This window comes from Ischnura elegans, chromosome 10, assembly GCF_921293095.1.
Source record: "Ischnura elegans chromosome 10, ioIscEleg1.1, whole genome shotgun sequence".
In the NCBI taxonomy this organism is placed as follows: domain Eukaryota; kingdom Metazoa; phylum Arthropoda; class Insecta; order Odonata; family Coenagrionidae; genus Ischnura; species Ischnura elegans.
The window spans coordinates 74610677-74899034 of NC_060255.1; the positions used below are offsets into that span (position 1 = coordinate 74610677).

The 288358-nt window shown below is 39.0% G+C and overlaps 1 long non-coding RNA gene across 1 annotated transcript; it reads left to right on the plus strand.

Moving 5' to 3' along the window:
• Window positions 1–13515: 13515 nt before the first annotated feature.
• LOC124166677 lies at window positions 13516–224844 on the plus strand. Its single transcript, XR_006866474.1, has 2 exons — window positions 13516–13863; window positions 224705–224844. It is a non-coding gene; the product is annotated as an uncharacterized LOC124166677 (long non-coding RNA).
• Window positions 224845–288358: the final 63514 nt, after the last annotated feature.

Below are 288358 nucleotides of genomic sequence, written 5' to 3' on the forward strand. Positions count from 1 at the left end.
GCCATAAGGACAGCTCTAGAAGCCCTAGATGACCACGGCGGCTCCTTTGTGATATGCACTGACTCCAGGAGCTCGCTACAAGCCATCTCTGGCTTCTCACCCGTGCACCCGATCGTGCAAGAAATACACTCTCTCCTGCTGACCCTTTCGAGAAAGGGTTTGAATATCCATTTTCTGTGGGTACCGGGACATGAGGGGATAGCCGGGAATGAGATAGCAGACGCTATGGCCAAGGAAGCTCTGAATAACGAAGTTCTTGTCTCAACGCTGGTTCCCCACGAGGACTTACGAGCATCTCTAAGAAATGTGGTATTTGGAAAATGGAGGGAGTCATGGAGGATTCTAAATAATAACAAGCTCCGTGGCATCAAAGACATGGTAGCAGCGTGGCCCTCCTCAGCTCGTAGTAATCGGAGAGAGGAAGTAGTACTTACACGATTGAGGATAGGGCACAGCCCCCTGACCCATGCGTATCTCTTTACTGAAGAGAAGGAACCTCCCCAATGTGGGGATTGTAAATGTCCATTAAGTATTAGACACATCATGCTAGATTGTGTTAAGTACCGCGAAGCGCGAAGACGAAATAATCTAGGGGGAGACCTAAAAACCCTTTTAGGAGACCACCCTACCAACTTAATCTGTACATTTCGGTTTCTCAGAGAAATAAACATTTTTAATAAAGTCTAATTATGCACACTTTCAACGAAGACATCAGATGCAGTAGATTACTTTATACATAACTTTTGTAATTAAATAGCACAGTAGTGGTGCAAAATGACCTTGCCGTCGACGCACCCTAAATCCAAATACTACTACTACCAACCTGCCGCTGAAATTTTGGGTTTGGCATGGAATCCTAGGAAGGATAAATTTTCGTATAAGTTTGAGGCTGGATTTGGTGTCATCACGAAAAGAACCATATTGTCGGAAGTCGCTCGCTTATTTGATCCACTTGGATTTATTAGCCCTGTCACATTTTATGGAAAATGGCTCATCCAGCACCTTTGGCATTGCGGACTTGAGTGGGATGACACTCCTCCCGAAGAAGTGGTTGTCAAATGGAAACAATTCCGACTTGAGTTACCACTCATTTCGAAATTTGAATTACGTCGTTGCTTGAAAGTAGACTCGGCAATCGACCTTCAGTTGCACGCCTTTGCGGATAGTTCGGAGAGGGGATATGCGGCGGTGGTTTATTTACGAATTGTGAATTCCGACCAGACGGTTGCCACGTCATTACTGATAGCTAAGTCTAAGGTGGCACCGATCAAGCGGATATCATTACCTCGATTAGAATTATTAGGTGTGGTTTTGGCTACTAACCTTATTGATTACGCAAGAGATATATTGCTCCCTCACTGCGTAATTTCTGATGTTGTCGTATGGAGTGATTCAATGGTTGCTCTTCAGTGGATCAAGTCATCTCCTCACCGCTGGAAATCATTTATCGCAAACAGAGTCACTATGGTGCAAGAGTAATTATCTCCGAACAAATTTCGGTATGTTCCATCAGACTCTAACCCTAGTGACATAGCATCGAGAGGAACCCTTCCTCGTCAATTGATCGAGGACGCAGGTTGGGTGACGGGCCCGTTATGGCTAAGTGAACAATCGGAGGCATTGCCGAGGGCTCCCAGCCTATCTCGCCAAACTGATCGTGATGCCCTTGAAGTGGAAGCTCGAACAATTAATCTCCATACGGTACTAGAGGAAAACACGCTGACTTGGTTGTTGATGTTTTCCTCATTTTCACGACTGAAGAGGATAGCAGCATATTTGCTGCGATTCATTCATAATTGTAAGCACCCTAACGAGAAATATATTGGTTATCTCACTACTGGAGAGTTGGACCAGGCTGAGGTGCGGTTGGTAATCTTAGTGCAGCGAATTGAGTTTCAAAAGGAATTAGATCTATTACGGAAAGAAGAAGTGCCAAGTCGCTTAAGAAAATTGAACCCATTCATCGATGAGGAAGGTGTCTTAAGGGTTGGAGGCAGATTGAAGCATGCCAAAATTACATTCAGCCAGAAGCATCCAATGTTGCTTCCAAGTTCTCATCATTTAACGGCTTTGATTATCGATTATTATCATGAGACCTACCTACACCCTGGGTCACTTCATTTGCACTGCCTTATCCAGTCGAAATTTTGGATCATTAATGCTAGAGACGTTGTTCGTCGAAGAATATTGCACTGCATTAAATGTTTTCGTGCAAACCCCAAACCGAAAGAGCAGTTTATGGGCAATCTACCGCCCTCTAGATTGAAAAAAATGAATGCTTTCAGCATATCGGGTGTTGACTATGGCGGGCCATTTGCTCTAAAAATGGCTAAAATCCGAAATTCTAAGATATTAAATGGATATATTTGCTTGTTCGTTTGCTTTGCAACAAAGGCAATACATTTAGAGCTTGTTTCGGATTTAAGCACAGACTGCTTCTTAGCCGCGCTAAAGCGGTTTATCGCTCGTAGAGGCGCTGTGACAGAAATCCATAGTGATAATGGTACTAATTTTGTAGGGGCACAGAGAAGGATGGCGACTTGGAGGAAAGTAACGTCATCAACTGACTTCAATGACAGAGCCGAACGATATCTGGGTGGAAGAGGAATCACATGGAAATTCATACCACCGGGCAGTCCTCATATGGGAGGACTATGGGAAGCCGGGGTAAAATCGGTGAAAAGGCATTTGGGAGCATCACTCGGCGGTCAAGTGCTGACGTACGAAGAATTTTACACGGTGTTAGTACAGGTAGAAGCTGTATTAAACTCAAGGCCTATTACTCCAGTTAGTTCGGATCCTAACGATTTTGAGGCTTTAACTCCTGGCCACTTTCTCCTACAAGAACCAATTTACGCACTTCCTGAAGAACTGGAGCATGGTAATAGTGGATTGGGGAGACGATGGAGTTTGCTGCAACAAGTAGTAGGGACATTCTGGAAGCGATGGCAAAATGAGTACTTAATGACTCTGCAGCGGAGAGGAAAATGGACCCAAAAAGTGGTAATATCAAGGAGGGTGACTTAGTTATATTGAAGGAACCGAATCGTAGCCCATGTAGGTGGAGACTTGGCCGAATAAACCGTTGCTTCTTAGGGACAGATGGCTTGGTTAGGGTTGCTGAGGTTAAAACCGAGCAGGGAGTGTTTAGACGGTCAGTAAAAGATTTGTGTCCATTACCTCTATCGGGTAATTAACGTTTGAGGTCAGGATTTCGTTTTGTTTTTTTTTTGTAATGTTAGGTTTAGTTCTGTAGTTGATAATTTAGTGTTTCGTATTTGTGAACCTTTCCGAGGGCTACCCATTCCTATTAAGTCTCCTTGATGGCCCCCTTGGAGTGAAGAATAAGCAATCCTTTCCTTTTTGTTTTGTCTTTCCCTCTCCTTACCCAAAGTTGAGGTTGGTTTAGTTAAAGTTGGACTATATGATCACATTCGAAAGGTGAAGTAATATATAATTGTTTATCTATTCGATATTAATTTAATTGATAACTACTTTTGGTTTTTTTTTGCTTTGGAACGTTGTTCCAAGGGCGGGGGAATGTTTGGTTGTGAATTTCCCAGAAAAAGTCGAGCCTCGCCACCTGTTGGCGATACCACGAATTGTCGGGTTTTCGTTTTGGTTTTGTTTTTGGTTTGTCACTCCGAGAATGGGAGTGAATAGGCAGTCGTCCAGTGAACTTCGCAAGCGTATGAGAAACCCCAGGAGAAGGAGCCATGTCGCGCCCCCGACGGGAACAACAGCAGCGGTGAGTGGTATGCCATCGGCCCGGCTCGACTTTGATTTAAACAGTATACAGTCCACAATTATAATAACGATCGAAAGTGATCATAAGGCTTTCTGAGGGATAATTCATTAATCTTTACACTATTATATTAGTAATATCAATCCAATTAGGTAAAATGGATTAAACTTAAAAAATTCTCCGAGCTCTGGGGGGGGGGGGTTAACCCTTAAAACTCCCCCTCGCTGCGCCACTGGTCGCCACAAGGGGAAAAAAAGTGGGGGGTTGAGACCCGAAAGACTTCTCCCCTCCCTGGTACGTGCGGCAGCAATAGAACTCGTAAATAGATTGCATGACTTGTTGTGTAGCCTACTAACCTATGTAAAAATTAATGCATGTTTCTTAATTCAATTATTATTCTAACAGCATATAGTAGTATAGTTCGTTAGTATACGGGACGTTTTTTGGACGGTGTGGTGTGCATGTGGGAGTCCAAATGTATGCTGCATGCTGGTGATTGATCACCCCCTGCCAAACACCCTAGAGGTGGCTCGCAGAGGTGGCAACCTATAGGTGGCACCCTAGAGCTGTAGATGTAGACTCGCACGCTCCGCGCGCTCGTTAAGGGGCTCCGCCCCTTAAAAACCCCGGTTCCGGCTTCGCCGTCTATATTTGTGTTCGCTCGAAGACTTTTTAAGTTCGAATAATCTCACCTCAGCTAGGGGCCGGCTTCGCCGGCCAGGGGGTAGGGAGGCGCCCCACTCATTCCTCGGAACGGCTTCGCCGTTCCTCGCTGAAGGGCGGCTTCGCCGCCCAGGGGTTCAGTGTGCCCCCCCGGGGCTTCCCCGCTTAATACTCGGAACGGCTTCGCCGTTCCTCGTCTAAGGTCCCCATAGCCGCCCAGAGGTCGTAGGCATTTCGGAGCTGTTTCACCGTTTTTCGTTTTAGGGGAGTCCACAGCTTCTGCGCCGCTTGAACATCGGGGCGGCTTCGCCGCCCGAGGGTTACTGAAGCTCCTCCTCGCCTACGCCAGTTACTCCTCGGAACGGCTTCGCCGTTCCTCGTTCTGGGGCGGCTTCGCCGCCTTGGGATTGAGGATTTTTTTTGGTGATGTTCCAGGAGGTGATCGGGGGTTTTCTGGTATTTTTCCAGTATGGTTTACGGTGGCTCGCCCTCACCAAATATTCCGGATCTAGAGCTCAGAGGGGACGGGAAGTGCGGCGTAATGTTTGAGAGATGTTGCCAAATAGGAGACTTAATGGCACATTTGACATTTGGGGGGTATTTCAGGGGGATTCCGGGGGTTTATGTGTGTATTCCAGGTGGTCACCATCCGTTCAAATAATTTCCGTGGGGATGAATCGTTGGGGGCGGTGGTATACTCACGAAAAGTACCCAAAAAGTAGAGTAATATGCAAAATTTTATTTTTAGGGGGGTGTATGTGGGTTTACCGGGGGTTTATAGGTTTGTCCTACCAGGGGTCATCAGTCGTCGACATCAATACCGTAGTGATGAGTGGCAAGGCTTGGGATAGTGGCGGAATCGTGACGAAAAATACCCGAAAAGGCTACTTATATGCAAATTTTAATTTTTAGAGGGTTTCGGGGGGTTTAAATATGACGATACCATATGGTCACATTCATTTGCTGTCATATCTAATAGTAGTGTGCCCTATGAACTCCATATTTCAGGAGTAATACAAAAAAAAGGAAACCCGTCCCCGAAAAAAGTGAGTAGAGCCCGCCAGTTTTATTTTTTTGCGATTAAATCCATTAAATCATTTACTAGATGTTTATGTTTTCTGAAAGACAATTCATAGTTGTATGTAACAACAAAGTTTGAAAGAAATTAGTCGGGTAAAAATTGACAAAACCTTGTGTTAATCTTTTGGAAATCGTAATTTTCGGTGATTTTCGGAATACTTTAATTTTTTTCTGAGTAACCAAGCACGATGAAAGAAAATTGTTACCTATATTTCGTAGACAACGTGATAAGCATATATAATAATCATTTTCGTTATCCAACACCGTAAATTAAGTCGAGGAGAGGGGAAAGTTTGATATTTATTTCGAAAAATCAATTTTTGGACGCCATTTTAGCTGTAACTTTCTCAAATGGAAACTAATAAATTTACTTAATTACGTGCCTACGTTCATCAGCTTTCAAAAAATGCATTAACGACTCGTGTGGCACGCACGGTTCGCGCACAGTAAAATAAAAACCGAAAGACGGTCACCGGAAAAAGCCCGATTTCGGCCATTTTGTCGTCCTAGCGACGACACGTGGCGGAAACTTCCGGTTTTCGGATTTTTCCTCCGGATCATTTCGGGTTCCCCGCACGCGTGCCAAATTTCAGCTCTCCAGCACTTCTAGAAGTGGTCGGGAATTTGTATCCATGAGTCAGTCACCACAAGGGCTGTATATAGATGGGATGTACGTGGCTGGGTTTCTTGTTCATCAACTAAAAAATTCTTAGTGAATCTGTAACGCAAGGGAACTGCATAGAGGGGGGTCCAATTCCATCCCATAGAAGGGTGATTTCTTATGCTACTTCGGTCGCATTTTAATCGGTTTTCAAAACTGTCCGCGGCGCGGTGATGAGTACAATGCGATCCCCCTGGGCTCCTCCCTTGTATTCGCCCCTGTGCTCCATCCTTGATTCAGCTGGCGCAAGGACAGTGGAGGGGTATCGGGTAGTATAATATGCTCCATTCTCCTGGACGAGTTACGTTGTCCAAAATGACTCAGAATATCATATCTAAGAGGGGGACATAAAAATAACCGGACACAATTTTTAAAAAGTCAATATTTAAATTGTGTTACAAACGCTAGTCACTTTCGAAGTACTCTCCATTTAAACTGATATATTGGTTCATAGGCGGATCTAGGGGGGGGGGGGGCGGGGGCACGTGCCCCCCCAGACCCTTAAAAAATATGCAAGATTTTTAATACGGCCCCATTATCATTGTGTTCGTTTTGTATTACGAGGTATCCTTGTGCCTCCCCCCCCCCACTAAGAAATCATGGATTCGCCCCTGTATTGGTTAAAACATTTTCTCAACGGCGCGAAGCACCTTTGGTACTTGTTGTTTCCGATGCCTTGCAGGACCGCCTTCGATTCCATTTTCACCTCCGTAATGTGATGAAAATATTACCTTTCATCACCATTTAATTCGGGGGAACAAAAGGAAAGCACAAGGTGCGAGATTTAATGAGTAGGGTGGGTGAGAAAGCAGTATCATGCATTTTTTTTTACCAAAAACTCAAGTTGCGGCAAGCAGCAACACGTCCGCATTTTGATCAGGAGTCAGCAAACGGGGGATGAATTTCGCCGCGATTCGTCTCGTTTGCTAATCGTCAGCTTAAATTCACTGCAATGAACTCAAAGAAATACCAGATTGCTCATCGAGTTCATAAAAAATGGTACGCCTCTAATCCTCGTACCCAAGGGCACGATTTTTTCTCCACATTTTCATCAGTTCTGGACCTGGAAGGCCGGCCTGGGCATTCAATGTCTTCGATCGACATGTTGCCGCGTTTGAATTCCGAATACTACACTTGAACTTCAGTTTTTTTAGGCGTGTTTTTTATTAGGTGTAGACAAAAGATTAATTTTACCGAGCTGAGAAGAAATTTTCAACGCTGCACGCTGTTCTCCAATGTCACCCATTTCAAAAATCGAATAGATCAAAAAAACTCTTCGAAAGTAAACTGTCACTGGGGTTCGCTACAACCGTCTAAAGCCATGCCGTTTCGCATACTGACTCAGAAATGATGAAATAACACCCATCTAGTGGGAGAAGCCGAAAGTATTAGAGTTACGTGCGCAGCGATTTACGTCCGGTTATTTTTGAGTCCCCCTCGTTAAGTTAGCTAAAATGCTTTCCATGTGCACACTTCCTCCTATTCATTCTGCATACTCCTCCAACACACGTCACCTCCCCCTACCCTGTGCATTTTGGGTGCAAGGTAACGGGGGAAAATTTATGGGGGGGATGGCACCACCCCCTGAGGAAATTCTGGCTACGTACCTGCTTACAGCTGAAAAAAGAAGCATACGAACAAGTAAGAAAACATTCCATCAGGAGCAGGGGCGCAGCTAGGAATTAAGACGCACCAAAACGAACCTGCCCCCGGCTGAAGGAAAGGTATATAAGGAAATCAGCGACTGCATCCTACACTTCGGACCTAAAGAAGCAAACTGCAACGTTTGCGAAACATGTCGTCGCCTGAGTTGAACAGACGCGGGAGATAACCTGAAAGCAGCCAATCAAAGATTGAATTATGTTTTTTTCTTCAACCTGATTCTGCGGTAATCATTATGAAAAGAAACTGAATGAAAAGTGAAATTTCTGTAGAGGTGCCCCTGGCCTAGTGGTTTCCCCGGCGGTTTCATCGCGGGTAGGTGCCACAAGGGGCGCAGCTAGGAATTATGGCTGGGGGGGGGGGTTTAGGTGCAACCGGTGCAACTAATACCGGGTTGTCTGGGAGTATGGAATACCTACCAGGATAAGCGGTAGGTGCGAGATTAATACATTTCGGAATTCTAAGATAAATGGTCCAAAATTGTGGGTTTTACGGTTTTCTGAGGGATAATTTCTTAAACCATACACTATTTTATTGCTAATATCAATACAATTAAGGAAAATGGATTAAACTTAAAACTTTCTCAGAGCTCTGGGGGGGGGGGGGGTGTTTATCCCCCAAAACCCCCCCTCGCTGCGCCACTGATCAGGAGTTATACCTGAAGCGATGGAAGAAGTGAGAAAATATTATCAGTGGAAGAGCCGAGAAAATGAGAGCATTCCACAAAAAGAAGAATCTACTTACAGCCGGAAGTTTTACCTAGAAATAAGGAAACGATTCAACAAAACTCATAATGTAGATTCCGGTAAATTGGGACATATCGGTACTTGTGCACTTTGCCCCAATTAAGCGGCTGCCCCATTTAGGCGAACTATCCTGTATATGGTCATAAACAAACGTTGAAATGATAGAAAGAAGACTAAAGAATGTTTATAATGCAATGTAAGTTTATTAAACTATTAATTTGATGAATAAATCAGCGAGTTTAGTTAATTTTTGATAAAATTTAAAAATTATAGCAGTTCAGTTAAAAATATTTTTCACAGTCTCGGGAGACGCTGAATGAATGTCTTTTACTAATTGTAAGTCCTGTTAAAGAAAAGTCCTATCCTCTTGCGGATATTATAACAGCAAGAGATTTCAAAATAGGGCAAGAATAGGAACATTTGTGAAAAATAAGAGTAAATCAAAGGAGGAAAATATAAAAAATAGTATTCTGAAAACAAAAATATTTACTTTCGTTGCGAGTATAGAGTGTCGCCGACGTAGAGAGTATATATGTCGCCGACTCATGGCCCACTAAAGCGGCATGCAGTCCCAATAGGTTGGTTTCCTATTATTTTATTATTGTCTAAATCGAAAGATTATTACTCCTGGAGTACGTATTACACGCTTTTAGATTTTTGAAAGATGATATCTATTTTTCACGATTAAATGAAAAGTGAACATTTTGAAGCGCGCGAAAACGCGACGGCTAAGTGTGAATGCTCGGAAAACTCCGGGTGACGTCGTTCTGGTTCCCGCAGCCGCAAGTGAGGTGACCTTGGGGCGAGGCTTTGAGCGTTGATACAACGCAGGATGCTAGCAGGTAGCACAGTACCCTGCTAGCTAGTAGCGCTTGGCTTAAATAAGGATTATTAATACCTTATCAAACGAAGAAAACTTTCCGACCATAGGCAGCTGTAATTGGTGATTATTGAGACATGTTTCCCTTAAGCTCTATGGCTCATACATGCATTGGTAATCTCAGACTATGCAAAAACTCCTACCTACTCGTATAGAAACTAGGTCCCTGTGACGTGACGTGGAGTGGCATCGCATGGGCGCCAATCTGGCCTTTTTCAAATGTGGATGAAATTGACCATTGTCATTCGTTTAAACCGGTATTTCTAAAACCAAATAATTTGTATATTTTGAAACACTAATGGCGGGTAACGAATCGCAATCGATGCCTTTCGTTTTCTTTGATGAAGGAAACTACCCTAATAAGCGACAGCCTCAAGTAACCGGTGGACTCATTAAACGGAATCTACTGTATTTGGATTATGCTCCTCTACGAAAGTGAGGCGTGGTCGATGACAGCAGCATTCAAGAGCGGAATAATCTGAAATGTGGTACAACCTAATAATAATGATGATCAAATAGATCCAATAGATCAAATAGACAGAGTGAGTAATGAGGAAGTCCAGAGATGAGTGACGGAAGCGTCTCAGGAAAACCCTGATAAGAAGACGGCACACCTTAATCGGCGACGTCATGGGAAATGATGGTCTGAGGAATGGAGTCATCGAGGATAAAGTGGACCAGAAGAAAGTCAAAGGAAGGCCTCGTATGAAGAATTTGTGCCTTTGAAATTGGCGAATAAAGAAAACACTCTTGGGTGGGGGACTCAGGGGGGGTCTGGCTAGGTCGGCTGGTCGGCGATCGCCGAGGGCCCCGAGCTTAGGGGCCCTCCACAACGCTCGCGTCTATCGTGAAACGTATGTGGAAGCATAATAAAGAAAGACTCACATTACTTGAACCAAAGTATTTTTTGCCACTATAAACTTCTAAGTTTTCATTTATTTGCTTTGTTTACAAAATACTCCGTGTAAAAATACTACATTAAAAATAAAAGGTATAGAAGATAAGAAGTATAAAAGGAAGAAGAGAACCTGATGCTTTTTTATTGTTTATTTATTACAATTACCCCGAAAACAGCACAATGAAGCCTTCACATCGGGAGTCTTAAAAATCAACAACAGACAGAAGGGGCCTCCTATCCAGCCGGGACTCGAACCCGCGACCTTCAGTGCGGTAGGCGAAGACAAGGACATTTTAAAAGGGTTACTAGAAATGGTTATTTTAGTTTATTTTTATTTCAGCGCAGTTTCAAGGAACGAATTCACTAAACCATATTACATTATTCAATTTTATAATCTGTGAAATTCTCACTTTTTATAGCATTATTTGAAAAAGGCCAGATTGGCAGCCATACGATGCCACTCAACGTGACGTCACAGGGACCTAGTTTCTATACGAGTAGATAGTAGTTTTAGATCGTCTGAGATTACCAATGCATGCATGAGGCATAGATCTCAGGGAAACATTTCTTAATTATCACCTATTTAAATTGCCTATGGTCGGAAAGTTTCCTTCGTTTGATAAGGTATTAATAATCCTTATTTAAGCCAAACGCTACCTGCTAACAGGGTACTCTACGCTACAGCCATGCTCGGCAGCAAGCATCCTGAATCGTAGCGGCGTTCATGGCATCCTTAGACCATATAAGCTACTGATGGTCTAAGCTATATGGTTTAACACCAGCCGCCAAAGTGGACTTCATAAGTCTGAGTCCTGGAATGCAGGACAATTAACACCGCCACAACTCAACAGTGCCTGAAAAGGTGGAGTGGAGAGGAATATATGAATCAAACTATATGGTTTAAAATAGCATCGCACCTAGGTGGCCTCACAAAGGAGCAGCCAGGCGTCACACGGGATTTTCCCAGCATTCATACTTAGCCGTCGCGTTTTCGCGCGCCTGAAATTCTTCACTTTTTATTTAATCGCGAGAAATAGATATCGTCATTTAAAAATCTAAAAGCGTGAAATACGCAGGAGAATTACTCCAGGAGTAATAATCTTTCGATTTAGGCAATAAAAATGATAGGAAACCACCCAATTACATAAAAGTAACAAAACAAAAGTAATGGAGAATTGTTGTTTCGAGTGATTGAATGTTTATTACATAAAAGAGAAAATACAATCCGATCTACTAAAAATAATTTAAAAAAACATTATAAATTTTTAAATACCATTTAATTTGGAAGTTACCGAAGGAAAAATGTTTTTCTTATGCGAATTTTCTGCTGAATTGAGATTATTGTATAAGATAAGTTTTTCGTTGTCACAAACATGAAACGGCAAGGAAAATTCAAACTAATGCTTAAAAATGTAACATTCTTAGTTAAATGGTTGGTTGGGATGAGTCAATTGGCTCACGGGTAAATCATCAAACGCGCTGCATCACAGATGTGGCCTACTTCCCGTGCATGGGAGCACATTTTAAAATGTTTTTAACCTTTGAGATTTGTACTCTATTACAAAATGCCAATGCCCGCGGAGAGAAACTCATACATTAACGTCAATCGTATCCCAACCAAATTTGAATCTGCTTGCTTTACGTAGTAATGTTCAGAGCAGTAGGTCATGCTAGTTGCGGCAATTTTTTTTTGCAGTTATGCCATTTTCCCCAGGAGGGGGTATTTAAGATATCCTCCATCATTCCAAGTCTGAAGTCGGAACTACGCCACTGTGTGTGTTCATGTTTGCCTAGTTATACACAATTAGAGTAATTTCACACAGGACTTTTGGGACATATTCATGTTGATTTTCGACAAAGATAGTTATGATTACATCATTGATTCAGTGCAATGGCTTGGATATTTTAGACCTCTTACAAATTCTTTATCTAGCTATGAGCAGACAAGAGAGGGATGGAAATTCATTTTTTATGTAGCTTCTGTGGGGTTCCTAACTATCCAAGTTTAAAATTGGAGGTACACAATTGCTGTATTCATTTATGTTTAGTTATTCACGTTTAACGTGAAAATGTTTCATAGTGATTGCTATAAGCCTTCTTCGCAGAAAATTTGCGCTATTTTCCTGGGAAAGTTTTAAAAATTCGTGGGGAAAAATGATTAAAAATTTCAATCATTAGACAGGGTCGCCCATAGAGGGGGGTCAGACTACCCCGGGCCCCTCACACGCAAACTCTACCCCAGTCCACAAGAAGTCTGTGACACTAGATACGGGGATCCTTAAAGTTATGAAGCTTAATGGATTGATATGGGTTTTACGATCAGTTTCATCAACCACAACATTATATAGATGACCAAAATATTAGCTTAATAGCCCATAAACCACCATGTACTTTGAAAAATACGACCTCGGAGAAATTTTCATCTATGGATTCTATCTTGTCGTATTTTATGTTATTTCTGTCGTTAGAAATGAGCCAATCTTTAGGAAAACGCTTAGACGTTGATTCTTATATTTTTTGTCGCTTCTTTAGGCTACAGAGATTCGAGGGGGTTATATCTATCCCTAAATCTAGGTCATGGTGAAAGAACAAATTCCGTCGCCAAAAATACTAGCTTACTTAGAGCCAGCTGGTCGCCCGAAATGGCTATTTTTAGATAATTTTAGACTTTGAATTGGGATATTAATTCCTATCAGTCAATCGAACAACAGTCCGAATTGAATCGATCACAAAATTGCATCTTTATTTTTGAGAGTATCGACATTAAAATGCGTGATTGCAGACTCAGAAGAATTGTGATCCATGCTATCCATTTATGACGTAGTTTATATCAACCATCGTTTGGTTTTCCTAAATGAGGCCAATAGCGATTTATCCGAGTTGATATATAAAAATAACATCGAATTTTATTGTAAAACTTGGCACAATTTAGTGGTAAACGTGAATTTTACTGGCAGCTATTCAAATTCGTGTCATGTCTGAAGAATTTTTTTTCAATATATCCTATGTTTTGAGACTATGATAACGTATTTAATTTGTTAGATTACTTCATACATATATAAATCATTGTAATTTATTCTTAAATGCCTCATATTTTCGTGGTAACGCAATATATGAAAGTAATTGGGCATTTATTTAATTTGGTATTTCGTATTTTGTCGTTTCAGAATCTCCAATTCAAGTAGTTCCCGCAGCTTTGCCAGGTGTCACTGCTCTCGGCTTCACGCGAATTATTTCTATTGCTCCCCGGCAGATCGCGCAGCCGTCGCCCGACCAGCTCCCCTCTTTCTGTCTTCCTTCTCTCGGTATAGTAGCTGTCCAGACGAAAATAATCCCGGAGCAGCAGGAGCCTTATATGGCACAGAGTGCCCGCGGCTTCTCCGACTCTTAGATCTTCGCGCTTCAGTCTCCGTCTTGCGGTGCGAGTGAATACTCCCTCTCATCTCAACCGCTTTCTTCTACTGTCTGTGAACACCGGAGGACATCCCAGAACCGCATATATTCCGAGTGGAACGTCCTGCACGCAAGGTAAAGTGTTCCTCGGAGTGTTGCTCTGTGTCTATTTCCCTCCGTCCCGTTCGCCCGCACGAAGACGACTCCGATGGAGCCCCCGTTGCCACGAAACCGAAGTTGTTTGTTTCGGGTGTGTCTTGTGGTAAAAGTGCTTTCGCGCCGGCCATTGAGCCCGGCGTTCCTCTTCTGGTTTGGCGGGCGACGTCGGCGGTTCGGCCGGGGACAAACACACCCAGCGGCCACCCCCCCGTTCACCTTTCTCCCCCTCCCTCCGATGTAAGCCGGCTTCGCCTCTCCCTCCTTTGTCCTTCGGGAGTGAATCCGTGACCGTTGACTCGCGAAGGTTGTTGTGCCCAACCGGAGTCGTTGGACTCACTTGGTTAACTGCCCGGCGACCTCCTCCACCTTCATCGTAGTCTTCACCCTCAACCGCCGTGCCCGCAAGAAGATTTGGACGGTGTCCCACGGTCTCCTTTCGGATGCCGAACGCGTTGTTTTTACCAATTCTTATGCCAATGGCCATCCGGCTAGTGTTGTGCTTCGGAGTAAATTTCTGCCATTGTTGTCTGTGCACAGTTTACGCGTATTGGAGCGCAATTCTCATCTACTTTTTTATTTAGAAATTACGTAGTTGGGAGCGTTGATGGTTTTAATATTATCCCTGGGACTAGTTACACTTTACCTATAATCTCAACTACTGAGGGATGTGTTAGAATGTGCAAGGATTACAGCTCTCCCTTGTGTAATTGTGACTATGTTTGGTTCCGTGATATCACCTTGTTACCCAAATTCTTTAATCTGCGCTTCGCTTCGAGCATGTCCGAATGGCAAGCCCTAGCTCGGTAATAAAAAGTTCGTAATCCTGAGGCATCTACTCCCTCATGTGGAGGTCCAAAAGCCGATATGGTGAGGTTACTCGAAGGTTTCATAGGCTTTTACTATTGCCTGATACGGCTTTACACTTAGGTTTACCATCCAGGAGAGACTTTCTTGAATATTTGCACCATTATCATAGCTTACTAAAGCTTTTATATCTCTAGATATATGTATTTTTTGCTAGCTTTTGTTAGAATTGATCAGAGATGTTCTAACGGAACCTACGCCCTCTGACAACAACAGCCATAGTGGTTCTTTTCCCACATTTTCAGTTCCTATCATTCTAGTCGCGATACTTATTCTTTTTTCTGAAAATGACTTTCTTTAGATGCATATGTTGATTCTTTTCACCTATTTCGATTTTTACCTGAAGCCCTCCTTGTGCTTTGAGCGAAGCCTTACTTGCCCTCTGGATGGAACTACCTAATTGCCGCTGCCAAAGCCAGTGCGAATGCTCAGCAACAAAGAATCTTCTGCATAAAATATTCCATATTTGTTCAGGTAAATACATTGGGCGTGTAGTTAATATAGTCCACGCATTTTTCCTGTCAGTATTGCTATTAATAGCTATATTTCTTGTGCCATTCAATGTTGAACACGTCGGCTGGGAACCATCTTTTTATGATTGATATAAGTTTTGAATCGGTGTTTTGCCGGTCAAGCTACGTCCATATTTTCGTGCTCGATTTTTGAAGGATGCTTGGTGCATTCATAAACTCATTCGTTCGCTCAATTTCGTGCCTTCCGCGTCGTTTAGAGAGGAGCTTTTTTCTTGTCTCAAGAGCCGGGGGCTCAGCTTCCTCTCTTGAGATCTGCCGTCTCAGTATTTACCACAGCAGGGTGCGTTTGTTGTCATCAGGGCGCCCGGGGTACTTCCTTCCCCTCCGAACCCTGTACCCCTGGACGCCCCTTCAACGCCTACTATTCTCCCTTACCACTCGCCTGCTGGTCGATATACTCGCGAGCCCGTTATGTATCGGAAGGGGAGTGGCTTTAACGTACACAGTCGGCGCAGATATAATGTGCAACCCAGTTTGGATACGATTAACTGAAAGATGAAGTGTTGAGGCCGTTTTACACGGAGCATAGAATTGTGCATGTTATAACTGCGTTCATTTCTCTTCTTGGCGTGGAATTTCGCGAATACATTTTGCCATATCACGTTCACGCATTCTCGCATGGGTTATAGCAATTCACCGCTTTAGACGAAGCAATTTTGACTGCGCCTTCGTACTCATGTCAGATTGTGCTACTACGTGCCCCGTGTAAAACGGCCTTTACGCAGTTAAACCAAGTAGTCTGTCTTTATCAATTTTGCGCAGGAACAGACCGAACTTCAGCGTTACAGACGCATATCTCAGCTGAAATGAAAAAACGTCCAGTTTTTCAGGGTGTTTTTTAACGAAGCTTAGGCTTTGGTAAGCCAGGACTTGGAAGCATTCATTCCACGGTAACCAAAGTTGAGGAGTTTTTTGATGCTCATCTTACGGAGGAATATATTACAATCAGATTGTAATATATTCCTCCGTATACTTATGCTGCTTATACTTAAACAAATATTTGACATATCAAGAGGTCTGTTCAATGTTGTAGAACGAGAGCGTTACAGAATAGGAAAATTGAGCGTAGTGGAAGTGTTCCTTATCTCTCACCTTCTCATACCTCCTCGGTTTCAAGTTCCCGTCCTCTTCAACTTTTTTCCTCCCATCATTTTATTTCTGTCCCTTTTCTCTTAAGTCCGTCATTCAACTGATCCTCGTTCACAATCGATTTTTCTTCCCTGGAGACCCCTTCTACCGGAATATGCCAGGGATGTGTTCGTTTTTAAAATTAATCATCTCTTCCTTCGCGTTTTTTCGACAGAGAAGGGGCCACGGGATAGAAATTTTGACTGTATTCCCGCCCTGATCCGATACGTTGCTGATAAAATCATTGATCGTTTGTATTGTATTGGTTTACTCATTATACGGGTAAGCTGAATGTCCGTTGCTCTATTTCCGGTACTAATTTACTCTCATTAATAACAATTAACATGGAGTAGTCCTGCTTTTGGGCGAGGAGGGTAACCGTAAAGTCGCTCATTCTTCCTTGGCATTATGGCCTTTGTAGCTTTTTTCTCGTGAAATCCATATCGTGGATTGTCTCAGAAATTTTTGCGTACCTCACCTCTCAAAAGGCAGAGTGGTAATAAACACTGTCCTTGCCCATGTGCTCAGATCCTGAAGATCTCCTGTAATACGTAATCAGCGACAGATTAATGGGAGCATGATGTATTTGTGGAAAATTATGGATGTCGTAGGTACCAGAGCCATTAATTTGGTTAAAATTTTTAGGACTTGGAAAAATAATACATAAGTGCCCCTAAACGGGTTATCCGAATCATCTTATTGGACCAATCAGCCGTTTACTCATAATCTGTACTGATCTGTGGTCTGTTTTCGCCAGTGGAAAATAAAAATAAGAAAATCCGTTTTGGCATCGCTCCATTCGGTGGTGATTCTTGTTACTATTGAGTCATTCATCTCAATCAGGCTGCACGAGTCATCCTATCGTTCAATGAAAGGCTCTTTGCTCCCGAAAGTAGACTAAAAAAATTCGCTGATTTTATTTCCTGCTGGATGTATTTGCTCTCCATGTTAATGTTAAGCTGTTACATTGTAACTGGTTACGGCAGCAAACGATGTAATGCCCTTGGTAGGAGGATCCTAAACATTGATGGAGTAAATCGTGTGTACTCTTTGGCCAGCCAATTAAATTGAGTGCTAGCCAAAATAAAACATTGTTTCCGTTTAACCTAGTCGAATCAACTGAATATTTTCAGCAAAAAGATTTCGACCGAACTTGACGATTTTACGTGCAATTTATTTAAGGACCTTGGCTTGGTTCAAGCCTGAATTGACTTCGTTAGACGTAACTTACGGCTATTTTACACGGCACACGTACTTGCTCAATCTGACGTGCGTGCGAGTGCGCTTTTAAAATTGCGTCGTTCAAAGCGGTGAATTGCTAGAACGAATGCGAGAATGCATGAACGGCTAGATGGAAAAATAACCCGTTCTGCTTTGCAATTACATGTCCCGGGCAAAAAACCAATTGACAGTCCAAATCCTTATGTGTAAATTCTTTAAGCTACTGATTCCTTGTGAAAGGAATATGGCTTTACTTATTCCACGTATGTATTTTATATTACCGACCCAGATTTCAATTTTTACTTTAATATTCAATCTGTAAGTACTTTATGACGTAAAGCATGGATCAGTAAAACTGTGGAATATACTATTATTCTAGTAAGTTATACTATTACCTGAGAGGATTTTTCTCAACGTTTCGCTTGACACTGTTACGTCTCTACTACTTGTAATTTAGTACAGTGGCGGATCTAGGATAGGGACAGCAGGGGGGGGGGGCTAAGTAGGGGGTAACCTCCCAGCTGTATTGCGGGTCCGAACAACCTTACCATTCTATCTAGTGCAAAATGGGTATTCATAGGCATTTCATTCATATTCATAACAATGAAAGGCTTCTTTAAATATTAGGTGAGATACGGTAGTCGAATATGCCCAACGCATTCTTTTTATTTAATTTAGTCGTTTTTAATTAATGGTAAATATCTTAACACAATAAAATTCTACACGCCTGTTGAGGCAGCTTGCGGAGGAGTGTGTAGTTCTAGATGCAGGAACAACTTTAGCCGAACTCTTTATGAGTTATATCCACTGACGTACTCTTACACACTGTCGATTGCATTCGTAGTCGTTTCTCCGGGGCTTCTACATTAAAAGATGTGCCTCACGTCCTCTCATTTTCCGCTCGCGTGCGGCCTTTGGTAATTTATTCCGTCTGAAGACGCGGCATCCCTCGTCTCTTGTCAACCGCCCGGTAGCCGTCTCCGCCACTGGGCCAGACGCGGATCTTGACCGTCCGATGCCGGGTGGAATTTCGTGAGAGGGCTGGGAGATGGTCTTCCTTCTTTCGTCCGGTAGAAAGTGTAAAACGCCGAATCATTCTCGTGTCCAAGATGAAATCTCTAAAGCGTCCGTCGGGCTCACTTCTTTTTTTTCCCTTCCCGGCGTGCACCGCGGGAGGGTAATTGGAAACCCGGATGTGCGCGCCTCTCTCGCCGAAATAAAAAGGAGCGAAGGAAGATGTTTTATAATATTTGGGCCAACCCCTTTGCCTATTCACCCTCTTCGCCTTGCTGCCATCCCCGATTAGAAATTGAAATACATGCAATTTTCCACGATTATTAAAATGTATAATATTAATACATATATTTCCAGAATAATCGTGGAAAATAGCATGGGTTGTTTTTCAATATAATAATAATAATTAATAATTAACTCATTTATTGCTCTAGGAGTTTTAAATCCTTTGGAACATAGAAATTGTTAAAGTGGTGAGCAGTACAATTAACATAAAACTGGAAAAGAATAATGCCTTTTTCTAACAGAAAAACGAGTATTAAACAAACCAAGAAATAATTAAACACAACCTTAAAAAAGGAAATTTAGCTTAACAAATGAAACGAGAACTAGATTACTATTTCTAACAAAACAATAGGTATTAATAACATCAATGAGGAGATAAATGATTATTAAATTACATGATCAGTGTTCATGGATAGCAAGAAAATGTGGGAAATTTCCACTCCATCGCGCTACATTATTTTGAATATAGTCCCTGAAAACGACGACGGTAGGTTGTCTTCTTTTTTCAGATAAGCCAAGATAGTCAGATTACCGTTTGAGCTGCCATTGCCGCTAACCCTGACCTTATTCAAGAAAAGTGATGGTATGATTAACACTCTGGCCACAGGATGGCGAAACTGTGAAATTTGCACGCCTGTTACCTAGCCTGGGGTGAGCTCTACCCTCAGCCATGCAAATCAACCTTCGGGTTGAGTCACTGACAAGTCATTTTTCACTCGCAAGTCAAGTTTAGATGTCTTTTTTTAATATAGAGCGCGTGATGTGCCGAGAAACCAATTTTCAAACCGATCGGTGCACTTTTCATTTTGGTGAACTCGTACAATTTCGTGAATTATTATCTCAACAACGGAGGTTGATACGGTGTTGCGTCACAGGGTTCAGCACAATTTAAGTTTGGAGCCTTATGAATTGAATATTGAATAAATTAACGGTTAACGTAATGTTCTGGACCAGAAGATAACTTTAACCGTCGAAATCATGGCCGTGTTTTAATAAAAAAAATCCTGTGGAAAAACAAATATTAAGTTTTTCATTAAAATGTTCAGCAAATTCAACAAAGTAACGCCAGAAACCAACAACAATTTTAAAAACTGGCAGAGTGATCAGAAAAGGCTCCAGGCCTTTTCAAGGGGTGTGGAGGGCGTAGCCCCTCCGTTTGACCGAGAGCAAGAATTGAATAAAAAAACGCCCCGCGTGATGCGATGCCTGTTTTAATAATCCTTTCCTTTAATGCCTTCTTTTCATAATCGAAAAAACTTCATTTGTTAAAGAAATATTTTTTTAAATTCATGATTATTCAATATTTTGTTTTCTTTTATGAAGGAAAATGATTGTGCTGTTATATTTCGGGGGGGGGGGGTCCGGACCCCCCCTCCCGGCTACGCCACTGCACTACGCGTTTCCTTGCTACAAACAACATTAACAAGTGTGCAGTATCATGTCCGAAAATGTCATTAAATGTCATATTTTACTTATAATAATAGAACTTCCAACACATCGTGCCTAACATCATACAAGATTTGTTTCGTCAAAAACTGCTACGGGCGTACAGACAGCGTTACCCAGATGTTAAGCGAATTAGGCTGGGAGTCGTTGGAGACTCGGAGGCTGCGCGCTAGGCTCATATTGCTTGAACAATTGAGAATGGATATCTTAAGAGCGACACAGAGAACATAATATTAGAGCCACACTATATTTCCAGGTCCGATAGAAGCGATAAATTAAGAGAGATGTTTTGCCGAACGGGTAGATGTGGGAATTCGTTTTTCCCCCGAACCATAAAGGACTTTAATAAACGCTAGTCCCAGCCTCGTTAGAGCACTTCATTTTCTTCTTTTTTGTTGTAAATGGCTGGTGTCCTAACACCCCCTGCCACACGCCTTTGAGGCGGCTCGCGGGGTATTATGTAGATGTAGAAGATATTCGATGCCTTTACATTGTTCGTCAGGGCAGCATGATTTTTGGTGCAGTAGATAGGTGTGCAGTCCGGCTTTGCTGTCACGTTCCATGACCAATTCCGAGGCTGTGCGCTGACCTTGTCCGTAAGAGGGGAGATCTGACGCCCGACCCCGATGTACCAAAGGAGGAAGGGGTGGACCTCCTTCCATTTCCCCTCCCGTTTACATCCCCCCCCCCCCAGAATGGTGCCTGCGTCTCTTGGTGGCGTCCGTATGTGGGTGCTTGTGTGTGACTGACCGGTTTTCCGACAGAGACGAATCGTGTCCCGTCTCCCACCCTCGCCGAGTAGTCTGACGTTTTTTTTTATATTTTGTTTGTCTCTTTTTTATTTTTTTTAACGTCTCATCCTCGCTGTGGAGACCGTCTTAGGGCGCAGCCACAGTCCCATACTTTTCAGTCTGTTCGGTGCCCTTGTGGATGAGTTAAAACTGTGGAGGCTACTACCACAATATCTACACCTAAAGGCCGCTATACACGGTGAATGATTTCATTCGCATGATCATTCAGCATGATCATGCGCATGATCATTCACCGTGTATGACGAAACAATTCGCGAATGAACCTTCATGTGCATGCTCATTCAGTGAAAATTAGAAGACGTTCTATTTTGCTCGCATGATCCTGTGAATGATCACGTGATCATTCAGCATGATCATTCGCATGATCATTTACCATGTATAGAGGCCTTAAGAGTAGGATACCGCGTACTATGGTGGAATTAGTGAGCTATTAGGAACAGATATCTTTCAAAGCATCATCCAGAGAGATATTTACCCAAACGGATGAGTATGGTAGTGCGCTTTCCCCCCAAAAATAAAGACCTTTAATGAAATGTGGATCTCATATGCTTGTGGTGGGGGGTGTTAGGACACTAACCATCAACCTGGAAGCGATTAACAAAAATGCAGGTGTGCCGTGAGAGAGTTTGACTGCATGAATTCTTCCAGGCATTAATTAAAGCCCTTTACTGTTTGGATGTAAAAGGAAAATCTATATCTACCGATTCGACAAAAAATATCTCCTCTGTCGTATATGTGAATGTCATGCGGTTCTGCGATTATGTTCTCCATGTTACTCTATAAGATATATTCTTAATTGTTTGTATGAATATAAGCTTTGCACATAGCTTCTGTGTTCCCTGCGGCTCTCAGACTTATCATGTAAAAGTCATATAACTCTTATTGCTTGCTCAAAGCATTTTTTGACGACCCGCTTTTTCTTTGTCTATTTATTGTTTCACAGGTTAAATTTTACTTCGCTGGAAACCATACGATTTCCTCTTATTCGAGGTGGGTCCTATCAAGTGCGAAGTAGCATATCTTATTCACCTCTTCGTACGGCTCCTAGTGAATTGTTTGTTTGGCAGTCGTAGCTTTTTTTATCTGGCGCCTTATTCAGTGTGGACTCATCATTTTTGGGCCGCGAATACGACGTGCTATAGGGGCCAGGGTCTCGAAGGTCTCATGGAATACCGTTACAAAAGAGAGGGTTCTACGTTGGAATTTTGGAATCCTAAATTTCGAGGCACCCCTGTGGCGAGTTAAAGCCGCAAACGGCCTCTTCTGTGAACGATTGAATTCTGTCGAGATTCTATGAATTGTAAAATATATTTGGTAGAGAAACTGATGGGGAAATTCGTTCGAAATTCGACCGAATCAGCTTAAGGTTGGAAGGCGATATTTGGTGGAACTTGTTGACGGGAAACATAATGAAGATACACTTTTGTATGTTCCACAAGAGTTTTTAATACCGACCCAGGTTTCGGCAGTACACACTGTCATTATCAAGGTGAATATAAGTTTTTGTATATTCACCTTTCGACCGAATCGTATAGCGAAAGCATATTAATAGGAATTCACGTAACCGATAAAGTAAGAAAAGAGAGATTACTGAAGCGACGAGCCCAATGGATTTTGAGGATATCCCATGTCACCCCTATGAAATAAATGCTCTAGAATGTATAAATTAAACTATTAAATCCGAAATGTTTTCAAGGGGATAGTAGCTTTTACATCTTGTCTTATATTCCGCGGGGATTAGGAATATTTGTCTCGGCGAAGTGACGTAATTCTGTTGTTTGGATCTCTAAATCTTCTACAATTTCTCTCGCAAAGTAAAAATTCGCTGAAGGAGTTCCAATATCATTTATTACAAACTTTTCGATGAAGAGAAGAATTTTAATTTTCAAAATATCACGTGACCTAAGCATAAGATTTTTATGCATAAGTATGATAAGGCTTATCATGCTCCAATTGAAATACGCGGTCGCAAACTTTTGCCTGTGAATCAAATTTGATTTCAGTATTTTATTTACGCAACATTTTCATGGTTGAGACAAAGGTTATTATTGAATTCGTTGTACTCTGTATAACATGAAAATTTCAAGATAATAGTGTCAGTTTCAGGCGCGTAATACACCAGAACTCTATACGTGGAAAGTGCTAATGGTGTAGCGGGAGTGATGGATCCTCTTAAGTATTATTCGATCCACCCATGATCCGCCTTTTAAGAGTTGTCCGGTGGATAAAGTCGCTCTCTGTGCCCTCCACGAATGGCTGCTCTAAATTGCCCGTCTCCTCTTACCGCTGTGGGAGAATCCATCCGAACGTGTCGATCTCTCTGCACCATATCAATTCGAACGTGCGTTGCGTCGATCGATATTGCGAAGGAGGGTGCCGGAGTCAGTCAGGGGGAGCGGAGAGAGCATGGACCTATAAACACGCCTATCTTTTGACTGATTAAAGGAATAATTTTTTCCATGCCTTAGGAGCTGGAGCTATCTCTCAGAGCAGTGGCGTAACTAAGAATAGAAAACAAATTTATTGTTCAAGGCAAAGCCTATGGAACATGCATCCAATACATAAAGAAAAAGAACAAGCACTGTGGTATTGTGTGGATTTCCCACTGTCCCTATATTGGGATTTTTCTTCCTCATAGAAAAATCTCCCCGGGATGGTGGCAGAGAAATAGCATCGCTTGGTTTCGCTAGGTAGGGCTCCCTTTGCTTCCATAGCACTGGGGTGTTTTATCCCTATTTTCCCCCCTTCCATCCCTTTTCCTTCCCTGGAGGCGTCGGCGGGCTCCGATCGCGACGGCGTCTCCATCCTTTTTCCTTCCCGTCCTGCCCCTCCCCGGGTGCGCGGGCGTATAAGCTTCGTGCTTGGTTCCCGGCCCCGATGCGTTGTACCCTTGGTGAGGGTTCGCCCAGAACCCTCGAAGTCTCTGTGGTATTGTGTGGCACTGTGTGGAATCTACTGATTCGATCGATGGATTTTTCTTCCTCATAGGAGAATCCTCTCTCCAGGCTATATTCAGGGCTTTTAACTTCGGTTTGATCTCATTTTCCGATTTATTTTGGCCTAATTAACATGAATTTTTGGAATAAAAATATTTTCATCATATCATATGATTTTCATAATGCTGCGTATACGCAACGCTGGGAAAACTCCGGTAATACAAAAAAATGTAATTTTTAAAACTTAGGGTACATCTTTTATTTTTTGTCTTGATTTGCACACTCGACATCTTCGCCGGGAGTTATCAGTATTCCTTTGGAGGAAATTCCCCATTCTGCCTAAACGGACATGCTGGGGTATGTTATTTTTCCTAGGGTGTCTCGTATGTGCGCATCGATTTTTATGCCTAACGCCATCAGTCATAAAAATACAATTATATGAACGAAAATGTTGGTGAAAATGACAAAATTAGAATTAGAGATACTTAAAAAATGTCAGTAAATAGAAGAAAAACTTATTCTGAAGTAGAGACTTGTTCTGAGAATTAGGATTCAATAATGTTGCGTTAACGCAACGCTGGGGATTAATGGGTTAAAGGAATAATTTTTTCCATTCTTTTGGGGCTGGAGCTATCTCTCAGAGCAGTGGCGCAACTAAGAATAGAAAACAAAGTTATTGTTCAAGGCAAAGCCTATGGAACATGCATCCATTACATAAAGAAAAAGAACAAGCACTGTGGTATTACAAGAGATATATGCAAGTCACCTTGCTATAACAACAGGATCATTGAAACACAAACATAATATAAAATCAAATACAATGACAGAATTTACCAAGAAAATATCAAGCCAATTTAATAGAATAAACACCAAAAAACATACAAAAATCTTTAATGACGTTAACGTAGATTCTTTGAAAGGAAGAGAAAAAATCAATAAATGATTGAACGGTAGAGGTACACGCTCAATTACTATAACATTCATTAATCAGGTGCGCAAACATTTTTATTTTGAATTGATTTATAGTTTTAGCTTTATATATGTAGTCAGGAATATCGTTCCACATTCTTATGCATGAATTAATGGTGGACAATTGGTATACAGTTGTTCTACATTTAGGAACTTTGAATCGTTTTCCGACTCTAATAGATCTATTTAATACATTGCTCAACTAAGGGGGGATGAGGGGGGCAGATCCCCCCCCCCCAAAGCCTCAGGTAAACAAAAAATATTTAAAGATATTGTCTAGTTTTGACTTATAATAACTACATCTGCTTTAACTTAAATTTTAAGGGACAAAATGATGTAAAATGTATTTCGGGCATGTCATTTTTCAAAAAATTTCCCGGTCCCCCGTTGCCTGGGGGAGGGGGTGGGTTGCCGCCTCATACCATCCCATCCCCCTCAAAGCATATTCCTAGTTACGCCACGTTCTCAGAGGGACGGTAAAAATGATGGTCTGACTCAGGCTTTAGTTACTTACTAAGTTCCGGGATCGCTAAATTCCTCAGCATTCGACTGTATCAATCAAAAGAGGATCTTCAATTATACCTCTAAATATGTTGTCACCCTCCGCGCATTTAAATGGGTTTACATTTGTCGCCACTTGTGGCGCTGAGGGACAAATTGATCCGAGTTTCAGGAGAAAATAAGGTATAATTAGGGGTTTTAACCGAAATTTATACAAATTTTGACGTGACAAATCAAATTTATTACTTTTCAATGCTATTCCTCGCAATAAAAACATAACAATGCCAAATATTGAAATAAATGTGGATCGCATTGCACTCATCACCGCGCCGCGGACATTTTTGAAGACCGATTAAAATGCGACAGAAGTGGCAACAGATATCAGCCTTCGATGGAATGTTGGCCTCCTCTATGCAGTACCCTTGGTATCAATGAATACAGTTCAGAGTCTGGCTTCGGAATGTGCAGAGTTTTGGATTGTTTTCAGCATTTTATTTAATTTTTATCACATAAAAATGTTACGTAAATGATAATGTATTTATATAGCTTTCTTGTATAAAAATAGTAAATCGTGGAAATGAAATCTATTGGATTGCCAAGAACTCAAAGTTGGGAAACGTAATTTTCACCCGAAAAAAAGTTTTTGAGAAAAAATGAGGCTCTAGAAATACTGTTGGGCAGGGCATTTTTTCATAAGTATAATACCCAACGTTGGAATAAACATTTTCGCTGATTTGGAATTGTTTGCTTGTTTTGGACGGTAGAGAACCTCAAGCTAAGGTTTCTTGCTTATTTTACAGGAAGTAGGCTAGAAAAAAAAAACAAGAAATAACATGGGGGTTACTGAGTGTTGAATGGATATTTTCTGAGCGTTAGCTTCATGATATTAAAGGTGAGAGCTCCAAGTAGGTGTGTGTCTAGCATACTGGAGTACGGGTATTCGTATAACTAGAGGATACTCGATTTCGTACCCATGTACTCAAGTACGCAGATAGGTGCTCTACTTACTGTGAGGTAGCCAGGAATTTGGTTCTGGGGGGGGAGGACGTCCAAAACAGGGTGGAAAATTTAGAAAAAAACAGGGTGGTAGTAAAGGGTTTGAAACTAATTTTAACACTTTTCACTGTCGGAAAAACTTAATTTTTCAAAGAAATATTTTGTAAGTAGACTCCGTTTAATGGGTCCACCGGTTACTTGGGGCAGCCGCTTAATTGGGGCAGATCTGAGGAACAGAACCCAATAGAGGAATATCCCAGAGTATTATCCGCTTAATTGAGACAGCATGCCGCTTTATTGGGCCATGAGTCGGCGACATAGACTCTATACTCGCGACGAAATTAAATTTTTTTGTTTTCAGAATACTATAGTTTTATATTTTCCTCCTTTGATTTACTCTTTTTTTTCACAGATGTTCCTATTCTTGCCCTATTTTGAAAGCTCTTGTTGTTATAGTATCCGCAAGAGGATAGGACTTTTCTTCAATAGGACTTATTAAAAGACATTCATTCAGCGTCGCCCGTGGCTATGAAGAATATTTTTTACTAAAATGTTATAATTCTTAAAAATGATAATAAATTAACCAAACTCGCTGATTTATTAATTAAATTAATAGTTTAATAAACTTATGCTGCATTATAAACATTCTTTAGTCTTCTTAATATCATTTCAAAGTTTTTTTATGTCCATGTGCAAGAGAGTTCGCCTTATTGGGGCAGCCGCTTAATAGGGTAGTTTCCTTCATCAAAGAAAACGAAAGTCATTAGTTGCGGGTTCCGGATCCCTCGGACCCACCCCTTCGCTACGCCACTGCTCTACTACCTGGCTAGATTAGGAAACGCCGAGAATAATCTGGAGAGTTGTATCCACATGGCATAATCATTCAATTTCTACATGGCGATGACAATTTTTCCTTAACTTGCTTCATCTATTTCATCATGTAATTTTGGTGTTTTTCATTCAAAACTTGGAGTTGATCAGCTGGGTCTGGAATCTTTAAGGAGTCGAGGAGAGAATTTTTTTTTGGTGTCAAGATAATTTTCTATTAAATCATTTTCGCGACCTCATATTTCAGCGTCATCTTCTTAAGTCTCTTTTGCGGCGGGCGCCGACAGGGAATTGAAAGACTGGTATTCGATAAGCTCACCCTCGGCGAGTTAACAAGATGGATTGACTCGGTGACGGCACCAGTGGCGACATTCTGAATTAAAGAAAAGATCCCGTCTTAATTTCCGAAAGGGATGGGTTGTCTGCCAAATATGCGAGATATTTCGTGCTTCCGAGTTCAGTGCCGCCTTCACTATAATTTTCCCTTGGTTACGTCAATTGTTGCGCTTCAATCTTTTTGAGCGTTTTATTAAATCCTGTTAACACCATCTAATATTGTAAAAAAGTTCCTTCCTTTCCTATCTGCACTATTTGAAGGGTGTGAAGTCGGTAATGCTAGTTGACATCGTCTTCATTATTTTATTTTTATAATTTTCCGAAAGATAGACCCAAGACTAAATTTACCTTTAATATATGCTCAAAAACCATTCATCGTATGTAGTACCATACCATTTTGTTCATACTACCACTGACGTTTTAAGCCTGAAACACACAATCATTTTCTTTCGTCGCGAAAAGTGATCCCGATAGCGATCGCTTTTCGCGAAGTGATCGCTCTAGTGATCATTTTTCTGAATCACACGGTCCCTTCTGCCGTCGCCTTTCGCATCACTTTCGATATCACAGCTCGTTGTCATAGGACCCGCATAACGAAAATATATAGTGTGTTTGTTTATTTATGTCGTTCCCACGATTGTGCAACGTTGCGCTGCAATGGCTCCATACGGGCAGGCGTGTCGATTGGCTGATATAGGGTTTTAGTGACGGTTTTAGCGACGGAAAAAGCGACCGGACGATTGATGAAAAATAGCGATGGGAATCCTCATCGCGATTATGACCGCGAAAAACAGTTGCCGGCGACGAGCATTTGCGAGTGATCACTCTAGCGATCGCGATAGTGATCACTAGAATATGACGGATAAAATGAACGTGTGATTCAGGCTTTAGAAAACGTGGCATCAATGATTAATTCCACAGTGATGAATGAACCCCACCATTATCCTCAAAAAGCAGCGGTTTTAGGACACTTACCTGTAAGATAAGTTGAATTGTGCTTCGTGAGCGGTCAATGATCTAGTTTTTGTTAATGCCCTTTTATTCTCCCCTGGATGAACGGATTCCTGTTGGAAATCTGTTAAGCTAAGAATCTCTCCGATTTTTTTCTTTCAAGACTGGAAATATAGTTTGGTTTTAGAATGTTGTCCTGTTAGTTAACCTGTTAGATGTTGCCATATTTTAATTTTTCATGCTGTAAAAGCCTAGGGCGTAGGAATCAGTGATTCAATCCGAAGGTTTGTTCGGTAAGGTGAGGGTGAAGTTCACTCCGGACTAAGCCACTGTCCTGAGAATCTAATATTCAGGTTTGGGGCCAGTTACTCTCTGTGGTCTAACTCGCACTTCGAGGATTTTAAGTGGGGAAGTCCGAAAGCGTCACGGAGGGTGTGAACCTGCGACCCTTCAACCAGCAGCCTATTATTCAAGCTTTTATCTCATCAAAATTAAAACATTTTCAGGTGCTACTTATTATCATTTGTGAGACAATTGCGTACTCCTTGGTCACGTAGTGGACTAAAATGTACTGTAATAATGTTTTTGATGCTTTCATGGAATGGTTTACTTAAACCTTTTGCAATTTGTGAAAAAAATCGAAGGCGTACAGCTTTTTCGGAATGCTTGCGTAGCTATGTTTACTAAGCAGTTTTAAAGGTAGGATTTGAATAAAAAACGTTAGTAAGTGACTTTAAAATTTTGAAAAAAATACTGGATAGTTTGATATAATCATTAAATTATAAGGAAGCGAGTTAAAAATTAAAATACCGGGTGTTACGAAATGAATAGCGCGGCTTTAACACTTATTTGTTATACGTAACTCATAGCAAGAATCGATACCATAAATGAAAGAGCAACTCAAAGACATTTCTTTGTTGGCAACAATGCGCGTGCGCACCCAATGTTTCCACCGCAATGCTTTAGAAAGCAGGAATGGCAAGTGAAACGAAACGAAAATGTTTCGTTTCGACCCGAAGGGAAACGAAAATACGAGGCCTAGGTTTAGTTTCGTTCCCGCGAAATATGATGGATTGCCCCACTAATGCCGGTTATCTCTTTGAGCGGGAATAATGTCGCATCGCAGAGTTTGCCTTGCTTGATGGTTCTAGTTTGAAAATTTTCTGTGAGAGATGGTGTTAATGTGGTGGCTAGAGTGTAGGCTTTCCTACTCTTGAGTTCGGGTTCAAATCCCGGCGTCGGCAGAGAATTTTCAAAGGCTGTCCGACCCCTGCTTGAGTGTTGTGTGGAGAACAATTCAAGCTCGACACTCCGTCCGTCGGATGGGACGTTGAGCCGTGGTCTCCTCGGTGCATTTCGTTAAGAGTGGGCTAATAACAGGGTTCGCTAGTGAAACGAAACGAAAATGTTTCATTTCGATCCGGAGGGAAACGAAAATAAGAGGCCTAGGTTCAGATTCGCTCCCGAAAGAAATAAAAAAACACCAAGGAGTTTAGTTTCGACCCGGGACGAAACTTTACTCCCGGGAACGAAACTAAATTAATCGAAACTCCGCTGCTCATAGTTAAGTTTCGATCCCAGAAGTTGAGTGGAGGACGATAAGAGGGAATAGTTTCGACCTATTACGTTTGAAATGCAGGTAGAGAGGTTCAAATATCGAGCTTAAAAATGGAATGGCCAATTTGCGTTCACCGTTCTCCTGTTAGTGGTAAAAATATGAGTGCCCCACACATCTAGTGGCGGTTGGTCGAACCTCTACTTCATTATCTACGTTTCGTATCGTCCCAGAGTTTTAGTTTAGTTTCTACCCGAAGTAGTTTTGACTCCGATTTCGTTTCGACCCTGAATTTAGCTCTCTTGGTTTTGATCCATTTTTTTTCGTTTCTTCATTTCTTTCCTGGGAACGAAACTATTGAAATTTTACTGTTTTTGACTTTCGTTTAGTTTCGAATGCCATCCCTGTTAGAAAGTGCCAGTATCGTAGATGACACTAGTAAACAGAAAAGTTTTCGTTTTTTACAGTTTGCATGGACATACTCTATAGTTACTGTGCAATTTGCGTTCCCTATTAAGTTTGGCTGTGATCTTCTATGTAGCATCCACTACCAGCTGGCCTTTCCGAATTATGAAACAGGATTTACGGAGCTGTTGCTATAATTACTCGAGAGACAATAATCAAAGTTTGCGAAGAACTCGCGTATAGTCTTGACGTGTGTCTTGTGACGACTTATGCTCCCATTGAACACTTATAGGCTATTATGCATAACTGTTTGAGGTAGTCTTTCATTTGTATATTATTTATAGCTGTAAGCTTTGAGTAATGCATACTTCATTAAAACCCCGTCATTCATTTTGAAACACCCGGTATAATTGACCATGGGACATAATTTATATCCTCCTTATTTCTCAATACATTCCTTCTCCGCGATATCTGAAACATTCATCAATTCTTGAAACATTTTTCTGGCATGTTTTATGAATTTCTCAATACATTCATTTTCTTTCTAAAATATTTTCTTCTTACTCATTTCCTTTGTTTCGTAATCTAATTTTTTCCCGTAACAATTGGAGTAATTACATTACTCCGATGTCTTTATTTAGCGACTCGTAAACTCTTTTGAGCGATTTCCTGGAACGAGCATTTATTATCTTAGGAAATGTGTCATTATCGTGGATCCAATGTAATTTTTCAGTCAAATTATCTTTCCCTTGTGATAGATGATTAATTAATTGGCTTACGTCAGTATTTCATCTTCAGAGTAAGGACATTTATCGCAGCGGCAAATTAAGTGCTACTTTTTTTCGGCGGGAACGCGAAAAATCTCAACTTCCTCGCTGTTCACGGCGAGCGCTTACTTGGTACGGGACCTGGATGAAAAAGTTGGAATTTAATCGACGTGGAAAGATTTTTTTGCGAAATCTCTTGAAGTTCGCTTGGAGTTGATAGGATCGTTGAACTTAACAACTTCCTCAGGCTCGTCGGCTTTTTTATTCCGGTGACAGAGTAATTGTTCGTTTTTCTTTCTGGTGTATGACGCATTTCTCGCCGTTTCAATTTTACTCGTTTATGTAGTATCGCTTTAATCCTTTCTATTAATGTGCCTAGTGTGAACGAAAATCGCTTCACAACCTATACCATTCTTTTGACGTATAATTACAGTATGTTGTAACTAACCTTAAAATTTTCGGTTTATATTAGAAACGTTTGCTATAGTGTAAAGTTATGGTTTTAACTAGTCGTAAATGATTTTCCCTTTGTTTCCTATTGCGTTCTGGAAGATATAAGGTTTGCATCGAAGGCTTTTTCTGCAATTCCTGGCGTGGGCCTTCATACCTTCGCAAGTATTTTTTGCCATTAGTTCTTTCCATAATGTTCTTCTCCAAGTCGTTCATTATCTATCAGTCCATATTTTGACATGAGGGTTCCAATTTTGAGCTCTACAACTAATGTGAGTTGGAGAGTTGGATTGCGTCATAGAGTATCGCGTATCTATACCTATTTCATGATCTCTGTAGCCCCTCTAACCATTAGCGTAACCTCTAACTATTTTATAAACCAGGATTTTTTTCTTTAAAAAATTTGGGCCATATTTACTTTAATTTTGGTAACTTTGGCCAATCTAATAAAAACATACAAATCTCGTTCTTAACTATGAGTTAATGCGAAGATACCCTGTACAAAATATCTGACAAAAAATTATTTAATTCGAGTACTTACATTTACGAACATTGATTCGAGAGTGATGCTAGTGATGCTAACTGTCGACTGAGTTAATAACTCAATGCAAATGGTAAATTACAGAATTATGAATATTTTACGTCCTTGGGCCAAAGTTACCGGGAAAGGCCCAGAGTTACCCCAGTTGACAGTAATGTAATTGAAGATGCCATCAGGTGGGTCGCGCATTCGAAGCGGAGTTGCGCTGCCACTTGTTTATTACCTCGCGCCATTCGACGTCGGAACAAGAGCCGCTTAGAACTCCCTGACGCTGGCGTTCCTGGTAATTACGGCGTTGATGGATTGGCCTGGTTTTCATCTGTCCACTCCAGGCGCTCAATATAAAAACCTTCGCCTATTTTGCCATTGCCTAGAGGTTGTTACTCCGTTGCTTAGCAAGCGGATCGAAATTAAGCGTGGTCAAATGCCCCTTGTTTATTATTTGTCTAATGTCCCCGGATGTGGGACCTATCAAGTTTTCTCCTTCTCGGAAATTCTCTTTAGTCGACCAAACTTCCTGTCTCTGTTTATTCGTAATAATTACGATGCCCAAGATGATGAAGATGGAATTTATCTAGTTTTTAGTGATGCAATGAAACACGTTGTCATCCACCTTCTTTATTCGAAAAGTTTTTGATATGCCATTTATAAAAGCAATTGGTAGGTTAATGCCAAAACACCATGTTAATCTGATTGTTTGCAAATTTAATATACCTTGCCTAGAAGTGACTACGGTAAGATGTTGTTCAGAATTTTAATGACAACAATATTTTATCGTATTATATTTAATTTCATGTGACAATAATCATACCGTGCAAATTGTTTTATTGATGAAATCACGAAACCGCGGATTTTCTCCTTAATACGGTTAACTTTAAATTAAGTTGTATCAATGAATTAATCGTTTTTATGTAAAATATTTAAATCATATCATGAGTTATGATTGGCTGATGAAGAAAATTGTCGAGGGGCAAATGTATGGCGAGAACGGAAAAGGTAGACTTCGAATTAAATATATGGAGTAGGTAAAGGTGAAAGAGAAAAAATACGTCGGCTGGGAAAAGATAGCTAGCTGAAATGAGAATTTGGTGGAGATCTGTTATAACCAATCATAGAATTGTAAGATCTTAGATTTTCCCAGCGTATCAAGTGCAGAGTGTATTATCGGGTATTCCGCCTGGTAATCGGCTCCATATCTCCCGACGTTTTGATGATCGACTTGCTCTTCATCCTCGGGGGATCTTGTGAAGATTCACTTCTAATCATTTCTAAGATAGCAGAAATTATTCTTGGGTTTTCCACCGGGTAACTGGCTCCAATCTTCCGATGTTTCGATGAACGACTTGCTCTTCATCCTCGGGGTATCTTCTGAAGAATCACTGGTAATCAATTCTAAGTTTCCAGAAAGGATTCTTGTCTTTTTCACCGAGTAATCGACTCCAATCTCCCGACGTTTCGATGAACGCCTTTCTCTACTCCTCAGGGGATCTTCTGAAGACTCACCGGTAATCAATGCTGAAAATTCAGAAGATACCCTGATGATGAAGGGCAAGACGTTCATCGAAAGGTCTGGAGACATGAATCCAACTACCCGGTGTAAAACCCGAGAATACTTTCTATAATCTTAGAAGGTGCTATTTCGCTCTCGTCCGACCGCACCTTGAATATGCAGCGAGCGTATGGGATCCGGTGCTGAAAGACTTAATCCGCGAACTGAATAAAATACAAAGGAAGGCTGCGCGTTTCGTCAAAAACTGCTGCGGGCGTACAGACAGTGTTACCCAGATGTTAAGCGAATTAGGCTGGGAGCCGTTGGAGACTCGGAGGCTGCGCGCTAGGCTTAGGTTGCTTTAACAATTGAGAATGGATATCTTTAAGAGCGACACATAGAGCATAATATTAGAGCCACGCTATATTTCCAGGTCCGATAGAAGCGATAAATTAAGAGAGATGTTTTGCCGAACGGATAGATATGGGAATTCGTTTTCCCCCGAACCATGAAGTACTTCAATAAACGCTAGTCCCAACCTCGTTAGAGCACTTCATTTATTTAGTTGTAAACGGCTGGTGTCCTAACACCCCCTGCCACACGCCTTTTAGGCGGCTCGCGGGGTACTATGTAGATGTAGATGAATTGATTACCCGTGATGATGATGGTGATTTTAGTGCTTCGCCTTCGATTTGAATTTGATTCTGATTGTTGTTATTATAAATGGACGTTAATTTTTCTCCGTGTCGATTGGCGCCGTCCCTGTAGCGTCGTTAGAGGCAGAGAGACGACCAACGCGGGGTTTCGCTTTCCTTCGTCCGCGGCAGCGGGTCAAGGTACTTCTCGTAGGCGCCTCCCGCCTCTCTTGCGAGCCAGCAAGTGCGGCCTCTTCAGACGTCGCTACACGACCGGGGTGGTTGGGTAACTGACTCGCGGTTAGTAGGACAATAATGACCACGTAACCACGCTTTTGTCCGACGTCTGCTAGGAAAAATTCATGCGGGAGAGGGCCCATGTGGAATATTGAGCTAATATTTGAGTATATTGCGTTGGGCGAGATGAAAGTCACAATGGGTGTCACAATAATGAGAAAGTATAATCGAACCAATGAATTACGAAACAGCCGAAGTCCGTTCATCATAGTTATGTTGCAAACTGCTTTCTCTTTCTTACTCCATAACTAGCATTGCCTTCAATTCAATTTTTATCCATGAATTGATACGTGACTTTAAGTAAAATATATTCCTGGAAAGGTAACCGTAGCAATTTCATTTGCAGCCTTTAATATATGCACAAAGCCATTCATTCCATGTCATACCATACCATTTTCTTTATACCATGTGGACTACTGACGTTTTTGAAAACGTGGCTTGAGTTCCTAAATCCACATTGACGCACTACCTCACCAATCGCCTCAAGTAGTAGGAACGGACGTTTTAAAACGCCAACTGTTAACCTGTGAGAGAAATTAACACGTGCGTGGCGAGTGTTTAATGACCTAGTTTTTGTTGAAGCCCTTTTATTCTTACCTAGATGAACGAATTCCGACCTTTCTATTTGTCTTAGTATCACCCATATTTTATCTTTTCATACGAATTTTGGAAATATATTGTAGTCTTAGAATGTGGCCCTTTTGAGTTGACCTGCCAGATGTTGCGATATTTATTCTGTTAAAGCCATAAAAGCCAAGCACGTATCATTTATTTGTAAGTGTCCGCTCGATACATGGTTTTGGTAAAAGAATGTTGCGGTGTCAGGTATTCATAGGTAGAAATTTAAAGAAAACCTCTGCTAAGTTTGAGTTACGGAATGAGAAATCGTGATCAGTTTGATATGGCACTTGTCGCCTTGGTAGCGAGCCACCTTAAAGACTTCCAGCATGCACACGATCATGCGAACTCCTGATGGAATCCACGAAAAATATAAAAGCTGTTGTCACCACACCAGATATCTCGCTCTGAAAATGATGGGAGGCGTTGAAGACCATGAATTGGTTTGAATGGTGGATTGTGTAGGTCACGCAAGACTTAGCACACTTGTCTTGTTTTTTCCCTTGGGAATTGCGTGAGAGAGAGAGCTTTGCGACCAATTTTAGTTCCGATAATCTTGGTGGTGGAGGTGTCTTATGCGTAATGCAGATGTAAGTCACCGTGAAAGGAATTTTAATTATACGCTCTGAATCGAGAACATATTTTCAGTGCTTTAACCGGGTGGAACTTGAAGAAAATACGACCGTTGAATCAGAAAATTTTCTGTTAACTATAAAAAAACCGATGATCAGTTACACTTATTTCATAATTTTCATGGCCATATTACATTCCAAAAGTTTCGCTGGCTGAAATCGTCTTTATAAATAGCGTAGGTTCGAATATTTAAATACTATTCAGATTTTTTTAAACCTATCGTTCCGTTGTGGCAAAACATTTCCTGTAAATTCACAGTAAATGCCATCAGAAAAAATCCCCTGAACCGGGATGGAACCACGGATCTTTGGATTTCCGGTCGAACGTAAGTAACATTTCCATAGGAAAGAATGCCATGGATAGTGTAGTTGCCTGCTCAGTAGCCTGGAAAGTGAGAGGTCATTGGTTCGAATCCAGGTCCAGGGTAATTTTTTCTCATGGCATTTTTGTGAATTTCACCGCCGTTCACGCGGCAGGTTTTGAAATAAATTACACCTCAAGTAAAGTTATATGCTACATTACACACATAATGCGGTGACGATGTTATCGGGACTAAAAACAGGGCTATGCAAACAATTTTAATAAATCGGGTGTCTTTCCAATTAGTGGCAGCAATTAATTCACTTAGTTTGTGAATTTACCAAGGGTGAGCATTACAAATGAATTTTTATTGTCAGAGGTGCTTGACTTTTTTGCTTTACATTTTCTTATGTTAGTTCTCATCAGGTGGAAAATAAGAAAGATTCTTGTGGCCTAAAACAAAACGACAAAATATTGCGTGCGGGTGTGTCAGTGGGTCTGGTTTTTTCCTCGCCGTAAATTTCTGTCGCATAGCGGTCCTTTTCGGAATGTAAACTCCACTATCTCTCCGTCTTATCACTATCATAATGGTTTCTTTATCGACTGTCGTAAATTTTGTCAGAAGTGACTTCACTCATTAACGCACCTTGAAGATGTTATGTGAAGGTTGGCGTAACATGGATTAGCTATTTGGAAAATGTCACCTTTTTTAATGAATGCTTCAATTCAGCACTATCTACTACAAAGTATAGAGTATTTTGTTTTTTTGTATGACTTTTGTGACATGATTTGATGTTTTTTTCCCGGTAGTGTCGAGTACTTGACCCTTCTTTCATATTATAATTCAGCCATTGCCATCTTCATGCCAGCTCTGGAACATAGATAGATAGAGAGAGAGAGAGTAAAATGTAAGAGGTTTTCGTAGTCTTTTGTTTCTCGATGTCTGTTACGGCATAAAAATACTTGGATAACTTATTCTGATTGTTGCTTCTCAATATCAAATTGTGAAGATGTAACAGTTGCAGCTTTCCCGTTGGTAAAATTTAATTTCGACCCGAATTTAAGATGACTTAATCGTGTCATTTTTTTGTACTTTTGCATTAAAATATTTTATTGGAAACTCGTTGATTACAATTGGAAAATTGGTCGAAATACGATTTTAATTTTTGGATAATTGCGCGTGTTACTGGTGTATTATTTCCATTTATAGGGTCAATTAAAAACAAACAAATTACAGTTTTATTCCGATTTCCATCTTGTTACATAGTCAGTTGTCTTTCGTAACGACTTTTACGGATTATTGAGTCTGTTTTGTTTTTGATTTCTATCTAAGTTTTCGGTGTTAAGAATGCGGTGTTCTTCCTTTCTAATATTCTGCTATTTTTGACCTCCATGACCCCGCCTCTTTGTTTGAGCGGTGAAATGTCTGATATAATGTTGTCGTCGACACTTGACTTCTCCCTTAGGTGGAACCGCATGCGTTGACAAAAATTTCAACTACCGAGCAGACTCGACAGAATTTCTCTGGTATGCTATTTAATTGAAGTGCCTTTAGACTTTCACAAATGTCATCTTTTTCTCCTGTCGAACGCGACAAGGTTTCGGTGTTCAGTCATATGTTAGAATTTTCGCTTTCGTTCGTTCTATTTGGAACGTCGCGGGGCAATTTTCTAGTTCTGTCTCTCACAAAATTCATTGACTCTTTTTTATCTTTGTGGTATTCTATTATAAATTTTTTTGGTATTTCACTTTTACATTTACCACTAATTTTTCACATACTACTTTTTTACACCCGGGTTTCGAATAATACATCATCATTTTCAGGCGTAAATTATGATGTATTATTATTGTAATTATTGAAAGTCAGGAAAGCACTCTGATAAACAAATATATATTTACCCATCCTTTTCCCCCATTCTGGCGTCCTTTTTAAAATTCATCTCTTCCTCCGTTAGGTAACTAGGTAACAATAATAAGATAAATAAAATCATAATTTACGCCTGAAGAAAACTCGGTCCGTTACGTTTCGCTTGGGTGACTCCTACAGACTGCTTTCCTGGCGCTCCTTCGATGAACAGGGAAGCTGTTGAAAGCTTCGCGGAGTGGTGGAGTGGAAGCAGCCAGGTTTTCGGGTTGTCCTCCTCGTCGATTCATCTTTGTGACGACACTTTAAACCTAAAGATGCCTGCTGCAACGCCGACGGAACTATCATCTTGAAAACGAATAGATGCAGAGGACAACCCGGAAACCTATTTGCGTCATCAGGGAAGCTGTTTGATTTTACGAGGGCGATTTTTTCAACTCCGATCGCTCGGCAAAATCACCATAAGTACAAGCGACATGCGGGTACAGCACGGATGGGGCAACTGCTCACCCTCTGTACCACATGTTCAAGTCAATTCTGACCGTAAGTTGTTAGTTTAATGTTAGTGGCAATCTCATTAACTACTCTGCTTCAATTAATTCTCCCGCAAGTGAGCACTGCGGAGCGACATCCAGAAAACTCTCCGAGTGGCTTCAGCATTGACATGTCTTCGCCTTTAAGTCGATAAAATAAAATTTTTGCGTTAATTCAGCTGCTCAGTGTGAAACATTACGTCAATTGCCATTCAAAACAAAAGAAGAGACATGCTGACTTCTGGAAGTGTTCTGATCGATGACAACGCCCGCCATCTTAGTGCTGATGCAGCCCAAATGCTGCTTGAGCAATTTCAATGGGACATTTTCGATCACCCGCCGTGCATTGTCGACCTAGTGCCGTATGACATCCGTCTTAAAGCTGAAATGGACATGTGGTTAGGAGGCGAGCATTTTTAAACGGGCGATGAGATTCAGGACGATGGCAAAATTCATTGGAAGTCATTGGCAACATCCTACGAAGGAGGTATAGTAAATCTTGTCCACAGGCACGTCCAATTCCTTAATCGCAGAGGTGATATATATTTTTACCAAACGGATAAGTATGGGAATTCGTTATTCCCCGCACGAAAAAAGGTTTGAATAAATGCTAGGCGTAATTTCGTCAAAGCAATTCCTTTTTATTTGTAAACGGCTGGTGTCCTTACAACCCCTGCCACACGTCATTAGAGGCGGCTTGCGAGGTAGTATGTAGATGTAAATGTACATGAACATGAAACAATAGAAATCTTTGCACCTAAGAAAAAAAGCTAGAGTAAAGTTTTCAAATTTTAAATACAGGAACTTGTAGAAAAAAGCCTTTCCATATATCCTGAATAATTTAAGATGATGAATAAGATTTAAACTAGGAATAACTCACGTCAAAAAGTCACAGTCAAGCAGACGTGATGCGTCGTAATAAGACTCCTATACCCCACGACTGCAGCCCAGTGCAATGGCGAAGCATATTTTTAGATTACCACAATTGATTCGGAACCTTCGGAAGAGCCGAGAATAGAACTCGCGGCCTTCGAATTCCGAAGGACAGGATGATTAACCAAACCAAAGGGACTACGTTTGGGAGTCAACAGTCCGAAGCTTGATTCATTTTACCAGTTTGGGTGTATCTATTCTCAAAAATATCGACAGCCTGGCGACGAATATTGAGCAATCGTTTTTTTCTCAATGTTTGCATTTCAGTATTTGCATTCGCGAGGAATGACATTTTAAAACCAGGGATGGAAATCGTAATTAAGCGAAAGTCAGAACCAGTAAAATTTCAATATTTTCGTTCCCGGGAGCGAAATGTAGAAACGAAACGAAATGCTTTTAAACCCGGGAAGGTAAACTCAGGGTCAGGGGCGCCGACTTGTAAAAAATATTGGGGGGGCCCATATCGGAGGTCTTGCTCCGGGAAGAGGTTAAATTCAAAGTGTGTCGCAGCACCGAAACACTATCATGATTCACACCACTTGTTTTCAGCTAGCCTGCCTTCTACCGTATTAATTATTCGTTTTAACTCATTACTGAATGTTTTTTAAAAGGTAACTATCGTCAAGCATGGGAAAAAAATTACTGATATATTTTTGTGATTTCACAAAGCATAATATAACTTAATTATTTTCTTGAATTATTGAGGGGGCTCGGCCCCCCCAAACGAATCTTTGAGGGGGCTCGGGCCCCCTCAGGCCCCATGGAGTCGGCGCCACTGCTCAGGGTCGAAATCGGAGTCTACTTCGGGTCGAAACATAACTAAAACTCTGGAACGAAACGAAACGCAGGTAATGTTTCGCACCGGAGGGACCGCGTGCTTCACTTTTGAATGGTTTAGTTTCGATCCACACACCGTGTACGAAGTATGGTTGAATGAAGTAGTGTGCGATGAGTGTGAGGTGGAGGCCGATTTGGCGTAGTACTTCTAGTTCCAATTCTGCCTCTTCACGTTACTTCACCGTTCACAGATAAATGGCCCACGAATAACCTTGCTGTCCTAAATCGCGCATTCCGACAAACCGTGTGTTTCTTCGAGAGGTCAATATGGCATACGTTTCTAAGTTTCCCCTTCTCTGGGTTCTATCTTTCCCAATCAAATCCGGGCGGCCAGCTAGGAATCGTCATTTAAAAATCTAAAAGCGTGGAATGCATACTCCAGGAGTAATAATCTTTCGATTTAGGCATTGTAAAAATAATAGGAAACCACCCTATTGTGGAAAAGTGCTAATGTATTTCATTTCAATATTCCGAACTTTCATTACTACGCCTGAATCGGTTGAACTCATGACTGAAAGAACGCATAACTCTTATTCTACGGTTAGTATTTTTTCTTCTCTATTGATACTTGCCCTGATTTTAGATTAAGTCAATGAATCCATCATTTTAAAAATTAGGTTCTATACTTCAGAGCGCGAATATTGAAAAAGAGGATCTTCAAGTCCGCCTTCAAGCAATGTGTTGTCTCGCACCGCGAATTTAAATGAGTCTAAATAAGTCGCCACTCGTGTCGCTGACGGTCGAAGTGATCCGAGTTTCACGGGGAAGTAAGGTATAATTAGGGATTTGAACCGATATTTTTGCATATGAAGATGCGATCTATCAACTTCATAATATTTCCATTCTATTCCTCGTAATTGCAAAGGCCATACTGAAAAATATTGGAAAAAAGTGGATCGCATTGCACTCATCACAGCGCTGCGGACATTTTTGAAAACCGATTAAAATGCGACCGAAGTGGCAACAAAAATCAACATTCTTTGCGATGGAATTGGGCCTCTACTATGTAGTCCCCTTCCTTCAGACACATCAATACGATTATTCGTCGAAATTTTGGCTACATATTGCTTATCGTGTCCGATACAACGTGTTTGGAGGTCAATCGGTGAAGGCCGCTATGCATATTGAGAAGCGTTCCGTAAAAAAAACCTTTTTTGACTGACTAGTTCGTGATTCTACGTTTTCAGGTGCCATTAAAAAAATAAATTCTAGTAAGGAGTCGGGATTTAATGGGAACACAGTCATTTTTTAATCTTTGTACATCCCATTGCTGCTGCGATTACATACAGTTGGAACTTTTCTAGGAAGTTTGAGCATTACAGAGAGGAAAAAGCATTTGCCCTGACCTGGATTCGAACCAGAACTTTCCGAATCTGCGCCAAATTCTTCAAGAATGGAATTAAGAGGACGTATATATTTCTCTCGATACTGTCGTATTAAGAGGACGTATATATTTCTCTCGATACTGTCGTATTTTTGACCGATAAATCGCCATTTACTAATGCTATAATGTGTGTAATGTTTTGTAGGATAAAACAGGGTTCAGTAATATCGAATAAAATAGTTTGCTGTACTAAGGCTGTATTATTATCTTCGGAATGGAGTTATAAAACATTAGGTCTAACTTCATTACGTCTATACCGTTCTCAGTGCAGTGGAGTGAAGGAATGATGAAGTAAGAGGTAATTGCACTTTTCTATACCTGCACCTTGTAGTTGTCTAATTAATATTGAACTTTACTGGTTGAGTAGAGTAGACCATATTCAACATTTACTTGTACCAAAAGTAATTAAAGTAACATCTGAGGTACGACTTGAAATTACGTAAATTATTAACCGGTAGAAGGTAAAAATTTCAAATTCAAAATAGAGGCAAATTTCTTGCGGTTAGCAACCCTTTTTCGTTAATTGCAACATTTAATCGTGGAAAAAGACTCCTGGGGATGAAAATAAACGTTGAAATTAAATGGAATTGCGAATTAGACTTCGGAAAATAGATTGAAATAGTTCAAACTCAATGTCTATGCCTTTCCTGCTGCTGTTTGCTTTTGTAGTTCTTTGGAAGAATGATAGATGGCATCCAGTCCGTGATAATTTTTCTATGGACGCCCCGAAGTTGTGAACCCAATGTCTTAGTTATTGTTAATTTATACAGTGAGTTTCAGGAGGAATCTGTAATATTTGATGAGGTGGTTGGGGAGACAATTTTAAGCATTATTTGGTCCATAAACAGGGTGTCGCTAATACTTAGTTACCGAGTTACAAAACATTTTTTTGGATGCACTTTGGTATTGACGGTATTCTTTCCACCTCGTAATTAACTGCTTATGATTTTTACATGCTTTTGGATGTCTTAATTTGGTCTTCATCCGGGTCATTAACTATTTTAGTCTCTATTTTACTTATATTTCGGATGCATGAAATGATAAAGTATTGCAGCGGTATACGTCGGTAGCATTAATATATTCCGATACTACTTTCGAGATTATCGCAGGCCGGTCATCAGCTCAATTTAACTTATTTCCCGGCTGTGGGACACGAAAACTGTTTTTCTTGGGTTAACGTTTACTTTAAAGATCAAAAGCGCTCACTACTTCTATTTTTTTATTCATCCCAAATGTCAACATTATGAAGCTTCAGTGTCTTTCCGGAGGATTTTTTTAAATTCGTGCTAGACATAGGGTCAATATAAAGCCATTATTCAGGTCGTTCTTCATGTACTATACAGCCATTTTGATTGATTTAAAATTACTCTTAAGTTTATTAATTATATTTTGAGCCATTATATATTGTTTCTTGCGAGTGTATCTATGTATATCTATCTAATGAAAGTAGTCCTTCTAAGCGCAAGTTATACCTTAATACTCCTGATTTTTAAGGACATAAAATAGTTAGGGTTGGGCGAAAATGTACGATTATAATTGTCTGAAGCAATTAATCTCAGAATGGGTGAGATTGTGTAATCGTATTGTTGATACTTGCTCAAAACTCCTCTTTAATTAGGCTCAAAGATTTTTGCTTGGGTGCGTCCGAAGGCCTCCTCCAAGATTCGCACTCAGGACTGTTTGGGTCAGACCACCGTAGAAATAAATTTCGTAAGTTACTGTTTTTCCAACAAAAAATTTTGTTGGAAAACTTTTTTTATTTTAATAGCTGAACTTTATAGATTTTGATGTGCCGAATCCAAACCTGGCCTTAGTTTTTTTGTATCACCCATAGTTTCCAAACAATATGTATTTAATATTTAGTCTAATACCCCTATACGGTATACAGGGAAATCAATGAAACACTGTGTTACATCATAAAATTGTTTGTATTTACTGTTCACTACATAGTGATACAATTTTTTGTATTTACTACAGCGTGATAATACAGGGTTCAGGGTTCAGGATAATACAGCTTTTTCTGCGATGAATCGCTTGATGAACTTCTCGGTGAAGTACCGAAAGTAATCCCCATTATCTTTGTTCATTAGACCTACTTTTTCAATTTAATTATAATTATAAAAAAGCTGTTAAATTCTAAAAATATTGCTTGATTTCATAAATTTAACTGTAAAATAGGAATAAATTGTGGATGATACAACATTAAAACCATCATATTGTTTTATGAGCTCAAGTAGCCTATACATTCACGACTGTAGATCCCCATAGCTCCGAGGCACGCGACGTCATATGTTAGGCTGGCTTTCGTATTATCTGTAGGACAAATAACCCGAGGAATGTGGGTAGCCGTCCCACTGACTTCCGCCTCCTGTCTGTGGGTCGATACTGATAAGCGCTGAGGAAGCATTTGTCAGTCTGTATGGAGGTTTCTCTTCATCCGAAAAAAAAATCTTTGAGACGTCTTCCGAGAAAATTGCCTGGACTCAAATCATCAGGAAAAATCACCAAGAAAACTGATTCGAGAATTTGATCAGAGACAAAGAATGGCTACTAATAGGGTCGTTATTCTGCCGCTCTAATTTCCAGCAACGGATGTCCACCCATCGAGGAAGTTGGTGACAAAGTAACATTTTATCAAGAATAATTGTATAGGCAAGATTATCTCATGCCATTGGCCACTCTTGACTCTTCAAAAATGAAGTTGCCATGTATAAGCACCCTTTGCACCATCGGTGTGAAAGAACACACAAGGAGATATATAGACTTCGCGAAGATAGGAGGAAGAAATCATGTCCACGGCGATAACGAAAATAATGATTAAGGAATGCTCGTGCAGTATGCAGCAGATAACTTTGCAGCAAGCGGCGACTATAGACGGAAAGGAGTGGCCAGACGATTGTGTAGTTATTTCGTGTGTAAGACGGACGTTGTTTTAAAGACAATTTTGCACGAAATACGAGTTAACTTCATAAGTCTGTATTTAGAGCTTTTGGAGAGTCTCATGGAAGTGGAATGGTCTCTAACTCACTGTCCTTATTTTACCGCATATATTATTATATTGTACTTATATCACAATAAGAGAAAATTTTTATTTTAGTAAATTTTTATGATAGTAGTTGTATATTCATTTACATACGCACGAGATATCATTTACGCTACCATACAATAGGAGAGTAGCCTTAACGTATAGTCAAGCACAAGTGGATCTCTTGATAAATATATATTCCTTGAATATGTGAAAAAACTTTTGTATATTTCGTATTGATATCATGCATGTTCAGCTTCTCCTGCTACTATATAATTTTGACGAAGAACTTGTATTGAATTCGCTTCATGTACCAGTTACGGTCAAAAATGTGTTTGAAAATGCATTGTATAGCATAGTTAACTCATAATTAGGACATCTTTCTCACTTGCATTTTTTTTAATCGAAGAGGCTGTGGGACTAGGTTGCATTTTACGGGAAAGGCGTATCCTTTTTGGCGAATCTGGAGTAGAATCATTGCACTTAAGTATGCGATGCGTTTTTTCTTTTTTCTCGAGTCAGGTAATGGTCATACAATTGTAGCACACTAACCTATCTTACGCTAGAAGCAGTGATGCGCTCTAGAAATAAAAAAAATCGTTCAGATTTTTCCCGCTGACTTAAATTTATTTTTTCATGCAGAATTTCTTCCGTAAGGTCCGCAAGGCTGGAAAGCGCCATTATCCTCATTCCGTTCTACGCCCGCACAGTGATGTCCATCGTTGTAAAGAGCCACGAAAGTGTGGAGTAAGACAAGGCTGCTTCTGTAAAAAAATACTCGTATCTCGCCTTGCCGTACACCGTTTGCTGGACTGCTCGATTTGTTCACCCATTTCCAGATAGACAACCACACGTTTGTCGAGCGCGCGCGCATTGAAGGAGCTTCACTTAACCTTGGGGGAAAATATGGTCCGTCCACTGCACGGATTCGAGAACGCTGTCTGCTCATAACGGAATTCTTTCCACCTCGTAATGACCAGTGTTTAAAAATCACGAGATTCTTTCTTTTACGTGAACGAAACTCCTCGAATTTGATTTTTAAATTCTTTTTCTATGTCTTAGAATGGTGTTCAGCCCGGCCATCAGCTATTTTAGTCTCAATTTAACTTATTTACCGCTGCATAAAATTATAAACTATTGCAGCGTCAAACGTCGGTAGCATTAATATATTCAGATACTGCTTTCGGCATTATCGGTGCACATTATGATATTATCGGCTCATGTTTGATAGCTACCGAATTGTATGTATGTAGTTTGTCATTCTCAAAAGTGAGGAATTATTATACGTTTAGAAGCCAAAATATCATCATCATTAGTCAATAATCCTTAGATTTGTAGGACGCAGCTCTCAATTCCTCTCTCCTACCCGCAAGCCTTTTCATAGCGACGTATTTCTTCTCTTTTACATCCTTTATAACCTGTCGCATGTAAGTAATTATGGGCATTCCCTTGCCTTTCTTCTTTACCTTGGTTAAGGTGAGAATTACATGGTGCGCAGCGTGGAAACCTGGGTCAGACCATGGAAAAAAATGTGCAACATGCCTTACTGGTGTATTAATTTTGGAACACACGGCATTCTTTGGCGAACTACGATTGTTAATTGAATACCAAATATTGTTTCCAAGGTGGCAGGCCTCGTATTTCACAGGAACTCAACCGTTGTTCTGCATGAGGAGTGAGGCAGGGCATGGCCGTCGAACGATGGCACGAAAGCACCCCACCCCCTCTCACATGGTGAGTGCCTGGTACACTTATATTGGCCCCAGCCACTCTCTCGATAAAAAGCCACGCCGCTCCGATGATGTCGCTTTTTCGCCGGTCTACTCCGCGAAATTAAGTTGTTCCGCGCATTCCGAGGGCGATCGACCTGCCCTCTGGCGGGCGTATCGCGCGTCGCTGACCCAATCCCTCCCCTTGCCTTTCCCATCCATCAACTTAACTCCTCTTTCTGCTCGCTATGTCTCTCCTTTCTCCCGTTTAACATAATTAATTCTTTAATCCTAATGTAACTCTTTAATAAATGTAACGCTATATGTTTGGAATTACGAGTCAATTTTGAAGTGTTTATTATTGAGAGCCGTTAAAAAACAGTATCATTTAACTAATTTTTAAAGCTCATCAGTTTTATACCTCAAGGATTAATTTCGCACTAAAAAAATATTTGATCTAGCCGGGGTTCGAACCTGGATCTCCCGATTGCCGATCAGATATGCTAAAGAGTTATACTATAACCATACCCAGGGTTCCCACTCAACCGTGAAAACCTTAAAACCGTGAATAAGCCGTGAATTTCGCCCACCGTGAAAAAACCTGGAAAAAGCCTTGAATTTCGTCATTAAACCTTTTAAAAATCTCTCAAACTTGATTTTAGAACTACGATTGAAAGACCAAAATAAAAATCGAAATGTCCATCATATTTCAACGTCAGTCACGCGCAGACACTGTCCACGAATTTACCTGCACACGTATATTCGATGCGCAATTATTGGTTCGTGTGCCATGATGATACATTGACCTTAAGCCTGTATCAAAGACTGGTAACCAAAGTATTCATTAACCCTGGCGAAAATTCAGACACTTCTTAATTTTCCTGGCACCCGGGTCCCTCCATTTTCCCGCTGACAACCTTTAGCGAGAGCTGAATTTTGCAAACGATATGTGACGTCAGGACAGATAGCACGTTCATTGCTGCGTTTGCATTCAAGGCGGCTGTCGCGTTCATTAAGTTTTTAGTTGACGTGCGGCCGATGATCCATATGCGATCAATATTTCTGTCTAAAATGGTTTAGCTAAAAACCGTGAATTTGACGACATCTAGACCGTGAAAACCTGAAAAAAACCGTGAATTTTATATTTTAGTTTGAGTGGGAACCATGATACCACACCGCCGAGACATATCCTAAGAGCGAATATCAGTCTGGGTTTTACGTTACAAGTCGACTAGTAGGTTTTAGTTATCAATTATTGAATAACATTGTTTTTTAAGCTCGTTAAATGAAAAATAAAACCGATGGGCACCTTTAGGATTATAATTTTTACAGAAATTACATCTCCCCTTTAAGTCGCCATTGGGCTCATAGTGGTTGCATGTATCAATTCTTTCCTTTTAATATTCCGAAATTTATCAGTGCTTTAGAGCCAAGGTGTAACGCTTCAAGGCTGCTTATACTGCGAAAATGGAAATGTAATAATATGTTGGGAAATTTTCCGACGACGTAGACGATTCCCGTAAATCTGTAAATAAAAATAAGTAGATAAATGCAAACATTGAATTTACTTCGCGATAAATCCTGGTGTTGAGAATACTAACCCTATTAATCGTTTCTTTAGAATTGTTTCCCACTGTTTATTTCAGGCGCATAAACTAGCTTATTTTGAAGAGATGATGGCCTTCTTTTGATTTCATGAAGGCTTTGCGGCATTTGACTTTATAGTGCCTAATGCTAAAAAATAGCGAAAATCGATGAAGATCTAATGATGCTGTATATGTGATGGTAAATGTGAGGGTAATGCTTTAGTTTTGTCTTCACCTTTGAGGTATTTCATTCAAACTGCATCCTATGCATTGTTTTCCACGAGTTTTTATGCATATAGTTGCTCGATTGTTATGAAATCGAGCGAAAGATATTGATTTTCATTTGTTTTTAGCATAAAGGGGATAGAAGAGTAGGGGGTTTGCTACGTTGAGCAGTAGTTTTATTACTAGTTTTTTTTCTCTTTTTACGGTTGTCAATTTCTCCATAGAAATTCAAGTTGTTCTGTGGAATCCTTATTGTGGACAATATTTACCTGCTGCATTTGTGTTGCAGCGTTGAAAACCCTTTGAATAATCAGTTTTTCATGCGAAGAAAAAAATCTTGTGGTGGGTACAGTGAATCTCTCTTTTCGTGGTGATCGTTGAAGCGATGATGGAAAATGGGGAGTGTTTTACATTTACCACTAGAATCTGCAAAAGTCTCGCAGTATGTAAAATGCAGAAGAATTTTCCCTTGGTAGTGTATTATTTCAATATCAACACAAAGAAGTGCGATCTTTGATGCTGCATCTAAGCCAACCCTCTTATACCTGTGGAGAGTCTATCGCGTAAAAGGGTGATTTTTGCGGGTACGTGCTTCTTTTGTAATCAGCCGTGCGCGCATGTATATTTATTTTATTCCACGCCTTCCAGCAGTCTTTTTTTTATAAATCTTTTTCCTCCTCTTTCCTCCTCGGGTGCATAAGGGTTGAGCGTTGATATCGACTGCCACTCTAAAGTGCCTCTCTTTCGAAGAGTGGCGTTTTTGAGTGGAGGGGGAACACCCGTAGAGCCTCTAGAAAACCCTCTACTTCGCGCGCATACACTTCGAGTGGCCAGGCTCCCTCCATTCTGCGATAGAGCAAGTTCAGGTTCGCTTCGGAGGGCTGGCAACTCCTCACCTCTCATCTCAAGGTTCGCGGCCAAGTCAGACGACTCCGCACTGCGAAATGATATTCTCCGCAGACGGTCTTATAGCCAGCTGTCGGAATATATGATCAAGACACGACTTCTCTGACGTTCACTTATTGCGGTCGTTGTACTTTTCTTTCTCTTTCGTTTGTGGTATAATCTAGGGGAAATAGATTACTTTTGTTTTAACTCTTTGTAACCGAGTGCTGCTTCAAAGGAAGATTATATCTGAATTAAATTAAAATAGAAGAACTTTGTGCTTTCACATTAATATTTATTCACGACCATGGTTTCAACGTTAGACGTCATCATCATCACCTGATGATGACGTCTAACGTTGAAACCATGGTCGTGAATAAATATTAATGTGAAAGCACGAAGTTCTTCTTTTTTAATTTAATTATGAATCACTTTCACCAAGTTACGCCTCAAACAATCAATTTTTTAAAATTAGATCTGAAGATGGGTCGTCAAAATTAAGCCATTCTAACTCTATTATTGCCCGTTTTACACGGGGCACGGAATTGCGTAGGTTAGAGCTGCATTCGTTTCTCTTTATAGCGAGGGATTGCGCGAATACACAAACGAAATTAGGGCAGGGGCTATTTTGCCACATCACGTCCACGCACTCTCGCATGCGTTCACTAGCAATTCACCGCTTTGCACGACGCAACTTTGACTGCTCCTTCGTACACACGTCAGATTGTGTAAATACGAGGCCCATGTAAAACGGCTTTTAGAAGGACCTGGACTAGTAGTAATTTTATGTTGAAAAATTACACGGTCGAATATGAAGATAAATATGATTGGGTTGATGTGTACACATTTTTGAAGGGGCAAATCTTTCATTTTGGTTTTCTCCTTGAAATAACGCTCGTTTAGAAAGCGTCAATGCGAAATTGCCTTTCGGATTCACTTGCAGTGTCTGCCTCTCATGTATTCTACTCGAAAAACCATTAAAGTCACGGTGAACTAATTACAAAATTTCACTGTCGATTTCTCCCTGAGTTTCGATCATTGTGACGTATTCAAAAAGTGATACATTCCAGATTTCACATTTAAAGATACATCAATCAACGTCGATCCAATATGTTAAGTATTCCGATATTCTGTTGCTTTAAAGACATACGTATGAGGTCGTGTGCCTCTTCAGAGAAGCAGAAATCCGAATCTGTCATGGTTTCTTTTATCCCTGATATCGGCCTGACAAACGTGACCATCGGACTAAACCCTCCCTACTCATCCATTTCTTATAGATCCAAACACATTTCATTAAATAAATTAATTTCAAGATTGTGTGCGTGGTAGAGGTTGCTAATTAATGGGATTTAATGCAAGATAACTTCGAAAATTCGCGTCGCTAGTGTGATAGAAACATTGATTTTTATAGTTTATATGGCAGACAATTGGGGGTTAAGCGTGATTATCTGTGATCTATGTAATATTTATAATCAATACTCGGGTACTTTGACAGGAGTGCAGGGTAGTAGTTTCAATTGGCATAAAAACGCTGTAGAAATTCGACCTTAGGGTAAAAATATAAAAGCTGTGTCTTCGGCGAGGTTAAACGACAAGTTTACAAAAATTAATATAGGTATGTAAATACATATTCTTTAAGTATAAACGATATCGTTTTCTTCTATCGTGAAGTAATACATTTTCTACCCTTTTGTTTAACTGTAAAAGAATATAAGACATTTTAGGAGGGAGAAAGCTCATTGGCTGACGACAAAAACAAGCAGTTTTATTGTTGCTGTTCATAATAATTCCTAGACGTTTTTTTCAGCATAGCATCTTCAGATAGGAAGGCGTTAGATTAATCTATGGTGAGCATTGGATAACCAAAGTTCTATAAAGTTTCCGTGAAAGTTTCATGAAGTATTCAACCCCCTCCTTTCACTACGGTGAACTTTTTTGTGTATTTTTCGGAACTCCTATCCCGACGCAAAATAATGCCTGCCGCCAGCCCTTCGCTTCGTAATATTGAGTGAAATCATTTTCTTTCCACTCATGCGGCCGTTCCTGGAATCCCAAGTGATGCTCTTTTTTTTGTCCATTCCTCTCTTCCTCCAATCACGACCGCAAGGCCCTTGATTTTTCTGTAGGGTGATGGTTAGGGGGAAAAATTCTTTTAACTTCGTACGCACTTCACTAAACAGCCATTTAGAGGTAGCATTTATCATTCCCACCCATCCTCCTTGAGTGAATATTTTTTTTGCTCGACTCCGATTTGCTGGCTCGTGAGCCGGGGATATAATTCGTCAAGCTACATGACTTCCCTCACAGAGTTCGTGGACTTCGCGATTCAGCATGGAGAGGTAAAAAAAATTGAAAATCGAATCAAATTGTCGTGCTTGAGTGCTCTTCTCTCCCGCGGTCAGCAGTTAAGAGGGATTAAAGTACGTACAGATTGAATGTACGCGGGTGATCATCAATTTTCAAATCGAAAAAAAAGCCTTTTTTGATCTCATGATACAGGAGTATTGTGACCATTTCGCGTAGCCGAATAATTACTTATTTTTATTGCGACTGTCGCCAACTTGAATCGAAATAGTGATGAAATTACTGATACTATGTTTAAAGGGATTTATGTTGTGTTATTCCCACAAATAGGAGCATAAAACTGACTTAAAACTGTCTCGATTTATTTTACAAAATTCTCTTACAATTATCTTTGTTTAGTACTGCCTATTCTCTATATGATGGAATTGTCTTTGAAAAGCAGTTTCGAGTTTATATCTAGATTAAATTTACGCGGACGATTGTCTCTACTCAAATCATTATCGATACGGCCATTATCCATTTTTTTTGATCTTACGGTGAAGCAGTATTTTAACCGCTTAGTGTAGCAGTGTATTAAGGGATTTCTATTACCAATCTATTATTTCTGCTGTCTCCTGTGTGATTCGAAATAGCGTATAAATTATTTAAACTTTGTCGAATGGGGCGGGTGCTTTGCTAATCCCAAAATTGGAGTATTTTACTGACTTTAAATTGTTTTGATGTATGTTGCGTTCAACGGAAAAGTATGTGTCACTCTATTTTTTAAATATCTATCACAATGGACGGAAACATGGACACTTGAGAAGGAGGATGAGAGAAGGCTGGAGGCGTTCCATATGTAGGTAAGGAGAAGAATGGAGAAGGTAATGTGGGCGGCAAGGAGGAGGAACGACGAAGTGATTGACATGGTGGGTGAGGAGAGAAATTCTATATGAGATGAGAAGGAAACAGTCAGTATGGATGGAGCGAGACAGTGTTAGAGGCTAGAATGTAGGATAAACGAGGGAGAGGTAGGAAGAAAATAGGATTTTTTAGATAGAGTGAAAGGGAGTAGGCCTTAATGTGAATTGAAGATGGAATTACGTGAATGCAGGGTAGACTGACAGATTACTTCTTAAATAATCCATGCAAATCAACCTTAATCGGTTGAGTACTTATCACTCATAGTGCCACCTCCTTGGTTTAGGACTGGCGAGAAATAACAAAGGTATTTTAATTGAGTGTAACATCTTTGAAAACTAATTTCTCTTTTATTTTTTGGTATGCTATTTTGCTATTTTTGCTACAATGCTATTTTTAAATCTCACTGTAATTATATTAATTTTTTAACTCTATAATTAATTCTCATTTTCCGTGAAAGTAATTAGTTGCTGTGTAATTGTCAAGTGGTACAATTAAGTACCTAAAAGCAAATATTTCGGCTCGTCGCACTTTTCGGTCGAGGATCAAAATCCGAAGAATCGTCGCGCGGCACTAAGACGGTTAAGCATAATAATAAGAGTCGCCATAAAATTTATAAAAAAGGTCAAGGAACCCTTTTTATTTGGATGCTGAGTGCTGCGTAACCGTTATTAACCCTGAGCTTCTTCTGGGAGAAATTAAATTTCAAGACATACTTATTTAAAAAATGTGAAAATTTTGTGCTCGAACATAGGTAGTTATTGTGGTATATTTCGTCATTTAAACTGTACTGGACAAAAGAGCATGTAGTTTAAATATTTTCTGAATAGAGCTTAAAATGTGCGCATTTTTTATGTTACTCAGAAGCAACATGGGGTGATGCCCTAAAATTGCTGTGCATTGTTGTTTGCACCGTATCTGTGTATTGTGTTCAGGAGATGGGCATTTCCATGAAAATGTCAACTTTTTCTCTCAAATTAAAATTTATGCTGGAAATATTTTATCTTGATAAATCAACAGCTAAATGATTGAATTTTATGAAATCAGTATTTGAAACATTATTCAGAGCCTTATTAAAAGTTTTCAAATTATGCTTAGATTCACAGAGCTTTGAAGATGTTTGAAATCATTACGCTTAAGACGTTGACCTGGAAGTAATTCCGTCACGTGTTAATTTTTGGCATATTTAGGAGGCATTTCGATAATTAATTTTGTTTCTTTGTATGCAAAGCACCTTCATAAATTTATTTTTGATCATGCACAGTAAGAAGTTTTGCAACTTTTTTTATTTTACAATATTATCGAAATATCCTCATACATACTTTTCTCTAAAACTAATTCCGTCACAAATGGAATTGCTCAGATGCCAAACACAGAAGGGAATTACCCTCGTCTGGAGGTAGGGGATATCGTTATGGGTGGGGATTGGAGGGGAAGAAATTGTGCAGTAGAGGGGGGTGGGGCTAGAGTGTCGGGGTCGGAATTTCAGTGGCAGACTGGAAAATCAATACGGGTATTGGGTATCGTTATTGGCCGTTAAGGGTTCCTATTAGTGAACGCATTCAGACGTACCCGGAGATGAGATGTCTGTGCCATTAGTGACCACCAACTTGCATGCCTATCGCGTATGTCCGTAAGATTTTGTGTCGTGCACCTCCATAATCGTTACCGGAGCGATTTGATACCTACTCTTGCATTAAACCCAATGCAACGGAAATTTGAAATACTCTCACCTGAAATAGCAAAAGTTTTAGACTCTGTACGTTTTTAGCGCGTCTATTTAGAAGAAAACGTAACGATTCCGTTGCGATAAGGTTTTGTAGCTACTGTAATATTGCAATGTAATAAGGTCCAGGGTTGAGTTGCTGTAATATTATTTTGGATGCCGATTTAGGTTTTTGTGCGCCAATGTGCAGTGAATAGATGTCTGAATGGATACTTAAACGATTAAAGCTCAGTTTAGCGTTTTATCGACAGATATCTTCAGATCATCACTCAGTAATACTTCTTTTTACCTTTTTTTTGTGGTTAAGTGTTGCCGGTATCGTTTTATATGGCTATGTAAACTTGATAAAAAAGATTAAAATTTGGCAGGCTTATAATTGAAAGGATGATTGGACTAACTAATAGTCTTAGTGTGTTTACTCAAGAAAGACAGCCCATCATTACTGCGGATTGAACAGTAAATACCATTACCTCTCCGCTTATTCGAGGAAATAGGTGTAAATGTTTCACCTTTTTCGTATCATTGCCGTAGATAGGTATTTTTGGTGCTAGTAAAGCTTTTGCATGTAATTCTTGAGGTGTTAATGCGTTGGGATTGCTTGGTAAACAAGAGTGCAGTTCAATGGGATTGGATGAATTCGATAGCATCCGCAGATAACGGTTTGGGTCCTCTTTGCGGGGCAGAATCAACATTTGCCAGCGCTATTTCCCTCGCGAGTGATGACTTGCCTGTGACTACCGAGTCCGCAGTTTTGATTGTCGCCATTGGGACTGTAGTTATGGTGCCTGCTTGAGCATGGGACTGCTTCTATGCATGGTTAGTCATCTTGGATAATCTGTTCACGTCGAAAAGTAATGGGCTCCATCCAATATCCACGTTGATATTTTAGTTTCATTTCAGTAAACTACAGTTACCGGGAATATTATATTTTCAGCATATTGCTCGAATTGAACCATAGTTATCGTTTAATTTTAGATTAAATATGAATTCACTAATTCGTAGGTTAGGAATAATATACACAATTAATCCTTGTGAGCTGTTGCACTTAATTCAATTGTATAAAAGTTTTGCTGGAGCATAATAATTTAGCTCTTTCATTGTTTGTGCATACGGTCAACGCTCCGAACTTGGTATCCAGTTGCAATAGGGTAGTTTCCTTCATCAAAGAAAACGAAAGGCATTGATTGCGATGCGTTACCCACCATTAGTGTATTCATAATATACAAAATATTTGGTTTTAGAAATCCCAGTTTAGGCGAATGGCAATGGTCAATTTTAACCGCATTTGAAAAAGGCCAGATTGGTGCCCATGCGATGCCACTGCACGTGAAGTCACAGGGACCTAGTTTCTTTACGAGTAGATAGTAGTTTTACATCGTCTGAGGTTACCAATAAATGCATGAGGCACAGAGCTCAGGGAAACATGTCTTAATAATCACCTATTAAAACTAGCTATGGTCGGAAAGTTTTCTTCGTTTGATAAGGTATTAATAATCCTTAATTTATGTTTTTTGAATTATCCAATATTTTCCTAGTTCAAATGGGGTTGACAACAAGTATTGTAGTGGATAAGGTGCAGCATAAATTTTACGTGCAAGCAATGCAATGATATATTACTATACTGGAAGCAGTTATTTAAAATCTATTAATGTTGTTACTGTTGTTAATTTATTACCTTCTTAAATCTTATATAAAACAGTGTTTAAAACAGTGTTAGAGGGAAGAATGTTAGGTAAACGAGGTAGAAGAAGGAAAAGAATAGCATTTTTAGACAGCATGAAAGGGAGTAGGTCATATTTTGCATTGACGAGGGAAGTGCATGATGTAAGGGGAGGCTCCCGGAATTCTTCTTAAGCACTCCATGCAGGGGCGCCGACTTATAAAAAATATTGGGGGGGCCATATCGGGGGTCTTGCCCCGGGAAGAGGTTAAATTCGAGGTGTGTCGCAGCACCGAAGCACTATCATGATTCACACCACTTGTTTTCAGTTAACCTGCTTACTACCTTTTAATGATTTTTGAAACACATTATTGAATGTATTTTAAAATGTAACTATCGTCAAGCATGGGAAATAAAAAATACCAATATATTTTTGTGATTTCACAAAGCATAATATCACTTAATTATTTTCTTGAATTATTGAGGGGGCTCCGCCCCCCCAAACGAATCTTTGAGGGGGCTCGGGCCCCCTCAGGCCCCAAGGAGTCGGCGCCACTGACTCCATGGAAATATACCTTAATCGGTAGAATACCTTAATAATAATAATATCTTGTATAGAAACATTGACAATCATTCCTAAAGCCTGAATCACACGATCATTTTTTTTCGTCGCGAAAGTAATCACTATCGAGATCACTTTTCCCGTCGCGAAAATCAATCGCTCTTGTGATCATTTTTCTGAATCACACGGTCACTCCCGCCGTCGCTTTTCGCATCATTTCCAATATCACAGCTCGTTGTCATAGGACCCTCATCACGAAATTTTATACCGTGTTTGTTTATTTATGCCGTTCCCACATTTGTCAAACGTGGCGCTGCAATCACACCATACGGTCATGCTATCTGATTGGCTGATATGGGGTTTTAGTGACGGTTTTAGCGACGGAAAAAGCGACCGGACGAGTGATGAAAAATAGCGATGGGAATCCACATCGCGATCGCCATCGCGAAAAACAATTGCCGCCGACGATCATTTTGCGCAGTGCTCGCGATAGTGATCACTTTCGCGACGAAAAAAAATGATCGTGTGATTCAGGCTTAAGATTTACTGTTGATTATTTAGAGGCGAAAGTATAATATGCCGCATCACGATGTTTTCTGTGCTGTGCGGTGTTGCTCTTGTCGCTGATGTAATCCTCTACCGTCTTCTGTGGCGTAGGACTTAAGGCATCGTCTGCTAATTTGACTTATCTTCGCTTGGAACGAGGGCGTTCGTGTGGTTATGTAAGACGTGGAGTCAAGGCATCGCGTCTTCCCGCAGTCAGATTTAGGCTTTTCTTAAATCAGGGCGGTGGGAAATGTTTTAATCACAACAGTGGCGCCGACTCCATGGGGCCTGAGGGGGCCCGAGCCCCCTCAATAATTCGTTGTGGGTGTGAGGAAAAAATGTGTCAGGCTTGTCGATTTTCTCCGGAGTGTCCAGATATCGAGATTCGAGTTATCAGGGCTCTAATGTTGATCATATGACTCTTCTAAAATGCTTAAAAAACTTAAAACTCACTACTTATAAAATTTCCCGGTGCAAGATTAGTTTTTGATAGTTTTATTCATTTGAATAGTTTTATAACACAAAACATCAGATGCAGGAAAACTCTCCAAGCCACCAATATTCATAGTAACATTATTAGGTATCCTTGCAAAGCATATAGTGAGCCAATATGAACCTTGTACATTGTGATCATTACCTACAGCAAAAGTAAACTTAAAACCAAATAGAGTACCAATAGTATCAGCAACCCACACATTAACAGCACCAGCATGATTGGCCTTCAATACAGTACAATCCTTGATTATTTTTTCCACTGGTCTCCGAGGAGCCCATCTTCTTACAGAACGATACTTAGGCATGATGTACCACCACTGACGTCACAAATGACACTCTGCTCTCTCAAAGAGAGAGGCCACTGCCTGTTCATGTCTGTTCAGTTCATGCCTGAATAGTTCTATCACAAGTTTGGCCCCCGAATATTTTTGTAAGTCGGCATCTCTGAACCACGATGATGGTCTTAGACATTTTTGTATTATGAGGAAATGCAATTCTAAGATTAGTAGAAATTGCCCTTAATTCTATGCTATATCCCTCCTTCGCGCCATGGTGGTATGTCATTCCACATGATCTACATTAGGACTTGACTGTTGGCCAACTTTTTGGGACTTCTATTTTTGTTTCTTTTCTTTGTGTTGTGTCCTAGCTGATGATTCTCGGAGATGGATTTCCGTCAACATAGGATCGACGGAAATCAACCATTCTCGATCTTCATACGCCGACAAACAGCGGTGGTCATTGGCAATAGTCGGCTATCGGTCGTCTCCAAATACCATACCATTGCTTTGACTAGTGATGAATTCGGCTTAATTACTAACTGGTTTTCTCGCACTTTTTGAAATTTTGTACATTTTTTTCCGACAGCTTCATTCATCATCAATAATTATACAGTTCTACACATTATTTTACGGAATAATATTTGACATGAAAATTTCCGTGTGATATTTATCCTAAATCCAATTCATCCTTCGGAAATAATACCTATTGAAATCGCTTTACGACAGGCCCTCGGGAATGGATTAATATATTAAAGCGAGGATCTACGATAAATACAATTAGATACATGTCAGATGTTTAAATTTACTCCAAAGTAAGCCGTTTTCTATACTACTTTTAAAACTTTTTGAATTATAAAAATTTGTGAGAGTAAAATATTTATTTTTTATCATTATCATAAATTCCCACATATCTACATAAAAATATACAATATAATGCTAAAACAAATAAACGCCCGACACGCCATATGGAAGAACTCTACATTCCAAACCATTGAACATCCATTTACGCTAGGTCTTTTTATATCACCTCCTGCGAAATATGGAATCAATTGCCATGCGATTTAAAATAATCTAAAAATGTAAGACAATTTAAAAAGAAATATTATGAAATATTGCTACATGTAAGTTGAATATTGTAACTTAACTCATTATTGTGCTAATGCTAAAGGAAACTGATTATTATGCTGATTTAAAGTCGATAAAATCACATGTATTTATGAGTTCATACGTTTGTCGTGATGATAATTATATATACTAGTGTATTTTTTTTTGTTGCTCTACCCTGTCATATATTTAGTCGCATTCAATAAAATCAGATTTATTTATGAGTTCATACGTTTGTCCTGCTGTTAATTATATATACATATGTATTTTTTTGTTATTATTATAGACGCATTCTGTGAAATCGTTGTATAATGTATATCTACTTATTCTTGTAATATGTCTGACTCTATGATATTTATAACCATATGTGCTCCTAAGGGACAAACTTGTCCCGGAATAATAAATTTCATATTCTATTCTATCCTATTCTAAATTTTGACGGCTCTGAGTATGTATTTTTGCCGTGCGTGAATTGGGAATGCGCCGGCCGGCTCTCGTCTGTTCCCTCGCGAAGGAGGATGCACTTGCCATGAGGTCTGCGGCGTATCAGGGGAAGGGTCCTGCACTTTGGGCCGACGCCGGGCGTCACAGGGCCTGCGACTGTGGCGTCTGTTGTCGGCGATCGATGATGGCGCCGCCGTCGTCCTAGGCGTCGCGACTCATTATCCAAAGGTGTGCGCCAGCGTGTAATTTGTTTATTCAACCGTTTCCAAGGCTTGGCTTTGTGAAGAGCTTGTGAGTGGTTCGCGTGGAACAGTGCACACAAACTTATTTCCATTCTGGAGGAGATACTCGCATACATTTTACCGAGAGACAAGTGTTTGGTGGTGTAGGGACCTTTGAATGTTCATCTGGGCCGGAGCTAATGAGCCTTGGGCTCCTGAAACCTTAAAATGGGGTCTCCGTGTCACTATGAGGAATACTTCGACGATGTCCGACATTCTCTTAAGCAGTTTGTCTGAGAAACGAAGTTTATGTAATCTTATTGAAGGTTTCAAAATATATTCTTCTAAAAGTAGGTACATAAACTTAAAAATCTTTTCCATCTATCTTTATTGAGTCAGCATTTTACGTACGTTTAGTGGCTGGGTGACAGTTCTGACTTCAGCTTAGTTAGGCAACTGCACAGCCACTTTGAGTTCTCTAGTTGTTCTTACTATGAGATAGAATTGTGTCAAATGGACTAGAATATAGGCATTCGAGAACCCAAATGGTATTAATACAAAGATAAATTCTGGAGTACCCAGAAAGGCATTGCTAGTACGCATGGATTCGTATAAATACTCGAGTTTCCAGATGCTTATCTAAGTTATCGTGTGGTACCTCTAGTATTCAGTACCCAAACTCAAGTGCCAGTTCAAGTACTCCAGTACTTCTATGGGTACTCGAATATTTGTCTAGTTACTTGTATGTCGTATAGGTACTTGAAAATCCTTACGTGAGAACATTTTGCACACTCGTACTACCATTTCCTATGATTAAAACTTCTTTACTATCCTACCTGTTCTTTCATTTTAAACGTAGTGTTGGCACAGACTGTCGTATAAACCGCCATTTCGTACTTAGTGGCACTCAATTGCATTTACAATTTCATCGTAACAAATTTTGAACTCGTTGACTATCAGTTAAACATGCGTGAGGAGTCTGAAGCAGTAACATTTAAAATTCTGGAATTATTCTATTCTTCAAAATAATCTCCTCAGTACTTTTCGCATCTAACTCTCTTTCGCATTCTTATTCTCATGCGCATACGCATTCTTATTCTCATAACTTGTTGTTAAACTGCGGTCTTGCACAATTTTTGCGAAGGAAACAACTACATTACCTTGTATCCATGATAAAAATAAAAATAGTTATTTCACGCTTAAATTCAAAACTCAACTAACGACCATGGTTTCTACATATTATGTCATTTTCAATGTCATTCATAATATGTTGAAATTATAGTCGGTAGTTGTGTTTTGAATTCAGGTGTTGAAATTATCATTTGTGTATTCATCATGGATATGTCGAACTTCCATAAAATCAAGCCCGAAACGATTTTATATGTTCTTCTACGTTGTTTGAAATTATTTGCGGGGAATAACCTATGAAAGATTTCGATCAACCTCCTTAGTAATTTTCGCAATTAATTCTCTGCATTGTTATTCTCATAACTTGTTGTTAAACTGTGGTCTTGCACAAAGTTTGCATAGGAAACTACTTTTCTACGTCGTTTGAAATTATTTATGGGAAATAACTTATAAAAGACCGCGACCTATTCCATTAAATTTTGCACATGTGTTATTAACAAGTTTGTCCTTGAGTAAATGAAAGTCATCTTTTTATTACCAGTGGTGGCTCCCTCAACTTTAGAGAGGAGTTTGGGCTTGCATTTTCTTCTCCAGACAATTTTTTTCGACTCGACGTGGAGGAGGGAAGGGTGTTATCTCGTTACACGTCGAGAGAGCTTCGTTTCCTTCCTTGAGCCATTTTCTCCGTGACTCGGAACTTGCGCAAACCGTTTCACAATGCAACGTGCAGAGCAGACCGCTATTCCGGAAAATGCAGCGACTGCCGCCGTGCGCACGAAAAAAATGTTTCCTCCCGAGTTTTCGACCTTAAAGTGCCACCACCACTTCCTTCCCATTTAGTTTCATATCCTCCTCCTTAAAAGCCTTGTTATTTCGGCGCGTAATACAGGGTTATCACCAGTGCTGTAGTTGGGAAAGAATATTTAGGCGGAACTCATCAAAAATTGCCAACAGCTGAACATGTATTATACATCCGGCCGCGATTGAAATGTCAAACTCCAACTCCTATATTAGTTCCAAGTTGTGCCGCGAGCTAACTCTGAACAAGTGAATTATCATTTCCGATTTTTATTTCCGAATTCCATTGGACAATTTACACTAGGGCATTTTTTACAAATGTAAAAAGGTACGAAAAATCCACAGAGGAAAATCATTCGCCTTGACCGGAATGATTTTTCCCACAAGTTGTGCATTGCGGGTGACTCCATAAAAGTTATCACCGTGGCTAGTACCGGTATAATTAAATATGTAAAAAGGTAGTTAAACCGGTACGGATATAACGAGTGTGGATTTTAGGGGGTACGCCGTACTAGCCCGTACCGGCCTAACTACAGCACTGGACTCGTCACAAAAGAATGGTGCTATTTTGAACATGGTTTAAATGAAAACAAAATTAGATACTTACAATTTAAGATTGTTATTTTTCGAAAATTTCGTCTCAAACATTTTTTTTTACATTACTCATAAATTTCAATGTCTGCGCCCTCAGTCGCTCTACAAGAAAGGAACCCGGCGTCGGCATTAGCCTACTCCTAACGAAAGGCGCCAAGGGGACCACGGCTTAACGTCCCATACGACGGACGGAGAGCTGCACTTGAAATGCCTTCCTCAAGGCACTCATGCAGGGACCGGGCAGTCTCTGAAAAATCCCTGCCACCATATCCCTGATATTTTTCTATGTATTACTGAAAGAGGAGCATTATTTTATGATAACCCTATATTAATCACTGGAATTACTTGCAAAGTTACAATATTCCTGCAGTCGAACGTTATACTTCTGTTCTCCGAATATGGGATTGAGAAATGTACTTAATATTTGTTAAATTTAAGTATTTATTTTGTTTTTCTCGCTTTGTATTGGTCTTTGTTCGAGTTCATAAATACATACCTTCATCTCTTTTTACACTACGCCGTTTTAGAATTCAGTCTTAACTTCAACTCGGTCCAATGACTTCTCACGGATCTCAGTATTGCGTGGCATTCGTCGTCTTTTTTGCAACTTATGGTTTTAATGTGAAAATAATTGTTAGATATTGTATTTTATTTTCCTGTTTTCGAATTCGTTTGAGTTGAATTTGAATTCACTAAATAAGAGTTTTGCTTTAAATTTTAGTGTGTAAGCGCTAAAGAAAATCTTATACAGCTGCTTGAAGACAATGTAAGTTGACGTAAAAAAAAATGAGTCGACTGGTCGTGCCCATGCTTCACATGGTTTTAAGCATTATTGTGTCACATTGGGAACAATATGGCATAGTCAATGGCTTTGGACCTTATTATTAGGGTATGCATTTATCCAACATTGACTCTTACAAAAGCATTTCTTAGGTGTTTCTCTGACTTCTGCTTATGGTTATGGTCTGGTCACCAAAATATTTAAGTTAGAGAAAATTTCACCATAAAATATCCATGTATTGAAATGCGATTGCTAAGATGTACGTGAAAGATTTGAGAATTTTTTTGAACGGTTCAAGGAAGTAGAACTCCTGTAAATGAATGCTCTTGATTGAAAATTTATACACCTATTTTCACTTCTTACAATCTAATTAATGGCTACTACTTAGGAAATATTTTTCATCTATTAATTTTAACACCATTGAGTAATTAGCATCTTTTCTTTCTATTTTCAGGTAGGTGTAACCCACAAGCCTTCAGTGGTGGTTGAGAATTTCCTCCCCTGTGGAGTCAATCGAATCTGTGAGTAATACTAGTTGCACTCCAATGGAGATGAACCTTCAGATTACCCGGAAAAAGTAGGTATGTCATACTTTAAATATACGTTAGTTTTTCGGAACAAGTACGCATATGAATCACTCCGTGAAAGAACCACATAGCACAGAAAGCAATGAGTTATCCTTAGGCTCATTACGTTGTTAACCTTAATATCGTGGCGTGCAAGTCTTGAAAGGAATGCGTAATCATCAAGACCTATTGTTTCAAATATTAGGTTATCAAAGAAGTTATACACTAAGAGCAGGCGTTGTTCATGTTGTCTGATGTAATCTTTAAAACTTTTTAAGAACATCATAATTCCCAAGCAAACCCGAAGTTGGTTATAGGTACAAGCTGACCTAATCACAGTAACATACCTCTTCTACAAGCACCAAATAGTTATTCGGTGTCTCTACGTTTTGTACGCACCCAAATTTGACCTTGCTGCCCCGTTATCGCCCATGAGTCCCTTCCTTACCTCAGGTTTGGTTTTAATAAATTATCTTAATCGTGCAAAGAGCAGTTATCAATTTTGTAAAATGCTCAAGCGCATCGGAGCTAGCTAACTTTAAAATCGGTGCTTGTCTCATTTTCCTCAAAAGCTGTTACTTTTTTGTTACAACTGATTGTAAGAAAAATAATATTATAATGCACTTTTATAGTATAAGTTAAGCCCATAATAATGCACGATTTAATAAGGATTTGAGATTGATTTTTCTCAGTCACTTTTCATTATTTAGTTCACCGAACCTGGTAATGATTAGATAGGACATTAGAACATAATTTATGAGGCCGAAATGATGTCTATAATAAAATTATCGGGTAATCAACCTATCGAGATATTCCATTTTTAAGTAACATGCCATACTTGCATTGAAATGCCCCGTAAATTTCGTTTCAGGTTTACGTGTATATGAGGTGGAAACATGTATCCTCATCGTTTTCTCTTCGTCTTGAAGTATTTAATTTAAGCGAAGTGATTCGTAGCCCAGAAAAAAAGATTTTCCCTACAAAGTGGAGCACCTGAATCTATTTTCGTTCCGAATTTATACATCTGGTGTTGTCCTGCGGCTAATTTTTCTCAGAAAATTCATGTCCAGTAATGCTTGCGTTTCTTCCAAGTGTGTCGTCACTTTTCCCGCTTTAGTTGAACATTTCTCATGCTCAGTGATTATTTTTAACGTTAATACATTTTTCAGATACAAGTTGTGAAAATTGTGAAACTTATTCGAACACTCGTAACAGAGTACGCTTTGGATGGAGATAGGTTAAAAGGGTATCAGAAGATATAATTATGCATATGATAACATTTTTTACTCTTTATTTAATTTTTAGGTTGAGCTTCGTGTTGTAAAATTGGATTTAATGAGTCTTTGTCGTCGCAGTGACGAATAAAGTTCAAACTAAAAATCAAATTAAATAGTAGAAAATGTTATGATATGTTTAATTATATCTTCTGAAAACTTTTTATCTTGCTTGTTTTGCATATTTTCGATTTTTTTTAGGAAAAACTGAATCAATTTTTTACATTTTGAATAATTCATTCATACATTTATGGGGTAATAACGGTACGGTTTACTATTTTTTGTAATTGTACATAATATAATGCCCTGATGAATTCAGCTATTCTCCCTCGTCTCGTCTCGTTGTTTTTATAAATAAATTATGATGAGATTTTAAGTGTACTGAAGGACTTTATGTTGAGGAGACAGTTTTTCCCAGTCTCTCCTTCCTCATAGTACATTATCATTTTTGTTAGCTTGGTTGTATTTTAAATTGGGGTCAATTTTGTTGTTAAATCCCACGTGGGGGATGATTTAGTGACACTACCATATTTCGGCCGTGGAGAATCATGGGGCGAGTCTTGGAAGGGGTGTTATGTGTGGACCCGCAGTGGAGGGCGAACCTGCGACGCAAAATGAGGTTAGGCCGCCTAGGTTATTTGAGACTCGCAACGCACTTCGCTCCCTTCTTCCCCACTTGCCTTCATAAAGCGCTCGTTCCCACTGCGCCCACGGGTCCACCTACGTAATGGGGGAAATTCCCACGATATTCGGTGTGCACCCCCGAGGATTTGGCCCGGCTTCAAAACCTGACGTTCCTTAGGAATAAAAACTTATAGGCTATGTCGCTGCGTCAATTCTTGGGTGGCCCCAACGTTTCCCGACCGTTGCTGTTCGCTATTTCAAGGATTAACATTAAAAAGAAGAAGTTCTTTCACATTAATATTTATTCACACATTTACGACCGTGGTTTCAACGTTAGACGTCATCATCAGGTGAACTCTACAGAGGTCCATCACATCCTTTTATACCAGGCTAGGAGGGACTAAAAGGATTTGATGGACCTCTGTAGAGTTCACCTGGTGATGACGTCTAACGTTGAAACCATGGTCGTAAATGTGTGAATAAATATTAATGTGAAAGCACAAAGTTCTTATTTTAATAATGAATCGCTTTCACCAAGTTACGCCTCAAAAAATCGCTTTTTCAAGGGATTCAATCAAATGAATTCATCAAATTCAATACTTGAAAAAGCGATCAGCATCGGTCGGGAAACGTGGGGCCACCCAAGAATTGACGCGGCGACATAGTCCAAAAGTTTTTATTCATAATGACGAGCACCCGCGAAAGTTTTAACGAAGAATTACTGACTGTTCCTCTTCTTCTTTCCTTTACTTGTACCTATACTGTGTATACCGTAAGTTGGCGCACGGGCCCGCGAAGTCCTGAGTCGCGAGCAAAAGAGGGAAGGAAAGGACAGACAAAAAGACTGTATGGGACCGACACAGGTAGCTGGCGGGCCCTTTCCTCCCCCCGAAGAAGGCAACAAGCACCTCTAATAGAATTATTAACATTTTTTACTTTCTCATATCATCTCAATCTAAATAGCATATTTGTAAAGTACTAAAAAAGCTAAAAAGAATGATATAAAACACGAAGTGCTCCGATCATAAATAACGAAATAATCTAAACTTATTTTTTAGCCGTTATACTGTATGTTTTGTTTTAACTACTGGGTACTATACTTAAGGCTGTACACAGTAAGCCGAGGAGGAAGTATGAAAATGGTGCACACATTTAAAATTACCTTCAGCATCATAACCCGGATCCTGTTTCACTATGGCTTGCAGGGAGTAATTTATGTGGTAAAATTTTAAAGGAATAATTGCAGATTCTTAATGGTGTCGGAAAAATGTCATTGGCTGCTTGTTTTTTGCCTTAAAGTTCGTAATTCTTTTACTCATGGGCTCAATAACAAGCGTTCGCAATAGTGCCGAAATAGTTCTCTATGAGTTTTCTTCGCTCTTTAACCGTCAATTGTCTTCCGAGTCCCTTCCTCGTCTACACTTCAGTCTGCGAAGAAGTGGGATCGCCTGACCCCATGCAGTTCCTTCCAATCAGTTCATAGGATATCCTCATCTCTTCATCCAGGCCCACCAGCTCATCAGTCCAGACTCCTTCTTCCTCGTCTCCAGGGTTTTTCTCGCTCGAGTGAAAGGGACCATCTCCCATGGAGACGAGCAACCAATCGGAAAGTCTTGCTTGCCAGAGCTTTTCTTCACCTTTTTGTCATCTCTAAGGGTCTCCTAGATTGAGGTGTTCGATGTAATTGTCCTTGACGTCAGTTGGTGTAATCCCTTATCTCATTTTTTTGCCATGTATATAGTTAATTATGTCTGCAATTGAGGTTCTATTGGTTTCAATATCTTTTTATCCTCCGTAAATCCGTTCTATTTTATCTTCTTCATGTATGTGAAAGAGGATGTCTGTTTGTCTGTCCGCTACGGGTTTCCGTACGGCTGCACGGGTTGCAACCAAAGTTATTACGTTGGTGCAACTCATGCTCTTAAAGCCCGCAGTGCTACTTTCGTTTTCTCAGCATTGTTTGTTACGTCACGTCATAAAACTTCTGTGGTTCGACAGCCTATCGGGTAGGCACACTTTTTGATAAGCTCAAAGGGAAAACATAACTCGACGTATTCTACGTTTTCACTCGCCATTATGGTGTTGTGCATTGCCGCGGGGCTATTTACATTTTTTCGATTTATTTTAAGTAAGAGGAACAATATCATTATTTCCTTTCATAAAAAGCTTGGAAATATTTTTTCCGTATAGCGCACGTCACTTCGATAATCATCTAATAATCCTCGATAACACCTCGGAAATTGAAATCTACCTTCGGCCATTTAAAAAATCAAATAATGGGTAAAAGTCGATTTTAACAAGCTATTTGTAATGTGAGGGTGTTGTTCTCTCTATAAAAATACTATGAAGTGCAAAAATAAAATATTTTGCCCGTCACGAGACGAAGAAGACGAACGTTTTGCCGTTCCCATGGTTTCTCGCGTGTTCTTCTTCACTCTTTCGACCGTAGAAGCTAAACGTTTACGTTTGAACAATGTTTAATGAATTTTTGTTGAAACCAAATAAACAATGATTGAAACGATATATGACACGACCCTATGGACCTTCGGCAGCATTTTGTACAAATGCTTAAATTTCAGCGTTCTACCTTTTTTGTTTTGATAGCAGGTACTTTTTTCCATCTTCTTCAAAGACCACGTTTCCATACTTAAAGTCAAGGACTATAGGTACATTAAGTACTTTGAAGATCTGTTTCTAAAATATTTTCTGATATCACCATTACCTTTCGTATTTAATCTTTTAATTTAATTTTTTTAATTAACATTGTTTGGTAATTCAGTTATGCAGTTATTATTATTAAATTAAAATGTGTTAATAGGGTAGTTTCCTTCATCAAAGAAAACAAAAGGCATTGATGGCGATTCGTTACCCACCATTAGTGTATTCATAATACACAAATTATTTGGTTTTTGAAATACCGGTTTAGACGAATGGCAAGGGTCAAATTTTATCCTCATTTGAAAAAGGCCAGATTGGCGCCCATGCGATTCCACTCCACGTGACGTCACAGGGACCTAGTTTCTACACGAGAGGATAGGAGTTATGCATCGTCAGAGGCTACCAATGCATGCATGAGTCACAGAGCTCAGGGAAACATGTCTTAATAATCACCTATTAAAGCTGGCTAAGGTCGATAAGTTTTCTTCGCTTGGTAAGGTATTAATAAACCTTTTTTAAGCCATGCGCTACCAGACAGGAAGGTACTCAGCTACCCGTTAGCATCCTGCGTCCTATCAGCGCTCAGAGCCTCGATCAAGGTCACCTACCAGGCGGGAGGGGGAACCAGAAATGCGTTGTACGGACTTTTTCCCTTAATTCCTACACACGCGTCGCGTTTTCGCGCGCTTGAAATTTTTCACTTTTCATTTGATCGCGAAAAATAGATATCGTCATTTAAAAATCTAAAAGCGTGAAATACGTACTCCAGGAGTAATAATCTTTCGATTTAGGCAATAAAAAAATAATAGGAAACCACCCTATTATTGGTTATTGATCCAAACCAATTTTAGGAACGCTGACTTATGACCATGAACTAAATTAACATTCATGATTATGTGATCTATCGAATTCGTAACTATTCTATACTACTTATCTTGATCGTAAATCTTATGATTTGAATTCGGATCGCTCTACCCGTTAGCGGCGCGATTATAAACTTTCGTAAACCCTTTTAAATGCGCAGTGATTGACAGCATATCCAGATTTTTGACTGAACAATCCCTTATTCTTGAGTGGGATACGGGTTGGTGTGGTGGCTAGAATGATGGACTCCCACCTCGTGGGATCGGGTTCAAATCACGGCGGTGGCAGAGAATTTTCAGATACTGCCCGATCCCTGCTTGAATGTTGTGTGGAGGACATTTCAAGCGCAAAACTCCGTCCGTCGGACGGGACGTTAAGCCATGGTCCTCTTGGCGCCTTTTGTGAAGAGCAGCCTAATGCCGACGCCGGGTTTCTCTCCACCCTTTCTCACCTATCCTTCCTTCATGGCGCAAATGACCTCAGGTGTCGGTCGCGTCTTGCAAATACCATACCTTATTCGTGAGTGGAGTCATATTTTTTTCATTGAATCGTGTCACTCACTTTTTCCCCACCAGGGGGTGCGGGAAAAGCATAATTCGTCCTTGTAAACCGTCCTGTAAACTTCTTTCTTGCTGTTGCCCGCCATCGAATCCCCACACTCAGATATTACGCCCGTGACGCTATCCTTTCCTCCCTCAGGATATCTAACATAACAAGCCGCCGTGTCTTATCTGACCTTATGTTTCTGCATAGAATATTTAGCGGTTCTCTACGGACAAACGAAATTCTCCCTCTTTTCCGTTTTCACATTCCTCCTAGCCCCTTACGAAACAACTCCCTGTTTCACATTCCGCGATTCCGTCTCTCCATCTCTCAACGCTCTCTGTTCTACCGAATCCCCTCCTTGTTTAACTCCATGGCTTCAAAAATCCCTTCCCTGGACTTCTTTTCCTCTGACACTAGTTACAAAGCCACCTTAAAACGCCATTTGAATAATTCGCCTTTGTCTAGTCAATAGTGCCCCTTCTTATGTTTAGTAATTTTGTTTTCTGTTAGTTTTTATTTTTTTGTGATATTGTTTGTTATCTTTTAGGTATTATTTATTTAATGAACAGTCAATGTAAAAGCCTTTGTGCCGTTTTTGGTGATGAAATAAATAAATAAAAATAAAATACTTACGTACGCGATCGAATGCATTCAAGCCCAACCCTTTCCTAACCTATTTTCACCGTTGGCGCGCAGCGTTTTGACATTCTACTCCGCGGAAAATGGAAAATGTGTGGGGGTGGGTGTATTTTATCGAGTTTTATTTCCTTTCTGGTGTTCACGTCGAAGTACGGATCGATTTTCCTTATCCTTGAACGTTTGCTAGTTGGGAACTGCATGTACGAGACCCCTATCCGTCCCGTTGAAGCTTGATTTTTATTGCCACTTCGAGTGTGTTTTAACAGGTTTTCAAAAACGTCCGTTGCGTAGCGACGAGTGCGAAGAAAACAAATTATTCTCAATATTTTCTATACGTGATTTACAATCGTGATGAATACCATTGGATAGTTAGGAATGCGATGGATCTCATTATCACGAATTTGAATTTCCGTTCATCTTAACTTAACCATCGTAAGATTGGCTTAACGCAGCTCTCCATTGCGCTCTCTAATCCGCTATTCTTCTCATACAGGGGTCGATTCTACGACTTTTTGTCTTATATCGTCTCGTTCGCTCCAAATATTTGTATGAATCAGTCCAGTGTACTGGACAGTCCAAGAGTGGTCGGAAGTGGTTTTTATAGGATACTGCAATGGGACTGCATAGAGGAGGCCCAATTCCATCCCATGTAAGGCTGATTTGTGTTGCCACTTCGGTCGCATTTTAATCGGTTTTGAGAAACGGCCGCGGCGGGGTGTTGTATGCAATGCGATCCACTTTTTACCAATATTTTGCAGTATAATGTTTGTAATGGCGAAGGATAGCACTGAAAAGTAATGAATTTGATATATCACGTCAAAATGCGTACACATTTCCGTTAGCACACCTAGTTATACCTCATTATCCCCGTGAAACTTTTCATTTCGTTCAATTTTCGATCAATTTGTTCGTCAGCGACGCGAGTGGCCACCAGAAACATGGATTTTTGTTTAAGAATGTTTCATCGATTGGAACATATACCATGGATTTTCCTTGTTTAGGGTCTATTCCTGCCTCCAAAATTCTTGTACTATCTAAATAACCAAGGGCGGATCCAGGATTTTTTTGGGGAGGATACCAGGCTGACTGGCAAACGGTTTTCTCATATTTGAGATTAAAAACTACATGCCGCAATGACTCTACGAGGTATACTATTAATTTTAATATAAAAGTTATTAATATGTAAATATTAATATCTTCTGAAATAAAATATAAAATTTATTAACATTTTCATTAAAAATCTATCCTATTTTTAAGCCTCTGTGGGGGGTGGGGGGGTACTTGCCCCCACGCCCCCCAAAATCCGCCTATGTATGTAACCATAAACAATGAAGTCATCATCACTGGTCAACAATCCTAGGATTGGTTTGACGCAGCTCTCCACTCAGTTCTCCTATCAGCCAATCTTTACACATCTACGTATTTCTTCTCTTTCACATCCTTCTTTACTTGTTACATACATTTTGTTCGAGGTCTTCCTTTTCCGTTCTTGCCTTCCACTTGTCCTTCGACGATTGTCTTCATCGGGCCATCATGTCTCAAGATGTGGCCTATAAGGTTGTTCCGTCTTCTTATTAAGGTTTTCATGAGGCTTCTCTTCTCTCCTACTCTTCTTAGGACTTCCTCGTTACTAACTCGGTCGATCCATTTGATCTTCATCATTCTTCTGTGGCACCACATTTCGAAAGCCTCTACGTAATTTTACCGTTCTCGCTAATTTATTTTTCGTGGTTTTCAATGAGTGATGAACAATTTTCCTTTCAGTGCGATAGGTTGGTGTGCAAATGATGCTTATTCAATGGTAGCTGGCTCCCTCGTGCAAGACAGATTCCCCAAACAGAGGTTGAACTTCAGACCGCTTCTAATCACATGGCGCTCCTTGGAGCTCACCACGGTTTGCAAACAATGGTCCGCTTGGGAATACATCTTCTCTTTGTCAATCGATGCCCTTGACTCCGCGTTCAGCGAGACTGCAGTTCGCTCAGCTCGGGTAAAACAGAAACTGCGAACCCTTGTCTCGTACGCCGGTGAAGTTTTTCGTTTTGTTTTTTCAAAGCTCAATTCTCACTGTTTTGGGATTGAGATTTCTCGTTGGATTTTTACGCCTCGTTGAATTTCGTACCGAGGATTTCCATAATTCATAACACGCTCTATGAAGTTTGTGAACGAACGAACCCTGTCGTTGACCCAGTTTAATTAATGCAAAAGTTTTCTTTTTTGTGTCAGCGGTTGAGTATTTTTAATCGAGATTTGAATCGAGAGTTGAAATGTCGTGACCCAAGCACTTAACGTGATGTATTGTGTGGTTAGTCGTAAAAATGTTAGTGTTCCACTTATTCGATGTCGCGTTCATTTTGACTCTCTTATTCTATGGAAACTTCTCTTGCTTGCATTCATAATATTTTGGAGACCTGAAGAATCCTAAAAATAGCGAAGGATATTTCGACGAGAGTCGAAGTAATATTTTGCTTGATGCCATTGCATAACGACTTCCTGGTTTTGATTTGTTTAATGTTATTTTAGAAATTCTAGAAAAGATTAGAAGATCTCTTATAAAAGTTTCTAGAAAAGATTAGTTGATTGCCTTAGGATGATCCTAATACAATCAACGCGGCGAGAACCCGAAAGATGGAGAGATCATCTAATCAAGAACGCTATGGAAAACTACGAGAGAACGTTCTAGAAAAGAAATAGAAAAAAAAACACTAGAAGAAATGTATAGTGCTTTCAGGCTGAATAAGCTGGATATATATCATAGGACATATATTAGCCTATCAGTAGGGAGTATTTAGCGAGCCGGGGACAATTTAGTGGGTCGGGTACAGCTTATTCCGAATCCACCGAATATTTGCATATATGGATAGGTATAATAACTATGGTTTGCATCATTTGACTGATTCATACATATATTTTGGGTGATGCATGCATATGTTCAAAGAGTTATAGAATCGACCCCCACTAAAATCATCTGAAACTGGAGGAAAAATAGTCATAGCGTTAAATTTTTAATCAACTATATCTTTTTCGAAAATGCCTTTTTTCGAATCTAGACCTCAAGATGCGTCCAGAAACCAAATTTTAAACTAATTTAAAGGGGATAGAGACTCCTAGTTAATAATGAAAGACGCACTGGACGCTCATTATCAATACCAACTTCGGTGTAATAGCCTAAGCCGGTCATAAAATATAAATTTTTATAAACTTGTGGAAGAAACAAAGTGTCTTTCATTATTACTATGGAGCCCTTCCACCACGTTCGTGTTTCAAGTTTCGATTTAAGGGACTCCCAGAATATTTCGTAAATACTCCATGCACACTACTTTAATAGGAAGAATACTTTTATAAGAATGGGATGGAATAGTTCCTAATTTGTAGTCCCCATTGGTCCGTGGTTCGATTCCCGTCTATAATAATAATAGTAGTAATAATGACGCTTTTATTTTACCAGCGAATTTTAGGACTACGTAGTCCTCTCTTACGATTAATTTGCTTGACAATCTACATCCATGCCTTGGATTGTCGTCAATCTACCCGGGCGAGATTCGAACTCGCGACCTCTAGGTTAGCAGTCACACCGGCGCCACTGAGGCCGTCTATGGGAATATTTGCCGGACGCAAGCCTTCACGAGGGCCGAAGTCGCATTAAAGGTGGCGGGGGTGTTTCCTTCAGCGAGTGTCCTCCCATTCCGACCCCCTACAGTCCGTCTTTTCTCCGCCCGCCGTCGACTTCCTCCTCTCAGCCCTGCGACCTCCCCTTTGCCCGTAAATGAGTCCACCCAACTTCCCCCACCCCCTACACCGCCCCGCGTCTGCAAGAAGACGCGCTATTCCGGGCGCCAGGAGACGGAGTGTGAGTGGATCGCCTTCTCCCTCCCACTCCAGCCTTTTCACGTGTCTCGACCTCCTTCAAAAACACCGTCCCGAGACGCGATCCATGTGTCTCCATGTTTCGGAGGAGCCCTTGGTTTTTTTTTTAAATCTACCACTTCAGTGGGGGTGTGCCTGAATATTCGAGCTCGAATGTTTAAACAGAGCAGGGGCGCAGCTAAGAATTTAGGCTTGGGGGGTTTTAGGCGCAATTAATACTTGGGGGTGTGAGGTATTGCATACCCGACAGGGTAAGTGGGAGTTGCGGGGGCCCTCCGCCAGAAAAATTTTAAGATTAATGATTCAAAATGGCGAATTTTACGGCTGTCTGAGGGATATTTGATTAATCCTAACACTATCCTATAAGAAATTCTAATCTATTAAGTAAAACGGATTAAAATTAAAAATTTCTCTGAGCTCTGTGGGGGTTTTCTCCCCCAAAACCCCCCCCCTCGCTGCGCCACTGAAACAGAGGGCTCTCCAGTCTGTCGCTGGATGTGCTGTTACCTTCCCCACATTTATCAACAACATTCTACCCTCTTAACAGTGGCGGATCCAGGATAGGGACAAGGAGGCTTAGATCACGATTCTGTCGAGTGTAAATTGGATACCCAAAGGGGGGGGGGGCTAGAGTCCCCCATACCCCCCTGGATCTACCACTGGATTGTAAACTACCAAAAGCGTGTAAAATAGGCCCTTGGTTTACAGCTAATTTGTATTTCGCAGGAATAGAAGGATCAACAACTTTGCTATTTCCACATAGTAATTTATTGACAACGACCATGGTTTCGTTACAGAGTAACATTATCAAGGTGATGATAATGTTACTCTGTAATGAAACCATGGACGTTGTCAATAAATTACTATGTGGAATTAGCAAAGTTGTTGATCCTTATAATCCTGCGATTATGGATTTCCACCAAGTTACGCCCGCTACCATTAATTATAATTTGTATTTCAATTAATCAAAGTAGGTAAATTTGTAGGAAAATCTAACAAAATACTTTTGTTCAAACTGGTTATAACCCCCAAAAATTTCTAATTTATCTAGTCTGTGTTTCGACCCAATGGGGGGGGGGAGGATCTAGCTCTCTTAGCCCCCCATAGATTCGCCATTGCCCTCTAATATAATTTTTAACATCCTATCCCTGCTCGATTCTCGCTCCATCCATACCTTCTATCTCCTCCGCATCTCATCCAGAAGCTGTCTCTCCTCACCTGCCATTTCCAACACTCGTCATTCCTCCCCCTTTCCGTCCTCCTTCCTGTGTGTCCACGTTTCCGCACCGTGTAGCGCGTCACACCAGATCAGGATCTTAACTAGCCTTTTTTTTTAACTTTTACACCACGATCCTCTCGTAAACTCCTAGTCTTGTTTATGAACGCCGTCTTTGCTAACGCAATCATTTTCTTGATATTCCAACTGCTGTGTCCATTTTCCTCGAATGTGCAGCCCAAATAGATGCTCAACCTGCTCAAGTTTTTCCCTATATATTTTTACCTTCACCTCATACCTTCACCCACTTATATCTTTACTTACTTACACCTTTACGTCTCACATTCCTGGCTCGCAATGGTTGACAGAACTGCGTAAGATACATTAAAAAGTAAACTTTGTTGTATTCCACACAGTATGTATTAAAAGACTAAACCGGTTTTGAACTTTTCAGGTCATTACCAGAGGGTTCACCTCTTGATAATGATCTGAAAAGGTCGAAACCGGTCGAGTCTTTTAATAAATACTGTGTGGAATACAACAAAGTTTACTTTTTAAACTATCATTTCACGATTCCACAAAGTGAACTCGCAGACCATTGATTTCAAAACTGCATGGGCTTGTTCTTCTTGTGATTAATCGTCATGCCATACTCGTCGCAATTCTTGTATAACGCCATAACGTCTTAAACTGCTGACATTTATTTGGAATGGAGTTAATAAGAGAGTGGAACACTTGTGAAAGAGTGATAATATGGAAGCGGGTTCTTACTTCTTGGTGGGATATGGAGTGGTTGCGCGTGCAGCCAGAGGGTAATAGGAAATTCATTAGAGATAGAATTACAGGACAGTCTTAGTTCGACTTATCGATGGCTAAGTTCTAACAACACATATCTAAAAAATAGCAACTTTTCAGGTAAGCAAAAAAACGATTTTTTAAATTGTACACTGAAATTTAAAGCCAAAAGTTCATATAACTGAAAAATAAGCATTCATTTGCAAAGAGTTGACTTTTGCTTCTATTTTAATTTTTTAATGTTATTACACCTTGTATAAGATACCTGTCTCAAATCGGTCGAAATCGAGATACGTGCTGTTAGAACTTAGCCATCGTTAAGGTGCGTTCACTCTGTGTAACAAGTTATATAAACTGGTTACGTATGACATGTTTTACGAAAAAGTTACAAATCCGTGTAAGAAGTTGCATGTAACATTATGTTAAAAAACAAAATTCGTGTTATATGAAAAGTTTTTGGTTTCCCGCACGAAGTGGGAAAATGTGTAACATGCTACAGAAAAGAGGTGACGCACATGGTGAGGATAGCCAGTTGACGGGTGAATCTGTAACATGTTATTTGTGCATTTTTGGCTCCGCTGGACTCTACTTATAAAACAAATGTTACATGTTACTTGTTACATATAACATATTTTAATAACATGTTACACAGTGTAAACGCACCTTTATGGACGTTGTAGATTAATGTGTTAACGTATAACACGAATTTTTGTTTTGTAACACAATGTTACATGTAACTTGTTACACGGATTTGTAACTTTTTCGTAAAACATGTTATTTGTCACTTGTTTATATAACATGTTACACAGTGTAAACGCACCTTATGGTTACTTTTAAAACGTTACAAAGGGAAATCATGACTGGAGAGAGATGTCGGAATGGTGTTATTAGGGATGTCGCGCATATAAGAGACTCCGTATAGAATCAACGGCCATGTTTGGGAACCAAGGTCCCTGACCCCTTTCTAATCCAGTTCTTTAAAGTTAGTCTGTATAATCGATAAAAGCTGGGGAAAATTTTGTGGTTGAATGAAGTGGCCTGCTTATATCACACTCTGATTATGTTAAAAATGTTAGAATGAAGGTTTTGCGGTGATGGTTTGATCTCTGAATTTTTATCGAGGTGTCTTCCGCGCCAGTTGGCTTTTGGACCACAGTTTCGGTGGCTACCCTCCCAGCGTCTGAGGATCGAAGGCTTCATTTCTCCCATGTTAATTTTTTAATATTTTATTGATGTGAAATTTTAAGTCTGCGTACATTGCAAAAATGAGCTTTCATGTTTCCAGTTTTCATGGTACCCATTCCTAATTACTTTCATTTCTTTTGTTTCAGGTAAGACGTTCTGCCATTACGGCCTCGTATAGTGCAGTAATACGTGAAAAGTGAGTACTCATTCGCTTTGAAATGGCTGCCATTCCTCAGCTATAGCAGTGAGAATAATTAATCATCTCAGGCTTGCCTTTTTGGGAGTGTAGTTTATTCATAATGAACGTATACTTGGTAGCAATCCACACTTTCCTCAAAGCAAAATAAAAAAATAAAATTCAAAGCAACGAATTGAAGTTGTGCCGCATTGACTAGAGGAACAGTGTCTAGACTAGGGGTGTGCCATACGTAATCTTTTCTTGCTACTCAAGCACTCAAGTGATTTCTTGGGTATTGGAATGATTAAAATGCCTCCATGGGTAATATGATGACTGCATAAATACTGGTTTGACTACATGCGTACTCAAACAAATACATGAGTAATCATGTTAATATTATTAGTCGGGTGATTAAATATGTACCTACTCAAGTTATTAGATGAATATTTCCGTGACTTTATTAGTATACAATAATTACTCGAGAAATAAAATGAAAACGTGAGTAATGAACTGCTTATATGAGTAACTACTCAAATGATCGCAGTAGTCAATACTCAAGTAAATTCATTGAATATCAAGGCAAATACTATAGCAACCGAATTCCCGGGTTCTGCGGTGAATAATTATAAAAGAATATGCTTGAATACTGCGTTTTTCGAGTACCCTAGTGTCCATCTGAGTTAGTCTTGAACCTGATTACTATGGTTTTCGCTTAGTAATAGTTGTTATCATTCGGGTACTCAGTATTCATTTAGTTCTCTAGTAATCATTTGAGTATATGTGTTGACCATTCGGTTATCGCGTGTAACACTTTTTGGGACACGCCTAGTATAGCCCAAGATGTTCGAAGGCTAGAGCAGGTCGATATGAAGTGCGGGTTAAATTGGGGCGTCCCTTGACCACTGTTGTGAACTGCCTTTGTTGCCGGGGTTAACGCTGACCGGAGAAGAGGCAAGGTCGTTAATCATTGTTATCGAATCCCTTCCAGTTCGTGGCGCTCAGGGGTTATTATTGAAGGGTCTCCCACAATCCTTACTCCATACCCCACCCCTACATGCTTTGTGGGGAGTGTTTTCGATTCATGAATACTTTCCCCGAAGTTCTTAAGAGGCAAGGGTCTCGCACTATCCTTGCTCCATCCCCCATCCCTCCATATGCTTTGTAACGAGTGTTTTCAGTTCCTGAATACCTTCCCTGAAGCTCTTAAGAGTCAGGAGCAATAAGGGAGGCTCTTATGATGGCCATCATTATGCCAATTGTCGATGTTGAATACTGATCGTTTATCATCGCTGTTGGGTACAATGGCTCCCCTTCTGAAATCGATTGATATGGTAGAACCTAGGGGACTGCATATAGGAGACTCAATTCCTCATATAGAAGGCTGATTTTTGTTGCCACATCGGTCGCATTTTAATCGGTTTTCAAAAATGTCCGCGGCGAGGAGATGAGCGCAACGCGATCCTTTTTTTCCTATATTTTTGCGGTAAAACTTTTGTCGTTGCGAGGAATAGCATTGAAAAGTAATAAATTTGATGTATCACGTCAAATGTGTATAAATATCGGTTAATACCCCTAATTATACCTTATTTCCCCGTGAAACTCAGATCATTTCGTCCGTCAGCGACGCGAGTGGCGACTTGTGTAAACTCATTTAAATTCGCGGTGGGAGACAACACATTTAGAGGCGGACTTGAAGATCCTCTTTTGTAATATTCGTGGTCTGAAGTATTGAACATAATTTTTAAATACGCAGCTTCCATGAAATTTAATGGAGTTTTTTTTCATCGAGAATGCCTGTATTGACGCTGCCTGTTTGTACCTGATGATGGCTCTGTGAGCAAAAGCGCGTCGTAGGCATTAAATCATTGTAGAAAAGTGCAATTATCATTCAGTTCAATATGGGAGATGAATCTTGCATCAGCCCTGAAGTTATTGAAAAGTCTCTCGCTGGTATGGAACGTAGATGCCTTTACGTCCACAGCGTATAATAATTTGACATCATTATTTAAGCCTTATTTGATAGCCATTGTCTCCGAGGCTACTGAAGTGATGCCCGTTAATATGTATTATATGTAAACTATGGGATGAAACGTTGTTAAAAATCACTTGTTATTTCAACTTTTTAAGGGTTATATTTATGTGTTCCTTGCAAAAATATTCGTTTTAAGATCCACACGACACCAAGACAGGCGGGTGGAGTGAATAGACTCATCATACATATTACTTTTATCGTTTTTCAGTTTCTCGCCGACGATGACAGTTAGAGTTTAGTTTTATTAAAATCAGGGAATAGAATGGTGTATGATAAGAAGTCCGGTGCTGAAACAAGGAGTTATCTCCCTTCGGAAGTGTGAGAAATGTGAATTGCGTGACACCCTTTTCGATTTATTCGACGGAGTTGGCGTGCATGAATTTGAGGCTTGAGCTATGGAGGCCGGCGTATATTTGGGCTCGGACACCATGAAATTCCGGTAGCCTTGCGTGTTGAGGTGCTGCTTTGTAGGGGAAAATAATTTTACCGTTCTCTTAAAGCATTCAGTTTACCCGTGCCCCGTGGGTGATTAGACCATTAGTTTCTTAGTTGCCTACATTTTATCTCTTGAAAATCGAATTCTATTATCAAGTCTGGATATTTTCGATCAGAATGAATCATGAAACATGGAAATGCACATGGTAGTTATTTCTGTTTTGTATGATTGTCAAGTATAAGAAGTGTATGCTAATCTTTTTGGTCATTTTAAAATCTGCCTCTGCCTAACAGAATTGTATTTCCGGCTTAAACAGATAGAACTTGACAGACAAAAACTCTACCATCAATCCCTTAAATACCAATGGGTGAGGAGGTTACAACTGGAGTAAATGGTAGCTAGTAGACACTAGTTATCGCAAGAGTATGTTCAGAGTATTTAAAACTGCAGTTGTTATTGATTCTGATGGATAAAGTATCATATCTCCTTACCTCATTGGGGACATAGTGTCTAAAAATCGCCTTACGTAATTAACGGACCTTATTGGAAAAAGCGTGTTTTTAAAATATATTTTTTAAATTTTATTTTTGTTTTTACGTTCGGTGCAAAAATTTGATTCATATTTGACGCAAGCATTTGATAGGTTAGTAATGCCCTTGGAACAGTACGCTTCATATTGTAGGGGCCGGTGAAGGTGGAGTTGGGATGGAGGGAGTCCTTCGTTGGAATTGGCGAGTAGCGGCTGTTTTGGCGGAAGAAGGGGACGAGCGGGAAAGTCCGTCGAACCTTAAGGTTTATTTCGGTGTTCCCTAATTACTCAGTTCCGGGTGAGCGTACTGGAGTGGGTTCGGGGTGGTTGGGGATGGGGGTTCAGGTTTTGGCCCCATCTCAACTGACCGTTGAGTGAGCGTTAGATTGAAAGGTTGAACTCACAAGGAGAGTGGAAGGGGAAGAAGAGTCTTGGAGGTTAAGGCCGTTGTATACATACTACTACCCAATTTAATAAAAACCGTGGTGTACATGGACTTGATTGAATTTTAACTTCCGATCGGGATGAGGCGACCTTAAGCCCAATATTCAAAAGTAACGCCACGCCTTGCCGGCGAGGACTAAGGCAATAATATACCAATCATATATTCGACCATTGGTATTGTATGCCGCATCGGCGTGGTGTGGCTTGCTAACTAAGGATAAGTTTGAGAAAATTGGGTAGTTTCCTTCATCAAAGAAAACGAAAGGCATTGATTGAGATTCATTACCCACCATTAATGTATTCATAATATACAAATTATTTGGTTTTAGAAATACCGGTTTAGGCGAATGGCAATGGTCAATTTTTATCCTCATTTGAAAAAGTCCAGATTGGCGCCTATGCGATCCCACTCCACGTGACGTCACAGGGACCTAGTTTCTACACGAGAGGATGGGAGTTTTACATCGTCTGAGATTGCCAATGCGTGCATGACCCACAGAGCTCAGGGAAACATCTCTAAATAATCACACATCGAAAATGCCAAAGTTCGGAAAGTTTCCTTCGTTTGATAGGGGAGTAATAATCCTTATTTAAGCCAACCGCTACCAGCTAGCAAGGTACTCCGATACCTGCTAGCATCCTGGGTCGTATCAGCGCTCAAAGCCTATCCCCAAGGTCACCTCACTTGCGGCAGCGGTAGCCTGAACGACGTCACACGGGCTTTTTCCCGGCATTCATACTTGCCGTCTGGTTTTCGCCCGCTTGAAAATTTTCACTTTTCATTTAATCGCGAAAAATAGATATCGTCATTTAAAAATCTAAAAGCGTGAAATACGTTCTCCAGGAGTAATAATCTTTCGATTTAGGCAATAAAAAAATAATAGGAAACCACCCTATTGAAAAACTTCAGAGAATGCAAGGAATATCAATTTTTAAAATAAGACAATAGGTTGTCAACCAAGCAGTCTACTCGATTAGTAATGTGACGGCCACCTGATAAGTAATAGAGAGACAAGCGACAAAGTATTTCGAAAAACAACGAAAGACAACGAAAATGAAGCTCTGACAAGATTCAAGGGCACATACAAAGACGGGTTCCGTGGACCGGAAGGCATTTTAAACTTATGACGTAAATACGTTTTTAAAATATGATGACCACAAGGGCTTAAGAAGAAGTTCGGGGGCATAAGATGTCAGAAGACTTCAGATTACGTGGAATCCTGACCACGGCGTCACAGTGCTATGGAAAATAAGTTTTACTAGAAGTTTAAAAAATACTCAAAATATTAACTGAATCTGTGTCTACCTTACAGTACTTTAAATAAAAAATGGGAATTTACATTTAATGCAAACATTTCCGATGCGTTTTCGTTTAGAAAAGCAGTAAATTAGTGAATTCAGAGTTATCGCATTGGTTACTTTCTGTTGAAATGAGGCTTCAACGAATAATATTTAGTACTGCGGAGCCGTTTTTAGAGTCATGTTTGAATTTAGATTCAATCTACTGGCTATTGAGTATGGTTAGAACATGATCAATTAATTTTACCTCTAGATTTAATATTTGAATGATACTAAGGACATATATTTATCCCTCCATTAGCAGTAATTGAAATATCTATCAGTTTATAGATGTAGCAGCAATTCAGCGGTATTTTGTGTTTGCGAAACCTTAATGAGGTATTGCAGTAAGGTAAACAAAATATATGTGTTTATAAAGTTAGCTTTACGCCCTGTGGGATGATAAATGAATGAGAACTTTTAAATTTGATTGGTTTCGAGATATTATCGCTGAAAGTCGTTCAACTTTCGAATGAGTTTCTCTGTCCTTGTTTTTTGAACGAATTGGGATTATGAGTATCATTCAGTTTGCACGCGATACCGTTCGAAAATTAATGGGTTTTCATCATGTTTGCTTTTATTGGGGATTTGAATCAGTGGCGCGGAACTCGATCGAATATCATCCTGGCTTTCGATCGATTTTACTGGCAGAGTGGAATTCGCTTTGTTCGAAAAGCGTCTAATGTTACAGTTCACTCGAATTCACGAATGCATATTTCCAGTAAACCAACTGGCCACTGTACCTTGAAGCTTCGATTAAAGTGGAAAAAGTTTGAGATTTATATATTATTATTATTACATAAATTGTTACAAGTCGACCAAAATGTCGGGTGGTAACATAAAATCAGGAAGTACATAATACAAAGAAACAGAAACAGAATAGATATCCATGGTAAAAATAATACGCTAATTCTAATCTCATACAACTAAGAATTTAACATTGTCCCAATAGAACAATTTAAAAAAATCCATTAAATACATTAATTCTAATATAATACAGCTAAAAAATGAGCATTGACCAATTTCACAGTCACCTTTTTAAACCACTATGTAATTAATCAATAGCTAAGTGATGCACACTTCTTCCTAAACAATTTTGCATTTACTTACGCCATGGATGAAATTACCACTTCTCGCTACAATTGTTACTCTATCTTCATACGGCTAGCTAGCGTTAGGTGTAGATAATCCTTAACGCTGAAATCATCGGAATAAATGCTTTATTATTATCGATCTTGAATAGGACGGCCGGACTATTATAGGAGGACCCTATAAGCGAAGGGGAACTTGTGAAATTTATGTATTTTTGGAGATTAAGGCAGATAATGGTTGGTGGGGTACGCAATATTGTTGTGGCAAAGGGACACATGCGATTCACTAATATCTATGGATGGAGCGATTTACTTTTATCCTCTCATCACAACAATATTGTGTACCCCTATAACCATTATCTGCACTTATCTCCAAAATTATAAAAAATGCCCTTGTAACCCTAATCTTCTAGGGTCATCGTATGCCCTCTATATGGTTTTAAAACAATTATCGAGACTTATGGGAAATACGAAACTTAAACAGAAACAATTGTTTAGAATTCAGCTGTAATTTAAGCATAACGTATCGATAGATAATGCCTACAATATCAATAAATACCTTTGTTTTAACCGCTATCGTTAGTTTAACCGCAAGTTAAATTAACCCTCTCAATGCCAACTGCTTGTTGAATGAAAATTAAGCTATGTTTTTCCTCATAAAATATTTATTAGATCTCTACCACGGTTTCAGCGCTCTGTGTCATCCTCAGGCGAGGAGAGTTCCTCAGGCAGGTACGGAGACTCCTCGTCTGAGGATGACGCAGAGCGTTGTAACCATGGTAGTGATCTAATAATTATTTTATGTAGAAAAAATAGCTTAATTTTCATTCAAAGTGAATAAATTCTATAATGTAACGCCTCAAACCATCAACGCCACCTACTTGGATTGATCCTGGCGAGAAATGCTAAATATATTTTAATTAAATGTTGCGACTTCGAGAAATAATTTCTTCTGTGCCTTTTTTGTTATATCTACATGGGGTTTAAAAAAATATAGCTCTTATTATATTAATTTTAACGGTGTAATTAATTCTGATTTTTTATTAGAGTGCTTAGCTGCTGAATAATTGATAATTGGAACAATTAAGTTCCTCAAAGCCGATATTTCGCCTCGTGGCACTTTTCGACTGACAATGAGATACAAAAACCGATATATCGTTCCGAGGATTAAACTATCGATAGGCTTGAGTATCGTTCTTTTCCGGCTCTAGTCGAAGTCGATCACCAGGATGGTCTGGTCCGAGGTAGTGTGAGGGGAGGGGCGGGAAGGGGGGGGGGGGGGAGTAGCGCCCGCTTCAGAAGCGTTGTCATGACTACGACCCTGCTCCGCCGTGTCATCCGCCCGTTCATTAATTTGAATGCCCGGTGACATTTAAATGCCGTCTATCCATTACCATCATCTCCTGTCCCTTTAACTATAAACGACCCCCCACAAATACCCCACGGCTTTGCCCGACTGTCGGCGTAGTTTCCTCGTCGTGTCATCGGCGGCTTTTTTTTAACGCTGTTTGCTACGCCCCCTTTTATTTCCCTAGTCTAGTTTCGATTATTTACGATCGCTTCGTAGAGAGCCGCGTGTTACGTGCCAAGCCCGTTTTCCTGTTGTTTGTCAAAGGTGACGAGCTCGATTTTTGACCCACTATTCGAAATTGATCGTTGGATCATTCCGAGAGCGACCTTTGGCGGAAATAAATTTGGGGCGATATTATTTTCAAATGTCAATATTTTTTAAATGTATCGTCAGTAAATATTGGATGTTTATTGTAAACCGGGGACATTAATTAATATTTCCAATTGTCCACAAAAAGACTTGGTTCCTATTTTCCAGAACGCATGTTTTCCTGCTGTTTGTCAAAGTTGACGTGCTCAATTTTTGGATCCGCTTTTCCAAATTTATTTTTGGTCATTCCAAGAGCGACCTTTGGTGGTAAATAATTCGGGACGGTTTTAATTTTAGATATAAATATTTCTTAAATGTATCGTCTTCAAAGATTGGATTTCTATAGTTAACCAGGGATCTTTAAGAATATTATCGATCTTTCATAAAAGGATAGGTGCCTATGTTCTAGAGCACGTGTTTGAATTTTAATTATTATTTATTAAATCAATATTGTTATCACTTACTGTGCTGAAATTAGTACTGTAGAACTGTACCCCAGTGCTGGGCATTTTCAATACTTCTGGGTGATTTCTTAACAACCAATCTTTGATGCGAGGAATTGGTGTTAGGTATCATTTTAAAGAATTAATTTTGCTTTTGTTTTTTTCTAATTTGTTTATTCAGAAGTTAATACCACTTTGTTAAAAAATGGAAAACTAAGATTTTTCACAAGAGGGATGAAAAATCATGAATTTACAAAAGATTCCTTTGACAAATGAAGTTTTTTTCGATCATAAAAAGTGTTAAAATTAGTTTAAAACCCTCTACCTAGTACCCTGTTTTAAAAATATTATCCACCCCGGTTTTGGACCCCTCGCCTCGACGAAGAACCTGGCTACCGCACCGCTGAGTAGGTCCCAATTATAACTAGTCTTCACTAGTTACCACAAAATTATGTTGTATGGATCAGGCGGCATATGTTTTTGGTTCTGGTGAACAAAGTTTAGAGCATTTGTTTATAACTCCTCGTTGTGGTGTATTCGTTATGAAAAATAATTTTTCAGACTAGAATTAAATTTAAACGAAATATACTTGGATTCACTTTGATTACAATGGCAAACTAAGATTTTTCAAAGGAGGAATGGCGTAATGTTACGCCCATGGATCGCAAAGTGTTAATATTAATTTCAAGGTAATATCGTAACTCTTGAAGTAGTAACACACAATACTGGGAAAAGGACAGGTCGAATGGGAAAAAGTCGGGTCTTCTTTGATAAAGTGACCATATCTTGGAAGGGACAAAGCGGGACACACAGCGTACCTAAGCATTTTCGCGCGCGAAATTTTTGGGGTAGGGTATTTAAATTTTAAACATTGCCCTTTAAAATGGTCAGGTGATTTAACTATGGGAGACTTTCAAACATTCACTTTATTGCGTTGTTTACGGTTAACTGCATGTAGAAATTACAAAAAAGATACGTCATAAATGTCGGATACCAGTTTTCCCCCTCCATATTCTTTCGATTCGGTATCAGGATAGAGGCAGTAAGATACTAGTACCATTATTGGCGTAATTATTTATTATTTATTGTTGTTTTTTGTCAGGGCAACAGATTTCTAAAAGGACGCAAAATAAAACTTTCAGTATTTCACACAGATGCAAGTCAAAAACTAGGACATTTGCCTGTCCCGGGGAACATCGCGGGGACACCGGGACAAGCGTTCTAAAAATGGGACTGTCCCGGGTAAACTGGGACGTATGGTCACTTTATCTTTGAGTAACTCTTACGTCAAATGATTACTGACGTCGAGAATCGTGTGTTTACGCTTCAGACCTGAATGCCGCGAGGAATTTCTGGACTGGAATACATGTAGGCAGAAAGAGAGAGAGAGATAGTGAGAGAGAGGCGTTACTTTGTGCATGAATAACTCGGGCAAACAGTCTCCATTGCGATGGATGTTCGCGTACTTCCCCCCAACCCCACCCCACTTAATTACCGCGACTGGTGGCCGACGGCCGGGATCGATCCGCGGACACAAAGGCCGGAGGAGAGAAAGAGGAAGGGAGGCAATGCTCCCGTTCCGAGAGAAAGCACGTAAATTGAGTTACCTACTTACTTGCTCGTCGGCGGCGGTCGGCGCGGAATTTAGCGGAGAGAGGTCTCGACTGGTTTGGTGAAAAAAAATAGACGCAAGGACTCTTTCCATGGCATCGCGACACGATATCGTATGCGGAATGTTTTTTTTTTGCTTTGTTTTTTTTTGAAGAGTTCTGCCTCGTTGACAAGTCCCTCTTCCACCAACACCTATCCTTTTTTTCCTTCTTCTCTAAAATGTTTTTCCTTGGAAAATCCATTCCTTTGGTATCAATCACTTAATCGCTCCGAATCAAGAGACCTCTCCGAGGATACCAGGCCTAAACACGAGTAAAAAAGAATAAATGGATACATAGTAATAAAAAAACGCTTTCTTCCAAAAACTGCTGATTTAGGTTTTTTAGAAATGGTTACGGAGGAGCCTGATAGGTTACTAAGGATTGGCACCCATGCTTAATTGTACGAGTGCATTGCAAAGTAATAACTTTGATATATCACGTAAAAATGTGTGAAAATATCGGTTAATACCCCTAATTATGCCTTATTTCCCCGTGAAACTCAGATCATTTTGTCAGCGACACGAGTGGCGGCTTGTGTAAACTCGTTTAAATTCGCGGTGGGAGACCTCGCATTTAGAGGCGGACTTGAAGATCCTCTTTTGTAATATTTGTGGTCTGAAGTATAGAACCTAATTTTTAAATACTCAGCTTCCATGAAATTTAATGGAGTAATTTCATCGAGAATGCCTGTATTTCATGGCATCGCGACACGAAATCGTATGCGGAATGTTTTTTTTTTGCTTCGCTTTTTTTTTTGAAGAGTCCTGCCTCGTTGACTAGTCCCTCTTCCACCAACACCTACCCTTTTTTTCCCTCTTCTCTAAAAAGTTTCTCCTCGGAAAATCCATTCCATCGGTATCAATCACTTAATCGCTCCGAATCAAGTGCCATCTCCGAGGATACCAGCCGTAAACACGTAAAAAAAATAATAAATGGATACATAGTTATAAAAAACGCTTTTTTCCAAAAACTGCTGATTTAGGTTTATTAGAAATGGTTATGGAGGAGCCTGATAGGTTACTAAGGATTGACACCCGTGCTTTATTGTACGAGTGTTCAAAAATTTTTTTTCTCTTTACCACATTTTATACGTTTTTGGGAAAGACGTCTTTTTTCTGTTTTGATTTTTATGTTCTTCTTTTGAGTAAGAATATCAATGCGAAATTTAAATTAATTTTTCAATTCATTGTAATGGTATTTTCATAATTTTGTAAATATTAGACCTATATGGTTACCAAAAATGTCCTCATGTAAAGTTCGAAATAGCAAAGCGTAATACAAAGCAAGACGAGTAGGATAACTTGAAAACCACATTTCGTAATTTAAGAGAACTTGATCGCTCCAAATAAAATGATCTTCTGTGGAAAATTGCAATTGATGAAAGGAATATTCTGGTCATGCGATATCATAAAATTAATCATTAATTTCAAACTTAAGTGTTGAATATATTTTTGTGATTTGTCAAAATATTTCTTAATAATCATTGTCGCTTGAACATTAGCGATGTTTCAAAATTATATAACTGGAGAATTACTGATGTTTCAAAATTATAGATACCCAAGCGTGCTTGAAATTATAACTTAAGTGGATTTTACCAATTTAATTTTCCATAGTAATAACTCCTAGTTCAATTGAAATTATATATTTTGCACAACACTTTTGAAATAGACTATTTATCTTAATTGATCAGGGAAACTTGAGGGAAGAGGTTAACGAGGATAGGTCTATTGGTCTATTATATAATACCCTATATATTACCTTTCCAAAACCATAAGTTTTATTTTTCTACCTTGAATAGAAACGGAATTATAGTCATTTATCTTTAGAGAGACACACTGAAATTTCGACAAATTCACAACATTTGCGGACCTGTAACTTTTGTCAAAATCATCATTGACCTCTACAAATTGGTATTTTTCCATCACTTACCAGTACCATTGAATACACCAAATTTGAAAGAAATCTGACATAGTCGGGTTGAAAATGCCTCTTTTCTGTGTTGAATTGACGTGGATTTACCCTATAGGAAATAATAGACACGAAACTATTTATGAATATTAATTGAACTCATTGGTTTTAAAATGGAACTTCGTAGAGGAATTTTCCCGAAACAAAATCCAAAATGTCCAAATAACAAAATCATATATTTAAGAGATGAGTTTGCTTTTTGAACTAATAATATAGCGAATTTTAGTGGTCTTAATGATGTAATTTCTATAGCTAAATAACATTTTTCTGTAAATTAAATATGCAAGACAATATTAGTTCCAAGTAAAGAGACTACGAAATTTAGCCAGCCAAAATTCACGAACGTTAGTCTCACTCCTGGCTCGATATCAGCTCGACGTATAAAATTTGTCTCTTTTAGAATTGTAGAAATGATAAATGTGGATTCGTTCGTGAAAAAATAATTCGCTCTAGGTTATTTTTTAAATTTATTTTGCGAAAGATGGTCTCCCATCGCCGGTCATTCATCCTTCTGTTGGCCGTAAAAAAGTTTAGTGGTCCACCGGCATCGAGCGGTCCGATAGCGTGTTCGGGGTAGCGGAGGAAAAGGGTAGGGGGGGGGGGGGTGAGGTTTCAATGTGTGCCACTCATCCGGCTCTGCCTCCCCGTGAGCCAACGGTCCATTTTTACGTCCGAGAGCGTGCGGAAGGTCAGCTGGTGCCCACGGGCAATACTTCAAATGACCACCGCCTCACCGTCCATTTCCTCGCACAACAAATGCAGCGGTGACGTGCCCAGATAATCAGACCTTGGCTTCTCAAACTCACATTGTCCACCTATCATGGATAGGAAGATATACCCCTGGTACTGCTTCTGTGGTCTTGAACCATTATTTAGAATTTAAATCGTACCTAGAAGCTTGGACATGTTTTAAGGGCTCCTAATTAGCAATGATAACATGTCGCGGCTTCCACAATTTATTTTAATAATTACTACCGGTTTCGGCTATCAAAGTGACTTCGTCACGAAGTGTTACTATTTCTAAATCATTATTTAGACTTTTGAGTAACAGAGTGGATACGTTATCACTACCTTTAGTCTTAGCTTTACGTTTACGTTTCCAGCCGTGAGATTGGAAGATAGATTTTATTTTTTGCATTCCACCATTTTTATCATATCCGAAAGTGATTTTGGCAACAATGATAATTTTTATCGGTAAACGTTGTCGAAATTCATCATTGAAACCACAAAAGATCATAACGAAGAAACTTTGTATTTACTAAGCGATTTTTTTCCTACTTTACGTCAAGGTCAAATAAGTCGTCTCACTCATTTTTTAATGGGATATACCCGTGATAAAATCAACGAATTTTATTTTTGTAATCAATTAAATAGGTATCCGAGGTAGATTTTCGGTATTCATGGCTCCATTAATTCATTAAGAGCTGCAAGAGTTCAAAGAGAGGATAGTTAAGAGCCTGATCTAGTGTGCCGCGCGTCACGGTGCAGAAGCATGGACACATAGGAAGGAGGACGAGAGAAGACTGGAGGCATTCTAGATGTGGGTGTGGAGAAGAATGAAGAAGGTGAAGTGTGGACGGAGAGGAGGAGGGCGACGAAGTGCAGGACATGGTGGGTGAGGAGAGGCAGCTTCTAGATGAGTTACGGGGGAGACAGAAGGTATGGATGGAGCGAGTACTTAACGGGGAGGGGATGTTGAAAACGGTGTTAGACGGTAGAATGCTGGGTAAACGAGGCATAGGAAGGAAAAGAATAGGATATTTACATCTTGAATGAAAGAGAGTACGCCTTTTACGAATCGAAGGGGGATGTCATTGAAGGGAGGGGAGATCGCCAGAATACTTACTAGATACGCAAATGAACCTTCCTTAATCGATTCAATACTTACTTTACTTTTCGCGATCAGGCCCAGAGGACCGCGCGATAATACAAGCTTTCATTTTTTTAAAATTTCCTCTGCTATGTTCCGCCAGTTCGGCCAGGTTTCTAGCTGCTGCAAGTCTTCTTTTACTCAATCTGTCCATCTCTTGCGAGGTATCTCCACTGGTCTCCTACCTTCTATTATCATATCCATAGTCGTCTTAGGAATTATTTCCCCTCGCATTCTTACCACATGTCCAGTCCATTCCACTTCTTAACCATGTAAGGTCCATAAGGATTGCAGCCAATAGGTTGCATAACAAAATACGTTTGTAGGCTAATATTGATGCGTGGATTCAGAAAACATTTATATGAAAGCGACGTCTCTAATAGTTTCTGAGATACATTCTGGAACGTGAAATAATACCTATTCTCGCTCCCTTGCTGTCCTTGCGGTCCCATGGCATAAAAGCCCTAATTTTGTGAAAATTAAAGCACAAATGCGAAGTTTTTCGTACTAATTCGACAGGCTATGTACACATAATGGATAAAATGAAAGTCCTGTTATAATTGACCTTCTCATTGATGTGTTTTAAAATATCAAATTTCCACTTCGTGAACAACTTTCAAGTGAAAGTTCCTAACGATGTGGAAACTACAATATCGAAAGGATATCACTAAAAGAATTCATAACTAGAAGCCAATAAACTATTCTTCAATAGAACCAGTTCTTATTATCGTACACCTTCTCATTGAATTTTGAGAGAATTTAAAAAATTTGGGACGTATATGTCCCATGGACCGAAAAGGGATAACTTTCCTATAATGTTCGGTTCTCGATACATATTGTATGATTATTCAGTACATCGTCGGTTGAATACTTTCATAACAAGTTTTCGTGGATATCACACTATTACTTATACCACTGCTATTTTACATAACGCGACCCGGATTTCGATGAATTTTCATAATCTTCAGGCTTAAATTATGATCTCCAATAATAATCATAATTTAAGCCTGAAGATGATGATAATTCATTGAAACCCGGGTCGCGTTATGTAATAAAGCAGTGGTATAAATAATAGTGCAATATCCAAGAAAACTTATAATGGAATACCACAAAGTTAATAATGAGTCAGTCAACTTTAACAACACAAGGCCTGGTTACACGGTACGTTAGAATGTACAAGATTCTGTACATTTTTCTGAATGGTTTTCTGAACAGATTCTTGTACATTCACATGCGCAAGATCCACGAATAGGTTGTTACTCGGTGCATTTTCGCGTTCATTCAGAGATTCAGACGTTCTCACATTTTCTTGTACATTCTAATGTACCGTGTACCAGGCATTCATGAAAACCTTACCTACTTCGAAAATTTTGTGATCGCAACACTGTGTGAATGGAAGCGGTTTAGTCTCGGATGATTCATACGGTCACGAAGCTCTTCCTAAAAGTTCTCATTTTTGTTCCCATTTTTCGCTGCAGGAGGGCTTTCCACCACCTTCCATCGTTTTCCCGTGGACCCCATCTTGCGTCTGAACAATGAAGGTTATTAGGCCCAATCACGCTATCAGAGTCAATTTCACAAATCTCACTAAATGAAGCCTAATTATGAGGATGTGGTTCACCTGTGGAACCATTTTAGTTGAAAAAAAGGATAAATGACGTGTAATCAAGGAGATAACTGGTTTGGATCAGCGGTTGCTGAAATAGGGCTAATGGACTACACGGGAATCACTTTTCTTCTGTCTTAATTTTCGTTTTTGGGGAGCTTGTAGGGAACTTGTGTATTTTACCTATTAGAGGAACTTTGTCTTTGATTTTGATGAGAAACAATGCGAACTTGCCGTCATTTGTGACCAGCAATTCACAACCTGGTGAAGTAGTGTACACATTTGACGCACTGTGTGTACAGAGAAATACGGGGTGTGTTCATAAAAAAGGGAATTTCAGTAAAAATGTTTATTTATTCGTTTAAATTGATGCTGTTGCCTTCAAAATAGTCTCTATAAAATATTATGCTCCTGTGACTGCGCCAAAGCGACACTCACAAATTTTTTTACCAGACGTTTCAGTGGGGTAACCCACTGAAATGATGGAATGGGCCCTTCTATTCTCCTTCATTAGAATAGCCTATTCTCTCTCATTGAGAATAGTGGGTAATGCCATTGAAACATCTGGAAATTTTTTGTGTCCTTTTTTCTGTGCCTATATGCTTTAAAATCCAAGTGTATGTAGTGTAGGGATGAGTCGATTCGCACTTTCACCGATTCGCGGGTACAGAGTCGGAATCGAGAATCGATCGCGTACATTTGATTCTGATTCCATCGATTCCAGGAAGTTAGATATTTTGAAAATAGAACGTAATCTTGGGGTATAAAGGCTACCACACACCTGAGCCATTGTTCAGTGTACGTTCATCATACAGTCAACAATTTATGCCTGAAAAAGTTAGTGTTTGCTATTTTACTAATGCTAAGGATATATTACTATAATAATAATGTTATTTTTAATTTGTATACTTTTTGGACTAATTAATTGTCATTGTAATTTTATTCCTTTCAATTCTAAAATTGTAATGACGGCTAGGCTGCTGGAAAATTAACACCCCTCCTGTTAATGTGAATAAGAATCGATGGCATAGGAATCGAGAATCGATTTGAAAGAATTGGAATTGAAATCGGAATCGAGAAAAGTGTAATCGACTTATCCCTACTACCTTGCTTCTGATGACTATAAAATATTCAAATAATTAGACGTGGAATTTTGTCCGATTGTGCTCTAATTAACTAAATTTCCATATGGAAAATAGTTTTAAATTTTCCCAATAGATGGTGATAGTTATAATTTTTTACGGCAATTTCTTTGACAGCGATGGTGTAAACGATTACGTGATTCACCACAAAAAATTATAAAAATAAAAATCAAATAAAAAGGCAATAAACACGCTTTTAGTGCATTTTATGCTATTTTGCGGAAAAGCGTGTTTTTAGGGGAACTTTTTTAAATGTTATTATCAATTAAATCTGTATTAATGGGACAAAAAATTTGAATAGACATTTGAAAAAATTGAAATAAATGAGAATCGCCTCCTCCCTTACATGTTGCAATGGGTATTACCATTTTTAAATACGCTTATACATTCACTCAACCTTAATCAATAGGAATACGGTTATGGTATGGTGCCGGATCAAATGTACTACCCAGCTGACCGGCAGTATACTGTATATCGTTCCGAACGGACATGCATTCCCGGTGCATTTCAAAGAATTCTCCCCTTACGATAAAACCCTTCACTGTCCACGCCTCGAGTCAGACGGCTCGAAACCATAACAATTTACGGAATGCAAGGGGATGTTTCCCTCTTTTTTTTATCGAGTTCGCCCCCATTTTTTTAGTGTCCGCTGGCTCGTGTGAGGCTTAGGTAACATGGAAACCCCACCCACCACCCTCTAAAACTTCTTCTTCCGTCTCTTCGGCGCTGAGGCACGTCCTTGGACGATCACCTACGGCCATAAATCCCACCTGACACCTTCGACGTGAGTAGGTAATGCAGATGTTGAGGAACTATATACCGAAGGAAATTAGGTCTCGGAGTGTCACTTAAAGTTGATGTAAGGGCAAATGTTGACCTGGAAAGGAAATGTCTGCTAATGCCTACTAATGAGTAATTAAAGGAATATCTCCTAGTAGTATAAACGATAAAAATTTACACTATGCAGATCTGAGAAAAATTGTCACAAAATTTTAACACTGGATAGTTGTTGCCAGTAGGAACCAAAATTACTGATGATGGTTCGGAGGGAACACACCGTTTTTAAACTACAGAAACATTGTCAAGAGCTCCGACTAGCCGCGAATTTTCCCCGTTACCGGATGCTCTTGAAAAGTAATGACTTTGAATGCTTTGTCGTCGTGAGATCGCGATGTAATTATCCGATTTTTCTTTGAAAATAGTGCCCAAATGATTATTCTCTCAATAGAAGTGTGTGTTGTTATTTTTCGTCGCATTGGGGAAGGAATCTAATCGGAAAAAAAAGGACTGAAGAATCAGGTTTTTGAATAAAGATATTCTGATTGATTGGTAGCTTATTTTTAAAAGGACGCATATTTCAACTAACTATTGGTGGTCAATTTTTTGATCAAGCATTTCCTCTTTGGTAATATCACTTATTCAAGATATAGCATGCAGCTTTTTATTTTTAAATTTGATAAAATTTACCTATGCTGCTCTGGAGTTTAAATTTTGGGAACCCCCTGGTTGAAGCACAAACCCAGGATGTCGGAGTTGTTCGCGTCTTAGTGTTTGTATATCAAGTGTATCAAGATAGAATGGGTAGTTTCCTTCATCATAGAAAACGAAATGCATTGATTGCGATTCCTAACCCACCATTAGTGTATTCATAATATACAAATTATTTGGTTTTAGAGGACCCAGTTTAGACGAATGGCAACGGTCAATTTTTACCTCATTTGAAAAAGGCCAGATTGGCGCCCATGCGATGCCACTCCACGTGACGTCACAGGGACCCAGTTTCTATACGAGTAGATAGGAGTTTTACATTGTCAGAGATTACTAATACATGCATGAAGCACAGCGCTCGAGCCTCGCCTCAAGGTCACCTCACAAGGCGGCAGGGGGAACCAGAAATGCGTCACACGAACTTTTCCCATCATTCCTGCTTAGCCGTCGCGTTTTCGCGCGCTTGAAATTTTTCACTTTTCGTTTCATCGCGAAAAATAGATATCGTCATTCGAAAATCTAAGAGCGTGAAATGCGCACTCCAGGAGTAATAATCTTTCGATTCGGCAATAAAAAAAATAATAGGAAACCACCCTATTTGGCTACCTTTTCTTTGGATTTACAATTATTTTTACTATTCCCTATTCGAAAAGTAGATCCTTATTTCTATCCAATACAGAACAAACTTCCGTTCAATGGTTATATCTTTATACATTAGTCTCGGTTGTTCTTTTATTATTTCATTCATGGAAAGCATCTTTTAACCTTGGGCGGTGTCTTCCGGTTCGTTATGCAAATGATAGCAGCCGTGTGATTCTCAATGGAGCCATTAGTATGTCGAGGAGCGCGTAGCTGTGTTCAAGGCTCCCTTTGCCTCCTTACTCTTTATATAAGGACCTTTCCTTTGGGTCCTTAAATTTGTTTTTATTTCTTGCAATAGAGTTCGATTATCCTGATAATAGGGCTTAATGTTGCAATCATTGAGGCATAACAAGTGATTTTAACATATTCGGGGCGGTTTTACATAATATCTCGTTAAGTTTTTTCTGATCAAGTAAAGTAGAGTTAACGATGTCATCCACGCAAGGTTATTTTAGTATTTTTCTAAATTTAAAAACTAATAAAGAGCTGTTACAGTTTCCTTAAAATGTTCCCTTTCATTCACCTTTTCCATGCTTAAATCATTCCTACAACTTGAACAACCATAGCTTGCCTCCCCAACCCTAGTTTTGATCCTGGGTACGTCCTTGGCATATTCTTAAATTTACCGTCAATTGTGCGGTATTTTCCTGTGGAAAAATGTTTAATATATATCGTGAAGATTTTTCCTTGAGGCATTTTGCTCTTTCATGGACATTCCGCCTTCCTAGTAATAACTTCCCTATTTCCTCATTTTTTTAGTAGATTCTGACGTTGCTCCGACGAGATTGCGCCAATGAAAAAAAATCTTTCTCTCTTGTCATGTATTTGTTCGTAATAATCTGGTTATTCAAGGAATGCATGCTTAAATAAGCATTTATTTCATCTGTATGAGCCCAATGTTGTGCTATATTTGTTTCATTGACGTATATTCCCTACAGATTTAACATTTGTTTTCTATTTACTCAAAATGTTTATCGTTAATCATGGCATGCTGTTTAGTTTTAGCATTAATATTTAATTTCAACAAAGTCTCTCACTCTTTGGCTTATCATTTGGAGCCGCTAAAATTGTTTGATTGCACATTATTTTTGATAGTATTCCTTCCGCAATATGTACGATGTATCTACAGGTCCAATTGTCATTCTAAGGACATCTCTCTACCATGCTTTATTCTAATTTTCGTGCATGTGCATTGCTGTATTGAAAGTGTGTTTACGGTACGTTAGCTAACTGTCTAGGGAAGTACTAATTAATCATATTTCATTTCACTTCCTTAGTAGGTTGGGTGCCCTTTGCGTAATCTGCAGTTTGCTCGGACAGAAACCGCATGACCAGGGTTTGGGGGTTGGAAAGGTCGGATTGGTTTGTGGTGCGGGGTAACCACTGGGCAAACCCACTCCATCGCAGGCCCTTGAGGTTATCGCGTTTAGCTAAGTTATCGTCCCCACCACAAACTCACCTTTTACCCAAAATCCCCCAATCATCGGCGAATATTTGACTTTTTAGTCGTCGTAACCTTTACGGGGGTAAGAAAACGGCCAAAGGGTAGTTCTTTGTTAAGTTTTAAAAATCCTTTTACGACGAAGATACTTGGCGAAAAAAATGTGTCTTTTTTTAAGTTTGCTTTCAATTTATTTCTTTGAGTAATTAATATTGGAGACAAAATTATATACCAATTATTGAAGTATCTGTGGTGACATGAAAAATATGTTTGCTGCTGATTGTGCGAACCACGGTATTAGTTGTATTCCGTGATATCATACACTTATATTACAAATTGGGGCGGTCTTAAAAAACTTCTTGAACTGCGCAGCTTTGATATTAAAGATGCCAACCTATGGCGGGAGAAATACTCTGCCACCTGGTATTCCTGCCACCAGAGAAAGACAAAGTAAAAAATCCTCACGGGAAGGTTTTTTACTCGCCAAAATTTGGGATTAAATGCAGCTGTCCTAGGTAATGAAACGGGTCTTCCGACTCTGTGTTTGCGAATTTCAGAAGCCAAAGGCTTAGTTTGGAGTGAGAGTAGAACATCTTATTTAGTTTGTGGAATCATAAGGGATGTCCCAAAGTAGCATTTATTTCGTTCATACCAGATTCGATTTAAGTTTTTGATTTCGGATTGAATATTAAATATTTCTCTCATTGCACTATCGAAAACTCACTCTAAGTGTATGCAAACAACTGCATGAGCCATTTGTTTTTCCCTTTAATTCACGATTCAGAATTCCTCGTTTTTAATAACGGCGTTCGGAAAGAATAATATGGTCTTCGGGAGATACGGCAGTGGAGAAAATATTTTCATTAAATTTTTATGACCATTCAAGAATTTTTTTATCGTTTTCTATAAAATCGGGTTTCGCTAAAAAGTTAAGCTATTAAAATACGGTAAGAGGAAGATTCATTAATTGTTAAAACTACGGCTTCTTTAAGATATCCATATCTGAAGTTCTCTGTAGAATTTAATATTTTTATAAATATCAAAAGGTTACGCTGGAATAAAGAGTTGGACTGCTTTTACAGTAGATTTACTATATTTTTGTTTCATGCATATTCTCTCTTAAAAAATGTATCCATATTTCCATCCTATACAGTATAAAATTCCATTCATTGGTCATGACCATATATTGGTCTCGGATGTTCTTTTATTGCATTCCATACTTTTGGTCCCTAATGATATGAAATGAAGGTAATATTACGTAGATTTATTATTTAAAAGATTCATGGAATTCATATTTTACCCTTGGGAAATCAATTCCTCTCTTTATATTTTTTTCTTTGATGATCGATAAATTTTAGATTTTTGCTTCGGCTACTGGCGGAATTTGATTAAAAATTTCAAGCTTTGGGAAAAGCTTTATGAGATGGATAAGCGCTGGATGGAACTAATTTTTGCCTGGTTGCCCTGGAAATCATGGAGTTAACGAAAATTTACGGCGGTAGAATCTGGTGGAGTTTGCTGCATATATAATTTGCTGATTTGTTGGATCCTGCCCCTTGTCGTGCGTAATATAAGAACTAAATTTAGCAGTTACCTCGTCGCAGGTATATATCCTTTGAAATTCGTTGAATGTAGTGAAAGGGTCCTAAATGCGTTCCCATCTAGCCCTAGGAATTTAATCCGGCTTTTAAGTTCGATTTTTTTGCTTGAATGAAGCCATTGTTCAGTCAATGGTCGGGTTCTTGAAAGGAAATTAACATTTCATCTATTTTGATCTAAATACCATAGTTATCATTGAATTACAAATTTTGGTCATATTAGCCACGTTAGTTTAGAAATAATAGCAAAAAATAGAATCTTTTCAATTTTCTCTAGTTTAACTAAATTAAGGCATTCAATTTGGTAAAATGTGACATTTAATCCAAGTAAGCAATATATTCTTTTGGAAATCGGTCATTCCGATCTTTATACCTATGCATATTTACATTCGCATCATGTAATTTTAGCATCATTGAGCACCATTGCTGTGCAATAATTATCGAATAAATTCATCAAGTTATTTGTAAATCTTTCTGGTCATTAATAAGTTCAATAAAGCATTAAATTAAATGATTATGCAACGTAATGCAATGTATAATACTATCCTTGTAGACAGTGGCGTAGCCAGGAATTTCGTTCCGGGGGGGGGGGGGGGGTCAAAACCAGGGGGAACATTTTTGAAAAACAGGGTACTGAATAGAGGGTTTTAAACTAATTTTAACACTTTTCATAGTCGAAAAAAAAACTTCATTTTTAAAGAAATATTTTGTAAATTCATGATTTTTCTATATTTTGTTTTCTTTCATGAAGGAAAATGATTGCGTTTTTATATTACGGGGACTCCGGACCTCCCACCTGCCTTGAAAGAAAATATGGCTTGGTGGTGTAATTGGTATGAAACCTGACTGGCAGTCGGGAGATCCAGATTCGAATCCCAGCTATGGAAAATGATTTTTTCATGTCTAATATCATCCTTAGTGAATGAAGATGTACAACCTTATCAAATTTCACCGATTTTTTTATTTGGTACGACGCGTTTCGACGCTAAGGCGTATATGTAGAGTACTCGAACTTATCGTCGAAGAGCGTCGTAGCGTATGAAATAGTAGGGTGGTTTCCTATTATTTTTTATTGCCTAAATCAAAAGATTATTACTCCTGGAGTACGTATTTCACGCATTTAGATTTTTAAATGACGATACCTATTTTTCGCGATTAAATGAAAAGTGAAAATTTTCAAGCGCGCGAAAAGGCGACGGCTAAGTATGAATGCCGGGAAATCTCCGTGTGACGTCGTTCTGGTTCCCGCTGCCGCAAGTGAGGTGACCTTGGGGCGAGGCTCTGAGCGCTGATACTACGCAGGATGCTAGCAGGTAGCAGAGTACCATGCTAGCTGGTAGCGCTTGTCTTAAATAAGGATTATTAATAACTTATCAAACGAAGAAAACTTTCCGGCCTTAGCCAGTTTTAATAAGTGATTATTAAGCGACGTTTCCCAGAGCTCTGTGCCTCATGCATGCATTGGTAATCTCAGACGATGTAAAACTCCTATCTACTCGTATAGAAACTAGGTCCTTGTGACGTCACGTGGAGTGGCATCGCATGGGCGCCAATCTGGCCTTTTTCAAATGCAGTTAAAATTGACCATTGCCATTCGTCTAAACTGGGAATTCTAAAACCAAACAATTTTTGTATTATGAATACACTAATGGTGGGCAACGAATTGCAATCAATGCCTTTCGTTTTCTTTGATGAAGGAAACTACCCTATTGTGAAAATTTTCAAAGTTTGTATTTCTTCATTCAGCATGAATTTTCACCATGTGAAAGCCGAATCGATCGAGAAATTCATCCTTGGTGTACATATTCTTATTATATTCACCTTATCCATTCTTTTGATACGCTATGACTTCAGCTTATTGGGTTTTGGAAATAATATTTTCTGGGATCTTATTTTTTCATAATTACCTTTTTCGCTTCCACCTTAAGAGCGTTTATCGGAATTCTATCGTTATTTACTGGAATATTAGTTTTTCTTCCTATCTTCCCATTGGATACCATCTCTCTTTTCGCTTACCTCGCTGCGAGCTCAACGCTTTCGTTGCGAACTATTTAAGGACGGCTAGAATCCATTTCGCGGAGAAATTTTCTCGTGGGATGCCATTCCTCTGGGCGATATTTGTCATTCCTCGAACCGCCTTCACCTGGCTCTGCCCAACCCATCGCGTTTTTGGAGGGGACTAGATGGGCAAAAAGCAACGTTTAAGACCATTTTGCTTTCCAAGTCGCTACTTAACCGTGGCCAAGATGCACTCAAAAGTTTAAGTATATTAAAGGATGAGAATTAATTTGTTCATTTATCTTCGATTTTTATCGTATAATGCAAGTAGTATGCATCACTTCATTTATAAAGAGTTACATTGTTGAAAATGCATACGGAAATTTCCAGATGTTTCATTTTTGGAGTTGGAAGAGCCAGAATGTGAGTTTACTCTGGGAACAACGTTGGTTGTGTGCTTTCTTTGTTAACGGTCAAATGAAAGTTTCGTGGTGACTGCAATAATTTGCATATTTGATTGCAATGAAAAATTGTCGTTATTTTGCGCCTTTAGCTGGATGCTTTAGACAACTTGTGACTGCAAGTGCTTCACCTGCCAGAGATCGCGTTGTATCCAAGGCATCCGGCAACAGGAGATCGTTGGGATCAAAGTTTCTGTAGTTAAAAATGGTGCGTTTACGACGTAAACGTCATCAGTAATATTTGTTCCATCCTGGCTATCCAGGGTTAAAATACGATGACGCAAGACATATCGTGACATTTTTCTCCACCCTGTATACTCTGACTATTTGTAGATTTTTTTTGTTATCTTGAGGATGACACGGTAAATTTCGAAAACGGTTTGGTTAAATAAGCGTTGTGTGGAAGATTACTTTTGACGTGTATGTTTTAATGTTATAGAAAACCCTTAATAACTCCACCCAAGTCGTCATGGAAAATGACCAATAATGGCTGGTTGTTTATGTTGAGAGGGAGAGAGAAGACGGAAGTTCATGTAATCTTTTGCACCTTTAAAAAGATAAAGGAAGAATAAAGAAGTTAGAAAAAAGAGTAAGTAGTGATAAGATACTTCATTCTATCGCTACAATACGATACTTTCAAGTCTTCATTAGACCCATTATTACAACAATAATCCTCAAGGTGAACCAGCGACGACTGAATCATGATGGCAGAAGTAATAAGCGAATAATTATTCTAAACAAGATGGAAAATACGATCGTTTGAAGTTGAGGTATGTGTCCTCTTACGGTCGTCGGAGTGTGAAACTCGAGATGGCTCCCAAAACCTTTTCCTCCCGATTCTTCTCTCGAATACTTTTTGTTGCCGCCGGCGGCGTGGGAGAGAGAGAGAGAGCTCGATATACCTATACCACTTGCCTTAGCGTGTCCCACGGCAGTTAAAGGAACGCGGTGTCGTCTCGTGGTGCTTGACATTCCGATACTTCCATTTTTAAACCGTTTCTATTTCCGAATGGCGGCGTGCATTATGCACGGCGCCTCGGGTACACGATTATCCCGCGCGCCGCGCGACGGGAGGGTGGCGAACTGAAAAACAAGAACGAAACGGAAAGACGCGGTGTCTCTCCTGCAGTGATATACGAGGCTAATAATTCACTCGTTCAGAAGCGTAAATGCAAAAGAATTTGAACATTATATAGTAGGTAGGTTGATGTTTTCCTAGGAAATTTCTGCATATGCGGCTCTAACATAAGTTGAGGAGTATTTGTGAACTCGTAAAAATAGGCAAATCATTTCATTCCAAATTAAATGATCTTTTCTATGTTTTCATTTGCGTATTTTACAGGGTTTAGAAATTTATATTTTAATTTTTAATACGATGTAAGGGAACGCAAAATGCAGCAGGTGGCGGGGAAGTTATGCGTCTTATAACGCACTACTGTGGGCGTCAAAATGATGTGCCGCTGTACTTTCCAAAATTATATCTGGGCTTGTGTGCATGATAAAATAATGTTTAATATGTCATTTTAAAGATAATTTAATTGAACTATTTTTTTTACGAAAAATTTGAAAATGTAGACACGCCAGTGCAATAATTCACTCCGTGCACCGTAAAATTAGCCGATTTGCCAACTTCATGAACTTTGTAACTCAGCTTAGGGAAAACTACTCCGTCTACAGCATTCATCATCCACAATAAGTTGCAAACATAAATGTAAATAAATAAAATGGCTTTGGCGTGTTTTTAGAACACATAATTTGTTGTTAATCAACGAAAATGTTTAAACATTAACTTGTAGTCACTCGTCTTTATAAACTTTGTGAATTTTCACATTTTTTATACGATGCAATGCGTTTACACAGCTAAGTTCGAGTACTATAAAATGACTCCTTGTCGAAACGCGTCCTTCCAAATAAAAAAGAGTTTGAAGATTTACAATGGTTGTGCATCTTAATTCACCAAGGATGAAATACGCAATGAAAAAATCACTTGCCATACATGAGGTTCGAATCCGGATCTCTCGATTGCCGGTCAGATATAGTTACACCATCAAGCTTTCTTCTTCCTATGCGATTATCAGACTATATGAACAGTTTTATGCGTCTCATTATCTTGTGCGTAATCACTCAAGAATGAATGCTCTAGTGATATTTAATAATGAATAACAAGAATTCCAAATGGATATATCCGATAATTCTTGCTCAGCAATGGTGCTCAACTATGTTTCAATCGCTAGGGAATGTTAATCAACAAATTTATTAAGATCCGAATGACAATTTCTAAACAAAAATACTGTTCACTCGGCGTAAGCATCTTCCCAATATTAATTCACCGATGGAGTAAAACTAGAGAAATTGAAGTACGACCCATGAGATTTATTCGCTCACCAGTTGGTCTAAATGGTCTAGAATGTTCTTTTTTTGTGATAAAATTTGCTAGCACTCATTGTGTTCCGGGTTATTAGGCGAACTCAGCGGTTTCGGGAGGTCGTTCATTTTGCTCCGTTAAAGCTCCGTTCGATTTCTCGCACCATGGGCACTCGAATGACCAGATGACGGTTATACTTAAGTGCCATTCGCGAATGCTTCGGTAGAGGATTCTCCGATTATTATGTTGGCACACTCCGCGAACCCATTATAACCCAATGTTGCTTCTAAGCAACATCAAACATTTATAAAATTTCAGCTCTATTGAGGAAATTCGTAAATTACGTATTATTTATTGGTGTAAATTTCAATGACGAAATATTTAGCTGCCACAATGGTTATGATTTATTGAAAAATTTTCAAGTTTTCTTAATGAAAAATCTTGAAATTTCATTTCTCCTAGATGCAGCTCTGGGTTATAAACGGTTTAAATGTGCTTACAAAAGTCACCACTCGCGTCGCTGACGGACAGAGCGATCCGAATATCACAGGGGAATAAGCTATAATTGTAGTTATTAAACGAAAGTTATATTCATGATAATGTGATCTATGGACATCGTAACTTATCAATGCAAGTTCTCGCGATTGTAACAACAGGGTTATTCTATATTATGGAACCATTTTCAAAAATGTGTATGTATTCAAGTAACTCCAAAATTAATCTTAAAAGCTTTGAAACTTTATGCCATTGAACAGAGGAAGTTTCAAAGCTGTTGATGAGTGTCGGCAGGAGGGCCACATTGAACATTTATCTCATTTATAGTAATTAAAATTTAATAAAAACTATTTAATTGTTACAAATTTGTAAATATATCACGTTAAATTGATGTCACTCACTACGAGAAAAAACTTTGGAACTTCCTCTTTTCATTGGTGTAAAGTATGTTCATTTTGGGTTTGCACTTGACTAAATACGAAGTTTTGAAAATGGGTCCATAATTTAGAGTAATCCTGTCCTGTATTGCAAGTTTTGAGAATAAATGTATCGCCATTCACTCATTGCTGCGCTGCGTAAAATATTCAATGCCGATTAAAAGGCGACCAAAGTAGCAACAATAATAATCAAGCTTCGACGTGATGCTTCCCAAGGGGACAACGTAAAGAAGGCCCAATTCCATCCTAGAGGAGGTCAATTTCTGTTACTTCTTCGGTCGCTTTATAAAAAGTTAACAAAATTTACTTTTTCCGCTCGACGATGAGTGCAGTCCACTTTTGTAACATGCGAGCGATACTTGTTTTTTCCTCTCTACAATGTATTGCGGTATAGTATTCAATTGCGAGTTATTGAAGTGAAAAGTTATGACTCTGACAGATCACGGAATCCGTGAAGTGTTGTCTGGGGTGTTGTGAGTGGACAACTCTCTCTTAAACGAACATCTTTACCCACCCTTTTCCCCTATTCTGGCTTCCGTTTTGAAATTCATCTCTTCTTCCGTTAGTTAACTAGGTAACAATAATAAGATAAATACGTAATGATTAACTATTTTTTTCTCCTTATCTTGACCTTGTTTAATACATGTTTAAATATTTCTTGGAGTGTAGGTCAACGTATGGTATACAAAATAGTTATAGCCAACGTCTCTGCTTATTTAAAACCATCATCAGGGCTTAACTTTGTACATATTTATTGATAAATATGTATATTTATATCAATAAATATGTAAAAAGTTAAGCCATGATGATGGTTTTCAAGAAACAGAAACGTTGGCTTTAACTATTTTGTATACCATTCGTTGACCTACTCTCCAAGAAATATTTAAACATTTAATGATTTACGCCTGAAGATGATGATAGCTCATCGAAACTCGGGTCGCGTTACGTAAAAAAGAAGTGTTATAATTAAAAGTTAACTAACAAAGAAATCTTATCAGAGTGCAACTAAATTCGTGGTATGTAGTCCTCGTGTTTTTTTTTATTTTTGTAAAAGGTGTATTGTATTGCATTGAATTGTCCATTGTATTCCGCGTTATTTGGTAATTCCACGATTAAGGAAAGTCGTTCGGTCCGTCGCATTAAAGCTCCGTTCGATTTTTTTGCACCGTGGGCATACGAGTGACCAGATGATGGTGTGCCATCGTCCATATGTCGTGAATGGCAGCCGTTTTATGTTTCATCGCTAAAACGTCCATTTCGCTGCGCTCCGCTGTGTCCGAGCTAGTGAAACTTAGATTGCGGTTTTGCGGTGGCTGTGGATGTCACCGTTAAAAAGGATCGCGTGACTGTTAGCATGCGGGAAATGCATTTACGAGGGAAACATCGATGCCTAGAGATCTCATTTCATGGAAGTTTTTTTTATCAATTTGGGAAATGGAGGAGCGAACAAGCTCTTTAAACACTTGATGTTGCTACAATTTATCGCTTGAACAACTGTGAAAAGTCGCCCGAATATAAGTTGATTTTAAATCCTTATCCTGCAAGCTCGAGTTACCTTTCTAAGCCTCAACGGAAAAAATACAGATGACAAGAAACTAATGACGGCAAGATGACGACGGGATTGGCCAAATTTTTGCGTGATATTATGGAAAAAATTTTGTTTTCCCCATAACTTTTAATAAACGGTAAATAAGTTTAAAAAATATATTCGGGTGAGTTAATATTTAGTACTCATCCAGGGATAAAATGACTTTGTAGAAAGGCCAAGCCGTGGCTAGAGGGGAAAAATGGTGACAACGGTCTCTGACACCTCGATATTTCGAAAAATACAGCTGAAAGAGCTTTTTCCTGCAGGAAATTAAAGAAATAAGGAGGCAGCTATCACGGAAAATAAAGTAATGCCGGGGATAATAAATTAATAACTCTTTGAAACGGATATCATCTCAACTACTTTTTTATCACCCACGGTAGCGATACAAGTAAGAAACATCATATAACACCAAAGATAGATTTTTAGCTGTACGATGAAGACTGAAGGACAAATTATGAAGTTACAATCAAATAAATTTTGAAAAATATTTAAAATACGCTAAATGACAATTATTTCTTCATCAGTTTTGCTTCCAACTATCATTCAGCGTATTTTTAAAAAATTTCAACATTTTGTGGACTGAGAATTCATTATTTGTCTCTGTCTTCATTGCATGGATGAAAATCTATCTTTCCGAGTATTTATAGTAGGTATTTCTTACATATGTTAGCTTTTTGATGGGACAAAAATGCAATTTTTGTCAATAATTGTTTAAATTAGCCACGAAAATGGTTGAGTGACCCAAATACTCTTAGCGAAAAATTTAAACTGATTTATGAAGCTATGAAAATACAATTAGAACGTTTTTTCATTCCGTAATTCAAAGATCTTTGTATGCTCGTTGGCAATTCCAACTGCAGATAGTTTTCGGCCGCTTTGAAGTTTCGCAACTGAGGGCCTCAAATTTCGTTCGTCAGGTCTGGAAATACTTTTGTAAACAGTTTGAATAATTCATGCTGAGGAATGGGGCTGAAATTTTTGCGTAGTTTGTTTCAAATATCGGGAGATGGAAGAAGGTGAGTGAGACTCCTTTGAAATACCAAACTCGTAACTACACAGATAAAAGGTCTCCGTTGGTGGGCATTCGGTGAAACTTACTGAGGAATGAATTAAATAGTCTGGGCGGAAATGAATTTCCCTCTTGATTCAGCGTTTACTCTGGACATACTTGATTGTGCTAGAGGAGCTATTAACAATTCAAATTTTTAATATCATTTTATCTTTATCTTTCGAATTCAACTCGCAAAGAGCGAATGAGAACTGTCTATTTAATAACGGGATGCTATTCCTTGAAATAGAATTATCGTACTTAAACTATGCAGTATGGAGTATAATCACCTCAAAAATATTGAATGTTGTTGATTAATTTAATAGAACTCAAGGTTATTGAACTATGATCTTTTAACAGTACCAATCTACTTATTCACAAGTCTATCCTATGGCTATGCTAGTTTTCTCATCTTTTTTTGACGTTTTCACCTTTTAATGACCCATTCTATTCATGGAATTTAACTTGTATTTTTTGGTAAGATGGGGTGTTATTGGATTATTTTTTTTGCGGAAATTTGTAATAAATATGAAGAAAATAGACTTAGAATATTATTCAATACGATAAACTTGTTATCGGTGATAGCAGAAAATTTTGTTCCCTTGCATGGTGGTATGTTATCAAATTAACTAGAGAGATTTATTGCTGCGTATTGCATACATTTAGATTTATTGTTGCGTATTGCATACATTTACCTGAGAAGAAATGAATTGGAAATTTCTCACCGATGCTGATAGAAGTGTCCGAGGTCTTTCTCCTATGGTTTTCTATTTTAATGATGAAATCTTTGCAGGTTTTAATTTTAATTTTCCTTCATACTTGAATTTACTTTAATGCTCCAGATATTTTATGGAAAAGTTGTCATATTTATGTAAGCGAATTTGAATGAAGAATGAACCTGGAAAATATGTTAATCGATAATTTCAATCTATATTTAATATTGCCGCTGAACGTTTTCAAGTCCGTAACCCCATCTTATCGCGTACTACTATAGAAGTACATTATCTTTATTTATTCATGATGTTTACCTTCAGGAAAAACGATTTAGCTCTCATGACCAATTCCTACGTTGTTCAGGCGTGCGGAGTTGGCAACGGTGGAAGTCGGACGGCGTACTTACTGAAGTTATACCGACGCAATCAACTTAAGTTATTGATGTTATACTTGAAGCTGGCATTTGTGGGGGTGAATAGTATCTTTTTTTGCCCTTGATTCAAAGTAAATAATTCCCGCATCAGTTTTCGCTATTTGTGCCGGACTGTTTGGGAAAACACGATCGTCACCATGGAAACCAACCCTTTTGGGGACCTTGACTTGTATCCGCGACCTTTTGATTAATGTGCAGTCGGCGACCTTGACCTTTCCGCTCCGTATGGTTTGCATTAACTGCGTGGCCCTTTCGTTCCTGCGTGACCCCTGCTTCATTCTTGATATATATTACGCACCTGCGCGTGTTGACTTGAGTGCTGCCCGCGCACGCCTGGGGCGTGTCAGTCGAAGATCGTTCGAAGGGGGGTCGGCCCATTTGTGGGGGGTGTTTCCTTCTCCCTAAAGTCAGGGGACACACGGGCGGTGGCCATGTTGCTTATGTTCGCATCGTAAGTGACCGTCAAATGTGTCAAATGGAGGAGGGATCTGTGGAAGCATTATTGTTTGTGCAACTTGACGACCAAGGACTTGACATGTTTTTGATGTTATTTTCTCAAAATATGTGAATAAAGTCAACTTTTTCCGGAGAGATATCGTGGAAGAGCATTTCGAATGATAAACAAATAATACGCATTGTTCACTAATTTTATTTTACTTTGATTGCCTGATTATATTATCACCTATCATCATCTGGTAATTATTACCTGATGATGAATGTAAGGCACTTGAGACACGTATTGTGAGATGTTAAATAAAATTAGTGGGCAGCAAAATATCTTTTTTATCATTCAAGTATCATGTGAAAGTAAAATATATCGATGGCTAAGTTCCTACAAAACGTAACTCAAAAATAGCAACTTTTCAGGAGGGCAAAAAAATATTTTTTTCTAATTGTATGCTATAATTAAAAAACCAAAAATTCATAAAACTGAAAAAGAAGCTTATATTTTCCAACAAAGTGTGTTTTTTGCTAGAATTTTTTAAAATGCTATTACAATTTGTTTAAGATACCTTCGTCAAACCGGCCAAATTTTGAGAGTAATAGGCATTGAAAATTTCCGAAAAGTCCACAATCACGAAATTCTTTCAATATTGGTAAAAGCTGAGTAAAAATTCGTGAAGCCACATAGTTGAAGAAGAATTGGGTAAAAAATAAATGGTTAAATTAAATTTTGTATATGACGAGTTGATACAAATAAAACATCCCGTTCTTGTAGTCGTCATTGATATATTGTGGAAATTTCGAATGCGATTAGTTTTGAGATTTTTGAAGTTTCAAAGGATTCCTGTAATTAATTCACTAAGTTGCATTCTATTCCAGATTGCAATAGCTGAGGAACAAATTAAAATTTGGGTTTATTTCCGGGTCTAGATATTCTTGTGCAAGTCTTGTTAGCAAAATAGTTGATATTTATGAGTCATTCCGATTTTATCAGAGAGTAAAATTATATTTCCCGTAGTTTTAATTACTTTCAATGTGAAAAAGTCGATAAGAAATAAATTATTACTAATTTTTCTTTCGTATCTTAAAACTAATGGAGTCAAACTTAAATTTCAATGTAGCTAATAGTAATTTGCTATTATCACAGAGGAATATGGACTATTTTTTTGGGTATTCCCCATTGGCTGGCTTAATTAGTTAAACATTTTTAGTGACGTAAGATATATTTGGAAAATATGAGAGGCCATGCAATTTAATATTCTGTGATGAAACAAACAATCAACTTGAGTGGTTTTTCGCTTCAAAATGAAGGTCTTCTTTCCAACGTTTTTCTCTCGTGTAACGCTACCATATATTTAGCCTTTAATTCTTCGTTATTTATATTACTTATTATTATTCGTGCGTGTTTTTTGCATTGTTTGACGGGAGGTCTAATATCTTTTCTTCTATCCTTACAGGTAAGGACCGATATAACTATTCGACGAAGAGGTCTTCGAAGTTGATGGTTTTGAGTTTCAAAGCCCGGTCCTTCCAGTATCTCAGGTTATCTCAATTACCCATTCTCAATCACTCTGTTCATTATTAACAGTCTTATCGATGTCTGATGGTGGAATGAGCATATATTGTCCTTTTTTATTATGTCATTAATTAAATTTTTCGCATCCTTTGTTATGGGTCTTTGATTTGAGCAGTGGCCGATGGTATTTTTGTTTTGAAAGATAACTAAGTGTTTTGTTTGGACCACATTGTTTTTGACCACTAGTTGTCAAAATACCCGTTGCTATGAGTTTAGTTTTAAATGAGTTTAAGCAATAAAATGTTTTTGCAACTGTTTGTTTGCAAATGTTTTTGCGAAGTTCTTGTCATAAATTCACGGAAGGTCTACCCTCTGTTGATTGTATAAAATTAGCTGCTTTCTCTGTACTATTTTCTCGAAGGTTGGTTCGTTGTTCCGTAGCGTAGTGTGTTATAGCATTCGTTCCAGTATTATTCTTATCATCCTTTCACTATAGAAGTTTATAAATGAATAACGCATTCAAAAATATCGGATTCAGGTCGTACCAGGTACAATCTTATAAAATTGATCATGTCTTGGGATAATATTACATCATCGATCATGATACATCATATTACTTGTCGTTTATGTCCTCTTAATGAAGGTTTACATTGAACAACACGTGCATTGTCATGATAGAACGATGGTGTTGATTTCTGAATTTTAATTATTTTCTGTATTTAAAGTAATTAACTGAATATGTCTGAGTAATAATGACCGATGATGCAATGAGTACCGTGAAAGAATTTTTCAGGTGTTATCTGTTGCATAATGTTGTTTTCTGCTGATGTTTTCATCTGATCCCCAAATTATAATTGTGGTTGGTTTAGCCTTTATTTTTTCATCTTTATATTTTATGGGAGTAGTATAACAAATATGAAACGTCGCAGAGAATGCTATATCATGGTTGACCTAAACATAATGTATATTGAATGTAATAACGTACATTTCCTCTATAAATCTTAAAGACAAGAACGAAAACGGTAAAATGTTGTGCATTAGGGATCAAAAGCGTGATGAGGTTCATTTAACATTCCATTGGTTGGAGCGTTGGCTGGGAATGCACTAAACATTCACCGTGAGTGTATTTTTGGCACCAGGGGTAGCTATTTATGCTTTCTGGATGAGAGTCAAGTTTTAATTCCGAGAATTTGAGTCAAACTTGGCAGTCATTGGTTGCGATTTCTTAGTGTTATCGTAACCAACGCAGAAATAAACAAATTGGTCGTTAGTGATTTGCCGGTAGTTTTAATGCTATACCGAGATTTTCTCAGAAAGAAGGATGCAATAAATATTTACTTCTACTGTAATTATCAATGAGACGAAAAATAGTAATCTCGAATACGTTTCTTCCGGGATGGCTGCGACATGAATAAATTCTTTCCTATTCCTATACGGATCATGATAAATAATTATAATGGATGTAGACGGTTTATATTTAAGTTCTGGTTTCAAGTGGTATTTAACCCATTCATTCAATTCAACTGTGCTGGTGAAAACTATTTAATGTTACGTTATAGTTGTGCGCATTAAATAATTATATGAACGTTTATCTTAATCCGTAAAAATATTGCACTGGAGGAAGTTAATTTTGAAACTGGTTTGGAAAAATAAGAAAACTATGAGGATCAAATGAATCTGCCTAGTAAGCGATGAGGAAGTTCTGAGTGGGAGAGAAGCCCTATAAAAACCTAAACAGGATTGTGTAACTACTTAATCGGTCATATCTGGAGGCAGTGATGACCAGCTGAAAAGAATTGTCGAGAGACAAGTGGATGGTTTGAACGGAAAAGGTAAAATGGGATAAAATCTATAGAATTCAGGATATAAAAAGAAGGAATATTACGTAGATGTGAACGGATAAGCTTATGGAATAGTTGAGTGGAGAGACGTGTGTAACAAATCTTAGGATTTTTGTCAGGTGACGATGATGAAGTAGATGTATTGTCTTTTTGAGTGAACGTAGACATATTGACATTGATATCAGTATTAATTAAGCAGTGATACTACATTTGGATGATTGGATATATTTTACTCGTTCTGGCAGTGGTTAGATAATTGGCTGATACAATAAATGAGTGGAGAGCTGCGTCAAATCAATCAAACAATTGTGGTTGGTTGTTAACAATGGTGAGGCAGTGGTTGGTAACAATTGTGATTCGATTGTTATTAATCATTGTGATGCGATGATTGTTAACAATTGTGATGCAATGGTTGTTAACAATTGTCATGCAATCGGCCTTAAGCATTGAAAACTTGCCGGCCTCGGTGGTGGCGGGGTAAAGTCCTCGCCTGCAGGAGGTCGCGGGTTCGAGTCCCGCCTGGGTAAGTTATCCCTATCCAGGAAATGGCTGTTTGTGTAAGTTAAATTGTTAATATGTTAATAACCCCGATGTAAAAGGCCGTGATGTTTTCGATGGTGTGGAAATAAATTAATAAAACGGAATAAGCTATGCTGTGTGCGGGTGATGCGTCTTCTTAACCATTACATGCATAATTCGTTTCGGCCGCTTCGTATTATCGACTGATTGTTGAGTTCCGCGATCATCACCGCGCGGAAGGAGGAGAGTAGGGGGTTGAAGAGACGGCGGATCGTCTGCGGGTAATTTTCTCGGAAAGCAGGGAAATCTGCGCGGCGTATGGCAGCGGGTGTGGGTGGGTGGGTGCACAATGCAGCCGCGCCCTCCCCCTCCTCGTATCCCCCGTCACCGGCACCACGCCCCCGACCGCGCCACTTGAGTCTTTCTGGGTGTGGAGGAACCCCTCTTATAGCCTCTCTTCCCCCCCAGCTTCCCCTCTGACCGTGGACCAGCACAAAATCGATGGCGTGTACGAAGAGCGGAGCGCGTGGTGTCTCTCTCGGCATCTCTACCCTTCACCGTTTCATTCTCTCATTGAGGAGTCCGCGCTTTATTACGATTAGATATTCGTAGGCATTTATTCCCATATTTTGTATTCATAGGCATTTATTTAAGTAACCCGGCGTTGCTCGGAAAGAATAATACCCAGAGATGTGGGAAACTTGAAATTCAAGGCAGGATTTTTCGGTACGCTGGACACCAAACAATGATTTCCGTTAGATGGGCTCGGCATCAGATTATACTCCCATACCCTGCTCCACAACAGCAATCGCCATGTGTGTCTGCACGTGTGTAGACCAAAAACTTCTTGTGAACACATACACCAGCAAAAAGGTTGGCACCAAGAGGATTATTAGATAATAGTAGTATTATTTGAGTAATGATATCCTTTTGAGCGAGTTAAGAGATGTGCCTATCCGGCAGGATATCCAGCGGCAAAAGTTTTATGACGTGGCGTAACAAGTAGTAAAGGGAAAACGACTCAAAGGACGCGTCGGACGCAAACGAAAGTATCGCTATGGTGTTCGAGAGCGTGATATGCACGTATTTACCAACTCTGGTTGCAATCCGTCTAGCCGTATGGAAATGCGTAGCGGACAGACAAACAGACATCCTCTTGTCGATACCTGGGTCGATAGAAATAAGTGTGGAAATAGATAAGTGCTTTCGTTATGCTCATCTCTGGAGTAGCATAGAGTAGCCTTTGCGGTGCTAGATGAGCGCATTTTATTCGGTGGGCGATTGTTGAGTCTTTGTGCAGTGGAGGTATTGCAGGGATGGCAAGCGAAACGAAACGAAAACGTTTCATTTCGATGGAGAGAGAAATGAAAATACGAGGCCTGGGTTTAGTGTCGTCCCTCACGAAATTAAAATCGCCAAGGAGTTTAGTTTTGACCCGCGACGAAACTTTACTCCCGGGAACGAAACGAAATTAATCAAAACTCCGCTGCTCGAGAGTTAAGTTTCGATCCAAAAAGTTGACTGGAAGTGGATAAGAGGGAATAGTTTCGACCCATAACGTTTCACATGCGTGTAGAGAGGTTAAATCATTGAGCTTAAGAATCGAATATGCAGTTTGCGTTCACCGTTCTCCCTTTAGTGGTAAAAATATGAGTGCCCCATGCATCTAATGGTAGTAGGCCGAAACTCAACTCCTTTCAACCATACTTCGTACTCGGTGTGTGGGTCGAAACTAAACCGATCGAAGGTGAAGCACGTGGTCCCTTTGGTGCGAAACATCCGAGTTTCGTTTCGTCCCAGAGTTTTAGTTAAGTTTCGACACGAAGTAGTTTTGACTCCGATTTCGTTTCGACCCTGAGTTTAGGCCCCTGGGTTTAAATCCATATCGTTTCGATTTTACATTTCGCACTCGGGAACGACACTATTAAAATTTTACTGTTTTTGACTTTCGTTGCGTTTGATTTGCAATCCCTGAGGTATGGAAATGATGGCTTGGTGGCGGCGGGGTAAAGTCCTCACCTGCCAATCAGGAGGTTGCGGGTTCGAGTCCCACCGGGGTAATTCACCCATATTAAGGGCATGGTTGTTTGAGCAAGTGAAACTGTTCACATGTTAATAATCCCCATGTAAAAGGTCGTATAGAGCTGTTATCGGTGGTACAGAAATAAATAAGATTTCCTCCGAATTACGGCGAAAAACGTATTTTACATTTTGAGTTAGCGAAATATCATATAAAATTATACTCTTTTCTTCAGTATTTCTTTTCCTCACAATCGTTCCACCTCTTATATTATTTTTACACTATTGTTCCACACCACGTAATGACGATGTTTTTTCTTTCATATTTTAGTTGACCCCGCACCGCTTGAAAAATCTGCATGTTTTTCCTTCGTAGATTGATAGTGGCGTCTTTGTCTTTCAGAAAAGTTATCCTTTTCATTCTGACCGCTTCCGCTTCCTTTTGGGATTAAAACCACTGTTGCTGAGTCACTAAATTTCCATTAATCCACCGTCTCTTCTTGATTCAAAACCCATTCTTGATTTCGAATATGAAATAGAATATAGTATTTATAATTGGTGTGCTAGCTATGATGCCTCGGAGCCGCTAATAATTTACGTTTGGTGAAGAATGTATCTGGAATATCTTATCTGCATTAGTATACCGAGGGGAATAAATTGTGCCTTATGCATATTTTACAATTACAGCCAATTTAACCAGTAATATTTATCACAAATGTGAATGAAATGGACGTTCACTAAATTTGACTAAAATACACTGTCCAAATCGATTGCGGATCTATCTTAATCGGATGATGACCACGATTCTTTGATTTTTTATTGAGAATTCTTTTATAATAATCACGGAATTCTTAATCAAATATATTTTTACCTTGGCAGATATGAAAGAGGTCTTTTCTTAAAAAATATTAATGTGGTTTTTCCATAAAAGAAAAGATGAAATTATTAGTGGTAAGTGTGTTATTTCATTTAACTATACGGAAGTCAGTGACCTCAGTCGGCGAATTATCTTCTTGCCTGCCTATCTACATGTCTGTTGTTTCCGCTTCTGTCAAGATCAACAATGACCAGACTAGAATTCAAGGTGTAATCAAGAACTAAGATCGTGATGAATATATCAACTCACATAGGTGAAGCGTGATGAATTCATGCTTGTTCGTAAGTTTTTACGGATTTGAATTGATGAAGTAAGCACTTTTCGGAGTTGCTCCCGCGAACGTGATTTAACTGCAATAATTTCTCCGGCTGTCCTTGAGTGAGAAACGTCCTTCAGTGAAGGAAGCCTCTCTGCTTGGTGGCAAGACAGTTGTGAAAAACATTGAGTTAGCTGACGGAGCTGGGAAGAATACGTGAACTCACACATGATATTGTCAATTTGATTTTCCTAAGGGGAATATTTAAGTGTTTTCTTTATACGTGTCAATAGGTTATTTTACTCGGGAAAATAAGTCGCCAAGTTAACGCATCCGTGCTAGCTATGGTGTCAGGGAGCTATAAGTCTAATGCGTATAGAAAAATGTTGTAAATGCTTATTTAATATATCTGAACCGAGTTCCGGCCTAGGCATTTCTCAGAAACTCCTTTAAAGCATCTAGAAGAATGGATGTTGAATAAATTCTCTATATCAGTATAATGTGGGGAAGGAAATGGTGCATTATCTCTTCCAATTACTCTTATTTAAAACGCGGCATTATTCACAAATATGAATGCGATGGCCCATTAATTAATTTGATAATTAATGATTACTTTTAAATGAAATATTCTACAAAAAAAATCATGGAAAAAAATTCAAGGTATATTGGAATATTAATATATAAGAATTTAGGTGATGTCATTTACTACATTTTTTTAACGTTTAACTTGGTGAAGGAGATTTGCATGTAGAGGTATCTAGTATCTATGATACTTTGATGAGCGATTTGGACTTTCTCATATGCCCCTTGCTGATAATATGAAGTGAGGGATATAGTGATGTGGTGTTATCTAGTGTCTATGATATTTTGATGAGCGATTTGGACTTTCTCATATGCCCCTTGCTGATAATATGAAGTGAGGGATATAGTGATGTGGGAATCTTGTAAGGACGGAGAAAGGGGTCAAATTTTTCTTTTTTTAGGGCAATGCAACAAAACCATAATTCTGTTATAAAAGCTAGAACATATGCCCTTATAACGTGTCAGGTGTCGTTTTTTTCATTCGAGGGAAGTGGCCATAAATTTGTAATTTTCCTCTTAGCGTTATCAAACTTTTCACCACGGCGCCCTTGTTCACGGGCGCCGGATGTTGACTTGCTCGAACTAAACAGGAACGGGAAATAACATCAGGCTTTGTTTTTGACGCCTGAATTTTTTGATTAGACTTCCTTTTTCCGCCGTGTTCTTCTCTGACGTCAAAATTATCTTCATAGCATCTCTCTTAGACGAATTACGTTTAAGTGGCCGCAATGTATTTCTCCTAGTCATCTGATCCAAGAGAGGAAGTGTATCTTTTATTTAAAAAAACCTGAAAATAAACCCTCCTATAGTTCTCATTTGACTGCCGTTATAAAATGTCCAGTTGCTATTCTAGTCCATGAGTTATACCTCATAAATAACTCAAGTTGATATCGAATCCCTCAAATAGTAGTAGTATTTGTGTTTAGGGTGCCTCGACAACTAAGGTTTTTTGCACCACAGACAATCTATAAAAACAAAAATTTTAAAAGATGCATTAAAAAAAAACATTTAAACATTCATAAAAGTTTTGAAATAAAAGGGGTTGTCAAATTATAAAAAGGTTGGAATTTAAACACTGTTAATTAGCCCGGTCTCTATTAAAAACTTTATCACTCGGCTGACACTATCAGGGTCGTCTCCTAGGATGTGCCCTAGGTCTCCTCCGATGTTCAAAATATATCCCTCAAATATTGATTCCATCGAGACAGGCACAAAGTGAGCAGTACCTTAAATCACACCCTCGGTGATTCTCCGGAGCGTTTGTCGCGAGTAATTGCCTTTTTAAATGAAATCAACATTTTTAACAAACTGTAAGTTAATTTCAACAGAGGCATGCATATTTTTTATTTGAAATTAATACCCTTAATGTGTCAATACCATAGCCGATGCTCCGTCGCCAATAAGGTACTACAAGCCTAAGAAATAGGTATTAATATCTCTACGGAAAACGATAATTAAAATCATGGCATCTCAATCACTCGCTCAGTATTTCAACTCGAAAGTTCGCTAGGTTAGGTGAGGGTAGAGCTCACCTCGTACAAATAAGTCGTAATTCACATTATGTGAAGAAGAGTGATTCTTGATAGAGGGCAAAGTTCCATTTTCTACGCTACCTCGCACTTCGAAGATTTTTGTTACATATTATACAAAAGCTGTAGAAGAAAAGACCTCAAACCTTATTAGTTATTCTCAATGGAAACTTTTTTTCCTCCTATCTACCTAAAAAATTTTTGAGTACGCAAGGGCTTCAGGATTAACTTCGTTAACATTGATTGTGCCAATGTACAAAACTAAAATATCCTTATTCTTGGTTTTCATACGAAGAAAAAGACTATTTTCAGAAGTAGTGCCGCGCATGAAGGCCGCGAAAAACTAGTGATCTCACATCAATTGTTTTACTCTGTCTCGGTGAACCAAGTTCACCACTACCAGCCCGTTCACAATACGATTTTTATTTTTCACGTATGTTTGTGTTGATAGCACGTTGGAGCTATTTACACCTAGAGAAAGCCTTGGAGTCAGTTTCTAACTTTTCCCGATGAAGAATCATTATTTGTATTCGTTTTGGCCATCGACTAAGCAACAATGGCATTGAATTCGGAACGTGACTTTGACAATAGAATGACGATCCACGTACACGAATTATGTGTTTTCGTTTCAAGCACGGAGTTAAAGTGCGTTTCACGCTTTTATTCCACTATGAGCCCTTATCGGGAACCTCCTCCAAGCTATATCGAGGACAAATCGAGCAGGGCGTTGGCAAGTATCATAATATTAAATCAGGTGGCGTTACTATGGGGGACGAGGGGATAGATCCCCCCCAAAGCCTCAGAGAAATAAAAATGTAATTCTTAAATTTTAAAACTGTTATCTAGTTTTGAAATTCAATAACAGCATCAGCTTAAGGTTAGATTTTAAGTGCCAAAATGATGTAATATATATATCCAGGCATGTTATTTTTGAAAACAATTACCCGGTTGCCTGGAGGTCGCCACCACAGGCCATTCCATCCAACCCCAAAGCATATTCCTAGTTACGCCGCTGATGAAATCTATGCACCATAAAACACGCTTCCAACCACTGACTGGCTGACTGACCGATTCGTACGAATGTTTGGGGAAAATGAGACAAGATATTACTTAACTTCATAGAATCGACCCTCTCTAAAATCGTCAGAAACCCTTGGAAAAATTGTCTTAACTAAATTTTCTATCTAGCGATAGCGAGTTACAACTTTAAAGTCACAAAGTTGCTATTACTCAAAACAAGCCAACGATAATACCACTATTAATACTTCTACTGTTTTAGCATCAAAATATTAACAGATGCTTCATTGATAGGTCCTTTGATTGAAAGAGTGATTGCAAAAGGTGATATTGGAGTCATCCAAATTGAGCGTATCACTTTGATATGTTCGAGGCTGATTTGGCACTTGCGTGAATGCGTAGGTAGGTGTCACCATCAATCCGCGTGATCAATTAATGAAATGATCAGTCAATCCAGCCAATCAATAGGTGAGACTGGGGGTGGCAATGGTGGTCACGTGCCCTCGTGATTCACTGTCACGACGTCCTGTCGCCTCCACATCGTTCTACGTGCGGGTCACGCCCTCTTCGTGAATGGCCCTCAATTAATGCTGCGCTTGCGTCTGTTTGGAACTGTTCGTGGGATGCATATGACAGTGAAGTGAAAGCTGGGAGTTGTATGTACTCAGGTGTGAAGGATAGGGATGAAGAATTAGTATGAGGCTGTTTGAGCGAATGTGCGGCTTAGAAAATTTTAGAATGCATTTTCAAAATTCAACATGAATGAATGAATTTGTTATTCTCTAGGATAACTTATGAGAGCAAAGAAATTACATATCATTTTATGCTCTGAAAAAAATATATTTTTAGCAAAATATTCAATAACTGCAATGCGAAAAATGCATATATTTTCGGTTTTAAAGAAATCCGAGCGAGGATTCATAAGAAAAAAATGCATTAATAGCAATGCATTAAAATTTTCCTGCTACCGAGCTTTATTTACAATTATCCAGTCAGTTTTCAAGATGTTTATTTCGATAGGATATTTTATATCCATTATATTTTTCCCCCAAGGAAAAGAGGCATCAGTATTTTGATAAAATTCATTTATGGCCATTTCATTTCCCAGCCTTTTACGTATCCAATAATATTGTATGGGAGTGAGGTGTTCGAGCAGATAGAGCCATTGGATATCGACCGAAGAGATTAGGTTTCAAATGTCGGGTGAAGCTTTAGGACACCCTCGACGAAAAATCTTCGAAGTGCGTGGTGCCATAGGGAAAGGAATTGGAGAGACTACCCTGAATAACTGATTTTAAAATGCCTTATTTCCTTGGTGAGGTCTACCCTCACCTACTTTCAGGTTGAATGGCTGAGGGAGTGAGGATAATATGGTTTAAGGAGTAGATATAAAACATTATTCTCGGGTTGTCTACCGGATGAATACATCCGACTCCAAACGTTTCGAAAGCTCATTCTTCTACCGTCTTCAAGGGCGATGAGTTAAAGCTGGAGCCATTCACGTAGTTGAAAACCATAGAAGAATTCGTTCACAGTATCCACCGAGAGAAACACAAATCCAAGCGGGTGACTACGTCAATCTCCATACCTTTCTAAAGCTCACTCTCATACCGCCTTCAGGGTAAGGCTGGAGTCATTCACCCAGTTGAAAATCCGAGAAGAATGTATGTTAAGTATCCATCGAGAAAACCAATAATATAACCAGGTGATTAAGTCCATCTCGAAACGTTTCTAAAGTTCAATCTTCTACCATCTTCAGTTGCGATAAGTTAAAGCTGGACAAATTCACCCGGTTGAAAACCCGAGATGAATTTCAGTACAGTCTCCGCCTGGGAAACCAAAAATCTAACCGGGTGAACACGTCCATCTCCAAACGTTTCGAAAGCTCACTCGTCAGGGGCGATAAGTTACAGCTAAAGCCATTCAACCGATTGAAAACCCGAAATTAAGTTTTGTATTCTATCCTCCAATAAAATCACATCTAACCGGGTGAATACGTCCATGTCCAAACGTTTTCAAAGCTCCTTCCTCTGCCGTTTTCCGGGTCGATTAAATGCAGCTGAAGCCATTCACCCGGTTGAAACCTCGAGAAGAACGTCTGAATGGTGTACACCGGGAAAACCATATTTCTTTTGAGGGAATGCCAATTTTGGCATTTGCTTTTGGTTACTGCGCAGCTTCTTTGAGCCCTTGTTTATATTTAACATGAACCTCCATCCTACTCCCCCTGGCTTGCGAAACGCCACCTGACTTGAAATGGCACACAGCAGCATTCGGAGGCAGAGAGAAAAATATGCGATTTCCGGCGCAAACTCTATGTCCCCCGTTGCTTTCACCTCGCACCCTCCTCCACCCTTAACCCTTATGGATGAACAGTTTCCCTGCCAACCAACTATTCACATTTCCCCTCTTATCTCCAACAGAAGTCTCACCACGCCAACCGATTTTTCCCCGACCATGCATATTTCATCCCCACGTAAACCTTCAGCCTCCACGGATAAAGCAGTGAAGTAGCCCTTTGATAAAATATGAATCAACTGTGTGAAGCCTCTGAATGAGAATAGGGTGGTTTCCTATTATTTTTTATTGCCTAAATCGAAAGATTATTACTCCTGGAGTACGCATTTCACGCTCTTTTAATTTTCGAATGATATCTGTTTTTCGCGATTAAACGAAAAATTTCAAGCGCGCGAAAACGCGTCGGCTAAGTAGGAATGATGGGAAAAGTCCGTGTGACGTATTTCTGGTTCCCGCTGCCGCCCTGTGAGGTGACCTTGAGGCGAGGCTTGAGCGCTGATACGACGCAGGCTACTAGCAGGTAGCAGAGTACCCTGCTAGCAGGTAGCGCTTGGCTTAAATATGGATTATTACTACCTTATCAAGCGTGGGAAACTTTCCGAACTTAGGTAATTTTAATGTGTGATAATTGAGAGATGCTTCTCTGAGCTCTGTGACTCATGCATGCATTGGTAATCTCAGACAATGTAAAACTCCTATCCTCTCGTGTAGAAACTAGGTCCCTGTGACGTCATGTGGAGTGGAATCGCATGGACGCCAATCTGGCCTTTTTCAAATGAGGTTAAAATTGACCATTGCCATTCGTTTAAACTGGGATATCTAAAACCAAATAATTTGTATATTATGAAACCCCTAATGGTGGGTAAATTTGACTGATATTGGACATTTAATGTTAGAATAAGTTACAGACTGCAATAGATAACGGAGTGCATGTGTAAGAAATACGTGAGGTTTCAACTCGTTTAAGTTAGAGTTATTCGTAATGAGGAAAACTAGGTTTTAAGTCACACTTTATTACGTATCGAACTGGGTTTCAACACAGCTGTGGTAGTTCAAATCACCTTCCTTCAACTATGGAAGACTACAAATGGCCCACATAATATCGCCAACGGATCCTTCAAGCGAACGAAATTTGACCCCGATGATTGCCATAATGGCCATCATTGTGTCCAGACGTGTTCGGGAGAGCAGGGAGAAACCAGAACGTAATAGCTTCCTCCTTGTGGAAAAAAATGAAGCCGGCAGTGCGCACGGAAATCATTCATCATCCGGAGAAAATTCTTTCACACATTCCTTTGTGCTACATTTCTCCTGCGATGTTGAAACCTTAATTGAGTGTTGGTTAAAGAAAACAAGATAGCAAATTTTCAACAAGTTTTACCACGAATATTGCAAAAGAGGATCCTCTATTGGGCCTCTGAATGTATTGTCTCGAACCGCACATTTAAATGGGTTTACAGAAGTCGCCACTCGCGTCACTGATGGACAAATTGATACGAGTTTCACGGGGAAATAAGGTATAATTTGGGGTTTTAACAGAAATTTATACAAATTTTGATTTGATAAATCAAATTTATCACTTTTCAATGCTATTCCTCGCAATGAAAAACATAGAAATGCAAAGTATTGAAATAAATGTGGATCGCACTGCACTCATCACCGCGCCGCGGACACTTTTGAAAACCGATTAAATTGCGACCGAAGTGGCAACGGAAATTAGTTTTGTATGGGATGGAATCGGGCCTCTATACAGGCCCCTTGGAATACACAAAAGGAATAATTAGGTGTATTAACTAAAATTTATATACATGATGCTATCTATCAAATTCATAACTTTTCCATGCTACTCCTCGCTATTACAAACACTATAGTACAAAATATTGGGAAAAAGTGGATATAAATGCAATCAGCCTTCTACGGAATGTAATTGGGGATCCTCTATTCAGTCCCCTTGACCCATAGTTTCGAATAACTGAACCATGGTCCTTACCATGAACTGAACCACCGAACAAGGCCAAGCGGGAGATTCCTCTTGCGAAGGAGGAAGTGCGGAATCGCGCATTCGATCGAGACAAACAAACGCGCTGCGCGACAGTGTTTTGTTTTCCAAACGCGAAAGAAACGCCGTCGGTGCGTTTCATCCACTCTCCCTTGTCCCTCACATGTTCACGTTATACTAGTACTATAAGCGTGGTACATACTCATCTACGGCTTTTCGATTATCTCGTCTCGTCCGCTGTCGCTGTTGACATTTATCGCTCCCCAGAGGCCGCGAGGCGCGCGGGGCGGTGTCGCTTTTGAATTCAGTCAGCGGATCGAACTTTTTAAAAGCCGATGAGCGTGACGGGCATGGAGAGCATTGGCGACCACGGACAACGTCGAGGTTATAGGGTAAGGCCCACGCAGTGAGGGGGTGCTACGTTAATTCGTTCAAGTTGCGAATATTCTCACTATCATCAACAGTAGTTTGTCGCAGCACTTCACTCAATAGGGTAGTTTCCTTCATCAAAGAAAACGAAAGGCATAGATTGCGATTCGTTAACCACCATTAGTGTATTCATAATATACAAATTATTTGGTTTTAGAAATCCCAGTTTAGACGAATGATAGTGGTCAATTTTAACCGCATTTGAAAAAGGCCACTTTGGCGCCCATGCGATGCAACTCCACGTGACGTCACAGGGACCTACAGGGACCTAGATTCTATAAGAGTAGTAAAGAGTTTTATATCGTATGAGATTACCAATGCATGCATTAGGCACAGAACTCAGGGAAACATCTCTTAATAATCACCTATTAAAACTGGCTATGGTCGGAAAGTTTCCTTCGTTTGATAATGTATTAATAATCCTTATCCAAGCGCTACCTGCTAGCAGGGTACTCTGCTACCTGATAGCATCCTGCGTCGTATCAGCGCTCAAAGCCTCGCCCCGAGGTCACCTCACATAGAGACAGCAAGAACCAGAACGACGTCACACGGGGTTTTCCCAGCATTCATACCTGCTAGCAGCCTGCATCGTATCAGCGCTCAAAGCCTCGCCCCAAGGTCACCTCACACGGAGACAGCAAGAACCAGAACGACGTCACTCGGGGTTTTCCCAGCATTCATACTTAGCCGGCGCATTTTCGCGCGCTTGAAAATTTTCACTTTTTATTTAATCGCGAAAAATATACAATTTCATTAAAAAACCTAAGAGCGTGAAATACGTACTCCAGAAGTAATAATCTTTCGATTTAGGCAATAAAAAATAATAGGAAACCACCCTATTCTTCATTCTGCTAACATTTTCAAACCCTCATGATTCTTCTGCTTTACATCGTTCATCACCAGTGGTGCCATGGTGCCGGAACGCCGTTCCAGCACTGGTTAACAAAAGACAAAATAGCCAAATAACCCTTTTATCAATGCTGTTGCATCCAAATTTCTAATATACACATTCAAAACCAAAACAATTTTTTAAATAAAATGTAAATTATAACTGGTAATAAAAAAGAGATGATTAATTTTTCATTTATAAAAAAAGTTAAGGAGAGTGGGTTCCGGAACTGCTAATTTTTCCATTACGTCACTGTTCATCACCTGATCTTTGTGGGTAGCCATTCTTAGCCCACCTCTGCCATTCTTAATAAGTTCAACCGATTCAGGCGTGGAAGTTCTATATATTGAAATGAAAGGCAGTTGAATTTTTCCACTGTTAGGTATTTAATGAGTCGTACCTATTTCTCTTCTACCAGTCTTTCAATGATTATTTTCTTTAATCCATGGTTTCTCAAGGTGTTAATGAGATTTCTTTCCTAATCTTCCTATAACCTCCCCATTACTCACACGATCTAACCATTTGATGATCATCATTTTTCTATAACATCACCCTTGAACACCCTTGATGGTCTATTATTTATCTCGGTCGAAAAATTTTAAACTGTTTTTACCGTGTTTGAACAGCTGTTTTTTTATCGAGATTGGGGCGCTGAATCTAACTATAGAATCAGTTTTTTTTCAGCTCTGCTTCAGTGGATATAGTGTTTTCATCCCTCTCCCTGGATTTTACAGATATTTAGGGATTGATTGTTTGAGCGCCCTCTTGCATCGTATAATAACATTATTTTATGCATTATATAAACGCTAAAGTTTCAGCATTTTTATGCATTTTTTTCAAATTTCACCGTAAATCACGTGGAAAACGAAAATCGATTGTAAGAATAAGAATGTCCATTTCTTTTTCTTTTCAATGGCATGTACCATTAATTTATATATGCAACAGAAAAAAAGGTCTGCAGGCATTAATAACGAAATTTACATGTATTTGTTATGGAAATGATCCAGGGCCCAATCAAGGGCCTCATATGGCCTGAGGAATAATGAAAAATAATTTGCATCCTATTATCAGACCTACTGAATATACAAAATTTCGCAGGAATCGGTCTGGCGTTTTCGGTGAAGTTTGGCTACAAAAAACTGTGACACGATTTTATTTATTAGGTATAACATTTAAACATCATTTAGGGTTGAGAGGCTATTTTACACATATCATTCAAAGTATTCTAATGATAAAAATTTGATTAGTTCTATGTTCACCTGAGTTGTATGGAAAGATGCATTTAAATGTAGTATTTGATTTAATGAAGATACGTATCAGTTAAGAAATAATTTTGGCCTTCGATAGTTAAGAATTCCGTAACATATTTGCCTTGAGATTGTTCCTATGAATTCAAGTATTTTTGCATTACTGAAATACATCCCAAAGCGACCTTGTAGATAATTTTAGCCCAGAAAGTTTCCTTTTCCGTTCAATAAATATGTATTCTGTGGTTTAAGCTACAGGATTATACGTAGATATTATAAAACGCCTTTTCTATCCTAGGATTCCCTAATAGGTGTTTCTGCCACCAGTTTTTTTCTGAGGAGGGTTAAGCATTCCTCCTGCAGCTAGAAAGCCAGAACATTTCTCTTGAGCGTCGTAGTCTTCCTCCAGAATAGCATTCTCCTCAAGAAAGACATTCCGCCTGCTCAGTGTAAAGCACTTTAAGCCCTCTCTCGGAGAAAAGGGCTTTAGACATCCATCCACTAGAGCCCTATATTTCATTTAGAGGCTCATTTCTAATCCCAAGAACTTAACCTTTCGATCGTTTTGTAGTAGAATCGTTTCTTACAAGGAGGCAGTCGACTTGAAACAACAAGCGTGCAAGAAATATGAAGCGATAAATGTTTCGCGTCGCATGGGGCTATTCGTTCATTTACAACACTACTAAATCCAGTTATTCAAAACGGACGTACAAAGTGCATTTTGAACATTTATGTCGCATGCCCCTTCATAAACTCTGCTTCAAGTTGTCATGAAAATGGATATACTTTAAAGAAACCCTCGAGCAAAATTTGAGGAATAATCCGATAAAATTTGCTCGGAAGATTAATAAATGAATTACCTGAAAGCTTTTTTGAGGAAAAAATTCTATATCATGTAGCGGTTTGTATTCATCATAGCATAATTAATCATAGCAGAAATTGCTTTATTTTTAATCTAATGGATAAAACGTCTCTCGTTAATTTTTTAAATCTAAATCCGTTTTATCAGACCATATATCATTATTAAATTCTCAAGGTGAAAAGCATTGACTAATTTAACTTAATGGACAAAGGATTAATCATAGTTGACAGTGGCTAAAAACTGACGTTAATCCCAATAGCTCTCTTAAATGCCAAAGTAACGTGACCTCCCGCGACCCTGACCTATCCGAGAGAGCAACTGATCTATGAATTTGTGGGTGAGATTGTTTATTTGGAGGTAAAGTTTATCAATATTAATTTAAAAGCTTGAGAATCCGGTAGAATTTTGGTAATGATGAATTGCTGAAGGTGGAGAGTTATTATATATCTGATTTTAAGAATTTGAATCGAAATATTTCGAATAAATCCGTCTTATAAGACCATATATAATTATTACATTCTCAAGGTGAAATGCATTGACTAATTGAAGTTAATGTGCAAAGGATTAATCATAGTTGACAGTGGCTAAAAACTAGCTCTATTAAATGCCTGATCTTAAGGTTTCTTAAATCTGATTTTAAGGATTTGAATCGAAATATTTCTCCAGCTGCCGTAAATAGATACGCATTTTGATGACGTCACATGGTGTCATTTTAGAAATTATGTATCTGCCAACGCGCGTGGATTGCTGAAGGTAGAGAGTTGTAAGTAGCATATTATTTCGGGGATTTCAGTCAAAATATTTCTCCAGCCTTAAATAGATGCGCATTTTGATGACGTCACGAGGTGTCATTGTTGACATTATCTATCAGCCAAGTCGCAGCGTCGTCAAGTTTTCTCTCCTGATATTTACTCTGAGCTCCAGACACGTTCCGCAACACCGTGAAGACTACAATGAGTGGCTTTGCCTCTTGTGGAAGTCTCTGTTCCCACCATTGTTGTCGTCTCGGCTTAGATAACTTCCCGATGCAGCCGCTGCTCGCACAAAGATGTGGAAGGAGAGTTCATCCCACGTCTCTTGGCAGGCTCATCGAGCGCTCCGCCTCTTGAAAATCCCTTTATCTCGAGGCGGAAGAGTACCACAGGGAAGCCGACTTGGTCCCTTAAGTCTTCCAAAACCCTCAGCTGGTCTTTTGAAGAGATCCAGCCTCCCACCGCGTTCGTCTTCCAGTTAACATTGGTTCCTTTAGTCGAGGCGATACGGTTGTGACCCTCCTTATTGATTGCGAGCTTCGATAATTTTATTTCGATTTTCGATAGTTAGAGAATATATTATGGATCAGAATAGTCGCTTTTATGGAAAATCAGGTAAGTAAGGGATTTTAATTGTCTGGAAGTCGTAAAATGTCACGATCACATTAAATGTCGCGCCGAAGGCGCGTTTACGCCGTACCGGTAAACCATGTTTACCACAACCAGCCAGATTACAGTTCAATTATATTTTGCGCATTTGTTTGTGTTGTTTGGGGTAGTATGGTGTTTGTGTTAGCAGAAATTTACATACTAAACAGTTGTTGAATTTTTTATAAAAAGTCTACAGAAAGTAACTTTTGAATATATTTATATATATTTTTTATTATTTTGATAATATTTTATTATTTTTTGTTCATTTTTATTTGATTTGTTATTTTTTTCGCTGTTTTATTTTCATTATTTTATCATTTTTTTTCTTTAATTATTTTTTCGGAATATATAATTTTTTTTCCATTAACAATATTGATGTCTGTGAATGTGGAGTATATATCTGAAAAAATCATTTCATTGTCGAGGCAAAATGGTTACATTTACGCATCTATATATATGTCTTGGATATTTGATCATATCATTCACAAAATGTTACGTGATGCTCCATGGCTGTTAAAATTCATTTTTACGCAGTAACTTTCGTTGTTTTTCAGGTAATGTTTATGTTATGTAATGGTGAAAATTCGGTAAATTACGTCTTATCAAGCAGTGCCGCGATCGTGAAGGTTTTTTTTTTTTCAATTTTACGACGCCGTAGGGTTCATTAAAATCAACATTAAGTTCTCAGGGAACTAAGGATGAGCAGGCATAGCAGGAAATAATGTGAATAAATAATAATATGATATGCATAATATTATGTGAAAATATCATGCTATGCACAGAAGTCCATGTCTTCAAAAATTCTAGCCGAAGCCGTAACTAGTCATGTCTGAATCAGGAGCGACATTCGAGAAATCTTCCTTATTTTTCAACGCTATCAAGCTACCAACGCTGATAATGCCATGAAAACGTGGAGGATGCCTTTGTGAAAACGAAGATGTTACTTTTTCCCCTGTAAAGGTCAACCGATATTTGACAGTCAACCAATATTCGTCATTCATCTAATAGCCGCTGGATTATTGCTTGACAATGTCCAAGTTTTAGAAGACTATCGTTGGTCATTGACCATCAAAGGTGATCGTTAATTGCTAACAAAACGGACGGTAAATATGATCGTTTGATCCAGGCTTAATCTTACTTCGATGGTCAACGGTGGCCGCCGACAATATATGGTATCGGAAAGCGATGACCGTTGAAAATTGATGGCTATAAATAATGGATGTTCATTGATTGAACTGAACTCAAAACAACAGAATAATGTTATACAGCTCGCTCGTGATCAGTCGAAGCGGGGCTGAAGCCCGTCCCTTAACATATTTTGTAATTTCGTAGTAATCCTTGCATTTGAATTCATATTGAATCTTTAACAAATCATTGAAATGGGGAGAAAATAACACGGCCCACATTTTTTGCGTGCTTTATAAGAGTTTTTATGGCTAGGTTTTACCCCTGGATTATTTGTGGATTTCTCCATTTTCCGGGTAATTTCCGCGTTTCGTGGTCAGGGGTGACGACAGTTTCGCCAGGATTCCACCAGGCGTCTTCAGGTCGAAGTGGTGCTTTCGGTGTTTTTGCCGCGCAGATATAGCTCTCCCTTCTCGCGGCCGCGGTGTTGTTGGCCGGTTACCCTTAACAGCACCTCGGCAGCGGGGAGGAAGAGCAATATTTACGCGGAAAAAAACACCGAAAGCACCACTTCGACCTGAAGACGCCTGGTGGAATCCTGGCGAAACTGTCGTCACCTCTGACCACGAAACGCGGCGATAACCCGGAAAATGGAGAAATCCACAAATTTTGTACGCCACGGTAGACTCCGGGACAACACCCCTGGATTTTGTTTAGCCGCAGAATTATGATTAATACAAATTAGCCTGTAAGGTGATACCACGAGGTGAAGCAGTCGGTTCCGCCCCCTTCTATTTCTCCCTTCTGGCGACCTAACCTTATGCAGGAGAACCACCCACGCTGTCCGCTGGCCCTCGAGTCTGCCCTTTGCTCCCCTCATCCTTCATTCAAAGGCTCCTCTTTCCTTCCTGTCCTTGGGTCCCTCTCCCACTCAGAAGGCACCCTCTCCGTTTCCTGGAGGAAGTTATCGACTGGGCTGACCCCCCGCCTCACTGCCTGCTCCCGTTTTCGCTAACCTCCACCCCCGTCGTCCCTTGAAGTCTTGATGAGTGGGAGGCTGGATGATCCTTCTCTCTCCCCTTAAGGGTTCCTGCTTCATCAGACGCTGACTCAACAAAGGAGTGGTCCATGGTCTCTTTATCCCTCACTGGGAATCGTTTTCCACCCGGTAGTAAATCGTGATTCAATTGGGGTTTCCATGACGACCCTGGACACGGCAGAGAAAAACATGATATTTTTAGGTCTTTGGAGTGAAGTTAAGAAATAGCGATTATCATTGGCTTCTGCTCTGCGCGCGCGATTGAATCCCATAATGAATGGCATATTAGTAAAAGCTGATTGACTGATTTATTTTAGAGCACTGTGGGCCTTAAAGCGGTGACTTTTTTCCTATTGAAAATCTAGAAAAAAACATGATATTTTTAGGACCTTGGAGTGAGGTTAAGAAATAGCGATTATCATTGGCTTCTGCTCTACGCGCGCGATTAAATCCCAAAATGAATGACACATTAGTAAAAGCTGATTTATACTATAGCACTGTGGGCCTTAAAGCGGTGACTTTTCCCTCTTGAAAATCTAATTCCATTAAGTGTATGGCGTGCAAAGTAGAAGAATCATCCATAATTCATTTGAAACTTTTCTAGGCGTTTTATTAACAAACGCTTTCAATTTTTGTGATATTCATTATCATATCGGATTTATTACCACATCGTTACGGATCCATTTCTGTGCTGCGACGAGTAGTACTCTTGTTTATATTTACTGCGGGAGTAGGACCTGCTGATTATAATATTGTAGTGTCCGCGTATTTGTTCAACAAATTTTTCTTTATAAGAAAGGTACAACTACGTTCTACAATAACTTATCTTTCCTACATATTTATCCCTCACCATCGTATAGAGATGTATCATACATTGTTCTTAGAGTCTATTTCCCGCACTATTCACTACCTAATGTAAATTTCACTGCCTGCCTGATGGTCCACATGTAAATCCATTGCACTTTTTAAAAGAAAAGTTTCCGATGTGATAAATTCCAATATGTTGAAGTGAAAAGAGAAATTGGTTATTGTATGGATTACAATACATTATGTAGTATTACGCACACATTCTCATTCAGGATCTTTGAGTGGTATTTTTGTAGTTTTTCATGAGTGCAATTCTGTAGGACCATTATTATTTATTATTATTATTTGTTAAAAAAGTTCTTGGAGAGTAGGTCAACGAATGTTATGCAAAAAACTTATAGCCAACATTTCTGTTTACTTAAAACCATTGTATAATACATATATGTTATATATATTATAAAATATCAAATATTTATTGATATTATATGATATATAATATATTATAACATATATTATATAATATCTATATTATATAATATCAATAAATATGTACAAAGTTAAGCCCTGATGATGGTATTAAACATGTATTAAACGAGGTCAAGATAAGAAAAAAGAATTATTATTATTAAAATTTCGTAGGTCACCGGGGGTAATATACAGTGGACATTTACGCTGAGTTAGAAACACCGAGGTATTTTACCCTGGACATCCGTGGAAAATTGTTTGGGTATAGTAAGGAGGAAAACTCAGAGATTTCAACCAAACGAAGCGTGGAATTTTTCGTTCTCCCCCTGTATTTATGCGCCTTTATATCTCTTGCCACCCCGTGGAATCATCCCCTTTAACTCTCCTCTCCGCAATCTCAACTCTTCCTCGGCAATCTCCGCCCCAGTCAGGCAGATTCGTTTCAGAAATTTGCCCCTCATACTCCGGGAGAACTTTTAAGCTCCCTCGGGGCGGTTATTTCTCCGGAAGTACACGCGAGTGAACAATTCACCCTCGAAGCCTCAACCCCTTTATCGACTAATTTCGGCGATAATCGAAAAAGTTTCGAGGGCTCGAGGAGGAAGAAAGTGCTCCGTGGACGATGGGAAGGGTGGAACTGTGGTTTGAAAAATTCATGTGGCACATACGTTGTCTCCGGTGATTGCGATCTTAAAGGTGAGCCGTGAGTTGTGAGTGCTAAATATGTAATCGTGAAAGGTGAGCGCAATGACGTTGAACACTTTCTTGAGGCTTGAAAGCTCTCAACTTTCCCTTTTTTTGAATGGCCTCGCTGAAGTAGTGATTGAAGATGTTAAGGCCGTATCACACTAGCGACTGCGACCGCCGCTGCGACCGCGATTTCGGCTGCGGCTGCGACTGCACCCCATCACACATTGCGGCCGACGCCACGGTCGCGCATGCGCACGTATGAACGTTTCTTCTTGTGGCTTGTTTGTTTACGAAAGCCCAAAGAATGGATAGAGAGCAGCAATTGTTGAAAATGTTCCTAAAATATGTTAAAACGTACTTTATTATCATTCACCTGTGTACTCGGGTGCAATATCCAATAAACTCGGCTTCCATCTTCACTTTAAAAATCCGAAATTATCTCAGCGTTGGCGTTGAACTTCCCTCGCTACGGTAACCAAAACAAACAAACACGTCTGCCGCAAGCGCGCGAAATTGAAATGGAGCTCTCTGATTGGCTGCGACTGCGACTGCCTCGTTCTGATTGGTCGACGGGCCAGTCGCAGTCGCGGTCGCAGCCGCAGCGCCGGCCGCAGTCGCTAGTGTGATACGGCCTTTAGATCAGCTGTAGATGGTTACAGCGTAGGGCTCTACCAGCGGCGTAGCCACGGGGGCGTGAGCTTTCCGGGTTACATCCACCCCCTTGAGCCTTTAATACTTTATTTTAAATATTTTATACTTTCTTTTAATAAAAACACGTACAAAATTACTATTTTCGAGTCCTACCAATCACATCTTCAATATAAAAATCGCAAATATTTTTGACACCCGAAGGGGCCTTCCTTTGCCCAGGGTGTTTTCCATGCACCCTGGAAGGGCACCAAAATCTCCGGTAAACCCCACCCCCCAAATTAAAAATCCTGGCTACGCTACTGGGCTGCCCATGCCTTTGAAAATTTCTCATTTAAAAAACCTTACACTTGAAGTTTAGAAAAGAAGTTTGGTTTGGTTAGGCGAGGGTAGAGCTAACGTTACACTAAATCTCAGGTGTTGAGTCTTACTTATTCAGGGTGGAACTTCTTCATCGAATTCCTTCTTGCATTTGTGGAAACAATGGTGATATCGTGCCTTGATCAAACAATTCTATAACTCTTGGTAAACCACCAGTGGTATAACGATTCATTCATAACATTGGTAGCTGATTCTGTTGTTGGTCTTTTTATAAAATCACCTGAAAACACTTCTTGACCATCATGTACATTGAGCACTGCACTAAGGGATGTAAAGTAATATGCCTCAACACAAATTGATAATGTTATCACTCCCTTGCTATACCGCTAAGAATTCTCCAAAATTTTCGGTTAAAAATGGGAGTTTTTTAGTTGGGCTTCTCGTAATGAAAAATGTTTCTATTGAGAATTCGTTTCTGGCAATCTCAGAAATACTTTGTGGAAGTTATAAAACTTCATAATCAAACAAAATAAATTAGCTGATGATCGAAGGGTCTCAGGTTTGAATTCCGGTGAAAGCCGCAGGATACACCTATGCAGAAGTCTTCAAAGGGAAAAGGGCTGCCCCCTCCCGAACCTGAATGATTAATACTCAATGCTTGTAATTTAGTCTAGGGTGAGCTTTGCCCTTACCTAACCAAACAAAACTTTTTTTTGAAGCCCCGAGTGATTGGTATAAACGCACGTTTTGACTGCAATTGAGATTTCATATGGCCGTTTATCCTATATTTATTTCTGCGAAAGAATTCATTTGTTACTTTTCGTAATTTGATAAAGAATTATTTTGGTAGAAAGTTTTAGTAATAGATCAATTAGTTGAAACGACGGATTATAACCTAGAACGCCGTAGTGGTCATTCTGACCACATATACAACGTGAAGATATGGATTGCTTAATATTTGTACTTATAGGTCATTCATAGTTAAAGGTAGGTGTAAGTATTTGAAAAAAATACTAATCATTTTATGTATTCCTTAAATAATACCATATCCCCTTATGGAGTAACGGCTTTGGGTCAATCCGGGTATAAAATGGCGTAGTATTCGGTCATAACTTGTTTCATTGGGGGTCAGATACCCTTATTCAATTATATCGTTTAAAAAAATTATCTAATAACAGTGAAGATTCCAAATTTGGAGGCTAATACCTGAGTATGCCAAGCTTTCTCAGAATACTTATCAAATAGCAGCATTTAATTAGAACCTAGAATGCCGTAACGCACGTATACATTCGTGTATATATCGCACGTAAATCTTCGACATTACTGTTAGAATATACTTACTCTATGATATTACGCACGTATTCTGATCACTTATACGACGTGGAGATTGCTTTATGTTTGTGCTCATTGATATTTTATAGCATTATGCAACCCCTGTTAATATGTTATCATAGATAACATTCTCCTGTTCACTTTAACGATAATAATTTTCTTTTTCACTCGTGATTGAAGCGCTAGTTAAAGGAGAGAAGTTCTATTCGTCGGAGAGAGGGCGTCCTCGCGTATAATGAAGGTCTCCCTACCTCATCATCATGAAACCATTCTGCTTTATTTTTCTTTTTCATCTGCGTTGGAGCACGGATGAGCCTGAAGGGGTGTTTTTTTCCCTTCATGGTGGAAGGGAGCGGCAAGGATGAGTGTCTCCTTATTATCCCGGCCTCCGCGCCGCGCCGGGTGCTGAAAAGCAGTGGGAAAACGCTTTACACAAAGTGCTCTTGGGTTTTTGACCCGGTGAGCCCCGGATCGTGACCCATTTCCCATCATCTCTTTGGAAGCGCGCGCTTTTGTCAGGCGACGCGCTCTTCACGTACGCTTCCATAGTCGAATGGAGTAGATATATTGTTGCCTCAACACATTGGAGCTGGTCGTAGAAGTTTGTGGCTTCGACGCGCGAAAGTGTTGACTGTTTTGTGTTTCCTAATCATGATTCAGCAGACTTGTATTTCTTGGGAAGATAGCGTTTCGCAGTTACCATGAAGACGATTTTTCTCGGGTATTATGGCTTTTCCACATTTTATTTAATACTCTAGATTTTTAAGGTCGTTAAACAATTACTATTAGACAAAAATGTGCCATTATCAAAAATTACTATCAAAATGGATTAATTTCAAGTGACTCTACTCTCTCTACACACTCTAATATAGTAATATAAACTCTATGATAGCATCAAATCGCTTCTATTGAATATGTGTAGTTTTCTCCCGATAGCTTTCAGTTCATGTACACAGAGTCTTTCAGGAGGAATCTTCAATACTTCAGAAGCTTAAAATGAGTAAGATCTTATCGTCGATTCTCCCTCGAATATTAATTGTTTTAAACAATTCAGGAGGTTGGAAGCCAAGGGTTACAAGAGATTTTTTTTCAAAACAGAGTTTTCTTTTACAGAAATTAGGCAATGAAAACAAACGAGATCAACAATATATATTTAGAAGCGAATTTGATATGAATAATATTTATTTTATTGTGCCCGTCTAAACCAATTGTGGAGAAACCGTCATAATCATTAAAAAAATTAAAAATAGCAAATAAATCGTTGAATTACATCATTTGATAAGATCTGATAGGATTTCCATTTTTTAATATCGTATCTAAATTTTTATTCATTGGCTTTGGAATAATGGAATCCCGTTTTTTAGGAGGTCAGTTATTTTCTTTAAGGCATGAATAACTCTTGAAGTACCGAATTACGGCGGAATGGATGTAAAGAGTGGGCTTGCCGGCTCCATTATTCCTTACGAAAGAACACGAATGTAAAGTTCTCATTTAATTCCCGCAAAATAATCAACTTGGCTCTTTTAATAACATGTAGCTGATAAAAAACCGTTATGTTCCAATCACTAGCTTCCAATTATTCCTGACCTCAGAGAACCTTTCGTGAAGCCATGGTATTAGCAATTCTTTCAGCCGGAATAACCACTTTTCAAACCTTAATGAGGCATAAAATTACCGCATATGATGCGAAATTTTCCCCGCTGCGCAGTTATGCGAGATCTACTCATATCACATTGGAGTGATGGTACATTTTAAAATCCCAGAAATAATTTCGCTTCTTTTCAACTGAGTGAGGATACGCAGTAGTTAGCATTGCGTGGCACGATTCCCCTTCGTTAAAATTTTGAGCAGAGTGACCGTTATGAAACCACTCCATTTTCTGTGCGATACCTACGATTCTAACCTAAGCGTCTAACAAGTTCGAGGTCAGTCAACGTAAAGAAGTTTAGTTTTAGGTTTGTAAAATGTTAAATACGTGTATCAACTGCGATCAAAGGTGAGCTAAGTTTTTAAATTCTAAAGCCTCAATGTATGCATTTTTCTGGTATTCAGGCCGATCATATATTCCAAAATTTATTTTCCGTAATTCTCATTTATCTTTTCATTAATTTCTACGTCTTCTTTGGGACCCGCGAGCCACCGTACTAGGCGTATGGCAGGAGTTGCTACGGAACCAGGACTGTGATAGAAATTAATCGGAGTGCGCAATTTGATTTGAGGTCTGCCTGAGTTCCGCCTAGCGATTAAGAACCCTGGAACGTGGGTGCGGTCATTTTGAGTTGAATTTCATATGGCCATTTCTCCCGTATTTATTACTGCGGAAGAATTTTGTTGTTTCTTCTTGTAATTTTATAAGGAATTATTTTGGTATAAAATTTATGCAATAGGGCAAATTGTTGAAAAGCCGAAACGGTCATTCTGACCACATATACAAGGTGTAGATAAGCTTGCTTTATGCAGTGAATTTTTTCCCGGGTTTCACACCGGGGAGAAATGGAGGACCTGACCCGGTGTGAAACCCGAGAAAAATTCACTGCAATTGTTCGCCGGGAAAAAACCAAACATTATATAAGCTTGCTTTATATTTGTACTCACTGATCTTTCATTGTATGTATAACTTATAAGCACTTAAAAAAGACAAAGAATTTTTTGTATTCCATAAATAATTTTAGCATTCCCTTAAGGAATGATAGGCTTGGGTCTTTTCGTACATAACATGCCGTAGAATTCGGTCATTATTTGCGTAATTTAGGTAAAATAACCTGATTAAATTTTATTGTTATAAAATTATATCTAAAAATAGTAAGAGTTCGAAATTTGGAAAATATCCCTGAGTCTGTCGAGCCTTTCTCGGAATAGTTGTCAAAAAAACGCATTTAATAAGAAAAAATAGAGTCGCTTTTTCACGTGACATATGAACCGCGGACGTAATGACTGCATTACGAGTTAGCGAGAAAGTTTAGACGTTCTGGTTTTTAGAGTACGTCATTGTTCGGGGAAAAACGGATTCCATACTAAAATATGGGCTTAGGGTGCATATTTCAAAAAGAAATCTGGTCCATAACTTCAAAAAGTTTATATGATATCGACTTTAACCTCATAGCATCTTCTTTACGTAGTCTGGAAACTCGAGGAAATTTTTTTTTGGAACTTATTGGAACTTCGAACGAGACTTTGAAAAACTCAAGTGAAAATTTCACTAAGGTCGGGGCATTAAATTATAGGGAAGATGGAGAATTTGGAGAGGCAGTTCTGTTGAGTAAGTCTTCTTTTTTTACGAAGTGGTTGTCGATAACGTTTCAAGTACGCGCAGACGTTTTATTACAGAAGTTGCGGTCTCTTTCTCTAGGCGAAAGATAAGCGAAAAATATGATGGATTGCCCCACTAATGCCGGTTATCTCTTTGAGCGGGAATAATGTCGCATCGCAGAGTTTGCCTTGCTTGATGGCTCTAGTTTGAAATTTTTCTGTGAGGGATGGTGTTATTGTGGTGGCTAGAGTGTAGGCTTTCCAACTCTTAGGTTCAAATCCCGGCGTCGGCAGAGAATTTTCAAAGGCTGTCCGACCCCTGCTTGAGTGTTGTGTGGAGAACAATTCAAGCTCGACACTCCGTCCGTCGGATGGGACGTTGAGCCGTGGTCTCCTCGGTGCCTTTCGTTAAAAGTGATCTAATAACAGGGTTGGCAAGTGAAACGAAACGAAAATGTTTCATAAAGGGAAGCGAAACTAAGAGGCCTAGGTTTGCGAGTGCGAATCCAGGTATATTTGATCGTTTTCTTATCTTTTTAAATGTTATTTACGAGATGATTTTCTACGTATTTCGCTCATCATACGAGGAAGTTTTCGGTAGCTTTATAGGCCTCTTTTTTATGTAATAAAATTGTGAAATTAGCATTGAATTGGAGTAAAAAATTGATTTCATATTCACATAATGAGTGATGAAAAATCTTTTTTTTAGCGTATTTTATGCTGTGTTTTTATAAAAGCTTGTTTTTTAATCTTTTTTAGCGTGGAATGGGGCTCGCTGCATTTTGTCATGTAGTTTACCCATTCCACGGAGTTGTAGCCGTCGCGATACACGCTCGGGAAGAGGGAATCCGTCTTTTATTCCAATGACGAAGTAACGGTGATAGTTCGCATTGAAAGAATTACATACCTTTGTAAAGAAAAAATATTTTTTTCCGCTATACGATGTACCCTTTTTCCCGCGTACTGCATGTCCCGTGTAAAACGGGCTTATGAGTAGGTTCTGCATGAGAGCTACATCACCGTACGATGACGTGTTCATAGAGTGGGTCTGTCGATCCACAGCCTGGTTTTTTATTCCATTCAGTCGACTTCCCTCATATTTTTGCGCCGTAATCTCATTATTGAGGCATCTCCCACGGCTTATTCTTTTTTTTGCATTCCTCCCGTGATTCATTGACGCGAGACGATGACGTGACGGCGTCGAAAGCGCTGAATGTGGAAATGCTTGCCGCGTCTACGCCTGAATACACGTTTCGCGTATTCGTGTCCTTTTCCTCGTTCATATCTCTCCTACGGGTATACCTGCGGTTGCAAAATCTCAGCGAAATCGGAACGTATAGCTACCTCATACTACTGACGCCTATATGGTTAAGTTTTGTTGTATGTCACCACAGATACTATAATAGAGGACTTTGCAGTCGGACGGGGAATTTACTCGACAAATAAAAAGAGTCTCCAATGTAACTATAGGTTTGAAAGAATTAAATACCCCAAGCTGAGTATGGCCTTGGCGAATTTAATTCTTTCAGCTGCTATTTATTTAGCTAACACCAAAAGCTGCCCTACGGCCTTTACATTGGGTTATATAAACGAAATAAATTATGTGAGTATAACAAAAGACAAGTATAAAAGTAATAATTTAAATAACAATCATGTTTAACACATACAATGCGTACAAAAGGTGGAAATCAAAATGAAAGTCTTTCCTATTGAGTATTGAAACTGGTGCGGGAGGCAAATACGTCAAGGGAAGAAGAAGTATTTGTGAGGGAATCGAAAAGAGAAGATAGACGGTAGAAAAGGGATGCATGGGAAATTGGCAGTCGGAATTTGGGCTGGTGTAGAGTTACAGTATTGCGGCTTTTGTGGGCTGGAATGTGGAGTGAAAAGAATGACAGGAGATCAAAGCATCTGAAGGACCCATTCATGATTCAGTGAAGAAATTTGAAGTCGGATGCCAATCGGCGGTGGGTGCGGCCTTAGAGCGTTCATTCTTTTATTAAAATATAGGTTTATTACTGCGTTAGTGGCTTACATAGTAAGCACAACCTTCGTCTACTGTGTCGCAGTGTGCACTTCAGACGTCAACGCCGAGTTCGGTAAACCCAGTCTGAGATCTCTTTGAGGCTGGTCGTACACTGGAAGCGTATTCAGCGGCTTCGCGCTCACGATACACAAGCTTAAACAAGCGAAAATCCCATAACCCAGAATCGGGCAAACCCACGTCCACTGCAGGAGCCAACCTGTGCGGAGCTTCAGGCGTACTCACGCTTGCGCTACACGTCCTGTTTGGGTTGGATCTGTCGATCGTAGACGCTTGACCTGAGACCTCCATTGTCTACAATTTTCTCTTTACTATTCAAAATATGCCTTGTGTCATCCGATAGTAGCAAAAACACTTTGCTAGTTCATTTTCTAAATCCATTTGTTTTTATGTTTCAATCCTACTCAATATTCTCACACGTCAAAGAAAAGCGTACTTTGACTTATAAGTTATGGCACATTCTTTTGTTTTTGGCCCCACCAGCTAGCTGTCAGTTTGTTAATTGAGGCATTGTGTTTACCACGAATATTAAAAAAGAGGATCCTCAAGTCGGCTTCTAAATATGTTGTCAACCACCACGCATTTAAATGTGTTTACAGAAGTCGCCACTCGCGACGCTGACGGACGGATCCGAAGTTCACGGAAAAATAAGGTATAATGGGGGGTGTTGACAAAAATTTACACTCATGATGATGAGATTTATCAAATTCATCACTCTACAATGCTATTAGTCGCAATTAAAATGATTTAAATGCAAAATATTGTAAAAAAGTGGATCATATTGCGCTCATCACCGCTCCGCGGGCACTTTTGAAAACCGATCAAAGTACGACCGAAATGGCAAGAGAAATAAGCCTTCTCTCGGATGGAATTGGGCCTTCTCTATGCAGTCCCCTTGGTTTTTACATTTCCACAAGACTGCGTGGGTGAATGAAATAATCTTTCATGGAAGGTTTTTCTGAGAGATCGTGAGAGGTATCGCCTCCCCTTGATCCAATGGGAATCAAATTGCGCCACACGCCATGTTTAAAAACGTCTGGTCCGGAAGTGACGTCGTAACCATCTCCTCATCTTCCTTATCGCTCCCCATCACGAACTCTTACGGAGAGGGCACCAGATATTTTTTTGCTTATTTTTCCGTACAAAAAAGGACCCTTGGAGTGGAAGTGAGGGTGGATGTCGATCCAAAACTGTTTATTTTTTTCTCCTTCAGCCTTTATGTGCGAAAATCTTCAAATTTCCGGTCCCTACTCCCGTAGCAATTGAGTATCGGCGAGGGCTTTAAGTTCTCTCATGTATGGGCCAATGTATTGCTCGGCCTGTCGATATGTTTCTGAAGCTAAAGAATGATTTTTATGGCGAATTTCATCGTTGGTGTATGTAGAACAAGTCAAAGCCTATTGAATTTCGGACTTTCCCGGCGGAAAAAAATTTAAATGTGATATTCCAGGGGTCACTCCCGGGTGAGAATATTTACGTCGATATCAAGAAAAGTACTCACAAATATAGGTAAACGCACAAGTATACAGAAATCCATTCGCATCGCGTTGCGTGTTTGTTTTATTTCTCGTGTTCTTCTCCCCAACTGAGGCATTGTGTTTACCACGAATATTACAAAAGAGGATCTTCAAGTCGGCTTCTAAATATGTTGTCAACCACCACGCATTTAAATGTGTTTACAGAAGTCGCCACTCGTGTCGCTGACGGACAAATAAATCCGAGTTTCACGGAGAAATAAGGTTTAATTAGGGGTAGGGGTAGACAGATGAATTCTCAGAGTTTTGATGGTACAATCCCAATAAAATATGTTGATACTCTTTCCTTTATTAGTATAGTCATCATCATCATCATTTGTCACATACACGAAATTTGGTTTGCCGCAGCTCTCCACTTCTTTCTATTCCCAGCTGGTGTTTCCATATTTGAACATTTCTTCTCTTTGGCGTCCTTTATAACTTGTTCTTAGTCACCCTTTCTGAACTTAGTTCGCATTTCTTCCCATCCACTTTTATTTTCACGATTGTGTTCATCAGTCCGTCATGCGGCATGATGTGACCGATTAAGTTGTTCCGTATTCTATCTAATATCATATTGAGGGATATTAACCCTTAGAAATTAAAAGCTATTTTTCTCGGATTAAAATTGTTACCGCTGGGTTTACCACTTAATCAAAAAGCCTCCGAGATGCAGTTCAAATAGCTAACAATCGAACTAGTGAATTGGATTATATTCTGTAGAAGTAAGGTTTTATGATCCGTTAGCTCTGCGGGGAGAATTAATGAAGCGAGTGCAATCATAAATCAGGGTGATTCACCTTCTATATTATTAAGGCATTCTTGTATCTACAAAGAGTCTAAGGCTAACGATTATTGTATTAAAGGACAATGAAGAAAATCGAACTGTAATCAGGAGAAACAAAATCAAGGCAGTACATAAAAATGGAGGCTTATTACCAATCTTGATGATTTTAACTGTGAAAAATAATCGAAAAAAATGAAAAGAAATTACCCAGTGAAATTCCATGATAATGATAAAAATAACCTCACTCTCTGCAGAAAATACCGATAAATCTATTTTTTGGTTTCTGCCTGTAAGTTATGTGAAATCTCTAACAAAATTGACATGCAAAAGTATGGTAGTGATCCCCCGGTCTATTATAACAAAGCATCTACAATTGAACGCAATATCATTCTTTAAAGGACGCAACACTGCGTTTTATTCAGATTCTATCAGTTCAGTCGGCATTGCTATCAAAACAGGACTTGGGTTTGTGAGACGATGAATCAGATTAAGTGGCACACCGCACTGGGTAATAATGCACAAAATTTTACTTTATAATATGAATGTATTGTAAAAAAAAACATGGCTGCATTCAATATACGAGTCATATTCATGTAGTAAGGCTACATCCTTCATCTTGTAAGACGCCTTGAAAATTGGAGACAAGTCGTCTTCCGAAACGTCGGCATATTCGACTGAGTGAACGTGATTGAAAACGCGAAAAGAAATCATCGAAATAAATTACCAAATTTGAATAAATTAGAGGGGGGGGCCAAACTAAAACAAAAGCGTTTAATTAGTGTACTTTAATCATGTTGGATTTCTGCGATTAATGTTTTTTCAATTTTTAAGAGTTATGGGGGTGGGGGTTCTATCATAGCCACCTAGAGAAAAGGCCCCGTCACAAGCGACGGCTGAGGCTCTGACGTCACCACGAGAAGTGCTGTGTTGTTCCGGCTGCCGTTGGAGACCACTTTGTTTACGAGTGTATTTACGTTACGTTTTACCACATTTTAGGGACTTTTGTGGTGTTAGTTGGTGAAAATTTAAGTTTCTGAGGGTAGTGAAGTTTCCTTTATTATTGAATTTCATTCGCTGGACTTCATGAACGTGTATTTGTGAGGCCTTTTTGTTAAAAAGTTCCTTTCACGTGTGTAGTGCCGGCATGTGAAGAAAACTCCACAGGAGTGGACCCGAGGTTCAAGTTTTTAACTTTCCAAAAGATCCTGAGCTGAAGAAGAAGTGTATATGGGGGAGAAAAATAGACAATTTCACCTCGACGGAAAACATTAAGGTATGTACTCTTTCTAGCTGTAATTATTTGGATGTAATTTCTAGGTAGATGTGTCTTGGGGATGTTGACAGTACTAAAAGTGGTGATTTAAATACAGCAGCGGAATTTCAATTGGAAATTCTTGTACTTTAGCTGAATTTTTTGTATTATTTCGTTCAGTAAACGTGAGGTTGAAGGAGTTTCTTGGGAATTATAATATAGCTGCCAAGTTTATAGTATCGAATATTCTTTATTATCTTGCCCTCTGCTGTGTTATGCGTCTAAAAACTCAGCAAAACAGTGCTTATTTAACTATACTTTTGTTACTCATAGTTGAAAAGCAATGCGAATTATCTACGCGATAATTTATGTGCTTAGGTATTTTCCATGAAACTACCAGTCTTTTATTTTTGGCGTAGTAACTTATATTAGGGGGTAAAGCACATAAATTTCTAGGGTTCTTGGGTTCAAATTAATTTCAGCTCATATATAATTCCGTAAGACCAACGATATTTACTTGATAAATTGCATGGATAGCATCTAATCATGAGAAATGCATAAGTCGCGTCAGAAACGTATGTTTCTATACTATGCTATACTATGTTATTGGTGTGTCTGAACAACCGTGAATGAAAATTGGCGTTTTTCTCTTACAATTGGTGCAATGAACCGTAATTTATCTATGCCCGGCTTCCATCATCTGAAATTATCTTATGGTCTAGTTTTAAATTTTAAAAAATCTTTAAGGTACATAATGATCTCCTATATTTACTGGCCTAGTCATTAGATGTATCTCATGCAGAAATGCCAAAAATTGGAAATGAAATAACTACTTAGTAATTTTCATGACTTTTTCTTATTTATTAATTTTAGTCGTGTGATCTTCACTTCTCAGCGAGTGACATCAGAAAAGAACCTGTGGCCTTGCGGGAGAAGATGGGGAAAATAACTCGTGTTGAATTAGAAGTGTAATAGGAGGAGGGTGCCATTACTTCATTTGAAACTGTCATCTAGAAGACAGAATGTCATAGTGGTTGAAGTGACATAAAGGACTATGGTAGATTTGTTTTTTATAAGTGGTTCATGTGACAATGGACATTCATCTGAAAAACTATTGAAAATAGTTATTGTGGCTTCTGCCAGTGCTCTTTTAAATGATTTTTGTTCAAAAGAAAATACCAGTATTTGTTTCACCAAATTAGTTCATCGTAATAAGAGAAAATTGTAGGTATTATTTTGATTGACGAATGGAAATACAAAATATTTGTATTTTACTTCTGTGTTTTTTCTTTCCTGCCGCCAAAATTCCTTGTGGTGATTACTTCATGCATGTTAAGTAAGATCTGAGCTGTGATTTAAGAGATGTCGTGTTCTTTATACAAATGTGAATGCTGGTGATATGGCAGGACTTCCAAATTTTTTATTAGATTGATACATCTAATGAAGTGGGATTGAAACTTTTGCTCATCCCAAATAATATTTCAAATACTTAAGCTCCTGGGACGGGTACGTTTTATTAGCCGAGGCTGGACCATACGTAAATTTTGGCTGGCATTTTGATGCATTTGAGAGTAATAATGGCAGATGTGTCAACGATACCAAATTTCACAAGTAACTATCATTGAAAATCTTATTTCGTCAGGCTCTACGGTAAGATTTTCATAGCTCATGAGCATATCTAATTTAATGTCAAAATAAAGAAGAATTCACTCTTAAATAATAGATCCATTTGGGACTTTGTGTGAACACCTTTTACTCTGCCAGAAAGAAATTATTTATCCAAGGGCAGTATATGGAATGCAACGAGGTTTAATCAAATACTTGCCATCACCACTTTATGCTATCGAATTTCGAGACGGTTTTATGTTGAATAATAAATGCTCTTTGGATGCAAAGAGCCTTCTCTACATAGTTATTTCAGATTATAATATTGTTATGTAGTACTTCTAGTTCACAACGACAATTTATGAATTAGTTATAAATAGTTTTTTATTGAGAACGGCGAAGTTATATTTTACGTGCCATAAGACGTAATATTAACGAATAACTTTGAGATTGAAAAATATTTTTGTTGATGCGTGTCAGTATTTTCTCGGAACCCGCTGACTATTTTCTTATTGACTGAGTATATTAGGTATCAATTATCTTTTCACTTCGGCGGCTTAACCACCTTCGCAGACAGCACCACAACTACTTCTGATCTGCCATGCTCTGGCGGTAGCACTTCAATGAGTGACGTCACACGCCTGTGAACGGGCCTTATCTCTAGGTGGCTGTGGTTCTATCCCCCTCAAAATCCCCCCACCCCCAGCCGGCCTCGGTGGCGCCAATCTAGAGGTCGCGGGTACAAATCCCGCCTGGGTGGATTTTACCTCCATCAAGGGCATGGGTCTTCATTCCGCGGCTCGCCGGCTAATTTCTTGCGGCCCTAGAGCAGGGATGGCAAGTGGAACGAAAAGAAAATGTTTCATTTCGACCTGGAGTGAAACTAAGATACGAGGCCTGGGTTTAGTTTCGTTCCCGCACGAGATTAAAGTCACCAAGGAGTTAAATTTCGACCATGGACGAAACTTTACTCCTGGGAACGATACTAAATTAGGCGTAACCCCGCTGCTCATAGTTAAGTTTCGGTCCCAATAGTTGAGTGGAGGGGGATTAGAGGGAATAGTTTCGACCCATTACGTTTGACATAATTGTAGAGAGGTTAAGTCATTGAGCTTAAGAATCGAATGGCCAGTTTGCGTTCACCAATATCTTGTTAGTGGTAAAAATATGAGTGACCCATGCACGTAATGGCGGTAGGACTTTCCTTTACTACATTCAACCACACCTCGTACTCTGTGTGTGGGTGGAAACTAAACTGTTTGAAGGTGAAGCCCGCGGTCCCTCCGGTACGAAACTGCGTTTCGTTTCGTTCCATAGTTTTAGTTTAGTTTCTACCCGAAATAGTTTTGACTCCAATTTCGTTTAGACCCTGAGTTTAGCTCCCCGGGTTCAATTCTTTTTCGTTTCGCTTCTACACTCCACTCCAGGGAACGAAACTATTGAAATTTTACTGGTTTTTACTTTCGTTTCGTGTCACTTACCATCCCTGCCCTAGAGGCTAAAGAAAATATTTTATCGCGACCCAAGTATCGACACACTCATCAAAAGTAAACATAGTAAAAAATCGCGTTGATTAATTGATCTTTTTAACCAACAAAGATTATTGTACTTTGAATTTTTTTAAAATTTAATCAACGTGGTGTTTAAGTGACGTGGAGCAAAGTGGCCCTCCGGACGATGTGAAATCAATCATTGGCCCTCGCTTTAAAAAAGGTTTAAGACCCCTGACCCAGGGCGTGGACGTACGTAATAGGGTTGTTCACCAATTTTTTTTTACTGTCTTAAATGAAAGTACACACCGAGGGGATACCGGCGACAGTTTCAGCGCTTTTCTAATCAAAAATTTAATCCTAAAAAGGCTAGGCGAAAAGTGTGGAATCCGAGGGCCGGCTCAAACGCTCCGAAAGCGCACGAAGGTTGCCGAAGGCATGCTGACGTCACACACAGCGAACTTCTCGCGGAAGCCGTCAACCCGGTCGAAAAACCTGTGATCCTGCGTCAGAGAAGAAACAACGAGGGTGAAAATGGAGGAAATTAGGAAGAAGGCGTATATATATAGCGGCGCTTTCTACCGCTTTGTAATTCTACCACAATAAGAAATCCGGGAAAACGTTTTATAACTGTGCCTCTTAATTCTCGTGTGCGAAGGAAATGGTTAACTGCAGCAATGCGAGATGACCAAAAATATCAACGGCAAGACATCTTATTATTGCTGTGAAGATTCTTTTAATGTTAGTGTTAAATTTATACTAAATGCCAGCATCACAACGTCAGTTTACGTGATATTGTTTTACTTGCGGTCTTCCCAAATAAGTCGAACGGACGAAAAAAATTTTAATTTAAGTTATTTGAATGGAAATAATTTACGAAAGATTAAGAACAATGTTTATGCTACTATTCAATGATCACCGAAGTTAATTGATGCTAACATAGTCTTAGATTTTTAATACACCAAAGATTGACACACAGTAACCAAACATAATGTTTATTGATGAAATATTCTCGAGCACATTCTCAGCCGAGAGTTTTGGAGTTGGTGAAAACAGTAATATAACTGACTTAATAATGAAGCTACCCCTAGAGATGCTTAGGAATACCTAATGATCCAATGTACGCGATTGATTTGCCCTCTGGAATATTTAAGATTGCCCCTAGAGACATTTTCATCACCATCATCAAAATTCAATTAAATGACAGCTTGGAGAGATTAGGAGACCAATTACAAATCAGTAAGACAAGAGTTTTTCTACTATCCACGCAACTTTACCTCTTATTTCACATTGCTTAAAAAATTTAATATTCTTTCCGAAGCATAACAAACTTGATCTACCTTTGTCTTTTCAAGCCAATTACAGCAATGTACAGTATATAATTGAATGTTTTGAAATTCAAATTCGAAAACCCTCTGATCCAATATATCAAGCTTTGACATGGAGTGAGTATAAAAAATGTAATGCCATCAAGTATTTAGTACCTTGTGAACCAAATGAATTTGTAAATTTTGTTTCCCCTGGGTATGGCGGAAGAATAAGTGTCAAAAATTATTTTTCCTGTGGTTTCTTCTGATTTTTTGCTCAGGACAAACTCTTCCTTTCATAGTGTATATATTATTCTCTTTTAAGTTAGAAGTTACAAACTGCTGAATCGCCGTATTCTTTTCTGGCAGCGCTGAGATAGTTTTCAACCCTTATTAGGCCCATAATAATAGACCCGTAGCGCACCCCGATTTTGGACGGCCGGCAACATTCCAATAGTGAACAATGGAAGGGCATGGGAGCTTGCACACTGACCGACCGCGCACCGGCAATGGTAACAAGTCTGTTAGCTACCGGCCAATGCCACTGCGGATCCCCTGCGTCAGCTCAACAAGCAAACAACTTATCTTTTGACCTGTGAAAATCCGGCCTGTGTGCAAGTAGTGCTTCACCGGTAAAATATCGGCCGGTATTTTACCGGCCGTCCAAAATCGGTGCGTGTGCAAGGGGCCTTACAGTAACATTCACAAGAATAAATATTGACAATAATTCGCCATTCCATATCATGATTCAGACAAATCTGCGACGAACAAAAGTGATTATTTTATGATAATAGTTTCCTTATGTCACCTAAGTTTTTATAGGCTATAAATTATCAAAAGCCTTTAAAACTAAAAAACGAGCATTGCGTGACAGGGATTTGTGATATAATATGAAATGTACCCCTCGAGAACCATTTCAGCGTTTACTAGGGGATAATTCGAATAAAAATGGAAGCCAGGGGTGAGTAAATCGTAACAAAATTAAATATTTGATGGAAAATATACTCTTAAGTACGATTAACATATTTAACAGTGCTATAATAATTAATATGCATTGACTCCTAACTTGCCTGCTTGACTCCTTGAATTTCCGGAGCGCTAAAAATGTCATTACTGCGTATTTAGATTTTTTTCTTGTCTTGACCTCTTCTTATTCATGATAAAAAATGAGCATCAGAGCACTCATTTTAGGTGGGGTAGTAGAATTAGCCCTCACAAAGCCACAATCCGAAGGCATTTCTCACCACGGCATCCACAAATTCAAGCACGGCACGGATAACGGCGTTCACCGAAAGCGTGCAGTCAGCGAAGTAGCTGTGTGTGACGTCACAGCCATTCGAGCCTGACTTCCCGCCGAAACTGGCCGTTTCAAAGACGCACAAATTTCAACGGAGCACCAAAGAAAATGTAATGCACCTATTGCAGAAATTTTTTCACCAATGTGAATTGTTAGCCAAAACTCACCGTTAGCATCTACTTAAATGGGTAATTTCGTTTGAGGTTAACACCCCTATTGTCAAACAAGTAAACTGCAGAAAAGGACGACCTAATCCTTAATTAGCTTGTAGTAAAGATGACATTACTGTTTTAGTGACGCATAGCTATCTGATGCACACTCATTCAACGCTCCACTCCAGCCCATGCCACATCACATTCACATGCTTCTGTCAGATGACAGGGACCTCAGGCGCAGAACTGAAGGGCCACTGCCTTAAGTCAAACAAGCGAATCCCTTCTGCTCGCTTCGGCCGGCACCCATAACCGGCCTGAAATTTTTACAGCCTGGTCCGTCTGAATTGACCATCCAGAAAGGAATATAGCAGAGGAAGCCGCCGCCGGCGCCACTTCTGCTTATAAGGAGGACGCGGTCGGCTATAGAGGCGGATGAAAGAGGATCCGCACGGATATTTGACCCGACCGTATGGATTTCCCAGAAACGACGACTGTTGAAGTAGTTCGCACAGCAGTGGAGCAAAGGCGACTGCTGAAGGGGGCAAATTGAATCCGCCACTGGGGCATTATTCAATAGACCATTTCAGCTGGAAAATATCGTATCAGAGCCTCGAAAGGTTCGTAGGAGGGAAGTCTAAATTAATAATTGATCTCAAACGTTTTGAATAACAGTCCATGACGTTTGGAGTGTCTTCTGTCAAAACCATTCTTGTTTATGGCATACTTTTAGCGTCGGATAATTATTAGAGGCTGGTTAGGTTTCAAGGTAGCGACTGTTAAGTCTAGACGAACTCAACATTTTATATTTATATCGGATTGTTGATTAAAAAAAAATTAGGAAAATGCTAATTTTGAAAAATTACGGAATGATAATTAAAATCATCTCCAACATAATCCAAATATATAAATTTTAGAGGCAGAAAAATAAAAAAAAACTGGGCAGATTTCATGTTTTTGAATGTTAAGTCTAGACGAACTCAATAATTGATATTTATATCGGTCGATTCTAAACAAATGAGGAAAAATGAGGAAAAATCTAATTTGAGCCATTACCGAATGATATTTAAAATCATCTCCAAACGCACCCAAATATCCAAATTTCATTAATTTTAGTTAAGCATACCTAGTATTGAAATTTTCATAAGACTGGAATTTTTTAACTATCGGAATACAATTTCACTTGCTAGTACAGCCCAATTTTCACCAGCATTTTTCCCTATGTTTTACGAACTACTTCACGGGAACTTGTGGTTAAGAAGTGAGTTTCGAATTTGAACCTAAATTTATCCAATTATACACGAAAGTTAAACCTAATTATGCTCAACAGGATAAGTTAAATGATTTATTTCAATATCGGGTTCCAGGTTCCATAAATAAGAATTTCAAGAGCTAGGAGTATGAAAAGATCTTAAAAACATCAAAAAAATTCATCTACAATTCATCAAGCATAAACTACGATATAAAACTCATCTCGTTTTTTTTAATAATCCGTAAAATAACTTTAATCATTAGAGACGAGTGGTAAACAACTGGAGTATGACTGAACCAACATATTGCGGAGATATAGCCAGAATTTTGACTATGTATGTAAATATAAGTTTTCCTGGCCTGGGCAGGTGGAAAAAAAAAGATGCGTGAAGCCACTAAGTAATTATAAAAAAATTGAAATTTATCTCCAAGTCAATGAGGCAATATAAGTATTCACCATCCGGAAATTAAACATCAAAACTTTAACCGAATCGCTGAGAGAGATACGTTCACAAACTGAACTTTTCGTTTTTCTTTCTTTTTTTTAGTTACAATAGGGAATCCGTGGAAACTCGTCCCTCGACGCTTGGATAATTTTAATTAACGGCCGGCTCTCTCTCTACACGGCCATATCGGATCTCCGCTTCAAACTTCCTGAATATTTATCTTCTACGCTCCGATTAATTTTAATCCTAAACGTATGAGGAAGTGCAACACACACTCGTCGGGAGTATTAAAAAAATGAAAAACAAACAGCACATACTCGGAAAGTGAAGGGTGTTGAACATTTGCGAAGGCAAATGAGGCGTGGAGAACGTTTTATCAAGCGCCGGGGAGGAAAATAATAATAATAATAAAAATTTCTCATGTACTTTTTAACTCACCACTTATCTCTCTCATTCTGGAGGAGCTCGCGAGAGGGCGTTGAATACATTGTCGCTCCGCGCTTTGTGGAGCAGGAAGGTAAGGGGGGAAATCAGCTCGAGTCGCATCTAAATAAAGCTTGTTGCTTGCTTCACCCATGGTGGCGAAGCGCGGTAGACATTCCGGCTGACTAATCGGTTGGAGCTGCGATGCCCGAAGGGGCTAGTAGGCAGGAAAATGACGGACGAGGGACCACGATGAGATATTACGTGATTCACGTCGAAACAAACAGGCGAGCGTCGAAAATGTGACGGATTTAGCCCGTTTCGAAAGCAAACCCAATACTTCCGCGTGATTGAGGAAATTTCAACAACTACCGCGACTGTTATCTTGCTGGTTAGAAGTGGGACAAATATTACCTTTTTAGCTTACAAACCTATTCAACTATCTGAGGTTTAAGTCAGTGGCGTAGCCAGGAATTTCGTTCGGGGGGGAGGTCCAAAACCAGGGGGGAAATTTTTTGAAAAATAGGGTACTAAGTAATGGGTTTTACACTAATTTTAACTCTTTTCTCAACCGGAAAAACTTCATTTGTTAAAAAAATACTTTGTAAATTCGTGATTTTTCAATAATTTGTTTTCTTTTATTAAGGAAGATAATTGTGCTTTTACATTTCGGGGGGGGGGGTGTCCGGACCCCCCGGATCTCCCCCCCCGGCCACGCCACTGGTTTAAGTTTCTACGCACAATTATTCATTCTTTCAAGATTTCTTTGAGGCAAGCTTTTCAATTATAGTCATGAGTTTCATGTGAGAGTGAGTTTAGAGTTTTATGTTGGAGTTGGTTTTTTTTATATCCATAGCCATCGACTTCTACTGTACTCAAAGTTGAACTGCATCAACTTCGAAGGAATATTTCTCAGGCTTCACATCGGGTGTGGTTTTGGGTGATTGGTCCCAACGTTTCGAAGGCTGAGTGTGCCATCGTCTTCAGAGGTAGAATGTGGAGCCAAATTCTTGACGGTATTTTATTTATATTTATTTACTTATATTCTTGAGTGCCCTGATTGGTTCTTCCTCGATTGTTGTTTTCGTATATAATGATTCTTCTACACGTCTTCAGCTTCTATAATTGATAGAATCAAGACCTCAATCGATTCGCGCTATTTTGTGACAGTAGCTACCTATTCGTACGAATTGAGCCTAACAATCGACTGCTATAGCTGTCAGCTTCGACGTGTTAGCCCAGCTTGATATCGATCGATATCGATATCGATCGATATCAATATCGATTCGATCTATGTAAAAATTGAGTTAACGTGTCGATATTGTGTATTTGGGGATTGTGAGTAAAAAAATTACTACCAAATCGGAGTCGTGACCCATTAATCAGGTGATCTCGGCCGTGGGTTGAGATTTGTGCCGAAAATATTCGCAATTTTTTTATTATACGCCGCAAGAAGTGGATCAGACGTGTCCTGTCTCCCATGTTAACGCGGTCATTAGCCTCAATACATGAGGAATCCCTTTTTTGGTCTTGAAATTGACCGTCTTGCCAACCCGGCTTGTTTTTCTTCTCTCCTTTCCAGAGAGCACGTTCATAGCGAGAGATTTATAACGAGGGGTCCAAATTTCCTGCCCCGCTGATCATATTTTTTTCGGACTTCAAATCCGTTGACAGACGTATTCAATCAATTAAAGGACATGGTATGTGCCATTTATGCCTGATATTTCATGCCTTGATTCGCTCTGATACTATAATGACGATTATACGTTCAACTGTGTTATAATTACACAATTTTAAGGTTTGATTTTTTTCATGGATGTATTTGCTTCAAGAGAAAGACCATTGGTATCCGCATATTTTAATTATCTGGTGTCAATTATTGAACTAAAAATTTTGTTGAAGTAGTTCTGATTCTAATTTATAAATGATCTATGTCTTCTGAGTCGAAAAATGACCACAGTATACCTCTACTCCAGCAAAGTTTTAAAACACAGGATACCCTTGCATAATTTTCCTGCAAAGTTTATAAACAATCGCTGAGTGTAAGATTTTAAGAGGATTTAATTTTTGAAGTTCTTAATTAACATATTTGTATCGTTAGCTGTAGTAGGTATGCCGTAAAATATGGTAGTTGATGGCGCAATTTACATACAGTATAAATGCGATGGTGGTTGGCGTAGCATGGTGAAACTCCTTCATGATGCACAAAGGTTAAAAAAAGACTTCGCTGTTATTTTGTGAAACAGCGAAGTCTTTTCTTAACCTTTGTGCATCATTACATACAGTATGTTATATTTATCATCGGTCTTCATTTTTAGGATATAATTAAGAGAAAGAAACAATTTTTTCAATTTTAAACTGAAGATAAAATCCCGACTAGCGATGAGTTTTAAATGAGGCAATCGATGACCTTAATTTGGACATTCGTAAGACGTAGAAGAATTAAAATAAGAAGATAAAGTGAATAATATTCTCGTGTTGAAACTGTGGTCGATAACAGTAGAGCTTGATGAGCATACATGAAGGCAATTTAAGAATAAAGTTGTTGTCACGCGAGTAGGTACTTCTTTTGCTTGTCATGTTAGAGTTAATTTTACTTTTATGTTGTAGGGAGCACAGTAATTGAAATATGGCCTCTACGTCGTTCTTCTTAGTTCAGAGTCTATCTTCCAGCATTAAATGAGTTTATTTATAGACTTAAGTTGAAATTCTAAGGAATCTATTACAGGATATTTTATTGCCCTTTCATGCGATGCTGTTGTACGAAAGGTATTGTAAAATTTTATTGGTACTGTATAAACAGCAGAATTATTTTTCGCTGTCATCGATTGGAAGTATTTCTTGTGATAATCTCAATCGATATATCCAAGGTGTTTTTATCAGCCCTACGTAGACTTTAGCGCTTTAATTAATGGCTTATCAAGAAATTTGATCCCCTCACATTCCAGGGATTACTGCCTTGACGTTACTTCCTTTGGCTTCCCCCAGGTGATACACGTGTGCGAAATAACTTTACGTGACTCTTCGTCGGTCTTTTGACCGGATTTGACGTGATTTCCTACAGCTATTCATTCAGTGATACCACGCAAAAACTGGTTTCATTGGATTTTACCTAGCTTTGACGTGGAGTATGGAAGAATATCAGTAGTATTACTAGAGAGTACCGCGTAAACTAATATTGGTTTTCATGCATCTTCATTCATATGTATTTTTGTACGTAAATTGTCGTTCCCGTAACGATTTGGCTTCTTAATAATTTTTATTTATTTTTTTCTAGGTAAGATGATTTGGTGTTACTACTCCTGGTTCCGTAAGCGACGTGAGTAACTTCTTATCTTAATTTTGGACATCGCTTCCTCCGGCGATAAAAAGACCTTGGGATCACACACTTTCCAGTAAAATCATGGCTTCATTGTTTTTTTATTTGTAAAACATGCATTGCATCCCATAAAAAATTTAAAGGAAATCAAGAAGAAGTAGAAGTTTAAAGCTGTATTTTTACGTTACGGGTTTGCATGACAGAGTCCAACAAGATCCTGTCTTGTTCATTATCGTTATCAGGCCTAAAAATTACGCTTTGTTTTAAAAGAATTTATATAATTCTGATCTAATGGTAAGAGTGAAAAAGTAGCCAGTTTTGGGTAAATTTGGGGTCAGTAATCATGAAAACTTTTTATCAATAAAAAGTAAATAATTAAATAATAACATCTCTTTTCGTAAACTTTACGTGTTTGAGTATCGTTGTAAACTTTTTTAGATCGCAGAGGAAGAGGTTTATTTGATAGATAATGAAACGTGCAGCACATGAAAAAGTTTATACGTAGGTAATTACGTAATTTCGGAGTACCTATTTTATTCTATACATTCGCGGCGGGAAGTAAAAGAGCAAGTAGATTGCGCAGTGAAGGAGTCATTCTGGAATGCTGGTCGTCATTCATTGGCAGAAAACTGCCTGAGTCAAGGCGGTGGAATTTCTTCTTGCAAAATACTGATGCGAACGGCTTGTAAATCGGTTTCCCAGTGGACATGTGTTTTACATTCTTGCTTTCATTTTTATAACCCCTCTTCGTTTAAGGTTGTTCTTGGGATGTTCTGCTTAGAGAAAAACCTCCTTTTCTCGATAGTTGAGACGCCTTACTATCCCATTATTTATGTGACTGTGGTGTTAATGAATGTTATTTATCGTAATGAATGCAAAACACCTCTTGGTATATTTAACAATTTTACTTTTGTTCGGAAAAATGTTCAGAAATCTCGAGAAGTTAAAGGGAATGTAGGTCGCCTGTAAGTCATATCATCAAAGACATATCAGACGAAAATGCGTTTGAAAAATTACAATTCATAAATTTTGTAATGGACACCATGCAGACATGAAAAGTTAAGTATTATACAAATAAAATGAGAAATGTTAATAGTATTAGTTTCTGCCTTAAATAGAATCGCACAATATCGAAGTCTCTTGTGTACAATAACTTAAGGTCATTCACTGCAATTGAAGTGGAATGAAGTCACTGTAAAGTATAAGGTATTAAGTAAATGGTGTTGGGCTGTGGTTTATTAATATTGTATCTAATAATCATTCAGTATCGAATTAAATTTAATTTTATCTAGTTTTATTGCTAATATTATCTCCACAAGCATTTATTAGTTATACGTAAAATGTATTGCCTGAAATAACTAGCGAATTTAAATACCAAATATTAAAAAAAGAATAACAATAAGAAAAATTATACCTGATGAATGGTAACTCTTGTTGGATATAATCGTGGTAGACAAATTAGGCTGATGGGGCTAATTGACGTCCTTCCTTAATTTTCTTGTGTGTTAAATCACCTTTTATATCTAATTCCACTTTTAGTATGGGACGTTGTTAGCGACATAACATAGTTAGTATTCTGAGAGGAAGTGATTAGTTGCAAATGAAAAATATCACGTCTGATTAAAAATAAACCGCAGAATCAAGTGCTATTGTTTTAAAAGTTTTATATTACTTTGAACAATTCAATTTTTTGAAGGGTAAGACCAAAGTTTTCATAATCATCCCTCCGAAACGGGGAATTCTCGGCGTTGTTTGACTTCTACTAAAGTCAACTCATACCCTAATGCTTTATTTTTGAAGCATCGTAAAGAATAACGGAAGTTTTAAAAGTGGATAAGCTGTGGTGATATAAGATAGCAGCGACACCAAAGCAGGGTCATCTATCGGATTCGAGGTACATATTTGCGTTGCTTAGTCACCATTCCGTGATAAGCCACATCCGATTCATTGATCGACGGAATTACATGACGGAACGGCGGTCTGATAGTTTCCTCTCCCGGTTGATAGGCTGACAAAGATAAGTGGTGGAGCAGTCCTTTTGAGGAAAGATAATTTCAACTGGACGAAATGGGAATAAAAGTTAATCAAACCCAAGAGTGACTCATTTTACGAAAAAAAGAACGTATTAGAGTTCATTTCCTTTCCTTGTGCATCAGTTTGGACGTTTTTATACCTAAAATCCTAATGAAATGCATGTTTTTTAATTTTTTAAATGATTTATTCAGGACCTTATTGGTCACAGAAACCACTTTTATATTAGTTTGAATCAAACAATAGAATATTATTTCTTGCATACATGTATTTCTTTGTATTTCTTCCTAATATGTTTTGCGATAAAGACCTTGGACATGTGGACAATTTTGTTTTTTAGATCTAAACGAGGATGCTTGAACCCGTATGATATTAGCTATTAGGAACGATATTAAATATTACGTAGTATTTTATGACTTATAATTAAATAAATCTCTTATATTTTACCTGTACCTACTTCTTCTCTTATAATTGCTGCGGCCTAAATTTCCTTATTTTCGTTATTTTGGACACTTCGTGAGAAGCGGAGTGTTATGAGATTTGTATTTCTAGAATTTTCTGGTATAGGTATTATTTTATGGTCATTCAGTTAGTAAATTTTCTCGTTTTTTTCCAATGTGGCTCTTTATAAGTTGCGTGCGAATGGCGAATTCAAGCGTTCGGGACGGATGACGAAGATTCTCGTCGTCTATGTGCGTCAACTTAAACAATTTTAAAGCATACTCTAGGTATTTGGTATTAATTTTTCAGGTAATGCTCGTTACTTCATATGAGTGATTCTATCGTAATGTTTGATCAGGTAAAGATATATTTTTTTTTAACTTAAGCTTTTTAGCCATGTCTAAACCAAAGGCAGTTCGCCCAAATTGACACACATTTTTCAACCTCAACACCTCTATTCTGGAATGTCATTCCTCTACACTTTAGTATCTCGGCCAGATAGATCTAAAAACTAAAATTGTCCACATGGCGAAGGTCTTTATCGTAAAACATATTAGGAAGAAATACATTGAAAGACAAAGAATGTATGCAAAAAATAATATTCTAATGTTTGCTTCAAATTAATATAAAAGTGGTTTCTGTGACCAATAATGTCCTGAATAAATCATTTAAAACATTCATATTCCTGTTCGTACTCGTTTTCCTTAACTTTTCTGCCAGATTTCCACTTCTTGTCAGTGAAGAAAAATTAAGTGCTTCCCCCTGCGAATAGACTTCGTGAAGAGTTCTCGGGATCGCCACCGGGTCAGGGACTGCATAACTGCCGACGTTTAGATGTCCGACTCGGCCATCGTCCTCAGGGCTGTGAGTAGAACGCAAGCGCCACCTCCGTGGGGCACTTAATGGCAGCGCGAAAAGTCAGCCATCGTAGAGCATTGGATGAAATGCAGAAATACAGTCGAGTTCAACAATATGCTCTGCCGATCCAATGTTTTTCGGGATCGACTTATCAAAGAGACGATTGAAATTAGACTGCTCAAAAACACAGTCAATAGAGATTCCGGATATGCATTGAGCAAAACTTGGAAATCTGTGCTCAAAACGGTCAAAATGGCTCGGCAAAACCATCACCAACAAGCCAGCCAATCAGAGCGTGCCGCTGATGACAACCAATCAGCAGTCCACGAGAGTGAGTGTGTATAAGCAAAGAAAAATCTCACTCGACACTCACAGCCCTGAGGACGAAGTCGGACATCGAAACGTCGGCAGTCAGTTCCTGACCCGGCGGTGATCCCGAGAACATTTCACGAAATTCACACTTAGTGGTATTCAATTATTGCACCTCAATCGTTTTTGATTTTTTTTCTGCAAATTTTGTGCGTAGCTCACATAAGAGGAGGAAAGAAGCTATTGAAAAGTCTGTATTTCAATTACGAGGAATCTCAGGAAGAGCATTTTCTAATGATTTGCTGTTAGATTAAACTCCTTATTATGGTCTTAATTCCAGTCGCGGGAACAGTGTTTAGCTGCAAAGCAACATTGACCAACTTAGAGAATATCACGTCACTGGAGGTAAATGCTGCTATCTTTTTTTTTTTTATTTGCACCAGGAAAATTGATGGTCACTTTCCTTGTAGAGAGACGTCTGAGAGCGTAAACTTTAGTCGGCATATCTGTCAAGTGCAGTAGTTTGTGGTTCTGCCTGAACTTCTAGGCGAAGGATATCTCCGATTTCATTTCTGAAGTGTACCCCAAACCCCATACTCCTCGAGTGAGATTACGCCCACGAGTTAGAGCAAATAGAATCACCTTTTATGGAAGTTTTATGCTTGGAGTGATGTTTTCTTCTTACGTTGAGGAAAAACTTCTCCTTATAACGTTTGAACCAGTGATCTACTTAAAGGAATGAAGGAACTTACATTTTATCTGCTGAGTATTGATTCTTGAGTTGACATGGGATGAGAAGTGCTTTCCTTTCTAGTCAGTTCTTAGAGATTACGGCCGAATCTTATCGCTAAAAATCCGATCCTTTTAATAAGTTAAAATCCTATCGTTTGCTTCCTTCAAGGCATTCGCATTCTATTTAAGGAAACATTCTTGCCATGTTCAATAATATAGAAGTAATACACATTTTATGAATAAACGTAACATTCCTTTGTTGAAAAGGTATCGTTACAATAACATGTATGGTAAAAGGCTGCTGAAGTATGTTGTACCCAATACCTTAATTGTATGCCAAATGCTCTATGTAATCTAAAATCTTTGACCGAAATTAAAAGAAAAGTGAAAGAATGGTTCATTAGTGAAACTGTAAACTTGTAATTTCTTTAATTAAACTGAAATGTACAAATTATATTAAATTCTCAAATATTGGTTTCAAAGTTCCTTAAGATTTTTGTGCGATGTTACTGTTGTTTTTTTTGTAAATGAAGTTGGAAATTGAATTGTAATATAAATGCTATGCTTTCAATGTGCCACTATGTAGGATAAATGGAACCTTCTGACAAGCCAAAAAGGACCAAGTTGTATATGCTAATAAAGGCAATCTATGTATTATAATGTTCATTTACGCATGAATCTGAATATATTGTGAGTATGTATTCAATTGCCGTAGTTTCGCGTGAACGACCCTACATTAATGAATTACTACCTACTGCAATTAATGATACTTTTTGTACTTTTGTATCTGGGTAAAGACTGGCCGTTTTTCTAAAATTTAAAAAATGCTTTTAGCGAATTTACGAATTGCTCAATACTCAGTGGTTCCGTTGTTTATTTGTGTTGTGTATTTGCCTTAAGAGGCGCTGCCTGCTGTTGCGTCCACCCCGCCTTCGCACTGTAAGGAGTGCATCGTAATTAGTGCCGTTTCGCCGCTGGGGATGTCTCCTTTCGTTCGTGAGAGGAGACAGTATTTTTTCAAGGACACCTCTCGGGGAAACGCTGGAAGCGGGTCGCAGCCGTGTGTGGCGCTGCACATGTTTGGTCTGTTGCGCGGGGAAGATATCACATTCAGAACTGCCATTCGGTGTCTTTAGTTAGAATCCTAGACCGGGAGATTTTTTTATTAGCCATTCGTATGAGTTTCTTTGACATTGAAGTGGCACCATTACAGATATCCCAGTATCATTACCGTTGCCGTGACTGTCGTGGTCGTGAATAATTTAAATATTATTTGATACCTATTTTTTGTAATTTGAAAAATAATTAAGCCAAGTGTAATACATTTTGTTGACCTTAAAGGCTGGCCTGTTTTGAGGTGTCCGAGTTATACCGTGTCTTATATAAGTCAAACTGTGCTGCATAAACTATATTTAACCAGTCATACTCATGAAAAAATAGTTTTATCACGTAAAGTGCACCCGATGCAATAATTAGGGAATTCATTTCTTAAAATATAACTTAACATCATAAAAACTCAATTCGCTTCCAGGTGTCATAAATCTTTAAAAATATTTATTTGAACGCCTTTCAAAATGGATGCAAAATCGAGTATTAAAATGTTGATTTAAATTCGTATATTCAGCCCCAGGTCTTTTCCGGGGTTGTCTGGGATGGTTCAGAGCCCCTCCTCTCCATGGAGTGAATGCGAGTCAAACACTAGTATTACTGGAGTACGATATAACATGTGAAGTATTTTTACGCTCGATATTTCATTAAAAAACTTTAAAGACGACTACGGCGAACAACTTGCACGTCGGCGATTCAATAGGGTAGTTTCCTTCATCAAAGCAAACGAAATGAATTGATTGCTATTCGTTACCCACCATTAGTTTTTTCATAATATACAAATTATTTGGTTTAAGAAATCCCAATTTAGACGAATGGCAATGATCAATTTTAACCTCATTTGAAATAGGCCAGATTGGCGCCCATGCGATGCCACTCCACGTGACGTCACAGGGACCTAGTTTATACATGAGTAATACAATAATATGCAAGTAATCAAATCAAAAACTTATAACTCCCAACGGCTTTCAACCAATAGACACACAGTGGCTCAGCGAGAGGGGGGTTTTGGGGGATAAACCCCCAACTCCAGAACTTAGAGAAATTTTAAAATTTAATCCATTTTACTTAATAGGATAAATATTACTTATAGAATAGTGTAAGCATCAATAAAATATCCCTCGGAAAGCCGTAAAAATCACCGTTTTGAACCATTTATCTAAAGAATTTTCTTTGGGAGGGTACCCGCACCTCCCGTATTCCATACCCCCCAGTAGTAGTTGCTCCTTAAAGCCCCTGAGCCTTTATTCCTAGCTGCGCGCCTGTGGACACAAATATAAATTTTATTCGTGAGAGTGATCACGTAAGAAATATTGATCGAAATCATTCGTTTTTTGTTCAAATTTTGGTGAACCTATCAAATTTCATTGAGATTAAACGGAAACAAACCTTTTTTAAACCTTTCCATTGATAGAAAGTCTTAAGGAATCGCATTCAATGCGCGGAAAAATTAAGTGGCGGATCTAGGTTCGGATCAAGGGGTGAGGAGGCTGAGATAATGAACAAATAATGATATTATAGGCAAACCGGGGGTTTGGGGAATTCCCCCCTCCTGCCGAAGGAGTATCCGGGGATTTTAGAACTTTGGGACTTTCAAGACACAAAAACGGCGCATTTAGGCTAATTCTTTGATAAACGAAGGACACTACTATGCACATGTAGTTGGCCATTTTATTAGTACCAAAGCGTGTGCATTAGGCCAATTTGAAAACTAATTTTAATATTAATGAATTCATTATAGCAGGTAATTTTACCTGTTAATATGACTAAATACTTTTTTTGGAGTGGTTATCTCCAAAGAATTCGATTTTAAATAGAGTATGTTTCGACCCAATGCTGTATCTTATTCCCCCATTGATCCGCCACTGGCAACATTTTAAATATTCCCATGGAGAAAACTCTCCAGCTCCCACTTTAACCCTCTCCCCTTACTGTTTACAAATTTGCAGTATAATTTAAATTATTGCCATCTCGCTGCTATCGTCGTGACCGTTGCCCGGCATTGAGTGTATATTTTTTTCTGGAAATTTCGAAAACCCTTGTTCATGCTCACCTAACCTTAATTTTTTCCCCGCAGTCGAAAGTTCCCGTCCGCGTGCGAAAGTGCTTTTCGGGGCCGTTGCGTGTATGTTCCGGCAGCTTCCGAGGGGATTATGGGCCGTGAGGAAAGGTGGGAGTGGGAGTTTTGCCGTTCTCTCTCTGGAGTAGAAGTGAAGGGGGGGTGACCATGGCGATGAGTCGGTGGGGAGGGGGGGAAACGGGGTTTTCAAAGCGGAACCGTACTTTTGGTTTCGCGTCGCATATTTTATGTCCTCCGCCCGCTTAAACTCAAAATTTCCCTCTCCCTATTCATCCGCCTATCCACTTCCCCACTCACAAAACCCTCCCCTGTAGGTTTTGCGGTTTCGAGTTGCACATGTCGCCATTCTCCCCTGCGTCTGCGATGGCCGACGGGATTTCGTCGCCTCACGACTCCGAAAAGTCACGGAACAGCCACAATGCGGTCGTCCTTAGAGACTCAAGCATATGAAAGAGAAACACTACTATGCACATGTAGTAGGTCGTTTTATTATTACCAAAAGCGTGTAAATTAGGCGCTAGTTAAAAAAATAATTTTAATTTCAATTAATATTATTATAGCAGGTAATTTTACCGGAAAATATGACTAAATACTTTTGTATAAAGTCCTAATCTCCAAATATTTCGATTATATATGTATGTTTCGACCCAATACTACAGCCCCTTCCCCCACTGATCGGCCACTGGCAAAATTTTACATTGCCCAACGCGGAAACATGGATAAAAACAACCTAATGATTTATTTATTTTATTTATCCCCATTCCCATATCTTTTATAGAGAAAATTAAGAGTGAAATTAGCAAATATGATTTGGGAGGTGTTTTGATGAATGGGAGAAGAATTTCATTTTTAGCATGTGCAAATGTCTGTGTAATCATTGGCGAATCAAAGTCAGATATAAGAAGCGTAATGCAATTAATGGAAGCGTTAGGAAGGAATTTGTGTTGTTGATCAATCCTTCAAAAACTGAACAGTTACGAATTTGCATTGGAAGGAGAATAAATCATGATAGAAACATTATAATTGGCAACAATGACTACAAGAGAGTACACGGAGTTAAATAGCCAGGTATCATTTTGACCGAAAACTCGAGTGAAACAGAAATAAAAGCCAGACTGCAAACAGCAAATGGAAGTTTTGAACTTAATATATACTAAGCTCAAGAAGCGTTTCCCGTGAACTTGAAATAAGAGTATTGAAAATACTGATATGTCCCGTTCTCTTGTATGGATGCCGATCATGGAACATAGACCTGAGTCAATCAGTATATTTGAAAGGAGGGTGCTAAGGAAGGATTTTGGCCCAGTTCTCGATTTAGAAACAGGAGACTGGAGAAGGCGACATGATGAAGAATTATGCAATCTGTATCAAGAACGGAACACCGTAGGAATGTTAAGGATTAGGACATTGTAGGGCGCTGGATAATGGACATTTGCTTAAAATGAGTGGGGAAAGATTTCCTAAGATGTCTATGATGAGAAGAATCTATGGATTTGACAATAGAAGGAAGGAGAACAGTGGGGAGACCTCGTATAAGAGTATATATGGAGTAAGAGAAGACACTCAACTGATAGAAACCTGGTCGAACTGGCGGAACTTAGCATAAAGAATAAATAATAGCATAGCATAGGACAAAAGAGAATGGAAAGCTTTAGTCGTATCATCGCGCGGACCACTGGGCCAGATCATGTGAAGTAAGTATTTATTCCCATTCCTCCGAAAACAGCTTATATTGGCCTTTTATCTTCGGGATTTTTGAACAAGATAACAATTATACATGCACATAAAACCATACCCTGAAAAAGGGACACTGCCCCAGGCGGGACTCGAACCCGAGACCTCTTGTTTGGTAGGCGAGGACCTGACCCCGTCACCACCGCGGCCGGCCAATTCGTATTTGGCTGTTCGGCAAATCGTAATTAGTTATATGCGTCGTTTTATGTAACCATAAGTGATAAATATAATCAGTTACGAAGTTAATTATTTTCTCTAATTTATTTTAAAAATTATAATTAATGGCAAAAAGTCTCTAGTGGAGAGTTCAATGTGTGTGGGTTCAGGCGGTGGTGATTCTTAAAATGCCTCATGTTACTTTACAACATTAAAGACATCAGCTTTAAAAGAGAAGGATTGATTAATCACATTTCGTGTACTCTAACTTTGCTTTTTAACCTCGATCACTGTCGCCCTTTTGTATAACAAGACTGATTTTTGATGTAAATTAAATGTGATGTTTTTGGATTTTGCAGTAGCGCCAACTTACCTCCTTAATTCCGTTTCTGTTGGTAGCCGTGGCCCTGTATTTCTCCTTCCACAAGCCCCTTCTCCTCTTTACATTTCCCCTCCTGTTCGCACAGCTCTTCCGTTTCCAACTTTTTTCGCATTTCCCCACCCCCTTCTTCCGCCGCCCCTCTCCTCGCACTCGGAGAAAGTGTTTTCACGCTCTTTTCTTATTCGCATCTCTTTTATTCTCATCGTCTCGACCCCTGGACGAATATATTTCATAAGTATCCAGTTTTGATCCTTTCATAAGCTGTAAAGATGTGGATAAAGCATTGCTTTTCGTGCTCGAAATTCGGGATACGTCGGAGAAAATGTTCACGCCGCTATAGACAAGTTGTTTCTCAGAATCCATTTTATGCAAGTGTGTAATAGTATCGTGGACATGATTGCTCAATAAAATTTTATGGATGAAAAAAAAAAAACACTGAGCGTATTGGATTATCATACATTGGGTGTTGGCTCTATCGTTGTTTGGTGAAAACTAAAGGACAAATTATTCTTATTCTTTAAAATTTGGTTCCATGGGTAGATTATAGCCATACCTCCACTGATAAAACGCTCAACAATCGCCCACCGAATCAAATCCGCTCATCTAGGAGACCAACAATACGAATCCGCTCAGCTAGCAGTGTCCGGAGAATTAAAGCTCATCTCCTATTCTCCAAGCTTGGAGGTGAGCGTTTGTGCTCCGGACACTGCCAGCTGTGCGGATTCCGATTTGTGGGGCTACTAGATAAGCGGATTTGATTCGGTGGGCGATTGTTCAGCGTTTTTGCAGCGGTGGTATCGATAGGTTATGTTTGTTGTTTACTTGATTTTCACTAGTAAGAACCGGAGGGGTAACTGCATTTCTGTTAAAAATATAAAATTTTTAAGGCTGCCGGTATTCATTATATAAATCCTTAAGCATTGAAATTTTACCTCCCGGTATACATTGGTATTATTTTTAAACCTTCATTTCACTCACTCGGTGATTCATCTCTAAGGTTGGTTTCGATATTTTAGAGTACAGCTCAACCTAGACTTAGCCGCATGCTTATAATATAATGTACCTATAATCTAGGCCGTGGACAGAAAATATTTGGGAGGGAGGGGTAATAGAATAGGAGACAAAATTATTTTATTAAGATAAATAAAATAGCGTATATGTTTAAATATACATATTTTATATTAAACCATTAAAGGAAAATATAAAATTATTATGAAATTAAATTCAGTCTTCTAGCTTTCTTCGCAGCAAACAAATTAATTAACTGCTCGGAGTCGATGTCAATTCTGCGGTTGATCACTGCGCCGCTTTTTAAGAGCGTCGTATGAGCAGCAAGCGAGCATAAAGTAGGTAATATCTATTTATTTTTAATTTCGGGGGGTGGGTATGAATCCCCCTTGATCCCTCCCCTGGCTACGGCCTTGCTTATAATAGGCTTATGATATAATGAACTTTTAATCTTCTCATGGAACCAAAATTTAATTCTCCAAGTAAAAGAATAAATTATTCTTTGGTTATAGCCAAACTACCATAAATTTTTACACCAAATGAATGATAATAATATCTCCTAAAGTTTAAGGTAGCCATTTTATCTCGAGTATTACGCTTTCTGTGCATTTGGGTCTTTCCCAGGGTCACCTCGCTCTACGAGGACTTTATTTGGGGGTGTCTGGAGGTTTCACCCGGTATTTAAAGCCGTGACCCCAAGATCAGAAGCAAATAGCTTTAACCACTAGACTACCACGCTCTCCATTGTATGCTTTACGAACGTTATTAATTTGGGAAAATCGCAGTGCTTCAAGAAATGCGACATAAGGAAGCAAAATTCGGAATGGCATTTGTCGACTACCGCTTTGGCATCAGAGTGACGAATAATTTTGCTGCATATAATTGTTAGTAAGACCTATTTTCGGATTTATTTGTGAAATGAAAAAACTGGAAGTATCTAATTACGCTTTGTGCGCTTTAGGAATAGCCTCTGGTAGCATTTGAGGATCATTTTTAGCTCTTTCATCTGGATTAGGGAGTTCAGATAGTGGACGAGTAGATTATCCTTTCATGCCTCAGTTGCTTTCGCTGGAAAAGGTCTTGTGCTGTTTTTTTCCTCTCAGAACCCTGAGATTAATCCGATAGACCGTCGAGTGAATTTCTCCTTGTGAGAGTTGGACTAAACGAATGTTTTTTGATCCCGGGTAACACCGCGTACTAAATTAGTGCTTCGCTTGCAATATCAACGCCTTTTTGCTGCGCATAGACATCAAAGACTTAATTATTCTGGTGTCTATTTTTTGCATTAAAACTATGTACGATGTCATTTCGTCGTCAGTAGAACGAGGAACACAATAACTACGTAAAAGAAAGTAAAATTAGTGGACGTTAATTATCACGCAAAAATGTAGTAATTGTCAGCAATTTCCATGTTATGTCATCTTTTAACTGTTAAATCCAAGTGAGATAATAAGTTATACATATATTACATGTTACATACAATATACGCGATACTTTACGCATTCACGTGTGATTATTTTCCACAGCTGTAACGTGAAAGCGAAATTCGTGACCAAAGCTTAGCTAAACTAAACCAAACTTTGTTCAATAAAGCTAATGGTATTGCTTATTACTTATATCCAAAGTTTTATTTCTAGTCTGAGTAAATTTCTTCTTGTCTACAGTGAACTTGAATTCCAACAACCCTAGTGTGAGGGTGAAAGTTCAACGCTTTATAAATGCGTCCTTGTCTTGAGTAATTATTAAATTTGCACCGCTATCCTGTCCTTACAAAATTTAGGTTTCTTTAAGCCCAATTTAACCTATGAAAATTAATTAATTTATTTTGGAAGAGTTTTTTTTTGCCTCCAATGTACTATTTTTAGCTGTGAATGAGTTAAATTATTATTAATCCATGTAGTTAATACTGTGATTAAATTAAGATATCTTTAAGCCGACTTTAACCGAAGGAAATTAATTCATTTATTTTGAAAGTTTTCGCTTCCTCCTGAGTTTTATCTTTGGCTAAAAATGAGTAAAGTAACTGTTAATCTATGTAGATAATACTTCATTTCTCGGTTTAGTTTCTTGAAAACGATTTTAAAATATTTTTTCGCAGTTCAATCTGATCGTGGAACACTCGTGGCTATTTTTTCTCTTCTGTCGGTTGAGCCGTATTTTTCTTGGCTCATGAGGCTTAATCCACCCAAGTTTAACTCGGGAATGGTGCGCCCTTTATCTACTCGTCCTGTTCCTTTGGGCGTTCAACTTTGGGGCCTCCCGTCATTTTTATTTTTCACTCGGATTCTGTTTTCTGTCAACTGTCGCTTCCTAGCGTTATTTGTGTTCGCTGACGAATCTCACCTTCTCAGTGTCAACGAACTTTTCTTTCGTCTTCTTCTATTTCTTCCAATTAGATCATTGCTAATTGCTAGCTTAAAAAAATTTGCTTAGAAATCGAAATGGTATTACGCGGTATGAACCTGTTGTTATACTTACTTATAACTTAAAACTAGATCTAATTCCTCAATATATTCAACAAAAAACTTTGAAATATAATCATAAAATCATGAATAACTACAACGTGGGTTAAAATCGTCCGGTCTATTTGATCTACTAGGTTTTGAATGATTTTACGTAAGACTACAAAATTGGTTTATGAACAAACCTTAGAGGGTAGGGTAGGGATATCGCCCGCTGATTTTATATCATCTATGGTAGTACTCCCAACTAATCTAAAAGTCCTGTGGTACTTCATTAAATCTTTCATTTCACATTTATTTTCAATGTAAAATATCGTGGAATTTATTTTTTTTAATAACTCAACCTAATCGTACATGGATCTTGCACCCACGGTCCCTCACATATATAAAATATATACGCCACTGTCTAATGAAATACTCTTTGATAGGTATATGATTCATGCATGAAAAAAATCATTATTGTTTTCAGCGAAATGTTTTTATTCTTGCTTGCCCTAAGACCAAAGAAAACTCACGCTGTTCTTCCAAGAAAAATTATTTATTTCTTTCATTAACGCACGTGGCTGCCTGAAACAGTTTTGCAATTTAAATGACTTATCCGGTGTGGTAATATGACCAAGCTAATGGTATAATTTTTCGTGCTGAAGTCTATTAACTTGCTTCTTTCTCGGCTTCCAAGCATTTTCGCATCCGTTTTGGCTCGGAGAACTCAACAACTAGAGCCCATATTTTGTCAGATGAGGTCATCTGATACGTCATTGTGATCAACCCTTTTTTATCGTGATTTTTTCGCAGTGGTGGAAGTGTGGAAAAAGCTTCCCATCCTCTGTCAGCTCCTTGCTTTCCTTGTGGTTGGGACGCTGAGTTATTCTTAGATTTCCGCTCGGCCTTTTCTCATCCGCATGATGTTATTTTAGTGCATTATTTTAACATCTAATCAGTATCTATTATTTCGGGTCCGTTTTCCCCGACTGCTCTTATGCACATCATGTTTTTTTCTCAAAATTTAACCCATTATAACCCAATGTTACTTCTAAGTAACATTAAAAATTTATACATTTTCAGCTCTATTAAGGAAAGATTTAAGCTACGTGTTTTTTCTTTTGTTAAGTTTAATGGTGAAATATGTAACTTTCACAATAATAATGATTGAGTAGGAACTTTTCACATTTTAAAGATGAGAAGTCTTGAAATGTAACGTCTCCCAGCCTAGGGTAAAAAGGGTTAACTTGCATTTACTACATCGTGAGGTAAAATGCATCACCTCCGCTCTTTCGGTCATATTTTTTCATATTTCTTGACTTATAGATTTTCAAAACCTACCCTATTCATCTTGAAATATTCAAAATACATAGTAGAGGATATTCATAATACATTGCGAGTTAAGAAAATTTTTGGTTTGAAACATAATAGGTTTGATAATAAGTCTTCTTATTTTATAATAAGTGTGAAAAATCACTGTTCTGACGAAGTTCATCTTGGGCATGACCAATCAGATGAAAAAATATGACATTTTAATGAAAATTGTTTTTTTTTCCAGATAAGTCAATTTTTTTGGAACAGCGTGGGCACATATATTTTATTGATGACTGTCGTGATGTGTTCAAAAACGAAAGTGTCACAAAAATGTAATAATTTTGAGCTGTTTGGTCTGGCCGAGGATGAACATTGTCGGAACTGAGCTTTTGTGCACTTGTTATAAAAAGCCAAAAAGGCTACTTCTCCAACCTAGTACTTTTCCGATGGTTAAGTTGTTGTAATTTGATACCCCGTTATTGATAGTGTAAACCTGAATATATTCAATTTTAAAAGATGCCCGGGGTGTTTCGGGTAGAAAATTTACTAATTTTCTAAATTTAAGATGTAACTTTATGTAAATGACAATAATGGCTATGATGTTCCTCATAAAGTAAAAGTTTATTAATGCCACCCGATTTTGGAAGTCACGCATCATCGTCAGGTGGGTAGCTTAAATAATTTTTTATGTGAAAGAAAAAAGTCAGTATTGTTATTTACAGGAATAATAAGGTATGAATCGGCTCCATGTTGTCACGCCTGACATCAATGTGGCGGTCACTGTTTAATTTTATATGAAACGCCTTTTCGCGTAAAGGCTCAATGTTGTGTGAATCTTGAAGATGCCTCAATGGCGTGGGCATTCTGGGTGGGTATTCACTTAACTAGGGCATCACTGAAGGCATTGTATTTCATCACCTGGAGGTGATATAACATTTTTCTCATCTCAGTCCAGTCCCTTGAGGCTCTGTGATCCTTATGGACCCTGAATGAGTCCGGATCCCGCTTTTAATTACGACCCTGGCGTCGGGAAGGCGTCAATTAATTATTCAGTCGAATCTTTTGGGACACGCGTCCCGATTGAGACACTGGTAGTTAACGTCTCCAATGCATCCGAGCTAAGTCGACCCTTGGATTATATTGTGTGCGTTATAAAAAGGGTTGGTTCCGGCTTCGGTCCCGAGGGTAGGTCACAAGGCGAAGTAGAATAGGAGGAACGACTCTTTTCATTTCTCCATTGCTTCCCTGTTGCCACGTCGCGACGCGTCGTTTCATCCTCTCGGGCAAGTGGTAAATTTTCCTTCGAAATATTCATCAGAAGGCGTCAAAAACGGTGAATAAGCTGCATGAATAAAGTAATAATTTTTTCTATTGCGCCTGTGAGGAAAAAATATAATTAATGATTTTTCAGCAATATTTAGTATTGAAAATTATTTTTAACTATCGTAAATCTCTTGCATTAAATCCAATTTTATTATATCTATTTCATGTGTGAGATGTATGACAAAAAGGCTACTAACTCGCGCAATTGCAATGGGACATATTTGCCCCATTCGTGGTTTTAGATTTGTAGGTAACTGTTAAAATTCCCTCGAAATATTTACCAAAATAGGTGTATGTGCTGCACGAATAAATTAATATTTTTTCACTAGCGCCTGAGAGGAAAAATATAATTTACGTTTTTTAACAATATTTAATGATGCAAAAATACTACTAACTATCGTAAATTCTCATTTATTCAATACAATTTTATCATTCCGATTTCATGTATTCTTCAAGGAATGGTGGGTTCCAAGGTATATACTCCCTGTGATATTTGCTGAAAAAGAAGTAATCACGGAACAGCAGTTATTGAATTATGAAATGAAATGAGCAAATTACATTTTTATAATGTAGTCCGTTGAGAATTTAATTATTTCTTTTTAAAATTTCAATTATATAGATTAATTTCCGGAATTGCAGTTCCATTGAATTTTCGATTGTATTTTGTACTTTTACTCACAGTTACGTACAGAGGGGCCATTGTGCCCAAAGCTATCTCTCTTTCAACGTACATAATATTTTTAATTGAGAACGGTACGAAAGATCGATTCATTAGCATGAACCGCATGAATATTGTCAGGTCCATTATCCACTCTTCTCTTATCTAAATTAATTTCCTAAATTTCAATCCATTTACAATATCGATTTTATGTTATCCTTTTTTTAATAAGAGAATAAAATTGGAATATTTTATATTACCCAAGCTATCTCCCTTACAGTTTGTATCATATTTTTAATTGAGAATGGTGCGAAAAATCGAATCATTATCATGAACCGCGTGAATGTAGTCTTTTTCATGATCCACTCTTTTCTTAGCGGGATTAATTTCCCAAATTTCACTCCCATTACCATATTAACTTTTTTTAATGAGAGAATAACATATAAATAGGTTATCATACCCCATGCTATCTCCCTTTCAACTTCTATCGTATTTTTAATTGAGAGGGGTGCGAAAGATCGATTCATTTGAACCTCATGAATATTGTCTTCGTGATGATCCACTCTTCCCATCTGAGGGCGTTGTTGTCAGCCAGGGGGGTTGTCTTCCTCCATCTCCACGGTGGTGACGCTCCAGAATCCGTGAGGGGGAAGGGGTTGAGAAAGTAAGGGAAGCGGGGATGGTCACCGCTCCAAAAATACCCGCGGGCGTCAGCCCGAAGAGCGAAGGAGGGGAGGCAGGGAGGTTGTTGGCGACATTGGGAGTGTGGAGGGGGGTGGAGGGGAAGGGGTGATGACGAGTCTTCTGCTCAAGCCACAGGGAGGGGAAGGGTTATTTAATGAAAACCAACTCGGCTACATGATGATCCGGCCAATGTGGTTTCTTTCAGCTATGAAGGGTGCCGAAGGGTACATTCGGATGGATAGGTTAACAGGAGGATACTTGAACTTTGATTAACTTTAATACTTTTTGTTATTTGAATTGATAGATAAAAATATCATACAAGATAACTTGTAAGATAAAATTTACGAGGTACCGTGCAAGCCACCAACAGCCAAGCCAACAGGGTATATGGCACGGGGAGATTCCGCACCAGGCATTAAGCACTCATCCTAGCCTTAAAATAAGCACAAAGAAAACTAAGATATTAGTATACAGTGGAAGAGAAGAAGCGCTGACAAACATTAAAAAAGGGAAACATAAAATGTAAGAGTTGAATGAACTCTGCTATTTGGGAAGCGGAAAAATTAGCGATGGAAGAAGAGAGAAAGAAGTTGTCAGATGAACAGCTTTGGCGAAGACAGCGTTCCATCTAAAGAAGGATCTACTTATAATGGGAAACTCAGGCTTAGAAGTAAGGAAATAATTTTTCAGGAATTACGTTTGGAGTATGCCTCTATACGAAATTGAGGTATGGGCAATGACGGCACCAGAGATATCAAGGATGAAGTGTTTTGAAATGTGATGCTACAGATGAATGATGAGGATCAAAATCATCGATCAAGTTAATAATGAGTAAGTCCTAAGCAGTTTAGGAGAGAAGAGAAGCCTAATGAAAACCTTGATATGAAGAAGGAATAACCTACTTGGCCATATCATTACACATGATCGACTTATGAATGCAATCGTCGTGGGACAAGTTGATGGCAAAGAAGGATGCGAAAGAGATGAAATTCGTAGGTAGGAAAAGATAAGCTGTCATGGGAATTGAGGGAGCCACTTCAAACCAATCTGAGGATTTTTGACCAGTGATGATGAACTTCACTTACTTTAAACCTACTGAATACGCCGTCCGGGCGGTACAACAAAGTCGAAGCAAAAGTTAAGTAGAAGTCTAAGGGCGCGCGCCGTAGTGTGAATTTACTAGTGACAAAAATATGTTCCCACCCAGAAAGTTCGAAACATCAAGTGTCAACTTTTTTAAATTCCAGTTTGGACCCAACCTTCAGGGCATAATAAACTCTTCAGCGGAATGAAGTGGGGCGTTTTGAAAGGTTTATGCACAATTATGGATATAAATAGGTTCAAAAAGTTGTGATAAAATAAAATGATATTTAATGAAAAGTTGAAGCAATACATTTTAGAGAAGTTTTAAATGCAACCTCAATATCAAAAAACCTGGATCAAAAAGCTATGAAGGTCTTCGTCGACAACGCAAACGTTTACCCTTTGGCATCGTTTAAAAATTGGTCTATTGAAAATAGATTACATTCATTGCATATCTCAAGCGGTCGGATACCAATGCGGAAATAACCCTACCACGCTCACTGGGCCTCGAAACTAATGCCTATCCGTCGCGACCTCCTGTGTATACGTATGTATATATTTGCGAGCGGAAACGATACAAACCCCTTCGAAATACTCGGCTCCCGTGTATGGAAAAAGGAAACGGACCGATCGTTGAAATTTATGGATCGCGGAATTCCGAATGCGCGACCGTTTCGCGCGGGTCCCGTGAGCATTGGAGCTGGAAATTGAGGTGGTCCCCTGCTGCTCTATATTTCATTGGGAGCCGAGACTAAAGCTGATGTGCTGAGGAAGGATTTTGGAGGGTGGTCGGTGAATAGGGACGCGTTTTAAGTATTCATGCGTGCGCGGCATTCAAAAAGGACGCCTTGGAGGCGAGCGGTTGGCCGGAATGAGCAGGGGTGGACCTTGGGGAGACTTTTTGACTGGAACCGCAAAAGATACTTCAACGTTCCCTGGATGCATACGACGGATTCCCGCTACTCCAGAGTGTGGGGTGGCGGGCGGTCTAGGAGGCGTGTGCATAGACTTGTGTGTGATGACCGATTTTGCTTTTATCGATATCCGTTGAAAAAAAATCCTCGAAATATTTCGATTTCAGTGGTAATATTCTATATTATTTCTACTGTATAGATACCTTTTTCTCAACTTATACGCAACCAAACTCTACGAATGAGGTACCAAAATGCACAGAATTTTTCAGAGAACATGCGACGGCATAATTTACTTCCTAAATATTGCTATTGTTTCCTAAAATTGGTTTTTAAATAATTAAACAAAAAACAAAAAAAACGGTAAATATTCCTGACGTTAACGGCGCACAAACTGATACATTTGTTCATTTGCAACAATATCTCGCATTCTTTAAATAACTTTTATCAAAATGCGGCTGATTCCACGTTCAAGTCTCCTGTTGATACGTAAGTATGAGTCATCATGTGCGTTTAACAGAGGATAGTGTAATTACTTCCAATGTTGTGTTTAAGAGGTCCTCTGACCTCAATTTGTACACGAACATTCCAATTAAATTTGTACATAAGACCCTGCCTCTTTTTCTACATTTTAAAATTAGAAACGCGCCTATCCCTCTGTGGACCTGCATTGAAAAGAGCGGGGGAAGCCCGCTCGTTTAGTATTATTTGCATTAGAATTATTGTACAGGGCGGAGAAAAATTATGTTACGAAATTTTAACCTTAGATATTTGATGCCATAATGCTTTCGCGGGAAACCTTTTAGGGATATCAGCTAGACTCACGAGCCCTATTCATCGAACTCTCAAGGGGAAGGATAGGGATGGGAGCGTAAGGCAGGAACACGCCTACCCCATGGTCAAAAATAAAACCAAGGTGGACGTGGGATTATGGCGAAACCTGGACCAGCCATTAATGTGCCAACGATTTTGGAGGATTTTCCTATGAAAGAGAAAAACCCATCGATCAAATCGTTGGATAATTAGGTGGTAATTTAGGATTATTTGGATTGGAATTATTATACAGGGTGTCCCATTTATCTTGACCACCCGAAATAACTTTTTGTCCAGATGCGAATTCAAAAATGTGTCAAGCAAATGTTCATAAGCCGTCAGGGGGACATTAATCAGCATGACGGCCTTCCTTGTAGCCTTGTTATTTACAAAGATATGAACAGCGGTATGTCTTTTTTAAATGGCACCCTAGACGTAGACGCGGTTGTGGTCCCGGGCTCAAAGTGACTTCTGTGTTATGTGTTGACAAGCTTGTCATTTGTTTACTGCTAACTCCAGTAAGTGGACGAGTTTTTTTTATGATTTCATAACGTTCTGTTTATGTTAATGGTCCACTGTGCTACATTTTCGAATAAGTCTTTATGAGAGGAAATGAACTGCCGAATAAAAAATGTAGGGTGCCATTTAAAAAATACATACTACTGTTAATATTTTTGTAAATAACAAAGCTACAAGGAAGGCAATCATGCTGATTAATACCCCCCTGACGGATGATGAACATTTGCTTGACAAATTTTTGAATTTGCATCTGGACAAAAAGTTATTTCGGGTGGTCAAGATAAATGGGACACCCTGTATAGGGTGGAGAATAATTGCGTCACGAAATTTTAACCTTGGGTAATTGATGGCAGAGGGAACTAAAATTACTGATGATGTTAGGTCGAAAACGCACCAATTTTAAACCACAGAAACTTTGAGCCTAGTTCTCCGAGTGGTCGCGAAATTTCCATGTTGCCAGATGCTCTGGACAACTAATGACTTGGAATGCTTTGCCCAAGAGGACTGCATAGAGGAGGCCCAATTCCATTCCAGAGAAGGGCGATCTCTGTTGCCACTTTGGTAACATTTTAATCGGTTTTCAATAATGTATGCCAGCGGCGCGGTGACGAGTGCAGTGCGGTCCTCTTTCCCCCAATGTTTTGCAGTATAATTCTTGGAAAACCGATAAATAGCATTTAAAAGTAATGATTTTGATGGATCACATTGTCATGTGTATAAAGTTCCCAATCCACTCTCCAAATTTTCCAATTCCACTTTTTCCCGAAATTATGCAGTATAATGTTTGTGATTGCAAAGAATAACATTGAAAAGAAACGGATTTGATGGATCACATCGTCATGAGTATAAATTTCGGTAAATACCCCTTATTAAACCTTATTTCCTCGTGAAACTCGGGTCACTTGATCACCTGAAATATCAGGGAAATCGAATATTTATGAATACATTATGTGCCAGCAATGTTTTATCGCTGAAGCGACTGCTGACCATATTGTGCGTCCGCTTTTGGGATTACGATTGTCGAATATAGTGTATGCCAAGCGTATGGGTTGAAGAATTCTGCTAATCGATTTTCGAAGAGATTTATAATAATGTGCCTTGATTAGTGGAGGCGTAGCTTATGCGGTAGGTACGTGGCCCGGAAATGTAAGAATAATTGAATAAATGAGAAATATTTTATGCCAATAATGTTTGAGTTTTTAAGTGACTACTCACCAGATAGTGTTTCCTCAAATGCGCTGCTGAATGCCTGTGCGTGATACCATAAACGCAGCATGCGACTTTTGTAGTTGGCGCTTCAGAGAAATTCGATATCATTTGTTGGCGACATAGTCTTCTTCATTGGGAATTGAAAAGGTTTTTATTGACCAATAATAAATATTCTAAATGTATTTTACTTGTCGGTTAAATCCTTGGTTATTAAAAACGTATGAAATGGAATAATAATTCAGAAATATTATTTTATTACAAACATGTTCTTGGTGTTTTCAGAACCTAGCTATATGATAAGTTTTCCCTGTTAATTCGCAATTTTTAAAGCTGAGATGCTGAGCGGAATTCGATTCTCGTCGATTCCATTACGATTTCCAAAGCTGGATAGATTATATAAACCAATTTTCATAAAAGCAGAATTCATTTCGGTTTGATGAATATGATTCGATTAAGTCTTAAGGGTATAATTTCCCAAAATGGCTTATCTTTGATCTCTTTGACGTTCAAATCTATGAGATTAAAGCTCTTGACAGTGAAGAACTTAAAGTGTCTTCGATTGATGGCTTGATAACATGAAGACATGGATAATAGCTGTCACATAAGTGCTTCGATAAAAATATAATCGCTGATTAATGGTGTTTTCCTCATCTACTTGCGGTATTTATCTCGTAGAGGATTAGAAAGACTTTTTAAGAAAAGGGAATATGATTTCCTTCTTTTTTGTATTCCTTTTATCAATAATATTCGGTTTAAAAATCTCAATTTCCGTGCGTATCTCTGTCAGATTAACTTTTATCAAAAGGCAAAACTCTAATTGGAATTGGTTTTCGTTGTTAAATTTATTAAAATCTATTGTAATTATAAGCTAGTTAAAGTAAGTTTCTAAAATATTTGTGCAATACATAGCTTATGGTGGGAAATTTCTTACTGTACATATTTTCAGTTGAAAATTATAATGTCAATTACTCGGGAATTCAACAAAAAATATGTTGACTTCAGTTGTTTTCCTTTGTAAGATGGATTTATGAAATTGAAATTTCTCATTCCATTTATTAAATGATAATTGTTTGTTATATTTGTTATTTATTTATTTCCATTACCACATAAACAGCACATTTACGGCCTTTTACAATGAGGTATTAACAGTTTACAAAGAACGACATTCACTTACGCCCATGCCCTGGATAGGGGAAACTTACCCAGGCGGTACTCGAACCCGCGACCTTTCCTTTGGCAGGCAAGGGCTTTACCCCGCCGCCGTCTTCTTTACTCACCAGCTTCTATGTACCCTCGCTTGTGATAAGATGCTGTAACGTTTGATATTTAATTATTGACGATGATGAAGGTAGCTGTTGATGGGAGCAATAGGGGTATTGTTGTGGAGAGAAGAAAAAGGGAAAGTTCCTCGAAGTAGTGAAGCAAAGAACTATATATTTAAGTAAATAGATTTCGAGCCAAACAAATTCCTGTCTGACGTCACTGTGTTAAACGTTATTCAAGTGTTATAAATGGTTAATTTTGCTGAGCTTGAATTGATTTTTGTTAGCCTTCTCTTTATTGGCGCAATTTTCATCTAATAGGTGTGATATATCTTCCCCCTATCGCTTCATTTAATTAGCTTTCGTCGTTAATCCACTTCATCCTTGCAGCCTTGTGAGGGGCGATACATTTTCATTAAAAGAAAGCGAAACTTGTTAATTAGCTCGGGAGCCCCCTTGGGTGTGTCTGTCCGTAAATAAGACTACCTTAGGTGCCGCTTTAACCTGTCGGTTCCGTGCAAGGGAAATTATGAAATGGGTTCATGCTGTGTTCATCTACAACTACATGCTATCCTGCAAGCCGACTCAATAGTCGTGTGGCTACAATTTACAACTATATCATTTCATTTCATATATCAATTTACACGTTCGAATCCCGTGGCAGTTTCAAATAGAAATTTTCGCAATATTTCAACATCGTAGCAACTAGCCAATAATTTTTATCGTAACAACTCATTACGAATCTGGCCCCACTGCACTGTACTCCATTGATTTAATCTATTATTCCCACCTCACAAGTTTCCCACACGCTAGCGACTAGAAACATCCATTTCCCAAAAGTTCACCGCCGTACACTTCTCTTCATTTAATATTACCTCCCAAGAATTGCAGCATTCATTCATTCATGGCAGCGAGGTCCTTTTCTAAAGGCACCGTTTTACACGGGGCTCGGAATTGCGCAGGTTAGAGCTGCATTCATTTCGAAAATGGCGTGGAATCGCGCGAATGCATGAACGAGGTTAGAACAGGGGCTATTTTGCCGTCTCGTATCCACGCATTCTCGCATGTGTTCTAGCAATTCGCCGCTTTACACGACGCAATTTTGATTGCGCCTCCGCACGCACGTCAGATTGCGCAATAGGGTGGTTTCCTATTATTTTTTTATTGCCTAAATCGAAAGATTATTAGGAGTACGTATTTCACGCTTTTAGATTTTTAAATGACGATATCTATTTTTCGCGATTAAATGAAAAGTGAAAATTTTCAAGCGCGCGAAAACGCGACGCGTAAGTATGAATGCCGGGAAATCTCTCCGTACGACGTATTTCTGGGTCCCGCTGCCGCCCTGTGAGTTGACCTTGAGGCGAGGCTTAGCGCTGATACGACGCAGGCTGCTAGCGGGTAGCTGAGTACCCTGCTGGCTGGTAGCGCTTGGCTTAAATAAGGATTATTAATACCTTATCAAACGAAGGAAACTTTCCGACCTTAGCCAGTTTTAATAAGTGATTATTGAGACATGTTTCCCTGAGCTCTACGCCTTATGCATGCATTGGTAACCTCAGACGATGTATAACTCCTATCTTCTCCTATAGAAACTAGGTCCCTGTGACGTCACGTGGAGTGGCATCGCATGGGCGCCAATCTGGCCGTATTCATATGAGGATAAAAATGGACCATTGCCATTCGTCTAAACCGGTATTTCTAAAACCAAATAATTTGTATATTATGAATTCACTAATGGTGGGTAAGGAATCGCAATCAATGCCTTTCGTTTTCTTTGATGAAGGAAACTACCCTATTCCGTGTACCGTGTAATACGGCCTTAATGCCAATCTAGCCCCAGTCCCGCCCAACATTGAGGGCTCGGTGGAATCGTAGGCTTCTCCCTGGGAATTCTCCATTTAAAATAGCGAGAACGAGAGACTCTCTCTAGGGTCTGTGGAGCGCAAGCAACTGTGTAGCGTGGGTCGTGGGGAGCAAGGCACCCATCGAAATCTAATTTTCGAATGCGGAATTGGTGCGAGTGCTTGGGGAAGGAAACCAGGGTTCTCGATGCGGGCGGAGGTGCCCTTGGGTTGCCTCGTGTCTGAGGGAGTAGAAAGGTGTGTGTGGTAGGAAGCTAGGCGTGAAATCAAAGGCAAAAGGCCAACCGCGAATGATAGGATAGACGACTGACATGATGGAGTGGAAATGAGGCTTTTGAGCCTTTAAGATCTCCACAATAAGCCGCTTTTACCACAGTTATGAAGGATAGTCTCCTCCATCAGGCTTAGCCAGGTCAGGTCTACTATTTTCCATCATTATTCATTATTACCTTTTCAGTGCAGAAATTATTTTCGTATCTTCTGTGAAAAGGCTTTTTATGCGAGGTGATTTAAATGATTTTCTGAAGGGTGTACATTTTCCCGATCAGCTGGTTTTTTTCCTTACGTGTGAACGTATAATTTTTTAAATCTTATTGAGCGTGTTGCCACTACTACTCGGCCTAGTGCTTTTTCATCTATATTATTTTGTTTTCGGTTGATAGATTAGGGAGACATGTATTTTTCCATTTCTTTATCCACTACCTACTTATCGACCTATTTTTGGGCGAAATACCGATGGCCTCAACCATTAGGCAGATAGTTGATGACGTCAAGATCTCATGCCGAGCGTGTTTCCACTTCTCCACCAAGCCTCATCCTTGTGTATATGACGTTTGAGGTTATACGCTCTTGTGAGAGACCTTCCCTCAAGGATAGAGTTGGGATTGAGAGAGAAAGTGAGATAGATAAATAATGACGTCATCAACTCGTTAAAAGTGGGTGGAAAGTTTCAATTTTTTTTATTTTACAGTTACGAGTGAATGGGTGAATTGGGGAACTTTTTTCCTTGTTTTGTATATTTTATTTGGATGTACTGAATTCTTTATATATATTGCCGGTTCGCTTCTGAGTTCTTATGTTCAATTTTTTGCGAGCTAAATTTTTGGAACTTGTTCATGGTTAAATAAATCTATTGATAATTTGCATAGAAGATTGTAGACAGCTTGACAACTTATATAAGAATCTAGAAGAAGAAGATAGCTGTATTCCCAAAGAAGGAAAATGTGGTGTTCATATGTCAAAATGTAACGTAGAGGTTTGTAAATGTTTTTATGCTGGACAAAAGGGATGTAGTTTTAGTGCTAGGGAAGCCGAGCATATAAAATATTTTAGCAGTAGTGAAAATTAATCAGTTGATGGAAACCATTTATAAAATTTTAATTATGTTTCATGTTTCAAAAGGACATTTTGTTTTTTTTGACATGGACTTTAAGCTGTATTTTATTGAGAATTATGATATTATGACATAATGGAAATTGTTAGACAAACATATGTTAAATGACTTGATTCCATTGAATCGTAATCCTCCATACTTAATCCCGGTACCCACTCCCAGGAAATATTCAGCGGCGTCTATCCTCAGCCCTTTGACTCACCTTTGACTTTCCCGGGCAATAAGTACCCAAGACCCCTGGGGTATCCGTGAGTGAGTAGTGGTCTACTCGTTTCCAGGTATAAGACTTCTTACCCATGTAGACCATGGGCATCCAACTCCTTCTGTTACAATATGCTTAGGTGTGCATTACTACCAGATGATGCATTTTAAAGATGAGATTTAATGTTATGGCAGTCAATATGCAGGGTTCCCACTCAACCGTGAAAACCTGAAAACCGTGAATAAGCCGTGAATTTCGTCTACCGTGAAAAAATCTGTAAATAGCCGTGAATTTCGTCTTAAAACCTTAAAAATCTCTCAAACCTATAGAAAAAGAACTACAATTGACAGATCAAAAGAAAAAAAGATAATTATATCATGTTTCAAGGCCGAGCCACATAGAGACACGTTTATCTCCGCTCGTATATTCGAAGTGCAATTATTGGTGCCTTGTGCCATGACGACACATTGATCTTGAGCCTGTGATTGGAAGACCGGCAAACAAAGTGTTCATTAACCCTGGCGAAAAATCAGACACTTCTCTACTTCCCTACCTCACTGCTCCCTCCATTTTGCCACTCACAACCTTAAGCTTTACCTAAATTTTGATATCGATAGGTGACGTCTTGAGAAATAGCACTTGCATTGCTACGTTTGAATTCACGGCGCCTGTCGTGGTTGATAAATTTTTAGTTAACGTACGGGCGGTGATTGTTACGTCGTCAATATTTCTGCCTAAAATGGCTTATCAACAGACCGTGAAAACCTGGAAAAAACCGTGAATTTTATAATATTGTTAGAGTGGGAACCCTGTTATGTACAGTTTGATGCTTATGGTAGATTTCTTCCCACTCAACCATTCCACTGGACTAAAATATTTTTCCTCTCTATTTTCAGGTAAGGGTTGCTGCTCTCTCCCGCAATCTGACCGGTTTATCGACAGTGCTGTTCTTTCTGGAAGTTCCGAATTTTTTCTTCGTAGAATGTACATTTCATGGTTGGTACTGATCTTTCACGTTATTCTTGTGAACAATGACGTGAGTGGCAATTAATGCCTTAACTTATGACCGTGTTTATTACCAAGAGCGTACCCAGGATCAATATTAGGGGGGGGGGCAAGCCATGGTCGTTCAAGCTGTAACATTTTACATTTTAGCATGGAAAAGGTGAACCAAACCAACATTTTAAGACAATTATAACACCAATTTATTAGTTTTTAAAATTATTTGCTTAAAAAACATTTTTGTTACGTGTCTTAAAATTATGTTAAAGAAAAAATGTTGAAAACTTTCGATTCAATCCAGTCTGATTTTCCTTAAAGACTACGGGAATCTAAAAGTAACATTAATAAAGTATATTTTCTAGGATATCCGCAACAGTAAAGTGGCTAACGGACACAGAGTTTATACATTAACAGAAGTATCGCGAATAATGGAAAAAATCCGTATACAATCACCGGCGAAATACTAATGATTATGGTAGTATTTTTCACTTGATGTAGCGCATATGCAGAACAAAACTTAGCCACCTCAAAATATCAGTCGGAGACCAGAAATTCCAAAGTTCAAAAAAGTCCAAAAATTGTCAAACCAAGATGGCGGAACTATGACCACGCTAAAAACTCGGAAACAGCGCCTCCCGATATTCACAACCTCCTTGGAGTTAAGCTGTATCATATTTTTAGCGTAGGGAATTTAATCAGGGAATACTTAGTGATTTTGTGAGAAATTTCATGTATCTCTCTGGAAGCATTTGCCTGCGTCGCTCGCATCCCGTCCTGCTGCCTCCTTCGCTCTAAAAGGAACGCCTCCTTGCTCCACTTATGAATCCAATCTATCCGTCATCGTTGACTTATCGCGTGTTGCCCATATATGCATCGTCGTCTCTCCAATCCCATGATTCACTTCGCTGAGATGCAAGCGCACTCTTCCTCTTCATAAGAAGTCACTTGTTTTTCTGCTCCGGAACATAGTGGGTCGGATTCTCGGTGGTATCTATCCCCGCCTCTTTCGTCTTTGACCCCAAAAATTATGCGTCGCAACCAACCAGAAAACTCTTTATGTATTCCTTGAACAATGTCTTGGGAACTCCGTATAAATTCCTGAAAATATTGATACTCTTTGTATGGGTTTCCTCGAAAGCCATGTTGGAATGAACAGAAATAGTGGTTTACCTTTGACTATTCTTTCTAGGTTCTCTTTGATGAAAACGGCCTTTTCTACTGAAGAAGTATAGAATGCTCGGAATTCACACTGATATCGTATATTCTCTTCGTGCCCTCGCACATTGTTGGATATTTTATTATGCGCAATCGTTAGAAAATCCAGCGTTCGCTAGGAAGAGGTGATAATTGTAAATTAATTGGAGAAGGCGGGGAATAGTCAATGAATGAATGTGGTACCACAGTTGATACAATTGACTCAATTGGTTATCATTGTGGAAAATCTCACGCCTTTGAGAAAGTAGCCGACTCATCAAATCATCATCTGTTGATGCACTTATTTCATTTAATTTTTTATTTATGAATACAGCATTGTGATGTTGGAAGACGTATAATTTATGTATGCAGCGTTGCCAGAGTTTATCTTAGCTTTGGAGTTAATTGTTGTACAAAATGGAAGGCAGTTCCGTTGTACTAGCTGAAATGAATGTGTAGATAGTTGAAAGACTGCTAGCCGATACCAAATTCACTTACCAAAACCAATATATTTGTTTTCGAATTCGTGAAATGGATTCATTATTTACCTATTAGCAGTGGCGCCGACTCCATGGGGCCTGGGGGGCCCGAGCCCCCGCAAAAATTCGTCATGGGTGTGAGGAAATTATTTGCCAGGTTTGTCGATTTTCCCCGGATTGTCCAGATATCGAGATTCGAGTTATCAGGGTTCTAATATTGATCATATGAGTCTTCTAAAATGCTTAAAAAAACTTAACACTCACTACTTATAAAATTTCCCGGGGCAAGATCCCCGGTTTGGACCCCCCAATATTTTTGAAAGTCTGCATCCCTGCCTATTAGTACCCCTGTACATTAGCGCAGCAATAATTGGAAAAATTGATGAAATTTGTTTATCCTGCTAGTACGCATATGATAGGAAATTTCCTCACCAGTTCAAATGCATAAGTCAAAACTCTCTAATAACGACACACATGTCATTGAATGATAATTAAACATTTTGGAGAATAGTATATAGCTACATGACCTGAAACGCCTTCTAATTGGTTTGACGTCATCGCACGGTTCACCTTTAATTTTGATACAGAATCAGAGTCTTGATCGACTTGATTGAAAGAGGTAGGATAAAATTAAATAACTCTTATATGAAACCATAATCTTCTTCGCTCTCTCCATGTGAATAGGCAACTTCTGCTGACAATGAGTGTATTACATTTCAAATTTACTAAAAATGCTCGTTACTAGGGACTCCAATCCAGAATTATTATTTAATTTAGGGCCTAAAGATTCAATACCTAAATTAAATGCATAAATATTTGTGTCTGTTTTACAACCCTTAAAAATCATTGCTCTATGAATCACACTTCATAATTTAACACCACTCCTTTTTCTCTCATTTTCACTGCCTGATTTTCCACTATTGAATCCTCACTTGACGCTATGAAACCGAGCGTAACCACTTTCCAGATGCGATAAAGTCATAGGGAACTTTAAAAAGCGACAACGATAATGAAATAGATATTTTTTTTTTAAATTTCAATTTTGTGTGACGCTATAATAACGAACTTAACACAAATTTCCAGCTGGGATAATATTGTGACCTTCAAAAAACGACGACGATAATGAAATAGAAATATTTCACAATTTTTCTTAAAGTTACTTCTCTTCGACGTCCTCTTCAGCGTTCAATGGCTGGAATAAATGTGATTGATACACATAACGACGCAGCAGACATATTCCACTTTTGGATGCGTTTCAGTTCTTCAATCTGCCATCCGCCTTTCCGATGTGGTTCGCGGAAAGGAATAAAAAAAAGAAAAACGCACTGCGCCGGCTTAATGCGGGGCCGCGCGAAAGGAAATTCCTTCAGTGGCGCTGTCAAACGCCCGTGGGCTCAAAAGTTGTATCGACGACGCTTTATTCCTTTCGGCACGTCATTTTCGATTCGCAGTCGCATGCCTTGAATTCCATTGCAAAGAGGAAAAAAAACAAGAGAGGAGCGGATGCGTTCGCTCTGAATCCAATCCTAGGAATGCGTTCTGCTCCTTCTTCCTCTCATATTCGCTTTCGATTGATCTTCCAAACCCATTTCCAACGGTGTCCCCTGCAGTCGAAGATTTGAATTCCATCATTTTCCCAACCCCTCGAGGTGGAAACTAACTATTCCTGGTTTTCTTCATGAGTCACTGTATATCCTAAATTCAAGGAGAAGTTTAATGGTAAAATTCTCGACATATAGAACAAATATTCCTCAGTTAGCCTAAATTCGATTATAATAAGTGGGATAAATGACTTATTTGGAAATAATTAGTTCATTTTTCTACATCAATATTCACACAGTCATGAAAATATCGGTGTTACCAACATCACTTCATTCGTTGAAGTACTAAAAAACTAAACCATTACGTCAAATTCATTTTTAAAAATCATAAAAACCTCCGATTCTGCGTGGAAATTTGATACTTATAGACAGAAAAATACAATTTTCCTCTTCATCATGAAAACAGGATACCAAAGTCTTCCCAAAATAAAAAAATAGATTTATAGCTTATGTGACGCAATATTCAACCAATTTATACCTACGTTACGAACTCTCTTACTTATTACATTAGTCGCAACGAAATTGATGTATCGAGTATCATAACTAAATAAATCCGCATATTTATTTCAAATTAATTTTTCATCTATTAGTTAATGAGACACTACTCTTTTAACTCGAGTTCCTATAACTTCTTTTGATACCATATATGGTGGATATAATCCAGCTGTCGATACTCATTTAAGCTAATTAATGTCCGAGTCGTAAAAAAACATCATCTTGGAAATTTATATCCTCTTTCAATTTTCTTTTCTAACAATGTGATACATGGAGTTTCATGACTGAAAAAATTCTTTTTTTCTGGATTCATTTTTCATCTATTACTGAGAGACTACACTTCTAACTGGAGTTGCCCAAATTTCCTGTGATACCTTTAGGTGCTTTGGATATCCCCCGTGTAGAAATTCATTTAAGGTAATTAATGTTTGAGTCGTAAAAAGCATCAGCCTGGAAATTTGTATCCTGTCACCAATTAATCTAATCTTTGTTGTTTGATACATTGAGTATAATGACTAAAAATTCTTTGTATTTATTTTAGATTCGTTTTCTATGCATTCGCTACTGAGACACTACTCTTCTAAGTAAATTTCCTAAAACTTCTTCTGATACCGTTGGTGCTGTGTAAAATCCCAATGTAGAAACTCCTTTTAGCGAATTAATGCTTGAGTCGTAAAAAGTATCAACGTGGAAATTTTAATCCTATTTCCCTTTCTTGCCAAATAATTTGATTTACTGAGCATCATTACTAAGGAAATTAATTTCCATGTTTTAGATTCATTTTTTCATCTATTAATTACAGAGACACTACTCTTCAAACTCGAGTTTCACAAATTTTTCCCTGGCACAGCCTATGTATATTCTCCGTGTAAAAACCTCATTTAAGGTTATTAATGTTTGAGTCGTAATAAGCATCAGCCTAGAAATTTATGTCATCTTTCTCTTCCTTACAAAAAAATTTGATATACTTAGAATCATGACTAAAATAATCAATTTATCTATCTTAGATTTATTTTCTATCTACTAGTTATTTAGATTCTGCACTTATAACTCCAGCCCCACAAATTTCCTTACATACTGTAGATGCTGTGTATATCTCCTGTGTAGAAACTCATTTGAGATAATTAATGCCCAAGTCGTAAAAATCATCAGCGTGGAAATATATATGTCCTCTTTCTCTTCCTTACAACTTTTGATATACTGAGCACCATGACTAAATTAATCAATTTATACGCCTTAGAATATTTTTCTATCTATTAGTTATTTAGATTCTGCACATATAATTCGAGCCCCTCAAATATCCTTACATAATGTAGGTGCTGCGTATATTCCCCGCGTAGAAGCTCATTTAAGCTAATTAATGTCTGAGTCGTAAAAACCATCAGCGTGGAAATTTCTATTTTCTTTCCTTCTCGGGCCAATTCGTTATTTTGAGTAACTTCCCGCGCCCTCTCGCTTTCTGCATTTCCTTTCCACCCTCTCCCTCTCCCTTTCTCTTTTTTTCGCCTTTGCCGTTGTATTTTTCCCATCGGGTGAGTGGCGGTGCTGTGTTTGTCTTCTTTAAGAGCCATCGCCCTCCCCTCGACAGCACTCCGGCAGCGTGGGAGTTGGTACTTTTTCAATTAAACCCGAGCCGCGGAAGGCCACGTTCACGGGAACTCCTTAGCGGGAAATGGAGAGAAATTTTCATCACTTTTTTCGTTGATTTTAATGGAGAGTGTATAGACTAACAATTGGTGTTTCAGGAGGTATCTACAATACTTCAGGAGGTGGTAGGGGCAAGGATGGCAGGTGAAACGAAACGGTAAGTAAAAACCGGTAAAATTTCATTAGTTTCGTTCCTTAGAGCGGAATGTAGAAACGAAACGTAACCCGAAACCCCGGGGACCTAAACTCAGGGTCGAAACGAAATCGGAGTCAAAACTAATTCGGGTTGAAACTAAACTAAAACTCTGGGACGAAACGAAACGTAGATAATGTTGCGCACCGCAGGGACCACGTGCTTTACCTTCGATCAGTTTAGTTTCGACCCACACACCGAGTACGAAGTATGGTTGAATAATGAAGGAGAGGTTAGGCCGACCGCCATTAGATGCATAGGGCGCTCATATTTTTACCACTAGCAGGAGAACGGTGAACGCAATCTGGTCATTCGATTTTTAAGCTCAATGTTTTAACCTCGTGACACGTATGTCAAACGTAATGGGTCGAAACTATTCCCTCTTAACCCTGTCCACTCAACTTCTGGGATCGAAACTTAACTATGAGCAGCGGAGTTTCGATTAATTTAGTTTCGTCCCGTGCAGTAAAGTTTCGTCCCGGGTCGAAACTAAACTCCTTGGTGATTTTAATTTCGTGCGGGAACGAAACTAAACTTAGGCCTCGTATTTTCGTCTCTCTCCGGGTCGAAACGAAACATTTCCGTTTCGTTTCACTTGCCATCCCTGGGTAGGGGAGACAATTTTACGCATTTTTAGTCCATAAACATAGGTTCGCAACTCCTTAGTTTCTGAGCTATGGCAACGCTCACATTTTTTTTGATGCATTTTGCAGGGAGGGATGGCCCCGAATGAGTGACATCCCAGATGGCACAGGCACAGAGATGACGAAAAGCGACGTAGCGGTGGTCAATGGATACTATCTGCATACGAATTAGATACGGAGGATTCTGTGCTGTCTGGGATAGGACAGGTTATAATGGATGTTAGAGAAGAAATGCGTCGCTATGAAAAGGCTAGTGGATAGGAGAGATAAAAGGAAAGCTGCATCAAAGCGATTTTCGGATTGTTCACTAATGATTATGTTAACTCCCAAGAAATACCATTAGAAAGTTATGAAATTGGTTTATTACTCAGGGTGTTTCCTGAGGAATATGCAATACTTCAGCAGATGGTAGAGGAGAAAATTTTAAGCATTTTTGTACATAAACATGGGGTAGCTACTCTTTAGTTGCTGTTGATGGTGACTTTCGCGGAGTGGTGCAGCATGCGTAGCTAGGTTTTCGGGTTGACCTCCGCGTCGATTCATCTTCATGACGAAAGTTTCGACGGCGTTGCAACTGGCATCTTCAGGTTCGATATTGAAATAGCAAAGACATTCACATTTAACATGGAGGACAGCTACTCGCTCTCAAACGCCTGGAACAGACTCTTCTTACCCAAACGAACCAATCAGAACGCACCTAGCCAAAACCAAGGCTTATTTAAGACGGGAAAAAACCTTCATCAAACGCTTCGAACCTGAAGTCGCCTGCTGCAACGCCGACAAAACTGTCGTCATGAAGATTAATCGACGCGGAGGTCAACCCGAAAACCTTGCTACGCATCCTTAGTTACTGAGCTGATAACGCAAACATTTATTTGGATGCGCTTTGAAATTATCGTGATGTTTTTTTTTCTTAGTTATCCAGCCTTTTTGAAATTTTATTTTATACTGTTGTATATTAAGGTCATTAAATAATTACGGTTGGAGAAAAATTTGCGATTAAAGTTGTCCGAAACAATTAATCTTTGAACTTAATTTAACGATAGCTTTGAGCGGGTATCCACGAGACGATTGCGCAATTCCACCCATTTTGGCCTAGGTGAAGTTCAAATTGCGTCCTGTAAAACGGTAAATTGCGAAGGCGCATGCGAGAATGCATGGACGTGAGATGGCGAAATAGGCCCTTTTCCAATGCGATAGTTTCCTTCATCAAATAAAACGAAATGCATTGATTGCTATTCGTTACCCACCATTAGGGTTTTCATAATATACAAATTATTTGGTTTTAGATATCCCAGTTTAAACGAATGGCAATGGTCAATTTTAACATCATTTGAAAAAGGCCAGATTGGCGTCCATGCGATTCCACTCCACATGACGTCACAGGGACCTAGTTTCTACACGAGAGGATAGGAGTTTTACATTGTCTGAGATTACCAATGCATGCATGAGTCACAGAGCTCAGAGAAGCATCTCTCAATTATCACACATTAAAATTACCTAAGTTCGGAAAGTTTCCCACGCTTGATAGGGGAATAATAATCCATATCTAAGCCAAATGCTACCTGCTAGCATCCTGCGTCGTATAAGCACTCAAGCCTCGCCTCAAGGTCACCTCACAGGGCGGCAGCGGGAACTAGAATGACGTCACACGGACTTTTCCCATCATTGCTACTTAGCCGTCGCGTTTTCGCGCGCTTGAAAATTTTCACTTTTCGTTTAATCGCGAAAAATAGATATCGTCATTCGAAAATCTAAGAGCGTGAAATGCGTACTCAAGGAGTAATAATCTTTCGAATTAGGCAATAAAATAATAATTGGAAACCACCCTATTGCGTTCGAGCATTGGCGCAATTGCCCGTCACAATGAAGAAATAAATATACCTGCGATTTTCCGTGCCCCGCGTGAAACGGCCGTACAAGTATTAATAGTAACCCTTTGCCATTAAAGCACAAAATTTGATCCCCGAGAGCTGATGAATACATAAGATTTTCCTCAGTCGCGCTTGTCGGTCCCATCAAGTTCTGCCACGCCCATATTCGCGAGAAGAGGGCGTCTATGCCGAAGATATGACGCTGCACTCCTTCCAGCCGTCTTATCTGCCGTCTGAATCCGGGAATTTCCTCCTCTAGCCAAACCCTCTCCGTGTCGCCCTCTCTTCCTCCCCCCTCCAGGTATTTTTACGTCCTCCAAAGACGTAGAGGGAAAAATTACCTCGGAAGGGCTCCTCAGGTGAGTCTGGAACGACGCTTGCGATCTTCATCTGTCTATTTTTTCGGGTGAGAAACTTAATTTCAGTAATAGGGTGGTTTCCTATTATTTTTTTGTTGCCTTAATCGAAAGATTATTACTCCTGGAATGCGCATTTCACGCTCTTAGATTTTCGAATGATGATATCTATTTTTCGCGATTAAACGAAAAGTGAAAAAATTCAAGCGCGCGAAAACGCGACGGCTAAGTAGGAATGGTGGGAAATGTCCGTGTGACGTATTTCTGGTTCCAGCTGTCGGCGTGTGAAGTGATCTTGGGGCGAGGCTTGAGCGCTGATACGATGCAGGCTGCTAGCAGGTAGCTGAGTACCCTGCTAGCAGGTAGCACTTGGCTTAGATAAGGATTATTATTCCCCTATCAAGCGTGGGAATCTTTCCGAACTTAGGTAATTTTAATGTGTGATTATTAAGAGATGTTTCCCTGAGCTCTGTGCCTCATGCATGCATTAGTAATCTCAGACAATGTAAAACTCCTATCTACTCGTATAGAAACTAGGTCCCTGTGACGTAAAGTGGAGTGGAATCGCATGGGCGTCAATCTGGCCTTTTTGAAATGAGGTTAAAATTGACCGTTGCCATTCGTCTAAACTGGGATTTCTATAACCAAATAATTTGTATATTATGAAAAAACTAATGGTGGGTAAGGAATCGCAATCAATGTATTTCGTTTCCTTTGATGAAGGAAACTATCCTATTAAAGAAGAAAAATATCCCTGCCGGAAATATTCCTCAGTGTCGACGTTCGGAGTTTTAGCCGCTGCAAGCCTGAATCACGTTCCTGGAAGTGTTCTCTTTCCATTTCCTCCCCGTGACTCTTCGTTCGTGCATAACGACCGACTGTGGCCGTGCATGCGTTCGCTCTCCTGCTGCCTTTCCCGCATTCCAAGGTCCTCACGCACTCTCGTGAGCATCCCCTTGAAAATTTCTGCCTGCCCGTGACTGGTCACTGCTTAGCGTCAAACGAATGGACGCCAAGGAAGTGGAGGCCAAGGATATACTATCATTTCCAAATGTCTGTGTTGACCTATGTAGTGATGGAAAAGTCGATTTCCATTAACATCGAAAACTGAAATGTAAAATATCGAGGAAATCGAGGTCTAGTATCGATATTGCGGAATTCGTCCAACTATAACTATGGTAAAGCTGTGGATGGTATTAATATAAATGCAACAGACGAAGTGAAGTACCTGGGAGTTACGGCAACATCGAACCTCTCGTGGGGAGCACATAAGGAATATTTGCGGGATAGAAGAAATTAGAATTCGTCAAGCGTATTGTGGGAAGATTTTCGGATGAGAAAGTAAAAGAATGGTGCTATTTCGCACTCATCCGACCGCACCTTGAATATGCAGCGAGCGTATTGGATCCGGTGCAGAAAGACTTAATCCGCGAACTGAATAAAATACATAGGAAAGCTCGTCAAAAATTGCTACGGGCGTACAGACAGTGTTGCCCAGATGTTAAGCGAATTAGGCTGGGAGCCGCTGGAGACTCGGAGGCTGCGCGCTAGGCTTAGATTGCCCGAGCAATTGAGAATGGATATCTTAAAGAGCGACACAGAGAACATAATATTATAGCCACACTATATTTCTAGGTCCGGCAGAAGTGATAAATTAAGAGAGTTGTTTCACCGAACGGATAGAAATGGGAATTCGTTTTTCTCCCGAACCATAAAGGACTTTAATGAAAAACGCCAGTCCCAACTTCGTTATAGCGCTTCATTTTTATGTGTAAACGGCTGGTGTCCTAACACCCCCTGCCACACGCCTTTTAGGTGGTTTGCGGGTTATTAGGTAGATGTAGATCTTCGAGTTTAAATCAATCTCTCGAACTTTCTACTTCGATCTTGACCATTTCGTTCGATCTCAGCTGTGTCACTACCGGCCCATGACAATGTCAACCATCACTTGCGAAAGGCGTATGTCTTTGGCCGGTGAAATTGGAAAGGCACGCCCTCGATCATCAAGAAAGCATCTCATTCTGTTTGTTTCTTAAATATTTTAGGGAAGCCGGATTGTATCATGCGGCAATCCCAAAACTCATATGTGCGTGCATTTTGTTAATATTTACCAGTAATAATTTATGCATGTATTTTAAGGAGATTTTTTCCAGTTCTCAAATTAGTATTTTGAGTGTTTTTCAAGTGAATAATAAACATTTATTTGTATAAAATGTATTTAAAAAATCCGTCAGCTTTTTCGATTAATCAATCTTTTGGTCGAACTTTCGATTTTTTGAAAAGTCGATAATTTTTAATTTCGATTAAATATCGAATGATCGAAAAATAGATTTTGATCGATATTTTTCACCTATTTATCTTTCATTAAAAACACAGATGTAAAATGACTTAATTAACTGTTATCACGGCTCAGTGATACACCTTTTAACTTAAAAGCGCCATGATTCTGCTCTCAACAATCAAATCAAATATCCTCCTGGAATACATAGATGCATATGGCACAAAGCAGTTATTCGTGTTTTTGACCTTGTCCCACCAATTTTAAAAATCTGTAAAAATTAGGATTTTACCTTAAGGTAGGGGTGACAGTAAATATTGTTTCGGTGTGTCTATTGTTTCTTAACATTTTTAATTTAATTTTGAAAATTTCAAGCTTATGTAAAAATTTAGTTTTCAGTCAAAATTTTAAAAATAAATCAGGGTGGTATAACGTTAACAGTATGTACACTTTAAAATCAAGAAAACGATTTTACAAAAATAAAAACTGGGGATATGGTTAAAAAAAAACTAAAAATCGTGTTTCAATTTTTTGAGGGTTATTTTTCATTGTTAATGTCTGAGACTTCGGGGAAACACATAATTTTGGATGCATTTGAAGTTTACATATTTTATTTTTCAAAATATCTGTGTACCCTTTTCACCATATTAACCTTCTAGACCCTTTGTCTCTTCTACCACCTCCTGAAGTATTGCAGATTCCTCATCAAATATCATGTATACTCTGAATATACTCGTATAATAATAATAATAATAGCGTTAGGTTTAAGCAAGTAAAAAGTGTCTAAAAGAGACCATTCCACCGGGAGAGGTACGTCCCTTTAAAATGCGGAGAGCTCGAACGTCCGTGGCTTGATGATCAAAGGTGGCACCACCAGTATGTGCGGAGCATTCTTTCTTTCCGATGGCGTTCCTGGAAAGAGCGGTTCGGCTTAATTGATGAGATGGGGTGCTGTGGCAAGGAGGCGGAGCGGGTGCAGTGGTAATGGTAATTCTCTGTGCCACGCCGCCCCGGCACGCCGGCGGCAGCATGGCGAACGTTGCGGTCGTCTTCTGTTCCTCGTGTACCCGTGATTTTTCATCCGCTCCGTGTTCCTCCCCACAATGCACGCCTCAATAGATGTAACTGCTGTGTGTTCTCCCTTCCGTTATTTTACTCTTCCCCGCAAGTAGCATCGGGTAGAACCCCGTTCACGGCAGCTTACTTGGCGTAACTTAACTAAATAATTAATATGAAAGGTTGTTGCATTTTTCCACGATAGGCATCATCTGGTACAAGACATTGTTCAACGTCTTGTACCAGATGATGGGTCTGTGAGCTGAAACGCGTCGTACGAATTAAATTATTCTGTAAAAGCGAAAATATATTTCATTTTAATATGTCGAACATCCACTTTTTAACGCCTGAATAAGTTGGACTTAACTAAACAACCCCTGCTCCCATAAGAGAAACACTCCACCAGTCACAGCCAAGACGGTTTATAAATCACTGAGTTGTATAAAATAGAATGCTGATATCCTCTCCACAAGTGAACCCATAAGATTACGCATTTTGCCATCTTGAGAAGCACCAAAGGCATTGCACTCCATGGGAAATAGCAGATTTTTTTCGCGGCTTATGCTTATCGGACTCGCTATCGCTCGTTGGCTGCCAAATTTGAAAATTGGTTTCTTGACGTATCTAGATTCGAAAAATTATATTTTTGAAAACTCGGATGTTTTCATCCCCATAGAATAATAAGTAGAGGCATGGAGAAAGATGGCAACACCGTAATAGATAGAAAATTTCGATAGTGTTTTGATAAAGTGTCTTATGGTTTCAGACAATTTTAGAGGGAGTCGATTCTGTGACGTGTTTTGTATCTTGTCTCATTCTCCCTTTAGATTTCTATGAATCAGTTAGTCGGTCAGTGGTCGGAAGTGGGATTTTTAGAATATAGATGAGATCGGAACTGTGGTAATAATGTCTTTGGACTCCAAACGAAAGATTTTTGGCCTCAGAATAAGTCCGTTTAGTCCCGCAAGTAAGTGCGTTTTGAAATATAGATTTTTTGTTCCCATAATTCCCCCAAGAAGAAGTGACATGGAGGCAATTGGCTACGCTGTAATGGATAGAAAATTCAGTGTTTGTGCGAGAACGATATATATTCTGGTAAGTCAAATAATCCATGCCTTCCTCTTAGTAACGCCAGAAATAGTTGATGTCATTCAATTCCTATGAGTCTGCTTTCGGTAGGTAACGATACTACTGAAGAGGATGTTCAAGTGGGCCACTAAATGTGTTGTCACCCACCGCGCATTTAAATGCGTTTACAGAAGTCGCCACTCGTGTCGCTCGCGGACAAAGTGATCCGAGTTTCACGGGGAAATAAGGCATAATTAGGGGTTTTAACCGACATTTATATGCACGATCATGTGATCTATCAAATTCATAAATTTTCAATGCTCTTCCTTGCCACTACAAACGCTACAATGCAAAAATAAGAAAAGGTGGATCGCATTGAACTGAACATGAACGCCGCGGACATTTTTGAAAACCGATTAAAAAGCGACCGAAGAGGCAACAGAGATCGGCCTGCTATGGGATGGAATTGTGCCTTCTCTATGCAGCCCCCTTAGTTTCGACAATTTTTCGGAACTGGGAATATAAGTCCCGTGGATTCCAAAGGAAAGATTTTTGACCTAAAATGTAATGTAAGTCCGTTACCCAAACCTGACCTGAGTTTCGTGTCGGCTGTGGCGGGCAGTGTGCTTTTAAGTGATGCTCTTTCCGGCGTGTCTCTTAACATGAAAGGCCCTCTTTAGGTAGTCTTCGATTTAGCTTCCGCATTGCTCTCAGAGGAGCAGTTAGCTGCCTGGGCAGCGCGCTATGGAAACAGGCCGCCTTGACTGGTGCTTGTCACGTGCGGAAACCGTCTGGATCAAGTTACGATAGTTAGGCTCCCTGTGTTGTCTTCGTGACACAATGTGCAGTGTAGAACCTCTTCAGGAATCACTTTTTGCTCATCAGGTTAGCATTACCCAATTACCCACGACTCTTTTTACTCCATGTTACTGTATTATTTAGGTGTACTCTACTCCTGATAAAACGCAATTTGTAATTTTTACATTGGAAATCAGTATTAAATTTAATTATCAGTCACTCGAATGTTTGACCCCTGGTTTAATATGGAGTATACGCCTCAGTACAGTACTAAGTCCATCTGATGATGTCTTTACGGCGAAACCTGTTGAACGGGCGACTCTAAAAATCCTCTGGGAGAAATAATGCATACCTCTCTCTTAGTAACGTCAGAAATCATTAATGTAATTCAATTCTTAATGGCTCTGCTTTCAGTAGGTAACGACAAGATGACTTAAATTATTATCATTATACTCTTTATAGTACATAAATTACTTTGGTTGTGAGGCAACTCCAACGTTTTTACCTATTTTTAAATACAATAGATATGTGGTATTTTTTTATTGGCCTCTCGTCGCTAATTGTGCTCTACCATCATTTGCCGATGGAGTACTCTTAATATTTTTACCGCGTCCTCTTTTTATTACATCAGTATATTTTTCAATTGATTTACCGCCCCTGGCCAAGATAGCGTTATCATTCCGCACTTTCTGACATAACATCTCTTCGTTTTACGTCGTCGTGTCTTCATTCTAAAACTTCGCTCTTGTCTTTTTTTATGCGTCTGTAGTTTTTCTCTTGTTTTCAACTATCGAGCTTAATGTTTGAAGCTTTCCGTTATGAATAGCTGACGCGGTTGATGGAATGAGGCAAAAACGGCCCTGTCTTTCATGCATGGAGGGGATCAAGGTGGTGGGAACACTCGTGTTAGTCACTTGCCGCTCGTGCGTGAAGCGTCGTCGTCTTTGACTCGAGAATGTTCACTGTCCGCACCAGCGATCATTATGGTTCCCCGCAAACTGCTATACGTGAAGACCCTCTGTGTATATCACTCTATTTTACACCATATCCCGCCTTGGCTAAATTGGTTCGTATATATTTTATGACCATCATTTTCACCATAGTTTCAATTATTTCGATTACGTGTCATAGTGAATGGACAGGATGAAGGTTCTTGGATCTCTAGTAATTATTGTGACGGTATATAGATGTTTCTGTTTGCGGGAAATCGTGCATCTTGGGAAATGTTTGGTTCCCACAGTTTGAAACTGTGACGCGGAAATTTGTGCTGTAAAAAAGAAGAAATTGAATAAAGCTGCAATTGTTACCGATAAGTGCAAGTAAAAAGTCCATGTTGAGCGATGACTGATTGGCTCTTGTATTGGCTGAAGATTAGAAGCTCTACATTTATTAGTATGATTCCACGCATGAGTATTTAAGTACGATTCATTTAAGCCCTTACATTTCACCTCTCAATCTTTTCTTAAATGGAAATAGCAATTTATTTGAAGGCAACTACTAAATGCGCTGGCTCAGTTTTAAATGAGTTTAATACTCTTGCTCCTTCCAAGCATAGGCAATTTTGGGAGGGGGAGGGTGACGGGGGCACGTGCCTCCCCCCAGACACTTAAAAAATAGACAAATTTTTTTATAAGGTTGTTGTTAAGTTCGTTTTGTTTTGTGTATTACGGAGCCTGAATCATATAAATTCATATTAAAATTAAGAGAATATTTCGTACAGTAATTTTTTTATCTTGTTTTTAATCTCAAGTATGAGAAGATCGTTTGACTGTGAGACCCTTGTGCCCCTCCCCCCTGAAAAAATCCTGGATCCACCCGGCTTCCAAGGTAATCCATTAAGTGATGTTGCTAACAAAATCGTGTTATCACCTAAAATTGATCGAAAAAGCTGCGAAGCATGTCATTGTCTTCTGTTATCTTGTATTCGACTACCTAGTAAACTTAGTTTTGTATTCTTGAAATTTGAAAAAATAACTTTCTTCGGCATTTGTTCCGTTCAGTGTTTGCACTTCAAATTTTCACAGGTGTGAGCTTAAGATAAAGAAAAAGCCGTCTAGTGTCAGGATATTTTTACGGATTAAAAGTAGTGAATTTTATTTTTCTCTGATATGTTTAAGAAAACATTGGTTTCTTTTTCTTACCATGAACTATATCAACTATGTTTTCAGTATATTATGGAAACAGGCTAAATCCTTGGACTAAAACGAAATCTTTTCGAATATGTGGAAAGGGTTGAGAAATTGTGTTGATAAAGAGGATCAGTAAAGGGCAGGAAAGGGAATGCCTAAATATATTTCATTACGATTTATGTCGGTATTTGAAATGGAAAAGCTCATTATATAATTAAATTGCCTTTGTTTGGTTAAAACTATGCTTGTGCACTCTGTGCACGAATCGCCTCGTTGACTATTATGATAAAATTAATATTGGCGCGGCATTTGTCAAAGAGTGCACTCAATTACGCTGTTTTTTTACGCCTCCTCGTTAACAAGACTGGGATAAGCATCTTGATGCTTATCTGTCGGAGCTTAAGTGACTTGATTCACGGCATTCCATTACGTCGCAGTTATGTCTTTAAAATCACATTCTATACTTGTATTACTGGGCTATTCTTGCTAGCTCGACCTCGACCTCTGCCTTACAACATGCTCGTAGTTTTGGATCTATCAGCTCTGTTTCCTGTCTGCTTGAGGGCATGTATTATATCACTGGCAGGAGGGTTCCCACTAACCTACTCGCCCCTTTTGACCTCCCCATTTGACGCTTCTGTTGTTGATCCTCCATTTCACTCATCCGTCGAACCCTCCCATTTGACCCTTTTGAAAACCCCAACACCTTCTCTTCCCTCTCACGTACTCTTTGATGCGTGGCGCCGTATTTCCTCTTTTTCCCCTGTGGTCCTCGTTGACCGCTGAACACACACTTTGTTAGTATCTCCTAAGCCTGCGACCTCCCTTGTTTTTCTCATCTCTTTGCTTTTCGCGAGGTTGACACGAGAGGACTCTGCCGTCTCTCGTGAGCCCTTTGCCGACAAGGAACGCTTGAGAGATGTAAGGTTGTCATTTTTGTTACCAGGGGGACTGCATAGAGTAGGCCCAATTTCATTCTCACAACGCTCATTTCTGTTGCCACTTCGGTCGCATTTTAATCGGTTTTCAAAAATGTCCGCGGTAAGGTGATGAGTGCAATGCGACATTCTTTTTTCCACCATTTTGCATTAAAATGTTTGCAGTTGCTTGGATTTACATTGAAAAGCTATGAATTTTATAGATAACATCATCATGTACATAAATTTCTGTTATTATACCTTATTATACCTCATACCTTATTTCCCCGTGAAACTCTGATCAAAGTGTCTATCAGTGACACGAGTGGCGACTTATGTAAACCCATTTAAATGCGCAATGGGTGACATCAAATTTAGAAGCCGCCATGAGGATCCTCTTTTTTAATATTCGTGCGTGAGATTTTATCCGAAAGGGAACGCATCTGAGGTATAAGGTTGTCATTTCTTGTTGCAATGCCCCAAGCTTGATGAATGTTGTTGTGTCAATCCTTAAGCCTGATTCACGCAATCATTTTTTTCATCCATTTCGAGGGACAACTCCATTGAAAATCCCCATATAGAATATGTTATTTTTGCATCTCGCGAGCGTTACTCCTTTAACTCACAAATTCATTATGTTTGGTCAATTTATCAGGACGTAACAAGCGTGGGTATGTTGGAAAACGAAGAACGTTTTGTTAGATAAAAAAGAGCTTTGAGTGTATCTCCGAATTTGAGTTTGTGGGGATAGATGGTTTTTGGATGAAATGAAGACCATGGGCGTACCTAGCGAGGGGCAGCTGCCCCCCTCTAGGAGCAAAAATCGCAAATGTCTTTAAGGAAAATTATTTTTTTTTCAAGCATATAATTTAAAAAACTAATATAGAGCTGTTACAGTTTCTTTAAAATGTTGATTTCATTCACCTTTTCCATGCTTAAATCTTATTTACAACTTGAACAACCATGGCTTGCCCCCCCTTTTTGATCCTGGCTACGCCCTTGATGAAGACAATCTTTTGTTGTACACAAACTTTATAGTGATGGAACGTCAATATCGGTGCGCTGAAATGGAGTATTAATTGTATGAGAAGGGTCTCGAAAGGAAGGAAATAATTATAATGCTGCATTTAATCTGAAAATTACCATGTTAATCTATTGCTACTTAGTTTAAAATGATCCATAGATAATATATGCATGACGTATGGATGGTATTATATTCCGCCAGACGTGATCTATCCATTCACCCACTGCTTCATGGCCTCCCGGAGGTCCGCTGCTCACGACTGAACTCGAGCAATTTCCCGGAAAATGGAGATGGAAGCCATTTGAAAGGCATTTCAGCCCCTTCAGCCGAAAAAAGTGAAGGGGGTAATGCGATTGATTTCGAAGTGGGCGTCCATTAAGGACGGAATGCTTAATAGGATCCTCATTATACTCCCAAATTAGGGGAGGAGTAGTATTTTTTGTACTCGTATGATCAGGCATTTTCCTTCTGACTTTCAAATGGACGGGGAAGAACTCGTATCATATTCCACTTTACGTTTATATCATTGAAAATGCACCACGTAGAGGTACTACTTGGCCAGAAAAGTGTCTTTAGAACCATCTGTCTCTCGTAATGCCTCGTTCAGATTACAATTGTTCCAGCAATCGTTGCAACTATCGTGCATTCACACAACGATGGTTGAAACCTGTGCTGCCCTCTAGTGCTGACATCTAAAGTATACGAGAAATTGACGGTTAGCAAAGCTTTTGAGGTATGCAGCTAGAGATATTACTGTGTTCAACGTGTATTTACCGAATAATTTTTCTTCCGCTCATATTCTTCCTTGGTTGGACAAATCCATGAAAAAAATAGAGCGAAGAGAGCTTCACGAACTTCTCGTCTTTCCCTTGTCTCTACCTCATCCGGTCTCCCAGCGCCTAATCATCGTAAAGTGGCTACGTTCGGAACTACGTTAACTATTGTCAGGACATGCATTCGCACTGCTATTTTGGCCAACTATCGTTAGGACGATCGCTCGGACAATCGTAATGTGAACGAGGAATAATACAAAATTCCCTAACTCATGTTTAATTCTGTCGTATTCCACTTGACGGTTTCTTGGATGAATACCTAACACTTATACAAATTCTTTTTTAAATAAAGCGATCCGGGTTTCGATGAGTAATCACCGTCATCAGGTTTAAAGTCTTAGCTATCTCAAATAGCTATGAAGTAACGCCGTAGAGCTTTTATTTTAGGAAATTTCTTTAAATAGAATATAAAATATTTGAAATAACTAAGAATTGACACCTGACGATTTTGATGGCTATTGATCGAAACCGAGTCGATTTATTAAAACAAAGAAGTTGCATAAATCATAGATATTCATCCAAGAGATTTTATAATGCATCCTTTTCGAAAGTTAATGAGTTAGTTTTCCTGAATAATTGCATAGGAAAATCCCATTTGATATTCGATCAGATGTGTAACCATAGCGAAAGGCATCTACGATGCTGTTGATGTTAGAAGAGGTAGTTTTCTTCGGTGACCGCCCGAGATCATTGAAAGGATACCTCGATTCGCCTCTGTGAAATAAATGCTCTAAGATTTTTAGGCCATTAACGTAGAGAGAGGATCATTGAGCCGTTATACTGAAATACCAGGCATTTTGTGTAGCTAGCCAACAACTGACGATCGTAACGCAGCTCTGTGGAATGAAGCGGAACCACTCCGTAAACATCGTTTCAAATGCTGTTCTTCCGATGACAGCGGAAGAAAAAATGATAAGGTATTACCAGCAGCGGTTCCCTCTTCCTCCGCAAGGCAGCGCAATAAAAAGAGTATTTGACATTCCCGAGGAAAAGTATTGAAAAGTCTTGAATTTGATGGATCATACCGTCACGAAAATTATTCTCGTTAAACAGCCCTAATTATAGCTTCGATACCCCGATTAAAACCAATTTTGTCGTAAAAATCTTACTGTAAACAAATCCTTTACCACTTTTCCTCATGGGCCGCCTTCGTTTGTTAAAATGCGACATTAGTTATTGAATCTGCATCACATAGTGGTCTGCGCTCTAATCCAAAAAAGTTAAAGATTCGGGTAGTGTAAAATTATCGGAAACGTTATAAAATTGTGAATTAGGAATGTATCATCGCGAATGTAAATTAAGGTTAGCTGCTTTACTTATAGCTTATTTCCCCGTTATATTAGGAGGGTTTCTTGTGGCGAATTTAGTAAATTCATTGTTTTGCGTGGTGGTTCACAGAAACCCTAGTTACCAAATGGAGGATTTTTTATTGTTTTAATATCCGCGTTTTTTACTTTTCCCCCATCTCTTTCCTTCGTGTTTTCAGACGCCTGCTCTCGACCGATATCTGTTCGACCGTTCTGTTTCCTTTCGACCGGACCTTGGAAAGTCGTGATCTTACGTATTTCGTTCCGCTGGGTGGAGTTCTCCGAGCGGTTTTCAATATTCTTCCCCGTCTCCTCCTACCCATTTTCTTTCAATCCTTCGTGAAACGGAGCCCTTTGCCATACACCATTTACCCTCCTGCCTGGCTGGCCCCCTCCCTCCGGTCGATGGTGCGTGGATAACGTTTCGAATGGTGCTGGACCATGTGATTCGATCCTTTAAAAGATTTTGGACCTTTCTCACGTCCACTCAAGTGTTACATCTCAACCTAAAAGTTGTGATGTAGTCTATAATTCTTAGGCCCGTATTCCGGAACGGGGATCAATCTTGCGTTCTAACTTAACCTTGGCTCTAGTATAATGTTCTCAGTGCCTCTCCGAAATATGTTTTTAATTGCTCAAGCATTCTAGGTTTAGCGCATAGCCTTCCAGTCTGTAGAGGATGCCAGCCATTTAACATCTGTGTAACGCTTCCTGTACGCCCATAGATGGATTTAGGGGTCCGCGCACTGACCTAAAAAATTTTAAGGTTCCAGTAGTAACAATTAATTGTAAACATAATAGAGTTGTAAATTAGGAATGTAAAATCGCGAATATAAATGTAGGTTAGCATCTCTAATTATGGCTTATTTATATAGCACGTGCCCCCCGGGCGCTTCAAAAATAGGCAAGAATTTTAATACGTTTGTCATTACATTCGTTTTATTTTGTGCATTACGGAGCCTCAAGCATTTAATTTCATTTTAATAACTTAAATATAAATAAAAGAGAACATTTCCTATAGTTAGATAACGGGGGAATGAACTCTACTGCATATATAGATAGGTGAATCAAACAGGGTTCTCAAATGGCCGTAAAATTTGGCACCACTCGTCAAAAACAAAAAAAAAGTAACTTGAATACCCTCTTGTGGTAGTTTACGGGAATTACTTCCAAGCCAAGGAATACCACAGTCACAAGCACACCTCCGAATTCCAGGGGCACCTTCGCAAGGCTGTCAGACCTCGCTAAGGTGACCCTGGGTTGTAACCTGGGACCCTTCGTCCCTTCGCGTTTTTTCGAGTTCTAGTTGTAGGAGTTACTCTGACAACTGCAAAAATCACGATCGCGCGGTAAGAAAACGCATCTTGCTTTCTACTGCTCGCAAAACTATATGCTCCGCCGTCCATTGCGGTGAACTTCGTAACCAATCGCCCGAGCCCCAGAAAGAGCTAGGACTCATGCTGGTACATATCTATGAATGCGTATGAGAAAAACCTAGTTCGTCATTTTACCCGCTTCGTCATCTTAACCAACTTTCCAATATTTGTTTGGCTTTTGTAATTTTGAAAGATTTCACGTTTTCAAGCTGTGTGATTTTGCTTAACCCTTTAAGTTCCAGCCGATTTTCTAGCTACTATGCCTATGTACTATGAAGACAATCGTCGAAGGGCAAGTGGATGGCAAGAATGGAAAAGGAAGACCTCGGACAAAATATATGGAACAAGTAAAGAGAGATGTGAAAGAGAAGAATTACGTAGGTGTGAAAAGATTAGCTGATAGGAGAACTGAGTGGAGAGCTGCGTCAAACCAATCCTAGGATTGTTGACCAGTGATGATGATGCCAAAAGTGCCGAGGCATTTTTGCTGATTTTGCAGTAGGTTAGGGGAAAAAATTAGGTCTAAAAAACAAGGAAAGGTATGCGTTCAAAAACTTTAGGAAATCTTTATTATACGTGGTTTCACCTTTTTGTTATATTATTTGACGAATTTTTGGTAATTTGAGTTGATTTTTACAATTTGAAGAAAATAGTTAATGTTGAAATAAAAAGAATATTGACAATTGTATGATTAGTGCGCGATAGCGCTCCCCGGCACTCTAAGGGTTATTATGAAAGATGATTTGCAATTTTCCACAAAAATAAATTTAATCCGACCCGAGTTTCGATGTTACTGCATCATTTTCAAGGTCGAAAATGAAAAAATGAAAACCTTGAAAATGATGTAGTAACATCGAAACTCGGGTCATATTAAATTTATTTTCGTGGAAAATTGCAAATCATCTTTCATTAGGAATCGATTCCACTCCATCTCGCTTGATTCCTCGAATTTTATACTCTAAGGGTTAACCAGAAAAAACTTGTTAATTGGAATATATTTTCATCCCGTAGTCCTGGGAGATTATAGTGCGGCGTTGTAGCCGTGGAAATTTGGTCCATGATCTCCCTCCAATGCGGCTCTAGGCGGAAGCGTCGGCTCTGTCGTGGAGTGAAACTCCCGCTGCTTTTAAGCATCTGTAAATGACTGCTCGAACGTCTCCGCTTTTTTTGTTATGCTTCGAATTCCGGGAACGTCGTACACACGAGTTTCTTCCCCTCCCTCGTATGTGTCATTCCGAAATGGTCTGGGTGTCAGTCCCGTCTGTGGGTTTTAAGAGGCCTCCTTCCTACTATAGGGCCCCCCAGTGTGGTTGTGGTCCCTCTTCTCCGAACGGCCAGAATGAATGTGCCCACTTGTTCCTCAAGTTTTGCCTCCCTTGCCTTGCACCGTCGTCCTTTACTTTGAGAGATATCATTAAGGATAACATTGAGACTTGCTTAAAGTGGGCAGTGCAAACTTGTCAGAGTCGGCGGCCATTGTAAGATGGATTTCAGCACTGAATGGTTGAGGCATTTACCTGATGAAAATTAGGAGAAATAACAAACTTAACTTTCTACGACTTAACTTTTAATCGTCAACAATTTTCGATACTCTGTATCATTCATTTCGATAGCCTTGAAAACGATACATAATATCGAAGCTAGTCGACGATTAAAAGTAAAGTTAAGTTAATTTAAGAGCTAAGAGGATTGTCGTGCAGCTGACACACACCAATTTCTAATCCAATATCATTTTCACAATAGTGGACACAATTTCTCGCCCAATTTGGAATTTAGAACGGGTTCTATTTTTCTCGCGGCCAATCTCCAAACAGAAGTCAGTAATGTTGACTCCTTGTGGCCAAAACTAGAAGCTCTTTGCAAAGCACAATCTTTGGATGTACAAAATTGGTTTTGTTCCGAGAATTCACTTGAAATTTCTAAAATGTGGGCGAAAGAAGTTGTTTCACCATTGATTGAAGCGTACAAATAACATGAATGCTTATACAACGTAAAATCATTGAAATACAATGGAGTTCTCTAAAGGGACATTAGAACACTATCATGGCCAATAGTGGTGTGAATATTAATACGTAACATACGGTACGTTACGCCCAATATTTTAAACAATATTGCGCGCCGATTTATTGGCCAATAAATTGGAAAGTTTCTTACGGGCGTCATTCTCGAATAATCCTGACGCTTTTAGCGTCGAAACGGGTCGCGCCAAATGAAAAACAAAATTTTCCGATGCTGTGTATCTTCGTTCAGCATGAATTTTCACCAAATGAAAACCAAATCGATCGATTTGAGCCTACCTGACAATCGCATCGTATAAATACTACATCATACCAACTATTCGCTCTCAGGCACTCAGCTGCTTCCAACGTATCTGCACTTAATTCTGCGGAAATCAGATTATTCAAGGCGGCATTGCTGTCTCGCACTTGATCCTGGAATCGTGCGTGGAATTGCAACTGTTTTTCGTGTTCAGACGGAAATGCATCCGAGGACCGACAAGGCGAAATGATTTCAATGAATAAGCCCCTTTCTTGAAGTCGCGAGACCGTTCCTGCAGATGTGGGGAAAAAGGCCCGTTCCAATGGTTGAAGAGAATGCGGAACGATATCAGTCTGCGTCACAGAGACATCTGTGGGCGAATTAGTCTTTCGCGAACGGGATGCGCTATGCTTTACGAAGCTGCCTTTTTGCTCTCTTAAGAAATACTTGCTTTCCGTTCGTGATTTTGCTTGGGCGGCGGAAAGATAGACCACATGGGGATATGCCGTTAATAACATCAGAACTAATTGTGATAGAGTGGAATTTTTCCTCATCCAAGCAAACACTTGCAACGGAACCATTTTGTTCCTTGAAGATGATGTAGTAACATCGGAACCTAGGTCGGGAATAAAAGTTTATAATCGTGGAAAATTGCATGTGTTTCTTTCAATATACCGTAGGCACCACATGGAGCAGAGGCTATGAATTGAAGTTGCAGGGTGATAGCATTCTTTCCTCATCGGTATTTTAATTCTAAATTTTACTCGAACTAAGTTAATTTTTCTTTCCTTAATAGTACGAGGGAAGAATGACATTTGAAATCTCTCTGTTTTGCAGTCTATTTCTTTTATTTTATTCTCATGATCGCGTCTACTTTAGTACGATGGTAAGCGATGGATATGATTCACGTCGTATATGCAGAAGATTAACCATAATTCACCATTCAATACTTGACAGCAAAAATGTCTGAATTCAGATGTGCGCTGACAATTGGCTTTTAAGTATTGATAATTATAATTTTAAAAAATTGTTAATGAATCAGATGAAATAAAAATTTTCGTATTTGTATTTCGTATTCGGGGGAGGCGACCGACAGCTCAGGCGCCATTAGGGAAGGGTGGAGAGAAACCAGGTGTCGTCATGTAGTCTGTTCTTAACGAAGGGCGCCAAGGGGACCACCGCTTAACGTCCCATCCGACGGACGGTGTTCTACACATGAACTGCCCTCCACAAAGTTGGGATCGGGCAGCCTTTGAATAAATCTCTACCACCGTCGGGGTAGGATCTCGGACAATCCAGCATTTTAGCCAACATACCAAATTAATACCCTTCTTTAAGTAAAAAAATCCACGCGGTTGATTTCCTAACATTATTTGCCACACACCCATGAGGCGCCTATTGGGACCGTAGGTAGATGTTTACGTCTTGTAAAGTAGAGAGTGACGTGCGGTAATTGGATTTCGCATATCGTGACTTTCCCTGTTGCCTCCGACTCTCTTCGTTGCACTTAATTAATTAGTCTCGTTGTATGTCACCCCGCCCCTGCGTGAATGCATCCCTCACGAGGCTCAGGAGCGAGCGCAGCTGTTGCCCTCTGCCGAGTGACGGGGAAACTTCGCTCGTGATGGCTAAGGAACAGGTGGCGCCGCGCCGTGGCTCGAGGCGAAGAAGAACGGGTGTACGAAACGGAACGTAGCGGAAAAAGCACTCAACTCATTTCTCACATATCTCGTTATGTTTTTGCTCTTCGGCGTTGAGTGAGGAACCCGGGAAGGTTTCGTTAGTACATATCTCAGTTGTGATTTTTGTGGAGGTATACCGTTTCGTTATGTAACAAGGGAATATTTTTGACTTGGCAGGAAAAAATTCGTAAAACTTACCGGGTAATAGAATTTCGCTGGAAAAACTGTGATTCTGTTGCATAATTAGGTTAGCGAAATCCCTGCACTCTAATGAGCTGCACTCTAGATTCTTCATGGAGGTCAACGAGTGCAAACTGCTTAGTAGAGAGCCTCTCAAGGTAGGGAAAGTGTAGTTGCAAATGGAGGAAAGGCATGAAAAATTTTAATGTTAGCGGAAAGATAAAATATGAGCAAAGTCTATCCTTTTGTTTGGTTTTTGTATGGCGAGAGAGTTAGATGCAGATTAAAGCAAGGGTAATTCATTATTGAAAGATTGAATTTTAATTCCTCTCTATATCGGATGCGTAGGTTTCTTTAATATTAAAGAAGGCATTTGTTTATAAAATCGACTAAAATTTAATAAAAAAGCCTGATAAGTTTTCCATCCATAACAATTTCATGCTTGCATTATAAAAATGACTAGTTTGCATTTTTTGGAAATTTAGAACATTAATTTTCAATGAAGGTAACTGAGGCAGACGATATTAAATGGACGGGCATCTTGAATTAAAAATAAAGATAACATTTTTCCACAAATTTATTGAGTAACATACGAAGCGTTTAGACCGTCAGATCATTCTCAACTACACCGTGTGCCAGTTTCAATTAATTCAGGGAAATATTCAATAATTGTGTGGGAAAGTGGCATCTCTTTACTTTTAAGTCAATCATTTTTAATTTCGATATTGATGAATTGAATGACTGTTTCGGAGTTCAATTGATATTGTTTAAGCGAACTCTAAAAATATTGTTACTGGTTCAAACCGAAATTAGTTGTCGACACTTGAGAAAACAGGGGCACTTTATTCAAAACCCTAAAACGCACGATATGTTATCAGAACTCATTAACTTCAATACAAAGAATCGACATAAACAAACATCCCGTCACCCAGCGACGCCCATATCACACACAGGCGCCGCTACGATATACTCGTCAACCGTCCTCACTCCGCAGGAGTAGTTAGGGAAAAGTGACCCTTACGTTAGAGGACTTAAAGCTCTGTTTTTGAGCGCTAAGCAAACTTTCCCCCTTTGTGATGTTGATTGTTTAAAACATTATGGAAATTCGCCTTTTAATGTTTATTCATCGCCTGATGGTGCGACCTGCAGCGACCGAGAAAACTCGCTTGACAAAGCCTAATACGCAGCAGCTCCCGAAAACCTTAGACACTAATGATTCTCGCTGCGAAAGCTTACGTTTCAAGTTATTGCACTCCAAAAATTTACGAAACTAGCGTGCTGCGCACGCTTCCAGCGGGCTTCCCCCGCTCTTTTCAATGCAGGTCCACACAGGGATAGGGGCGTTTCTAATTTTAAAATGTAGAAAAAAAAGGCAGGGTCTTATGTACAAATTTAATTGGAATGTTCATGTACAAATTGAGGTCAGAGGACCTCTTTAAACACAACATTGGAAGTAATTACACTATCCTCTGTGAAACGCACATGATGACTCATACTAACGTATCAACAGGAGACTTGAATGTGAAAACAGCCGCATTTTGATAAGTTATTTAAAGAATGCGAGATATTGTTGCAAATGAACAAATGCATCAGTTTGTGCGCCGTTAACGTCAGGAATACTTACCGTTTTTTTTATATTATTTAAAAACCAATTTTAGGAAACAATAGCGATAATTAGGAAGTAAGATATGCCGTCGCATGTTCTCTGATAAATTCTGTGCATTTTGGTACCTCATTCGTAGAGTTTGGTTGCGTATAAGTTGAGAAAAAGGTATCTATACAGAAGAAATAATATATAGAAGATGAAACGACCTCAGAGGAAGCGTAACTGAATACAGTATCCTTCATTAAGGAAACTTATCGCAAATGCTTTTCGCGCAAATTCTTCGTGTAGGTAAAAGGGGCCCACTCTAATATATGGTGGTGAAGATGGGCGTAACCGCAGGACCCCTTGCGTGCCTTTCAGTAGGAGGTGAAGCCCAAAGTCCCCTGGAATCTTAATGTGCGGAGAAGGGAAGCCAACAAGGGGCGTAAATAACAACACCTGAGGAGCATGACTCGCGGAATTAGGGATGTAGGGAGGGGTGCAACCACGAACTAAGGGAGAAAGGCACACCAACCCTTTCCGCAGCATCGGACGTCCTCGACCCTGGGATCATCAAGGGAAAGCCCCCGAAATTCTTGTCGATCGAGACCATCCTGAGGAAGGAACGCAGTAATAACGTAGTCCATATAGCGCTCTCTCTCTCTCAAGCAAACTTTGTAGCATTTATTATTATTATTATTTCGTCTTTTATTTTTCAAGTGAATTTAGTACAATGCTGTCCTCTCTTACAATTAACTTGATTAGCAATCACAAACATCCATACCCTGGATGGTGGTCAATCCACCCAGGCGGGATTCGAACCCGCGACCTCTAGGTTAGCAGTCGGAGACTCTACCCCGGCGCCACCGAGGCCGGCCTTAGGTGATAATATCTTGTGAAACTGGGTAAAAGAAAAGTCATATCCCTGTGAAGAACCCTTATACCTTTCCTTTTCGCGTGACATGATAAGGTGAAGTCTAAAACCGTGTTGTTATGATTAACTTGAATGGCTGTTACAAATTCATTTTTCTGCGATATTTTATATGTTTCCGCTTGCCTAATCGTTTTAGGTCATAATTTCTCTAAAATTACAGTGATAAACGGCAAGGAATTGGCATTTCGCTTGTTTTTTTTTAGTTAGAAAGTAATAAAAGTTGCTTTCTTGCCTTCAGAATCCTTATATATTTTGGCCAGTTTACTGATAAATATTTTTTATATTGTACCTTTTTGTATTGTGGCCGATGAAAGATATTCAAGTCATTAATGACCTTTTTATAAGTGACAATCAACTAAATGTTACTTTAAACTGTCGTCAGACGAGATACGTTTCCAGTCAATTTCGTTATTTTCATACGCATTACGAGTGAGGTCTTAAGGAAAATTATTGGCTGTATTTTTATTCGGATCCAATCAATGACCTATGATACATGATCTATGAAAATCCTCTTGTTTTCTTACCCCTGATTCTGATTTCCATATTTTTTCATCCGTCGCATAATATCTGATGGGATATCTTATTACATATCAAATATAACGTCGCATTATTTCTTCTTCAACAATTTCATCAATCAAATTTCTGTTAAACATGTTTATGAAAATATTTTGAAACGCTTTTTAATGTGTTTTTCCTTTAAATATCATTAAACCTTCTGTTTTGAAACAAAATAAAAACTTTCTCCTCAAACCGTCGCATGATAAAATTACATTCACACATACAACTCTCATGATCACGGAGTAATTTCCAGAATGCGCCTTTATTGCAAGTTTTTTTTTTAACATCTGAGTCATAGTTTAAAATGACAGATGCATAAAAGCAGGCCTTATGTATGCTGGCTTCATTGCATCAAGTATGTGGGTATCTAATAATGGATTGGAGGTGCACATTTTTTGATTTATTTTTTTAATGTTTAATGATGGTGGGAAATGCAGTTTCCAGTACTCATTTGGGTTTTGAAAAAGTGCATACGGGACGATGAAAGGAAGCATTATTCGTCCTTGTGAAAGAAAAAAATGGGGTTTGTCCAAAATATGTATCTCAGGATGCAGGCGTAATACCAATTCTCTTGCTGCACTTGCACGTTAGCGAGTATATGTTTCGTGATGGCCACGGCCATGATGGTTACTGACTCCACAGCAGAAGGATGCGGGCGATAAATAGCCTTTGCCTCTCTCTTGTAACGCTCTTTAAATAGATGCTGACAATTAAAAGGACCGAATGAATGGGGTCTTTGTGTACTGAGAGGGGAATGGGATGGGCTGCGCAAATGTGCAAACACCCTACCGCTTTCAGGCATTGCACGGGTGGACTTGAGCAAATATTGAGAGGGGTCACGGTGCAAGGGGCTTGCTATCTTTCACTTTGCCCTTTCCCCTCGCGTTGTCCTCGGCTCGTGCCCTCCACGTTACCCCCAGGGTTCAAAGAGGGGACTTAAAGTGCTCAAGAGTGTCATTCTTTCCCTCTCATTAATTGCAGCTTAGATAGTCGATTAAATCGATCATCTTGTTGCTCCATCTGCTTAAGCTCATATCTTTCTTTGCATCCCACGCAAGTTAACTCACCGATATGATAACAATAAAGATACTTTGTTACTTTCTCAGTTCATTCCCACCCAGAGAACTTGAAACTTGTCTGATTGTGAAGATATTAAGGTACGTTGCTTCTGTGATCGTCGTTAATTATCCAATCAAATATTTTGGTGATACATCAACTCGTTTCTTTAGAATGACCCGTAGCCATATCCCTACACTGAAAGTTACGAGGCCAAAATCTTCTGTTGTTCAATTTCTACGAGTGAACTTGATAGAAAATCCTTCAGGATAAGCTTATTTTTGATTGTAGGAAAGGTAAAGTAATCCATAAAATGCCGATTCCTGTTTAACTTTTGTGATACGTGCAAGGGGACAGCATAGAGGAGGCCAAATTCCATCCCCTAGAAGGGTGGTTTTGTTGCCACTGTGGTCACATTTTAATCGGTTTTCAAAAATGTCCGCGGTGCAGTGATAAGTGCTATTCGATACACTTTTTTCAATATTTTGAAGTAAAATGTTTTTTACTGCGATGAATAGCATTGAAAATTGTTGACTTTGATAGAACACATCAACATGTGTATAAATTTCGGTTAATACCCAAAATTATACCTTATTTCACCGTGAAACTCGGATCAATTTGTCCATCAGCGACGCGAGTGGCGAGTTTGTAAACCCATTTAAATGTGCGGTGGGTGACAACACATTTAGAAGCCGCCTTGAGGATCCTATTTTGTAATATTCGTGGGCACGTGAATGGAATTTATTGACTGATGGCATCTATATCGAATTTCCGTTTCGTGCCCGCCTATATCTGTCGGTGGGCGTATTTCTACCCCGTTGAAAAATAAAATAATGATAATATTGTTGCAAGCTTCAACAGAATATTTGCGACGGTTCGAAAGCGAAATGGAGTGCGGGTTTTCTTCAAGAGCCTCATATGCTTAGAATTTTGGGATGTAGCCTCTGTGGTGAGCGGAAATGGGTTAACATAGAATTTGAAAACTGTGGAAATCACAAATTCTCTTCTTTGTTATTATGGAGCTCTCCCACCACATGATAGATTCCATCTTAGATTTAATCGCCGATATGCGGGTGAAGTGGAGAACTTGAATGCAATATGTTGGGTGATTCAGGTATGGGTTCAAATTTACTGGGATATAAGGAGAGGTAGGAATTTTTGCAGCGTTTATCAGGAGAGTTGGAGGTTTTAGGCATTAATATTTGGAATCCCATCGAGATGGAATGAATCTAACTTAGTATATTTCACCGATTTAATTATTAACAACTACCCAAGTTTCAACTTGCCTAATGTAAATTATTCACTCAAATATATGTATTGTATTCATTCAATGAATTCACTTTTCTATTGTCTTAGAAAAATTGGAAAAAAATTCTTCCTTTGCACCTTATTTTTGGAATTTGGTTTGGTATGATAGCTAGAGTTGACTTCTGATGCTGAGAGATCGGATTCAGATACACGGGGTCCGGGGTTCAGTTACACACGACTTGTGGAGCTATGAATATATTTATTTCAGCTCATTAATCCCAGCTGAGCGTTATTACGCGACAGTGGTCGATTAATAAATCGCCCTGTAGCTCCATATGCTTGAATTCTTCTTTCTTTGCATCTTGGACTAATTTACTCACAGATATGCGTGTTCATTGGAAAATTTTTATGCAATATATTAGGTGACTGAAGTAGGAATTTTATAGGATTTAGGGTAGGAATTTATTGGATTATTGAAGAAATATCAAGGCGTTGAGCGTAGCTTCGTAGGAAGCAATAGGGTAGTTTCCTTCGTCAAAGAAAACGAAAGGCATTGATTGCGATTCGTTACCCACCATTAGTGTATTCATAATACACAAATTATTTGGTTTTTGAAATACCGGTTTAGACGAATGGCAAGGGTCAAATTTTATCCTCATTTGAAAAAGGCCAGATTGGCGCCCATGCGATTTCACTCCGCATGACGTCACAGGGACCTAGTTTCTACACGAGAGGATAGGAGTTATACATCGTCTGAGGTTACCAATGCATGCATGAGGCACAGAGCTCAGGGAAACATGTCTTAATAATCACCTATTTAAACTGGCTAAGTTCGGAAAGTTTTCTTCGTTTGATAAGGTATTAATAAACCTTTTTTAAGCCAAGCGCTACCATCCAGCAAGGTACTCAGCTATCCGCTAGCATCCTGCGACGTATCAGCGCTAAGCCTCGCCTCAAGGTCACCTCACCGGGCGGGAGGGGGAACCAGAAATACGACGTACGGAGATATTTCCCGGCATTCATATATAAGCATCGCGTTTTCGCGCGCTTGAAAATTTTCACTTTTCATTTAATCGCGAAAAATAGATGTTGTCATTTAAAAATCTAAAAGCGTGAAATACGTACTCCAGGAGTAATAATCTTTCGATTAAAGCAATAAAAAATAATAGGAAACCACCCTATTTAGATGGAATATATGTAGCTTATGATATTTCTCCTAATTTTGTAATGTTACCGTCCGTGGTTTAATATCATTATTTATTTTACTTCAATTTTTACCGTATTTATTCAGCGATATTATAGTTATCTATCGTCAAAGAGAAGATATCCAATTTAGACGTGATCTCATATGTTCGGTTATGTAAACAGTAAATGTGTTGGTGGGGGAAATATTGATGCCAAGATAAAAAAATTTTCATGAGGAGTCGTGAGGAGTTTAACATGGATCCCTAGGCCTCTCAAGGCGCGCATGCGCAATTCGTGTCATCTTGCTCAAAGCCATGTCATGATTGGGTTTTCCAGGCGAAAAAATCACTCGCTGGTCCAGGTCTGGAGGGTTATTCCGTATTCCCTAATTTGGGCTGAAACTCGGATGTCGTAACGGAGTTAGCCAAACACGGGCATTGTTTGGAAGTTCAGTAAGTAATCGCTTAAAGCGCTCGAGTGCCGGCTCACTTGAAGGGTTCTTTTCCATGTGAATGGGTCATTTCCATCTTGTCATCGTTGTTGCCTCGTCTGATGAGTGGCTCATTAAACGATTCATTTGAAGATCTAACAGCTCTCCGAATGTGATAATTTCATTTGGAAACAGAATTACCTCATGGCCCTAATGGCTTCTATTTTGAAGTGCACAAAAGGACATATTGTTTATATACATGATGGTAGGTCACAATACCGTCCACTGTAGCTCTGCATCTTTATGCCCACCGTTGAATGAAACCCTATTTACACTTGTTTTTGAATGAGTTAGTGTCTGAGGTCACCGACCCGAGGGCTGTAATTCAATCAGACTTAGCTGCGTTATTCGCATGGCTGTCTCAATTCTCCTGCATTGCGTTTAGTCCCTCTAACTCTGGTGGGCTTCCGTGTGATTTCCTTTCACTGAATCGCTTCATTGGTACGAATTTGCGGCGACTAATAGCATTTCTTACAATTCGTGGTATTTAGGTGCCACATCTTGTTTCCTCTGCCCAATCACAATTTTCTTGTCATTTCCGATACAATTAGTTTCATTTCTGTAGAAATATATTCACTGGCTCGCTGTTTCCCATTTTATTATTTTAATTCGTAGGATGAAGTGGTCGAAAAGTCTTTTTTTAAATTGTACATCTGTCTGCGGTGTGAGTCAGTTACTTAAAAAAATTATTATAATCTTATTTACTCCCAAATCGAATAAAATATATCCAATCTTCCAAATTTAGTATCAGTTTGTAATAAATGCTTATTCCAATATCAATCTTCATCATCATCATCTTCATTCTCATCGGTTGACAACAATCATAAGATTTGTTAGATGATGAGGCTCTCCATTCAGTTCTTCTGTGAGCTTAATTTTTCACATCTACGTATTCCTACTGTTTCACACCCCTATGTACCTGTCAAATATACTTCATTCGAGTTTTTCCTTTTCCATTCATGCCATACACTTGTCCTTCGACGATCATCTTCATTAGACTAGCATTCCACAAGATGCGGCCGATTAAGTTGTCCCACCTTCTTATAAGGCTTTCATGAGGCTACCCTTCTCTCCTACTCTTCTCATCTCCTCGTCATTGCTTATTCTTTCGATCTATTTGATCGCCATCATTCTTCTGTGGCACCAATTTTCGAAGGCTTTACCCAAGATTTCTCCATGGCTTTCACTGTCCATACCTCGCTATCATAGAGAAACATGTTTCGAATGTAAGTTCTGATTCATCGTTTCCTTACGTCTATGTTTAAATTTCCCGTTTTAAGTAGATCTTTCTTTTGGTAGAATGTTGTCTTCGCCTGGGCTATGCTACAATTAAGTCCTACCTTCCTCCTTCCACCGCTAGTTATTCTCCTTCCAAATAGCATAGTTTATTCACATTTTCCATTTTTTTTGTTTACCTATTTTAATGTTCGTCTTACTTCTTTCCATCTGCTGAATGCTAATATCTTTGTTTTCTTGTTTTCTTTGTGCTTATTTCCAGCTGATATCTACCTGTTAAATACATTTTAATAGCTAAATGTCATGTTAAATAAAAAGTATTGTGTCACCACGTCAATTTGTTTGGGTGGCCCCAACGTTTCCCGACCGATGCTGGTCGCTTTCTCAAGGAAATCTGATGAGGGAGGAATTTATATCCATATACATAGGTATCCGTGTCAGGGAGTTGCGGGAGAGGAGCGGAAGGTTAGAAGAGTAGGTTGTTGATAGTTTTTCCGGATTACGGATTGGCAAGTGCGACTTATTTTAAGGCCGGTGTCCCTCTTAAAATTATTCTTCTCCTTCTTTAGTTATTTCTATGGCCTCTCCGATTAGTCTCTGTTTGAAACCATTCACTTTGGCAACAATTAAATAAAGCTGGAGAACTAAATAGCATAAGGGAGCAAAATTATTTTTACAGAGAATTAAAGAGCTAAATATCATCCAAAAATATTATGTAGGAATTCAATTTTTTGTGATGAGGCCATCATAAAACACATCCTGGCCTCAGATGATTTCTGAGCCAATATTCCTGGCCATTATCATCGCTGGCGGTGTTCTCCGTGAGATTGAGAATTTCGCCGTGGAAGCGTGCAACCCGCTGAGCGGTTCGGAGAAGCCAGCCGCGGTGTCGTGTCACTAGCTCACCCGGCCACTGCCCTTCTCGAGAGCGCATCTGCTGGCATTTCCTGAGTAATGACTGTGCGGATGGCTAAGGAATCCCGTCCGTTCATTCATTACTCTTCTCCGTAATCAGAAGCAGTTCATACGTAGCCCTCGAATATTTTTTTTCTTTTTCATTGTTGGTTCATATCGGTTCGTTACGCATTGGGGTAATTTTATATCATGGCGAATGCCTTCTTCGTTTCAATGAATATTACTGCCGCACTCACCCGCGACACTGATAATCCGCCTTTCGGTTTTATGCATCAAGAATTTTTAAATCAATTGACGTGATATATTCCGAACCCAATGTGGTTGGGTTTCCATGGCATCCCGTTGAAAAATTCTTGAATCTATCCTTAGGTTTAATATTTGACGTTGTTACTTCTAATTAATAATTGAATGAAATATGAAAATCATGATTGATTGTTTTAACATAACTGTAAATAAAATTAAAACGTGATAGAGATGAGCAATTAACATGGTTAACCTTTTAAACCTTGTTGAAACACAGATGAAATATGCACGTAATATTGAAAACGTAGGAAAGAAATGGAACATAAGCGCAAATTTATCTGAACCTATGCGGATTTTTATGGGAATAGATCGTAATACCCACGAAGTACTTTTTACCTTTTTATTTAGTTACCAATTAGAATCCTTTTAAATGAATTATTCCATTCGCCTTCGTTTCGACAGTGACGCTTAGTATTATAAATGAGTTAGTATTCGCAATGGAAATAATGAATAAAAACTTAATGGTGTTTCCAACGGCTATCATCATCACCTTTACCAGTGAAACATTTCTGACATTGTTTGACGCTGCTCTCCGCTACATTTTCCGATCAGGAAAATCATTTCACATCAGCGTGGTTCTGCGTTTCTTCATACTTCATCCCTTGTTCCATTTATTTCCTCCTAGGCCTCCGTTTGCTGTTTTTTTCCATTGCTTTGTCCTTCCACCGTTTAATTATCCCGTATCTAACTATATTCTATGGTACCTACAACCTACATCACAATGCGGAAAATATTCTGTTGTAGTTTTAAGCATATCGGGACTGGCCACGGTGATAACTTTGCGGTAGTCGTCCGAAAGTCACAAATTATTTTATTTATTATATGTTTTTCATAACTTCCAAACTTCCTTACTCATTTATAATATTAAGAGTCACTATCGCAAAGAAGGCGAATGGAATAATTTATTTAAAAAGTACTCAAATAGGTTACTTTAGATAGAATGAAAGGTAGTAGGTCTTATTGTGCACTGAAGAGGGAAGTGCATGATGTAAGGGGAGGCTCCTGGAATTCTTCTTAAGCACTCCATGGAAACCTACCTTAGTCGGTAGAATACTTTAATAATAATAGGTTACTAAATAAAAAGGCAAAAAGTACCTAGTGGATATTATGATCAATTACCATAATAATAAGACTAGGTTCAGATTCGCGTCTGGTGAATGATTTTTTTCTCTGTGGATTATTCGCACAATTCTGTTGTAGTTTGTACTTGAGACTGATGACATTTACTGTGTAGGAAACTTCCAACGTTGCCACTTCCTCTGTTCATTAGTTCCCTGTAAATAGGTTGGAAGCCGAAGGAATGCAGACACGTGGCTTTGGTCGTCTGCCTGTTCCCTATCCATACGCGGTTATATATATTTTGTTCCGGCTTCAAGTTTCTTTCTCAGTAAGTCGTCTCTATTGATGAGTCACCTGGTTATAATTAAGAGAGGTTGTATCCTGCTGCTTCTCATAATCGTTTGTGGTCAACTTTATATTTTTTATAATTTTTTTATTATTTCAATTGTATGATAGTTGATGGGAGAAATAGTGTAGTTAATGTGATATTAGCGTTACTAGAAGGTTTTACCGAGGAATAACTGTTTCAAAATACGCTCTCTTTATTTCATTCAATCGATTCTCAGTCATACAAATGGGATTACCAAGCAATGTGTTTCGGAAATCGCTCTTTAATATTTGTTTGTGGGGTCATTTGGTGATACTTGCCTTTACGAAGAAAATAATGAAGATTAAATTTAGAATATATGGCCATTTTGACACAGCTGACTTGAGGTGCGCGAGGATATTAAATCACAAAAAATATTGAAAGAAAAAGAATATAAATTTTCCACGATTATGGATTATTATTGCTTCTTTCAATATGGAAAAATTCCACTCGATTACTCTCAGTTCCTCTACTTTTATACAAAAAAATAACTGTAGATTTAACGCCTGACTCCTTATTGTATAAATTCACGCGCCTGTGGTATAGTTTGGAGTGAGCTTTACCCATAACTATTAAATACGCATTTTCTGGTGGTAATTATAAGGAAAAGTATGTGTGTCTGTATGTTTGTATTGGGATCCTGTGCTTTTATTTTAAAAATTTTAATATTTAAATAACTTATTCTTATGACGTGCTTGAATTAAACGACCGTGTGCATAGAAATGGATAGATATGGAAAAGAAATACACAGACTTTTTGAACAAATAATGACGTTTGCAGTTTCAAAGTAGTCACACCCTGTGGTATGGAGGATTAAAACAAAGTAATCAACTCTCACGAGTGGTGTGTTTCATCGTTGAGCGGGAGAAGGATAAATGCGATAAATTCTCGCGCCCGGAATTGCACCGTAAATAACAGCAGTTTGCGTCGTGACACATTTAATGGCCTCGATATGGGTTGAGGAATGAAGGGAGGCGCACAGAGGTCTCTCTCTAAATAAAAACCATCCCATTGGCCGGACACCATGCTCACAAGCATCTTCTTTGTCCGCCTTCGACCGTGCAGGGTGACGTCACCGGGCGTATTGACGGGTTCCCGGGGACGGGTTGTAACTTCTGCCCCGCTTGCTGACGATAAATATGTCAGTCTAACCCTATTCGTCTATCCTTGAGTTTCTTCCCATCTCATCCTCCTAAATCGCTTTTCGTTTTTCATGTGCGTGATCGGATATGAAATATTTGATGTGGATTTTGGGGGCTCGAATGACTTCCAAATTATAACCACCATTTCCTCTTTGCAAGTGATACTAATTGGTGTTCACCACCGTGTCATTTAGAATGCTTCAAAGACTCCAATCTTTGCCGAAGTTTCCAGCTCCGACTCGGGTCACAACTATAAACGGTGATTTCCACACTTAAATAAAAACTCAACTACCGACCATGGTTTCAATACATTATGTCATTTTCTAGGTCAACCTTGAAAATGACAGAATATGTTGTAACCATGATCGGTGATTGAGTTTTGTACTATACTGTGGAAATTACCATGTGCATATTTTTCTGCCAATTGGAATAGGCAACTATGTTTCTCTCTACCATCATTTGCTGACTCCCTGGACTAAAAAGTAAGATATATGTTAATAAAGATGAGGTTTGCCGCAATTTTATCACTTTCTGTCACTTTAAATAGACAAGCATATTTCACTCTATCATCATTTGTTGGTTCCCTTAACTAAAAATAAGATATATGCACTTAAATGTGAGGTATGCCGTCATATTATTAGTTTCTCTCACGCGTAACAGAAAACTTCATTTCACTATGTGATGATAAAAGGAGTAGAGTTGCGAACTTGATTCATTTTAATCCCTGTATAACCTTAGGTGGTATCAATAAAGAACAAATACAGAAATACTTGAATGCATAGTATAAACGGATGTAAAAAAAGGCAAAATAAACGTTATTTCAACTAATATTATCCACCAAACAATTATTATTGTTATAGTATTCTACCGATTAAGGTAGGTTTCCATGGAGTACTCAAGAAGTGATCTGGGAGCCTCCCTTTCCTTCCAGCACTGCCTTCTTTAATTCACTGTAAGGCCTACTCTCTTTCAATCTATTTAAAAATCACCAAACAATAGTGTTTATCAAATGTGTGGCGCCATAAAGGATCTTCAACCGCCCGCATAGCGTATTGTATTATTTTTAAGTTTCTAGTATCACCATAGGAGCGCTGTACCGTCGCAGAAATATGGCAACACAGTGGTTTTCCCATAGGGTTATTAAAGGACTATATACTCTAAGGGTTTCCTGCCTGTTATCACTTTCTCAAGGGGATGAAAATCATTTTTATCAGGGATATATTGAACTTCCATTATCGATTTGTGATTGAGCCATTTCAGTCTTGGTCGCATGCGCAGAAGCCAAAAATCGCCCTCGTTTGTGTTTATTCCGATGGATCCTCGGCCACGAACTCTTTCTCGGATCGGAGGTTGTGGAGTTGCGAAATGCGTTTGTCAGTTTGTTGCCAGCTTAATAAACATTCGCCATCATCCGCAGTAACGGCCTCGCGAGCCCATTTCCTCAAATGCCTTCCGCTTGCTTCGGCGCCCTCTTCTGCTCGTTTGTTTCTTCGTCCTCGTCTTCCTCATCGTTGTTATCGGGTTCGCGGTGAAACAAACGTTTAGACGGTGCTTTTGGAGGGGTGGCCGGAACTGATTTTATTTGCAACTCCATGTCGTTCAAAACAAAAAAAGCAAATAGCATGGCGCTTGTCGCATGGTGTGCTCTTGTATTTTCCTTCAAGGATACAAACTATTGTAAATACGTCTTATTTACGTTTATAGTACACTGAGCAAGTCGGTATCATATGCGTGAGCGTTATGGCTATATAAGCGTGGTCATTCCCTTAATGGACCAATCCATTTAATGTTTTTTTCCTCTTTGGAGTTGTTACCGGCTTAAATTAAATAATCCTTTTAATTAGGCCAACGTTTCTGCATTTTTATGGTATCTTCCCAAGGATTATAAAGTTCAGCGGGTACCGTCAATACAAAATTAATATTGTCAACCATAACTCCGTGGGTGAAAAGGTAGGTAAAAAGGTAGAACTGGTATTATATCACATTTTCGCATTTTTGTGTTGAAATTTTTTAGTTTCAGTGTTATTGGCTTTGTTTTACGGAATTTCTTTATTGTCCTACTTACATTCTAGAAAATTGGCAAGGTGACATACTTAAATAATTTTTGTTCAATATTTAATCCTTGCTGTATTATGTTGTCATTGCGACTTAAATCTCCGTGAATTTGCACATTTATTAATCGATCCCGTATCTATTAGTGCTATCAGTTAGAGAGTTTTAGCTTCTTTAATAATAAAAATAATTGCCATTCTTTGGTGGTGCTAAGGAATTATGTTTAGGTTGACGAAATTGCACAGGAAACGTTCTATTATTTCAATACGCCTTTTGCCGTTTTGCGTCATCAGAGTACTACAATAGGCTCACAAAACTGATCTTTGCTTGATTTGATGGGGAAACTTGCTAATTTTATGTACAAAGAGATGCGTAGTTATTTATCGATTTCATATAAGGGATTCTATTCTTGATGCACAACATCGTGTTTGTCTTTGATATGCTAGCTTCTCTTTATTTATTTCGGTGACGGGCACAAGCAGTCTCCTTTACTCTAGCTATTTTTGAAATATTCGGTTTATTCAAGCCTTGCGAAGTACCCAATCCCCGTAATTTTTTTTAGAGACTCGGCACTCTTGCTAGAAAGGTTGAGGATTGACCTAGTAATTTTCCTTAATTTTCGTTAAAAAATTTCACTTGTTGCGATAACGCCTTTGTAAAAGGATTTTCCCGTCATTTTTCCATTTGGAGATGCGATGTGAATTGCTTTATCCGTGAGCGATTATTTTACACTCCCTTTCCATCAAGATAAAATGTCATGTGTCCGTTTTTTTCTCCTTTATTCTCAATTTGCAAGCTTCATCGCTGTGAGATAGGATAGATAGAGGGAGTTCAAATACGTTTTGGGGCGCATGCGAGGATGCAAAGGAATTACATCTATGATCCGAGTTGGTTACATTGTGAAAGTCACTTTTATTCTATCGTCCGTGGACCCCGTGGCTGGGCGTCTTTTTTTATGCATGGGATTCTGACCGCGTCGCTCGATATGTCGTTTTTGTGTGCGAACCCACGGAGGAAGCAGGGCGGGAGAGAGCCAGCCGTCGACTGCGCCGCTCGTATCGGGAATCTGATTCGATCTGGCATAAAGTGCGATCGCGGGGTCGATAGATGTCCCAGTGGGCAACGAGTCGTATTGCGATCGGCCATGGCAGTCTGTCCTCTTTCTCCCCTGAGTAAATATTTAAAAAAAGGAGTGCTGAACTAGGCTGCGCTGTAGCCGATGACTAGGGCCAATATTGGAACCACCTGGCGTAGGAATAATGTCTATATTTATTTGAAGAATGAAAAATATTAGCAATCGCGCACCTTAAAAAGTAGAACTTGTCATTTTGATTCCTCCTCGTTCGCGTGGGACCTACATTTAAAAGAAATTAATTTATATCCTCCTAAGATTTATTCCCATTCATAAATCTATTTTACCAAACAATGAAAAAAAAACACAGGAACATCGAAAAAAAAACATAATGCTTGAAGATACTCGGTGATGAATTGCATGTAAACTTGTTAACCCCTAGTTTAAATAACCACACAAGGAAAACATAAGTTGAAGCAATTTGCTATAACCTGCGCATCAAATAAAAAATTTGTCATTTTCCTCTAACAATAACATCTGCCCTTTTTATGACTCACCACTCGACTGCTCCTGCCTGGGTTTCACGTAAGTATAATTTCAGGGTCTAAACAGGTTCAGCGTTCATAAAAATTTCGAACCAGGAATGTATCATCTTTTCTGTCAACAATGGTATTCTTTTTGCTTCCAACATTTTCAGAACTTCAGAAAATATACATGTTATCATACCGTGTTGAAAGTACCTTGGAGCATGGATAGTTTATTAAACAATTGAAAAAAGATATCCGGTCAATTGTAAGCACCCTTACGTAGCCGCGTAATACTCCTGCATAGGGCGACTTCTGGGGAACTCCTTCGCGTTGTGAAACAACAATCAGGAGTTCAGATTAATTCGCAATTCTCATGTCATGACAGTGCCCCCAAATCGCCTGCCTCTCTAATTAGCAGCGTCATGCATGGCATAGAAGGCATGTAGGCATAGATGTATGGTTTTGCATGCTTAAGTGATTAATTATTTGTGTTTTGATTGAAAATTTCATTTTATATTGTGTACCTAAGTGTCATATGCCTTGATTTTAACGGGGTAAATTGAGCTTAAATAATTTAACTAAACTGCATGTTGTTGTTTTTTGATTTTTTGCTGTTGAATGTATGCTCTAACAATAGTAAGGAGGTATTTACATGTATTTAATTGAATTCGTTTTGGTTAAATCTGTTTACTCCATGTGGTACCATAGACAAAATGAGAACTCTGTATTTGACATTTTTATATTCGAACTTGCCCATGTATATCTCATTAGGTACTGTTGGCTTTTGTTTTGTTATCTTGGCCTAATATTTGGAGTTCACCCAACCTCAAATTTAGCCTAAAATGTATGTATTTACAGCCATCTCTACAACATTCTGATGCTAGAAATTCTCTTGACCCTTCCTCTGTTTTCTTTTCTTCTACAAGTTCCTTAGTTCAAGCCTCATTTAGTATTTTGTTTGGAAAAAATTAATTTAAAACCTAATTCGTATGATATGGTAATGCCGCTGCCTGTAATTAATTCTCTCCGTTACTGTTGAACTTTATTTAAACGACATGTGATGCTAGATAGCTTGGTATAGATGGTAATGGATGAATGAAGTAAGCCAGTTCTATGATTTTAGTTCCTACTATCTGTGTGTATGTGAAGCTAATATAATTGTATTGTGTGTAAATACCGTGTAAGAGCGTTTAAATTTTTTAATAAATTGTATTTTTTCCTTATTTAGTGTGTTTTCTGTTTTTCTAGTATTTGCTTGTTTTATTGATGCCTGATTGGTTACCTAACTTTTACTTAACATTAATTGGCTAACCAGCTAAGAAAAAAATATTTTTTTAACAAGGGGAATGTTACAGTTTGGTTTCTTTAAGTTAAACACATGTAACACATTTACAATTGTTTTTATAATTTATTTTCCTTGGTTTTTTTAACCCTTCTTTTTGTTCTTTATTACTTTTAATTTTTCCCGGATGCATTTTTAACTCACAATAGTTATTGGGGCCTTTTTACTTTTTTCCAGCTGCATGTGGTGCATTTTGTGACGTAGTCGATGACACACAGGTGGTGCCTTTGGTGTTAAGAGAGTGTCCAACCTTGCAGAGAGCTTCCTGTGGGAGACTGACATGTTATAAAAATGCCTTTAAAATCTCTTAGGACGATTTTTAAACAGAAAAACTCAGGTAGGATAAGATCGAGGTCTCAATAAATAACCTTGGCTAATATTATGATTTTTCCACTCTAAGAAAGCTACGAAATAAAATATCGGTATAATTATGTGTCGCATCAATCGAGATTAAACATTTTCTTGATGATTCATGTCGCCAATATTGTGAATAGCCATGTATTATAGCTATTTATAATAAATCGGTTACTCAGCGAGTTAGAAAATACTATTTGTTACTTTTATATTTTTTCTTGGTTAGGTAAGTACACAAATATGAATACGATTGATCACCTAATGTGATTTTAAAAATTTTAATTGCGTTATAATTTACAATACATGCTACATTCTTTATTTTTATCAACCGCTATTTTATTGCCGTGTTATATTATGACTGGCAATATAAATTGCAAGTGTTCTGGTGATAGTTATGTCGCCTCGAATTTTATCGTCAGTCCTCTGTGTAGTTTAATTATTAAAGTGCAATGTGAGATATGATTTTTGATTTGGGTCAATGTAATTATATGTGGTCACCGAAACATTGATATTATTATTCACGCTCTTGGTCCATAACTCTGAAATTATCTTTCTTATCCATTCTTACTAACTTCCCTTTATCACATTCACGCTTCTCTTTGCGAATCGGGTGCTTTTCGTATTGTTACCCACTTTGGTCTCACTGTCTCCTTTCCCCTAGATAACAATATCGCATGCATTGCATGTTTGATTTATGTTTGTGTTGACATTATATATTTATTACAGCATGTACTTAAAACACTGTCTTTAATTGAAAATAATACTATAACTATATGTTTTACCCTTTTTATGATATTACAGTGAGGGAATAAATCGTAACACGCATGTAAAGGACGGAATATTCCATCCTATATAGCTATAGTACTTATGGTATTTTAGGATATAAATAAAAATGTTCACATCAACCCTTTGTTTGTTTTACCAGAGGAATGTTGCACGGTTTGATGTCATCGGGTTTTGAAAGTTTTAATGAGTTATATGCCCTGTTTTTAGAATTTATTTTTTAACAATTAAGTTTGTACTTCAAGCAATGAACTCAAGGGAAGTTTTTAGAGATTTCTTGGTATTATTTATATAATGTGAAAAGTCGCTGCTGACTATATAATAATACGGATGAATAATTTTTTCGGATATGTCAATGTATATAAAAATAGTATAAATGTATTTGGCATATTTCCTTATCAAAATTTCGTATATAGAATAGGAAAACCGAATTCTTATTTGCAACTTTCAGAATATATTAAATATATTTTGAAAGTAGCAGATAAGAATTCGTAAGATAATGGTTTTTATTAGCGTAAATCGATCAATCTAAAAGTTGATGTTAATTTTATACGCCGAGATTTCGGTCTTCTCGACTCCTTCATTGCTCATTAATTTTTCTCCGCTACGTGGACGTATTCTTTCGATGTGCCTGGTGAGCATACTTTTGGAGTTTTCGAGCGGGAGTGTTAAAGAATTCCTATTTCCCATATTCGAAAAAAGTTTAAACATGCACACATTGAAGTTAATTTTTTCGACACTTTATCAATTGATAAAGAATCATTAACTGACACGAGAGCTTAAAAATGCGCACTGTCCATTAACCCGGCGGTGGTCGCGTGGGGTGTCCCAGACACCCCAGCCTTATATAAGCGCTATTTTTTCTTGCAATGGTGACTGCAATGATCTGTAACCTCCTCTAGCTGATTTTTTAAGCTGTCTGAGAATACATGTAAAAGATTATGATAAAATCAATGGAAGTTTTTAAGAAAAATTACTTTTGTCAAAGCTCTGCAGAGTGGGGTGCGCCAGACACCCCACGCGACCGTTCTCGTTACGGTTTGCCGCCTAGTATTCAAAGTCACCTTGAATGTTTTTCATTCATTTTCATCACATTTGATAGCTACTTTTCTGAAACTGGCCATGAAAGTTGTCTTTTTACGTTTACATCAATAAATATTTATTTTTTGGCTTTTTTTTGCCTAAATTTATGTAAACAAATAGAAAGTTAGTAATTTCTTATAATGTTACAGTGATTTTTCTCGAAGTGAGCCACGAAAAATCGATTATATATTACTTACAGCACGTTCATTCAGTAGCCTATGGATTCCTGCAGTCTTTATAAAAAAAGGAAATTGCTTATATACTTTGACTTTTGATTGAAAATTTGGATGAGGAATTATTTGTTTCTGACGTCAACTTTTGTAGAAAATGCGATTTTTTAGAAGTAATTTTTTGAAGACTTCGTTCAATTACGTTAGTGCAGTAGTTATTCAAAAAAAAGGCATTATTTACATGTTAATGTGAATTTACCAGTGAAGGTTGGCCTTATAATACTTACATTCATCGTTTTCAATTCATACTAGATGCCAGCTACCTCTAGAGTAAAAGAAAGACTTTGCCTTTTGAATGAATCTATGAGTGAAGAAAATTGATTCTGATGAAAAAGAAGACCGGTGTCATATAGCTGCGCATGAAACTTACACTGAACAACAGTGCAGGGATGATGAGCTTCTGTAAAAGGGAAGGGAGCTTATGTACGTTGGGAAGTATGGATTTGTAACGTGTAATACGCAGGGATCAAGACCAAACATAAAAACATAAAATTGTAGCAGTGTTACCGAGAGGAGGGGACTTATTGGCAAAATAAAATTGGATTCGAAACACGAATGGCTTGTTTTTGTATGATGTTCATTGAAAGAATGGCAGAGAAAATTCTAAATTGCACTAATATACAGGTAGAGAAAGTCACTAAAAATGATTCTCGTAAGAGAGATAGTGAAACAGACAGGAAAGACTTAGTGTTCCTGAATAGTATTTTACTTTTAGCCAGGGCAAATAAAACTGAGTAACAGAATTTTTTATTGTTTTGGAACCACAATGGATTAGGAGTGGAAATATGTTATTCCTCCATGAGCCATAACATATTTCTCTTTTCCCCTTTATCTTTTCGTTTCGAAAACGTGACTGCTAGAGTAGAGAAAATGAAAAGTGGCAAAATTGGCACAAAGTAGAGATGTATTTGAGATGTTTGCTCGCAATACACGGCAACATAATAGAATTGGGCCATGAAAAAAAGGTGATGAGCAATTGACTCCTTTTCAAAGAAGATGTTCATATAGGCAATATTTCCCTTCCAAACCCGCAAAATATGGCATCAAAATTTTTGCACTGGTAAATTCGATTGTATTTGAAAATTTACCTACTCAGGGTGGCAACCAGAGGGTCCATTTTTTGTAGATACCAGTCCAAAATAGGAGTTAAAGCGAATATTTTCTTTTGTAAACAGAAACGGGAGAAACATAATTTGAACTACTGGTTCAATAATATTCCGCAAGCAGATGAAATTCTAAGCAATAATTTGACGGTTGCGAGAACAGCACGCAAAAAATAAAAGAGATTTAGCACTGAAAGTCGTATATGTAAAAGAAAGAAGAAAATAGCAGCTTGTTTTGGTTTAGGAAGAAAAAAGCTCTAGTTTCCTGCGTCGTAAAATGGTCAAAGAATGTAATTTTTTCGTCAACAATTCACACAGCCATTTATGTCAATGAATCTAAGACGAACAGATAAAAAAGAAAACAGGAAATATTGACCTTTTATAACTGCACTGAAGGTCTAGCCACATTAGACAAAATAGGCAGCACCTATCATACAAACAGAAACATCAGGAGATTTGCCAAACACTGCTGACATCAGTGCATTTGTTATACCTAGGTATTCCGATTCACTATCACACTGCAAAGAAGTTTTCTTCGTGAGATAACTCGATCGTTAACTTTTCTATACAGTAAAATTAGATCGATATTGAACATGACCTCTAGAGACTTGAAAAATAGAGGAATATGCGTAAAATGAGCCTGAGAAAAGGATGAGGAGAAAAAAAGAAAAAAGTTGGAAGATGTGTTTTTTCCAACAGATATAAAAACAAAAATATACTGTGCAGTGTGTCAGAAACTAATGTGTGGTACACTTTTGCTGAAAATTTTGAGAAGTGATTAGAAGCAAATAAATAATTTACATGATTTATTTTCTTCATTCTTTAGATCCAATAAACTTTTCAACAGCGCTAAATTGAACACCTGTTGAGGACTACATACTTGTTAGTTTACCTTCCAATGCTGTATATAATTTGTAACAGGAGTATTTCAATAGTTATAAGTGACCGTAATATCATCGTCAATTTTTCCTCAAGAATACATTTTGGGAAATCGATTCAATATCGATAAGTAAATTAATTTAGTACATTTATTAGTATTTACGTAAGGAAAATAGAGGTCGACGCAGAAAATATGATGAGATACAGTGATTGGTGTTTATAAAAGTATATGCCATGTATTTATATCTCAACATTTCAACTGTATTCTTTGGCTGAAACAAAAAAAATTGGCAAATTTTCCGGAGGAGCTGGGACTGCCTACTGGAAAATAGGGTAATCAAAAATATTTTCTTAAAAAAATAAAAGTTGAATTTATAGTTTGAAATATATAGTATAGTCATTCCTAAATAAACAAAGAATACGTCGAGATGTGAAATTTTTGAATAAAATATACTATTTGAAAGAAATTGAATAACATCTTTTGGGGTGTCAGAGACACCCCACGCGACCGTTTATGTTCGGAAAATGGGCGCGACTACCGCCGGGTTAATAGGAGTTTTCAGCAATATTGGAAGAAATATTTAAATTTTAGATTTCTTAAGGATTTTTTCCATGCTTATGGACAAAAATTGCTTAAAATTTTCTCCCCTACCACCTCTTGAAGTATTTCATATTCCTAAAAACCCTTAATAATTATGTGTATTTTTATTTTCCCCATACTTGTCTTAGAAACTTTTTTTATCATTCATTTAATGCAAAAAACTTCACCGTTATTTCATTATCCTCCTTTGATTGATTTCTCATACCACAGAAATAAATTATGCGAAATTCATCTGTAAGATTGAACGAGTTAAGCAATTATATAATTCCATACCCTGAGTGGTGTATAACGCACATTATCGGGATTCAAACTGGCGACTTTAGGCCAGCGAGAGAGGACTCCCCGCCGCAGCTAAGATCGTACACCGAATCCATCGTAAGTCGCACCCATCGAAAAGCGGGTATCTACCTATTTCCCTCTATTCTGTATTCGGTTACCGTTCCTTGAAGGATGCAGCAGGGATGATTTTTCTTGCCTCCATTTCCTCAATCTTCCCCTACGGATGCTCCTTCGAAAGGATGACGTGTCCGTCAGGGAGGATGACTCACCCCTTGGCATCCCCCGTCTTGCTCCAGGGATGCTGCAGCGGAGACTAGTGAGAGATGGAATTCCCGGAGTGCCTTCCCCACCTTCTCCTCAGTAAATGGGAAAAATAGGGGTGAGAAATATCTACCAATGAGAAAGTTCGGAGTTTTTTTTTGATGCGTCCCTCTGCCTTCTAATCACCTAGAGAATTCTTTGTGTTGGGTGATTTTGATGGATTGTCTATCGTAGTAGTTAGAGGAAATGAGAAGAACCTACAAATTTTTCATTTGAAGGAAATCCATGAGCTCTTGCATGTTGTTTGGAAGATGATGCAGATAATTTCATATCAATACCTTTTGTTTTGTCATTCATATCTTTTGTGAATCCATCCGCGACATAAAATCATCTCGATAAACTGTATCCAAAATAGATATACGATCAACTGGAAAATCGAAACTACCAATTTGCCTTACGTAATTTTTTATTGTTTTTACCAATTGTAAAATTATATTTGCATTGATTTGTTACTAAGTATTATACTAGTTGTAAATTGTAGTTATAATTATAATGAGTATTCACTGCTCCTTAGTATTTATCGATATTGGTTTCAAATGAGAAAGCTCCTTCATAGAGCTGTTATTGACGTATGGATGATGACGGCATGCGAATCTGCCTCGAGCGTGCCTTTTAATGCATCTTCGTGATCTCGTTCGTTTTTTTTTCTCTGAACATCCCTCGACCATTGCATTCGCTGCATGTGAATAGTTCACAGCATAATGTATCTATCCGAGAAGATCGTATAGGACTCAATAAATTCGGATCACACCTCTCTAATACATCGTCAAAGAAATTAGGAAACCGGCCGAATTCATTTTGCCTAAAAATTGATAAAGGAATTTATTTTACACCGAAAAATAAAGAATATGAATAAATTTTAAGTGGGACTCATTTATTATGTACCTCCAACGTCCGTCTCCTTTTCTACTTCACTTTTCTTTTACGGCTGGTGTGCTTACACCTCCCCACACACGCCTAATGAGGCGGCCTTCTAGTTGGTATGAGGTATGTACCTATGTTATAAATAGTATACAAAACCCTCAATAACTTAAAATATAAAAGTTGTCATGGAAAAAAACCAATAATTGGATGTTTTTGATTTTGAAGAAAGATAAAAAAACGGTAGTTTTCATATTTTTTATAAGTAAAAAGATTAAGAGGACGAATAAATAAAGTGAATAAACTGTAAGTAGTGATAAGAAAATTAATTCTTTCGCTGCATTACGATAAAATTTAGATGAACAAAACCGAAATAGATACTAGAAAGAAATATTTTTTCCTCGATAATCACGCTCCACCTTTATTTTTGCTGTTTGGCGTTCACAGATGCTTTTAATGTGCAATTTCGTGCTTCATGTTTTCTTAACATGCACTTCCCTTAATCTCTGCGTTTTCCGCACGTACATAGTTCGCGGCATTGATGTATTTTCCCGATAAAAGTAAATCGGACTCTTTATAAAATGATCACGCTGTCTCGATCGGTTCTAGAACTACAACAAAACGGAGAAAGACACTCGAAAGAAATATTTTTGCCTGAATAATCATGCTGTATCTATACATTTACTAGATTACATACACAGATGCTTCGAACGTGACTTTTCGTGTTTTTCGTGAACCCTGTTTTCTTTAAGTGCACGCTCCTTATCGCCGTTCTTGCCGCACGTGGATAGTGCGCGGCATAAGCGTATTTGCCAGAGAAAAACAGATCGCCCCTATATAAATGGAACACGCTGTTTCGATTGGTTGCTTAACAACAGCGAAACCGAAAGGAACAAATAGATCGAAAGAAAAAATATGGATTTATTTTCTTTCCAACTATTTGTCCCTCGACGATTATCATCACCATGCCATTATGTCTCAAGATATGGCCTATAAGGTCTTCTTATTAATGTCTTCATGCGGCTTCTCTTCTCATCTACTCTTCTTAGGACTTACTCATTAATTGCTCGCACGATTCAGTCATTCAAGAGAATAATCGCTATTCGCCAAAAATTGGTGCATTTTGTAATAGGCATCCGCGTGGAGCCTTTTCGTGCATATTCGTGATGTTTTTTTTCTACCGTGCGCGCCCCTCGATCCCTGAGTTTACCGCACGTGCATACTTGTATACACAGCATAAACGTGTTTGCCCGAGAGAAACAAATCGGACATGTTTAAGGAAGGGAGTCTTTACGAACGTGTGGGAGCAGCAGCAGAGCGCGGGAGGAGCTGGGGTCTCTTCCCGGCGACGCCACTGCCCTTCTCCGCCAGCACGCGCCCACCCTTCCCCACCCCGAACAGTAACATCGTCCTTTTCCGCCAGAAATCCCATTACACCCCCGGGGACGGTAAACATGTTGGAAGCCCCACACCACGCCTCCCACCCTACCGGGTGTGGGTGTATTTAGGGTGTGCGGGAGGAGGGGTGCGGTGGAAGCGGCCCCTTGGGAGCGGGTGCAGATGGTGTGGGAGTGAGCAGAAAGGGGTGTTGGAATTGGGGCACTTAGTCTGCGGGGTGCGTTACGGTTTGCATAGGTCAGGTTGCATGATTGTTCGATCAATCGAAACTATCACATCGACGACTGCGGAAGTCTTGTTTTAAAAGAATTGGCTCTTAATTTTGCCACTGGTAATGGTTAAATGATAAAGAACGAGAAAGTAGTGAAAAATGAATTAGTGAAATAAAGAGACATAAAGTTATCACGTATGCTCGTGCGATTATTAGATTCTGTTACCATTTTATGGTAATTTAGTTGTTGAAGGCATGTTTGATAAAATAAACTTGAGCGTTTTTAAGCACCCATAGATCATTTTATAATACGGGAAAGCGTTTTTTTACATTTTTCACATCAGAATAATACTTTTAAAACGTCATGTGATTGTTCTCCAGTCTTTGTAACACGTCGAGGAAATGCAAAGATTTGTGGAAATGAATCCATTCCATTCATATGTTACAATGGTACTGTCGGAAATTTGTTGAACATCGGGATTTGGAAGTTACATAAAGCCATGTAGAGTTTTTGTCTATCAAAGAGATCACCAGGGAGAATTATTCACTGTCATCATCAGTAGTCAACAATCCTGTATTTCTTCTCTTTCACGTCTCTCTTTACCTTTTCGATATGTTTTGTTCGAGGTCTTCCTTTTCCGTTCTTGCCATCCACTTGTCCCTCGACGATCGTCTTCATCAGGCCATCATGTCTCAAGATGTGGCCTATAAGGTTGTTCCGTCTTCTTACTAAGTTTGATCCTCATCATTCTTCTGTAGCACAACATTTCGAAGGCCTCTATCCTTGCTTTCTCCGCTGCTGTCATTGTCCATGCCTCACTTCCATACAGGAGCATACTCCATATGTAGGTTTTTATAAAATGTTTCCTTACTTTTATTTAAGTTTCCCGCTGTTAGAAGGTCTCTCTTTTGGTGGAATTCTCTCTTCGCTTGGGCCATTATGCTGATAATTTCTTTCGTGTTTCTCCCGTCGCTAGTAATTCTACTTCTCAAATAACAGAATTTAACCACCTCCACCAGTATTTGCTTTCCTATTTTAATGGTAGTCTTGTTCCAAAAATAATAAAAAATAATAAAATTGAAAAAGAGAAGGATCATGCAATTAGTCATCCGAGCCAGTGCAGCGATAAAACTCGTGTTTCGCAATGTTTACTCTCGGTTCTGGTCCAAGGTTAGAATGAAATGCTTTGTCTTTACGTTCGGTATTATGTTTCCATCATCTTCCACTCGTTAACCTTTTTACAGCACCACGACGTCAGGCAAAAGATATGCATGAATTTTTAGTTAATTAAAACTTTTATTTAACTGGCTCGGTATATAACGATTATAATTTAAGCATATATCTTTTACTCTTCTTGGGATATGTTCACAATTCTCCCGTTACACATACTTAGTCGTCCAGAAAATTATCAGCCTCTCCATGAAGGGCCTTCACCTTTAACTACGATCTTATCTGCCCCTGGATATATGCATGAGGAATGAACCACTGTAGGCGTAGGCGTAATCCACTTGCCCTCACCGTGTCTAGTTATAACAGCGCTTAGAATTTACGGATGCTTTGAACTTTTACTTGACTTTTAGTCATGCGAAGAGATTGAGAATGTTAATTATCTTATTGATTACAAATAGGTTAAGGCTCCTACCTCGTTAAATAATCCTTATGACTCCATACTTAGTTGGTGTTTCAGTCGTTTTTCGCGACTTTTTCGAAGCCATTAAGACTTTTGGAGGCCTAATAGTGCATGCAAACTCTTACTTTTGTGATCACTGTACCAAGTTGCAGTTTAACTCTCCCTTGTTGATGAATTATTCGGTAGAATTCGGAGTTTTCCTGTCGACATTTTTATTTAGTTTTCATTTTATTTATTTATTGCCCTTTTAACGTGTTGTACTGTAATCTTTGCTTCATTATCCTTCAGTTTTTTTTACGTTAAATGGTTCATCATTCTGTGGCGTCATCAAAATATCAATCCTGGCATAGGAGTGTTTTAAAGAGCTTTTTCATAATTACCGTAGTTCTTCGACTAAAAACTACTTATAGAAACTAATATGTAGGATAAAAGTAATTAAAATTATATAAATAGTGGGACCATGATAATTTTGCGATTAATTTTATATTGATTCATAGTGAAGGCCTTTTATTATTCTTCCATCGAACCTCAATTTAATAAGACGTAGATAGAAATCCCACTTTGGCCCTAGGTAAACCCGAATAGTCTTTGGAAAGGATGGCCTAAATGATGCAGTGTATTCTTATCTCTTAGCCGTTTCCATCTTGCGACTCATTTCATATGTCATGAGTTCTGATGTATCATCTTCATTCGGCGTTACCTGAGGTTGTCCATCCCACATCTACGGCGTGTATATTTTTTTGCTTACGCCGCGAATAATGGGAGTACACATTTGGGATTGCTTGGGATCGGGTCAAATCCTTCCCATGGTGCATTATGCGCGCTCTGCATTCGCGTCGTATTGCATGGAATCAAGACTCCCCCTCTTCGTGTCACTGCTGCTCCAACCAATCGATTCTGTGCGGATTAACCTTTTTCCCATCATTCATCACTCTGCCTCCAACCACAGATTCCCTACCCCTCCGTATTGTGCTGGTTGGACAGAATGCGATATCCAGCTTTAGGCAGAAAAGAAACCGTCTTCCGCCTTAAGCCAGTTTTTCATTATTTTTTTTATATTCGGTTCAGGCTCTAGGTTGAAGAGAATATTTTCTTATTTTTATCATTTGCCTCGCTGGTTTCAATCACTCAACTTAGTGTGGTATCGGAGATGGAAACCTTAAGGAAGCTATTCGCTGTTCAAAATCTTGGGTCAGATTCTTTTGCGGTGATATTCGGGTGATGAATTCGTGAGGAACCAAAATATGTGACACAAATTGGAGCGTTGAGATACAGCTTCGAACGTGGTATTTGTATTTGGAAAAATGCCGAACCTTGGTGTAAACTTTTTAAATTCATATGAAGTTATTCGATGGATAAGAACGGGCAGAGATTTTATCCAGGAGTGTATGAGGAATCTGACTATCGTGAGGAAATTATGGGCTCTAATGTATGAAAAATTAATCCGTAGGGCTCCCTCTCAACCATGAAAACCTTAAAATCGTGAATAAGCCGTGAACTTAGTCCACCGTGAAAAAAAACTAGAGAAATCCGCGAATTTCGTCGTAAACCTTAAAAAAATATCTCAAACTTGATGGTAGACGTACGATTGATATATCGCAAGAAAAATCGATATGTCGATCATGTTTCGAGGCCAGTCACGCGCAGACACTGTCAACGCACAGTGGCGGATCTGTGTGGGGGCTAAGGGTCTATAGCTCCTCCTTGGGAATCAAAACCGTGAAAACCTCATAAACGTGAATAAGCCGTGAATTTAGCCCACCGTTTAAAAAACTGTAGAAATCCGTGAACTTCGTCGTAAACCTAAAAAAATATCTCAAACTTGATGGTAGACCTACGATTGATTGATCGATAGAAAAATCGATATGTTGATCATGTTTCGAGGCCAGTCACGCGCAGTGGCGAATCTAAGGTAGCTATAGCCCTCCCCCCTTGGGTATCCAATATGCACTTGATAGAATGGTAATTTTTTCCGAGCGCTACTACTGCTGGATTTTATCCCCACTTAGCCCTGCCCCCCCTTGTCCCTATCCTAGATCCTTCACTGGGTGGATATATCTGCTCACGTATACTCGAAGGTCTGTGTGCCATGACGACACATTTACATTAACCCTGTGATTGGAAGACTGATAACCAAAGTGCTCGTTAACCATGGCGAAAAATCAGACACCTATATACTTCCGTGCCACCCTGCTCCCTTAATTATCCACGTTAGCATTTACGGCGTCTGTTGCATTTGTTAAATTTTTAGTTAACGTGCAGCCCGTGATTGTTACATGATCTATTTATGCCTAAAACGGCTTATCAACAGACCGTGAATTTGACGACATTTAGACAGTGACACCGTGGAGAAAAAACCGTGAATTTCATAATTTAGTTATAGTGGGAATCCTGATCCAATATGAGCAGTGATTTTTTGGCATAGATATTTGACTATTCTGTCAACTTTGATGCGTTTGGAAGCTATTGTGGCCTTTTAAAAAAATACCGCTAATTGTATAATTAGGAACGAGAATATGTATCCGATATTGATGTTCAGAAGTTAATTTGTGGATACAGGGAACGCGAAGTTGATAATTCAAGCTTATGTTTATGAATTTACCTGCTTGTGAAAAACTGTCTTCAAAAAAGTCATTCCTCTCATTATTGTCTAGCCTCTGCTAATGCCATGAGAGATATTGCGACATAGCAGTTGTCTCTTATCAAACGCCGTTTTCAACAAGTACCCTTTTCACCAAAATATGGTCCTCAATATCATGGCTATATCAGTCACTCTATCAGTTTCTCGTACTTGGATTACTTATGCCAAATGGTATCATATGGAAGAACGTTAAATTATGGCAGCGATCAACTTTGACATCCATCCTTCATTTTATAATGTAAAGAAGCTTCGCCCTTTCTACTGTTTATTGGGACACTATAATCCCTATTCAGTATGCGTGTGTCGTTTTCAAACATCGTCGACGTCCTTCGGATGTCGAGCCGGCACATTGAGCCGACGAGCTATCACATGATGACAAAGTAGACAGCTGCGAGTATCACCCGCTTTCTCGACCGCCTAAACTTAGCGCTGTCTCATGCGACGATGCTCAGGGCCAAGGGGACTGACTGTATATAATGTGTTTCCTGGGACTGTTATAGGGCGTTTTCCTATTTTTTATTGCCTAAATCGAAAGACTATTATCCCTCGAGTATGTATTTCACGTTTTAGATTTTTAAACGACGATATCTATTTTTCGCGATTAAATGAAAAGTGAAAATTTTCTAGCGCGCGGAAATACGACTGTTAAGGATGAATGCTGGGAAAAGCCCATATAACGTCATTCTGGTTCCGGCTAACGCCGTGTGATGGTACGAAACTATGAGAGCCGCTACGATGCAGGCTACCAGCAGGTAGCGCTCAGCAAGTATTATTACCCTATCAAACGAATGAAACTTCCCGACCATAGGCAATTTTAATAGGTGATCATTAAGAGATGTTTCCCTGAGCTCTGTGCCTCATGCATGCATTGGTCATCTCACAAGACGATGTAAAACTCCTGACTACTCGTATAGAAACTAGGTTCCTGTGACCTCACGTGGAGTGGCATCGCATGGGCGCCAATCTGGCCGTTTTCAAATGCGGTTAAAATTGACCTTTAAAATACGTCTAAACTGGGATTTCTAAAACCAAATAATATGTATATTATGAATACACTAATGGTGGGTAACGAATCGCAATCAATGCCTTTCGTTTTCTTTGATGAAAGAAACTACCCTATTCCATCCCGTAGAAGGCTGATTTCTGTTGCCATTTCTGTTGCCATTTCTGTTGCATTTCATTGGGTTTTTAAAAATGTCCGCAGCGCTGTGAGAAATGCAATGCGATCCACATTTTTTCCCCAATATTTTCCAGTATAATGTTTGTAATTGCGATGAACAGCATTGAAGTTACGCATTTGATAGATCACAACATCATTCTTATATATATCGGATTAAACCGCTAATCATACCCGATTACCCCGTGAAACCCGGATCACTTCCTCCGTCAGCGACGCGAGTGGCGACATCTGTGAACCCATTAGAATGCGCGTCGGATGACAACACATTTAGACTAATATTTGAGGATCCTCTTTTGTATTATTCGTGCTCAGAGCTCTTCAATCTCATATTGAAACATTGATCGCTCGTATGTGAGGATTGTATCATATGAATGTCGTACATCATAATTAATCATCACCTTGCGAAACGTATCTCCCCAGGGAAATGAGTTCGAAAGATCATCGGCTGCCCTCATTTCGCAGTGGGAATCTACAAGTTTTTCCCACGCATTTTTTATGCGTGAGAAACTCCTTATAACACATGGCGAGATCTGAGAAGTAGTGAAAAGGTTAATCTCTGAGGGAAGAAGTGAGTTAGGATGTGATTGGGAACGGAATCAAAGGCTCGTTAACGCATAGATCAAACTCGATTCATTTTCACGTGTCCGCGTTATCCAATCGCTTTGGAAATATACAATCTCAGCGATGTTACTCTTACTCTTACTCCTGTGGCCATTGTAAACCTAAGTGGTCTTTGGCCTCACCAACCATGCGCCTCCATGCACTTCTGTCTTCTGCCAGCTCTATGTCTGCTCCCATTCTTCTCAAGTCCTTCGTCACCTCGTCAATCCATCGCATCCTTGGTCTTCCTAGCGGTCTCCTACCCTCTGGCTTGCCTCTTAACACTTGTCTTATCATTTCTGCGTTGAATGTGGCCCAGCCACCTCAACCTCCTACTTTTTACTACGCCCACAATATCTGGCTCCCTATACAATTCTTTCAATTCTCTATTCTTCCTTATCCTCCATGTATCTCCTTCTTTTATCGGTCCAAAAATCCTTCTCAATATCTTATCTTCGAAAGTACTGAGGCTCTTCTGAGATTTTTTGGCGAATGCCCACGTTTCTGATCCATATATAACTACAGGTTGTACTATGGTTTTATAAATTCTTATTTTAGTGGTATTGATAGAATTTTGCTTTTAAATATTTTGAGCGATGTTACATTGAGTAATTACTTTTGCTTCTTCCTAAGATACAACAATTTTGTAACCAGATTAGGTTAATTTACGTTGCCAGATCCTTTTCCTATCAAAATGGCAAGTATAGATTTTAAGTACAGTTTATTTCAGCCATATTCGTACCTGTTATTTTATTAATACGTACAAACTATGCCTATATAAAATAATTGAAATTTCCATATAGTCCATATCACCACCATGTAAACACAAGTCGTTTGACTGGGCTCTGAGATTTCGCTGTTCGCAAAACTTCTGTATCTCTACCTATAAGCGTTACGTATGATGTCAGAAATCGAGTAAGTAGGTAAATATTTCTGTAAAAATGACTAAAATTTTCTTTATATGTCATCGTGTGGTAAAAATGAATGCCAAGCATTATTTTATACCGTGGGACATTAGCGTTACGGATGATACTGGAAATGTAGTAATAATTAGATGATTATATCGCTAAAAATTACCAAAAAATAACTTTTTCGCCATTTAATCGCAAAAATCATGCCTAAATCTGTTATGTTATGCTTTTAATTTTCATTTTGACTTCAGTAATAACATGGTTTTATCCTCAGATACATGCATTTTTTAAAAACCATATTGGATAGATGAGTGTACACAATCAGATTCTTGACTTTACGCTTTAACCTAAGCTTTACGGATGATTTCATAATCGTAGCACATAGTAAAATTAATATGTATCTGAAAATGATGAGAAATTTTCTTTATTCGACCTGAGATGGCAAAGATATATTCTACTCATCATATCACAGTTTTTAATTTAGATTCTTATTGCGTACATAATTTTCTTCTTTGATGATGGTCCTCTGAATGGAAGAGTATCAAAATAAAAAATGTAGAAGCTTATTACAATAGGTCAGGACGTACGTTGACCTCGATTTATTCTATCCTTATTCCATTTTTTTAAAACTTCCATCGCGAACTTCTTTACGAGCGTCTTATCACAGCATTCGTCCTTGGGGAGTATGTAGCTTGCCCTCGTAAAATTGTCGGCGGAAGTGACGCAAAGATAGTGTTTCAAATTATCGGGGACGACGTGGGTGGTAGTTAATCGTTATGGTGACAAAGAAGTATTTTACTTTTTCCCATGAAAAATGACTTCATATCCACCCCACCTTCAACTGAGTTCGGATGAAATGAATAGCGATAATAAATACGTAAAGTTTTTTCTTGGTTCAACTCTTCAGTAGTAGCTATTCATTGATGGCCTTACGACTTTTTGAATTATCTTGGCTTCCTCATACGGTGGGAAATATGTATTGTTTTGTCCTCTGCAACCTTATAGGCTCCGATGACTCATGTTTTGACAAATCGGTTCCAAAAATTCTAAAAGAAAAGACTGGTCTGAATGAGACCTTTGATGAATAATCTGTAGGCATTCTTTTAAAGAAGTTAAATGTTTTGCGTCATTGCCTTTATTTTATTTGTTGTAAAGCCATGTATTCTCATACAATTTCTCGTGAATCAGGGATAATCTTCATTGAAATAAGGGTGCACATTCAATTTTACGACCTGAATCATGCATGCAAATAAAATCAGCTTTTTTAGAGTTTGCATGTCTCCTTTAACCGAAAGAGTCATATAATTTTAGTAGTTCATGCAGTTATTATTATGTCATCTCTCATAATTTTGAAGCTGATTTTTTATTTTCTGTCTCCAGTCGAAATATTTTGCCAAAATTACAATGCAAATCATAAGTTGAGTGTTTTAATATTAACTTTAGTTTACCATGCAGTATCAAAAAATCCATTTTACTTGTTTTATCATCAATTCTCTCGTTCAACCAATTGCGATAAAAAATGAGGATGACATTTATTAGTGTTAAATATAGTGTACCCCAGGCAGTAATCAACATTAATTAATTTTTTTGTCGAAGCCTTTTACTGTGAATGTTAGTCTTATAATTATTAGGAGTGAGCGGATAGCCTTTTTGCCCGTTACCCGACATTTTTCCCCAAAATCCTAATCTGGTCCGATATTTTAATCCTCTAAACTTGTAAATATACTGAATACCTCGTAAGGTATTCAGTATATCAGTGCTATTTTGCGAAATAAATATGGTGCTCAAGTTTAAAACATTTAAAAGATCAATCTGTAAAATATAAAAATTAGCTAAGCTCAAGAATTTCTACACGTCATTACATATTTTTAGCAGAAAAAAGGTGTATAAACATGTTTTGGTAGAATGCTCCCATTATCTTTTAAGATACTCTCTTTGCTGAGCTGAAAAACATTTATGATAAAATAGACCCTCATGGTGCAACAAAAACTATTTTCAAATTTATATTATTATTATTAATATAAATTTGACATCTGCATACTACCCCGCTGCCACCTCAATAGGGGCTGTTAGGACACCAGCTTTTTACTTATAACAAGGAAATGATCTGACGAAATTACGCCGAGCACTTATTTAAATTCTTTATTGTGCGGGGCAAAACGAATTCCCATAAAGTTTTTTTTAATAATGAGAATAAAGAAAGAGGAAGCTTTTCGATAGTATTCGGCTTTCACTTTGTGAAAATTCATGCTGACTGAAGATGAAAAACCTTTGTATATGTTCAAATAATTTTGTGAAAGTTTTGTGAATTCCGTAAAATTTACGAAGTTGTTTATCTTCATTCAAAAGGAATTTTAATATTTTAGTTCATTCGAATCATTCTTAATGATCGAAAGAAGCTATTCGTGGCAAACCGTCTACCTAAGCTTAGTACCGTAATACCTGTTTACGATTTCTATTATCAAATGAGAAATGCAATGAGGCGAAGTGGATGTAATGTGAAGGGCACTCATGGAGTTGGGAGGAAATGTACCTACACATTGACTTTCACCTGGGTGCAATCACCGTTATCGTTATTTTAATTGCTCCCCTAGTGGATTAGGCTTCATCGTATCGCTTCATCTATACACTCTCCTCACGATCGCTTGCGCCAATTTCCTCGATTAGTCATCCGTTGCACAAAGCCTCGCGACGCGTCGTGAGTTGCATTGTTGGCGAGCGCCATTTTTTCCCATGATGCCGCGCGGGTCGCCCGGATGACTCACGCCTCCGTCTTCTGTCGCATTACGCCGCGGCCTCTGAAATCTAACGAGTTCAGCCCTTGGTTTATTTTTCGCGTAGGCGTGTGGCAGTGAGTGACCAACTTATTGACCTCAGTCTCGTGCTAGCATGCCTCCTTTCATTCCGAAGTCCATTCGCAGCCAATTGGCGCCAAAAAGAGTTCCTGACTTCGTTCGTTCGGAGCCTAGCTCCATTCACCGCTTAATTGACCCTTTTCATCTCGGTCGTAAATTTTCTCTTCTCACGTTCCTAGTATGTTCTGATACCCTTTTTTTCTTCCCGCATTAGGTTTTTACCTGTCTCCCATGCTACGAGATTTTGGAGGATTATGTCTATAATCGATGTCATGTAGCTCACTAGGTGGCATAAGGCCATACCTTGGAAAGTTCAGTCATGTGATGACACGCAAGGACGACTTCCAATCTTTAGAAGCATATCTATTCGTTCTCAACGTAAAATCTAGACCGAGGCAAATCGCATTTTACTACGAATTGCACGTGATTTTATGCCTCTATTCACCCTAACGTGAATTGGCGTAATTTGGCTTTTTATGACCCAAACCGAGAATTTAAGCCCTTAGCCAATCACGGGCCACAATGATTAACAGTAATAAATCGATTTTTTGTGGAATTTTAACAGTTTTTTTAATTATTGGTTCGCGTTGATATCTATCTCCCTTGAAATCGGCTATAATTATGGGAAATTAGAGTTTTGTACAACTAATGAAAACGATAAATCGATTACGCCACTCTTAAGTTCTTGTGAACATGCCCAATCTGTTTTTCCAATTCTCAACTCTTTTTCAGAAGCCAAGCTGTCGTGAACAAGGCTTAAGGTCGGAAAAGTGAAATTATTTTCAGGGTAGATAATTATTTGGCGGTGACAGTTGATTTTATGGTCCATTTTCTTGTTTAAGATTGAAGTAATACCGAGCTGGATTTCAAATCAAATGTTTTCCATTTAAGGTGGAATTTAGAATTTATATTAATGTTATATTTTATATTTAGAATATTTTTATGAATTTAGAATCTGCGAGATAGCTTGTTATACTGCATTGTAAGAAATAAGTGAAACTTATCAAGTATCCTCCGGTGATATTTGTTATAAATTTCATGATATGTTTGTTAATTTTTACATTATCGTTTATCATTGAGTGACTGATTTACCCTTGGTTTTCTTTTTCCACAGGTATGTGCTCTTCGTTAACATCTCTGGTTTGCTCAGCAACAGTTTTTCAGTGACCTTCATACAGGTACTCATCCCCGTAAGAAACTATTTGCTTCTTGGTAGACTTATATAAAATAATATCAATTTTTGCAGTCATTTATATCGGCAATCAGGTATCGAGAGGCATTTTTTTCCTTTTGATATTCTCTTGTCTTGGCAAAGCCTAACTGATGCGATTGATTGGGAATATTATATGAATAATTGAGCATCAGCTTTCCACGTTTTGACACATTCAACTCGGGTTCTAGGACACACAAAAGAAGAATCTGGAGTATACCGTTTGATGAAGTTTTTTCAGTACCTACTTACAGAGTTAAAATCTATCGGAAGTAGTTTTATTTAAATGGCATTTCTGGAACGTTGTGCTACTTGATCAGTCTAGGGGCAATATTCGATTTGGTCTAACAGATTTATTAATTAATTAATTGATCATCGACAAGAATAATGCCAAGCTGGCATATTTCCATCACCACCCTCGGGAGATTAAGCAAAGGCATCGCCTATGCATGTATTTTCCCTTCCTTGTCTTATTTTCTCTCTTTTATTTCGAATAGTATTTCAAAGTTATATTTCTATCCCATGCATTTTTTCGCCTCGGTTTTTTTTTGTTTTTTCTATCGGCTCTTTAACGTCCAAAAATAGTTTATTTGATTCAACAAGGTTGAATTCGGGCTTGATGAAGTAAGAGATGCTTAAGTTGAAGTTGGATGCCGGAGAATACTTTTTTAATTTGGTTAATTGTTTAAGAGAGTTAATATTTTAGTGGTGTGGCCTTGAAAATATGCTAAAATTTTAGTATTATTTATATTAACCAGTGTTATCTGACCTCCTCCACCTTCTGCTCTAAAACTAAGATTATATGGTGTCATAATTTATATTTAAACTCTCGAGCGATTAGCAGAAAAAAAAATTTGTCTCATGGCAAATTAATGAATTTGAATCAATTTTAATGATCATGCGAAACTAATTTTGAAGGAATAGAAATTCAAAAACTTACATTTTAATGCACCAAACTATATTATTTTTGTTTTTTTTTTTAAAGCCGAAATTATCTTTGTTTGCCATTGAATTTATGGAACAGCTTAGGGAAGTTACTTTTCAGAAATATTCGTTTCAAAATGTTTACTTCGAGGGTATTAAATTTGAGTAAAGGCCTGAACCTAATGTTTAACCCTTGATTCTTACTTTTCTGATCATCTTGTTCTGCTACTTTTTACAATCCGAATCCTATTCTACTGAACAGTTAGCATTGTACTCTAAAATTTATGTTCCATGTACATGTCGACGCCTTGTAATTGCATTGTTAAAGGCTATGTAATGTTCATGCTGAAGGAAGAGCCACCCGAAACAATTGTCGGTGGTGTCGATCCAACCGTAGGATGAAACACGAATATCATGTTTGAATATCTGGAATTTTCTTTGATGTTGTTATTTGCATGGAAATGTCAGTATATGGTGGTTTCATATTATTTTTTATTGCCTAAATCGAAAGATTATTACTCCTGGAGTAAGCATTTCACGCTCTTAGATATTTAATTGACGATATCTATTTTTCGCGATTAAATGAAAAGTGAAAATTTTCAAGCGCGTGAAAACGCGACGGCTAAGTATGAACGCTGGGAAAAGCCCGTATGACGTCATTCTGGTTCCCGCTACCGTCGTGTGAGGTGACCTTGGAGCGAGGATATGTGGGCCGCTGCGATGCAGGCTCCTAGCAGGTAGCAGAATAGCCTGCTAGCAGACAGCGCTTGGCTTAAATAAGGAATCTCAATACCCTATCAAACATAGGAAGCTTTCCGACAATAGGCATTTTTAATAGGTGATTATTAAGAGATGCTTCCCTGAGCTCTATGCCTCATACATGCATTGGTAATCTCAGACGATGTAGAACACCTATCTACTGGTATAGCATCTAGGTACCTGTGACGTCTCGTGGAGTGGCATCGCATGGCCGATATCTGGCCTTTTTCAAATAAGGTTAAAATTGACCATTTACATTCGTCTTATCTGGGATTTCTAAAACCAAATAATTTGTATGTTATGAATACACTAATGCTGGGTAATGAATAGTAATCAATGCCTTTCGTTTTCTTTGATGAAGGAAACTGCACCATTATATTCGAAAAAAAAGCGAGGAGTAGGAGGAACGTATGGTTGGAGAGACTGCTACCTATTAAGAAGGAGTCACGTGCTTTTTCCTTCTTTTATCCCTTATTTTACGATTTGAGGTTGTTCTATTTGAAGTCACAAGGCCGTTCTTCGGTCCAGCCCCAACCGTAAAGCATAAGCCAGGATATCTCCTTGGGAATGAAATATTCACTGCCAATGTGATGCGATTTCCGTCCAAATGGGAAGAGGAGGATGCCAGGAAGCTCCTGTTATCCCTTTCGTCGCTGGGAAGCAACTCTTGTGCCAAGAGTGTTGAGGCTTTTGAAGGGATGGAAAATGAACCATTTCATCGATTAGCTGTGATACGGGTTCTGCCAGGAACCTCATGGTTACGTGGTTTAGTAGGGGTGAATTCTCAGCAGGTGTCTAGTTTTACGTTCGTTAAAATTTGGCGATGAAAGTTTTAGTCGCGAGAAATAAGCCCAGTCATCGTGGTATTGGGTAGTGATGAGTCGATTCCTCTTTTTTTCGATTCCGATTCCATCGATTCTTATCCATACTGATAGATGGGATATTAATTTGTCAGCAGCATTGCTGTCATTAAAATTAAAGAATCGGATGGAATAAAATAGGAAAAAACAATATACTGGCTCAAAAAGCATATTTATTAAAAGCAGAGAATTATTATTATCGTAAAATATCCTCAGATGTAATAAAATAATAACAACTTTAACTGTTTCAGGCATAATTATGTAACTTAATTATGTACGGTGAGCAATGACTCAGGTGTCTGCGGCGTTGTTGCCCCAAGCTTATTGTCTATTTTCAAAATATTTATATTCGGATTGGACTCGGAATCGACTTTAGGTGATCGATTCTAGAATCCGATTCATAGCCCGAGAATCGGTGGAGTCTAGAATCGACATTTGGAATCGACTCATCCGTACTATCTAGTCATTCAGGTATTTTGAGAAATGTCCTTTACCTTGTTTGATCAGTGGTGTAACAACAACTTCGCATATGTTTATGATTAAAATTCCACGTTGCGACAAACACACTATACCCTGGTTAGGATTCGTTTTTTTTGGCAATATTTATTTTGAATCAAAATCCCTTTTCTACTCTCTTGTTTTAGGTTCGAAATGGGTACTATTACGAGCACCCGGAAAATGTGGAAGGTTACACGGGATTTCCATCGGGTCAGGTTCTCCAACTTCATCTCCGCCGACGTTTCGATGGGCGAGTTGTCCATCGTCTTCATGGCATAAAGACGATGGACCACTCGCCCATCGAAACGTCGGCCGAGATGGAGATAGAGAACCTGACCCGTTGGAAATCCCGTGTAACCTTCCACAATTCTATACGCCGGGAAAGCCTACGATCATTCTTCACCCGGAAAATGGCTTTCGTCTAATTTCGAAGCTACACTTCGGTCTCGTAGGACACGAGACCTCACCTCACTCGTCATCTACGCATTCGTTTGTTTTATTTTGCCCTCGCCGCCATTTTGTGATTTGTTTCTTTGGACAACGCAGAGCGGGGGAGGCTAGGAGATGTCTCGCCAAAAAATGTTACGGAAGTCTTCTCAGAAAACCTTGGCACTTTCTCAACTCCTCATTTTTTCCCCTTTCGAAACGCTCCCATTTCCTATTCCCCTGGCTTTTTCCACTCCATTTTTGGTGTCATTGAAAGGCCCATGACGTCATTGATCGTTGAATTTCATTGGCATGCTTGTAAGGGGACGTTAATGGTTTTTTTCATTTGCGCATAACTGCATATCCCATTTTATACTTCTCTTTCACTGGTTTCGTGGCTGAATTTAGCCCGCTTTTTTGTCAGGAAGTATTTTTTCTAAGATTTCGGTATATGATATGAAGTGAAACACTTTGCACTTTCCACATAAAAATTTATTACACTAGAGTCTCTACCTAGAGACTCTAGTGTAATAAATTTTTATGTGGAAAGTGCAAAGTGTTTCACTTCATATCTCATAATGGATCTCCACAAAGTATCTGCCTCATCCATCCAATTCAAGATTTCGGTATTATGCATTATTATTTGGTTAATTAGCATTATAATTTTTTCTCTCAGTATTCCTTAGCCTCTCACACGTAAAGCATAGTTCATAATTTTTTTAAAGATTTTTTGTGTGTATTTTAGCCAAGAAGGGTCTTACATTAATAAGTACGCAAAACCCCATTGAAGGAATTTTATTATTATTCATAATAATGTAACTGCTTTGAGAATCAATGTGTTATCCTGTTGAAATCTACGCGCACTTTTTGAATGTTCTTGGTGGACGAATACGTCCAAGGATAACAGATTTATATTCTATTCTATAGAACCATAAAATCAGGATGCATTGCCATGTATCAGATTTATCTACGTTATAATAGGTTCGATATGTACGATACATTTGGATCCACGTTACTCTGCTTTAGTCTACTTATTTCATGGCGTTATAAAATAATGAAGGTTTCTTCACCTAAGTAATAATAACTCTTAATTCTTCAGTCTCGGTATCCTTTTTGATTCCCTTTATATTATTTAAATCATCATGATATTATACATGGTGTTTCAGTAGGAATCTGCAATACTTTAGGAGGTGGTAGAGGAGACTGTTTTAAGCATTTTACTGTCCATAACCATGGAGTCGCCGCTCCTTAGTTATTTAGCTATGGCAACGCAAACAGTTCATCTACATCATACCCTGCGAGCCACCTCTAGGGTGTTTGGCAGGGGGTGATCAATCACCAGCATGCAGCATGCATTTGGACTCCCACATGCACACCACACCGTCCAAAAAACGTCCCGTGTACTAACAAACTATACTACTATATGCTGTTAGAAATAATAATTGAATTAAGAAACATGCATTAATTTATACATATGTTAGTAGGCTACACTACAAGTCATGCAATCTATTAACGAGTTCTATTGCTGCCGTTATAATCTCTTATTGATCGTGGAAAAAATGACATTCGGAATCTGTCTGTTCTACAATCTATCTCTCTTATTTTATTTATATGACATGATCTTCCGTAGTATGTTGGCGTCCGGAAGATATGGTTAACTTCGTCAGTTATTTGAATGCGCTTTGCATTTACCATGAAAACGGTTTTTCTTGGATTTCCAGCCTTTTCGACATTTTATTTTAAACTCCGGATTTTAAAGGACGTTAAATAATTTAAGTTGGACGATAACATGCGATTATAATTGTCTATAAAATCAATCTTTGAACTTAATTAAACGAGAGCTTTGAGCGAGTACCAACAATAAGATTGCGCAATTTCACTCATTTTGAGATCGTCAAGATTCCTCCTTAAACGCCTTGTATTTCTAAATCATGAGCAATCGTGGCGTAATGGAAATATTTCTATATTTTAAAAAAGAAAAAAAAATTGATTTTGATGATATGGTCGCCAGTAATGCTCATGATAATACCAATATAATTTCGTTAGAGAAGTGTGCGTTAAACTATTGTTTGCATATTTATTCTTATGCTGAGTCATATTCTTAACTGAGTATTCAGAGACTGAGTCATTCATAGTAGCAAACAGACCCAAGTTAACTTTATATAAAAGCTGTTTTCTTTACATGTGGCCAAAGATATTTAATTTACTGCCCGCTATAATAAAAAAAATAAAACCTCAAATGTAATGCTAAGACTTGCTAAAGACTGGCTCTTCTCTCAAGAAATAGTTGAAAATTTATTTTGATGTTATTTATGTAAAACACGCATGTATCATTTACTGCATTTTATGTTTATTGGCATACATTTTGTTACTTGATGGTGGCTCAATTCTGGTCCTATGACCTTGGAGAACACCTAAAGCTCCTTTTCTTGTTTTTTTTTGTATAAAGATCTAAAAACAAAATGTAGGAGTAATAAATTATTATTATCATTTTCAGTTTTATGAATTTTGGCTTCTAATTTCAGTGTGTAATTAAAAATATAAATCGTTACTTTTGCTCTCCTGAAAAATTGCTATTTTTGAGATACGTGTTGCTAGAACCTAGCCATCGATATGCTCATTGAAATTTTTTGAAGTTATAGGCATGTATGACTGAAAAATACAACTTAATTTTTTATATCCAGAAAAATATTGGAGATGAGGACAACATATACTACTATACACAAATCTTATACTTATTTATGCATATAATACAGCGTGTGGTCCAATACTTAAGAGTCACCAATGCATTTGGCGGAAATAACGATTTTTTGCGAAAACAATGTTAGCTATAAAAATATGTACATGGATTATGGATAGGTAGTTGTAGCGTAAAAAGTACCTTTTTCTAATTAAAAAAAAATTTTCTTGGACAGCCATTTGTTGCTTGTAGCCGAACGTTAAATCCGAGGTTTTATCAATGATTACAGTTTAAGATTACGAACGAATGACGTTATGCTCCTTCTCTTGTTTATTTTGTATAAAGATGTAAAAAACAAAATGTAGGAGTAATAAATTATTATTATTATATTATTATTATTTTCTTGCTCTTTCTGGCCGTCTTTCTACTTGCTATTCTTTGTCTTTTTGTTCTGCGTCGCCATTGGTTTTCTGCCTCCATCGACTTGCGCCAAGTGATCGGGAGGTTTGAACTGTGGATAGGGCGTCGCATTGAATTGACAAGAGTGCTCTTTGCAAAATTCACCATTCCTCCGCGGTCGGTCTCAATCAGCGATGAGTTAGACCGTCTCTCCCGATCAATTTACATCCGTTTAAGAATTCTTGATTCCACTTCGCATTCTCCTCCCCGTTCACAAATGAAACGTCGCTTTGTGATCTTCGATCCGAGTGGCAGCGGCACCGATATAAATACTTGATATTTTGTCTGAATACGACGCTGCACGTTGTATCGCAATGGTTGAATCAGCTTCCATGGTAATTTGTGCCACTTACTGAGTTAAAAAAATGCAAGACACTTGAGTTTGAGGAGCTCTATCGTCCAAACAATGAAACCAATAGGGTGGTTTCCTTCATCAAAGAAAACGAAATGCATTAATTGCTATTCGTTACCCACCATTAGGGTTTTCATAACATACACATTGTTTGGTTTTAGAAATCCCAGTTTAAACGAATGGTAATTCTCAATTTTAACCTCATTTGAAAAAGGCCAGGTTGGCTTCCACTCCACATGAAGTCACAGGGACCTAGTTTCTACACGAGGGGATAGGAGTTTTACATCGTCTGAGATTACCAATGCATGCATGAGTCACTCAGGGAAAGAGCTCAGGGAAGCATCTCTTAATAATCATTTATTAAAATTGTCTAAGGTCGGAAAGTTTCCTTCGTTTGATAAGGTAGTAATAATCCATATTTAAGCCAAGCGCTACCTGCTAGCAGGGTACTCTGCTACCTGCTAGCATCCTGCGTCGTATCAGCGCTCAAGCCTCGCCTCAAGGTCACCTCACAGGGCGGCAGCGGGAACCAGAAATACGTCACACGGACGTTTCCCATCATTCCTACTTAGCCGTCGCGTTTTCGCGCGGTTGAAAAGTTTCACTTTTCGTTTAATCGCGTAAAATAGATATCGTCATTCGAAAATCTAAGAGCGTGAAATACGTACTCCAGGAGTAATAATCTTTCGATTTAGGCAATAAAAACATAACAGGAAACCACCGTATTCCAATGCTTTAAAAAGCGTAAGAGAAACTATTTATTTCTACGTAGCACCATTTAATTTAAATGGCTTAAAGTCTTGGAATTCTAAACTATAAATATGATAAAATTACTGGAAATTCTTTATATTTACGCGAGGAAAATTTTTAGCAGTGTTATTTTATCTATTTGCTCTAATGTATTCATTCTTCTAATTAATCATTTAAAATATTCACATACAACGGTGCAAATCCTCTGCGTACCATTTCTTATACTCAATACTTATAAAAAAATGGCCCCAATTTTTGGGCGTAAGATCAGGTTGCCTAGCTTTGAGGGCTAGGTATTTCCATACATTTAGTTTTCGATACTCGCAATTCTTGTACAAGTAAGATCTTTTCCTAACTCTTCGCAAAAAAATCATTAATGCCACCATATCTGAAGAAGTTGTGGCAAACGACGCAAACCTCTGCTAAAATTGAAACCAATGGCTCATTCGGTACTGACGTGTGCTGTAGAATTTAAGATGTTCAGGTATTTAAAAAATTTAGATTAAATGTTACTAACATGGTCAATATTGTTTTTTTATTTATAATCAAGTTTTGCTAAGGCTATCGGCTACTCGGACGTCAGAAAGAGGGGAGAAAACTCGCGTGGTTGCCACAAACTAGGCAGTAACTTTCAATTCATGATTCATAAGTTGCCATGGTTTTGAGAGCCACTATTGACTTTGTGGGATCTGCGCACGCCGTGTGATCTATAGTGTTTTCAGGCTTAAACTCGTGGTATTCTCATACATACACGTGATAATATAGAAAACTGTCAATTTTGCGCTAAATCTTTGCGAGGAAAATTTTCAATATCTTAATGTTATGCTATTATATTTATTCTTCTCATATATATTTTCAAGAGAAGATTTTAAAATAAGTAATTTTTACTCGTAATGATCTCCAAAGCTCGTGCGAGTAATCTTTACCTTAATTAAAAGTGATACTTAAAATGTATGGTGGAATGAATGGTAGTTGAGTCTTATCACATTTTTTTTAACACCTTTCCCATTACTGGACTGCAACATACAAAGGAGAAAAGATATTTCATTGAAATTAATAACTTCGAATGTCCTGAAATGATTTAGTAGCCTTCAAATTAGTACCACTACTTGCGAATAGGGTAATGTATCGAAGTATTGTAAAATATAACAGTATGTAAATGTATATGTTCTGTTCATTCTGGGTTCAAATACCGGCGGTGGCAGAGATAGTTCATTTTTCATCTGTTTCATCCCTGAGTGTTGCTTGGAAGACACTTCAAGCGCAACACTCCGTCCGTCGAATGGGACGTTCAGCTCTGGTCCTATTCGCGCCTTTCGTTAGAAGTTAACGCTGACACCGGGTTTCCCTCCACTCTTATTTTCCTCACCCTTCCCTCGTGGAGCAAAGACCTCAACTATCGGTGGTTGCCTCCTCAAAATACCACAGCAAAGAGTAGGGGTGTGTTTTCGACATTTTTTAAGTCAAGGGCCAAAAATCGATTTCGCATCGCCACAATTACCACCACTTCAATAAATTAAAATAAATATATGATTTCAAAGTGCGATAATCTTTACTCATTCAAAGGTTTTTTAATTTTATTCCGACTCTTAATTTAGAGCAGGGTTCTTCAACCTTACACGAAAATGAAAAGGAGACTTCGTTGATTTCCACTGATTTATTTCGTCCGTACTTGTTTACGGACGAAATAAATCAGTGGAAATCAACGAAGTCTCCTTTTCATTTTCATGTATTAACTTCCACATAGTGGAGCCTATTACCAGAACGAATTCTTCCACCTATCTTAATATAAGGGCCGTAAATCGATTTCAAATCATCCGGAGGTCCACAATGCTCCACGTCACTTTACCACTATATCGATAAAATTTAAAAAAAATATAATTTCAAAGTGCAATCATTATAATTGGCCAAAAAGTTCAATCAATCAATCCGATTTTTGACATTGTTAATTTTTGACTAGTGTGCTCATATTTGATTCGCGATACAATATTTTATTTAGCCTCTAGTGGCCCGGGTTAAAGACCCTAGCCACAGAGGAAGCGCATTTTGATGCATAGGCATCTGCTGCTTTGAGGGTCCACCGCAGCTTCCAGCTGAGACCTGAAATAACTCGGGGATCTGTGATGGACAGGGAGGTTATGACTGAGGTGCAAAGCCATGCGTCCATCGCTCTCTTTCCGTATTCCTCTGTTCGTCGGTTTCTTTCCCCTCGCGGTGAGAGGAAACTCATTTTGGGAGTCGTCCAAACCCAACATCGGCGATGGTGGCTCTGCGAGAGTTTCCAGAACGAGAGAAAAAAAAAGAGCGTCTGAAATTGCGTCCACATGAGAAGAATCCTTTTGCGGTAAAGTGGAAGCGAGCGAACATAATGAGTGCGCCGCGGCGCTACGACTGCTTTCATCCCCAAACGTAGACTCAGCACCCGTGTACATATACAGTGAAGAAACTACGGATGAGGAGTAATTGTTTTACTTCCATATATTAATTTGCCTCCCTTAATTATCAATTCATTAATTAATTGCTCAACAAAAACTTTCATTAAAAATATCTCCCCCCAAATAATAATGGTCATGTAATGTCTCTAAGTGATTAAGCATCCATTCATTCGTGTAAAACTGGATCTGGCGACTTATAAATGCGTAAGTGTTTTTCAGACCACCATTGCATCACACGTCGTTGCAGTATAATTATTCGGAAAGAATAGCGAATTCGTGTTTTATTTTTTGAGAAAGTCATTATGCATGCATTAGAAGATGTATTTAAATTGTATAACACCCACATTTACCTCTAAAAATGGGACTGTCGACTTTTGTCCGAAAAAAAGCGCTCCCCAGACCACTGTGCGCCGGTTCGCTTCCGGAAGTTGAACCTCGAAAATGCAATTCTAATTAAATGCGTACCGCCAACTTTTCATGAAAACATTGTTTTACAAATACCAACCTCTTTCATACGAAACATTTTCTTTCCGTATGAGCAAAATAATCAAAGGGAGTAGGCTTTAGGGGTCATCCATGTATTACGTGAGGCGTTTAGGGGGGACGGGGTCAAGCCGATTCTCACCTAATCTCACGTGGAGCAGAGGGGGCAAATATCTTGGCAAATATCACGTAACTTTTTCCGTAAGACAAAGTGTAATATGTGATTCTAGACCACGGTATTGGTAATCTTAAATACAAGTCTTACCAATCTTAATAAAAATAATGAAAATAATTAAAATAAATTAAAAATAATTATATTTGTCGGCCTCGGTGGCGGCGGGGATAAGTCCTCGCCTACCATGCCGAAGATCACGGGTTCGAGTCCCGCATGGATAGGTTTCCCCTTCCAGGACATGGGTGTGTGTGGCCGTCTGTTGTTGATTGTTTAAAACTCCCGATGCAAAGGCCACATTGTGCTGTTTTCGGGGTTAATTGAGATAAATTAATAAACAAATTGTTTTTTATAAATCCAATGCATTGAAGCATATATTAACGTGTTTACATTAAAAAACGCATTTTGAACAATCTCACGTGGGATTAGATGGAGGGGAGAGGGGGTCGAGCCAAATGTCGCGTTATCTCACGAAGGGATAGGGGGGTCCAAAAATCAACAAAATCACCTCAATTAATAGACGCAATGTGAATTGAAGAGGGAAGTACATGAAGGAAGGGGAGGCTGCCAGAATGATACTTAAACTCTGCATGAAAACTTACCATAATCGGGAGAATACTTAAATAGAAAATATAAGCACAATTTTGCTACCTACCTGCTTTCGCAAGCTGCACTTGTGGCCTTTTATGGTCACTCTGCCAGTATGTACACTTTTTGTCTGCCGTTTGTTCATTAAGAATCGTGTTTTTCGGTGATATTCAACCTACTTACATTGAATCTTAGGAATACTAAACAGTTCTTGGCGTTCGCGCTTTCTGACTGCTACACGGTGTGAACTAATGGCTGCCACAATGACTTTGGTGCCGTTTACAAGCTTCTCCAGGATGTTCAAATTCCTCATCACCATCGATTTTGTATCACGAAATACCCTCAAAAAGTGGAGACAGTTGGAAACGCTGTAATATATAAAGAAAATTTATTGTTTCGACAATGTTTCCTAGAGTTTCCGACGATTTGAGAGAGGGTCGATTTTATGACCCTTTGTCTTAACTCGTCTCGTTCACCCTTAAATTTGTGTGAGTCGGTCAGTCCGTGGTAAGAAGTGGGTTATATGGTATATTGATCAGTGCGACGTAATAGATTTATATATATGATCCAATTATTCCTCTTTCTTGTGTTGGATCTAAAGTTTCCGCAGCGTTCTCTATATAAGTCACGGCTTTCAAGGCGTTCCTCCGCGTTGTGTTGAACTGTACTGTCGTCACATATGGACAAAACAACACGGATAACGCCCGAAAGCCGTGATTCATACCTTTTTCTTTTGGTTGGAGTACGTAGTATTTCCGTTTCTATTCAGTAGAGGCAACATTATTATTTTTATATATTTTAATGGGTTAAATCGTCATTGAGCAAAAATGAAATATGGGGAGGTTCCTGGGATTTATCTCTGTCACGATTGTAGAGCTACGAACTAACTCTTCATTTTTGTCAATACGGACATTTATATTCTTAGAGAAATAGTACGTTTTTTCACATCTTTCCCCTTCAACTCAACGAGTCACGGCTTAAAAATCAGGACGTTTGCTGATTATTCGGATTTCAGTTACAGATTACATGAATTAGCCTCTTACCTAGAAAGTTTGGTGTTAAAACACCGGTTGTGTAGTCCGGGGTGAGCTCAACTCTCGCCACATCAGATTTACCTCCGGTTTGAAGCATCGCAAGAGGAAGTATTGGAAAGATTTTTGACGAAAGGTCAAGACCCTTCGCACTTGCATGCGGTGTTAAAGCTAGTGCATTATTCATCTTGTAACTTGCGGTATTTCTCGTGCTTGAACGGCCAATAGATGGTGGTATTGTATCCAATCCTTCCCCTTCAAAGAGTCACGGCTTAAACTCCCGACATGACCTTCGGATTCCGGTTACAGATCAAATTAACTACCCTCTTACCTAAAAAAAATTGATGTTGGCATACCTGAAGCCTAGTCCGGGTTGAGCTCAACCCTCGCCGTGCAAGATCAATCTCCGGGTTGAAGCACTGTATAGGGAAATATTGGAAAGATTTTTTGCGGAAAGGTCAAGTCCCTTCGCACTTCCATGCTCTGTGGTAACGCTTGTGTATTATTCATGCCGTAAGATCACCAACGTCAGGAGCGGCATTTCTCGTGTTTGAACGGACAATAGATGGCTGTATTTCATCCAATCATTCCCCTTTCCCCCCAAAGAGTCCCGACTAAAAATCCGGAAATGGCCTTCGAATTTCATTGGCAGATTAAATGAATTAGCCTCTTAACTAAAAAATTTTATGATGGCACAACTGTAGTCTAGTCCGGGTGGAGCTCAAACCTCCCCATACGAGATCAACCTTCGGGTTGAAGCAGTGTATAGGGCAGTGGCGGAGCGAGGGGGGGGTTTTGGGGGATAAACCCCCCCATCCCCCAGAGCTCGAGAAATTTTTAAGTTTAATCCATTTTACTTAATTGGATTAATATTACTAATAGAATAGTGTAAGGATTAATAAAATATCCCTCAGAAAGCCGTAAAACTCACCATTTTGGGCCATTTACCTTAAAATTCCGCAATTTATTAATTTCGCACATGCCGCTTATCCTGGTGGGTATACCATGACTCCACACACCCCAGTATTAGTTGCACCTAAACCCCCCCAGCCTTAATTCCTAGCTGCGCCCCTGGTATAGGGAAATATTGGAAAGATTTTTGCGGAAAGGTCAAGTCCCTTCGCACTTCCATGCTCTGTGGTAACGCTTGTGTATTATTCATGCCGTAAGATCGCCAATGTCGGGAGCAGGTATTTCTCGGTTCGAGCGGCCAATAGATGGCGGTATTGTATCCACCCCTTCCCCCTCCACCCTAAGTGCTTCAACGGGACGTGAGTGGCCCCTCACCTTTTTCCCCATCTCTTCACATGTGCACTCTTTTTCTGGCCTACCATTGCTCCCTCCTTCTCGGAACGTTGGCTTCGGATTCCTTTCCTCCTATGTTTCCCCTCCTCCCACGCCCTCCCCTCTCCATGCATATTCCTCACTCCCCTTTCCCTCCCCTTCACGTTCGCATTGTCCGTGTCAATGCCAAATCTCTAAGAGTCGACACCTTGCCACCAGGCGGCAGGAAAATCGGTTCTGTTTCGCTCGCTCTTTCTGTTTCGCGCGCTTGGATCCGGAGACGGTAAAGGACCGAGCACAAGCTTCGTTCCCAATGCCAGATCCTAGCGGAATGTATCGAGGAAGCCCGTCCCGTGAATGTTTGATCTAATTCGAATTAAAGAAATAAAACTTTGCAAAGTTCACTATTATTTAATTTGAGATTTAAGATATTTATTGCCTTTATTTGCATGTACAAACTTGGTCCTTCTAAGCCATATGGCTTGTCAGAAGGTTCCAGTTATTCAATACCCCATTGGGCACATTGATAGCATAGCATTTTTCAACTTCAACTTTAGTGGCCTATAAACAAAACTATGATAATTTAATATATTTTGTACATTTCAGATTAAAATAAAGAAATTACAAGTTTACAATATCACTTATTTACCAATCTTTCACTTTTCTTTTAATGTCGGCCAAAGATTTGAGATTACATAAAGCCTTTGGCATACAATTAAAGGTATGAGGTACAACATACTTCAGCAGCCTTTTACCGTACATGTTATTATAAAGATAAGTTTTCAACAAAGGACTGTTGCGGGAATGACCCGGGTTTCGTAACTTGGTTGCATCGTTAGGTGACTGATCTAACATGCATCTATATTTATACACACACATGACAGTGAGGACACCTATCTGAAAGCGAAAGAACTGGTTGAGAGGGCGGGAGTGGGGGTTCAGCACGGAATAGAACCAGTCCTTTCCCTTTCCTATAAATGTCTTCACTGTCATATGTGTGTATACGTATAAGATGCATGAAAGAGCAGTCACCTGACGATGCAACCAAGTTACGAAACCCGGGTCGTTCCCATAATTAAATAATAGTGAACCTTACAAAGTTTTATTTCTTTATTTCCAATATGGAGAGGTTTCACAAAGTAAAGCCTGAAGTTATCAGTTATATTGATCTATATCGTTAATTTGAGCAAAGTGATATGTATTTATTGCTCATATTAAAACACGTCTGTCTATACATCATTGTCAAAAGTCAGTAATCCTATGATTGGTTTGACGCAGTTATTTAATTTCGCGGAGCTTCTGAGAGGTTCACTATGTAAGAATTTAAAGAAAAGGTTAATGAAGAGTCTGATCTGGAGTGTAGCGCTTTACGGTGCGGAGAGGTGGACACTTAGGAAGGAGGACGAGAGAAGACTCGAGGCATTCGAGATGTGGGTGCGGCGAAGAATGGATAAGGTGAAGTGGACGGAGAGGAGGAGGAACGAGGAAGTGCTGTACATGGTGGGTGAGGAGAGGCAGCTTCTAGATGAGATACGGAGGAGACAGAATGTATGGATGGAGCGAGTACTTAGCGGGGAGGGGATGTTGAAAACAGTGTTAGACGGTAGAATGTTGGGTAAACGAGGGAGAGGAAGGAAAAGAATGGGATATTGAGATAAAATGAAAGGGAGTAGCTTTCACTGTGAATTGAAGAGGGATGTGCATGATGGAAGGGGAGGCCGCCGGAATTCTTAAGCACGCCATGGAAACCTACCTTAATCGGTAGAATACTTTAGTATTCCGCTAGAATTTTCATAGTGACATATTTATTCTCTTTTAATTCCTTTATAACATGTACTAAGTAACTCATTCCGGGCCGTCCCTTGCTCCTTTTTCCTTCCATCTGTCCCTCTGCGATTGTTTTCATCAGGCCTCATAATTGGCCATCTAAATTGTTCCGTCTTATCCTTAAGATTTTTTAGAAGAATTGTCTGTTCCCCCACTCTTCTCGGCACTTTCTCATTACTTATTCGGTCGATCTATTTTATCTTCATCATTCGTCGGTAGCACCACATTTTGAATACTTGAATATTAATTATGATAACAATTTATCAAATAGTTCATTCACCTTATTAATACTTTTTTTCTCTTACGATCTGTGAGAACTGAGGACTATTGAGTTGGCGGTAAACTGGAAAATAGCAACGTCAACAGTGTCTGCAAAAGCCCCTTTTTTACAGGTATTGGAAACACCCGTAAGAGTGGACAGGAATGATAGCAGGTCCGAGAGAAGAAATAAATTAAGAGAGGTATTTTGCCGAACGGATACGTAAGGGAATTCGTTTTTCCCCCTAACCATAAAGGACTATAATAAATGCTAGTCGCAATTTTGTTTGAGCATTTGTTTTCATATGTAAACGACTGGTGTCCTAACACCCCCTGCCACACGCCTTTTTAATCGGCTTTTGGGGTAGTATGTAGATGTAGTTCAAGGGCGTACCCAGGATCAAAACTGGCGGGAGTCAAAACTAAGTCAATGTTATTCAAGTTGTAACATTTATGCATGGAAAAGGTGAATGAAACCAACATTTTAAGAAAAATATAACAGTGCCTTATTAGTTTTCAAAATTATTTGCTCGAAAAATTTTTTTATTACGTGTCTTAAGGCCTGGTTACACGGTAAAATAACACGTACAGGTTAATGTACGTTTGCGTGAATGATTTTGGTGGACCGGAACGGAACATGTACGAATGCATGAACCAAATTAGAACAGGTTCTATTTTCTGTACGTCCATGTTCGCACATGTTGGGTGGTTACAGGGTGCATTTTGGCGTTTTTTCTCGTGTTCATACATTTAGACGTTAAACCGTACTTGTTAATATATCGTTTAACCAGGTTTTTGTACTAGTGTCATTTTTCGTGGGATGAAAAAAATTTGTTGAAAAATTTAGTTTCAATCCAGTCGTGATTTTCCTTAAAGACATATGCGATTTTTGCTTCTTGTGGGGGGGGGGGGAGGCAGCTGCCCCCACCTGTCCCTCCCTGGGTACGCTCATGATGTAGTTGTTGATTGTTTTTCATTTCTATACAACAAATTGTCTATCGTGGAATAAGTATATTCGGGAAATACCCGGTCAAGCTAATCGTAAAATGGGTTTTGTTAAAAGAATATTAGGAAAGTACGACGACAAAGCGAGAGAAATTAGCTACTTTTCCCTCGTTAGACCCCATTTAGAATACGCTGCCAGTGTTTGGGACCCTCATGAAAAAAGATTAATAACAGAGTTAGAACGCGTGCAAAGAAGAGCTGCCAGGTAATTTAATTATTATTTCTAACAGCATATGGTAGTATAATTTGTTAGTATGCGTAACGTTTTTTGGACTTCGTGGTATGCATGTGGGAGTTCAATTGCATGCAGTATGCTGGTGATTGATCACCCTTTGCCAAACATCCTAGAGGTGGCTCGCAGGGTATTATGTAGATGTAGATTATGCTCCGCGATATCTCGCTCTATACCTTCGAATCTTCTCTTTTTCTCCGTTTCCATTTCTTTCCTGTGGCGTTTGCGGTGTGCCCGCCATGCGCCATCTGCCGTTCGGGGGCAGTATCCTTCGCTTGCATATTCCCCCTTCCCTCCCCTCCCTGAGGTCCCAACCTCCCTCCCGGACCCACCATCCTCCCCTTCGCTGGCGCTCTCTACCTGACTCACGCACCGCGCGAATATCTCTCCTGAGTGCCCTTTGCTGTTGAGCCCATCCTCTAACATAACAATAAAATGAAGTAGGTAATTTGGCATAGTAAAAAAAATTATGTTAAAAAACACGCTTTCCCAAAAACAGTGTGAAACGCACTAAGAAGCGTTAAAGTAAACTTTTCATCACTGGTATAATTAGGCGTAAGTGCCGAGTAATTTTATTAGCAGTGAGTGTACAAGAGCCTGATAAGTGAGAGCAAATTTAGATGAAATATTATATATTATAACCTAATCAGCCCTCGCGCCATATTCTCCGAGTGATCAAAAGCTAATTTTGTTTTACTTTGTGGTGCATTTTTCACTATTTTTGGTATAGGCAAGTTTTTCTTCGAATAATTTTATTTTCTAATAAATAAAAAAAAGATTTGAAACATTAAAAGATTTGAAAAAACTCAGAATGGACCGGGCTTGCCCTCTTTTCCTCGTATGATAAAGCGTCAAAAGTTCGAGAAGAAATTAACCACACACATTGAGAAAATTGATTACTCCTTTCCCGCATGGAAATTTAGATAATTTATTGGAGAGCAATAGAGATAAAATATCGAGTGTCTTATTTAAGAAAATTGCATTTTCATCGGAAGCAAGCAAGTGCGCAAAATTTCGAGCCGATCCGACAATTGGTTGTGGGTTAAAAATCTATTTTAAGATTCCATCGATGAAACAGAAAGAGCAAGTTAAGGAAAAGTGTGTGAAAATCATCACCGACAACAATAGCCCTTGCGAATTTGCGTTCTCATAGATCTTAGTTTTTAGTATTGAATCAGAGGCTCGGGATGATAAATGAATGCATGAGGAATGTGGCGAAGCATAAATCTTTCAGGGCGTAGATAAATTTCATCTTGCTTACCTTAGTTTTCAACGGAGGTCTTTGAAAGTCCATGTGTTATTGCCAAGCGTTTTATTCTGGCTTACTTATAGTGTGATTAATCTCCTCCTGGATAATCTTTTCCCTAACATTCCAAGTCACCATTCAGTGTTAATTTCTCATTGAAATATTTGATCACAGCAGATACGTATATCGTGGCATTAAATTATCTCATTCTGCAAGAACGTTATTTAGTTCTCGTGCCTATGTTTCAGTAATGTTTCAGTTTCAGTTACATTTAACAGTCAAGTTTAAATATCATCTTTTATAATTCACAACTTCTTTGTTAAAATTTCAGAATTTTTTGGTTAGCGCGAAAGAATTGGACGTGTTAAACACCACGGGAATGTCATTTTCTGTGCTGAAATGAAATCAGTGAACTTTTTCTTCAGTCCTTTTTTTTACGAATTGCCTCGTTTTGATGGTTTGGCTAGCGAAAGGTGACTTTTACATGATCTTTTTTCGCAATTATTTTTACGCCATTTATGCATGAGAAACATTGAGGAGCATAAGGAACGTTAAGTCGTACTTTTAATAGAAGCAAAATAATGCAGAAAAAAACCATTACTTTCATGTAAGATCTTAGATTTTCCTTGCGTATTGGTGTTTTACTGTGCACGAAGGAGTTTCGGGTATACCACCACGGCTTATTCTTCACACTCAGGAGATTTTCTGGAGAAGATCCCGAGAAGATGGAGAATACAAGTTCCCCTGATGATAAAGAACAAGTCATTTTTCGAAACTTCGGGAGACAAGCAGTCAATTACCCGGTGGAGAACCCGAGTATTCTTTCTGCACAGTTAACTTTTACGTTGAGTAAAAATTCAGACTGCGGGAATGTTTATTTTAATAAAAATTAATTAACTCTTATGGACGATGTTAATTTGTCCTGGTGAATAATATTGACGGATTCTTCTCTGGTTCTTAACCAGGTTAATCGAGTCATGTCGGCCGACGTTTCGGAAGACGACTTGTCTTCCATTTTCAAGGCGTGTAACTCAATGAAATTGGACATTCAATAATTGACATGCCTTGGAAATGGAAGAAAAGTCGCCTTCCGAAACGTCGGCCTATACAAATCAATTAACCTGAGAGCCCGAGAAAATGCGTTTGCAAATCCAAGCGTGATAGATTGGAATTATTCCATATTGAAATAAACACATGCAATTTCCCACGATTTTAAAATTTATTCCCACCTAGATTTAGATGTGACTACATCTTCTTCAGGGTACAAAATAGTTCATTTTCAGTGGCGTAACTAGCAATATGCTTTGGAGGGGATGAAGGGGCTTTGGGTGGGGATGAGGGGGGGTTAGGGGGGCTATCCCTCCAGGAAACGGGGAATGCAGGAAAATTTTTGAAAATAACATGCCTGAAAAAGCATTCAAAACCATTTTGGCACTTATAATTTAACTTGAAGGAGATGCAGTTATTATATGTGAAATCCAGACAAGATTTTAAAATGATCTTTTGATTTCTCTGACGCTTTGGGGGGGGGGGGGATACATCCCCTCATCCCCCCTTAGTTACGCCATTGTTCGTTTTTACACTTTTGTGCCTTGAAGATGACGTGATTCCATCGAAACTTAGGCAGGAATAAATTTTATAACCGTGGAATATTATATTTATTTCATTAATAAACTATTTTATAATATTTTTAGGGATTAATTTTTATCAGTCTCGTTGGTATATGCTTGGTAAAGTGATAGCTATAAACCGTTACTCCAGGAAGTGTCGTGTGGTCGTGCTTAATTGGGCGTCTAGCAATGGCCATTCCATTTCGTTTCCTTTCATTCCCGTTCATCCATATACATTCCTGTTTCCATTTTTCCCCTTCCGACCTCGCCTCTCGACGTGATGTGCACGTGGTCCACCCCCTACTCCTTTAGCGTCTTCCCACCCCATCTCCCTTTCCCCACTCCACCCTTTCTCTCCCTCGTCGTCTTGGCTACAGACCAGAAAACCTTAAGGTGTCGCCCCAGGAATACATTGGCCCCTCTGAATTCCACCCTTCCCAAGCGTGCGATTTGCTCTTTTCATCCGTACATAAATACGAATCTCTTTTTTAGCGTTCTCATCCTATGCTATCTCCTCTCCCCTTTCCACGCCGGCATTCTGTCCACACCCTATAGTCGGTAGGAATTTCGGTAGGAAACCCACCACGGCACTCAGCTTACTCTTCTTGTTCCTTCTCCGTCTGCGAAGCGAGCGTGGTCGGTTTTATTTCCAACCTTGTGTAAACCTCCTCCTTTTCCTTCCTCCACTTCTCTTAGCTGGTTCTTTTTTTTTCGTTTTCGACTCAAATCCTTGTTTATTTCCGCGCCGGCGCGACGGGAGTCAGTGCAGGCTGGCAGGCAAGCACCGCTGACGCTCGACCTGCCCTCTGGCCGTTCGCGTGGGCAACTCAGACCGATTTCGAGTTCAGTGATGCCTCGAGATGCGAGTTTAATTCCTTGTTAGTACGTCAATTTTCTCGTATCACAAAGCAATTTTCGCCATTGAAATCAATTGGAATGCCATTAGTCCGTTCCATCCCCAAAAATGCTATTTGTTACGTGTTTTTGAAAGAGAAAAATTTATTTATGATCGACAAAAAATGTATAAAAACATCATAAAACAGAGTGTAAAGCAAAAGACTTATTCTTTAAAGTTTTTTTTTGTATTTTTGTCACTTAAATGCTGCTGTATGCTTAATGTTAGTCACTGCCTTTCTCTTCACTGGTATTTCACTTTTTCGCCGTGTGCAGCGCCGCAGTCGGCCGTTCGTAGTATCTCAAATTTCGCTCGTATTTCAAAGCGAAATATCGCTCGCTCAACCGCTCGTATCTCAAATATCTCGTATGTTAGGGCATTCGTTTCTCGAGGTACCACCGTATTTGTGAATCGCTGACAAAGTGCTTTCCTGATGATTGTACTCGAACTTACTGAGTCGGGTGATTTGTCAAAGGTTTTGACGTTAGCCGAACAATAATGTTTTTTACACTATCGATGGCGGTTTGCAATCGTGATTTAGTTTTCACGTCTTCTAAGGTATTTCCAAGTCAAAATACTGAACGAGTTTTCGGCTGATTGTTTCCGAAGTTATTGGAGTATTTGAATGAGTGTGACATTTGACCGCAGATTGCGTTATTTTGATATTTTTCAGCTACATATATGGCATTTTGCTGACAGCCTCCAGGACTCATTTATTAATGAACGCGGTCGGTTTTATTTCGAACTTAATGTAAACCTCCTTTTCCTTTGTATTCTCCTATTTTTATTATTATTTTTTTTCGTTTTCGACTGAAATCCTTGTTTATTTCCGCGCCGGCGCGACGGAGTCAGTTCAGGCAGGCGGGCAGATACCGTTGCCGCTCGACCTGCCCTCTGGCCGTCCGTGAACGCACTTAAGACCGCGTATCTCGAGCGTTCTATCTCACGTGGCGTAGCGTGGGAGGTTTCCCGCGAGACTTTTTCCGGAGCACAAGAAGGCTAAATTCGAGAGGGCATTGTGATTCACACCATATGTTATCTAACAAGTGAAAGTGCCCAAGTCACCACCAGATCGCGTTCTAACTTCGCATTATGATATAATAATTATAAGTTTTGTGTTCAATTTCGGAATTTTTAACCCTTTCGCGCCGGGCTCCTTCACGGGAAGTTGCTTTTGGCTGTACGAAGGCTTTGAGCATTTCTTTTTCGCCCTGTACGGAGTTGTTTCTCGGCAAGGAATAGGGTAGTTTCCTTCATCAAAGAAAACGAAAGTCATTGATTGCGATTCGTTACCCACCATTACTGTATTCATAATATACAAATTATTTCGTTTTAGAAATACCGGTTTAGACGAATGGCAATGGTCCATTTTTATCCTCATTTGAAAAGGGCCAGATTGGCGCCCATGCAATGCCACTCGGCGTGACGTCACAGGAACCTAGTTTCTATACGAGAAGATAGGAGTTATACATCGTCTGAGATTACCAATGCATGCATGAGGCATAGAGCTTAGGGAAACATGTCTTAATAATCACCTATTAAAACTGCCTATGGTCGGAAAGTTTCTTTCGTTTGATAAGATACTTATAATCCAAAATTAAGCCAAGGGCTACCAGCCAGCAGGGTACTCAGCCACCCGCTAGCAGCCTGCGTCGTATCAGCGCGTAACTCGCCTCAAGGTCACCTCACAAGGCGGCAGCGGGAACCAGAAATACGTCACACGGAGAGATTTCCCGACATTCATATTTACGCGTCGCGTGTTCGCGCGCTAGAAAATTTTCACTTTTCAATTAATCGCGAAAAATTGATATCGTAATTTAAAAATCTAAAAGCGTGAAATACGCACTCCAGGAGTAATAATCTTTCGATTTAGGCAATAAAAAAATAATAGGAAACCACCCTATTGTCCAGGTAGTCGCTTCCTCCACTTAATGACCTTTCCTAGCGGGGTGCCGGACCCTTTCCTCGGCAACTGGGCAAACATACTCCCCCGACCCTTTTCCGGAAGGCAGGCAATCACGGCGTACTTTTGCGGTCAGTTTATTGTTACTAGTGCGATTTTGATTTTTTTTTAAATTGTTACTATTGCAGCAAATGTCAGTTCATCAATGTATACCTTTCATTTTGCAATCGCGTCTGCTCTCCAGGAGTTCTCTGAAAACATGAGAATGAAACATTTCGAATTTTTTTCAGAAGAATATTTTCCCGAAAAATTCTCATAAAACTACTTGAAACTCACAAATTTGTTGTTTGAAATGGCTAAAGGAAATGTTCCTCTTGATCCCAATATATAAGTACTATGATTGAAACAAACGTAGGGATGTAGTCTTAATCAAAATGCACAATCCTAGCATCCTCATTTCTATCACGAGCAGTTGTGAGTTTAGGCTAGGGCGGATCCAGGATTTTTTTCTGAGGGGTGGGAAGGAGAACAAGAGGTCAGACAGGCAAACGGTCTTCTCGTATTTGGGATTAAACACAATATGCAACAATTAATCTACGAAATGTACCCTTAATTTTAATACAAAAGTTATTAATATGTTAGCATTAATAAATAATGTAGTAAAATATAATAATTTTAAATTTTTAATGTAACCATTTTTTATTAATTTAAATTAATTTTAATTAAATTTTAAATATGATTATTTAAATTTATTAATATTTGTATTTAAAATCTTGTTTACCTTTTGAGCACCTGGGGGTACGTGCCCCCGTGCCCCCCCACATAAATCCGCTAATGAGTTCGGGCTTTACTTAGATCTTATTCTCTTGTTCATTTCCTTTTCAGATGCTACATTCTTCTCGTGCCAATACTTATTTTGTCTTCCTCACTGCGTTTTTTCTACTTCTAATAAGAGCGCATTAAGGACTTAACGACGCATTTCCATCCACGATCATAGTAAATCTAAAGGGGGATTTTCGTGATAGTGTATAATTTTAGTTTTAAAAATCTTCATTTGCAAAAAAATCTTAATATTCTGTGAGGTTTCATTCGTAGTTTCAAAACGTTTATCTATTTTGTCCATTTGTCAGCATGCTGGCCGTCAAATTTCATTATTCTCGGAAGGGTTTACATTCTTTAGAAGTACTAATTAAAATTATTCAACGCAGATTTGTATAATCATCAATAGTCCACAAACCGACGATTGGTTAGACTCAGATAAAATGAAAATTTTAAGAGAATACATGTGTTGTTTTTTCTGTCGATATTATCGAGAGAAAGTAAAATAACGACATGATATTCATAAAAAAATTGTCTTTTATAATTCCATAAATTATATAATAATATTAAAGGGTCATAAATCAACCAAGGAAATGCGTCGATCGTTGCAGTAATATATTGAAAGTTTGGTCGATTAAAAAAAATGCAGATCGATTCATTTTTATATACCGACATGATACTTGATTTTATTCCAATGTCATTATATATTTTTGTACTCTTTAATGCCAAACTGGTATTTATTATGTTGTTTTGATTTTCTTATTTTATTGTACTTTATGATGAATTTGCAAATGCGAAACTCGGGACTTTTTATCATTTCTTTTTCTTTTCTCTATTCATTCTCCTTAACTTCCGTGACCTTCACACGCTTGGGGCCCGAAAACAATTTCGGGAAGCGAGGACGCGGGCGGAAAAGTATCCGATCGTTCGTCGGCCACTCTCCGTGCCGAATCCTGATTCGCATAATCGGTCCTTCCCGGAATCACTGAGAGACTAAGGAGCGTTGGAGAGGTCTGCTTTACCGCCTTCACGAAGGCACCAGAGGCTTCTTCAGTCTGCCGCAAGAAGTGCTGCCTCCTCCATTGCATTTAAAAGGCTTTACCTTAGTCGCCACTCGAGTACTGAATGATCTGAATTTCACGAATATATAAGTTATTATTAGGTTTGTTAAACGAAATTTATATTTGCGATTATACAGGGACTTTCAGACGGGACCTCCAATATTTCAGGAGGTAGTAGGGGTGACAATTTTTATTCGTTTTTGTCATTAAACATTGGGTTGCAACTCCTTACTTACTGAGCTATTGTCAACGAAAACAGTTTTTGCAATTAGCAGTTCCCTTGGAAACTATTCAACATTTTCGACATTTTATCTAATAGTCTGTATTTTCGAGGACGTGAAGTAATTAGTGTTGGACGAAAATATGCGATTGTAATAATATACCAATATCGTAACTTACTAATGATATTCCGTAGGAGTTATCAACGTCATTAGTCAACAACAGTAATGATGTATATTTATTTGTCCTATGACCTGTAAATTGAAGGCAAAATACATAATTAGGACACGTCAAGTTACATGCGAATACCCATTTCCTGTGGTCCCAGTCTCATCATTTGAGTTCTTATGGTTGATTGGTGTATTTTGTTGGGACATCTGGTTGAGTGCGAATGGTAATTATGATTATATGAGTATTTATTTATTTTTGTTCTTACATTAGTCAATAATGAAAATGTATAAAGACAGGGAAGAGGGAGGATTTTAAGAATAAATATTAAGAATAAAATAATAGCTCAGTTGGGTCCTAATATTGGTTTGACGCATATCTCCATACCTCTATTCTCTCCGCTATCATTTTCATATCGACGTATTTAATCATTCTATTATCTTATGTATCTTGTTCGGGGCCGTCTCTTCCTTCTTCCTTGAGAGTGCAAAACGTAATTTGCCAATAAAGGGAATAAATGGATCGCTATGCGCCTTTCACCACGCTGCGGGCATATTTGGAAACTGATTTAAATGCGCCTCAATAGGGAGGTTTCCTATTTTTTCAATGCCTAAATCGAAATATTATTACTCCTGGAGTACTTATTTCACGCTTTTAGATTTTTAAATGACGATATCTATTTTTCGCCTTTAAATGAAAAGTGAAAATTTTAACCGCGCGTAAACGAGACGGGCTGGTATGAATGCTGGGAAAAGCCCATGTGACGTCATTCTGGTTCTGGCTGCCCCTGTGTGAGGCCACCTTGGTGCGAGGCTATAAGCGCCGCAACGGTACAGGCTGCTAGCAGGTAGCAGAGTACCCTGATAGCAGGTAGACTTGGCTTAAATAAGGATACACTATCAAGCGAAGGAAACTTTCCGTCCGTGGGCAGTTTTAGTAAGTGATTATTGAAAGATGTTTCCCTGAGCTCTGTGCCACATGTATGCATTGGTAATCTCAAACGGTGTAAAACTCCTGACCACTCGTGTAGAAACTAGGTCCGTGTGACGTCACGTGGGGTGGCATCGCATGGGTGCCAATCTGGCCTTTTTCAAATGAGGTTAAAATTGACCATTAAAATTCGTCTAAAACCAAATAATTTTCATATTATGAATGCACTAATGGTGGGTTACGAATCGCAATCAAAGCCTTTCGTTTTCTTTGATTAAGGAAACTGCCCTATTAGCAACAAAAGTCAAGCTTCTACGGAATGGGATGGGGAAATGTCTATGCAGTCCCCTTGATTGCTTCGGAGAGGGAGTAGCGGTTGTGGTATTGGATTGGCGGAGAGTGCCTCTCTGCCGGATATCGTTCCCCAGACTCATCATTGCCAATGGAATTCTCTCTGTCGCTCCACCGGCCTTGATCCCGGAAGGGACGCAGCCAAACCCCTTTTTGCTTCTTTCTTTATCTCTTCTTCGGAGAGATGTTTATCGAGCGCGGAGGAAGAGAGGCCTTTCTCTCTGCCAATCCTCAATAGACTTTGTCACGGAAAAGCGCATCGCCCTCCATCGCGGTAATTTCTAATACGTGCTTCAAGGGGAAATATTTGCCTCGTTTCTGATTGAAATTTCGGCTTTCCGCGTAAATACGATTATTTAGCCCCGATAATAGGATAGTTTCCTTCTTCAAAGAAAACGAAAAGCATTGATTGCGATTCGTTACCCATCATTAGTGTATTCATAATATACAAATTATTTGGTTTTAGAAATCCCAGTTGAGACGAATGTTAATGGTCAATTTCAAGAAGATTACTAATGCATGCATGGAGCATAGAGCTCAGGGAAGCATCTCTTAATAATCACCTATTATCGGAAAGTTTCCTTTGTTTGATAGGGTATTGGGATTCCTTATTTAAGCTAAGCGAAAAGAAGAGAAGATTTAAAAATTTCACTTGGTAAGGAAATTTATTTTGACGCAAGTCAACGCAAAATTTTGAAACCTGGATACGTGTAAACCTGTTGAAACTTGGATCCCAAAGAATTTTCTAACCGAGTGAAATTCGCAAAGTTTCCTGTTTCCATCATTAAGAATGACACTTATTTTCTTATTTTATATTGAAAGTTACTATTTATACTATTGATTTTACAGGTAATATGTTATAAAAAAAGCTTTCCTACTTTACAATGTCATTGTAAATCATCTTCAGAGGTGTATTTTATGAAATAAAAGTAGGAAAAAACCAAATGTTCATTCTTATACGCTTTATATATTCTTATAAAATGATCATTAACAGTTTAGAGAACAGTCATATAACCTAGCTTCCAAGAAAATATTATAAAAATCCGTTAAGGTCAACCACTTGGATAATATATATTTCTCATAATCACTTCTTCATTGCGGTAGTTTTATTGGCTAATTGGTTGAAAAAGAGTGAAAAATTCGAGGAATACATCTGTTTCATGTAGATATTGCCGGCTTCGGTGGCGGCGGGGTAAAGCCTGCCCCACAAGAGGTTGCAGGTTCGAGTCCCGCCTGGGTAGGTTGCCCCTATCAATGGCATGGATGTTCGTGTACGTTTGATTAAGTTAAAAACCCCGATGTAATGGGATAATAGGGTGGTTTCCCATTCATTTTTTATTTCGTAAATATCGTATTTCGCGATTAAACGAAAAGTGAAAAAAAAAGCGCTTGGCTTAAATAAGGATTATTATTCCCTTATCAAACGAAGGAAACTTTCCGAACTTCGGTATTTTTAATGCGTGATTATTAAGAGGTGTTTCCCTGAGCTCTGTGCCTCATGCATGCATTAGTAATCTTAGACAATGTAAAATTCCTATCTACTCGTATAGAAACTAGGTCCCTGTGACGTCACGTGGAGTGGAATCGCATGGTCGCCAATCTGGCCAAATTCAAATGAGGTTAAAATTGACCGTTGCCATTCGTCTAAACTGGGATTTCTAAAACCAAATAATTTGTTTATTATGAATACACTAATGGTGGGTAAGGAATGCATTTCGTTTTCTTTGATGAAGGAAACTACCATATTGTGTTGTTATCGGTGGTACAGGATTAAATAAAAAAGTATGAAGTTTCGCCTGCAATTATTTAGTTTTGTTTAGCTTGGGGTAGTGGTCGTTTAGTTGAATTTAAGACGAGAAACATTGAAATAACGACTGGTCTGCTGCAGTGAAGAATTTTATGGCTGCGCCCCCCTTCCGGACGACTAATTTAAGATTCGATTCACCTCAAGGTTGATGCGGGAGGGAAGGATCGTTGAACAAGAGCCAGCGTGTGAGGGATTTAGCCGTGCGGTTATGTCTTGTTATCGACGATACTGAACGAAGGTCGTTTCACGACCTTAAATTTACCGACACCTTGTGCGCGGTGCGGTAATTTACTTTCCGGTGGATTCATTCCGAGAACCTAAGGATTTCCAGTCAGGAGACCGCATTTCATCCTGAGGAAGTTTGATTTACGTTGACGCTTGGTTCACTTTTATAAACGGTTTTCAAGAATTCCCTCGGTGACTGCAGGATGGAATAATACTCAGTATTTGCAATAGAGCATTTGCTCTCGAAGGAAATGGCATTCAACAGTCATGAATCCGATGGATAATATCGTCACGAATTTAAATTATGGAAAGATCTGAGGTTTTCCCGGCGTATGCTGTTGTTGAAGTTTATTCGGGATTGCCACCGGATAAGGTTCTCCATCGCTGCCGACGTTTCGATGGCCGAGTCGTCCATCGAAACGTCGGCAGCGATGGAGAACCTTATCCGGTGGCAATCCCGAATAAACTTCAACAATTTAAATTATGGTTAACAGCTTTAGTTATACAGGAAAGAGAGATTGAGGGGATCGTCATGCAAGAGTTTGCGATGGATTGATGCTCTATATTTGCAATAGAGTATTTGCACTCGAAGAGAATGACATTCAGCAATCATGACTCCGATGGATAATATCGTCACGAATTTAAATGATGGTTAACAGCGTTTGTTATACAGGAACGAGATATTGAGGGGATCGTTTTATTGGAGTTTGCGATGGATTGATGCTCTATATTTGCTAGAGAGTATTTGCACTCGAAGGGAATGACATTCAAGAGTCATGAATACGATGGATAATATCGTCACAAATTTAAATTATGATTAATTGCTTTAGTTATACAGCAACGAGCTTATGAGAGGATCGTTATGTAGGAGTTTAAAGAAAAGGTCAGTGAAGTCTGATTTATAGCGTAGCGCTTAACGTGCGGAATCGTGGACAGTCAGGAAAGAGGATGAGGATAGCCTGAAAGCGTTAGAGATGTTAGTGTGGAGAAGAATGGAGAAGGTTAAGCGGTCGAAGGGGAGGAGGAACGACGAAATTCTGGACATGGTGGGTGAGGAAAGGCAGCTTTTAGATGAGATACGGAGGAAACAGAGGGTGTGAATTGAACGAATACTTAGCGGGGAGGGAATGTTGAAAAAAGAGTTTAAGGGGAGAATGTTAGGTAAACGAGGGAGAGAAAGGGAAGAGTTAAGGATTTTAGTTAGAATTAAAATGGTAGGTCTTATTGTGAATTGAAGGAGGAAGTTTATGAAGGAAGTGGAGTATGGTAGAATGCCTCGAAATACTCCATGAAAACCTTAAGCGGAGGTATACTTTAATAAATAATGTGCTCTTGCAGATGAATTCGTAAACACTCACTGCTTGCCAACCCGCGGTCAATCCTCGACCAACGGCTTATCAATAGAAGTGAAACTAAACTCTTTCTTCCGGAATTTACTCCGACATCCCTTTTTCCATCACTCGTCTCGTCCCTTTTTCCTTCGCTGAAACCATCGCTGGCACCGTCATTCAGCCAATCAGAACGCACGGCCGATAAAATAAATTATAACGTCCCGCGTGACTTGTAAATGAACGATAGTTGTGAAGACGGAAAGTGACGGAAAGAGCGGCGGAATAAGGAGTTAGAAAATAATAGGTTGAGCGATCATTTCTTTGGTTTCTGAAAAGCTATTGCTGGAGCTATCATTCTGAGGAACGGCAAAAATAATCGTGATTCAGGCTTTTGGGAATTCCTTTGCTTATTGAAAACTACTTAAAAATATTACTATAAAATGAAAGGAAATCACGTACACGGGGAGGTATAAAAATTTAAAGTAACTTGAGTAACGAGAATAGTGCATGACACTGGGGTTTATCAAGAGATGTAGGTTCTATTAATACCGATAATGGGTGAAAAGGGTAGGGATATTATTCACTCTAATTTTCGGGATCTTTCGTCGGCTACTATTTACAGCGAACAGGGGTTCTCTTGTGTGGGTGTAATGCGCTAGGGGGGGGGGGGGAGAATGGGGAAAGTTGGGGGAAGGAGAGAAGGTTGTCTAATCGCTGAGAAACCAAGGTGATTCACTTGGGATGTTTTCACCCCAGCCACTCATTGGAGCTTCCGTCTTTCGCGGCCGCAGCCCGCGAATATCCACGTGTGACCCCGTCATTTACGAAGTACTGCCCTTGCCGGTCTCCAGCGATGCTTTCTGAAAATTTCTGAACATTTGGAACGAATAACTTTAACTTTGTTTTTCCATAGAGTGTTAAATTTATTCACGATTATGGTCTCGACGGTCAAAGTCATCTTCTACCACAATTTATTAGACAAGTGAATTATTTAAAAAAATCTGTGAAAAAAACAATGTTTGAGCTTATCATTCAAAAAATGAATTAATGCCGTTAAAATACTTTCAATTCAAAAACTCCGATAATCCTTTGCGTTTTGCTTTTTAAGTAACAAGGGTGGGGGTGAAGGGTATAGAACCTCCTTCCCCCAGAACCGTAAAAACGAAAATAAATCGCATCAAAGCGCCGTAATTGTATCAAATATAGTAATCTAATGTTTTATTTTCATTTTGTTCTCTGTAATTTATTCAAATAAGTACTTCATTTGCATAATGGACGAATTCTAACAATTAATACAATATTTTTTCGTTTCGCTCGGTTATTTTTATTCGGTATGGTGTGCATTAAATTTGATACATCCCCAATTCCCCGAAGCCTAGTACTAGTTACGCCACTTCCCAGAATGAAACACTTTTCAAACGCAGTAAAGTAATATAATTTTTGCTCTCCCCCAGTTGCTGATAGCTTTTTAAGTGCCTTTTTGAGTGGAGGGAAATAAATCTTTGTTTTAGCTTGTGCTCCATTTTCTGTATATTTAGGCCTGCACGTTCATAGTAATATCCACCCTCAATCACGCACACTTTTCGCGGTCCTAATCCTTCATTTGAATTTACGAAGAGGCTAACACAAGAAGCCGTAAACCAGTTTCCATGAAAAATAAGGTTTTACTTATAATATTTATGATAATTTATTCATTTTTATTTAAAGAGTAGTATGAGTGCTTAATGAATCTCGCAATGATCAAGGGATAAATTTATAGATCTAATTCTACTTCTTATTTCTCATTATTAGAGGTTTTATTGCCAAATATTTTGGTGTGATTATATGAATAATTAATTTTTTTGACTAGGTGTCGATGCCTGTTTATCATGTAAAGTTTGTTTTTTGTCTGCGGAAATAGTATACATCCTGAAGTGTAGGACAAAGAGAACAATAAACGCCTCTTGCTGAATTACGGAAGTTAGAGATACGGAAGTTTGGAAAAATAATAGTTACGGAAGGGCTACTGAGGTGGTAGATAGCGTAAATATTTTAGCAATATTTCTTATTTTCTATGCATTGTCCTAAAAGTTGGTGTTTTCTGATGTAAGTAAGTAATTGGCAAAGGTTCTCAATAGGTTAAAAGATCTATTTTGCATCTGAACAGAGAATACTTTCTCGCGGCGATGCTTTCGATAGCATTTGTGACGATGATATTAAAAAATGAAATTTCTCAGTTGAGAACAAGTCACCTTTCCTTTTCCGTTACCAAATGCCTCAAAGTTGGGATAGAGCGAATTTATTTATTCTTTTCCCCAGTGCTCTCTTCCGACTTTGGAAGAAAAATCATTGTTCCTGCTGCGTCGTAAATTTCAGGATTAGCCAAATAATATTTCACACCTTGATCTCCAGGGTTTTTCTGCTTACCTTGTTCCATTTGATTTGTGGATCCCAGGTGCGAATATCGAGGTAATGTTCCTTGCCGCTTCTAAGAATACGCGGCGCTCCTTTACTGCGAAAACTTCGTCTCATCTTTTTTCCTCGCGCCAGCCGTTCTCTCTCTTCGTCTTCCTTATCCCTCCCTCCCTTCGCCCACGCTCGGACGAATTCCAACCGTGGAGAAAAACCCTCCCTACCCCTACCCTTCACCTTACCCTCCCTCTTTTGTCCCAAGACAGCCCCGAATTCCATCTCCCTGTCTTGAGGACGGGTTAAAGAAAAAATAAGGTAAATCACGACACCTTTTTATCCATTACCTTAATTTGGTTCAGCCCAATAGGGCAGTTTCCCTCATCAAAGAAAACGAAAGGTATTGATTGTGATTCGTTACCCACCATTAGTGTAGTCATAATATACAAGTTATTTGATTTTAAAAATTCCACTTTAGACGAATGGCAATGGTCAATTTTTTACCTTATTTGAAAAAGGCCAGATTGGCGCCCATGCGATGCCACTCCACGTGACGTCACAGGGACCTAGTTTCTATACGAGTGGATAGGAGTTATACATCGTCTGAGATTACCAATGCATGCATGCGGCACAGACTTCAGGGAAACATCTCTTAATAATCACCTATTAAAACTGTCTATGGTCGGAAAGTTTCCTTCGTTTGATAAGGTATTTATAGTCCTTTAAGCCAAGCGCTACCCGCTAGCAGGGTACTCTGCTACCTGCTAGCAGCCTGCATCCCAGCGAAGCTCATACCCTCGCCCCAAGGTCACCTCACAGGGCGACAGCGGGAACCAGAATGACATCACGCGGGGTTTTCCCAGCATTCATACTTAGCCGTCTTGTTTTCGCGCGCATGAAAATTTTCACTTTTCATTTTATCGCGAAAAATAGAAATCGTCATGTAAATATCTAAAAGCGTGAAATAAGTACTCCAGGAGTAATAATCTTTCAATTTAGGCCATAAAAAATAATAGGAAACCACCCTATTCAAAAAGTATTGCATCGATTAGAACGGCGCCACTTTCGCCGCAGTTCAGAAATGGATTTACGGTATTTTATGTTGTACCAGTAGGAGGTAAATTTGAATAATTGATTGACCCTTGTCTTCATCAGGCCATCATGTCTCAAGATGCGCCCTATAATTTTGATCCGGCATCTTGTAAAGGTTTTCATGAGAGTTCTCTCCTAATCTTCTTAGGACTTCGCCATTACTAACCCGGTAGATCCCTTTTATTGTAGTATTTCCGTTTATAGCCCTAATCACTGCTTTTTACCCCGTATGATTCGGTTCGCTCTGCTCGTCAGCGACGTCTGTGGCGACTTTTTAAAAATCCTTCCTCATCTACATAATATCCTGCGAGCCCCCTGTAGGGTGTTTGGCAGGGGGTGATCAATCACCAGCATTCATCATATTAGAGGATCTCCGCATGTACACACATATGTACGGTCGGATTCAAAAGTATTGCGACGATTTTAGCGGCCGGTATTTTCTGTAGTACCAGTAGGAGGAAAGTTTGAACAACATTCCCATCTCCCGAAATATTTTCAATACTACACATTTAAAGGGGAATTTATAAGAAACATGTAATGTTCAATACCAGATCAATTGTGCTGCTCATGTTAGATAATAAACCCACCTCCAGAACTTCAATTAACTTTCTCTCGTTAATTGGCCGATCCGTCGAAGTATATATTTCTTATTATTAATGCTTTATCTTTTTTGATGAGAGATAACGATCGTGAAATGTGTAAAATATCTGCCAAAATATCATTTCAAGTAGTGCCAGTGCGTGTTAAAATAGTTTCATTAAGTGACACTAGTTTACTGGTTCTTTCACGTACATGACCTAACAAAAGTCGTAACGAGACAAAATAAAAAAAGGATTTACAAAAATGTGTTTTTTATTTTTTATTCGAAAAGTACTCAAAATAGAGATTTGGGTCGGTAAATTCTTCTCGGGATTTCCACCGACTTAATTTATCCATAAAGGCCAGCGTTTCAAGCTCTTACTCGAGGCTCATCCTCGGAGTCTGAGCTTAAAGCGTTGGCCGTTATGGAAAAATTAACCCGGTGGGAATCCCGAGAAGAGTTTACCCACATTCGCCAGGAAAGCATCAAATCATATTTCACACATTTAAGTAGTCGATAGAAAATCAACTAAATATTTGTGGTAATAGCTAACAAATGCATGCCCATTAAAGTTTTGGGATCACCGCTTGGAACCATTCGGCTTAACTAAAACTCCTGAGAAAGTTCGATTGAAATGCTGTCAAAATGATCGAGGGTGTCCTTTTTCAATGTTACTGGCTTTAGAGAAAAGTATATTGCATGGGACGAATGATGTTAACAAAGGCCAGCAGTGACGCTGCTGAAATCGGACGAAATGGTCAAGATCGAAGTTGAAAATTCGAGTTTGAATCGACTTTGTCATAGTTCGATCTCGATTTCTTCGATTTTTCCCCTCTAAAACTTTGTTTTAGATTTTTCCATCATGATTCAGCTTCGAAAGTCAACATCGCTCTGTGGATTTCCTTAACTGTCGAAAATGAATTCGATTCTTTAAGCATCATTCTTGTCAAATGACTGATCATATTGCTGTATGCTGTTTCTTATCTACGAAGTTTTTTGTATGCACTGTCATTTTATTGTATATCAATGGGACCAATAGATCTATCAATCTATCTATTCATCGAAACAGACTTCACCAGATCCGTTTTTAGAGAAAGATTACTTGTCTGTCGTCATATATTTCATGGGTACCAACGCGTAAAATTTAGGCTGTCTCTACTCTTGCATCTCTTTCTCTACCATTCACGTCCGTGTCTGCTCCGGCATTTAAACATTTACGTGTTGGCCAACGTGGGTGGTCGTGGAAGGGGTACGCTCCAGAAATTCCCGGTCGCTCTCTGTAAACAAGCGCGCCTGTGCGTTGATGTATGCGATGCCTTCAATCAATTCCACCCTCCTCTCGTCTACCGGAGACGTGCGACGCTAGCGCCAACCGAAATACGTGCACGCCCTTATGTTTTATTTCGCACGGGGTCACCGGCCGCCTTCCGCGTGCTATTTTATTCGAGCGAATGATCGCATGTTATTTTCGTAATGAATGGTGGCACCCGCATTCATATATTCTGTAATACATTGGGTGAGATTACGTACTTTGCTAATGGGATCGTTCTCCAAGTATTATTCCTTCGGAAGCTGATATTCAAGGCTGTTTGGCTGGGGGTGACAGATCGCACACATGCAAAAGGATACCCACTTGCTCTGTTCACGGGCATAAAAAAATTAATGCCCTGAATTTTTGAGGCCTTAACCTTGTAGAATTCCATTTTAAGTTAGGAAAAATAACGAAATTTGCTTTCTACAACTTTATTCTTAATCTTAAGACAAGTGCGTATGGGATCCGGTGTAGAAAGACTTAATCCGCGAACTGAATAAAATACAAAGGAAGGCTGCGCAGTTCGTCAAAAACTGCAACGGACGTACCGACAGCATCGCCCAGATGTTAAGCGAATTAGGCTGGGAGCCGCTGGAGACTCGGAGGCAGCGCGCTAGACTTAGATTGCTTGAACAATTGGAAATGCATATCCTTAAAGGCCGTTTTACACGGTACACGGCATTGCGCAATCTGACGTACTTGCGAAGGCGCAATCAAAATTGCGTCGTGTAAAGCGGTGAATTGCTAGAACACATGCGAGAATGCGTGGATGCGAGACGGCAAAATAGCCCCTGTTCTAATTTCGTTCATCCATTCGCACAATTCCACGACATTTTAGAAATAAATGCAGCTCTAACCTGCACCATTCCGTGCCCCTTGTAAAACGGCCTTAAGGACACGGAGAACATAATGTTAGAGCCCCACTATATTTCCGGGTCCGATAGAAGCGATAAATTAAGGGAGATGTTTTGCTGAACGGATAGATGAGGGAATTCGTTTTTCCCCCAACCGTTTAGGACTTTAATAAGTGATAGTCGTAATTTCCTTAGAGCACTTCCTTTTTATGTGTGAATGGCTGGTGTCCTAACACCCCCTGCCACACGCCTTTTAGGCGGCTTACGGGATATTATGTAGATGTAGTTTCGATACACTCTATCATTTCCAAGACTAGTGGTACAAAGCACATTGGTACTTGGTTATTGGTACTCAGTCACTTTCACTCCACCCCTTAACCCCCACCGTAGCCACCACCCAACCCGGTATAACCAGGTGCCTCTGTGTTTTGTACCACTAGTCTTGGAAATGATACAGTGTAGCGAAACTCTTCGAAGATTAAAGGTTTAAGTTATAGAAAAAAATGTTGTTATTTTTCCTATCATAAAAATATTACTTACAACAAAAAATACACGGAAAAACTTGCTAACGGTTAGTAATCCACATAATTAATGCATGAAACATCATAGAATAATGGAAAAAGATTAGTGTTCATTTGATCACCCAGGCTAGTGACTACCATAACTTCATTTACCAAGCCTTACCTATCTCTTATAGTAAATGAAAGAATGACATTGTTAATCTCTTGCTCTTGCAAACTATTTCCTTTATTTGTTTCTTGTGATACCGCCTACCTTATTAAGTGTTTTGCTCATTATCAAAGTATTATAGCGATGATGTTAGATTTACACCAGGAATTTTAATTTCATATTTTATTACGGTCATCAAATTTCGCTTGCTGCTTAAGGTTCAAGACTTATCTATTGAAAACATTTTCCCCGGACCTTATCGAATTTCGATTACTAATTGAAAGGTTTCAGTCATTGTACTGAAAATCTCGGAATTAATGGTTTTAAAGCGATCAATTTCCTATAGTGCTGATGGGAACGTAGATGCTAATTTTTAAGCGACAAAGGTCGGAAAGATTCTCGTCAGAGTTGTGATTTTCCAGTGAAATTCATCGTATTTTCAGGGTAATTATCTAATTCGACACCTGCGCTCCCTGCGGGATTGGCTTTGAACTCCTGACCTGTGTGTGTCGTAGGCTAAGGTTTCTCTCAGAATATAAACTCGATTATCCAGAATAAAGTAGTTCTTCGGAGTTAGTCTGTGGAGAAAACGTAATGAACTGCTAAAACCGTGGTCTAGTGGGTGAGTTATGAGTGGATTTTACTGTATCATTAGTTTGTACACAATGGCCACAAAGCTGCATAGCTTGATGTGGATGCATTTGATCAAAAGTGCGTCTCAATAGATGAATAACTATTTCAATATAGTACAATTGATAATGAATATAATTACAGATGTACTATCAGGACTCATCGAATGTATAATCTCATGATATTCAAGTGTTTTTTAACCTTAATTAAGAATCTATATGCTATAAAACCCACCTCCGACTAATTACTCACCGATTCATACAAATGCTTGTGGTGAACGAGGTGATATACGACAAAAAGTAACAGAATATACACCGTATAAAATCGTTGGAAACCATAGGAAAACGGTCGAAGCATTAAAGCTAAAAATCTATTACAGTGCTCAGGGGTAATTGAAGGTCAAATAATCATTTTTCAAAAATTTTAATTTTCGAATCTAGACCACGTGATACGTCGAGAAATAAGTTTTCAGAACGATCGGAGAACTTTCAATTTTGGCCAAATTGTGCAATTTCAATATTTCGATAATTATTATATTAGCAACGGAGGGATATACGGTGTTGCGTCATAGGTTTGTTTTAACTGGCAGAGTAAGGGGATTCTGAGGGGCAGAACCAGCGATCGAAAGCGAGTATTTTTACTTAGATGTTCGGCTTGATATTTGGACTAATATTTACGTTTTCTCTTCCTCAGATCATCCACCATATGCTATTTCTGCTATCCTCCATATAATCTCCAAGAGAAAGAAAAATACTTTTTCTAAAAATATGTCGAGAGTGTTCTATGTGTTCTAGTGTTTGTTTTAGGTGACGTATTCATTTTTATTTAACCAATTTCCGCCCAGAAAACCTTCTGGTTCATATTATGAAGATATTAAGATTTGTTGCTCCGATGATCGTCATAAGTGATCTAGTGAAATATTCTGGTGATAGATCAACTTGTGTCTTCAGAATTACCCGTATCCATTTAGCTACAATGAGTGGTTATGAATTCAGAATCTAATGTTGTTCAATTTCTACGGATTTCCTTGATAGAGAGAATTATTCATCTGGGCAAGTATATTTATTTACGAAGAGAAGTTAAAGTTATCTATATAATGTAATTTCCTGTTTACATTTTTGCTACCAGAATGTAATTTTCAGACAGTAGGCATCCATATTGAATTTCCGTTTAGCAACCGTTCCCGGGCTTATGTCAGTGGGCTTCTTTCAGCCGGATTCAAAAGTAAACTAATTATTGGGTTAAGTTATTGCGTTATTCGAAACACATGTGACAATTTTGACTGAAAAAAGGACTGCAGATTTTCATCAAGAGCCACTTATGCTCAGGATTGAATGATGTAGGCATGTGGCTACGGTAGGCGGAAATGATTTAAAGCAATCACAAGCTCTTCCTTAGATTCAATGATGTACCGCTGCATAGTCGCTGCATGGGATCTCATCTGGATCCCTGGAACGCTACTGATGATACTTGCTTTTTTTTCATTTTTGACCCCCGAGTTTAATTGGACCGCGCGAATTTTCAAGCCTTCTGCGGGACTCCGATCTCATTAGCGAAGGCACATGTTGAGCTAAAATGAGATTTGTAGGTCTCATTTCTTTCTATGGAACTCTTTTCCATCAATCACATTCCGCTAAATTATTTTCTTATTTTTCTTCACCCACTCATCCCTCGAGCGGTTCATTTTTTCACCCAGATCGGCGGAACTAAATTTTTGGTGTAGAGATGAGAGGCGTCTCTTTTGTGGCAGCGGATTTGTTTCATTTTGTGAGCCGAATATTTACGTAGGCTCCCTCAGATAATTCGTTTTAGTACTTAATGTCGGTTTTCTATTTTAACAATCGCACTAGTTCCCCTGCCTGTTATTTTTACATGACCTTTCATGCATCGTGCTGAGGATATTATTTTATTTAAGTATTTTACAGATTAAGGTAGGTTTTCTCAGAGTATTTTATAAGTAGTCTGGCAGTCTCCGCTCACTTCATAGACTTTCTCTCTTCAATTCACAGTGAAAGCTACTCCCTTTCATTCTATCTTAATATCCCATTCTTTTCCTTCCTATCCCTCTTTTACCTAACATTCTAGCCTCTAACATTGTTTTCAACATCCCCTTCCCGCTAAGTACTCGCTCCATCCATGCCTTCTGTTTCCTTCGTATCTCATCTAGAAGCTGCATCTCCTCACCCACCATGTCCAGCACTTCGTCGTTCCTCCTCCTCTCCGTCCTCTTCACTTTCTCCATTCTTCTCAAAACCCACATCTTGAACGTCTCCAGTCTTCTCTCGTCCTTCTTCCTAAAAGTCCACGTTTACCCACCCATAAGCGCTACACTCCAGATGAGACTCTTTACTAAACTTTTCTTTAAACTCTAAAAGTGTATATATGGTTTATAATTATCCTGGAGAATTGTTAGCCTGGCATTGATATGTTTATCTGCAGTACATATATATATTCGATTACATGTTTATGTTTTCTCATAATTGATCTGTATTTCTCTTCCGCCACAATTCCAATGTAAATAGTTCAACGGATACCGTAAATGTCGACCAAAATAATTTTTTTATAGGTGGAATTTACTATCAAATGGATCTATGATGAAATTTTATTTACCGTGTGTCTCTTGCTGATTATTTTTAAGTACTTACGCCATTGGTGTTGTTACCAAATCGGTGTTGTTTTTCACAGTAAATATGAATCAAAAGGTCAAGAATTTATTTTAAATTCCTCCTTCCTCTTCTTCCTCTCGTAGGGATTAGAGTACAACTTAAAAATTTTCATCGCAATTTTATTTTACGTAAACCGTTTTAAACCGGGATAATCAACGCACCACCAGGACAGCATAATCAAGGGATTGACTGTGTTTGTGGGGACTGGCGTGTTGAATTCACACCCCATGGGCTCGGGTTCAAATCCTGGAGGTGGCAGAGAATTATCAGAGATTGTCCGATCCCTGCTTGAGTATTGTCAGCAGGAAGCTTGAAGCGAAACAAGTCCGTCGGAAGTGACGTTAAACCGTGATCCTTTTGGCGCCTTTTATCAAGAGCGGGCTAAATCATTAGCCGGATTAGTGATGGATAAGTCAATTTCGATTAAAAACTTAAGTCGAGTTTTAATAGCCAATGATCGAGGAAATCGAGATCAAGTCATGATCTACGAGTTTCGATCCAAACTCGATTTCTTAATTTCGATGTTGACCATTTCGTTCGATCTCAGCAGCATCACTACCGGCCTATGGTAACATTATCCATACCATGTGAAATACTTTTCTCTAAGGCCGGTAAAATTGGAGACACCTAGTCGATTTTTTCGATTAATATTTCTTATGGTTCAAATTTCGATTTTTTTAGGTCGAGCTTTTGGTTTCGATTAAAAATCCATTACTCGAAAAATCGATTTCGACCGATGTTTTACCATCACTAAGCCGGGTTTCTCTCCATCCTTCTCTCCATACCCTTCCCTCGGAGCGCATATGAGCTTAGCTGTCGGTGGTCTCCTTAACAAAATACCATATTATGGCTTACCATAAAGTTGATCCCCCCGTCGGTTTTAAGGCGATCCCTTTCCCCTTTAAATTGATATCGTATTTTACGATCGACCCCTTGGTCCTGATGTAAACGCGAGAACCACGCCCCCTTTTCCCATCCCTCAGCATCGCTTCCGTGTCATTAGGGAGATGTAGGCGTTTCCTTGACGACCGATACCCTCTGCACCACGCTATGCATTCTTTTGAGCGACGATTGATGGGCCCAAGATTTACTTTCGCACCCGCGCGCCAGGGCGTAAAAAAAAGTTTTATCGCCCCCCCCCTCTTTCCCACTGCTCTTGGGATGTTTCCCTCGCGTGAGGAATGCGACGGGGGTGTGGAGACTTGCGCGTGCAGCCAAAACCTCCCTCTCCCCTTATTCCCCTTCCTCCCTTGCGAGATGCAGGGCATTACACCCTGGCTCTGATCCCCTCTCCTCGACTCGTGTCCTTTGGCGGGGTTCGGATGAGGCGGCGGCCCCTAGGGTGGCCAGGGGGAACCTTGGATAAGCCCCCTCAAGCCAGCCGCACTCTTTATTCCTCCCGGGAATGTGCTGTATGGAAATAAAATCAAAGTCCAACTGATGATTTCAGACTTAACTATGTGAAATCTTTCTAAAGTGGAAATTAAAAGAATAGAACTTTGTTATATTTTTATAAATACTTGCAATTTCCACGATAATCTTGGAAAATTGCAAGTATTTATTTCAAAGGATACGATAATCGTGGGAAATTGCTCGTAAATATTTCAAAATGGAAAAAAAATCCACCCCATCACGAGTAAAAATCTTCGAACTTCATTCAAAATTTTGTTACGTTCACTTGTATATTTAAATTGGCGCGACCCGAGTTTCATAACATAGCTACATTTCAGGTATAACCAGTTAGGTGTACTCCTGTGTCAAGTGTACTCCTTAACATGTAGCAATGTTGTGTAACCGGGGTCGTGCCTATTTAAATATATAAGTGAACTTGAAAAAGTTTAATTATTTTTATTTTCCATAATATCGAAGTAGTTTTACACGGTTCGGTGATAGCAATAATTGTGAAGCCTCAAATTTAGTTTTGGCTTATATAGATGGTTATTACTTCCTAATACCCGTTTGTTTGTGAATAGTCTACTCTTATTAGGTCCTCGACTGTTCGTGGCACATTAGATTTTGGTGGTGCAGGCGGTATAGATTTCCGTCAGCTGCCACATCTGGAACGCCTGACGAACACCACGCTGTACACTGTGACGCTGTACGCTGTGACGAACAACACGAACACCAACAAATACGAACACCACGCTGCTGCTCTGTGGTGTTCGTATTTGTTGGTTGTCTGTTAAATCTAAAAAATGACCTGTTCCCCGGAAGGTTCTTTGCCTTGCGACTTATTTTAATCAGGGTGGTTTTTATTCGTGTCCTGAATGGGCTCATTTTTCAAGAGATCCAGAATCTAAATTCACCAGCGATGAAGGCGTTTTATGAAAGTATCGATGACAATGTAAAAAAGATCGATGACCGGCACATTTTATTGAAGACCACCATTATCTGAGAGTGGTGAAAAGCTCAGTGTGGGCTATGCCGTTTTTAAGTGAATATGGACTATTCAGAAGTAATTTTTGAGCAGGCTGCGGCCGTTAGAGACTTGGTTGGAAATGGAGATGCACTCAGGGCAGTCGAACGAGGAATTTCTCATCGTGGGACAGATGGCTTTTAAAATGACAAATTGACGATTAAATTGGTGGCCGAATGAGATTCTGTGTAGCGAGGTGAGCGATGTAAAATGCTTGAGTTCGTATGATTTTCACGACATTCAGAATCCGGCTTGGAAGCCCTCCTTAAATGTAGCAGCGAGAGTATAAAATAAAAAAAAAGGGTATTTTCCCCAAAGTGAGGGTTAAATGAGCAGTCATAGAAATTATTACCTTACTGGTGGAAATATTATAGCTAGCCGTGTTTATTCGGGATTTTTTCACGAATTTGTTGCGTTTATTGTTCCATGCTGACAGCAAATTCGTCAGTGAATGTGTTTGCTTCTTCCGGTCGATGTAGCGATGCTGTTTTTTTTCAGTGATCGTGTGGCTGTGAAAAAACTGATACCCTCCGTTCCATGGGTCTGTATTTATGTATGTCTATAGTGGCTACGTAGAAAAGTAGAAAATATTTATATCAAAGGCGTACTTTGCTTGTAGTAATAATTAAAAATACTTCCTTCTTTACTAACGTATTGCACTTCTTTGCTCGTGCTGTCACGTCAAAAGTTGAGGTAAAAAGTAACGTTGGTACTCATTTTAAGGGAAAACACCTAAATAGACGCGTGAGAAATGAGGGAAAGTCAGGGTATTTAGAACTCCATATGTGTTGGCCATGCGTACGTCCATAGTGGCTTCGTCGAAAAGTAGTATGTATTTATAGCAGACGTATTTAGGTCGTAGTATTAATTAAAAATACTTCCTTCTTTACTGTTGTGTTATACTTGCATAATCAGGAGCGGATACAGGATTTCTTTCTGCATAAGCAAGGCCGTATCCAGGATTTTGTTCTGAGGGAGCACAAGGATACCCCGTAATACAAAACGAACGCAATGATAACGGAACCGTATTAAAAATCTTACATATTTTTTAAGGGTCTGGGGAGGGCACGACCCCCCCCCCCTAGATCTGCCTCTTCTCGTATTGCTTGTGCTATCACATCGCAGGTTGAAGTAAAAAGTAACCTTGTTACTTATTTTAACGGAAAATACCTATACAGACGAGTGAAAAATGTGGGGAAGTCGGGGTATTTAGAATTGCAGATGTTGTGGTGGCAACCCTGTTTCCTTCAACTGGGCCAATTTCTTCCAGTCACCCGCTGCCACCCACCTCTTCCAGAAATACAACCCGTGTGCTTTCAATGAGCCTCGCCTCTCGACCTCCACGTGCACACCCCACCCAATGGACGGCCACTGCCAGCGCGCCCGGAATAAAAATATGCCCTCCATACTCGTTCAACGTAAAAAAGGTCCCGAGGAGGTATTTCTATTTCGGTGGGCGCGGAAGGAGTGTGCGTTGTTGCCCAGAGTGGTAGCGAGTGCAATCCACGGGGAAAACCCCGAGGGGTAAGGGACGGCGGAAAATTAGGATGGCGCCGGAATGGAGAGAAATGTCTGGATATCTTATGAAGAGAGTTAGGGGTGGATGTCAATAGGAAAGTAAAAGCAGTCACGTAAAGATGGAAAAAGTATACAACTCTGATTTCTCTCTGGAACTGAAAGAATGTGTCATCAATGCTTATGAGACACTTAAGGCTGAATGACACGATCATTTTTTTCGTCGCGAAAAGCGATCGCTCTAGTGATCTTTTTTCTGAACCACACGGTTCCTCCCGCCGTCGGCTTTCGCATCACTTTCAACATCACAGCTCGTTGTCATGGGACCCGCATAACGAAAATATACAGCGTGTTTGTTTATCTATGTCGTTCCTACGATTATCAAACGTTGCGCTGCAATCTCTCCATACGGGGATGCGTTACGATTGGCTGATATGGGGTTTAGGGACGGTTTTAGCGATGGAAAAAGCGACCTGACGAGTGATGAAAAATAGCGATGGGAAGTCTCATCGCGATCGCGAAAAACAATTGCCAGCGACGATCATTTGCGAGTGATCACTCTAATGATGGCGATAGTGATCACTTTTCGCGACGAAAAAAATGATCGTGTGATTCAGGCTTAAGGGTGCAATAGGGTAGTTTCCTTTATCAAAGGAAACGAAAGGCATTGATTGCGATTAGTTACCCACAATTAGTGTATTCATAATATAAAAATTATTTGATTTTTAGGAAACCAGTTTATACGAATGTTAATGGTCAATTTTAACCTCATGTAAGATGTTGGGTACGATATGGTGGAAGTTCGTATTATTAGTAAAATAAAACATTGCAATATTTCCACTGAGTTTTATTATGACACAACGCTCAGTGGAAATATTGCAATGTCTAATTTTACTAATAATCTTAACCTCATTCGAAAAAGGCCAGATTTGCGGCCATGTGATGCCACTCCACGAGACGTCACAGGGACGTAGTTTCTATAATAATAAT